General features: G+C 44.7%; 4 protein-coding genes, 1 long non-coding RNA gene and 1 pseudogene across 22 annotated transcripts; 4 read left to right on the top strand and 2 right to left on the bottom strand.

Annotated features, from left to right (window-relative positions):
- Positions 1-31,004: 31,004 nt before the first annotated feature.
- On the top strand, positions 31,005-48,921 carry AK3 (adenylate kinase 3). Of its 2 annotated transcripts, XR_009346256.1 has the most exons (6): positions 31,005-31,301; positions 40,345-40,464; positions 41,446-41,618; positions 42,150-42,268; positions 47,300-48,417; positions 48,467-48,921. XR_009346256.1 is itself a non-coding variant. In XM_059141071.1 (5 exons), the coding sequence occupies exons 1-5, from the start codon at positions 31,151-31,153 to the stop codon at positions 47,418-47,420; spliced, it is 684 nt and encodes a 227-aa protein (XP_058997054.1). In that variant the 5' UTR covers positions 31,005-31,150; the 3' UTR covers positions 47,421-48,921. The 2 variants fall into 2 exon arrangements, 1 of the variants encoding a protein (XP_058997054.1); XM_059141071.1 differs by having other exon boundaries at positions 47,300-48,921.
- A 3,409-nt stretch (positions 48,922-52,330) lies between these two features.
- Positions 52,331-78,760, bottom strand: CDC37L1 (cell division cycle 37 like 1, HSP90 cochaperone). Its single transcript, XM_059141072.1, has 7 exons — positions 78,462-78,760; positions 74,293-74,574; positions 71,585-71,678; positions 63,444-63,559; positions 62,956-63,078; positions 58,564-58,728; positions 52,331-53,961 (listed from the first exon to the last, which is right to left on the bottom strand). The coding sequence occupies exons 1-7, from the start codon at positions 78,591-78,593 to the stop codon at positions 53,860-53,862; spliced, it is 1,014 nt and encodes a 337-aa protein (XP_058997055.1). The 5' UTR covers positions 78,594-78,760; the 3' UTR covers positions 52,331-53,859.
- Positions 78,761-80,243: 1,483 nt separating this feature from the next.
- Positions 80,244-83,718, top strand: LOC131812167 (small ribosomal subunit protein eS17-like; annotated as a pseudogene).
- Positions 83,719-91,363: 7,645 nt separating this feature from the next.
- Positions 91,364-142,031, top strand: SPATA6L (spermatogenesis associated 6 like). Of its 17 annotated transcripts, none has more exons than XM_059141793.1 (13): positions 91,364-91,449; positions 91,634-91,678; positions 96,221-96,358; positions 99,365-99,413; positions 102,785-102,826; positions 114,365-114,489; positions 119,711-119,788; positions 123,489-123,731; positions 127,112-127,214; positions 130,011-130,045; positions 130,810-131,009; positions 135,139-135,232; positions 141,803-142,031. In XM_059141793.1, the coding sequence occupies exons 2-13, from the start codon at positions 91,640-91,642 to the stop codon at positions 142,001-142,003; spliced, it is 1,347 nt and encodes a 448-aa protein (XP_058997776.1). In that variant the 5' UTR covers positions 91,364-91,449; positions 91,634-91,639; the 3' UTR covers positions 142,004-142,031. The 17 variants fall into 17 exon arrangements, with proteins under 17 accessions (XP_058997776.1, XP_058997777.1, XP_058997780.1 ...); XM_059141794.1 differs by having other exon boundaries at positions 91,398-91,464; XM_059141796.1 differs by adding an exon at positions 136,288-136,390 and having other exon boundaries at positions 91,420-91,678.
- Positions 142,032-158,576: 16,545 nt separating this feature from the next.
- On the bottom strand, positions 158,577-235,039 carry SLC1A1 (solute carrier family 1 member 1). Its single transcript, XM_059141780.1, has 12 exons — positions 234,832-235,039; positions 194,479-194,619; positions 180,122-180,214; positions 178,472-178,586; positions 177,160-177,202; positions 175,759-175,857; positions 173,431-173,615; positions 172,158-172,265; positions 170,199-170,321; positions 169,370-169,564; positions 163,311-163,445; positions 158,577-160,759 (listed from the first exon to the last, which is right to left on the bottom strand). The coding sequence occupies exons 1-12, from the start codon at positions 234,920-234,922 to the stop codon at positions 160,513-160,515; spliced, it is 1,575 nt and encodes a 524-aa protein (XP_058997763.1). The 5' UTR covers positions 234,923-235,039; the 3' UTR covers positions 158,577-160,512.
- Positions 235,040-235,616: 577 nt separating this feature from the next.
- On the top strand, positions 235,617-275,195 carry LOC131812372 (uncharacterized). The gene is made up of 4 exons (XR_009346316.1): positions 235,617-235,880; positions 237,820-237,935; positions 250,738-250,782; positions 274,209-275,195. It is a non-coding gene; the product is annotated as an uncharacterized LOC131812372 (long non-coding RNA).
- The last annotated feature ends 6,543 nt before the right edge of the window (positions 275,196-281,738 follow it).

Genomic DNA, 281,738 nt, shown 5'->3' with positions numbered 1-281,738 from the left:
AAGCAGTGAGAGCTGAGGCGAGTTCCAGCACATCCTACTGACTTTGGGTTTTATCAACAGACACAAAGACAACAGCCTCACAGACTGTGAAACCAGCCCCCACAACTGTAGAAGATCAAATCTCTATAGTAAATCTCTGGTGAGCGGTTCTGCTTTTCTGGTTGAACCCTGACTGGTACAACAAGCCATTATTGAAAGCCTACTGAGAGGAAGGTTCTCTGCTAAAGGCTTTACATACATAACCTTATTTGAGCCTCACACTAACTCACTCGAAAGTTGGATTATACGTATATAGGAGTTTATGATACAATTCTCTCTACCTACATTTATATTTGAAATTATCCATTACAAATGTTTTGATTTGTTCATAGATTTTTCTCTCACACTAAACCGTAAATGACATATATCTTGCCTTGTAACTGCTTCCGCAAATAAAGATAAGAATAAAATAACATAAAGATAAAAGTGTGCTTGGCTCAGCAATGGGACATTGGATTTAGAAACTGGAATAGAAATGGATTCTTCCCAATCCATAAAGTTGCTCAACACCACATTTCACCCACTCTGCTATCTCATCATCTCCTTTATTCAAACCATAATAGACCTACAGGCTTTTTCTCACCTCAGCCTGGAACGAATGTTTACACTACTCCAGTTTTAGGATTAATTTCTGTGTTCAGTGCCCTGCCTCTGGGCCCCCACAATAACCATTCTCAACTACATTTTTGCATATATATCCTTTCATAACCTGTTTATGTGTAATCTCTCTAAAAGCACTTAGTGACCCAGAGAGTGCAGAAACCACATTCTATCATTTAGAGCTATAAATGATAGAGCTATAAATGCAGCACCTGGATGGCTCAGTCACTTGGGGGTCCAACTCTTGATTTTGGCTCCAGTGATGATGTCAGGGTAGTGAGATCAGGTCCTACATCCAGCTCCACACTGAGCGGGGAGTCTGCTGGAGAATCTCTCCCTCTCCCTCCACTCAGGAGTGCAATAATGTGACTAGAATAAATTACTTAATCAATTAATTGAAAGATACATGGATAGCCTAAATCAATAAATTCAAACTATCTAAACCAGTGGTTCTCAAACCTTAGCATGCAACAGAACTCCCTGGAGGGCTTGTTAAAACATAGATTGCTAAGGTGAAAAATGGAGAGCTTTTTCTCTAGGCTTAAGAACAAAACAAGGATGTCACTCTCAAAACTTTTATTCAAGACAGTGTACTAGAACTGCTAGCCACAACAATCAGACAAGAAAGAGAAATAAAAGGCAATTGAATTGGTAAGGAAGAAATGAAACTGTTACTATTTATGGATAACATGACACTATATATAGAAAATCCTAAAGACTCCACCAAAAAACTCTTAGAAATATTAAATTAATTCTCAAGGGTCTCTCTCTAAGTACACTAATAACAAAGCTGTAGAAAAAGAAATCTTAAAATAGTCCCATGTACAATTACACCCTCCCCCCAAAAAACCTAGGAATAAAATTTACCGAGGAAGTGAAAGACCTGTACTCTGAAAACTATAAGACATTGATAAAAGAAATTAAAGACAGCATAAGCAATGGAAAGATATACCCTGCTTGTGGTTTAGAAGAATTAATGTTGTTAAATGTCCATATACCCAAAGCAATCTACAGATTCAATGCAATCTCTATCAAAATACCAACAGCATTTTTCACAGCACTAGAACAAAGAATCCTAAAATTTATATGGAACCACAAAAGACCTCACAGTCAACAACCATGAGAAAGAACAAAGATGGAGGAATCACAATCCCAGATTTCAAGATACACTACAAAGCTAAAATAATCAAAATAGCATGGTACTGGCACAAAAAGAGACATATAGATCAATGGAACAGAAGAGAGAGCTCCAAAGTAAACTTATTCTTACGTTGTCAATTAATCTACAACAAAGGAAGCAGAAATACAAAAATACACAAAAGACAAGACAGTCCCTTCAACAAATGGTGTTAGGAAAACTGGACAGCTACATGAAAAAGAATGAAACTGGACCACTTTCTTACTATACAAAAATAAACTGGAAAAAAAAATTCAAGACCTAAATGTGAAACCTGAAACCATAAAACTCCTAGAGAAAAACATAGGTTGTAACTTCTCGGACATTTGGCCTTACAACATTTTTTTGTTGTTGTTGTTATGTCTCCTTAAGCAAGGGAAACAAAAGCAAAAATAAACTATTAGGAGTATGACAAAATAAAAGGATTTTGCACAGCAAAGGAAACTATCAATAAAACAAAAAGTCTATTGAATGGGAGAAGATATTTGCAAATAAAAAAAAATTGCAAAAAAAATCCAATAAGGGGTTAATATTTAAAATATAGAGAGAATGTACACAACTCAATACCAAAAAAAGCAAACAATCCAATTTAAAAATGGCCAAGAGATCTAAATAGACATTTTCCAAAGAAGACATACAGATGGCCAACAGATACAAGAAAAGATGCTAAAATTACTAATCACCAAGGAAATGCAAATCAAAACCACAAAGAAATACCACCTTACACCTGTCGGAATAGCTAAACTCACAAAGACGAGAAATAAGAAGTGTGGGTGAGGATGTGGAGAAAAAGGAATCCTCGAACACTGGTGGTGGGAATGTAAATGGGTGTAAACACTTCGGAAAATAGTACGGTGGTTCCTCAAAAACCGTAAAACAGAAATGCCATATGATCCAGTTAACCTCCCCCCAAAAAGCACTAATTCAAAAAGATACATGCACCCCTATGTTTATTGCAGCATTATTTATTATTGTTGCAGCTATATAATAGCCAAGATATGGAAGCAACATAAACGTCCATTGGTAGATGAACAGATAAAGAAGATATGGTATATACACACAATGGACTCTTACCCATAAAAGAGAATGAGATCTTGCCATTTAACAATACCGTGGATGGACCTAGAGGATATTATGCTGAATGAAACAAGTCAGACAGAGAAAGACAAATGCTGCATGATTTCACTTACATGGGGAATCTAAAAAGCAAAACAAAGGAAAAACAGAAATAGACTCATGGATACAGAAAACAAATTGGTGGTTGCCAGAGGGGAGGGAGTTTGGAGGGGATGGGGAAAATGGATGAAAGAGAGTAAGAGGTACAGTTACAGAATGAATAAGTCACAGGTATGAAAGGTACAATGTAGGGAATATAATCAATGATATTATAATCAGGTTGTATAGTGACAGACGGCAACTCCACGTCTGGTAAGTATAGCTTAATGTGTAGACTTGTAAAATCACTGTGGCACACCTAAACTACTGTAATATTGTGTGCCAACTTCAATTAAAACACACACACACACACATACACACACACACACACACACACACACACACAGATTGTTGGGTCTCACCCTAGAGTTTCTTCAATACGTTTGGAATAAGACCTAAGAATCGACATTTCTGCCAACTCCTGAGGTCGTGTTTATGCTTCTGCCTTAAGACTCACACTTTGAGAAGCTTAAAAAACAAACAGAAGACTTTTGGGATGTCTTCCAGTGTACCAACATATACATAATGGGAGCTGCAAAAGAAGAGAAGAAAGGGAAAGGGGCAGAAAGAATATTTGAAAAAAAATAGTGAGCAAATCTTCCCCCCCCCAAATTTTTTATTAAAGATTTCACTTATCTACCTGGCAGAGATATAAGCAGGCAGAGAGGCAGGCAGAGAGAGATGGAGAAGCAGGCTCCCCGCTGAGCAGAGAGCCCGATGCGGGGCTCGATCCCAGAATCCTGGGATCATGAATCTGAGCCGAAAGCAGAGGCTTTAACCCACTGAGCCACCCAGGCACCCCAAATCTTTCCAAATTTAATGAAATACATAAATCTGCACATCCAAGTTGTTAAAGTCAGTACACAGAAGTTGAGTCTATGGATAAGAACCCATCCTGGCTGATACCTTGATGACAAGCTGGTGTCATCAAGAAACATAGAACCCAGCTAAGCCGTGCCTGGACTCCCGCCCCACAGAAACAGTGAGATAATAACTATGTGTTCAAGGCACTGTGTGTGTGGTTACTTGTTACCCAGCTACAGAAAATTAATGCGCTGGGTTTCAAACCCAAGTCAGTCTGGCTCCCGCAGTCTGTGCTTCTTATCCCTTTCTTGATTAAACATACTGTGAAAGATGCTAACTGGGGAGTCGGGAGAGATTACAGACTTACGGAGCTCCAGGAAGCTCACAGGTCATTAGTCTAGCCCCCCTACGACAAGCAGATCCCCGCTCTGTCGAGGGAACATCTAAGAAGGTTGGGATACTGAGCTAGAAGACAATGGCCTAAGTCCCACTAACACTGAGATGATGACCAAGGATAACTGCCAAGTAGTACTTTTAAAGATTTTTTATCATTCTTGGAGACCCATTCACTGTGATATTTAATCTCTGTTTTCCTATAATTGTTAGCAGGAAAAACACTGATAAAATTTGAAAACATCTGTGTGCTTGTTTCAGAGGCTCTGGGAGGGGGTGGGGTGAGGAACTTGAGTTTTGGCTTACAGACAACCTGAAACCATGTTCACTGAGTGTGAAAGTGACAGAGAAGCGGGTGATCGGCAGGTGATAAACGCTTGGAGCAGAACTTTCAAGGCACCAGTTGCCAATCTTGAAGCCATATCATAATTATGAAACGTTATGATTTATAATTATGAAGCTTCAGATGTGAATTGAAGCCCAATACATAAAGTAACACTGTTGCATAAACAATACAGCCCTGATTTTCTAGGATTGTTGAAAGTTCTCATATTTCATTCACTATCATATTTTATTCACCCTCTCTGCAAATCACACTCATCACTCATCATCAAATCACGTGTCCCAATATTTGATTCAGAACCACCAGCACTACAACTTTTTCACTGTTAGAATACTTAACCACAAAAAGGATTTTATTTGATCCATGAGAAGTCAAAGGGTACCCAAGTGTCCACTGATGGCTGAATGGATAATCTACAAAATAGACTATATCCGTACAGTGGAGTATTTGTTGGCAACAAAAAAGAATGATGCTCTTTACATGGTATAACATGGATGAGGCTTGAAAACATTATGCTACGTGGAGGAAGCCATCTAGCCAAAAACAAAACAAAACAAAACAAAAAACAAGAAAAAAAAAACTACCTATTATATGGTTCCATACATATGGAGCATCTCAAACAGGCACATCTGTAGAGACCACGTACATTGGGTAGAGACAAGGATGGTCACTGCAGGTGCGTGGAGGAAGGGGATAACGAGACGATGCGCACTACCAAGGTCACTTGACGTAATGAACACTGGGTGTTACCTGCAGCTGATGAATCCCTGAACTCTACCTCTGACACCAATAATACACTCTATGTTAATTCATTGAATAAAAAAAGAAAAAAAAAGATAGTCACTGGAAAGTCCAGACTCACGTTCCACCAGCTTAGCGAACCGGGCGCAAAGAAGCCCCAAAGAGTGGGGCTCTCGCTACATCATGAACCCGTCTCTGAACTAGTCACAGGAGTCTGGGGGAATATACGCTCTGATTGGCCAAACCCAGAACACAGGCTCACTCCCTTTGTAGCGAACGTCTTGCCAGTGCCTCTCAGACTACAGGAACGGAGCTCAAGAGAGGAGTGGCACGGTGACCCCAGGAGATAACAGATGCTAGACGGGCAAAAACTGTGCGTGATCACCTCACCAAACCTACCAGTCTCAACCTGAAATCTCTTCATGAATTAGTGGAGTTAAAACTTCGTTAAGATGTGGAAATCTTCCCAAGTCAGTTCAATTCCATGAACATTTTTCTTTTTTTTTCTTAAGTATTTTTTTAAGGATTTTATTTATTTATTAGAGAGAGAGTGTGTACTAGCAGGGGTAGCCACAGGCAGAGCGAGAAGCAGGGACATCACTGAGCAAGGAGCCCGATGTGGGACTCCATCTGAGGACCCTGGGATCATGACCCGAGATGAAGGCGGATGCCCAACTGACTGAGCCACCCAGGAGTCCCTGACCACTTTCCTAACACCAACCAGCATGCTGGGGTGCCTATGCCGGGAAAGGTACGAGATACAGGCGAGAGACTAAGCATGCGGAGACGGGTGAGACACAGACCCTCTTCTCACGCTCACAGCCTGATACAGGGGTCCTTCAGCTTTATTGTACAAAACAATTTCACCTTGGGGATTTTATTAAAGATGCATATTTCTGGGCCACAGTCTGAGATTTTCTGGTTTAGTAAGAGTGGGGTTGGCTCTGGAAATGTCTTTAAATACACGCCTCAGGTGATTATGCTGCACGGGGTCTAGGAGCTACTCTTCATGAGATTCTCTGATATGAGGGAGAAGAAAGACATGCAAAAAGGAAGGGACAGCACCTCCGAGAGCTGCCTCAGGACTAGGGTGAGTGCCTGAAAGATGGAGGAAGCAGTGTCCTTGTTTAGCTCATACCATGCATTTTGCACAAGGTAGGGTTTCCTATAAAGGAAACTACGGGATTGCATCCAGCCTACTGTGAATGTTTCTGATTATGATGAGCCTGTGGATATTTGGAAGATGAGAAGCTAAGAGTTGGCTTTTGTTCACTGGCTTGTAACAACCCTGTATCTTTGCTCTCTTTCAATTCCAGTGAGAATTCTCAGGGCTAGTGCAAACGAATTTCCCCTTCAGAACCTACCCTACCCCAGGCATCTGGACGGCTCACTCAGGTGAGAGACTGGTTCTTGGTTTTGGCTCAGGTCATTATCTCAGGGTTGTGAGATCGAGCCCCGTGGTGGGCCCTGTGCTTGGGACTCTCTCTTCCTCTGCCCTCCCCCCTGTCGGCGTGCGCACACATGCACACGCATCCTCCCTTTCTCGCTCTCAAATAAATAAATAAATAAACCTTAAAAAAAAAAAAAAAAAAAAGCTCACCTTACCTTTTAGTACTTCCTTAACGGAAAATCTTCATCTTTGTTTCTTTCAAATTGTTTCAATGTATCCCTTCACCTTTAAAAACAATTTACTGTTAAATACTATCGGGGTTCCATTTAGATTCACTCTTTTAGTATTAAGTAAGGAGATACCTTAGCCCGGTTAGGTGTGGGTACAATCTCTCAGTGTACCTGTAGTCTTCTTTATACCAGCATAGGTTTACTGAGACTAGAGTTTCTATCACTTTAGGATGTCACAGGCCAATAAAATTTAAAAAAAAAAATTTAAAGCGGCCAGTTGTGATGGTTTAGAATGTGTCCACCCGTTCTTCGTAACTCCCTTCAATGGGTGCATCCTAATTTTCCTTCCGTTGAGTGTGGGCTGGGCTTAGTGACTCACCTCTAATGAATAAAATATGGCAGAAGTGACAGTAAGACTTCTAAGACTTGGTCACAAGAGGCGCTGCAGGCCCCAGCCTGGTCTTCCTCTTGGATCGCCTGCTGTGAGAGGCACTGGCTGCCACGCGGTGAAGACACTCAGCAGCACTACAGAGAGGCCACGTAACAAGGGGTGGAGGACCCGGGGAACAGCCGCGCGAGCAGGCCATCTCACAAGAGGAGCGTCCAGGCTTAGTCAAGCCCCCAGGTGACCGCCGCTCCAGCCACTATCTTCGCGGCAATCTTGTGGATGAGGCTGAGCCGGAACCCTCGGATTCCTGATACTCAGAAACTGTATGAGAGAATACCAGCTGAACCTGCACAGTTTGGGAACAATTTGTTATTCGGCAGTTGATGACTAATACACCGATACCCTTTTATTTTAAAGTAAAGGACACTTCTCTAAACTATCATTTGTTATCATCGTTTTACTTTTAAGATTTTATTTGTTCAGGGAACCTGGGTGGCTCAGTGGGGTAAGCCTCTGCCTTTGGCTCAGGTTATGATCTCAGGGTCCTGGGATCGAGCCCTGCATCAGGCTCTCTGCTCAGTGGGAAGCCTGCTTCCCTGCCCCCCCCACCTACCTCTCTGCCTGCTTGTGATCTCTCTCTGTGTGAAATGAATACATAAAATCTTCTTTTTAAAGAAGATTTTATGTATTCATTTGAGGAAGAAAGAGGGAGGGCATGAGCAGGGGGAAGAGAGAGAGATTAGAGGGAGAGAGAGAAGCAGACTCCCCACTGAGTAGGGAGGCGACTGGGGGCTCGATCCCAGGACCCTGGGATCATGACCTGAGCTGAAGGCAGATGCTTAACCAGCTGAGCTACCCAGGTACCCTTCCCCATCATTTTATATAATAAATGATTAAAATCCTTTAACTTGTTATCACACACAACTTTAACATATCAGAGAGTAAAACTTCATATATTTATCTACCCACTTCAACAACTATTAACTCATGGCCAATCTTATTTTATTTTATTTTTTAAGGTTTTATTTTATTTTATTTTATTTGACAGAGAAAGAGATCACAAGCAGGCAGAGAGGCAGGCAGAGAGGGGGGGAGAAGCAGACTTTCCGCTGAGCGGAGAGCCCGATGTGGGGCTCGATCCCAGGACCCTGAGATCACGACCCAAGCTGAAGGCAGAGGCTTAACCCACTGAGCCACCCAGGCGCCCCCAATCTTATTTTATGCAGACCCCCATCCATCGACCTATATTCATTGTAAATTATTTTGAAGGAAACCCAGACATTAAAAACATTTCATCTGTAAATATTTCGGTATCTATCCGTAAAAGATAAGTACCCTTTTATTTGCTAAAGAAATGACTTCAATCATCTTACAGAGGTTCCCACGATCTGATTTTGTTAACTGCATCCCTGCAATGTCACTTGACCTGTTCCCCTGTCACTATATACATAACTATATGTGATTTGATTATTTGATCTAAAGTGATATTTCTCAAGTCCAGCACTATTGACATTTGGGGCCAAATCTTCATGGTGGGGAACTGTCCTATGCCGTGTTGGAAGTTGAGCAGTGACCCTGGCCTCTAATCATTAGATGCTAGTAGCATTCTCTCTCCCCCTTGGGACAATCAAAAATATCTCCAGACAATGCCAAATACTGCTTGCGAGGCAGAAGTGCCGAAAGTCACGCGCTGGCTTTGCAGAAGGTCTATTTTATTTATTTATTTTTTTAATTTTATTTTTTTTAAAGATTTTATTTATTTATTTGACAGACAGAGATCACAAGGAGGCAGAGAGAGAGAGAAGGGGAAGCAGGCTCCCTTCTGAGCAGAGAGCCCGATGCAGGGCTCGATCCCAGGACCCTGGGATGACGACCTGAGCCAAAGGCAGAGGCTTTAACCCACTGAGCCACCCAGGCGCCCCCAGAAGTCTATTTTATGGTAGGCTATGCACTTCTGTCACTAGGCGTACATGTCTAGAGGTCTGTTCTTTTTGTGTGCTGACTGCTGCTGACGATTATTGCCTACCTCCGTTAATTCATTAGGGGATGCAAAACAGTCATATTCTAATCTAAAGATTTCTTATTTCTTAACTGGAATACTTCCAAAAAGAGAAACTCCCTCTCATCAACTACAAGGTGCAGTTTATAGAGGAAAGGTAAGATCTCTTCTTTTATCTCCCAGTTTTCCAAAATAACAAGTTCTGTAACCGTCTCCGTTGGGGATTTGCAGGTATATGAGCAGGTGAATTCAAGCACATTTGATGTGTTTCAATCCATGGCCGTTTGTAGTCTTAAAAATGTTCAGTGCATTCCCTCTGTCCAGGAAGAGACCGTTCAGCCTGGTTGCTGAGTCTTTTTGCATGACTCAAGGATTCCCTGATAAAGCTCTTGCGGTCTTGGGTCACATGATGTTCCAGGCTCAACCTGTACGTTTCCTGTGCCTAATCTGGAATCAGCCATTTTTCTAAGAAGCTTGATTTCTTTTAGTGGGAAGTGGTAGTGGTAATTAGAGGCTATAACCTGGGCACTCCTTAGCAACTTTGTTTTTATTTCTAGGCTTTCTAAGGAGACAGAGCTGGAAAATACTTCTTTTCCTTTTTGAGAGAAAATATACTGAGTTCATAGCAGTACCTGCAATTCAAAATCAGGATTTGAGCGAAATGAAATTCACCTTGTTGTTCCTACGTCTGGACCTCTTTGATTCCATAGCAAAAATCTTGCTTTCCAGCACCTCCAACATAATTACTCCATTGTTTTCTCCCACAAGACATAAAAAAATCGTCTCGGAACAACAATGCTGACACTACCATTGCAAAGCTCTGCGTCAGAACACTTACCCATCCCTGACTCATGGGTTCCTGTTAGTTTCCTCTGCAGAAGTCTGCCTCTTCTTAGACATAACCACGGAGTTAGGCCCGATGAGGGAGCAGAAGGCTATCTAAGCACAGAGCACGAGCTGATACCCTGCAACCTCCCCCATCCCCTACACTCCTGGATGGAATATTCCTCCGGGAAGTCCCCAACAGTCTTAACATTAATGCCTTCCTAGAGGGAAAACAACCTGACCTTGGCAACGGCAAGGCCTCCGGGATCCTGTGGGTCTTCTTTAAGACATGAAAATCCTTTTTGAAACCTCTCTTTCCCTCACCTCCCCCACCTCCCCAGTATGGGATCAGCCACCCCTCACAACCCAGGAGCAGCAGCTCTTACAGGTCCTGTCCCCGTCCCTGAGCTTTGACGAAACCACCATTTTGCACCAAAGACAGCTCAAGAATTCTTTCTTGGGGGACGCCGTGGTGGCTCAGTGGGTTAAGCTGCTGCCTTCGGCTTGGGTCATGATCCCAGCATCCTGGGATTGAGTCCCACATCGGGCTCCTTGCTCAGCAGGGAGTCTGCTCTCTCTCTCTCTCTCTCTCTCTCTCTCTGACAAATAAATAAATAAAATCTTTAAAAAAAAAAAAAAAAGAAAGAAATCTTTCTTGGTCATCAGCTCTGGGCCTCACCCCACCAAACCTCACCTATATTCCAAAACCCCACCAGGACCACACCATCCTCTGGGCCCCGGAACTTGTCCCCTGGCTGGAGTAATGCTGGAACTACTTAAGAGCACAAAGAACAAACTGTTCCCAAGCCCCATGAAGCATTTCAAAAGTTCTATTCACATATGAGTTTCAAAAAATTATAAGCTCAGGGCACCTGGGTGGCTCAGTGGGTTAAAGCCTCTGCCTTGGGCTCTGGTCTTGATCCCGGCGTTCTGGAATCGAGCCCCACATCAGGAGGGAGCCTGCTTCCCCTCCTCTCTCTCTGCCTGCCTCTCTGCCTACTTGTGATCTCTGTCAAATAAATAAATAAAATATTTTAAAGCAACAACAACAAAAAATTATAAGCTCTATGCCACTCATATTATAAACCATTTCTACTTGCCCACCAAAATAAGGCATATGCATCTTGAGTTGCCCACCTGATTTTTGGAGTGACCATGCATTTTGCTTTGGCCCCCGAAATGGGAGCAGGAATGACCCGTGTTGCTTTCACACCAAAGCTCCTCTCTCCCTTTTCCATGGCGACTGCCATCTTTCCAGTTACTAGATGCTCCATTAGCCTGGGTCCTGGAGTGAAGACAAACAAGATGCAGGAGTCAGTCCACCATGGACATGGTGCCTAAGTGAGAAATGAAGTCCAGGGCTCTGGTCAACACACAGCCTTCCTGGGACCATTCCTAGAGAACAGTCTTCTAGAACCTTCTTGAAAACTTCCATAGGTAGACAGCTTAGGTCCCATGAAGCAGTGTGCTCCATTTCCTGACAACTTTCATTGTTCCTCATAGATGAGATTGATTTCATTCTTCCTCTTATTATTGTGTTCTACTGCTTCTGTGAGTAGAGCTTAATCCTTCTTGCTACAAAGTTCTACCTTCTCATGGAGAAATATGACCATTTCTTTGCAGTAGTCTTCAATGTCATTATTTCCAGATGATTCTTTGCCAGTCACTTACCTCTGGGCCATTCTTCAGTCTAATAACCAAGATGACTATGGATTTTGTACATAATATTCTGTACTCCCCTTTCCACCCACCCCTGCTACTACCCAATGCTGATTTGTTCCCCTAATGGAAGTCCTACCACCATAAAACAAACCCCTAAAAGACACTTCTGATGTGAAAATCCTCCAAGAGATCAAAACCACACCACGAAGAATAGCTAATAGTTAGGTCTGGGACTATAATAACAAAACAACAACAAATCCCTTCAGGGAGAAACAATGGGCTTACTGTATAATTCCAGCCCAATGATTTTTGGGACCAAGCAGTCCGAAACTAGGGAAGAGAAACCAGCTGCAGAGAATTCCAAGAAATATCAACATGTGTGATACTTCTTGGAGGGAAGTTTCCAGTGATTTCTGGGAACATTTAGTAACTTCTGTGCTTACATATGTTTGGTGTGTAAAGGCAAGTGCTTACCCTAAAGCTATTCATTCAGAAGTTGACACAGTGAGTCTTTATATTTTTGTTTGAAAAAAGTACCCTTATTTCTCCCGATTTATAAAAATACCAAATTTTGTCATAGAATATTTGGAAAACACGGAAAAATACACCTAAGTGGTAGTTAGCTAGTAATGGAAAATATGCATAAATAAAATCATTGCATATTCAATAGATAATGGCAAAGCCATTAGTACTTCTGTCTGATATAACAAAATTATGGCTCGAAATTATTTGGCTGTGTCTTAAAATGCAAGAGCGTTGAGAATTTTGATTTAACTCTCTCCTTTCTGCTAGAATTATAGAATTTGTTTCAATTCCTTGACTTCCCGTGTAAGGAAATCAAGAATCATAAACCTGATGACCGTTTCACGGCTGACCACATTGTCAAACAGGTTTCCCAAAGAAGCCGAAGGAGTTTGGCTCTTCTCCGTGGCCCGCCGGAAATATTTAGAGTCATTTCAAACTCAAAGTGTCTAAAAACTGAGGTTTTCCCTAGCCAGGCTATTGCTTTTCCAAAGAGATGAAGTAACAGTACTTTTCTGGCTCACCAGGCTTACAATGTCAGTGACTCTCTCCTTCCCAAGATATTTGGGAAGAGAGGAATTCCCCCTTTAAACTTTCTTTAGGATTCCATCCTTTCCTTTTGCATTTTATACCATTATCTTAGGCCCCATCGCCTGGGAGTAAGGAGGAGCCACTAACATCCCTCCAGCTGCCTCCATCATTCCCTCTAATGCTCCAACATGCCTTTATGCTTTTTTTTTTTTTTTAAAGATTTTTATTTATTTATTTGACAGAGAGATCACAAGTAGTCAGACGCAGGCAGAGAGAGAGAGGAGGAAGCAGGCTCCCTGCCGAGCAGAGAGCCCGATGTGGGACTCGATCCCAGGACCCTGAGATCATGACCTGAGCCCAAGGCAGAGGCTTAATCCACTGAGCCACCCAGGCGGCCGCCTTTATGCTTTTTATCAGTCCTTTTTCCAAAATGTGTGAAATTCCTCCTTGCAAATCTAAACTCCCTGGCCTAATGCCATTCATCTAAAAACTATTATCTACTCTGTGCCAGGCCCCGTGCTGGCCGGAAGGATACAATGACACACTGAGCAGACCAGCTCCCCCGTCCCATGGTGCACAATCTAGTGGGGGAGACACGTGACAAAGTGAACAACAAAATAAAGGTATGACTTGTGCCAAATGGCTAAAGGAAATAACCATGGTGCTGTGCCCAAGATGTTGGGTGCTGGCTGCTGGGAGATATGCAGATGGGTGGGGTTGGGGGCAGTGAAAGAGGAAGTGGAGAGCTCAGTAAAGAGTCTCCTGCTGTTGGGTAGCCAATGATGATGGTTTGGATTATCGTGGTGGCAGTGAAGAGCGGGGACACAAAGGGGAAGAGGAAGGGCTGAAGCAAAGATCGCGTCCAGCTTTCTGGTTCAAACAATTGGGTAGATAGTAAGCGTCAGTCCTGAGATGAGGAATATGACACAAAAGTAGATCTGGGACTTGAAAGCTAGAGTCCCATGGTGGGCCTAACCAACCATCTAAGAAGGAAGAGGAACCAGCCCTGGAATCACCAATAGTAACAGCCACCGGGGAACAGGCTCCCCTGATCCTCCTCTTAAACCCAGCTGTCCTAGATCTCTCTGGGATACACCATGGTTTGGGCAGCCAGTGGTCAAACAACTGTCATCCCAGCTGGGGATCCAGCCCAGAATAGCTTTGACCTTGGTCTGTTGAGTCAAGTTCTACAGCCTCTAGGGGAGGAAGAGTCTAGCCACAATTCTTCCCCAGCAGCACCTGCTCCTAACCAACCCCCCCCACCACACACAGAGAGAAGAGGATTTTGTCTGAAGACTCCCCCAGCCAGCAGTGGCACCTTCCTTAGACTGTCTGTGGAACAGAAAGAAGGGGAACTCCTCCCTCCCATCTTTCCAAGGCTGAGACCCCTTCCGAGTGGAAGCATTGCCCCTCACCATATCCTGTCATTCAGGAGAACATAGATCTGCCTCTCTCTGATCTGTAGGGGGTGCTGTACCTGCCACCAGCAGACAGAGGCAAAGAAGGCTGGTCACTGCCATCCTGGGCCTGAGCCTGGCATCCTGTCCAGCCCAGCCTTGGGGGCCAGAGCCTGTCCCCAGGGTGCAGAGCTTCCAGCTGGAGGCCTCCCTGCCCCAGGCCGGGCAGTCCTCCTTGGACAGGCTGAACCAGACTGGCCTCCCTAGCAGGAACACGTGTTGTGTGGCCTGTAGAACCTGCTCCTGGCTGGCTGCTCTCTCCCTTAACTTCCTGGAGGGTGACATTCCTGCTAGGGCTGCTGGCCTTAGCACTTAGGCTGCTCAGAATGTACAGACTATTCTCTGCCCAGTGTTCAGTCTGTTCAGAGATCATGGGTGCTGCCTATAGGTGGGGCAGGCTCGGTTCCCTGTCCAGAGGACAGCTCCTTCATGCCCAGAACAGCCCTACTCCCCAGGCTGGAGGAGGAGACATCAGACAAAGACAGGAACGTTCACACGGCTCACCTGACACGCGCCTGCTTGGGGCTCCCCAGGCTCCAGGCGTCTGACTCCATCTACAGGTAGCTGTGGGCCAACCTCTCATCATGAGGGCCATCAAACCCATGCTGGGGGCCTGGGAGGAATGCCCTTGTCTGCAGCTATGACCAGGAGCAGGCCATGAAGTCCTAGCCTTGCTTGGCCTCCCTCTTAATGACTTTTGAACTTGAGGTTCAAAGAATGAGAAGAAAGGAAAAGGAGAGTTGTATTTCCCCACATTCTTTTGAAGCACTGCTGTCTAGTTTATATTGGGTCATTCAGAGCTTGTAATTCAGTAGTTATTCCTACTTGGTAGCTATTGTCCTTAATTTGTGTGATACCTTTAAATTATGCCTTCCCTGGGCGCCTGACTGGTATAGCATGCGACTCTTCATCTTGGGATCATGAGTTCAAGCCCCACATTGGGTGTGGAGACTACTTAAAATAAAATTCATATTAAAAATAAATTAATTGTGCCTCCCCAATAAGATTAAGACTATGTTCCTTTGCATTCACCACTCTCTCCTCCCTTGTGCCTGGAGCTGAAAATGCAGCAAACCCCACCCCTGGTTCCCTGCAAAGAAAACAGCTCAGCCCCTAGCTCTGGTCTTGCCTGATAGTCTTCCCTGGCCCCAAGCCAGCCCTATCAGTTCTTTGCACATGGATGCTACTGGGGGGCAAGACGGAGGCTGGAGGAGGGGGGAAGGGCTGTCTGTGGGGCCCCTGTCCCTTTGGAGAATCAAGTACTCAGCCCAGGAGGAAGACTCAGGCTTTCAGACTTTTGATAGGGAGGAAGCAATTTTTAAAAAGGTTAACCATGGGGGCGTCTGCGTGGCTTAGCTGGTTAAGCATCTGACTTTTGATCTCAGCTCAGATCTTGATATCAAGGCCCCATCGGGCTCTGTGCTGGGTGTGGAACCTACTTGGGATAAAAGGTTAACCACACAGGTCTGTGACAGTCCATAATGAAAACAGGGAAGGACTACCCGAATTTACAGGATGGCTCCACCCTCTTGCTGAAATGGCATATTCTTTTGAATGCTTTGGGTGATCTCACAACCCGCAGAGCTCACTCGGAGCCGCTTTCCATCACTGAGGATGGAAATAAGGGGATTTGCCAGCTCAGATCTCCGTGACCAGGCTCTCTCAGCTTTGCTTGTCCAACTTCTCATCCCATCGGAAATCAACTTATTCGTGCAAGTGGGACAGTGCTAGGCAAGGTGAACAGGAAAGTAATAATAATAAATTCAATTACGCAGCCTTTGAGGCTTGAATTCCAGCAAAACAGAACTTCCCGTCTTCCCCCCCCCCCCCCCCCCCGACACGAAAGCATTTGCGTTGACACAGCGCCATCCGCTGGCATCCAGGACCGGCGCAGCTCATTTCACTCCAGAACCCTGGTGGATGTCCACGCAAGCACAGCCACCCTCCTGCCCAGGGTGGTGGTTAAACTTGGTACAAGTCAGAATCATCTTGGTTTGTTTGTTTATTGTTTCTTTATTTGAGAGACAGAGAGAGAGAAAACAAGCGGGGGGCTGGGGCAGAGGGAGAGGAAGAGGGACAAACAGACTCCCCACGGAGCCAAGAGCCCTACTTGGGGCTCAATTCCAGGACCCCGAGAACATGATCCTGAGCCAAAGTCAGACAGGTAACCAACTGAGCCACCCAGTCACTCCTTGGGGGATTTTTCTTTTCTTTTCTTTTCTTTTTTAAGATTTTATTTATTTACTTAACAGACAGAGATCACAAGTAGGCAGAGAGGCAGAGAGAGAGAGGAGGAAGCAGGATCCCTGAGGAGCAGAGAGCCCGACGTGGGGCTCAATCCCAGGACCCTGAGATCATGAACTGAGCAGAAGGCAGAGGCTTAACCCACTGAGCCACTCAGGTGCCCCTCCTTGGGGGATTTTTCAAATGGAGACTCCTAGCCTTTGGCTTGCAACAATTCTGAGTTTGTGGGTCTAAGGTCCCAGGAGCCTAGATTTTAGGCTCCCAGGTGATTCTGAAGCAGGGATTCCATGAATGGTGTTTTGAGAAAAACGAATGATAGAGAAGTGATAGCGCAATCCACTCTTACAATGTAATCTGTAATCCGTAAATGCCACAAAGCACAGACAAAGTCTGCTGGGGACTCAGAGAAGGGACACTAATCAGACTAGGGCAGAGACTGGGAAAAGCTTCCCAGAAGGTAAGACTCTAGACAAACAGAAGTTGACAAGATGAAGAGGGGAGCAGAGGATCTAGACGGAGGGTGTGGCACCCCCAGAGGCAAGAGGGCATGAGATCACCCGCAGGTTGTGCGGGAAGCTGGAGCCAAATGTGGTTAAGAGAAAGGAAAGACCTGCAGTACTGAAATCTAACTTTATCCTGAAAGCTCTGGGGAATGCGGAAACTGTGTAAGCAGGAGAAGGACGAGGCCAGAAGTGCATTATAGGACAACCCCTCTGGCGGCAATGCCAATGGGTGCAGGACGAAAGGAGGGGACACACTGGGGAAGAAGTGGTGGGTCTCTGTGTGGAGGGACTGGCACTGGGCGAAGAGGAGGGGGCAGACACAGGAAGAGGTAAGGGTGTCCAAACAGTAGAACCTAAGGACCCAAACCCTGGGCGGGGGCGGGAGGGCAAGTGAGAGGACCTAAAGATGATGCTAAGGGTTTGGACTGGAAGACCAGACGGCATCATTTCCAAATACAAAGCACACAGAGCGAGGGACAGTGTTGGGGAGGGTCAGGGAAGAATAGGAGGGACAAAAAAGGGAGAGAGCACACGAGCAGTGCTCCTTACTAGTGCGATTATCCTTGCCCTCGCCTGCCACTTACTGTGATCTTCATTCTTCCCTAATCCCACTGTGCCTCGGCTGCGTTTCACCTGTAAGATCAGGACCATTAGTATCTACCTCATAGAGTTGTTGTGATGTGCCTAGCACATAGTAAGACTCAACCGATGTTAGTGATCTATAGCCAGATTACTGACTGGGGTTCCAGTGCTCCCCATTGCTCCCAATGCTGTGCTTTCTGTTTTAGGATTGTACATCCAGGGGCGCCTGGGTGGCTCAGTTGGTTAAACCTCTGACTCTTGATCTTGGCTCAGGTCATGATCTTGGAGTCGTGAGACTGAGTCCTGCGTAGGGCTCCTCTTTGAGTGTGGAGCCTGGTTAAGGTTCTCTCCCTCTTCCTCTGCTCCTCATCCCCAGCACACCCCCCCCCCTCAAATAATAATAACAAAAGTTTAGAATTGTACACCCATGTCCTTTGCTAAGCAACTTCGCAGCACCTCCCTCTAGCCCAGAATGTGTTCCCCTGTTCGGCGTCCAAGCCTTGCTCTGGTCGATGCCATAGGAGTGACACTGGGGTCCAAGCAGAGGCTTTAAATGTGCTCCTGAGATCTAGCTTGCTGTTCTGTGCTTATGCAATTCACCAGGCATGACCTCGTGGGCCACTGGGCCTGGAATGATGAAGACCACAGAGCAGACCTGGGCTAGCCCTGCAAGCTCAGTTGGGGTGGGAGGAGTGGTCCATTCAGAGGCTTCTGAGCAAGAAAATCAATGTTTGCTCTGCGGCACTGAGATGCGAATTTATAGAGTGCTGTCGTTATAGAGCATCATTGCAACAACTGCAAATACACTGATAGAGGAAAACATTTTCTGGCCATATTTTTTTACATTTATTCAAAGACTCTGATGTCTCTCCACTAAGCTCCTTAGTAGGCAGCATCAGCGGCCTGAGGGCCCTAGATCTCTAACAGTATACCAGGCCTTCTCAGCCTTTGTTTTTGTTTTGTTTAAGATTTTATTTATTTACTTGAGAGAGAGTGCATGAGTCAGAGGGAGAAGGACAAGCAGAGTGTGTGCTGAGCAGTGACCCTGATGTGGGACTCGATCCCAGGACCCTGAGATTATGACCTGAGCCGAAGTCCGCTGTTTAACTGACTGAGCCACTCAGGCACTCCTCAGCCTTTGTTAAGAGCAATCACTAGAGAGGTTTCACAACTTACAGCCGCTGAGGGGCGACTTTGGGTGTCTTCATGTCCGTGAGAAGGGAGGTACTGAGCTGGCCAAGTGGCAGGTGCCCAACCCACTTCTGCTTATACCCTTCCTTCCCCTTGGCCAAGCTCAACTCATGGCCTGACCACAGAGTGACCCAACAAAGCTAAATTTAATTATATGCTTGAAGCACAAGTGGACCCAACCTGACCTCCAAACATCCTAAGAACAGCAGCATTCCCAAGGCCATTTGCTATATGGAAAGGACCCACAGGAATGATCAAGGAGTTCTTGGGTCTTTGTCCATTCCTCAGTTGTACCTGATAAGCCTGCTTTACTCTAGGCAGCAGAGCGCAGAGAGCACTGGGTAGGCAGTCAAAAAAAAAAAAAAAAAAAACCTGCAGATGTGGAGTAAGTCACTTAAACTGGCTGCCTCTCAATTTTCTTTCTGTAAAACGGGGATGATAAGACTTGCCCCCCAACATTCCCTAGTTGTTGTAAGGATAAAATGGGGAAGCGCTCACAAAACTGTCACAAGAGGGGTGCCTGGCTGGTTCAGGAGGCAGAGTGTGAGACTCTTGGGCTGGTGGTTGGGAATTCCGGCCCCATGCTGAGGGCGCAGATTACTTTAAAAATCAAATAAAACAGGCGTGTCTGGGTGGCTCATTCTGTTGAGCATCTGCTTTCAGCTCAGGTCATGATCTCCGGGTCCTGGGATGGAGCCCCAGATTGGGCTCCCCACTCACCGGGGAGTCTGCTTCTCTCTCTCCCTCTGCCCCTCCCCCTGCTCGTGCTCACTCGATCTGTCTCAAATAAATTTTAAAAATATTTTAAAAAGTAAAGTAAAATGTACATTTAAAAAAATCTGTACACTGAAATCTAAATGATAAATCCTATCACCTGTAGCTTCCTGGAGAGCTGGGCAGGAGCAGGAAGAATGCAGGAACAGCACCTCCTTCTGGGCGTCTCCGGAACTGCAGCGCACCTAGGAGCAGCCTCAGACCCAGAGTCTGAGGCTCGGGCCTGGTTTCCTCCTACTTGACGTTCCCTCCGTCCCTGGTTGCATGACTTTCCTCCCGGTGCAACTTGCACCGCTCCCTGTCCCTTCGCTCAGTCTGGGCTCGGAACCCGCACAGCCAAAACCTCCACCTGAGCAACGGTCACTTCTGCTCCATTCCGCACGGGGCGCCTTTCCCGGAGGGAACTCGTGAGAGCTGTAGGACACAGGCTATTTCAGCAGAGTTCATCTTTTTCCGTTTTCTATTATTTATATAAATATATATATAAATATATATTATTTTTATATCTTATATATTATATACAAACGTACTTATATATAATATATTTAAATATTCAATGTATTATATAAAATCAATATATTACATAATATATAAAATACATATATTATATAATATATTTATAAATATATACATGTATTTGCATATATTTACATATATGTATAGATACATATATTTATACTATATGTATTATATATAATATATAATATATAAATGATATATTATCATTGCTAAAATATCATTTATATATTATATATTATATAAATAAATATATATTATATAGTATATTAATAATATATATTATATAAATAATATATTATTCATAATAAATATTTGTTATATATACATATATTTATATTTTATATATTTAACATATTATATAAAATTAATATATATTATATAATATATAAACTATATTATTATATTTATAATGTTTTATACATAATGTTTACATATTTATATATTTATTTAGCTCAATTAGTGCTGGCTGAGAAATCAGTATTCCTCGCCGGCTCAGCCACATACTCTGTTGTTCTTCAGACAGTGAATGAATGACAAGCCCAGAGAGAAACTGCAGACTGTGTCTTGGGGTCCTTTCTGTACAGGGGTTGTTTTTTGGGTGGGGGGTGGGATGGTCTGTTTTTGTTTTAAGCACCAAGAGCCTGGGACCAGGTTGTTCTCACCACCCTTCCCATTACACCCGAATCCTCGCGGTGCCCCAAGGCATCCCAGTTTTATCTACTAGGACTAATTTGAGTAACTTTCTAAAAAGTTATTTGCTACATGATAGTATCTGAACATGTTAACATGTTCGTCTTTTCAAGGCAGTCTGTGGAATCTCAAGGCAAAGGTGGGGGGGCGATCAAAAAAGAGAATTTGCCCCGGGGTGCCTGGGCGGCTCAGTCCTTGAGCATCTGCTTTAGTTAGGCTCAGGTCATGATCCCAGGGCCCTGGGATGGAGGCCCCATGTAGGGCTCCCCGCTTGGCCAGAAGCCTGCTTCTCCCTCTCCTGCTCCCTCTGCTTGGGTTCCCTCTATCACTGTCTCTTTCTCTGTGTTAAAAATAAATAAATAATCAGGAGAAGAAGAAGGAGAAGAAGAAGGAGAAGAAGAAGGAGAAGAAGAAGGAGAAGAAGAAGGAGAAGAAGAAGGAGAAGAAGAAGGAGAAGAAGAAGGAGAAGAAGAAGGAGAAGAAGAAGGAGAAGAAGAAGGAGAAGAAGAAGGAGAAGAAGAAGGAGAAGAAGAAGGAGAAGAAGAAGGAGAAGAAGAAGGAGAAGAAGAAGGAGAAGAAGAAGGAGAAGAAGAAGGAGAAGAAGAAGAAGAAGAAGAAGAAGAAGAAGAAGAAGAAGAAGAAGAAGAAGAAGAAGAAGAAGAAGAAGAAGAAGAAGAAGAAGAAGAAGAAGAAGAAGAAGAAGAAGAAGAAGAAGAAGAAGAAGAAGAAGAAGAAGAAGAAGAAGAAGAAGAAGAAGAAGAAGAAGAAGAAGAAGAAGAAGAAGAAGAAGAAGAAGAAGAAGAGTTGCCCAGAGACGTTGTTGGTGGATGTACATTTATAACACAACGGAGGCGCCCAATGGGCAAGAGCCGCACCGGCCACTCTGAGACTTGCCATCCATCCCGGTTTACTGCGGAGGCCAGGAAGGTTCCACCAGGTCTGCAGAACCAGGCCTAGGACTCAGCCCTTGGCCTTTGCACCTCGTTTTGCGGCAGGGAATATCCCACGAGGCAGAGGCTGCAAATACTGACTGAAAAGAGAGGTTGATATTTGAAAGAATTGTTCACAGATTTTAATTTTCCTTTGCTTTATGATTAGATTAATATTATTTTCTTGCTTTGCTTTGTAGCAATCTTTAAGATCCCTATCTCCCGCCCACTAGAAGGAAGACTCCCTGAGCGGAAGAGCTTTGATGTGTTTACTGCTATACTGCTAAAACCAGGCCTTGCCTTCAGTAAACACTGATGGAAACAAACAAACAAAAGAATCAATTAATATGAAGAGTAAAAAGGTGATGCTATCAATTACACCTCAATAAATCGGAAAAAAGGCTGAGAAAAAACCATTGTCATTTTTTAAAGTGATATTATGTTAAATTGGATTTGTTTCGGGACGCCTGGGTGGCTCAGTTGGTTAAGTAGCTGCCTTCGGCTCAGGTCATGATCCCAGCATCCTGGGATCGAGTCCCGCATCGGGCTCCTTGCTCAGCGGGGAGCCTGCTTCTCCCTCTGCCTCTGCCTGTCATTCTGTCTGCCTGTGCTCGCTCTCTCTGCCCCCCCATCTCTGATAAATAAATAAAATCTTTAAAAAAAAAATTGGATTTGTTTCATTCTTTTTTTTTTTAGTTTTTTTTTTTTTTTAAAGATTTTATTTATTTGTCATAGAGAGAGGAGCGAGAGTGAGCTCAGGCAGACAGAGAGGCAGGCAGAAGCAGAGGGAGAAGCAGGCTCCCTGCCAAGCAAGGATCCCGATGTGGGACTCGATCCCAGGACGCTGGGATCATGACCTGAGCTGAAGGCAGCTGCTTAACCAACTGAGCCACTCAGGCGCCCCTCTTTTTTTTTTTTTTTTGAAGATTTTATTTATTTGTCAGAGGGCGTGGCAGAGGGAGAAGCAGGCTCCCTGCTGAGCAGAGAGCCCAATGCGGGGCTTGATCCCAGGACCCTGAGACCATGACCTGAGCCGAAGGCAGATCCTTCACCCACTGAGCCACCCAGGCACCCCTGGATTTGTTTTATTTTTAATATGAGATTGGGGGGGGAATAAAAATTATATAGGTTCATTACTTTTTTTTTTCAAATGAAACAGAAAAGTGAAAAAAAAAATTAACACATGACACCCATTAGGGCAGCACACACACAAAGAAAAGGGACCAAGTGACGACAGAGTAAGGAAGCGGCCACGTGAGCACCTGGACGGCTCAGGTCATGATGTCAGGGTCCCTGCCATCCACTGGGCAGGGAGTCCACGTCTCCCTTTCCCTCTGCCCTACCCACCCCCAAGCTCGCTCTCTCTCTCCAACAAATAAATAAAATCTAAAAAAACAGAAAGCCTTCCTCTTTCTGTGTTCGGCCTCCCTCCTGAATGCCATTACATAGCATTTCATGACATGGATGGAGCACACCTGAGCTGACCAGTGCATCCCACTTCAAAGGTTTCTATGTTAGTTTTGGGGGAGGGTGCTTTTGAACCAGGAAGGCAACTTTCTCTCCCTTCTCTTCTCTTTTCCTTCCTCTTCTTCTTCTTTTAATCTTTAGACCGCCTTTCTCTCTTCTCTCTCACTCTCCATCCCCGCCTCAGCCAACCACCACCCGGTTTCTGTATCTATGAGCCTGACTTTGTGCCGCTGCTGTTGTTGTTTTGAGATTCCCATAGGAGAGAGAGCATCTGGTATTTGGTTTCACTTAGCACAATGCCCTCAAGGTCCATCCGTGCTGTAGCAAATGTCAAGAATTCATTCTTGTTTTAGGGCTGAATAACATTCCACTGCATATACCACAATTTCTTTATCCATTCTTCCACCAGGGGACGCTTGGGTTGTTTCCACATTTTGGCTACATAACTAATATTGCAAGGACTATGAGGGTGTGTATAACTTTTCAAATAAGTGTTTTTGTTTTCTTCTGACAAAACCCCCAATGTAGAGTTGATAGATCATATGGCAGTTCTAGGTCCAATATTTTGAGAAACCTCCGTAGTGCGTAGCGTTGTTCATAGTGGCTGCAATGACATTCCCACCGATGGGGCACAAGGGTTCTCGCTTCACCTCCTCGCCAATGTTTGTTATTTCTGGGCTTTGGCCATCCTCTTAGAGCCATCTGACAGGTGTGAGATGATATCTCGTTGTGGTTTGGATGTGCATTCCCCCAATGATTAATGCTGCTGAGCCTCTTTTCATGTACTTAACCTGTTGGCCATCTGCAGGTCTTTGGAAGGTGAAATTCTGTTGTATGAATATAGGGCATTTTATTTATCCATTCATCTGTTGAAGGAGGTCTGATTGTTTCCACCTTCTGGCTATTACGAACAATGCTGCTATACACACTCCTGTACACGTTTTTGCATAGACATAAGCTTCCGGTTCTGGGTATATACCCAGGAGTGGAATTGGGTTATATGGTACACCTCCATGTCTAATTGAGAAATTGCCATATTACTTTCTGAAATGACTGCACCATTTTCTACTCCCACCAGCAGTACATGAGAATTCCGATTTCTCTACATCTTCACCAACACCTGTTGTAATCTGACTTTATTTCAACCTTCTCCTTACTTTTCTATGTTTTCCCACCTCCTTCACTCACTCCCTGTTCCCCCCTCCCTTACATAAAGCATCAGAATTTCTAATATTATTGAGAACCTAAAATAGCTCCACCAAGGAGCCCTTTCCCCTGTGTTTTCTTTGATCCTAAACTCCTCTTCCATTGAAATTGCTATTGGTCTCTAAACCCACATTTCTGTCATCTCTGAATTTCTAATCCTTGTCAGCCAAGGCCCCATCTAAATGTGTTGTGCTCCATCAAGGTTTCTAAGGGTCCTGGGGTTTGAAAAGAACCTTAAAATTTTCCTAACCTAATTCATTTCGTTTAATGAAGGACGGAGGTGGGAAGAAGATTGGATGGAAAGAGTGGGAAATAAGAAAACAGGAGGGGGGCGCCTGGGGAGCTCAGTGGGTTAAGCCTCTGCCTTCGGCTCAGGTCATGGTCTCAGGGTCCTGGGATGGAGCCCCCCCCCCCCAAGCCTGCTTCCCTTCCTCTCTCTCTGCCTACTTGTGATCTCTGTCTGTCAAATAAATAAATAAAATCTTAAAAAAAAAATAAAGAGGAGGGAAGCAGAGAGAGGGGGAAGAGAAGGACCACCAAGTACCTGCCTGACATTTCACATACAACATCTTGCTTAAATCTCACAATGACCCCGTAAGATGGGTGTTATCTTCCCCCCCATTTCATAAATGAGGCTACTGAAGTTAAAAGAAGTTAATTATTTTGTTCAAGGTCCCTCAGCTTGTGAGAGTCACATTTAGCTACCCGCAACTCCAAATTCTGGGATCCAAGAAACTCCTGAATTTCGAGGAGGAGGATTGCCCTCCAGGGTGTATGATGACCTTCTCCCTTGGTCCTGGGACAGACATGCCCTGGATGGACCACAGTTTTGGAAATGAAGGAATATTATTAGGAGAATAACATTTCTGAAAGGAGTCAGGGTATGATGGGAGAAGTTTTATCTCAAAAGACAGGTGATGCCTCAGGCGAGGAGAACACAGGCTAGGAAAATGGCCAAGGTTTTGGTATTTGTCATCTGGAAGGAATGCCAGAGTTAGATATAGGAGATAGTATGGAAAATTCTGAGAGAAATCTTCAGAACGTGGGTTATCTCAGTACCGAAGGAGGCCACTCATGTTTCTGCAAGCTATTCAAAGAGCAGTAGCAATTTATAAAAATAGACAGAACAAGGTCATTACACAGCCAAGTTCATTTGTTTCCTTTTGCCTTTGACTTCTAGGGCTGGCTTCTGAAACATTTTTAAAAATTATGTCTGGGGGCGCCTGGTGGCTCAGTCGGTTAAGCATCTCTTTGTTTTGGCTCAAGGGGGTGATCTTGGGGTTGTAAGATGGAGCCCTATGATGGGTTGCCAGCTCAGCACAGAGTCTGCTTCTCTCTTGATCCGCCCCCCTGCTCTCTCTAGCTCTCTCTGTTTCAAATAAATAAATCTTAAAAAAAAAAAAAATTTGTCTTGTTGCATAATTAACAAAGTGAACTCTATAAACCATAATCAGAGAAGTCTGATCTCAAGCACCTGGGTGGCTCAGTCGGTGAAGCCTCCGCCGTCCATCACGTCATGATCCCAGAGTCCCAGGATGGAGCCCTGCATCGGGGAGGGACTCGGCTGGGAGTCTGCTTCTCCTGCTACCCCTCCCCTGCTCATGTTCTCTCTTTCTCACAGATAAATAAAATCTTAAAAAAAAGAGAGAGAGAGAGAAAGAGAAAGAGAAGTCTTATCTCTTTCTCTGTCTCTCTGTCCCATTCCCACCTCCCCCCTAGAGGTAATGGGTTTTTGTTTTGTTTTGTTTTAAGTAATCTCCATGCTACGTATGGACTTGAACTCACAACCCTGAAATCAGGACCTTGAGCTGACAGGTGGTGATCTGAGGGTCATGGTTTTTGTTTTTTAACTTATTTGTCAGAGAGAGAGAGCGCGAGCAAGAGTGAGCAGAAGCAGGGGGAGTGACAGGCAGAGGGAGGACAGGCTTAGAAGCTGAGCAAGGAGCCCAATGCAGGATTTGAACCCGGGACCCTGGGATCATGTCCTGAACTGAAGGCAGATGCTTAAATGACTGAGCCACCTAGTTGTCCCTTCATTTGTCCTTGTAACTTTCTTTTTGTCTTTTTATTTCCTTTTTTAAAAAGTAATCTCAGTGACCAAGGTGGAACTTGAACTCATGACCCTGAGACCCAAGAGTCACATTCTGTACTGACTGAGCCAGCCAGGAACCCCTTAACTATTTTTTAAAAAAATACAATGTATATTCATCTCTCTTCCCCCTCTAGTTAAAAAAAAAAAAAAACCCAAAAACCTTTAGTTTTACCACCTCCCTTTTTTTCACTGGAGATCATGTCTTAGTATTTAGATATTTCTTCTTGTATTTCCACCAGCAAAAAATAAAAGTGCTTGTTTCCTGACTACTTTGTCAATACATTTTGTTGCCAAACTTGTTGAAAAGTAGTATCTCACTGTACTTTTAATTTGCATTTCTTTGGTTACAAGTATGATTACACTTCTTTTCATATATTTAAAGGTCTTATATTTTCTTTCTTTCTTTTTGTAAATGTGTGTTTGTATATCTTGCTTATTTCCCACAAGGGGATGTTTTTCCTTTTTCTCTCCCTCTTTTTAAGCCCTTTATATATTAGGGATATTTACAGTGAGAGGCTAGAGGTGGCTAGTAGCTGATTGTTAAATCGTCAGGAATTCTGTGACCCAGCTGATGCCACACTGGTACGGCTGAGTGCATCTTGCAAATTTAAAATCTGTCACGGTGGGAATATGTACTCCCTGGTGATCGGCAAATCCTATGAAACAGGAAGCCCTCCTTGCTCTGCAGGACACAACCACAGGACAGGAATCTTCTGAAAGTTGGAAATTTGTTTTCCCAGTTTTTTAACTTGTCTTTTTGTTTGGCTGATTGATGTGTTTTGCTGTGAAAAAAAAAATTTACTATTGCTGTTATTTGGATAATGCACATTTCAGCCTTTTCCTTAATTGCCTTTTGAGTTTTGAGTTCAGAACTTTGAACTTTTGAGTTCAGAAAGTTTCTCCAATTCCTCCATTACAGAGGAATCCACCCTTATTTCTTCTAGTACTTACATAGCTTTATTTAATAAAAATAATTTTTAAAAATCTTTGGCCCATCTGGAATTCACCTGGTGTAAGAAACAGATACGATTGTCTGACTATCCACTTACCTCCATATACCTTTTTCCACCAGTGATTTGAGATGCCACCTTTATCACATATTAAATTTCCTGATGCAATTATTTTTGGATTTTTCCACTTTATTGATCTATGTATTCATGTGCCAACACCTTAATATTACTATCCAAGCCTTATGATGTTTTAATAACTGGTAAGGCTAGGCTTTCTTCATTTCCTTCTCTCTCAGGGCTTTCCCAAATAGTCTTGTTTATTTAATCTTCCTAAATAAAACTGTCTTAACTCCAAGGCTCCTTCTTCTGTTGCTTTACCAAGTATTAAAAAAATACAGGCTTGGGCACCTGGGTGGCTCAGTGGGTTAAAGCCTCTGCCTTCGGCTCAGGTCATGATCTCAGGGTCCTGGGATCGAGTCCCACATCAGGCTCTTTGCTTGGCAGGAAGCCTGCTTCCTCCTCTCTCTCTGCCTGCCTCTCTGCCTACTTGTAATCTCTCTCTGTGAAATAAATAGATAAAATCTTAAAAAAATAAAAAATACAGCCTTCTGACTTGAGCTCCTCTGGTCTGTACTCCCACTTAGGTGGACACCTTCTCTTTCTTTTCCCCCTGATATCCTTACTCTGAATAATTCGAATTCTACACCCATACGTTTCCTCACAGAGAAAGCATTTTGTAAACTTCATCTACCACTTTTGGAAATTACGAAAATTGATGATGAATAGCTATGGGATTTGGAACAAAACCATTTCCAGATTTTTTTTCAGCTATACACTGTAAGTAAAAAAAAATGTTCCATTTCATTGGGGTTTTGTTTTGCACAATTAGAAATCATTTTCAGTCCGTTCCCAGTTGTACGTATCCAGAGAGCTGGTTCCTGCAAGCACTCCGTCCACGAAACACGTTTGGCGGACACCTCCCCTCCTCACACTCCTGGAGCACCCCAGATTTCAGACCGCCTCTCCTCTCATCTGAACTCCCTCCCTGAGTGAGTTTATGCTCTTGAGAATTTAAATGAGGACTCCCAAATTCTACATCTCCAGCCTGGACCTGCACCACGTACTCAAAATTCGCATCTCTAACGCTTCCTTATCAACCCCCACTGGATGTCTCAAATGTGTCTTCAATTTAACTTTTCCCAAAACAACTCTGATATTCCCCCCCCACCCCCCAGACCTGTTTCCCTTATAGTCTTCCCAAGTTAGTGACAATTCTGTTCTCGACACTGAGGGAAAACCTTTTGGCCCACTCTTTTGAAGCCACCTACTCCTGGGGTCACTCCTGTGACCACAGCTCGGCTGGCCTGCTGGGATGACAGGGACAGCCGGTCTCTTTCCATGCGGGGCTACCTCGGACTTCTTCAGACCCTGGCTTCGACAGGACTCCCAGAGGGCAAGCCCCGGCATACAAGCCCGTCTTAAATCTCTTCTTGACTTACAGCTTCTCATGTACCAATTTGAGCTCAGTGTCTTGATCGCTGGAGCAAGGGAACCAGACCCAGGAATGCCTATGTATGGCGAAAGGACTACGGGAGGCCCAGCAGCCAGGAGACTGCCCACACTGTGCCACTTACTTACTCATTCATAATCGGCGAACTTTAGCAAAGCTGCAGTTAGCTGACAGCTTTGCAGGGCCTGCTGATGTGAGCACAACACTCAGCTTTTCCTTCCCGGATAGGATGATTCTTCAGCTCTTTTGTCTAACTGCTTTTTTTTTCCTAAGGCAAATTATCCCAGGATTTTCATTCAGGGCTCTTTTGCAGCTAAACAGTTACAGGTCCCCAGCTTTGGGGATTAGTCGCCCTTTCTCTACACTTTCAGGTTTCCTAGTATTTCACAATTTGTACCTGCCCAGACTTCTCCTGTCTTTTGTTAGTCCTGTTTCGTCAATTTTCCAATCCTTTCATGTCTGTCCTTCTTCTTCACATAATCCCTTCCTCTGATTTCCTTGGGTTATTTTTCATGTCCTTTTTCTAACTCCATGAATTGAATGTTTAATTTATTTGTTTGCATTCTCTCTTAATCACGAATGTTACAAGCTATTACATTTCTTTTTTATGTAGATATTTATTTATTTGCAAGAGAGCAAGATAGAGCACACCAGTGAGCTTGAGGGGGCAGGAAGCAGACTCCCTGTTGATCCCAACTCTGGACTTGATCCCAGGACCCTGAGATCATGACCTGAGCCCAAAGCAGACAGACGCTCACCTGACTGAGCCACCCAGGTGCCCCAAAGCCATTACATTTCTAAGTAGGGCGCCTTCTACCCATTAAATCCCCCCCCATCTGGTCACTGAGTTCAGATACACTTACCCTGCAGCTGGCACTGTACTCTACACACAGTATTCTTACATCCCAGCCTGATCTTCCATGCCATTTTACAGATGCAATACGCACTCAGATGTCTGTCTTGTTGCGCCTGCCTGGCTCGGTCAAAAGAGCACGTGATTCTTGATCTCAGGGTCGTGAGTTCAAGCCCCACGCTGTGTGTAGAGATTACTAAATAATAATAATAATGATATTAATTAATTTTTTTAAAAAATGTCTGTGTTGTGTTACTACTATTCCGGGGACATCTGAACATTCCGTTGGAAGGGATCCCCCAGCCTGTGCCCCGTTCCTCTATCTCCGGTTTCAATACTCAGAGCAAATCCCAGTTCTTCCACGGAGAGCTGAGTAAAGCACTGCCCGCCTGATCGGAAACTGCCTCCCTCCACCCTTGCACACGTTGCTCTGTTTTGCCCAGAGCACTGCCCCAAACGATCCTGTTCATCTGTTTTGTTTCCTCGCGAGGATCTGCCTCCACGTCCGAACCTCAGACCCGAAGGAACAGACGCCTGTGCCTCGCTCCACACCGCGTCCCCGAGGCTCCTCCGGTCCGCGGCGCGCCGGCAGGAGTCGCCCCGTGGGATCCGCGCGTTGGCCGAGCGCAGACCGCGCCGCGGGCGCAGGAGCCCGCCCCCGCCGACTCCGCCGAGAGAGACGGCGGCAGCCCCTTGGGAGTCGGCGAGCGCGACCCCGGGGGGAAGAGGCACCGTCGGGAGCCCGGACTCCGAGCAGCTCCGCGAGCTGCAGCCGCGGTGCCCTCCTGCGACAGGAGGCTCGACACGGATTTCAACGTCCCTCACAAGCCCGCGAGCGAGCGAGGACGGGAAGTCGCCCCGCAGCCCGGGGGGAGGAGGGCGCGGCCTGGGGACCCGGGACTGGCGCCGAGGGGGACGCAGGGCTTGCGAGCGGCACGCGGGAGCGCCTGGGCAGGACCGACCCGAGGGAGGCGCGGGGGAAGGGAACGAAGGGCGCGCCGAGGAGGCCTCCGGGGCCCGCGGCCAAGACGCGCGAGCGCACGCGGAGGGGCGCGGGAGGAGGCGCCGGAGGAGGCGCGGAGAGGCGCAGGCGCGGCGGGCGCGGGCGGGGCGCGGGCCGGGGGCGCGGAGCCGGCCGGGGCGGGCGGGGCGGCCGCGGGGGCCGTCGCCTCACTTCCGGGAGCGCCGGGGCGCCGCGCCCGCCTCCAGCGCGCTGCGCAGCCTGCCGGCCGGCCCCGCACCCGCAGCCGCACCTCGCAGCCGGGCGAGCGCGCAGCCAGGCCGGAGTCCCCCGCGCGCGCGGCCCGGGCCGCTCCCTCTCGCCATGGGGGCGTCGGCGCGGCTCCTGCGCGCGGTGATCATGGGGGCGCCGGGCTCGGGCAAGGGCACCGTGTCGTCGCGCATCACCAAACACTTCGCGCTGAAGCACCTCTCCAGCGGGGACCTGCTCCGGGACAACATGCTCCGGGGCACAGGTGGGAGCCGGGGCCGGAGGGGTGGCGGGGCGCCGTCGCCCGGGCCGGGGTTTGCGGGACTGGGGAAAGTGGGGCCCCGGGGATGCGGTCCGGGGATGCGGGGCCCGGGGTGCGGGTTCCCGGAGGCGGGTCCAGGGAGGCGGAGGCGGGATCCCCCTCCCGCCGCCCAGGGGAGAGATCTTAGGCAGCCGAGCCATTGCGCCCCGAAAGCTCCAGGCTCCCGGGCAGCTTTGGGCGGGTCACTGGGGGAAAAGACGAGAGAGTTAGGACGCGTTCGAAGTTCAGAGTTTAGAGTCAACTGCTGGGCTGCGTTTGAGAGGCGCGTCCCGGTCCAGTCGCTCTGCTCCCTGAGGATCTGTAGCCTGTGCTCCACGTGCCCTTTCACCTGGAGAGCTGAAGTTTGACCCGAAGGGTTGCGCTTCCTTTAGCTTTGTTTAAACGCTGGGGTTTTCTGGATCCACCCATTCTTCCATAATCTGAAGGCCGGCTATTATTTGTGCTCGCTGCAATCACAAAATTGGCCTAGAACTTTGATATCCCAGAGATTTCTTAGACAGGAAAACTATTCTTGTGCATAGTTCTCTGAAAGACTGTTTTATTTCTTTTTTTTTCTTTTTCTTTTTTTCTTTTTAAGATTTTATTTATTTACTTGAGAGAGAGCGAGCATGAGAGGGGACACGAGCAGGGAGCCCCATGCGGGACTCGATCTCAGGACTCCAGGATCATGACCTGAGCTAAAGGCAGCCGCTCAACCAGTCGAGCCAGCCAGGCCCCCGACTGTTTCATTTCTCATGCCAAATAAATTCTTAAAACTCAGCACCAAATCCAGTCAACGAACTCTGTACTTTACAATGGATGAATTTTATGTTAAGCAAATTATATGTTAAGAAAGCTGTTTTTATTTTTTTTTAAATTTTCTAATAATGATTTTAAAATATGTTTTTATTTTTTATTTTATTTTATTTTTTTAAAGATTTTATTTATTTACTTGAGAGAGAGACAGTGAGAGAGAGCATGAATGAGGAGAAGGTCAGAGAGAGAAGCAGACTCCCCATGGAGCTGGGAGTCCGATGCGGGACTCAATCCTGGGACTCCAGGATCATGACCCGAGCCGAAGGCAGTCGTCCAACCAACTGAGCCACCCAGGCGTCCCTAAAATATGTTTTTAAAGTAATTCTTACACCCAGCGTGGGGCTTGAACTCACAACAGGGAGATCTGAGATCAAGAGTTTCACACTTACTGTCTGAGCCATTTGTGTACACACACATGTATCTCGCCCTTATTTTATGCAGTATGCAGTCATACTATGTATGTTTTCTGCACCAGCATATTTTCACTTTGTATCTAGGATATTTTTCCACCTCAGAACTTAAAAATCCTTTGCATCCTGTTCATGGTTGTATAGGCATCTGTTTGCTGAATCTAGATCATTTCTAGGTGGGGTTTTTGTCTGTTTTAAAATACAAGGGAGAAAAAGAACCACCTCAGTGGTTTTAATTTGTCTCTTGGAGTTCTTTCAATCCGCACGGCACAGCACGGCGCAGGGCACGGAGTCTAGCAAATGAGTGCTTTTATTTTTCTCTTCTAACATTGATCTTTTAAGAAACATACAGTATACACTGTATGTTTATACATAGTGTATACACAGTATACACTGTCTTCTGTGGTCAGTTAACACTTCTTCAGAAGGTTAAATTGTTTGGCCTGCTTGCTAAATGTTCTTGATGCAACATTCTTAAGTAGTTTGGTAACAGTAAACAGCCTCCAGTCCGGCACCTGGTGGGGGTAAGTTTATCCAAAGTAGGAAGGCTTAAAGAATGCCTAAGAGAGGGGCGCCTGGGTGGCTCAGTGGGTTACGCCGCTGCCTTCGGCTCAGGTCATGATCTCAGGGTCCTGGGATCGAGCCCCGCATCGGGCTCTCTGCTCAGCAGGGAGCCTGCTTCCTCCTCTCTCTCTCTGCCTGCCTCTCTGCCTACTTGTGGTCTCTCTCTGTCAAATAAATAAATAAAATCTTTAAAAAAAAAAAAAAAAGAATGCCTAAGAGAGTCTCTGAAAAATAACTGAGCAGTGAGGTATCACTGTGTGGTTAAAGAACACTTTTTTTTTTTTTTTTTAAGATTTTATTTATTTGACAGAGAGAGATCATAAGTAGGCAGGCAGGGGGGCGGGAAGCAGGCTCCCTGCTGAGCAGAGAGCCTGATGTGGGACTTGATCCCAGGACCCTGAGATCAGGACCTGCGCCTGAGCCAGAGACGTAACCCACTGAGCCACCCAGGCGCCCCCTAAGGAACACTTTTAGCAGGAAGTTCAGGTTCCATTGATTTGTGAAAACATAAAGCATTTTTTTCCTTAGTTTTATTTTTTCAGTGTTCCAAGATTCATTGTTTATGCACCACACCCAGTGCTGCCCGCGACCCACGCGATACCTGCCCTCCTTAATACCCACCACCAGGCTCACCCAAGCATTTTTAAAAATTAAATTAAAAGCCCATGATGTGAACTTCTTTCAAAATTAAGAAACAATGCCCTGTTTATCCTTAATATCCCCAGACAGGCCCACTGTTCTCTTTCTGACTCCAGGTGGAGAAGCGAAGACTAGAGGGTCGGAGGGCAGCATCCCTTGGCGAGAAGTCGAGCTCGCCTCAGCCTCAGGCGCCTGCTCCTTCTCTAAAAGGTCTTTAAAAACAGCAGTTGTTTAACAAAGAAAACAAAGTAGAGCTTGGGGAGATATCAAAAGATTGTTATTACAGATGTTCTGTATCTCAGGACTAAGAATATATTCTCAATAAATATTTTTCTCTTCTAACATTTTTCTCTTGTTTTTTTTTGTTGTTGTTGTTGTTCTTTTGTTCTTTTGTTTTGTTTTGTTTTTTAGTGGAATTGGATATTTCCCACAGGATCAGAGCCGGAAAAGCATTGTAGTCTTTTATTAAAAAATACTCTTTCATGTTTTTTGATAGTAAAAGTAAAGTAGGGGCGCCTGCATGGCTCAGTGGGTTAAGCCGCTGCCTTCGGCTCAGGTCATGATCTCAGGGTCCTGGGATCAAGTCCCACATCGGGCTCTCTGCTCAGCGGGGAGCCTGCTTCTCTCTCTCTCTCTCTCTCTCTCTGCCAGTCTCTCTACCTACCTGTGATCTCTCTCTGTCAAATAAATAAATAAAAAATCTTAAAAAAAATGCCAAATTCTTAAAAAAAAAAAAAAAAAAAAAAAAAAGTAAAGTATATTTATTATAAAGGTAGAAAAACATGTCGTGAGAATTAAAATCCTCATAATTCCACCACTGGGAGACGATAACAGTTAACCCTTTAGTCCCTTAGATGCTTTTTTCTTTGCTTCTCTCTGTTGCATTTGTATGTATTTGCAAAATTGCTGCATTCTAAATGATTGTTCGTGTACCTTTTTTGTCACTTATTGTGAGCATGGCCACACGTCATGAGGCAGTCATAAAAATGATATTTAATTTTTTTATTATATATTTTTTAAAGATTTTATTTATTTATTTGACAGAGAGAAGTAAGCATTGGCACAAGCGGGTGTAAGGCACAGGCAGAGGGAGATGGAGAAGCGGATTTCCCGCTGAGCAGGGAGCCTGATGCGGGGCTCGATCTCAGAACCCTGGGATCGCGACCTTACCCCAAGGCAGAAGCTTCACTGACTGAGTCGCCCAGGTGCCCCCAAAATGATACTTAATTTTAACGTTTTCCCCTCATTGGACATTTATGTTGTTAACCATTCTTTGCTATAATAAATACTGTTATGACCGTCTTTATTCATCAACATTTGGCAGCATCCCTGCTTACTTCCTTCCACTATGAAATCCTGAGTGTGGCATTTCTGTAAACGTGGTCCTGTCAAATAGGGTTGGTGAAGGAGGCACTAGCTTACTCTCCAGCCTCTGTTTCATGACGGTGCTATGTTTTATAACCTAGAGCTGTATTTTAGAGCTAAAGTTTAAAAATCAACCCAGAGGATGTGACAAAGACACTGGACATGGGAGGCCATCTGTTGGCAGGACCAGACATGGAGTCATGGTGACGGGCACGAACCCGGAGTCAAGAGGCTGGAGCCTGACTCTTAAGACATTAGGCCAGCCCGCTGGTTTAAAGATGAGCAACTGAGTGCAGGAGGGGTTGAAGAACTCGCTCATTTGTAAACAGCAGTTACCCCGAGATAGGGGTGAACACCTGGGTCCCCTCGAGCACCAGTTAGACACTTTGCTGATGCAGTGTTGACGGTCGGGAGATCATTTTTGGTGGGCACAGTTGTTTAATCTCTTTATTTCAAAGGCTATTTGAAAAGCAGTGAACGCACCAAGCCTTCATTTTATGAACATCAGAATTTGTGAGTTTGAAAAGCTCACGCGCTTTTGGACTGGTAATGGTCTGGCTGTGGCAGAAATCGTGAGGTTGCTGTGGGATTGCCCAAAGTTTGAGAAACTGCCTGTGGTTTAGTGCTTCTCAGAGACGGAACCCTGCACTAGATAGCTGATCCTTTCAAATGTCCTCTGCTCATCTGTACGTTGGGGAAGTTGAACTCAGTAGATGATAGTCAAAGTCTCTGTCAGCTCCCAGGATTCCCTAATAAAACTTGTATTATATACACCTGTGCAGCATAGGCCCCCCTAATGGTTTTGACAGTAGGGCCAATTATTTTCATAAAGGCAAAAAACCTCCAAAGCCTAATTTATAAGAAGCAGTATATTTACATGGTTTGGAATTCCAAAAATTTAAAAGAGCATTTAGTGAAAAATCCTTCTAGAGCTATTTCATGTGTATACAACCAAATGCTAACCTGTTCTTTCCTGTTTTTCTCTTACATAAATGACAGCAAACTGTCATACTGTATTGTTCCTTTCATAATAGTGCTTTTTGTAAGGATTGCCTCATTTTTAATAGGTTCATTGAGATCTAATTCATATACCATCTATTTTACCCATTTGAAGTTTACAATTTATCGGACTTTAATATATGCCCAGAGTTGTAGAACCATTACAACGGTCAATTTTAGAACATTTTCCTTACCTCCTAAAGAAACCTCATATCTATTTGTAGTCACTCCTGTCTCCCCTGCACTCCCAATCTGAGCCCCTGGCAGCCCCAGTCTACTTTCTGCCTCTATTGATTTGCTTCTTCTGAACATTTCAGATGAATGGACTCGTGCAGTATGTGGTCGGTCTCTTGTGTCTGCTTCTTTTCACTTAGCTTGACATTTTCAAGGTTCACCCGTGTTGTAGTGTGTGTTGGTTCTCCGTCCATTTTATTGCTGAGTAGTATTTCATCAAATAGATGTAGCAGATTTTATTTATCCATTCATAAGTTGGTGGACTTGTTTTCAAGTTCATACTCTTTGTAACATATATCAGTACTTCATTTCTTTGTATGGCTGAGTGGTATAATTTTGTCTAGATATTTCACATTTTATTTATATATTCCTCACTTGGCGGACATTTGAGTTTCCACTTTTCGGCTCTTGTGTACAAGTTTTTGTGTACATGTCTTTTAATTTGTCTTGGATGTATGTGTGTGTGTGTGTGTGTGTGTGTGTGTGTGTACATGTATACACCTTGGCATAACATGCAGTTGCTAGGTAAGGTGGTACCTCTTTTTAACATTTTTGAAAACTGCCACAGTATTTTTCCAATTTGGCTACATCATTGAAAACTCTACCAGCAACAGAGAGGAGTTTCCATTTCTTAACATTCTTGCCTATTCTTGTTATTATCTGTCTCTTTGATTATAGTCATCCTGGTGAGTGTGAAATGGGATCTCATTGTGATTTCCATTTGTATTTCCTTAATGACTAGTCAGGTTGAGCATCTTTCCGTGGGCTTATTGGCCTTTGGTATATCTGCTTTTTGCATTCAGATCCTTTGCCTGCTCTTAAAAATGGGTTTTTATTGTGTAAGGGTTATGTCTTTTATTGTTGTAAGAATTCTTTAGATACTCTAAATACAAGTTCCTTATCAGATAAAGAATTTACAAACATTTTCTTCCATTCAGTGGATTGTCTTTTCACTTTTGTGGTGTTCTTTGTGTTTTTTTTTTTTTTTTAATTATTTTTATTAACATATAATGTATTATTTGCCCCTGGGTTACAGGTCTGTGAATTGTCAGGCTTACACATTTCCTAACACTCACCATAGCACATGTTCTTTGTGGTTTTTAATTATAATGAATGCAGTTCATCTATTTTTTCTTTGGTTGATTGTGCTTTTGGCCTCATGTCTAAGAAACCATTGCCTGATGAACAGTCATGAGGAGTTATGCCTATGTTCTCTTTTAAGAGTTTTGTAGTTTTAGCTCTTACCCTAAGATCTGTGATTGATATTAATTTTTACATATAGAGTGAGGTTGAGGTCCAGCTTTTTTCTCTCTTGTCTGGATATCCAGCTGTCCCAGCACTACTTGTTGAAAAGAGTGTTCTTTCCCCTACTGAATTGTCTTGGTATCCTCGCTGAAAACCAGTTGATGGTAAATGTAAGGGGTTGGCTCTGGAGTTGCAATTCTGTTCATTAATCTGTACATCTACTGTTATCCCAGTACTGCGCATTCTTGACTGATGTTTTGAAATCCAAAGCATGTGTCCTCCAACTTTGTTCTTTTTCAAGATTGTTTCAGCTGTTCTGGGTCCCTTACTTTGTCATATGACTTTTAGGATCAGTTTCTCAGTTTCTGCAAAGACACCAGCTGGGATTTTGATAGGTTTGCTTTAAATCTGTTAGTAATTTTTGGAGACTATTTCCATCTTATTATTTATTTAACTATTTTATTTATTTATTTGTCTGAGAGAGAGGGAGAGAGAGGGAAAGCGTACAAGCAGGGGGAGCAGCAGGCAGAGGCAGAGGGAGAAGCACACTCCCCACTGAGCAAGGAGCCCAACGCAGGGACTGGATTCCAGGACCCTGGGATCAATCAGGACCTGAGCTGAATGCAGGTGCTTAACTGACTGAGCTACCCAGATGTCCCAAAACTACTTCCATCTTTTTTTTTTTTTTTTAGATTTATTTATTTGACAGATATCACAAGTGAGCAGAGAGGCAGGCAGAGAGAGTGGGGGAAGCAGACTCCCTAATGAGCAGAGATTCCAGGACTCCAAGATCATGACCTGAGCTGAAGGCAGAGGCTTTAACCCACTGAGCGACCCAGGCACCCTGACTACTTCCATCTTAATACTAACTTTTCTAATACATGAATATGAGATGTTTCTCCATGTAGTTAGGTCTTTAATTTCTTTCAACAATGTTGGAGTTTTCAGATGGCCCATTTTACACTTCTTTTTAAAAATATGTTGCTAAGATTTTTATTTTTATATTCTGATGTAATTGTAAATGGAATTGTTTTCTTAATTTTATTTTTCAGACTGTTCAAAGCTAAATTTTTTGTCTATTGATTTTGTGTCCTACAACTTTGCTGAACTTCGGTTCAGGTCATGATCTCAGGGTCTTGGGATTAAGCCCCGCATGTGGCTCTCTGCTTAGCAGGGAGCCTGCTTCCTCCTCTCTCTCTCTCTCTCTGCCTGCCTCTCCCCCTACTTGAAACCTCTTTCTATCAAATAAATAAATAAAATCTTTTAAAAAATTTCAAAAAACAGAAAAAAGAAGAAAGGGTGTTAAGATCTTCAAAAGTAGCAGTAGTAGGGCAAAAGCAAGACCAATTTAGATTATTTATTTATTTATTTTAAAGATTTTATTTATTTATTTTACAGAGAGAGAGAGAGAGATCACAAGTAGGCAGAGAGGCAGGCAGAGAGAGGGGGAAGCAGGCTCCCTGCTGAGCAGAGATCCCGATGCGGGGCTCCGTCCTAGGACCCCGAGATCATGACCTGAGCCAAAGGCATCGGCTTAACCCACTGAGCCACCCAGGCGCCCCCAATTTAGATAATTTAAATGTCCAACAGTCCCGCTGTGATAATGTTTTATATATCAAACTTGGGTATATGTTGATGGAGTGTTATATAGTTGACCAAAAATGACTATATAAAATCACTGAAAAATATTTACAGAATAATGCTAAATGAAAAAAGGACATAAAACTGTACATACATTGGGACGCCTGGGTGGCTCAGTTGGTTGGACGACTGCCTTTGGCTCAGGTCATGACCCCGGAGTCCCCGGATCGAGTCCCGCATCGGGCTCCCAGCTCCATGGGGAGTCTGCTTCTCTCTCTGACCGTCTCCTCGCTCATGTTCTCTCTCACTGTCTCTCTCTCAAATAAATAAATAAAATCTTAAAAAAAAAAAAAAAAAAAACCCTGTACATACACCAGGAGCGCCAGGCTGGCTCAGTTGGTAGATGTGCAACTCTTGGGGTTGAGAGTTCAAGCCCCACATTGGGTGTGGAGCTTACTTAAAACAACAAAACAACAACAACCCTATGTATACAAAGATTACAATAGTATCACAATTCCTAATGAATACAGTTTAAATAGTTTGGTGAAAACTGATGAACAAATCAAAATATTGTTGGGTAAGAATGACATCAGATTGTGGGTAATACTTTTAAACTGTCCTTTAAATCTTTTCCAGGGCGTTCAGTAAAACGTCCTATGAACACTGTGCTAATCTGGCCCAAAACTAAATTATGTGACAGCTGCGTCTGTTTTAGAGGATTAGAAGAATCTCTACAGTAACATGATAGCCAGCACTTACACTGAGCCACTTATAAATCATGACTATTTCAGGTCCTTACTTAAAAAGAAAATAATTTCTAGTATCCTGTACATTTTTTCTGATTAGAAAATTTACCAAAATACAGAATAGTGCAGATAGATTAAAAAAATCACTTCTGTCACGCAGAGGTGACGGCTGTTAACCCGGTGTCAGTAGCTTTCTATTATTTTTTCTGTCTCTCCATTTGCATTTACATATTTTTATAAATTGGGAATTTGAAATAGGTATAGATCGTTTCGTAACTTCTGTTTTTATCATAAAAGTTGACAATGCACGTTTCTGTGTGACGGTGGCGTCCGGAGGTCCTCTCCCGGCCCGGAGTGGGCTGAGACGAAACGCTTGCTGATAGTGCTTCCCTCCCTCTTCTGCTGTAGAAATTGGTGTGTTAGCCAAGACGTTCATTGACCAAGGGAAGCTCATCCCAGATGACGTCATGACTCGGCTGGCCCTTCATGAGCTGAAGAGACTCACGCAGCACAGCTGGCTGTTGGATGGTAAGTGGTGTCAGAGCATTTCAGCCGGCGGGATGACGCGTGTGGGCAGAGCAAGGGCATCTCGTGGCTACAGACACACATCTGGTGGCTGGGGGGCCTGAGTGCCACCATTCACCACCCTGAGGCCTCGGGCCAGTCGCCTTCTCTGGGCCTGCTTCTTCCTCTGAAGCAAAAGGCAGCCGTGGACCGCAGGATTCCTACACTCCCTCCAGCTGTGATTTGATCCTTCCCCCTCCTCGGAGAATGTTTTATGAGGAGGGAGAAGGAAGGGTGGCAAGTAATTTGCAGTCTGCTGTAAACTTTCCCCAGCCAGAGCTGTGCTGGGATCCTTGAGGAGAGGTTGATTTTTAGTTTTTGGAGAGAGAGGTATTTATTTTAAGGAATTGGCTCACAGGATGGAGGAGGCTGACAGATCCCGAGATCTTTAGGACGAGTGTGCAAGCCGGAGGCCCAGAAAACCGCTGGGTGGTCAGTCACGTTCCAGTCTGAAGACCAGTGGGCTTGGGCTTGAGACCCAGGTGGAGCTGGCTTCCGTTTGAGTCTGAAGTGGGAAAAGCCTCAGACTTTTGAGTATCTCAGCTCAGAGCAGTCAGACAGAGGAACTCCCCCGTTACGGGGGGAGGGTCACCCCTTCTGGTCTGTCCAGGCCTTCCCCGGCTTAGGGGAGGCCCACCCACATCAGGGAGAACAATCTGCTTTACTCCATCTCCTGATTTAAATGTCACTCTCACCTAAAAACAGCCTCACGGACAGACCCCAAATAATGTCTGACCAGTATCCAGGCATCCCACGGGGCCAGTCAAGTCGATGCATAAAATTAACCACCATCATAGCTGCCCTACAGCTCTGATCCGCCTGCCCCGTATTCCTGCTTTTTTTCGGATTGTTCATCATTCATTAATCCTCTTCCTCTCCCCACTCCCAACCTTCCTTTCCTCTTCTTCTTCTTCTTCTCCTTCTTTCTTTCTCTAATTTGTCAAGGTTTTCCAAGGACACTTCCACAGGCGGAAGCCCTGGACAGAGCTTATCAGATAGACACAGTGATTAATCTGAACGTGCCCTTTGAGGTCATTAAGCAGCGTCTCACTGCGCGCTGGATCCATCCAGCCAGCGGCCGCGTCTACAACATCGAATTCAACCCTCCCAAAGCTGTGGTGAGTCACTGCATTGGCACAGACGGCCTCCGACTCCTCTTGCCCTCGCGGAGGTGTTAGGACATCTGCTCCGGGGGAATGTTCTCAGGTCCCGGGTGCGGTGGACCAGTCCGGGGCGCTCAGCTTGCTGGTCCAGGAACCCGCGGGAACAACGGGGGTTTGTTACTCATTCGGAAGCATTTACGGACTTCCTACTCCATGCCAGGAAGTGTGCTAGGAGTGGGGGTGAGAAGGATTAGTGATGGCTGTGGCTCATGTAGGGGTTCCAGTTGGGATTCCCAGGCTTTCGCTGAGTCATCTTGTATACATCTGAGATTACCGAGAGGCTGCTTTTAGGAAGCTTTTTAACTCTGAGGACCGATACTGGCAAACAACTAGGCTCTCAGGACTCTGCGTCATGATGGTCTGTGTTTGGGTTTGGTTCTGTTTACTTAGAAGCACGCTTGTGTGCTTGGTGCCTGCAGAGGGATGTCTAAAAACATGCTTTGAAGATGAGATGTTTGATCCCAGCCTCTTGTAACTCCTGTTTAGGGCATCGATGACCTGACTGGGGAGCCTCTCATTCAGCGTGACGATGACAAGCCAGAGACAGTTGTCAAGAGACTGAAGGCTTATGAAGTCCAAACTCAGCCGGTCCTGGAATATTACCAGTGAGTTTGTCCTTTTCAGAGCTTCTCTTGCATGATGAAGCACTAAGTTAGGTTTCGATTATCCGTGCTTTAAAGCTGAAATGCGAAACATCAGAAGATCCAATTCAAATTGGTTTAAACAGTATGGGAAGCCTATTAGCTTATGTAACAGAGAATTCCAGAAGGTTGATGGGGCTTCAGTCACCACTAGGTTTGGTCAGAGTTTGGCCATACTTTGAGCTTTGCATTGGCTGTGTCCTTAGACTCCCTGCCGGGTTGCACAGAGCTGCCAGGAACAGGCTGGGGCTGTTTTTCATGGGGGGGCTGAGGGGTCAGCATTCCACCAAGTGAACAAAGCCCCACACGTCACGAAGGTGGCGCCGACTCAAACCAGCCCCTGTGGGCAGGGAATGCCTTGTACTGACTGTTGTAGGCCTAGGTTACTGCCCGTTCTGGAACCAGCTCCTGGTTGGGAGGGAATAGGCTGGTGGGTCACCCTCTGGAGTGGGGAGTCCCCCCAGAATCTGCTGTTGGGTAGAGGGAGGGCTGCTGTGGATGGTGGGGAGGCAAGTCGGCTAGTGCCCGCCACCCTTGACGTTGGAGGCACAGAAGCCTCAAGTGGCAGCCCAGCCTCACATCCTTTATTTGACTAATAGTCTTTAGAACTTGTATTTGAACACCATTTTGTCTGCTTATTTCCCACAACAAATACGGGAATGATGGTGAATCATTCTTTGGCTCAGTGCAGTCTGCCTGCTCCGTCTTGACCTCTGTTCACGGAGGAGGGACTGCATGCCCCTTTCCCTTCAGAACATTCACTAACTCAACAGTGATTCTGTGTCAAGACAGCCCAGTGCTGTGGCTGGAGCAGGTCTTGGATCCTGACTGCCCAAGGTCAAGTCCCAGTTCATTGTTGGTCAACTCGGTCTTAACCTCTTGCTTAACTGGGGGTAAGGCTAGAGGGTCGGAAGAGTGTGTTCTTAGGAGTGGCTCCTGGAACTGGTCTATGCGGAGTGAACGCTGTGTCATCGTTGGCTGCTACCGGTGCTGGTATGATGGGTACACATGCCGTGACCTCTGCAGCCATCGCCTCCAGACTGCTTTAGAGTAGTACTTTCTGGACAGTGAAATTATAAGGAAGTTGGCAGTTCACGTTCTCCAGTGGCTGCTACTATGCCTCTGTGGTTTCTGTAACGAGCTTGGCTCTGCAGGTGACCAGCTGTGTGTGTGGCCCTGGGCACGGTCTTCATTCAACCTTTGTGCCACAGTTTCGTCATGTGAGCAGTATTAAACAGTTCCTCCTGTATAGGGCTGTAAAGGGGATGGAGAGAATCCACATAAAGGCTTACCGCAGCCCCAGTACCAGTAAGTCACTCGGTGGTGGCTGCTGTTCTATCTACTCTGCGGACACGGGTCCACACGGGTCAAGGCCAGGCCCCAGGAAATTGCACCTCACGCCCCAGGGTGAGGCAGAGAGCTGGGTAAATCGTAGTTTCCATGCCATGGGCTATGTGCTTCTATCAGTCAGGAGCCTCATTCACACTAACCTCAGCAAAGGGGAATTAATTCTAACTACAAAGTCCAAAGGTAGACTCTGGATCCAAGTGTTCAGAGGGCGTCCTCCGGCCTTGGTCACGGTCAGCTCCTTTTCCGTGCTGGCTTCCATCTCGGTGGCTGTCCCTGTGTGAGCCCCCAGCATCCCAGCTTGTCTCTTACCACTTCAGCTACTGAGCAGAAAAGAGGGCCTGTTTGCCAGGAAGAGTCTGGAGTCGGCACCCATCCCCTCTGATCACGTCCATCCTGGAAGCCGGGGAGTGGGGAAGTTCCACACGATCTCACAGGTCGATTTTGGTGAAGGTGTTGTTTCTCAAACACGGTTTTGTTACCTACTCGAAAGGAATCAGAAGGGAGAGTGCGTTGTTGCTGGGCCGATCCGAACAGTGCAAGGCTATTCGTAGAGGAAACCAGCTCACACCAGCTGAAATGGGGGTTGTTTCTCTCCAGGAGTGGGGAGGAGCGTTGGGAAGGCTGCCGAGAGGAAGCGTTATGATCCAGGTCCCTATCTTAGGAGATACCCTAGGTTTTTTGTTTGTTTTTTAAGATTTTATTTGAGAGAGAGAGCACGAGCAGGAGGAGGGAAGGTCAGAGGGAGAAGCAGACTCCCCCATGAGCAGGGAGCCTGAATGCAGGACTCGATCCCAGGACTCTGGGATCATGACCTGAACTGAAGGCAGACGCTTAACCGACTCAGCCACCCAGGCACCCCAGGAGAAAACCCTAGTCTTTCCAGGCTTTCAGCTTTTGCTCCCTCTTGCCATGAATTGAAGTTTTCCTTCTAAACTCCGGCATGTAGAGCTAAGGCTGGGCTTACCCAAAAACTGAAAAGTGGTATTTGCAACAATTTCGGTGGTAGTCAGCATTGTTAGTTTAAAACATTTTAAGACATTTAGCATTTCAGCAGTGAGACAGAGTGATTAGGTCTGTGCTAACAAACAGCACGAGGTTGTTACTCTTATAGGGACCTGTAGGTGAGACTGGTTTTATTACAGAGAAATGAGAATGGCAGATGTCCATCCAGGGACAGCTTTCAGATTGGATAGGTTCCTGCACTTGTGCCCTCAGTAATGTACTCCCTTGTGACTTTGCACTTCTATTTTAAACACTATATTCAAAAGAAACAAAAATAGGGTTTGGGTTTTTTGGGTTTGGGTTTTTGTTTTTTGTTTTTTGTTTTTTTTTGTTTTGTAATTTGAGTAATACGTAAGCAAATTGTTTAGCAAAATAAATCCTCCTGATAAGGAACATATTTAGAGGGAGAAGATCGATCCCAGGTCCACCTATACAGCAGCAGCCCTATAAATACATCGCATAGTCACCTTGCGATCTATTTTGTTTTCAGTGCATATCAAAGTTCTCAAAAATGGCAGCTTCTTGTGATTCCATGCTCTCAACTTGCTCAAAGGCACTGTCAGTCTGGGTGAGACGCCACTTGTTTAAGAGCCGCTCCTGGCTCACTGGCGCCATCCATGGGTCCGTGTTAAATCAGTATCACCTGCAGACCCTTTCCTTCAGTGGTAGTGCCCTCCGATGACATGAAGTAAAGATCTAACCCCGCGTTTGGAATGTAGCCTCAAACGGACTCTTACTCAATTTGGGTGTGCCCTTCCAGACTTTCTCAGGGTTCACGGTCTCCTCCATGCCATTTGAAAGGTCCAAAACCCTTGTGCCTCCTGCAGGCATTTCCAGAGTCTCACTTAGACCATGTGTTTCTTAGACTTGACCACACGACACATCTGGATCCAACAGTAAATCCTATCAGGGTGTAGATTTTCTCGGTTTGAGCTGAGACGTGATCTCGTAAAGCATTATGGTGCTTCTTTCCAGCTCGGGATTGTTCTTCAGAGAACAAAGTCAGTGATGAAATGGCATCTCTTTTTATACTCTATAAATTCTTCTTTATATTGATTCACTTCACATAGATGCAGTGGTGACCTATGGGCAAGCTCTGCTGGCCCTCAGAACATTCCACATGACGACTTCCTCGTGGCTGGAGGATCACTGTTAAGTGACTCTTAACAGAAGATGATGATGTGAGGGGTGCCTCGCTGGCGCAGTGGGTGGAGCATCCACAACTCCTGATCTCAGGGTTCTGAGTTCAAACCCCACCCATTGGGTGGGGGAGGAGAGTTTTTTAAAAAAATGATAATGTGGATTTAGGGGTCTAGTAAGCACAGTCTGTGATCAGTAGAGAAAGGCATTGGCTTGCAATGGCAAAGCTAGATTTTAGTTTCACTTGTGTCCTTTGGCTTACGGAAATGGTCAGTTGCAAAATAGGACCGCTTACGGAGTGTGTGCTCAGTGTTTTAAATATAATAGCTCACATAAACCTTTCTAAAGCTCAGGTTCCTTATTTCATTGATAACACTGTATGTTTGAAAGTAAAGTAACAGCCCGGATCTCCAAACTGGTAGTCGGCTTCCAAACACGGGGCCCTAGGCTTTGTCTGCTTACCCACTTGCAAGACCACTTCCTAATACTTGATTATGCTTCCTGCTTTTTGCTTAGCATTATTTCTTTCCTCTTTCTGATTTTGAGGGAAATGGCAATAAAAACTGTTTTTATGGTGTCTCCTATTGTGTTTCTTCATTTTTCCCCAAGGCAGACGGGTCCAGGCTGCTGCCACACCAGCTGCAAATGTCTCTACCCCTGGGGGTATGGTGGTGAGCAGAATCAGAATCCCAGGGCTGCTTTTCAGAACACACTCTCCCTCCAGAGGTTCTGGCATTCCTCCTCCTGCTTGCCGTCCTCCCCCAGCTCACACAGTGTCTTTAAGTGTGCCCAAGAGCACCCAAGGAACTCTGGTTTTTTTCCACAAACAGAATCAGTCTTTGCTCTGCAACCTTTCACTTGATTTTCAGAGGCTTCCCTGAGGACAAAAGCATTCCTCTATGATACCTTATAAAATTTGGAGAGATTAATTAAGAGATTAATTAATTAATTAAGACTTAATTTTAATTAACTCCCACTGTTGGGGTGTCTGGGCGACTCAGTCAGTTAAGCGTTTGACTCTCGGTTTTGGCCCAGGACCCTGGGATGGAGCTCTGCATCGGGCTCCCTGCTCAGCAGAGCCTGCTTCTCCCTCTCCCTCTGCCTGATGCTCTGCTTACTTGTGCTCTCTCTCTGTGTCAAATAAATAAGATCTTTAAAAATAAAAATAAAAAAAAATAAAAATTAGCACTCTTTAAAAAAATTAAAATAGAAAAGTATGGGTTTATGACAAGTATGTAATACAATGCTGCTTAGGGGCATGGCTTTGTTAGCAGTAACACCTTCAAATTTTTTGTTTCTGACATTTTTGCCTTGTCGGTCTAGTTAAACAATTGACTAATACTCTGTTTGATTTTGGAAGGATTCTAATACGACCCAAGATTTGAGTAGTTTCTCTGGGGGTTCGGGGGAAATCACTTTGAAAGAGCTCATCAGACAAAGTCAGACCTGGTTTTTTTTGTTTGTTTTTGTTGTTGTTTTGTTTTGTTTTTTTGTCATCTTTAGGAAAAAGGGTGTGTTGGAAACCTTCTCTGGAACAGAAACTGACAAGATCTGGCCTTATGTCTATGCTTTCCTACAAACAAAAGTTCCACAGATGAATCAGAAAGCATCAGTTACTCCATGAGGAAAAGTTCACATGACCAGTAAAACGAGCAGGGATTCCTCGCCTGTGCATTTAGAAGCTCCTTGTTCTGGGACTGGCATGTATGAATTCTTTGACAATTATACTAGTTTCACTTCCACTGATTTTATTCTGGAAACTAAGGATGTGCCAAATGAGTCTGATAACTAAGATACTTCTTTTGGTCTAGTGTGTTTTACCCAGATACCTTCTATTGGTGTGCAATTAAAAAAGCATCAGATGTCTTAACTTTGGAAAAATATTCTAGAAGATAATTAAAAGAGCAATCAGTAGTAGTGTAACTTTTGTTCAAAAAAGTGGTTGATAAAATTTTTCTTATTTTTCTGGAAAAGCTAAAAAAAAATCTCACATCACTTGGTAAAGCATCTTATTAGAGAAATGTGTGTAGATCGATGCCAAAAACCCAGTATTGTTCGCACTGTGGTACATGGTTTTGTGAGACACTAGGTCTATCAAATTCTAGAAAACAACTAGATATGCAGATTAGCTTCAGGATCCAAATTCACTGCTGCCTTTACACTAAGAAACTTGTAAGCTTGGCCATATATACTGTATTTATTGTGTTGTTAAACCTTCAGTTTACTCAGAATTTTCAGTCTGCTATAAAATTATATTACATCAGCATATAGGAGAATTCTCAGGTTAAGAAATATGTGCTTTAGGATCTACTTGCCCGTTTCTCTTTGTGATCACTGTGAAGATCTCATGAGTGATGAGTAACCAAGTACGAAAAGAAAAGAAAACCCATGGTCCTAAGTAAAGCAAGCACTCTTGGTCCTCAGAAGTAGAATCAGGCACGCCTGGGGAGAATTCCCTTGACACATAACTAATTAGTAAACAATCAGAATTAGTGAACTAATCAAATTAGTAGCAGTTAAAAGGATTTACTAATCCCATTGCTAATCAAAGCAGTGGACACCTGCTCGTGTCCCCACCACCTCAACTTCCGGCAGGGAGAGACCGCTGCCTGTGTGGTGTGGTAGCCATTTAAAAGTGAAGATGATTTGCTCTCTTAGTGGGGCGACAAGGATGCCGGCTTCTGTCCTGTGGCCTGGGAAGAAGAGTGGGGCGAGGAGAGGTGGAGGAGAAACGCAACTGCATCTTCACTGGCCTATTTACTCTTCCTTGGTGCTAAAACCAGTGCAACGAGTCCTCGTTCAAGCTGTTAATAGCTGCCTTTGAACGTCTGGCGCACGTTATCCCGAGCACTTAAAATGAAATACCAGCAAGTGGTTATGTATTTTGTGGGGGGAAAACTTTTCTTTTGATTTTTAAAAATTTAATGTTGATTTTTCAGAAAGGACCAAGGCTTTAAAAAAGGGTTATAGGACACCTTTAATTCTTTACAAAACTTTGTGTAATGCTTACTTGAATGTTAATGTGCTTTCTAAAACTGTTGTAAAACTAGTAAGCTCATGAATTACCCCTGGGTTACCAGGCATACATGAATATTAATATACTACAATAAAACTACCCTTGAGAATTGTGGGTGTTACTCTGTTCCCAGCATTCCACAGGGCCTATTCCTTCCCAGCCTCTGTTCTAATGCCCCGATGTCTCCCTGACTTCTGAACTGGTGACTGCTCTCTACTAACTGCTGTACAGCAGCACACAGGCTGGTTTCCTTCAAAGCTCTATCTCCTGTTAGAAGATTGCCAGCACACTGGCCTTAACACATGCAGATCTGAAAATCAACAAGAGGGGTAGAAGAACATGGCTTTGAAAATTAAAGACTTCTTCCCTGTGACCGTTCCCTCCCTACCCCCAAAACACGTCACCCAAAGTTATGCACATACACCTATTACTTTGGGTAATGCCTGCACTATTTTTTCCTTTAGTAAAGCAAATGAAAACTTGTTTTATGCTTGACTGAGCTGTTCTCAGACCATTCTGATGAAGGCTGTCCTTGCTGGGGGCTCATCCGGCTCAACGCCATCGTGATGATTTAGGTGCCGCTTGGAAATCTGCTAGAGCTGAGTGCCATGGCTCGGCGGAGCCACCATCCTGGAAGGCTAAGGACAGTTCCTTGACCCTTTCCTACTTTCCAGAACACCACAGTTACTCTGGTACGCTTTCCATAAACAGAAGGTGCTGTGGGAAATGGAAAACTAGCAGTACCATCCACAAATTTTCTTAATTTCGTTTGAAATAGATGTTCAAGTTTCTGAGCCACAGCCCACAGCTACTTCTCCCCCAGGTACTTACAATGGCATGCCCAGCAAACTATTTTGGACACTCCAAGTTTGTGACAAAACTTACCTGTTAACAACAAATCATGGTAATTATAGACCGAAGGTTAAATTACTGTAATACCTGCAACCAACAGCAAGAATAAATTTGTATTTTAAAACATGTTTAAAAGTTGTAGGGCACCTGGGTGGCTCAGTTGGTTGAGCAGCTGCCTTCGGCTCAGGTCATGATCCCAGGGTCCTGGGATCGAACCCCACATGAGGCTCCCTGCTCAGCAGAAAGCCTGCTTCTCCTTCTCCTTCTGCCTGCTGCTCTACTTGTGCTGTCAAGTAAATAAAATCTTTCAAAACAAAACATGTAAGATGTGTCTTCTCATCAACAAAAGAAATAGCTTTCTTAGTTTTGTGACTCAAGATTTTGATTTTGGAAGTTATTAGTTTAAAAATTTTAATACACAGTAAAAGCCAATATGCTTTGTAGAGTGCATACCCCACTGTTTGGTGTTTGGTTTGGTTTTTTAACTTACTAATGACCAACAGTTTTTCCATAGATCTAGCACTGAGTAAAGTTAAACTGTTAACGCCAAATTGCACTTTGGCAGAATCAAATTGATTAACAAATTGATTTACCAAAGTAAATCAACTTGATGATGTTTCGTATTTTACCAAAGGACTCTTAAGTATTTGAAAATAATCATGGTGTTTTAAGAAACCAGGGGAAAGATGCATATTTATCCCTCTAAATATGTTATCATTTTCATACTCAGAAAAAACTTCAAGTCTAATTCTTCAAGGCTTATGAGAATGGTTTTGACTTCATTATTAGATGCTAAGCAATTCATAATCAACATTTATTCATTTTTGTAACCATGCCCCCATCACCTTATGGAGTAAGCGAGCAAATACTTATTCCATGAGTCCGCTTCTTGGAGACCTGTGAAATGGTACACAGTATCTATTAGAGACAGGAAATGGATGCAAAGGATTTTAGGAATTTTTAAAATGTATATGATACAGTGATAAAGTTGAAATGAACAGTCTGACCTTAAATCTGACAAATACATCTCTGCCCCACATCAATTTAAGAACTGAAATACATGACGGATCTTGAGAACAGTATATTGACATCTTCTTTTTCTCTGAAAATGGCCCAAGGTTAAATTCAGGATCGCTCTGCCTAAACCCACAAACAATTTTTTCATCCTGCAAGTAAATCCACTTATTGAACCAGACTCATGTTCTTTGGACAGCCTATTAATTCACTTTTAAAATGGGAACAGGAATGCTAATCTAAAAGAACACCCAATTTTCCTATAGAGAAGTTACAGGACATTATGAGCTTATGCAGAACTGGTAAGAGCCCATTAATGGTGTAACTGGATGAGAATGTTGCCCATCTAACTTCTAGAGACTAATTTTAGATCAGTATTTTAAGATTTTATTTATTTGACACAGGGAGACACACAGAGAGAGGGAACACAAGCAGGGGGAGTGGGAGAGGGAGAAACAGGCTTTCCGCTGAGCAGGGAGCCCTTTGTGGGGCTTGCTCCCAGGACCCCAGGATCATGACATGAATTGAAGGCAGACACCCAACGACTGAGCCACCAGACGCCGATTTTTAGATCAGAATTGTCTCCCCTCTCACAGATAAAATGACACCGAGTTAACAGGCAATAGATGAAGTGGTAGCTACTTAAAAAAAATCTTTTATTAGAAGATTAATTTTATCAAAAGAAATGGGAATCTTTGATGGCTACTCTGATGTCAAAGATGTTTCATTCATCTGTTGAGACATTTCATCTGTCTGGACAGCCCAGCAAAATTCAATCTGAAATATGAATTATCCCTTTGCTTAGTGTAAGATTCTTATTGTTTGTTAAGAAAAAGAAAAGAGACGGGGCACCTGGGTGGCTCAGTGGGTTAAAGCCTCTGGCTTCGGCTCGGGTCATGATCCCAGGGCCCTGGGATCAAGCCCTGGATTGGGCTCTCTGCTCAGCGGGGAGGCTGCTTCCTCCTCTCTCTCTCTCTCTGCCTGCCTCTCTGCCTACTTGTGATCTCTATCAAATGTCTATCAAATCTTTAAAAAAAAAAACAACAGAAAAGAGGATATTTTTCTAAAAGGGATAGTTTAGTACCAAAGAAAAATAAACACAAATAAAAAGGATGTCAATTTACTGTTCTCAGTGCTAAAGTACTGCTAAATACATCAGAGTCTCTAAGTGCAAATCACGGCATTAGTCCGGAACTCCCAGAGTCAGTGCAATTGCACGTACATACACAACACAGAACGCTTCCCTTTTAAAGTAAAAAAACATTAACGACTTCTTAAACAGCTCTTCAGTAATTCCTGTTTCAGAGAACACAACCAAAAAACCCTTCAGGAGTAATTTACTCAGTTTGTTGGTGGTTTCTTTCCCCCCCGTACTTGGTCATACCTCTAACCTAGAGAAGGCAAAAGAGATTCAAAACAATTTGGCTGCTTCCAGGAAGATCCTGGGGAAAGGGGAAGTTGAGGAATGGAAAGTCATGTCTCCAGTAACATTTCTGTGAAATCAGGGATTTCGTTCCTTTGTCCAATCTCTATTTGACAGGAAGGGAAAAACGAGAGCTTACTCCAGAACAGGAAAACAAAACAAAAACAAGCCTTCTATAACTGGGTCATTAGTTAAAAAAAAAAAGTACAGGCTGATGAATACTACCATATAAATTAGTCAAACATTTTATTATAGAGTATATATTTTTATCAAAAGCACAAAAAGTTTTATTCTGAAAACCAGGAAGACTGTGATGTTACAGAAGTATGATTCAGTAATTCCAGTCCATTCCTATGGGTATCACGTGCCGTATCACCTCAGTGAACACAAGGTGCAAATGAGGCCACGGTCACGGGTCTGATCACCGTATGGGTCCCTTAGCATTATTTGGTTTCTCATTGAGACACGAACTCCCAATCCCAGTGAGCTGTCTTCCAAATGTGTGCTGCTACTCTCAATGGGACTGAGTCAAAGACTATACTCAGTACATACCAAAGCCCATGTTCCCCTAAGTCAGAAGATGAACCCTCAGTAATAAGGATAATAGCATAATTAGCACAGTCATCTAACTCCAAATGAAACCTCAAACACCCTGGCACATCTGAAATGAATTCTATGGGAAGTAGTAAAGCTCAGAAGCATTCTATGGTAACTGACCTAATGACAGAAATGACAAATGTAGTAAAAGCCATCATTACTGACAACGATCACCAGATTCTTAGAAGTAAGGAGTTGGCAGCTTGAGGCAGTTGGGTCAAGATTTCTCCTGCCTTTTAAAAAAGTCCTTGGGCTACATCAGAATGAAACAACCACGATTTTAAAAATCAGATTATGCTCCTATTTGTTCTTCCAGGCCATTAGTATTCTTTTTAAAACTTGTTCCCTGAGAGATCCCAGACTATGTCAAGTAAAGAAATTAAGAGTGAGCTCGAACTTGGGTCTTACTAAAAAAAATCTGTATTAGGTTTATCACTTTTTATATTACTATAACCCTTAATATTAAAAAGTCAACAGAGTAAAATTAACTTCTAAGTAATACAGTTTTGAGAATACACAGGGGATAAAGTCAGTATCCATATAAAAATGATATTATAGTCAAGGATTTAACTGAAGGTGTCGAAAATACAAATGTAGTATTATTTTAAAGGGAAAAGACTTCGTTTTAATTTTTACCACCCAGCTTATTTAGTAAAGTAGATTATCAACTACTGATTTATTGCTTTTACTATGATGCAACACCAGACCTGACAGCGAAATTTGCAGTAGGATACAAGTACATTTTTATCTTTAATCATTTTTGTAGAGTAGGACATGTACATATCCACATAAAAAGAGACTGTAGCAGATGCCTCCTAGAATCAACCAGTTCTTGTAAACATTGCATTTGTGCAGATTTTCATACTTTGATTCCAAAACTGAGAACAATAAGATTAAAGGCAAATTTAGTAGCCAAAAAAAAAGAGTCCAGCTTGACTTCCTGCAACATACGGGACCACTCCTCTCTTCCCAAACAAACAAACAAACAAAAAACCTAGCAGCACATAAAAAAATTTTACAAAACGTTTCAGTACTCTTATTTCCCCTCCCATCAAAACCGAACAAAAATAAAGTGCAGCACCCATGAAAGTGTCAAGAAAATAGCCAAGTTCTTCCTTTCTTGTAACAAAATAGCACTTGGCCTCAGCAGTCTTAACCAAATCATACAGTGTCCATCATTTTGGATTCATCATCTTCTTTATGTACCACTGAGTTTAAACTGCAGAGAGCTGTATTGACAGAATACTGAAGATAATCTGGATTCTGGAAAGAAAAAAACAAGAATATAAGGAAGAAACAATGGATACTAGTTTTATGCCACAGTACACAATTACATACTCAGTTTCCCACAGTCTCTGTCTCAGCAGTATGGCAAAAGTAAAGTAGGAGTAAAGAATATGGACCCCGAAGACAAACTTGAGTTGAAACCCAAGTACAAAGAAAACAGACTGGACCACTTGATCAAAGAGGGTGTGACAAAAACAGAAAGATATATGTAAGAAATGAAACTGGGATAAACACCTTTTCTTCCTTTTAACAAAGCTCGCAATTTAAATTATTTAATCACATAGGGGTACATCTTCCACATAATTGTATGTACAAAGCAACTGACAATTTAAAAGATAAGTATGGCTTTAAGGTGGCAATGCATTTTGAAAATTACTATCTAACCACAGTAAATATTAAAAAATGCAAAATACTTGAAAAGGGAAAAAATGCACTTACCAAATAAAAATTACAGCTACCTTCAGAGTCTATTTTGGTTTTTCAAAGGTTAAAAACAAACTCAAGTGAGAAATCAATCTTTTGAGAGGTACTTAGAACCATATTTTAAAACTTGAGAATAAAAGAACATTTTAATTTGGATTTTCTTTATTTTTTAAACTCATAAATATCTGTATTTCTAAAGCTAGGAATAAAACTATTATTTACTAAAGCACCATGACCAGGGACATAAGCCCTTAAGACCCAGGACCTTCAATTTTATCTATTCAGTTGTTCCGAATATCTGTTAGCTACTCAGTTTTACCACCATTATCACCTGGTTTCATTTGTTTATTGTATTTAATGAACACCAATGAGGAAAAGAGTCCAAACGGGATAGATGTTTTAAACTTTCCCATCCCAAAGGGAGGCATGGTTTTCAAAAGATTCTCTTTTAATCAAGTACAATATGTTGTAATTCCATTATTTGTAAAAGTCCAGAAGCTAATGAGAAGCCAGATTATTTCCCATCAAGTGGTGATGAAGGCAGTGGTCCCAATAACTGAGGTCCAGAATACTACAGCAATGCGGGACTTCAGCTCTTACTTTTTTTTTTTTTTTTTTTAAAGATTCTATTTATTTATTTGAAAGAGAGAGAGATCACAAGCAGGCAGAGAGGCAGGGAGAGCAGGCTCCCTGCTGAGTAGAGAACGTGATGCAGGGTTTGATCCCAGGATCCTGAGATCATGACTTGAGCCGAAGGCAGAGGCCTAACCCACTGAGCCACCCAGGGCCCCCTGGACCTCAGTTCTAACCCTACCTCTACCACCAATGTAATGCAGTCCCTACAGAGAAAACTACTCAAGATTTTTTTCTTTAAAGATTTTTTTTTTTTTAAATTTATTAGAGAGAGAGAGAGATCACAAGTAGGCAGAGCAGCAGGCGGGGGGCGCGGGGGGGGGGGGGAAGCAGGCTCCCTGCTGAGCAGAGAACATGATGTAGGGCTCAATCCCAGGACACTGAGACCATGACCTGAGTCGAAGGCAGTGGCTTAACCCACTGAGCCACCCAGGCGCGCCAAGATTTTTTTTTTTAATGACAGAGACAAAGAGAGCAGGAACACAGGCTGGGGGGCGCGGAGGGAGAGGGAGAAGCAGGCTTCCGGCTGAGCAGGAAGGGACTGGATCCCAGGACTCCAGGGTCATGACCCACTTAACAAATGAGCCACCTAGGTGCCCCTCCTCATCACAATTTAATAAAATTGAAAGCTCATCTATAGGATAAGCCTAAGGTAACTGTTACAACACCTCTGTCCAAGAGGCCTTGGTTTGGTTCTCTCAAACTAAGAAAGATGGTATTTGCTTAAGATTGTTGTCAACTGAAAAAAAAAAAAAAAAAAGCTTAAGTGTTATGCCAATTTAAGTTTTATAAAAAATTACTAAGCTCTCATTACATTATCCCATTCTCCAAAGAAACAGGGCTAAGACCTTTTCTGACAATGAAAGCAAAAAGCAATCAACATGCCTAACCTAGTCTACACTTAAATGCCACTAATTACCCCCATCGTTTCATCTAGTAGCATTCTCAACACATTTCTCATCCCGGCCCCTAGTTCTCTGGAGGAGCGCATGATTGTGTCTCCTGTCCCGTTCCCAGCACATGATCCGGCAGCGATCTTCGTGCCGGTGAGCGAGCGGTCAAGGAGGACAGACACCCAGGCCTGGGTGTCAGCCTCGTCATTCAGGCGAACTGCTTCACCTCCCTGAGCTGCAGTTTATTCACCCATAAAAATGAATGAAAATGAATCAGAGGGTTTTTGAGAAGATGAAATGAAACAACCTGTCAAAGTGTTTTATAATCAATAAAGTGATACAATAAAAATGGGATATAATTATGGTAAAGCTTTTCTCCCAAAGCCTCCCATCACCCAGTCTAGGCCCTCTGTTCATCTAGCGGAAATTTTATCCAGCCTGCTCTCCCTCAGGAGGGCTAGACTGGGATTCTCAACGTCTCCAACCACGAGGGATTAGCCCAAATGAATCAAGTCTGAACAATCCTGAAAATACCCGCCACTTTAAAGCTTCAAAACTGTATAGCCCCAACCCCATTTCGCCAAGGGAAGCCATGCAGCAGTCTCGGCAGCTATCTGATATGTGCAGTAAGAACTTACTTCTCTCAAACCAGAAGCAATCTGTTGATAATACAGGCTTCTTGGGATATTTTAACGGGTATCTTTTCCCTCTTCTGTTTAGAACCAGTAACATCTGTCAAAGTCTCTTTTTTCCTTTGTATTCCTTCCGTGATATCTTAATTATAGGTTTATATATTGAACTTGATACTGTCCCACAGTCATAAAATTCCCTTGGAAAGACTAGTTATATATGGGTTATTTCTCAAAGAATGGAAAAGAAAATCATTATTATACTTAAAGAGCATTAAGAGATACTCTGTAGGATAAATGGAGGGGGAATACCACTAATATATATAAATGAGGGGAAGTGTTACTAATTATGTAAAAATCAAGACCTTGATTATTTCTATCCTTGAGAATTAGGATTTTTGGCTGAGTTGAATCAATTTCTTTTCTGAGTTATCAATTGCTTTTCTTAATTGTCGCTTTGGCCTATGACTTATGTAATGCAAATGATGAAATTATAGAGACATAAGCTGTAGATATTGAAAATCTCAATCCTACCATTTTTTTTTTTTTTTTAAAGATTTTATTTATTTATTTGTAAGAGAGAGAGAGAGAGTGAGAGCAAGCACAGGCAGACAGAGTGGAAGGCAGAGTCAGAGGGAGAAGCAGGCTCCCTGCGGAGCAAGGAGCCCGATGTGGGACTCGATCCCAGGACGCTGGGATCATGACCTGAGCCGAAGGCAGCTGCTTAACCAACTGAGCCACCCAGGCGTCCCTCAATCCTACCATTTTATGAGTTTAAAACTACAGGGTTCTCTTCACATTGTCTCCTGGCTGAGTCTACCCTTTTCACTGTGTAGGCAACAGACTGAACTGGCTAAAGCTAGTCTCAGAATCTTGGTGTCTGGAAATGAGGGATGACTGGGCTCAATTAAAACACTACTAAAATCAACATGGGCAGCAACTTTCTAGTGGTAATTTAAATCTTCTGACAAAACCCCTGTCATGCTAGAAACACAGCTTTATCTAGATCTCGCAGCAGAGGCTCAAATGGTTGGTGGACATTACTAGCAAGAGCAGGTTAGCAGAAGGTGCATTAATGTATTAAAAATGTTACCTCTGGCAGGCAACATCAACATTTCATAATGTAATACTAAATAAACTCATGGAACAAATTACCTTGGTTCCCACTTGGATATATGCTCTGAAGCTAATTCATCCTAAGAAAAATTTTTTTTCCCTCCAATTTTTTGGATTCCAAAATTGGATTTTCAAAAAAAGTCCAATAAAATTTTTTATTTAAGACTGAGAGCCTGTGCAAGTGTACAGTGGGTTAGGGGGTGGGACAGAGAGAGAGAGAAAAAAACTTCAGCAGACTCCACACTGATGTCCAGCTCCAACCCATGACCCCAAGATTATGACCCAAGCCAAAACCAAGAGTTGGGCACTCATCTGACTGCCTCACCCAGGCGCCCCCCAACCCAGAAAATACTTAACAGTATAGTTTGCTAAGAAAGAGATGTTCCCCAGGAGCCATCTTAAAAAGTTCATGATTGAGATGATCAAGAGGTAACACCTGCCTTTGAGAGTGCTTAGGTACAACTTATCTCTTCTATATTATGTGAATGGAATCTGGTGCCAAGAGATGCCAAGAGACTTAGTGCCAAAACACGGCATGAAATGAGAGTTTTCTTCTGAGGCAAGAATATTTAGAATGATCCCATATACATCCCATGTAAGAACAAAGAGTAGTATAAAGGAACAAAAATTATATGAACACATTTACGAACAAATAATAGGGGCGCCTGGGTGGCCCAGTTGGGTAAGCATCTGCCTTGGGCTCAGGTTGTGATCCCAGAGTCCTGGGATTGAGTCCCACATCAGGCTCCTTGATTGGTGGGGAGCCTGCTTCTCCCTCTGCCTGCTGCACCCCTGCTTGTACATGTTGCTAGTTTTCTCTCTGACAGATAAATAAATAAATCTTTACAAACAAAACAAAACAAGTATTTACTTTTCCAACTTACCTGTGGTAAGGATTCTAACAAACCTATAGATCCCACATTAGAATGGGGCACATGATTCTGAACTGTCATAGGTTGAAAACTTGGTGATCGAGAATAAAGTCGGACTCTTGACTTGAAAGCTTCAAGTTCATTTTTGAATGCTTCAAAATAACCTTCTTCCTCTGCCTGGAAAACACATAAGACAAAGACTCTGTTTTTCAAGACTTCCAGACTGCACAGTAAATTCTAACAAACGTATCACATCTGAAATGGAGGAAGTAAGGAGAAGATGAGTAGTTTACATGTCCGTAGACAGCACCAAGATCCCCGTCAGATTTGTGCATACTCCCTGTTTTAGAGGAAAATTATTGGTTTGCTCCACTTCCCTCTGTTCCAGTAAGATAAAACAAATATATAAACACACACACAAATACATATGTATACACACAAATACAACAAAAGTAGGAATTCTCTGAATTTCTCTTGATTCTTAACAGGATCCAAAACAGTTCTCATTTAACCTCTCACATTGTCAAGCAACAACCACAGGATACTCTCCATCGAATAATGATAGGGCACTATTAGCGGTCTCTATAAATCTCCAGCTCTATCCTCCCTATCTGTAAAACCACGAAAACCAAATAAAATAAACATTTGATTCCATTCTGTAAGTACCTTGGTGTTTTAGTGAAGCAAATACCTTTTCAGCATTACGGAGAGAAAAAGGTATAACGAGTGTTGTGTTGCAGCAGAGGACCTCCCTCCAGTGATGTAGAACACAATCAAGATTCTTGATGTAAAACACCTAACTGGCAGTAGCCTCCACTTAGTTTCCTCTGCAGATAAGGAATGACACAACACTTATTCTACACTAATAGGACTTCAGGCTTTAAGTTCAGGTGACGGAAGAGATTTTTGTCAAAATCTCATTCCATAGTATCACTGGGCCCATTTGTGTGGAATGCTATTTTTTCTTTAATGTAGTTTAGATTATGTAATCAATTAAAACCTGTGAGTTGGTTATTAACATCAGTATCTATACAAATCACACAGACAATATTCTGTGCTGCATTCTACCTTTTATGAATTTAGCAATAGTTTCCTTAATTATATTATAACATTTCACTTTAATCAATATATGGTACTCATATAGACATACAGGATATTAGCCTTCAAATCCAGAAGTAATCCTTCTCAAATGGTTATGCAACAAACTATGAGAGGAGCCAAGGGGCACGGCTGCCAGCTTTATTGCAGGCTGAAGGCCTGGGGATTTACATCTAGAGAGACCTGACTAATTTTTGCTTTAAGTGACCTATTTTCTATGCTAATTTCCTAACTTATAAAATAGAAATAATAACCCTCATAAAATCATATGAGGATTTAATGACTTAATCCATGTAAACTGCCTAGAATAGTACCTGGCACAAAGTAATAAGTACCATGAAAGTTAGTCATTCCTTAATTTTAAAAAAATTGTTAAGAACACAATGCTAAGATTAAAGACTTCTCAGTTCTATTTTGACAAAGTAAATTTCAAAGCCTAGACATAGGTTGGCTATGTTCCATTATCCTATTAATATGCACTAGTTCGAACATATCCAATCATGTAAGGTGAAGAACTAAGTATGATTTTTATTACGCCTGTGTGTCAAGTGAACATTTAAAATAGTCATTAGAAGCCTAACTAAAATACCAAGTCAATCATTTACTCATTAAAACTTACTGTTTTGGGAAAGTTTCGTATTTAGGCTGCACTTTAGAAGCATTTACAACATCTAAGGTAGAACTACTATTTATTTGACACAGAGAGACAGAGATTACAAGTAGGCAGAGAGGTAGGCGGAGAGAGAGAGGGAAGTAGGCTCGTGGCTGATCAGAGAGCCCGATGTGAGGCTTGATCCCAGGACCCTGAGATCATGACCTGAACCGAAGGCGGAGGCTTTAACCCACTGAGCCACCCAGGTGCCCCCATTTTTTAAAATTTAAAATACATTTAACTTCATACATTTTTTCCTCTTTATAAAATAGAGTGTCACATGTAATTATACCACCCAAGAATAATCAAAGTTAAACTTTTGGTAAATTTCCTTCTAACATCTAATTGTGTATGCCAAAATGTATTATATGCAAAAAAATGTAAAATACATATGTACTTTACTAGGCAAAACCGCACTATGTACCTATAACAAATTAGGAAATGGATTATTACTAGCGTCTTACAAATCAATTCCCAAGAGCATTTCTTCTCCCTTCTCTAAGGTTACTTTCTTCTTAAAAAGTCACTCTTTTGCCTCTTTGGTTTTACTGCTTACTTATGTACCCTTCGACTATATATTATTTAGTTCTGCTTGTTTTGCAACTTCATAAAGAATATAGAATTTTTTTTAAAGATTTTATTTATTTGACAGAGAGAGAGAGAGAGATCACAAGCAGGCAGAGAGGCAGGCAGAGAGAGGGGGAAGCAGGCTCCCAGCGAAGCAGAGAGCCCGATGCGGGGCTTGATCCCAGGACCCACTTAACCCACTAAGCTACCCAGGTGCTCCAAGAATACAGAATATTTTTTAAAAGATACTAGATAAATCATTCTGTGACTTGTTTTTTCCCCCACACTCTGCTTTTTCATCCACAGTAATGCTGGTTAATATTTACCCATATGAATATCCCATTCATCCCACTGTCAACAGACACTTGGGTTGCTCCCAGCCTTTTTGCAACTATGAATAATTCTACTATGAACATTATGGTATGTGGTGCACGTGTATAAGAGCTTCTCAGGGTGCCTGGGTGGCTCAGTGGGTTAAGCCGCTGCCTTCGGCTCGGGTCATGATCTCAGGGTCCTGGGATCGAGTTCCGCATCGGGCTCTCTGCTCGGCAGGGAGCCTGCTTCCTCCTCTCTCTCTGCCTGCCTCTCTGCCTACTTGTGATCTCTCTCTGTCAAATAAATAAATAAAATCTTAAAAAAAAAAAAAAAAAAGAGCTTCTCAAAGGCAGCAGTTCTTTTCAAACTTGATGGTCTCAGGACTCCCTTCACACTGTTGAAAATTACTGAGGAAACTAAAGAGCTCCTGATTATGTGGGCTATTATTTGTCAATGTTTACGGTTTTAGAAATTAAAACCCAGGAATTTGAAAAATATTATCTAACAACAAACTCGTTACATGTTAACATTTGTAACATTTTTATTAAAAAAAAAAACTCTATTTCTGAAACAAAAATATTTAGTGACAAGTCTGGCTGAACAGAAAACAGCTGGGTTCACACATCTGCTTTCTGTAACAAGTAACATCTTCCTGTTATTATGAAAACAGTTTTGACTCAAGAGTTCCTGAAACCAGGTCTTGAAGACTGTTGGGTGTCCCTGGACCACATGCTGAGAAATCAATTCTCTAGTACATATACGTAGGAGAATTTCTGGGTGCAAACACTTGTTCAGCTTCACTAGGAAATTTCCCAAAGTGGTTGTACCAATTTATATCCCTATAAGCAGTGAATATGAAATCTTACTGCTCTACTTCTTGTATAACTCTTTAATTAATACTAATTTAGTGAGTGTGAAATGGTATTTAATCCAGACGTGTCTATTTTTCTTTAATATGGCCAACATCATCCTATTTATATATCACTTCTTTCGACTTTCAGCAAAGTATTTTCTCAGATCATTAAAAATTTTTCTTACGGGTATCTGAGTGGCTCAGTGGGTTAAGCATCTGCCTTCGACTCAGGTCATGATCTCAGGGTCCTGGGATTGAGCCCCGAATCCATTGGGTTCTCTGCTCAGCAGGGAGCCTGCTTCCCTCTCTCTCTGCCTGGCTCTCTGCCTACTTGTGATATCTCTCTGTCAAATAAATAAATAAATAAAAGCTTTTAAAAAAATTTTTTTTTCTTAAATATAATTTTAATGGTTGTCCTAATATTCTTTGTACCACATGTAGTTTTTAACCATTCTTCTGGTTGTTGAAATTTTAGGTTGTTTCCTATTATTTCATTATAAAAGTCATTTCTCATTAAACTGTGAGTTCTATACATGGAGGATACACTATTTGTTCCATTCAATACTGTATCCTCAGCATCTTGAAAACATTCCTTGCATTAGCGGACAGTCAAGACTTGTTAGCTGAATAAATGATGCAACACTAATTTTCCTGAACACATTCATTTAAACAAGCCTCAATTTCATGTGCATGCTACAGTACAGCCTCTTACAGAGCTCCCTTAACTCTAAATTAGCATGAAATCAGCAATATAATTTTTCCCACTATAGTATCTATGGAGAGTTCAGTCTGTGGCATTCTGGTTAGATGGCTGTCTTTGATGTGTATGGACCAAAGAGATCTCAGCTAAGGCTTAAGCTTCCCATTTAAAAATATTAAATAGTAAAAAAAAAAAAAAAAAAATTAAATAGTTACTTACTTTGGCTTTCTGGAAAAATAAACGAAAACACCCTCTTGGATCCACATTACAGTTTTTGGCCATTTCCATAATAAACTGCATTACAACAGCCTGATGTGCTATTTGTTCCATTAGAGCCCCTTTCTGAAAACAGAGAGATAAAAATTATGAGAAATACCTCTCACAATGTATTTAATATTGTGATTACTATTTAGATTTTAAAACATGATTTTCCAACAGGTTAAAAAAGAAAAGGGTTTATAGTATGTAGGAACAAGAGAAATGAAGTGGCAAAGAAAGTACACTGGAGAAAAGTTTCCATATGCTAACTAAAACAACTGAAATTATTCCCACAGGAAACTCAAGTAGATCTAAAAACAAAAAAATTATTATTACCATTTAATAACCTTTCTGCTTTCATTTAAAATAACATAAAAGACAAAACAAAAAACCAAAAGAGCAAATCAGAATTCCACTAAGGTTCCAGAAACGCAAGACTCACACAATACCTGTTCAGCTTCTAGATGAAAACACCATAAAATAAGATATTTAGCAGTCTCTTCACATACAAGATATGGATGGTCAGATAAAAATCTCTGACTATCATCCCATCGACTCAACATACCTAAAAGAAAAAAAAAAAAAAAAAAAGAATGAAACCACAATTGTCAAATACTCAAAAACTGGTATTTTAAATGATTCTCTTTAAAGACAATTTGTATCACCACAGCAATTTGTTAATGATAAAAGAGCAAATAAAAGCGATAAAACTCCTTTATATATTTTTAAAGATTTTACTTATTTATTTGAGAGAAAGAGAGCACGCGCACGTGCGCACTCACACAGGAGCAGGGTGAGAGGCAGAGGTAGAAGCAGACTCCCTGCTGAGCAGGGAGCCCCAGGCAGGGCTCCAGGATTATGACCTGAGCCAAAGGCAGATGCTTAACCAACTGAGCCACCCAGGGGTGGTGATAAAACTCTTTTAAAGCAATATCCAATATATTGGAAAGAGCTTCCTGAGTTCACAAATTAAGTTTTATTCCAGATAATTAGTCAGGTTAAAGTAGGGTGACAGGTTTAAAGCCAAAACCCCTCCCTCTGGGAAATGCCTGATGTTCCAGGCAAACTGAGATGACTAGTCATCCTAAGCTAAACTGAGTACAGATTAAAGAAACTCAGTATTATTTATCCACAGAATACAAATTTTTCTACTAGAAAGATGGTAAAGAAAGCAAAACCTCAAGAAACTGTATTTAGTAAACACTAAAATAGAAAAACTGTATTATCTCTAACTTATTTAAAATGTCTAAGAAAGGGGCATCTGGGTGGCTCAGTGGGTTAAGCCACTGCCTTCGGCTCAGGTCATGATTTCAGGGTCCTGGGATTGAGCCCCATATCAGGCTCTCTGCTCAGCGGGGAGCCTGCTTCCCCCTCTCTCTCTGCCTGCCTCTCTGCTTACCTGTGATCTCTCTCTGTCAAATAAATAAATAAAATCTTTAAAAAAATAAAAGCAAATAAAATGTCTAAGGCGATATGGTCAGACACTGACAGCATGGAAAACCAATCCAGCAGGTATTATAATAGTAAATATACTTTAACCATTTCAGTCATGTTAATCATTTAGTCATATTTATAACATATAGAAAACGAAATCAGTTACGTATACTTAAAAGCAGATACCATTTTGCTTCAAAATATCAAGCTAATCCAAATATTACTTAAGGTGTATCTTCATCTTTATCCAAATTAGTAAGAAATTTGGTGGAAAGTTCAATGACATCATGGAATCAGCAAAGTGTTCAGCTTTAAATTTTGTTCAGTAAGCCTTACACTTGAGCCAATTAAACTATGTTAGCTTTAGATTCTTAAGACTAATCCAGGGGCTCTAGGGTGGTTCAGTTGGTTAAGTGTCTGCCTCCAGCACAAGTCATGAGCCTGAGATCCTGGGATCAAGCCCTGCATCAGGCTCCCTGCTTAGTGAGGAGTCTGCTTCTCCCTCTCTCTCTGCCCCTGTGCTCTCTCTCTCTCTCTCAAATAGAGAAATAAAATATTAAAAAAAAAAAAAAAAAAAAAAGACTCATCCAAAGAAGTCTGTATGTCACTGAATCATTACGGAGATTTCACAAGGTGGTCTCAACAGTTTGGCTTTCCTCTAGACACAAACTGAACTCCTATATATTAAAGTTCCACATTAGAACACAAGAACAAAACTGAGAACAAATGTCTTCCTGAGAAATCCACATTTAGCGCAACACATGGGAATCAACTGAAAGTGAATGATTTCCTCATTCAAAAAAACAAGGGAGTAATCATTTTAGCATTTTCACATAAAGAGTTTTACAAGTTTTATAAAGTATTTCTCCAACACTTTAGATACAGCGATTAAGGCACTTCAAATACTGAGAAACAATGATTTTGAAAGTTACTTAAAACTACTTCTCAAGGTATACTTAAAGAGTCTAATAACTTCTGGGGCTAAGATCTAAAGAAGGCATATCTTTCCTTCTTATACCTGAAGCCATAAAATAAATCCTATGAAGCAGTTTTGCATTAGCTTTTGTTATACTCCTGAAGATGCAGTATTTTCAATTCTATTCACCATCCAACAGAGAGAACACTGCTTCTCTTTACTTCTCCATCATCACTTACTGAGGCACCAAAATCCTATCCATTTTGGTTTCTTTTAGAGGAAGGATAGTATGAAATGGTTAGTGACACTTACAGGGATCATGAGGAAGGGCATCATTAAATGTTACAAATTTTAAGCTATCCATCTGATACCCAAGACAAAATTAATACTTGAGGCTGACCACAGCTTTTCTTTATCTGAGAAATACCTGTCATCACTTGATTTCAAAAATGCATATCGATAATTATGAAACTGAGGTTAGATTACAGGTAGTCCACACACTCCTTTGTGAAAAGAGTGTGGAATCTTATGAACAAAACACTTAAATATAATGAATGGTTTTAGTGGAACAGAACATAGCTGAAATTACTAATGTTATTTTGAAATTTGCAAACAAACTTATAAACAAATAGAAGGTAGCACAATCTAGCATGGTGACTAAGCAAGTCAACTCTGGAAATCAACGGCTTAGGTCTGAAAACTGGCCTTTCCACTTACCATAGAGATAGGCATCACTATGCCTCCCTCTCCTCTTCTATAAAATAAGGCAAAAAATAGTATCTCACTCGGGGTTTCTGTGAGAATTAAATGAGTTAATACATATAAGGCACTTGGGTCAGTGGCTGATGCAGAGTAAACATTAGGTAGTATCAACACAAAAGGGAACAATTCATTCTTTCATTAAATAGCAAATACTTTGATTAAGATTAATCTAGCCATTCCAACTAGCCAACCAATCTCTGAATGCTTGAAAAATTATGTGCTTTCACCTATGTATTTTCCTCAACATCTAAATCCCAATCCATCCATGGACTCTCAGTACTCCACCCAATTCCTGAAATGGTCCTCTAATACACATTGTTACTGATTTCCCTTTCTTCTTTGTGTTGTAATTACGGAGTAATAGATTTGAATCTTTTAAATTATACTAATCACTTTAATGTCTGTATCTGCAAAAAATCTCCCCAAAAGGTTATAAATTTTTCTTTTAAGATTTTATTTATTTATTTGACACAGAAAAAGAGATCACAAGTAGGCAGAGAGCCAGGCAGAGGGAGAGGGAGAAACAGACTCCCCGATGAGCAGAGAGCCCGAAGAAGGGCTTGATCCCAGGACCCTGAGATCATGACCTGGGCCAAAGGCAGAGGCTTATTAACCCACTGAGCCACCCAGGCGCCCCAGGTTGTAAATTTCTTAATGAAAGATAAATGACCTCATTTTCTGTATTTCCTAAGGTCTAGGGCTCCTATATTTTCAATTACTACCACCAGCCAACTATTTCTACACAGACTTGCACAAAAATTCATCTATTTGAAACTAAGCCCATTTTTCTCTCCCTGCCATCTATGGTGCTTCCTAGGCTCCATGTCACCCACTCAAAAATTCTAGAAATTCCTCTAAACATTTCCATGCCTCCCACATCAAACTGATCACCAAGTCCCGTGGTTATACTATCATATACTGTTAATAAAGTAAATCACATTAGTAAATTTTCCAATGTTAAGCCATCCTTGAATTCTTAGGATAAACCCCTTTAAAATATTTTCTTCCTATTATAAAAATGATGTATATTCATTGTGGAGAATTTGAAAAAATTCAGAAAAATCATCTGCAATCATATAAGAGAAAATTAATGTTAACACTCGAATTGTACTTATTTCTGGGCTTATTTTTAAATGACTTAAAAACAAGAATCCTATCATACATATGAATTTTCTATTCATGTCACTCCACATTGTACTCAGGAGTACTTACTTTATAGTAAATGTTTTTCAAAAACAGTACATTAATGTGTTTTTGAAAAGCAGTATGTATGTGCTTACACTGAGGAGACAAAATATCCACCTTCCATACAAATGAGAAAGATCCATCATAATATTTATGTAAACATTTACAGCTTTTTTTTTTTTTTTTAAAGATTTTATTTACTTATTTGTCAGAGAGAGAGAGAGAGCACAAGCTGGCAGAATGGCAGGCAGAGGCAGAGAGAGAAGCAGACTCCCTGTTGGACAAGGAGCCCATTGGGGGACTGATCCCAGGACTCTGGGATCATGACCCGAGTGGAAGGCAGCAGCCTAACCGACTGAGCCAGGCATCCCACATTTACAGCTTTTGATAAAATTTCCAGTGACAGCACTCTACAGACTCAAAAATGTAAAATCATAGCTAACTTTGGCTGGAAGTGAACAGATGATGTACCATGAAAAACTATGCTAGATCATGAAAAACCTACTCACATGATCACTAAGTAAGTGATGTCAAAGATGTATATGACATTGAATAAAACTTAAGAAATTTAAAAAAAATTTTAAAACTTAAAGAAATTTAAAAGAAAACAGACTTTGTTGCTAAATTGGTATATTACGTTTATAAAACATGAATTAAATAAAGTAATAAATACAAATATAAGGGGAAAAATCAAGACATCACTGCTTCAAAATACTCCATGGTATGGTCATACCATTTATCATCAAGTGGTAAAGTCCACCTAATTGTAAGAGCATAAGTAACATAAGACAGTCAACAAATACCATAATGGAAATGTTAAGTACACTTGAAACCACAGAGAAGTACCGGCATTGAGCCCCTGGAGCCCTTTACAGCACCCCATGTAACAGGCCCTTGTCTTCCAAGAGTCTGGAACGCAATCTAAGTTTGGAAAGCCTCCAGATGGAAGTTTTAATTACAGTTGCTATTCCAAATGTGTTTAATTCGGAGTATATTATTGTAGTCATAATTCTGACAAATGCTTTTTCCCCTTTACCATGAGCAGCATATAATACCAGAAACATTTGCTTCCGCCCATCAAGAACAGCACTGAACTTCCACTATCTCACCTAAGGTCTATCACTTCTGTGCCACAATTTAGTCCACAAAGACTTTTATCATCTCATCATCCCATGTGATTACTAGCCCATTTCATACTGATGAACTTGGTGAGCAGGAAGTAGCAGGAATCCAGGTTTCCTGGTAAGATACACTCATGCCAGAAAGTGGGGGAAAATATACACATGAAAATTTGGGAGCCTACTACTGTAGTGAAATTTCTGGGGATGCAAGAAGCTGTGGCAAGTAGGATATCTCCTCCAAAGTAAAAAGCCAGTGTACATTTCCATTAAGAAATAGGCACGACGTGAATCTCGGAGTAGCTATCAGGTCTGGTTGGCTTTGAAGACAGTAGGCTCTGGTTAGTATTATCAGATGAAGACTCTGGAAGGCCCCAACACGCAATGGCAAAACCACTGTTTCTTAGTCACCTGTGGATGTCAAGTCAGCCTTTTCCTCAGCCATCTCCCTGCTTGCAAAATATAAGTTCAGGGGTCATGGTGCCAGACTTGAGATTATGCAGAGATTCAATGGCATGGGATCTCCCCATTAAGAGATTCCAGTGTAGCCTTTGAATACCTAATGTGCCAGTAGCAGAAACCAGTGCTGAAAACTAAATATGGCACTAAGTGCTGGATGGACCAGTCAGCCATCAAGTAACAGACTGATTATCTTGGTCCCATGTCACCCCGTAGAAAGCAGTGGTTCCTCACCTGAACAAACCCATTCTAGGTCTGGTATTGCCCTCCCTGCTTGCCATGCTTCTACAAGGAATATACCTGTGGTCTTGCCATGCTTCTACAAGGAATATACCTGTGGTCTTGCCATGCTTCTACAAGGAATATACCTGTGGTCTTGCCATGCTTCTACAAGGAATATACCTGTGGTCTTGCCATGCTTCTACAAGGAATATACCTGTGGTCTTGCCATGCTTCTACAAGGAATATACCTGTGGTCTTGCCATGCTTCTACAATGAATATACCTGTGGTCTTGCCATGCTTCTACAAGGAATATACCTGTGGTCTTGCCATGCTTCTACAAGGAATATACCTGTGGTCTTGCCATGCTTCTACAAGGAATATATCTGTGGTCTTACTATTTGAATTATTCAGTACCATACCACATTTAGTTCTTGACCCAGAAATTCATTTTACAGCAAAAGACATGAAGACAACAGGCTCACGAAATTCAATGGTCTTATAAACATCATTAACCAGAAGCAGGTTTTATGGAATGGTTAAATGTTTTATTGAAGACTTAAATACAGTTACACTGCCAGGTGGGTTACAACACCTTGTTGAGACTGGGTTATTTTCCCCACACAAAATTGTTTCTTATTAAGACATTCAGTTTACAGCAAAAATGAGGGAACTGTTTTGCACCTGCTAGGTTTCCCATGGCTCCAAAGCAACAAGCTTACAGAATGCCGGCTGATGATGACAACCTACATGATGCTATTCCCTAGAGGCAGTGGAACACATAGGTGTAGGAAGCAAGGGCTACAGGTGGGAGGGGCAGGTCACATGATCACAACTAAGACTCTTTAAAGATTTTTTAAAAGTAAACTTTTTTTGGAACGCCTGGGTGGCTCAGTTGGTTGGGCTGCTGCCTTCAGCTCAGGTCATGATCCCAGGGTCCTGGGATCAAATCCCACGTCACGCGCCTTGCTTGGTGTGGAGCCTGCTTCTCTCTCTGCCTCTGCCTGCCACTCTGCTTGCTTGTGTGTGCAGGCACTCTCTCTGACAAATAAATAAATAAAATCTTTTAAAAATAAAAAAGTAAATTTTGTTCATTTCTTCAGGTTCTATCCTTGAATTAACCTGAATACACAGCCTGCTTCTTTTAAAACAAGAAATATGAGAAAAATAAATCCTTTATGGATAAACTACATAAAAAGGAGGAAAAATCTGAAGTACTATCCACTGTCTTACTAAAACTGAAGGATGAATGAAATTCTAAATACTTGGGGGGGAGGGGAACACCATTGGAAGTGTATTTCAAAATGCCACTTAATAAGCTTACTAACATATTACAAATAAAAGCTATGTTTATGAAATTAACATATCACTTGGGCTAAAAAAAAATTACGCCTTGAGCCTTAACCCCTAACATTTTCCAGTGGCATTTTGACCCCAGCAGCACCACACTGCTTACTCATCACAACATGTTGTTTCCTGACTCTGCCTTTGCACACGATGCTGCTGTTCCCTTATCTACAGGTAGAACTCCTACGTATTCTTCATAATCTAGCTAAGATGTTCTCTCTCTCTCTTTTTTAAAAATTTTATTTATTTTTGACAGAGACCACAAACAGGCAGAGAGAGGGGAGAAGCAGGTTCCCCACTGAGCAGTGCACCTGATGCAGGGCTCGATCCAGGACCCTGGGATCATGACCTGAACCAAAGGCAGAGGCTTTAACCCACTGAGCCACCCAGGCGCCCTAGATGTTCTCTCTTATGGAAAGTCTTCACCACATCAACCCTTAGCCCACCATCTTTCCCCCACAGAGAAAACTACTTCTCAATACTTTGTATATGTCTGTCTGTGACTATGTTTATCTGAGTTGCAGTTGAAGGATCTGCAGGAATTATATAGGAACATATCCAAACCCTGAAAATAATGAAGGCTAATCTTATAACCATAAAATAATCAGATACCATGGAAGCAAAGAGGGAAAATGACAAAAGCAAAGACTAGTTGGGGATGGAAAAAGGCTATGGAGTAAACAAAGACTGTCTTAAGATGGCGGCATTATATAACAATAGACTGAATTTTGCTTCTCTTCTCAATTAAGTTTACTGTCAATCTATTTAGACCAAAACCAGTCTGCAGCAAGAGCTGTACGACTGTGCCAAAAGTACCACGAAACTGGAGTTTTGCCACTTATCTTCTTTTTGACCCCCCATTTTATAAATACACTTTTTGTACACATATTTATGATGTCAAACACTTTATTTTTTTTTTTAAGATTTGTTTATTTGACAGAGCACAAGCAAGCAGGAAGGCAGAGGGAGAGGGGGAGAGAATCTCAAGCAGATTCCCTGCTGAGCATGGAGCCCTACCCATGACTCAATCTTACGACCCCAACATCATGACATGAGCTGAAATCAATAGTCGACTCTTACTAAATGAGCCACCCAGGTGCCCTGATAGCAAACACTTTATAAAAGAAGGGAACTAAGCAATGGACTTACCAAAATGTCTGATTTTTTGTTCATATTTCTGCATAAATGATTTTGATTTATCTTCATCTTCTATTTCTTTTCTTTTATCTTGATTAATAAAACTCTAAGAAAAAAATTCTTGCAGTTAAAATCAGATTTTATATTCACCAAATATTCTTTCTCAGATACTGAATGCCTAGCAATGCTTCCTACAGACACTATAAAAAGGTGGTATAGTATTATACTGATATTATATTATCAAATTCATCTGTTAAACTCTTTTAAAAAAATAAAACTTTCTTGTATTAGTTTCATTATTTTTTAAAATGGTACATGTGAAAATTATAGGATTATTTTAGAAATCATACAAAAAAAATCCAAGTGCCAATTAACTTTTTGGTTAAATGGAATTTCCCTACCAAAGTATACAGAAAGATCCTTTACATGCATAATACATATTTTACATTATTCTTTTCCTTTAAATATTTTCAACTCTAGCCTAATCTCTGGAGTTCTCTCTGGAAATAAACTTAGACATTCGAAAGTGTGTAAAATGTATTTATTATAACTTCTTCACTAAGACCTAAAACTAAAATGGACCTTTATCATAAACTTTTCTTAGGAGAGGTCAGTTTGATTCTGAAATCAAGTACAGATTTCTCTTAAGTAGATGCTTATTTTCAGCTAAGAAGCCATAAAGCAAACCAAGATGAAGTTTTTATGTAGCCAGAAAAACTGGCAGGACAGTTTCTCAGAACATTCTGTGATTGCATTTAAACCTTGTGATCATCACTGCCAAAAACAAAAATCACAAACTAGCTCTCTGCCAGTTTATAACTCAAAAGCACACAAGTTTATATATTTCAAAATAGAAACATCTCCTTTATATATCCTGCTATCTAGACCAGCACTGTCCAATAGAAACATAATCCAAGTCACAAATATAAAGTTTTGTATTAGCCACATTAAAAAGCAAAAAGAAACAGATGAAATCAGTAACACATTTATTTAACCCAACACATCCAACATATGATCATTTCAACATGTAAGACAAAAAAATTATTAATGAAATATTTTACTTTTTTTGGTACTAAGTTATCAGAATCTGGTGTGTATTTTACACTTACAGCACATCTCAATTCGGACTAGCCACATTTCAAGCGCTCAATAGTACATGTGACTAGTGGCTATCGAGTTGGACAGCGCAGATCTAGACCAGTCCTCTCAAGTCTCAAGCTCCCAGACAAAATCAATGTACGATTTTGAGCAAATGACTGGAACATAAAGATAATCCTAATTAATTTGTGGTATAAATGTAGGCTAGGTTAGAACCTAAGTTAAAAAAAAAAAAAACACATAAAAATAATTAAAAGCAGACAAATGAAAATATTTCCTTTGTGACCACTGTGTTAAGAGACATTAACTTTATAAAACAAAGAAACACTACTTTGACCATTCCCTCTGGAAGAAAAAAAAAGTTATTTTAAGTAGTTATGGTCTAAAAACGCAAACCAGAAATAAGTGCTAAGAAGACACGCCCCCTTGGGAACAATATACATAGATAGTGAATCATTCAGATAAAGAATGATCTTGGTGTGTGTGCGTGCACAGCGCAGAAATAATACAAACTGGCACAGGCACATTAAAAAGTCTAGAAAAATACAACTGTTAACAGTGGTTATCTCTGGGAATGAAACTGGAAGTGAAGGAAGACTTTCAATTCTATTTTACATACTTGTTTTTTTTACAGTAAGCAAGCTGTACTCATAATTTTTCTCAATTTAATAAAGCACTGATGGTGCTACTGCTGTTGTACATTTAACCTATGTGTATTCCTTGTTGCTGTAGCCGAACGAGGGCTGGTCCAGGGAAAGGAAATTGAAAGCCCCTCTTAAGAGGATGGGTTGAGAGCAGACGCTAGGACAGAAACAAATAATGTTATGGACCGAGAAGTCTAGAGAGTAATGATGGTTAAAGATAAAGTGAATGTGGACTTAGACGAAGGAGCAATCTCTCCCTGCAGCTTCGAAAATTTAGTACAGATAGAAAGAAGTGCTACTTCACACATTAGTCAAAACGAATTTCACTGCCCAGTTCTTCTTCAGATGCAGCACAAAGAATAAAGCCGACATAATCCAGTGAGAAACTGGAAACTACTCTCAGTAACTACTAAGTTGGCAAAAGTGCTGTAATGTTGGTGATGCCCAATCTGGACTATCACCTGAGGTTTACTAAATACATACTGGTAAGCAAGGGTGTAAGACTCTAATAAGCGCAGTACCTACACATCAGTGTCACGGAACGGACAGCAAGCTGGCAGCAACATCGGAAAGCTCGTTTAACATCTAAGCTTTACCATGTGTCTGGCCCTATCCTGTGGGCTTTTAAGGAGTTAGCTCAGTCTTTATACTCACCCTATGTTGTTGAAGAAAGTGAGGCTTAGAGATGTTAAGTGACTTGCCCAGGGTGACCAAGCCAGCAGCATGTGACAAAGCTGAGTGTGAGTCCAGAGTCCACCCTTACCTTCAGCGCGCTATGCTACGGCCACAGATTTATAGTAACGACTACCCACACTGGCACTACCGGGGAGACAGGTTTCTGTAACAAACACTTTCCAAAAACTGTCAAACTGAATACTGTTCACAGGTTCTGTTGCTTTGTTACCAAATATGCACAACTGGTTTGTACAAATACTTCCGTTTTCTCTTCTTTCATTATAATCCCATAAAAAGTCGTACCTTGTTAAAAACATCCTTGCTAATGGCATCCATGTTCCACAGACACATCCTCTCTCTCTGCACCAGGGCCTCCTCTTTCTGCCGCCATTCTTCTTCACGTTGCCTTAGCTCTGACACTGCTGTTTGTGCTTTGGCATGTTCCTGATCCAGGGACTCGGAGTTATGCAGGGCTAAGCTACCAAGTTTTTGCTGAGCTTCGGCGAGATTCCATTTGCATGCCACAGAGCTCTTCACAAACTCTTTCTGCTTTTGACAAGCCAGTTCAATTCCATGGCTATACATCTGGGTAAAAAACAATATTGGGAGAAATGAAGGCGGCAATGGTATGTTTATGCAGCACAACTCAGTTTTCTTTTAGGCAAGGACCGCTGTACGGTATTTGTGGCACACACGCATTCTGCCTTCTGTGTATGCAGTTATACTTTTATATTACAGGTCTTCTTTCATCAACTAGATGCTAAAAGCTTCTCTGTTAATCTACGCCTCTCTCCTGACAACTAACAGCAGCAAAAAGCCTGATAATTAGCCCAATGTTCTGCCTATAGCTGGTGCTCAAGGAATATTTGATTTATAGCTTCTTAGCCCTGAAACAGCAGAATAATGAGAACAAAAGCTTCAATCTAGCCCATCACCTTAAAACTGAACATGCTGAAAACCAGATCTTTAGAGTTTTGTTCTGGAAGTTCCTCACTGCAAAGAACCTTTTTTTGGAAGTAATTACTTCTTGGTTTCTATTTTCTTTATTATCCCAATCCCTGGTGATCTGAGAAGTTCTTATATGTGGAGTTTCTGTTCACAACTGACTCTGTCAGACAGACATTCTTTAACTTAATCCTAATCAAAATAGGCAAAATTATTAAAAAAAAAAACAAAACAAAATAAAACAAAACCAAAAACTGGACCATCCTCATGACTGACTCTGTTCCATTCAGAAGCAACAGTAATTAGTTTTAATATTTACTGAACCACTACACTGACAGCACTGTGATGGGTCTTTAACTTCTTATATTCTTCAACTCCATAAAACAAAAGCTGAAGGCACATTCTTTATGACTTCTCAGCCAAAATGTATCAATTTCAAACTAAGTTTTCGGAACAATTTTACTTTGATTTGTTCCCTAATCTGCGTCACTACTCAAGCCTTTACAATTTCATACCTCAGCTATGGAAATACAGTCTTTCTCATCTGAAGCCATTCTCCACTCCACTAGATTTTGAGTAATTTCTCCAAAAAACAAATCTGATAATTCTACACACTCTTAGTGTCCTGGGATAAAGCACAAATTCTGTGGCACGGCATGGTTCATGATCTCGTTTCCATTCTCTCTCTCTCGAGTCAGTTCTAGTTACTCTTCAATGTGACAACCCCTCGTCCCCTAACTCCAATCTCCATTCCAGACTCTGGCATCACTTCCACGAAGTTTCCTCCAAGTCCTTCCCTTCGACCCAAGGTTTACATACTCCTTCATGGTGTATTCACAGAATGCTGTGCTTATTTGTTTACTCAACCAGCAGCTTCTCGAGGGGCTAGGATTCCATAAATCTTAGATGCATAAATGATTCTCCACTTCTTGGAACAGACAAGTGGTGGCAAAGAATTCTGAGGCAAGTAGCATGCAAGGCCTCAACTTTTCAGAGGAGTCCTAGATTTATGTTGTGGCAGACGTGGATATTGTTGCTATTCAGGTGACTTACTCGTTTAGCAGGCCTGGAGCCCAGGTACCACAAGGCCCTAACCAACCAAGTAAAATATTTATTTTTATTTTTTGCTCTCTTAGTTAGGATCAAGAATAACTGTAGCCCAACTATGCTAAGAAGAGGCCAGGAAAAGGAGAATAATGAAGCTATAAAATCTGTTTTGTAAGACAAAGATACACTAAGAAAGCAATCTGGACAAATAAAAATACCTTGCATTTTCAAATTATGTGGGAACAAATATTTATGTCTCAAATCAAACAAAGAAATCCTATTTCTAAATTCTAAAAATAATTCATGTTTAAATTCTTCTCCACAGACTACACAGACAACATCTGACCATTTGAGCAAGCTATCCAACATACACTGAGATGATTAGGGGGAAAAAAAAAATCACATTTTACCTGTGAACACACCACGGTTTTAGAAGAACATTATACATAATAATATTTTAATGAACGTGAATTCAAAAAGACACTGCTGGCATTAGGTTTATTAATATAACTTTACATTAAAAATGCTCATACAGGATCTCTAAATTCTGAATTGCTTTTACTTTAACTGGGTATCAGAACTATGCATCACTATGACACTAAGAGATCTAGATTTCCCATGTCTGGTAAAATTAAACCAGAGCTGTTTTTGACAAAATTATAAAGTATTTATAATTTTAATTAAACATTTTATTTTTTCCAAATATTGCAATCCAGAAACTTAAGTCCTAAAGTCAGCAAGACAAGTAAGTGGGTTATAAACACATGAACTAATTTAAGATTAGTAATCACTTTGCAAATCTTAACACCAAAGGTAGTGTCTGGTATATGGTCTAGTTTCAATTCTGCCACTAACTAGCAACAAGATCTCAGAGAAATCATTTTTAATGAAGATAAGCCTGTTTACTCATAAAATCACTTTCAGCTATATAAGCTTACAATTCCAAGTGCAGCAGTAAAAAGTACTTATTTTTTTTTTAGTTGTTCGTTTGTTTTTGTTTTTTTAAGTAATCTTCACACCCAACATGGGGCTCGAACCCACGACCCCCAGATCAAAAGTCACATGCTCCTCTGACTTAGCCAGCCAGGTTTTATTCAGCTTAGATATTTTCTAAGTTCAGAGTTTCTCTTAGGTTACTTTTGTGATTCAACCACAACGCGCTGAAATTCCGGAGACCTCTTATTCTCTCCATATGCCTTCAAAACTGACAACAGCAGCTGCTGTTCATTTTTTCCCCTCTGTAACACATTCATTATATGCTCATACAACACATTTTGTATATAAAGATGACACTTGCAATCCATAATTAGGGGGTGACTACTGACCTATCGACTCTCAGTCTGGCCTCCTAAAAAATGTCTTGCACTTTCCCAGAGACTGGCTGGCCGAGGTACAGTCTATGGTTATGAAACAGCATTTTTTTTTCCGTGAAGCCAACTAGCCCGGTGAACTGGGCATAGGACCGATGGCCTTACACTTATTGGCAAACGATTTGAATAACTCATATTCACTAACAGCTAGCAAGATGAGCCTAGAGAAGAACTGTTAATTCAGTTAAGCTCTTAGGGACCCCGTTCTGCAAGAAGCCTAGAAGGCAGAGAGAAACCCCTAACATGTCACTGAACATGTTAGTGTTTAGTCTGTTTTCCTGAAATATACTTCCAGACACACTCAAATTAGGAGAAACACCAGGACAAGGTGATGAGAGTATGTAAGCACTTCCTAAGACAGGACCCAGAAAAATCCTAAATGGTGTGCCGCTTGAGTAAGTTTCAGAGGGAAAGAAGGCTGGACTGAAAACCACAAGGAGCACCAGGAATCGGAGGAGAAAGTCTGAAGGAAAAGGCAAACGTGTTGTCTGTATGTTGTCAATGGGAAACGATGTGAAGCAAAACTTAAAATATACCTGGACGGGGAAAATGGTCACGTTAAAGAGACAGATTTACACCAGCACCAAAAGGGAGGCTTACCGAATTGATTCAGGGGCCAGGAGTCCGTGAAATTGGGTCCTACATCTGCCTCAAGTCAGGAGCTCAGTGAATGACTGAAATACAGCCCCCGTTCACCGCTCCTGTTACCCGTGCCCAAGTATCCAAGCCTCCAGCAGAACAACGCGCTCGGAGACAGACACGCACAGGGGACAAAGGGTCAACGTTATAGCGCCCGCCGCCCCGAATCTGGGGGCTGTCAGGAGTGGGGTGAAGACGGGGGAGGGGGAGGACCGTCTTCCAAGGATGGGAAGGCACTAGCCAAGGTGAAAAGGTGTGCGCGGAGGTGGAGGCTGGGAAGACCTCTATGGCCAGACCCGCTCAGAAGCCCTCGGAAGATGCTACAATAGCCGTGGAAGGGCATCAAGCTCGGGACACGCGGGACTGAGATGGGAGCGCAGAGCCGGGCACAGGCAGGGTCGCAGAGACGGGGGCTCCGGGGGCCTGGCGACACCTCCCCATCCCCCTCGCCAAACGCGGGACCCCTCTCACCTGCGCGCCGCCGCCCGGCAGCTGCGGGCAGCGGGGAGAACTGGGGGACACGTCCAAGTCACTCTCTTCCTCAGCCTCACCCTCGGCCCGAGGGAGGCTCCAAGGTCCCGGCGGCGGCCACGGCTGCTCCATGTCCGGCGGCCCCCAGCCCTAGGACCGCCACTGCCAACGGACTCGGCGTGAGTGGAAGCTGCTGCGCGGAGCCAGCCGCCCCAGCCGGCCGGGGCCGTTACCCAGAATCCCTCTGCTGGCCGCGACGCCGACGCACACCCCGCGCTCGCCTGGGCCGCGGACAGCGGAAGAAGACGGACTCGCTCGGTAGCGTCATTTCCGGTTTGGTGGGCGGGGCCGCGGAGGCAAGTCTGGGCGCCCGGCGGCTGCGGCTGGGGCTGGCGTTTGTCTGAAGGGTTTGAGCGCTGCCCGTTGACCCTTCAGGGCACTGCGAGTCACTTAGGCGCAAGTCCTCGTTGCAGGGCCAAGTTTTCTCCCGCTTCGAGTTCCAAGCTACAGGAGTTGGCGAAAGTTGGCCGGGAGGAGGGCGCGGGAGATGAAGGACCCGAGGAGCGCGGCTCGGGAATGCTGGCGAGGGTCGGGGGGGTCACGGTCCAGGCCCGGGCAGCCCGCGTCCCACGCACCCCTAGTCCTGACGGCGTGCGCTTTCGTTGAGCCCTTTGTTGAGGAGAAACACCCAGCGTGCCCAAGGTCACACGTTTAAGGTGAAGACGTGCGATCAGCCCGGGGGGCTCACCTCCCACCGTGTGTGTTCCCCAGTACCACGCTGCTGCCTGCTCCTCATCCCAGAGACCCGAATACAAACGAGGCGCCATTTTCCCAGCCTCGTAGACGGACAAACGTGGAGGTTTGTCGACACAGTGTTGACAAGATGTGAGGAAAGTGCTGTTAAAGGGAATTGGATTGGTGTCCCCTTTTCTTTTCTTTTCTTTTTTAAAGATTTTATTTATTTATTTGACAGAAATCACAAGTAGGCAGAGAGGCAGGCAGAGAGAGAGGAGGAAGCAGCCTCCCCGCTGAGCAGAGAGCCCGATGCGGGACTCGATCCCAGGACCCTGAGATCATGACCTGAGCCGAAGGCAGCGGCTTAACCCACTGAGCCACCCAGGCGCCCCTGGTGTCACCTTTTTGGAGGGGTGATTTGACAGTTTCCGTGGTTTAAGGGCTTCGATTCAGCAATTTCGCTACCAGGAAATTATCCAACGGTTTTGTAACAATATCCAATGACTTCCCTACAAAGATGTTTATTGCAGCAGTTTGCAGCCAAAAAAAAAAAAAAAAACAAAAAACAGGGAACTAGTTGCCCATCAGTAAAGGAACTTAAATTATGGCATATTAATACGATAGTCTTTAAAAAGAGTAGTTATGTATGTGCGGATAGAGAAAATCTCCAGAATGTTTTAAAAAATTACAAAATTAGATATATTTGTGTGTATATCTATCTATGGCTATCAGAGTGAATGATCCGATCTGTGTAAAAATACGTGCATGTGTATAGAAAATCCCTGGAGAGAGAGCAAGCATTCGTAATGATGGGAGATCGGGCGAGGAGGAGAGTTTCTGAGTTTCTTTGCTTTCCATTTTTAGTTTTCGTGCATTATACGGTTTTAATATTTTTCAGTGAAGTAACTAATAATTAGTTAAAATGACAGTTGAGGAGCACTGTGCCTAAACCTTTGGGATTAGGGAACGCCACACGAGTTAAAACAGAAAGGGTTGGAAGAAAAGGAAAACACTTTTTTCCCCCTTTTTTTCCCATGAAGGCACAAAATGCTTTGCGCAGTGCCTGGCTCGAAGTAAGCTCTGTATAAATGTTAAGTATTGTTTCATTGTTTTTTCTCCTACTTGTCTCACTACTTCCCCTCAGGCTCTTTGGCAGGCTTCTCCCCTTCTAACAGACCTCTAATTTTAGAATTCCTCAAACTTTGGCCAGTGGGGAGGACCTTATCTGTTCTTGTGGCTTTAAAGAACATCTGTGTATTGACAGCTTCCTAATTGAAATCCAAGCCTTGACCTAAAGTACTTCAGACTCATTTGTCTACCTGCTGAGCTGACATCTCTCCCTCTCTCTCTCTCTCTTTAAAAGTAGGCTCTGCACCCAATGTGGAGTCCAATGTCCACGCCCCGACATCTCTCTTTGAATACATATTTTAAATTTAACATTTGAAAAAGCCCCTCTTGATTCCACTCCTTCCCCAAACTTTTCCTGTCTTCTCCATATCAATAAATGGCCCCCCCACCAATCCCAAAAGAGGTCAGTCTTAATTTATCCTCCTCCTCCCTCTCCCATGTCTGAACCCAAGCAAATTTTGTTGTAGTTGTTGTTTTAAGATTTTATTTATTTATTTGACAGAACGAGAGAGCACAAGCAGGCGGAGCAGCAGAGAGAGAGGAGGAAGCAGGCTCCCTACCAAGCAGGAAGCCCGATGCGGGGCTAATCCTAGGACCCTGGGATCATGACCTGAGCTGATGGCACACACTCAACCATCTGAGCCACCCAGGCACCTCCAAATTTTGTTATTTTCACTCTCAAATAACGTCTCGAATCTATTTCTTGTCAGTTGTAGTGCTTCCTCCCTAGCCCAGGACATCATTATCTTCCTTGGGACTACTACTGTAGTCTTCAATGTCTCTGTTCCATTTTTGCTCATAACTCTTCACACAGTTACCAAGGAGACTTAAAAATCTATGTATATAAATCAGATCACGCCACACCCCTGGTCTGTCAATTAAATGCTTCTAATACAAATAACAGGAACCCCAGCTAATAGAAACTTGAACTATAAGGAAAGTTATTTTTAGCAAATTCAGGATCACTGTTAACAAAAAAGGTTCAGTGTTCTCAGGATTGGTTTAGCAATTTGTTGATGTCAAGGACTCAAGTTCTTTCTATCCTTTCCACCATCCTAAGTCTGTTGACTTTCATCTTCAGGCTTGTTGTGGCTGCAGGATGGCTGCCATAGCTCCGGATATCACAGCAAAACAGGACAACAGCTAAAGCAAGAAGAGAGGAGGCAAACAGCTATATTTACTTGTGGCTCTACTATCAGAAATAAAAATGTTTCTCAGAACCTTCCAGTGATTTCCCCTTATATCTCATTGTCCAGAATTGGCTTAAATAAATTATGATTCACTCCCTGAAGTAAGACGCATTGCCACCCAAGCAAAACTGGAGCTCCAGTAGCAAGGAAGGAAAGCTTATGGCTATTAGATAAGCAATAACTTTGTTTGCTCTAACTCTGAGTTCCTATACTGTCCGATGCCAGCCACCTCTTCAGTGTCATCTCTTAACTTCTTCTACCCCCTGCCCAGGTCTCTCTTAGTATGTTCACTTGCCTCCTTTCAGTTTCTCAAACAAATGAATTTCCTCCCTGACTCCTGGCCTTCTGCATTCTGTTGCTCCCTTCACTGGGATATCATCTGTCTAGTACTTTAAAAGTCCTGCTAGTGGTCATGCTTTTCTTGTTAGATTGTAGATCAGATGTCATCCCCTTAAGCTTCTCTGTCCACTGGGTCTAAATTAGGTTCTTATTCCTTCTCCAACCTATAAATTTCTTTCTCAACCCCAAAACTGGATTCCTTCCTAGTATTTATCATACTGTAACTATCTTATGTCCACTTATTATCTTCCCCTCCTAGGATGGAAAGCCCACAATGGCATAGACTGTCTTTTTGTTCACCCTTGTACCTTGATTGTCTAAAACAGTATCTAGCACACAGTAGGTGTTCAATAAATATGTACTGAATTTATGAATAAGGAATGAATGAATGAGTGGAAACAAGGATAAAAGGAAACGTGTGGTAATAATGTAAAGACAGAAGACTATCCTGGCCAGCCTGGGCTGCATTTGTACCAAAACCATGAAGAAGGTAGCCCGCGTCATCACGGAGAAGTACTACACTCACCTGGGCCATGACTTCCACACCAGCATGAGCGTGTGCAAGGAGCTCAGCAGGATCACAGGCTCTATCACACACCTGATGAAGCAGATTCAGGGGGGGCCCTGGGGACAGGAATCTCCATCAAGCTGCAGGAGGAGGAGAGAGAAAGGAGGGATAATTACACACCCAAGATCTCAGCCCTGGATCAGGAGATCTTGACACTAAGGAAATGTTGAAACTCTTGGACTTTGGCAGCCCGTCCAACCTGCAGGTCACTCAGGCTGCACTTGGGATGAATTTCAAAACGCCACGTGGAGCCATTCAAATCTTTCTGCTGTGCTGTAATATCTTCAATAAACCTCGGACAACAATCTTAAAAAGGTGAAAAAGGAATGGAAAGAGGTATATTTTGGTAGGAGAATAAAGGGTGGATATAATGACATCATCTTAGCCATTGCTGACTTTGGGGCCTAAATCCTTCACTCGAGTTCAGTGGATACTTTTTACAAGTCTTGGAACTCAATCAGACTCTTACACTTTCTTATATTGAATCATAAATATAATTCCTTGGAAACTGCTTTGGGTCATAATTATCCTACTGCTCCCATGGTCATGGGACTAGTCCGCTGACACTCAAAGGAGCAAATTAGTTTTTTCTGAGTAGAAATTACTTTAAAACAAAAGGATATGGACTATGTAGTCCAGAATGCCCAAGGGTAGTCCTTGTGGAAGGGTCTGTGTAGTATTAAGTAGGTATTGAGCCTACAAAAGCCAGTGAATCAAAGTGGAAGCCAGAGTAACATATGAGTCTGACTCATAAACTCTAATAAAGTTTGTGAAATAGATCCCATGTGTGAGTCCAGATCCCACATGACTCCAAGATTGTTAAAAGCTGTTCAGTTGCAATTTAATTCCTTCCTTGGATGCTTTCCTCATACTTGGGGAAAACTCTGGAGAAGTATGTACACTTACAGAAATACTCAGCTTGCCAGCTCCTGTGTTGGATATGCACGTAGAGGCCACTCTTCTAATACACTGCTTCTTTCTTCCTTAAGTGGCTCTCCCTCTGAATCACTTGGAAAGTGTTATGTATCCCAATAATTTTCTTAATCTGCATTTGAAGTAAGTAGATCCACCATGTGTTCTCTTAAAGTATCTATAAGAATTCAACTGAAGGGCATTTCATAGTGATACCAGTAAGAGTCCTCTTGTTGGACTATTGTAGGACAGGAGGAGGTTCACGTAAGGATACTTTGGATGTAAGGATTGGTTTTCTTAGTTGAGTATATGTTAAACATTTTAAAATTGTTATGACTATTTTATACACGAAAGTATAGAATTATAATAAACACCATATATCCATCCCCCAGATCATAATGATGAAGATTTTGCTACATTTGCCTTATCCATTCTTTTTATTAATTTGCTGTAGTATTTGAAAACAAAATCTTAGACCTTAGATCATTTTACTACTACATACTTTAATACGTAAACATGTTTAAACAGTGTTAATATTTACCTTGCATAAACGTAAGGACATTATCATACCTATCAAAATTAACTGATTCCCTTATCACAGTCAAATTTCCCAATAATCTCAAATATTCTCTTTAAGTTGGTTTGTTTGAATCAAGGTTCCAGTAATGGCTGCATATTACATCCGGTTGTTCGATTTCTGAAGTATTATTTAATATTTCCCCTGATCCTTCCCTTCTTTTTTTTTTTCCCCCTTTAACAACATTGACTTGTTGCAGACTACCTGAGTCAGTTGTTCTATAGAATGTCCCACATTCCAGTATGTCTGTTTCCTTCCTTGTGGTGTCACGGATATGTTTCTCTCTCCTCCACCTTTCCTTTAAGTGGAGTTAGCCCTAGAGCAACACTGTTCAATAGAAAATTCTGTGAAGTTGGAAATACTCTACCTGCCTAGCCAGTATTGTAGCCACTAGCCACATGTGGCTATTAAACACTTTAAATGTGACTGGTGTGAGTGAGGAACTGAATTTCCAATTTTATTTAGTCTTAGTTAATTTTTTTAAAAGATTTTATTTATTTATTTGACAGAGATCATAGTAGGCAGAGAGGCAGGCAGAGGGGGTGGGGAAGCAGGCTCCCCACCGAGCAGAGAGCCGGATGCGGGGCTTGATCGCAGGACTCTGAGATCATGACCTCCCGAAGGCAGAGGCTCAACCCACTGAGCCACCCAGGCGCCCCTAATCTTAGTTAATTTTAAATGTAAATAGCTATATGCAGCTGTCTTGTTATTGCAGCTCAAGTGGCTTCATTAGAGTCAACCTCACCTTTTTGGCATAAGTGTTTCATAGGTCCTTTCTGTGAATCACATAGGGATATAGGATGCCACCTTTAGTAATGTTAAGATTAATCAGTGGGTTCATTAAGTTTTTAAAAATATAAATTTCATTTTTTAAAAAAGATTTTATTTATTTATTTGACAGAGATCACAAATAGGCAGAGAGGCAGGCAGAGAGAGAGGAGGAAGCAGGCTCCCTGCCGAGCAGAGAGCCTGATGTGGGACTTGATCCCACGACTCTGGGATCATGACCTGTGCTGAAGGCAGGGGCTTTAACCAACTGAGCCACTCAGGCACCGCTAAACTTCATTTTTATGTAGTTTATGAGAATCAAGGAAAGAGTCCAGCATTGTTTACTGAGCTTTTTTATACTTTCATAGTGAGAGTGAGAAAGGTGAACTTTTCTGTATATCAAACTGTGAGAAAACCAAACTGTTAAAAGAACATTTCAGAGAAAGATTTAGGAGAAGGCCGATATAAAACAATTATTTCTTGGGTCTCAAGGCTAGGCTTGTGCTTTTTTATTTTATTTTATTTTATTTATTTATTATTATTATTTTTTTAAGATTTTATTTATTTGACAGAGAGAGATCACAAGTAGGCAGAGAGGCAGGCAGAGAGAGAGAAGGGAGGAAGCAGGCTTCCCACGGAGCAGAGAGCCCAACACAGGGCTCGATCCCAAGACCCTGGAATCATGGCCTGAGCTGAAGGCAGAGGCTTTAACCCACTGAGCCACCCAGGCACCCCCCCCCCCTTTTTTTTTAAAGATTTTATTTATTTGACAGAGAGAGAGAGATCACAAGTAGGCAGAGAGGCAGGCAGAGAGAGAGAGGGGGGCTTGTGCTTTTTTTAAAAAAAGAAATTATTTGAGAGAAGAGAGAGTGATTGAGGGGTGAAGTAGAGAGAGGGACAAGCAGACTCTGTGCCCAGCGAAGAGCCCAACACAGGGCTCCATGCGGGGCTTGATCCCACAACCCCCAGATCACAATCTGAGCTGAAACTGAGTCAGGCAACTAACCAGCTGAGCCACCCAGGGGTCCCTGGGTCTGTGCTTTAAAAAAAAAAAAAAAAAAGGGGGCGCCTGGGTGGCTCAGTGGGTTAAGCCGCTGCCTTTGGCTCAGGTCATGATCTCAGGTTCCTGGGATCGAGTCATCAGGGGGGTGGGGGTCTCTGCTCAGCAGGGAGCCTGCTACTCTCTCTCTCTCTCTCTACCTGCCTCTCTGCCTCCTTGTGATCTCTGCCTTTCAAATAAATAAATAAATAAATAAATAAATAAATAAATAAAATCTTAAAACAAAAAATCAGAGCTGGGTAGCTCCGTTGGTTGGGCATTTATTTGCCTTTGGCTCAGGTGATGAGAGAGGGGTCCTGGGACAGAGACCTGACTAGGGTTGGGGGGAGGGTCCCTGCTCAGCGGGGAGTCTGCTTCTCCCTCTCCTTCTGCCCCTCCCATTGCTCCTGCTCACTTACTTGCTCTCTCAAATAAATAATTGAAAAAAAAAAAATCAGTGAGCTGAAAATGCATGGTTGCTGAAATAATCCGGATTGTTTCCTGTACTTGGATTTTTTTTTTTTTTAATCTTTCCTTTTCAGGCATTTCTCACAAATGTTAATGAACAGCTCACTTTGGAAACTTAATCTGCTGGTATTGTTCACATGTGCTAATGAATAATTCACTATCTCAGAAGATTGTAGGCCTAAAAAGGAGTCTGAGTCCAGAACAGGACCTGGAGGTCTTTTTCACTTATTATTGAATACAGCTTCCCTGGGAGAGACAGTTTGCTCTTATAAGTGGGCATTTAAGTGCTGCAGAGAATAGCCCCTCTTTCCTTACCTGCTGCGTTGTCAGATCACCCACGTGGCCCTTCTTTGTCCTCTAGAGAGGAACTAATGTCAGGATAGAGGACAGGACAGTGGATCTAAAACCTGGTTTGACTAACTCCATCCCTTCCAGCCTCTGGTGAAAACGACAGCCTCTCTTCCCAGAAAAAAGCCTGTATACACATGCAGGAAATGTTGCCCATTATTTCAGGGGCTTTAGGACCCCTGAGATGCCCAGGGTCACAGGACAAGACCCACTGCACTGCAAGGAGAAAAGCAAACTTTTTCAAGGCATGCAGTATATAGGATGCCGCCCCTAAAGCTCCAGAATTCCGTTCCCGGCCCTCCCTTGTTAGCCAGATTGGGCCTTTTTGTTGTTTTATGTATTCTGCTTGTTTTTTTTTTTTTTTTAACAGAATATTTTATTTATTTATTTGAAGATTTTATTCATTTATTTGACAGAGAGAGATCACAAGTAGGCAGAGAGGCAGGCAGACAGAGAGAGAAGGAAGCAGGTTCCCCGCTGAGCAGAGAGCCCGATGTGGGGCTTGATCCCAGGACCCTGAGATCATGACCCAAGCCGAAGGCAGTGGCTTAACCCACTGAGCCACCCAGGCACCCCTATTCTACTTGTTTTAATTTGTTTTCCTGTTTGGACTAGATAATGGAAGTACTTGGTAGAAATACTCAAAAAGTACCTAAGGATATTCAACGAAAAGGAAATTTCTTCTCTCTCTATTCTAGGGCCCCTCCCCAAGGCATCTACTACTAACAGTTTCCATTGTATCCTTTTAGGAATATTCTAAGCATGTATGCACATATATTCCCTGTCTCTTCCAAATGGAAGCATACATAACACATTTTTTGTTGTTGTTCAATGCTTTTTGCCCCCCTTAGTCCTGTATTTTAGAGAGTATTTATTGCTAGGATGTACAGCTCTGCTTTACTCTTTTTCCATGCTACATAGTGTTCCCTCTTAAGGCTTAAACATAATTGATTTAATATTACCCTACTTAATGACCATTAAGGTCATTAATTTTTTTTTTTTTTTTTTTTTTTAGTTTTTATTTGTTTGTTTTTTAAAGTAAACTCTGCAACGTGGGGCTTGAACTTACAACCCTGAAATCAAGAGTTGCATGTTGTACTGACTGAGTCAGTCAGGTGCCCCTAGTATCTTTTTTATTTTTTTTTTAGATTTATTTAATTTGGGAAGGGAGAGGCAGAGGGAGAGGGAGAGACAGTCTTGAGCAAACTCCGTTCTGGGCAGGGAGCCGGATGCTGAGATCACTACCTGAGCTGAAACCAAGAGTCAGTCACTTAACCCACGGCACTGCCCAGGCACCCCCCACCCCCCTGCCTCCAGATCTTTTTTAACTACAAATAATGCTGTAGCCTGTATTCTTCTGTATATGTGAAAGTATATCCACACACCCATTCCTAGCATTGGAATTGCTGAGTCCAATGAAACATTTTGATAGACATTAACAAATTGCTCTCTAAAGAGGTCCTTGGAAGGCAGAATAATAGCCTCCCAAAGATATCCTTGTCCTAATTCCTGGAACCTTTGAATATGTTAGCTTCCATGCAAAGGAGAATTAACATTACAGATAGAATTAAATGGCTAATCAGCTGACCTTAAGATAGGGAAATGATCCTGGATTATCTGGACAGTGTAATCACCAATATCTCTAAAGAGAGAACCAGAGAGATAGCCAGAGAGATAGCAGTGTGTTAAGGACTTCGCTCAAATTTGCTGACTTTGAAGATAAAGGGAGGGAGCTCCTAGCTGAGGAATGTAGTGACCCCTAGAAGCTGGAAAAACAAAGAAAAAAAGCCAAGGAATACAGCCCTTCTAGCTTTGCTTTTAGCCCAGTGAGATCTGTGTTCGATTTCTGACCCACAAAACTAATAATAATAAATGAAGAATTTGTCTTATTTTAAGCCATTAGAGCCTTCTCTCTCTTTTTTAGTTTTCCTTTCCATATGAATACTCCTTTCTACCTTATTTGAGGAATGTTTACAATTCATTGTCTTATCATTCATGTCTTTGGTTAAATGGAAAATTTGCAATCATAATTATCTGACTGTTACACTTTTGTTCTTTGCCAATGAAGTGTTTGGAAAATTCCCATGTGGGACATGTGCCATTTTTTTTTTTTTTTTTTTGGCAGTGGCCAGGATGTGAGCAGGATGTGCTGATGTGTCATTTCTGCAGTGCTGATATCACTGCTGACCAGTCTGCCCTGCAGAAACACTGTGGGAACACAAGCTGGTCAGTGGGATTTGTTTTCTGCCACCCAGATGACGGCCTCAGTGATTCACTACTTTGCAATATGGGCCAGAGGCATTGTGTACATTGTGTACGTAGAAACTTTTACATCTCCATGGTAGCTCAGGTGACCATGGTGAGTGAAATGAACAAACGTAAATATTCCTCATCAACTCATTTAATACATCCATGGCAGACTAACAGTAGTAGCTATCACCGGTCTTTCCTCATTCTGCAAATTTAGTCTGCCCTGATGTGGTGTTGATTCCCAAACTCAGCAGCTTCAGTGGGTGAAATCTGAAGCTGGTTCCTAGATGTGGAGGACAGTGAGAGACTGAAGAAAGAGGCAGGCCACTCAAGATCGGTAGGTGGCAGTTTTAATAAGCAAGGGTACTTAGGAACACAGGAGGCTTGTTTTAGGCAGCCACAAGATGACTAGATCTCTGTGCCCACCCTCCAGAAACTTAAAGGTTTATCTGGAGGACTTAACTGGGTTCAGTCACATGTACTATCCAGATGGTCTCAACAGCATTTTGCTCTCTAAAACCTGCGTTCTTGAAATGACTCCTGTTGTAGGAATGGTGGGCAGAACGTATATCCAAGGACAGTGGAAGGCGATGACAAGCTTCCAACTGCTCTGGTTCAGCTTACGGGTCAACCAGTGGTCATGTCCTCTTGATGACCTTCTTCAACTTACCCATATACCTTGAATCCTATAGACTGGCTTGACGATCTCTGCATTTAACATCTCTTAAAGATATTTATTGAGCATCTGCTATGCTAGGTATTTAGAATACAAACTCTTAGCCATGCAGAACTCACCGTTTATGGAGACAGACAATTAACAATCATAGGAACAATTGTGAAACTGCTATGGTGATAGTTGCTACAAAGAAGAGCCACATGTATTCATAGTCAGGAGAGTCCTCCTTGGGAGGGAGAGCAGAAGAAAGACCTGGGTGAAATATGTAGATCTGTGTTTTTGTCCTTACCAACATCGTATGCCACCATAGGTAAAGGGCATAGAGCAAGTAAAGGAAAGGACCTAGGAACATGCATAGCCAGGTAGAGGAGGATGAAGAGAGAGAAAGAATGGGCAGAGGGTTGAAGGGAAACCCGATAAGACTTGTATCCAACCCTAGGAGCCAAGCAAGGAGAGTGCAGTTAAGACCATTAAGAGCACGAGATGGACAGTGTGTCTGTACACATCAACAGGGTTTCTGTGCCACAGGGGCTGTGAGGGGGCAGGGCACACTGGGATTCAAGTGCGGCTGTTTCCCTTTAGCTGTGTGGCTTTGGGGAAAAGGCTGTCTGGCCTCAGATCCTGCATCTGTAAAATAGAGATGATACCTTCCTCTAAGAGTTATTGTGGAGATGAAATAAATTAGCATATGCAAAGTGCCTAGCACTTTGCAGGTTCTCCATCAAGACTTGATTTCTCCCTTCCCGTAAGTCTCCGTCCACTTGTTTAGTCATCTTGCTTTGGTTGTTACTCTCCTTGATGACTTAGTATTGGTTTTGGTGACCTACCTGTGAGGGTCGACACTGGTCCTGTTCCTGTATGTCACCACTCACCTGGGTACCAGCAAGCTGTTGTGAGTCAACGAATCAGTTCTCTGGATGTGGCAAGGAGCCAAGCACTCACCCATGTGCCTCTTGGTATGCAGACAGCCAAAGCAACAGGGATCGTGTAAGGACAAAATATACCCTCCCTCATCACAAGTGTTCCCGTTCCAGGGAAAAGAACTCCAGTTACCAAAGTGAATGCCTAATTGTCTCAGGGCATGTTTGTGCACTTGCATTCCTGCAAATACAGAAACCTCCGACAGCTTAGTAATGAATGACTCATCACAATCTCACATTTCTTTCCCCAGACAGCATTAGCCCTCCCAGTTTTTTCAGATTGGCTAGAAGCAACCACTCCCTCCTCCTTTCCTTCCTTTTTGTCTATCAAATACAGTGAGTGGACTAAAGTGCATTTTCCCCTACTGGTTAAGAACTTTCGCTCTGCCTGCCACCTCTGATGGCTTTCACAGCGTGGCCCTGGCTTTGGCAACCGCTGTTAACTATCACCCCCTGGGACGTAATGTAACTCCCTGCTTGCCTTAGGTTAACTAAACGCCAGACAAGAGAGACGGACAAATATTTCCACTGTGGCTAATATGGGAAAGCATGGGAAGTTTTAATCTCAGAATTATCCTTGTATTTCTAATTAGCACACATGTTGGTTTCTTATTGATGGGGGGCATGTTTTCCAAACCAAACCCAAGGACCTGACATTTCACAAGCAAGAGAGGACCTTCAGGACAGGCTACTCCATTAACTGGAATTGTTAAAAGAAATTCCAGGGCTCGGAGGCGGCCGTACAGTTACTAAAAATGGGAAGCACTTAGATGATAAGGAGCGAATGATCCTAGTCCCTTTTCAGAATGCACGCTGTAAACGTTTTAACACAGCAACGGGGGCCGTAAAGAGAGGTGATGGGAAGGGCCCCTGGAGCTCTGCCAGCATCCGGCGAGCCGGCGCCCACGGCTGCACCCGGGGCTCGGGCGGCTAGTGCCCAGCCCGGGACGCCGCTTCGGGACTGCGCGTGCGCCGAGCCCGCCCGCGTTCCAGGTGGAAGGTTGCGCCTGAGCGTTCATGGCAACGCGGCGCCTCCGCCTTCTGGAAGCCTTGGCTCCAGCTCCCGCAGTGTGAGACCCGGCCGGGTGCGAGGGACCTGGGCTGAGTCCGGGGGGACCGATGGGGGGACGAGGGCGAAGGGGGCAGGGGAAGCCGCTGGGAACGTTTGCCCCAGGGAGTGAGCTAAACTAAGGAAAAGCGGCCCCAGGCTCCGCACACAAGGATCTTTTCATTCCCGTCCTTTCGCCCACGCAGGGAGCGATGCCTCTGGAAGTGGTGGTGGAACTTCAGATCCGGGCGGTAAGAGAAGTCGACGACTCTCCACACCTTGCTCTAAATCAGACTCTTTCCCCAGGGTTCCTACATGGTCGCGACCACTTAAACCACCTCCTCACGGCACACATCATTATCTTTTGGGACAGATCGGATCTCTGTGTCCCTAAGATCTCTACATTGGTCTTCCCTGATTTCTTCACTGAAATCAAAATTCAGCCCAACCTCTTTCAGCGTTTTCCCCACTCACAGGACATGTTTGTTAGCTTTGTAAAATTTTCTGTTATTTTAAATTAACCATGCATTAAGGCCAAGAAGAATTTTATTATTTTTCCAGGATAAAGATTTGTGAAATAATTAAAAAAAAAAAAACAAAACCCTTCTTTAAATAACAAGAATTCAATTTCAGAAAGCACAGTCACTTCCTAATAACTTGCCACCTCTATGAACTCATGGAGTATATATTTTTCAAGATTTTATTTAGTTGTCAGAGAGAGAAAGCACAAACAGGGGAAGCAGCAGGCAAAGGAAGAAGCGGGCTCCCTACTGAGCAGAGCCCAATGCAGGGCCGGATCTGGGGACCCTGGGATCATGACCTGAGCCGGAAACAGATGCTCAACCGACAGCCACCCAGGCGTCCCCTAATTGAGTATTTTCTAAGTATTTTTCCTAGAGATGGCTCTGGCTTGCTAATTCCAAAAGGGGTTAATTAGTCAACACCTGTTTTATAAGAATCCACTGAATCCTGCTTAAGTGAGGTGCTGTGGCAGAATGATTACATTGTTCCTGTTTGGGGTCAGTCACTACTCTGAATTCAGCTTCCACCTGAAGTTGGTGACAGACGGTCATACAGGTTTGCCTTCCAGCTATAGGGGCTTCTCTACCGGTCATGATGTCAGTAAGTTACGGCCACAGAAAATCTGGTTAGCCTCCATACAAGAGACTAGTGCCAGGGCTTCATCATTCATGCAGTTCTGAAAGAAAAACAAAAATTTCCTGAATTTGGGGTACCTGGGTGGCTCAGTGGGTTAAAGCCTCTGCCTTTGGCTCAGGTCATGATCCCAGGGTCCTTCCTGGGATGGAGCCCCACATCGGGCTCTCTGCTCAGCGGGGAGCCTGCTTCCCCCCACCCCCCGCCTGCCTCTCTGCCTACTTGTGATCTCTGTCAAATAAATAAATAAAAGTCTTTTAAAAAAAATTTCCTGAATTTGTCCCATTTCGCTGAGAGCAAATAGGCCCAGACTCTATCAAATTGTGCTACATCAAGTGCTGACCGTCAATATTTTGTGGTAAGGGGAAGGAATTCTTGAGAAGCTGAGTGATAAAGCAGTCTTCCTCTTAATCAAGGCAAAAATCAAACAAGTTTTCATCTCACTTCATTCAACATTACTGGTTTATTTTAATTTTTAAAAGGCATTCTTTAGTGTACAATTAATTTACAGTAAAATCATTTTCTACTCTATGGTAGAGTGTTCCAGAGACATCAGTTGAATTGATCTGTGCTTTAAAAGCCTGCAAACTCAGGTCCGCATCAGCTAAGACAGGGAATTCCAGAAGTATAACCAGGAACCTGAAGATAAAACTAATTGTGAGCCCCCAATATTCAGACTTGTGAACACTGCAAAAGGAAATAAGTATCATTACTTTCAAAAAGATCCGGCCTGAATATTGCTGGATTAAAACAAAAGATCTAAGATTAAACAATAAAGCAAATCACTTAGAGCTTTACAGTTTGATTCAGCGAGACAAGAGGTAGTCTGTGTTCAGGATGTTGTGGGAATACAAATGATTTTATTTTACTTGGAGTAGCTGTTCCTCCGTGTGCCTCTTCATTCAGAAAGTTCACATTTCTACCTAGTCAGAGCCGACATGTCACACCATTCTCCAGATTCCTGTGTGGCCCTCTACCTGACAGATCAAAGGCCATAATCCTCTCTTTATACATGTCAAAATTTTGTCATCTGAAAACACCAGTTCCAGAGGTAATTCAGAAGTTCTCTCGTTTTTCAGGTAGAACAGCATTTAAAGCACATTCCTTTCTTGGTCATCCCTGGTCAAAGAATAATGACTAGAGTCCATCTTGCATTTGGTGGTCTTTGGTCTTGTGATTTGGGGAGGCATCCTGGAAAAACTGCTTTAAATGTGAAGGTCAATGTAAAGGGAAATTTAGGAGTTTGTTACACCTTGTGCCTGGTACAGCAGTGGGCTCCCCTGATGAATTTCAAGTAAATACTGTTACCTGAAGTGTGCTGTGTACAGGGAAGTGCGATTCCATATGAAAACTCTAATAGACAGGGTCATCCTTGTGGTGGCTCTGAGAAAGTTTATGCCCTTGCACTGCAAAGAACCGTTATTTTCCTATTACCTCAGTTGAGGTAATCTTTATTCAGTAGAGATGATGGGCAGCAGAGCCCCATCTCCCGCCATACTGGCTCACGGACATAGTATATGGTAAGCCCACCCCCAGACTCTTAATTCCTGACAGCCTTCGTTAGCTTTTCTGTCCTCTGTCATGCCACACTATTTGTCATCAACAGAATTAAACATTTGGCCATAGCCCGATCCTTCCTTTTCTATCAGCACTGTGTTATGCCCACCTTTAAATGTTTCTTCTTCAAGTAAGTTCTAGGCTTGTTCTCTAAATGCAAAAAGATACCATTAGAGAGAAATGAGAAATAAATATCTATTTAAACAGTTTTTGAGGAGGTAGAGGGAAAGGAAAGCAAGATATGGACTATCATCTCTCTTATCACTACCCAAGCCACAAAGATGGAAGAGACTAAGAAAGCTTACAAGAAAATCAGGATTAAGAAGACACCGTGGCAACAGGTTTTCAGGGAATAAATGAGAAGAGCCTATGTCTTAGACTTTTAAAATACTGTTTAAAATCTACCTCAACCTAGTATTAGTAGGTGGCATATCTGCACGTATATTTACAGAATGAAGATCATAGGTTTTTGTTTTTTTTTTCGAAGTTCACTTTACAAGTGATACTTACAGGATTACTACAAAACACAAATTTACTTTTGTCAAGTTTTAAAAAACAGCACGATTACAGTCACCCCAGCTTGTTTTCTTTGCAGTTGTCCTGGAGATATAAGCAGTTATTGAATAAATATGTAATAGAGGGCTTTTTTTTTTCTTTTTTTTTTGCTTTCTGTAATATGGCTGTGGTCATAATGGCCAGCATGTTCTCCAGCCTAGCAACCCATCAAGACGGAATGACACCTGAAATCCCAAACGAAGCTTGATATATGTCCTTAAAGGGACAAGCGGGATTGCCTCTGGCTTACACTGGCTTCATCGCATGAGGGAACCTTCAGAACTCTGGTTGCCATAATGAATGAGATGGTGTCATTGTTGGTTCCAAAGTACAAAGAGGACCGGGGCACTGTGGGGCGAAAGCCAGCAGTAGTCCACGATGCTGTACTGCGTATAGCCCAGAAAAAAGCCAAAAGCCACATCAGTGACGTTGTGCCGCCCCAGCATGACCCTGGAGAAGCCCACGATGAAAGCCCATAGGACCACAAGCACCCTCAGCGGAATGGCCAGCACCAAGTGGTTCAGGATGAACCGCGACACCAGGGCGGCCCTGGTGGCATGGCCCGAGGGGAAGGAGTACTTGTCCACCGAGAGGGTGACAAACATGTCCATCTGGTTGTGAGCCGGGCGGCGCCTGCGCACCAGCCCCTTGAGCAGGGCCACCAGCAGCAGGTCCAAGAGAAGGGCGAAGAGCAGGTTCATGAGCACCTCGCGCCCGGCCCAGCTGTCGCTCCTGGCCAGGCAGTAGAGGGTCCCCAGGAGCCAAGGGATGCCGTGTCCCGAGATCTCCAGCAGCTTCATAAGGGGCCGCACGCTACCCCAGGACGAGCTCTCCCCGGCGCACACCCCCAGCTTCTTGGACAGCCACAGGTCGATTGCCAGCAGGGAGCGCAGGGCGATGCCCAAGAAGGACGGGTTCAGGTCCATGCGGCCTTCCTCGGGCAGCGGGGCCGGGGCTGCCTGCGAGGGGCCCGCCCCGGCCGAGGGGAAGGAGCCGCGGCGGTGCACCGGGCTGTCGGACGCGCGGAGCCGGGCGCAGGTGGGGTCCGCGCCCGGCGCGCGGCTGCTGAGCAGCGACTGGAACTCGAACCTGCCGCCGCCGCCGCCGCCGTGGGCCGGGCTGCCGGGGCTGCCGCTGCTCGAGGCCGAGGCGGCCAGCGGGCGTCCGTCCGCGCTCCTCCGGGGGCTCGGCATCGCGGCGGGGGGCCCGGACCCCAGGAGCCGGCCGGCCTAGCGCGAGGCTCGCGGCCCGGCAGCCGCTTCCGCTTCCGCACGGCCATCCCGGAGGGGCGGGGAGAGCCGCGGGCGGGGCGCGATTGTGACACCCGGCGGAGGCGGCGGAGGACACGCGAGTTTGCGCTGGAGCGCGGGCGGGACGGGGAAGGGGGCGGTGTGGGGGCTCCGGGGCCGGGGGCGCGGCGGGGGTGGGGGCTGGACGTCGCCTGCGGGGCTTAAGGAAAGACAGCTGCGCGGAGCAAAGCGGCCCCGCGCGCAAACCTTGTTCTCTATTTCTCATTTGTTTTGAAGATTTCTTGCCCAGGGGTGTTCCTTCCTGACAAACAAGATGTGTACCTGGGGGTGTACCTCCTAAATCAGTACCTGGAGACGGCCTGCTTTCCCTCTGTGTTCCCTATTATGATTCAGCAGAGCATGAGGTTTGAAAAGGTAATCTTGACTTCCTCACGGCCAAACAGAGAAGTTGAAATGGTGGGGTCTGGAGGGCACCGGATGGTTCTTAGAAAGTCATTTTGTATATTTTCTTGAAATAAATAAATAAATAAATAAATAAATGACTTGCAGGGACCTGGGCACAGGACAAAACCAGAGTCGGAGGGCTTGCTTTTGCCTTGTGGGTCTGAGCCAAGTTCTGTCAAGCCGGCGCTAAACGGCCGGGTGGATGTTTTCTATTCTTGGAATTCCCAGGGCATTTTCTAACTGGAGCAGAGAGCATTTTCTGAATGTTCTTGGAGGTGTTAGAGGCAGCTGCGCTACATTTATGACAGGGATTATCAGTTAATTAGTGGACCTGAGAAACAAACTTTTGTAGACTCAGAAAAATAATGGGGAAAAAAAAAAAACTATATTCAGATTTGTGAAATCCTGTATCTGAAATCCTGTAACAAAGCAAGCTTCCTCCGATTTACTGAGTTTTCTTAGGTCATCCCTGGTTTATTTAGCTACAGTGATAAAGCCTAGGTTCCATTTTAGTGAATATGAACATGATATTAATAGAACATTACGACTTTTTTCCCACTTTTATTTAGAACATTAGTTTCATTATCATTATTATGCATCATACACAGTCCTTTGAAGTTTTTGTTTTGGAAACTGAAGGCAGAATCAGTTTTTTTTTTTAATTGTATTTTTTTTTTTTTAAGATTTTATTTATTTATTTGACACAGAGAGAGATCACACCCAGGCAAGGAGGCCGGCAGAGAGAGGAGGAAGCAGGCTCTCTGCAGAGCAGAGAGCCCGATGCGGGGCTCGATCCCAGGATGCTGGGATCATGACCTGAGCCAAAGGCAGAGGCTTTAGCCCACTGAGCCACCCAGGTGCCCCCAGAATCAGTTTTAACCTTGATAAGCCTAAACATTTTCCCTGGACCAATATTGCTTAGTTGCTTTTTGGATGAAGGCATGAGTGTGGGAAGGCTAGACAAGGTATCACTTTTAAAGGTCTGGATGGTACTGTCCAGAAAATAACCTGTTTCCAACTGAGCGTGGGAGAGGAGATGAGGATTGATTTTCTAAAAGGCTAGGGCTCTATGTAATATTATTTGAAATCACAGAAGAAATTTAAAAGGAGTCTACCAAACTGGTTGGATAAGAGAGGAGAGAAATAAATGGATATTACCTTGGGACATATAGTCAGAATCCAGAGGAACCCATTTCTGCTATTTAGATATTGGTAGTAGTAGGAAGTGGGTGGTGAACATCCAGTCTATTTTGAAATAATGCCCTCGTTTTTGAGCTGTTTGGGTTCATATTCCAGCTTTCTCCCCCACCGGCCCCAGTTGTCTTGTGTTTGTTCCATTCTCTAGCTGCAGATACTTGCAGCAAGTATCCAAGACATTTTCTCCTCTGTGGACCCTCCGTGTGACCCAGAACTGAATGTTCTCAGACATTTGGATAAATAAGAAATTGCTTATCAAGAACGCATGAGGCGGGGTGCCTGGGTGGCCCAGTCTCGGTTGAGCATCTGCCTTCGGCTCCAGTCATGATCCCGGAGTCTTGGGATGGAGTCCCACACTGCACTCCCTGCTCGGCAGAGAGTCTGTTTCTCCCTCTCCCTCTGCCTTTGCCTCTCCTCTGTTCGTATTCTCTCTCTCTCAAATAAACAAGTACAATTTAAAAAGAAAAAGAATGCATGAGACATTCTGTTTGAGCAGTTACTCCCCAGGATCATAATTGAGAAAATCCGTAGACATGGATGAAGTCAAGGGATGTTAGTACTGAAATATTTCAAGAGAAAAACCCCTCACCTGCATTTGCTTGTTAAATTGAAGTTGGTAAGACAAAAATGGATTACAGGGGACAGCCTCCATTTCTGTACTTAAAGGTGACTTGGCTTTGGATCAGGAGCGGATTTTAACCATGCTTAAATTTAACACCATTTAAATCAGAACTTAAAGGACTGAAATCAAACTCTGCTGAAAACTTGGTTTCTTAGAGACTTCCAAAGTTCAGGGAGAAGGGCGTGTTATGCCTTTAATCTCAGGCCCCTTCCAGATCCTTCCGCTCAAGATCAAAATAAGCAGATTTGGCATTGGCTAGAGAGATACCACAACGTTTGTCTTACACTTCACTATAGACTTTAAACTTACGAGGCTCTCCCTTGCTCTGGGTATTTTGGATTCTGTAGGAGTCTAGCTACTAGTGCATAGTTTACTTTAAAAAAATTTTTTTTAATTTTTTTATGAATATATAATGTATTTTTAGCCCCAGGGGTACAGGTTTGTCAATCGCCAGGTTTACACACTTCACAGCACTCACCATAGCACATACCTTCCCCAATGTCCATAACCCCAAGTCCTGACCCTCCTCCCCCCAGCAACCCTCAGTTTGTTTTGTGAGATTAAGAGTCTCTGATGGTTTGTCTCCCTCCGGATCCCATCTTGTTTCATTTATTCTTTTCCTACCCCCCCCAAATCCCCCACATTGCATCTCCACTTCCTCATATCAGGGAGATCATACAATAGTTGTCTTTCTCCGATTGACTTATTTCGCTCATAGTTTACTTTTGTGTTACACATAGAGAGCATTTTTATGTTCCTTTTCAGCACAACCAATTGCTAACATCATTTATTCAGTTAACATCATTTAATGAGTGTCTGTGGTATGCATACCACAAGCAAACTCTGAGGTTGATGCCAGATATGCTTTTAGGAACAAACTGTGGAACTAGGTCAAGTTGATGACACTTTGAGCAGTGGTAGATTGAGCTAACTCAGGTTTCCCTTGTACTTGGTACTGTGTTCTCATTCTGTGGTCATTCGTTGAACTTTTAACCACATTCCTGTGAAAGATACTCCTGTTGAAGTTTAAAATAGTTTAAAATATTATATGGCTGGAATTGGCATGTGCTAATTATTTGGAAGAATATAATCTACAGTTTCTATAAACCTAAATTAATCTTTGAAAATGTATTTTCATCATTTTTTTTTTCCTGCAGGTATTTGAAAATGCAATAGATCCTGGGGCTGTAGCAGACATTTTAGAAAGTAGGTACTCTCAAAACAAAATAACTGTTTTGCACATGTAATTGTGTGCACAGATGTAAAATTCCGCTATATTCTAAGTTGTGATATTTCCATGTTTGATATAAATTTCCACATTTATATTCAGGAGAGACTATGTCAAATTTAAATCATGTATTTTATTTTATCACAAGCTCTTTTCTAGATAGAGATGGGATTTATTATTTATTAATTTATTACAATTAAATGGTTTTTGTATCTTCATACAGTTGTGTAATCATCACCATAATTAATTTTAGAACATTTTTACCACCACAGATTGAAGCCCTAACCACTAATCACTCCCAGCCCTAGGTAACTACTAACCAATCTTTCTGTCTCTGTAGATTTGCTTATTCTGGATATTTCATATAAATGGAATTATACAATATGTGGTCCTTTGTAACTGGCTTCTTTCACTTAGCATAATGTTTTCAGGATTCATCTTTGCTACAGCAGGTGTTAGTTCTTCATTTGTTTTTGTGGCCAGATAGTGTTCCATTGTGTGGCTACACTACATTTTATTTATTCATTCCTTGGTTGATGGAAAGTTGGGTTGTTTTCACGTTTGGGCTATGATGAATAAAGTTGCTATGAATATCTGTGTACCAGTGTTTTTGTTTTTGTTTTGTTTTGTTTTGTTTTTTAAAGATTTTATTTATTTATTTGACAGAGAGAGATCACAAGTAGGCAGAGAGGCAGGCAGAGAGAGAGAGGAGGAAGCAGGCTCCCCACCGAGCAGAGAGCCTGATGCGGGACTCGATCCCAGGACCCTGAGATCATGACCTGAGCCGAAGGCAGCGGCTCAACCCACTGAGCCACCCAGGCGCCCTGTACAAGTGTTTTTGTTGAAAAATGCTCATTTCTTTTTAAAAAAGATTTTATTTATTAAATTTACAATTTATTAAAATTACAATTTATTAAAATTACAAGCTGTCTTAGCTGCTAAGTTTGACAGAGTTTGACAGAGAGATCACAAGTAGGCAGAGAGGCAGGCGAGAGAGAGGGGGAAGCAGGCTCCCTGCTGAGTAGAGAGTCCCTACTGGATCCCAGGACACTGGGATCATGACCTGAGCCGAAGGCAGAGGCTTTAACCCACTGAGCCACCCAGGCGCCCCGACATATGCTCATTTCTTGAGTACATACCTAGGAATAGACATGCCAGATCATATGGTAATTCTTTTTAATATCTGCAGAAAATGAACCAAAGTAGCTACATCGTTTCACATTGTACCAGCAAGGCATTTGAGGGCTTCATTTCTCCACATCCTGGCCAGCACTAGTTAGTCCCTATCCTTTTGATTGTTAGCCATCCTTGTGGGTATGAAGTGAAATCTCTTTGTGGTGTGGTGACGCTGAGCATTTTTCATGTGCTTATTGACTGTATATCTTATTTGGAGAAATGTGTATTCAGAGATTTTGCTTATATTTTAATTGTGTTATTTGGCTTTTTATTATTGAGTTATAATATGTAATAGACTGGTAATATATGGAGTTCTATGTATGTTGTAGTTGTAAGTTCCGAATCAGGTGTACAGTGGATAAATATTTTCTTCCATTCTTTGGATTATCTTTTCACTTTCTTGACGGTATTCTTGGAAACACAAAAATTTTAAATTTTAATGAGTCCTGTTTTATCTGTTTTCTTTTGTTACTTGCACTTTTAATGTCATAGCTAAGAATGCGTTACTTAATTCAAGTCACAGAGATTTATATCTATGTTTTAAGAGTTTTATAGTTTCAACTTTTACATTTAGGCTTATGACACATATTATGCTTATTTTTGTAAATACCATGAAATGTAGGGGTCCAATTTCATTCTTTTGCATCTGGATATGCATTTGCCCTGGTACCATATATTAATAAGAGTATTTTGATCAGGAAATGTGAGTCCCCCACCTTAGTTCTTTTTTCAAGGCAGTTTTTGCTATTTGGAGTTCCTTGGCTTTCCATATGAATTTTAGGATCAGCATGTCAGTTCTGTAGAGAAGCCAGCTAGCATGTTGATAGGCATTGCCCTGACCTGTGAATCAACTTGGGGCATATTTCCATCTGAACAATATTAAGTCTTCCAATCCATGAATGTAGGGTGTGGTAAGAATTAATCAAATGTAAGGAATTTGGAACCTGAGACAATGAAGTGCTTCACATTACCATTGGAGTGATGGTTGGCAAAGATACTCCTTCTTCCTACTTGGTAAACCTAAAATTACAAGCTATTTTAGCTGCTAAGTTTCTTGGCATTTAAAATACTGTCCTTATACACTCATATATTTTTCACAAGTCCACAAAAAGGCAATTTTACTTTTCTTTCATATATTTCCAGCTTCTTTCAGACATAATTGATGTATAACATTGTGTGAATTTAAGGTATGCAATATGTGGATTCCAAACACTTAAATTTTGTGAAATGATAACTACCACAGCAATAGCTAAGACTCTCAGCACATCACACAATGCCGTTTCTTTTTTATTGTGAGAACATTTAAGACCTAGTCTCTTAGCAACTTTCAAATATATCATACAGTATTAGTAATTATAAGTGTCTATAATTGTCACCAATATTATCTATTTTAAAGTGTTTTCACTTTTCATAAAGATAATAAATTATCTTTATTTATTTTTAATTGTTATACCATTTATGTTTAAATTACTTTAAGATTTGAATTTTATTCTTGTCTTTATAGATTTTGTACATGGGCTCACTCTTTATAAATGCCTTTTGGACTCAGGAAGTATAAAAAATGTGATATTTTATGTCTCATTTATACAGTCAGAGGGTATACTGTTTTTTGTGGGTTTTTTTTTGTTTTTGTTTTTGTTTTTTAGATTTTTATTTATTTATTTGACAGAGAGAGAGAGAGAGAGATCACAAGTAGGCAGAGAGGCAGGCAGAGAGAGAGAGGGGGAAGCAGGCTCCCTGCTGAGCAGAGAGCCCGATGTGGGCCTCGATCCCAGGACCCTGGGATCATGACCTGAGCTGAAGGCAGAGGCTTAACCCAGTGAGCCACCCAGGTGCCCCGAGAGTATACTGTTTAAAGCAAGATTAACTTGTATAGGTTAATAGACAATAGTTGTATTGTGAATTTTTAAAAATGAGAAATTGGTTATTATGTCAGTGACTCATGAATATATTAAAATATGAATATATTAAAATCAGGGCATAAAATACCATTTACTCTCATTCCATGCCTTTGAATAACTGGGCCTCAAAATACCTAAATCATTGTTGGTATGGCACCTATTATTATTATTATTAATGTAAATGGGAAGTTATGGCAGTCTTAAACTCAGCAATTAATGAACAACTCCAGCACTTTTTCTAAGTGTTAAAATCTCATTTTTTTCCCTTTTAGGCTTCCTAACCAGGTTTGAATTAATACAGCTAGTACCTCCAGGTAATGTGCCAGTAAATACATTTCTAAAGTTGCTTATTTTATTTTGAAAGGTCTTTGGCATGATGGAATGGATTGGTATTTACGAGTTGTGCTTTCTAGAACACTCCCTTTTTTCCCCCACTGGTCTGTTGAATTCTGTCCATTCCTGGAAACATAACTTTATGGGTTTGGTGGCAGCAAGCATGAGCAGGCATTTGACTTTCTGTTTTTTCATAACTTTATCTAATTATCATTGAATAATAAAATCTTGGCTCAGTCTCTTTCCAGTTGTTGCCTTTGGCTTTGTTCTGATTTATGGGGCATATGTGGGTGTGCAATACCCAAAGCTGGCTTCTGTGTTAAATGCTAGAACGGGGTTGGCAAACTATAGGCCCCAGGTCAAATCCGGCCTGCAGTTTGTTTTGTATGAGTCGTGAGCTAAATGTCTGTGTTTTTAAAAATTGAGATTCATATACTCTATGTTTAGTTCATATACTACAAATTTCACTTTTGTCAAGTGTATATAATTCAGTTGTTTTAGTATCTTTACAGAGTTGTACAACAGCCACCACTATCTTATTCCAGAACATTTTTATTATCCCAGAAAGAAACGCGTAGTCCTTAGTAGTCCCTCTGCATTCCCTCTTCCCACAGCCCTGGCCGTGACTAATCTACTTTCTCTGTTGATTGGCCTGTTCTGGACATTTAATGTCAATGGACTCAGACAATAATGGCCTTTTGTGTGCTCCCTTTCACTTCGCATGTTCTCAGGGTGCAACCGTGATGTGGCCTGGATCATTACTTCATTCCTTTTTAGGGCTGCATGACGTGCCTTTATACGGATATATCAAAGTTTGTTTATGCTGTTGCTGGTTGGTGGACATACGGGTTGTTTCCACTGTTTGAATATTAGGAATAACAGTGCTCTCACATGCATGTACAAGTGGTCATGTGAGTACATGTTTTCAGTTCTCTTGGGTGTGTATATGTAGGAGTAGATTTTTGTGTTATATGGTACCTCCATGTTTAATTAAAAAAATATTTATTTTTAGAGAGAGAGAGAGAGAGAGAGAGAGAGCACACATGTACATGCAAGCAGGGGGAGGGAGAGGGACAAGCAGACGCCGTGCTGAGTTCCGAGCCTGATGCAAGGCTCGAACCCACGACCCTGAGATCATGACCTGAGCCAAAATCAAGAGTTGGATGCTGGGCACCTGGGTGGCTCAGTTACTGGGTGTCTGCCTTCGGTTCCAATCACGATCCCAGGGTCCTGGGATCAAGCCCCACATTGGGCTCCCTTCTTATTTGTCTCTCCCTGACAAATAAATAAATAAAATCTTCAAAAAAAAAAAAAAGTCAGATGCTTCACTGACTGGCCACCCCAGGCGCCCCTCTGTGTTTAATTTTTTAAGGAACTGCCAAACTGTCTTCAGTTCTTACATTTTTGAGTGGTTGGAAAAAACTTTTTAAGTATTTCATGATGTGAAAATTATATAAAATTCAGATTTTGTTGCCCATAAAGTTTTATGGGAACACAGCCATACTCATTTGTTTAAATATTGTCTGTGGCTGCTTTTTTTATTTTAATGCTGGAGTTGAGTAGTTATGACCATATGGTCTGCAAAGCCTAAAATATTTACTGTCTGGCCCTTTACAGAAAAAAATGCTTGCTAGAATCATGGGACTTTAGGAGGAAACTTTTCTGTTGTACCTTTGCTTTGTGTGTGTGTGTTTTTTAAGGATTTATTTATTTGAGAGAGAGAGAACACAAGCATGGACGAGGGGCAGAGGGAGAGGGAGAAGCAGGCTCCCCTCAAACAGGGGAGCCTGATGCAGGGGCTCGATCCCAGGACCCTGGGAACATGACCTGAGCCAAAGTCAGTTGCTTAACCAACTGAGCCACGCAGGTGTCTGTGTGTGTGTGTGTGTGTGTGTGTGAGAGAGAGAGAGAGAGAGAGAGAGAGAGAGAGAGAGAGAGGCGGGAGGGAATATTTAAAACTCAAACATTTCTTTTTTTCTTTTCTTTTTTTTTTTAGATTTTTATTTATTTATTTGACAGACAGAGATCACAGAGATCTCCGCTGGGCAGAGAGCCTGATGTGGGGCTTGATCCCAGGACCCTGGGATCATGACCCGAGCTGAAGGCAGAGGCTTTAACCCACTGAGCCACCAGGTGCCCTAAAACTCAAAAATTTCTAATTCCTTTTTGATCTTTACTGTTACAGGTTTTTGCCTTTTCTTCTCCCAAGGTGAAAATATCTTTACAGTTTTTACTTGCTGCAAAAACCATTCCCAAATGATGAGAAAACCTTTATAATTTGGTGAGCCTGTTTCTTGCTGTATCTCTGTGGACAGAAAAACACCTAGATAAAGAATTTCTACATAATAGTGTCACATATACTTTCTTCTCTTTTTGGCCTCCCCATGATAGAAGACTGTTGCAATGGCATTTCTAAAAGATAGATGAACATTATTATTTTTAATGACAATAAAGAATTTCATTAATTTACTTACATGTTATTGTAAGTCCATGAACAATACAGACATAGTATTTGGGGTTTGCTGTGGTTTGTCATTCTCAATAGTTATGGATTTTTCCATTGTAGTATAATATCCTTTTTAGTTTTAAGATTATTTATTTATTTATTTATTTGACAGAGAGATAAATCACAAGTAGGCAGAGAGGCAGGCGGGGTGGTGGTGGGGGGAGGTAAGCAGGCTCCCTGCTGAGCAGAGAGCCCAATGTGGGGCTCGATCCAGGACCCTGGGATCATGACCTTGAGCTGAATGAAGGCAGAGGCTTTAACCTACTAAGCCACCCAGGTGCCCTTTTGTAGATTATTATCTTTAAATTGATACTGTTAAACATTTAGGTTTTGTCTTTCACATATTTATAAAAAATTATTTTTTTCTCTCAGTATGTTTGTAAAGAATAGAACTACAGTAGTCTTCCTGTATCTGGGCTTCTGCTTCCCATGGTTCCAGTTACCTATGGCAACAACCATGGTTGAGAAGCAGAGGACCCTCCTCCTCCTGACATTGTCAGGAGGTCAGTAGTAGCTTAAAAACTGAGTCACTCACCTCACCTCTTCTCATCACATAGGCCTTTTATCAAATTACATCATCATGGGAAGGGTGATCTCGCACAGACCACATTCACATGACTGTTATTACGGTATATTGTTATAATTTTTCTATTTTCTTAGTAGTTATTACTGTTAATCTCCTACTAAGCCTAACTTATGAGGTAAGCTTCATCATAGGTAGATATGCCTAGGTAAAAACGTAGTGTATATAGGACTGAGGACTTTCTGCTGTTTCAGGCGTCCACTGGGGCCTTGGAACAGAATCCACTGTGGGTAAGGAGAGCCAACTGTAGCTTGTCACCTAGGAGTAAGCTAATCGCCAGCAAGTTTCCGTTATTACTGTATTCGGTAGTGTGTGGGATGCCCCTTGCCCGTAAACCTAGCTGCTGCTGGATATTATGTGAATTTATTGTGTTTGCAAAGTAAATAATTTCTTCAAAATATATTTTACTATATGTGCTGGCCCCTTCTTTTTAGATATGTGATTTAGATTTGTGACAACCTAAAATTTAAAATTTACTTCTTAATAGTTTCCATTTTCCCATGATTTGTTTTCTTGCTTTTTTTCTGTATAACATGACTTTCAGTGTCCTTTGATTCCTTGTGGAGTGATGTCTGGATGTTAACGTCGCACTTTGGTATACATTTCTGGGGTATTTTTACCGAAGTTTTAATAAGTTATGCATAATGCATATGTATGTCTCCTGTTCTGTTGTATTCTTTTGATATTTTATTTTTTCAAAATTTATTTATTTATTTATTTGACAGAGATTTACAAGTAGGCGGAGAGGCAGGCAGAGAGAGAGGAGGAAGCAGGCTCCCCGCTGAGCAGAGAGCCCGATGCGGGGCTCGATCCCAGGACCCTGGGATCATGACCTGAGCAAAGGCAGAGGCTTTAACCCACTGAGCCACCCAGGCGCTCCTTGATTATTTATTGTTTGGATCTTTTGTTTTCTTAAGAAAGTGTGGGAGAAGAAAAGTGAGACTCACAGCTAAAGCAGACGTAGCCCTGGAGGCCATTTGAGGATCGTAGTTTTGCCCCGTTGGGGCTGTCCCCAGAGCAAGACACAGGCCCTGAGTAGTCGTGGGGACCCGGAAGTCTGTAGCTCTTTCTTCTGCCTCTTGGCTCTTTGGCTGAAGCAGGCCCTGAAAACAGAGAGGAACCCCACCCTGTGTGGGTCTAAGGATAGGCAGCCTCGTAATGTCAGGGCTTTCTTAGGGAGAACAGAGGGAAGATCAGAGAGGCTTTCTACCTGCTTTCCAGAAACTCTTACTGAATATTTTTCAGCCTGAAAGTGATAGGCTAAAATCAGGGTATTTGAATTTTTTTCCATAGTTTTTTTTTTTTTTCTTTTTTGACCTAATTTTATATTCAAACATATATCAATGCAAACTGGCAAGTTATATTTCAGTGTTAATGAAGTAGAAGCAGGCCCATTTTGGTCTTTTTAAATTCTACAAGAAGCTTTAAAAAATAATCCAATATCTAAGGTGCCTGGGTGGCTCAATCAGTTAAGTATCTGCCTTTGGCTCATGTCATGATCTCAGGGTCCTCGGCTTGAGCCCCACATTGGGTTTCCTGCTTGGTGGGAAATAATCTTCTCCATCTCCCTCTGCCCCTTCCCCTGCTTGTCCTTTCCTTCTCTCTGTCACATAAATAAATAAAATCTTTTAAAAATGTAACCCAATACCTAAATACTACTACTGTAAAAATTTAACTAACACAAAGTTTATAAAATAGTTAAAAGCCACATTCATCAACAACCTCTGACAACAATTACTACTAATAATTTGTTGTGTTGCTTTTTAGATGTTTTCAGGTATATGTATACGTAATGCATTGAGTGTATTCAAGGAAATCTAAAATTCATGTATACATACACACATGTATATGTGAACATACTCTATATATTTAGTATTTAATATATGTATGTTGAGTATACATACTGATTGAATATCCATAGCCTGCAACTTGCTTTTTAAAACTTAATGAATCTTAGATTACCATATGGCCAGAAATATCTGTGAGAAGGTTGCAGGAGTAGTTCAAGGCCATGATGACTGACCGGAGAGCCCTGAGGCGGGGTGCATGCAGACAGGTTATAACTCGGAAGCTACTCAGATGTGAAACGGAGGCCATATGGCACTTATTTTCCTTTGTCTACAGTTCTTGTATTGCGGATTGTGATTTTTAGTAACATTAGATTAAAATTGATAAAAATAATTTCACTTGGCTTCAGATGCATTACACATTGGTCCGTTGACTGGTCCAACATCTGTGTATCAAGGTGTGCTCAGAACACACCCTATGCTGGGCTGCTGGTATCATGCCTGTGGCTCCAGGCAGAACGGTGGTAAGGGAGCCCTCTTGGCTCTCCTGGTTCTTAGTACTGGATAATTAAGCAAAAATGATTTGTCTCATGTAGGCTGCACTGTGGTCCCAGGGGCCACATTTAGGTTCATGTGGACCCATCCCTACATGTGGCTGAAATCTTTCACTTTTCATTTTGCTGCAGATTTTATTTTGTTTTATTTTTAACTTTTTTTTTTTTTTTAAGATTTTATTTATTTATTTGACAGAGAGAGAGATCACAAATAGGCAGAGAGGCAGGCAGAAAGGGGGGGAAGCCGGCTCCCCGCTGAGCAGAGAGCTGGACGCAGGACTCGATCCTAGGACCCTGAGATCATGACCTGAGCCGAAGGCAGAGGCTTTAACCCACTGAGCCACCCAGGTGCCCTTATTGCTTCCCCCCCCCCCCAAAAAGGTTTTATTTATTTATTTATTTGACAGAGAGAGACACAACAAGAGAGGGAACACAAGCAGGGTCGGGGTGGGGGAGTGGGAGAGGGAGAAGCAGTCTTCCTGCCGAGCATGGAGCCCACTACTAGGCTCCATCCCAAGGTCCTGGGATCATGACCTGAGGCAAAGGCAGACAGTTAATGACTGAGTGACTCAGGTGCCCTCATTTTATTGTTTGATGTTCATTTGCACCGCTTTCCAACACACAGTCAAAAGACACATTATGACCATTATGTTAATGACATGAGTACCTCAGATTTGCATATAGCTTTACTGCTAAAGAGGTCCCATGATTTGGCTTAGAAGCCATGAAGGACACCCCCCCACCCCACCCCACGTTCATGTTTACAAAAGCCTAGAAAAAGCCAGCAGACACGGGGGCAGCAGTGTAATCCTGTTTGCCTGGGAGCTTGGGGCTTGCTTCTTACCCATCTCTCCCTCTGGGAGAAATCACGGAGGCTCCGCCCAGCTGTAAAATGCTATTTCAGTGGGCGCCCTTTCCTTCAGTCAGACTTCGTTTTGTCCTTCGTAGTGGTGTTCGCGAAGCATCAGCAACAAAAGAGCTCCTCCTGCCTCAGTTAACGGGTCTGATTTCCTGCTCTGCTGCATGGTGTCCTGCGTGCCTCCTGCTCACAGAGATGGTCTCCCTCTCGGTGCAGAAGGTGTCGCATGAGATAGGCAAGCTGTCACTTTTGATATGCTCTGCAGAGGCTAGATTTTCAAAACAACATGGTTATGAAAATAACTGTTCTTCTCGAAGGCTCGTTTGTTTTCCTTTTTGGGGGGGACAAGTTCCTTACTTGAAGCTGTTGATGATGTCCGGGTCTGAGTCTGCAAGAACACTGATTTCTGCCAGACATTTCCCTTGGCCTAGGGGGATCGCTGAGCCCGTGTCTTTGCTTATGACGCGTGGCCGAGGCTCCTGCTGCCGTGTCCCCTTGCCATGCCAGCATTTGCACACTGGGTGGCAGTTTGGACTCCAGAACATGACCAAAGCAGAGAGAGAGAGAGAGAACTGAGACACATAGCCTTTTACTTCTCTTCTCCAATTTCAGTCTCTCTGTTCCTGTGATTCCAAGACGGGAGACGAGCCTCCTAGTCTCCGACCTCTTTATTTTTATTTTGATTCTTGCTAAATCCATGAATCGTGATTTAGTCGTCGTCCTGTTGGCGCAATGACGAGAGCTGGCTGAAAGCCTGTGGAAGGAGAAAGGAGAAGGCCGGCGTGGAGAGCATCCCACGGCGCATGGCGGGCTTTATCTGAGCAGGAGCGTAGGATCGAAGACACGTGACGACCAGCGAGTAGGGTGGCACTGGGCCTCTGCTCAGCTGGCGGTGCGGAGAGGTCCTGATGGTGGCAGGCGACGGCAGGTGGTGTGGTCGGCACTTTCTAAATGTCACGTGCCCTCACAGTAGCCCCGGGGGCAGGGACCATTATGACTTTTATGTTTTCCTGAACAGGAAGCTGAAACTAGGGGCTTATGTAATTTGCTCCTGGTCACAGAGCCGGTAGATGGTGGGACAGGGATTTGAACCCGCTCTGTCTGAGCCAAGAAACAGTTCTTAACCACCGTGCCACAGGCCTCAGTAGAGAGCTGTGTTTCGTTGCTAGTGATGGGCGAGGAGACAGTCACAACATGCCTGTTTTCAGGTTGCACTTATGAGGTCTCTGAGTGGAGGAAGTCTCTGGCCAGAGAGGTGGGACATCATGGCCATCACCGAGAGAGCACTGTCAGAGGAGCACTGATCAAAAGGAGGCTGAGATGCAGCGGGAGATCATCTTAGAACTGCCCCCACCTTCCTCTTTATCATCGGTGTACATTGTATATTCACTCCTGTAACTGTTTAGCAGTTGTGGACTGTGAGCTCCGGGAGGGTGGGAATTGGACCCATGTGTTCCCGGCTATAAACCCAGGGTCTAGCACTCCCAGCACACAGTAGGTCCTCAGTGCCTATTTCTGGAACTTATGAATGAAAAGAGATTGAAAAACTGGACAGGAAGTGGTTGGGAAATGAATGAAGGGTGGGAGTCGAAAAGGTTTTAGAGGACTTTTGGTCTCTCCTTCTCTTCCGGTGGTGGAAGCCGAGTCTCAACGACTGTTGCTAACTGAGCACCTAATGTAAGCACAGCCGCAAGTCCACTCACGTCATCTGCTTGGGGGCAGCTCCAGGAGGCTGCCCGACACGCCTCTTTTCTGACCGCCACTGAAGTGCGGTTGTACAAGCTCCCTCTTGAGGGGTGCCTGGGTGTCTCAGTCAGTTGAGCAATGAACTCTTGGTTTTGACTCAGGTTGTGGTCTCAAGGTCCTGGGATCAAGCCCCAGGTTGAGCCCCACGTCTGGCTCTGTGCTCAGTGGGGAGTCGCGCTCTCTCTAAATAAACAGATTAAAAAAGAAGTCTTTAAAATGTCCATCTTTGGGGCGCCTGGGTGGCTCAGTGGCTTAAGCCTCTGCCTGCAGCTCAGGTCATGATCCCAGGGTCACGGGATCGAGTCTCGCACCAGGCTCTCTGCTCAGCAGGGGGCCTGCTTCTCTGTCTACCCCCCCCCCACCTCTCTCCCTCCTTGTGATCTCTGTCAAATAAATAAATAAAACTTAAAAAAAGTTTTTTTAGAAGTCTGTCTTTAATGACCTCTGCAGGGGCCTATGAGAGATGCTGGCAGAAGATCCCCTTACGGGTGAGGTGGTCTTGGCTGTGTTGCGTGCTGGTAACCGGCCCACACTTACACTCCTCTAAGGACGGCCCTGCCAGGCATGCGGTAAGGAATGTAACGGTCCCAGCACCGACGGGAGCAGATCACAAACACGGGTGTGATGCCAGTCTTGTTTCGTGCTACCTGTCGGGCAGAAAGCGACATAGGGTGATGTGGTGGGGAGCGCCAGGCTTCTTTAGGTTGGGGTCCCGCCTGTCTGATGAGATGACATTGAAGGCCAGCGTAAGATGCTTTGGTTTTATTCTAGCAGGATGGGGAGCCCTTTGGAAGGTTGGAAGTGAAGGACCCCAGGTCAGAACTATAGTATAGCCTATAAGTTTTAACATTCTTTTTATAACCAGCTTATGCTAACTAAGAAACTGTGGCCAGCTGACCATAGATAAGGGAGTCGGCAAGCAGCATAACAGGATAACGAGTAGCAAAACTCTGTGTTTAACCCAGCTGTTTCTGGCTTCTGTATAATAATGCTTCTAATGCTTTGCTAAGAAATGAAAAATTGCTTAAACCCTCGCTCGCTGTGTAATCAAATAAAGTTATACCCTTCCCCTGTTAAGAATTTCCCCTACTACTAAGTAAAATTGATAAGGGTTGCCTCCCGTACCAAGGCCGGAGACGTGCGGTTCAGCACGTACGCTAGCTGGAGACGTGCGGTTCAGCACGTATACCGCACGTATACAGATAAAGGTTAGAAACGTGCAATTCAACACGTACCCTCTACTGTACACTACCTGAACGGTGACTGGCCAGAATGTATGGTTGATTTTAAAGGATTGGCTACCTGTGTGTAGGCCTTACTGTAATGCTTTGAAATTACTGGCTAGAAAAGTGAGGGCTCTGATGTAATGGACTGTAAAATTCTATATTAAGTCACTCCCGAAACAGATCGGGGCTCTCAGACACTGACCCATCCCTCGCGGATTTCGTGGTCAAGTGTCCCTGGGAGTCCGAGCATGCCCGAATAAAATCCTCTTGCTTATTGCATCCAGTGGTCTGTGAGTGCGTCCTTGGGTGCGGGTCCTCTAGGGTCTTTCAGAAGAAGATGGAAAGGTACAGTGAGATGTATCTATAACATGGCAGTATATGGAGGAGAGGTCTGTTAGCGGGACAGCGGATGCAGGGAGCCCGGCTCAGGGACGGTGGCCATGGTCCGGGAGGCAGGTGGTGGGGCCGGGACCGGGCTGGTGGCTGTAAGGGTGGAGAGACGACACAGACTTTAGATTTATCCTGGAGATGGAGTCTACAGGGCTAGCTAATGGGTTCACGTGAGGAGTGAAAGAGTGAAATTAAGGGTAAATCCTAGAGTTTTGGCTCAAGCTTGTGGTACTTGTTCTGACGGGAGGATAAGGAAGAGCTTACTTGTGGCAAAAACTCAAGAGTTCTGTTTTGGACCTGTTACCTTGGAGACATGAGGAGACGTTTAAGGTGAAACTTGAAAGATGAATGGGATCTCACTGAGAATGGGAAGGAAGGAAGGACATTCTGGAAGGAGCAGCGTGGGCTGAGGGAGTCCGTACGTAGCAGAGGAGGGAAAGACAGCTCACCAGTCCGTGTGGCTGGTGCACATCCGAGACGAGACGAGACGAGTGGAAAGATGATTTCCTGATGAAAGAGATAATGCGCTCTTTATGCCCTTTAATTCTTATTAGAGCCTGAGCATTTGTACCGAGCGGAATAAGTAGGAAGACATCACTCCGTCACGTTTGACAATGTCAGGTGTTCATCCCACGGGTGTGCCAGAAATACACCCCATCAGAGTTCTCAGAATCAAATGGCTAAGCCGTGTCACTGACTCTGGTTTCCTTTTTAGCGGTGCTCTGCGCGGGGGCCACTCTCTGTCTGTGCCTCTCGTGGAGCACCTGCTGTGTAGACAAGGAGGGTTCCGCCAGTAGCCGTCCTTCAGTGTGGTGACTCTCAGTCCTCCTAGACCTGAGATCTTCTTTTGGGAGCTCGTGGTTTGTGGCATCCCTTTGCTGTACTGAGATACGATTCATGGTTAATATAACCAGCTCATACACATCGCGGCCAACGGTATACTATCTCACTTGCAGCAAAGGAGAAATAAAAGGAAAATGGTTGAAAATAATACACTGGTATTGATACCTGAACATTGAGCGTAAGGAGGTATTTAGACGTGGCATGATTTTCACAATGCCAGTTGCGTCTCAGTAAAGAGCTGAACACAGCCGGGTACAGTTGATTCTTAGTTTACATGGTAGCTGCTTTCCTGAAAATTCAGTGTATGTTAAGATCGTACAAAGCAAGTGCACCGTGTTCCTATGTAACTGTGAGGTTCCAGGCTCGGCCAATTACAAAACAGCTTCTCACCTGAAAGAATGTTATGATGTTAGAATGTTGTGTAGGAGCGTCTTGAACATCGCAGGACATCTTAACATGCAAATTTTTGGAAATGTCCCTGTGGCTGGTACCAGCCCTGCTAAGAACCACAGCTTTGGCTGTTCTATGGACCACGGGGATGCTGGTACCTCTGTGTCAGAGGTCACATTGACCTCCACCCTCCCATGCCCCCAGTCTACCAGTAACGTTTGACGTGAATGGGGCATTGTCTGCCTTGTTTCTGTTCTATCCCTAGGGCTTGTCCCAAGATGTGTCCTTAGAAAACATTGTTGCAGGAAAGGGTGGGTGGATGCATTGATGGATGGACAGATGGATGGATGGATGAAAACAGATTTTTCTCTTTGTTCTGTTTTGCGGAGCAATCCTTTCATTGTTTTCTTGTTCTATGACGTGGGAAGGCTTTTAAAAATGATCCATGAGATAAGAAGTAGTAGAAGTCTCTGCTACTCCACCTCTTGAATAACAGGTGCTTGGATCAAAATGTCTATTTTTAGCTGAGTGCCATCTGAGCTGTCACCTGTCTGAGCTTTTGTTTTGTTAAACCTGGGAATGTAGATCATTTTGAGAATGTAAATCTACTTATGGCTCTTCTCCTTTCTTTCTAGTGTGGGAGGAGTTGGCCTGCTATGAAGAAAACACACGGGATTTCCTTTTCCCTGAACCCAAGCTGACACCTTCACTCCCTGGGATGTGCCGGGAGGTGCTCATGAAGACGATCGAGGGGTTTCCAGTAAGTGGTTCACGCCCAGCTGGACTTCAGTGGGGAGAGACTCTTGGGACTTGGACATCTTATTTCTGATAGGACTTGTTCTTTTTTTTTTTTTAATTTTTTATTTTTTATAAACATATATTTTTATCCCCAGGGGTACAGGTCTGTGAATCGCCAGGTTTGCACACTTCACAGCACTCACCAAAGCACATACCCTCCCCAATGTCCATAACCCCACCCCCTTCTCCCAAGCCCCCTCCCCCCAGCAACCCTCAGTTTGTTTTGTGAGATTAAGAGTCACTTATGGTTTGTCTCCCTCCCAATCTGATAGGGCTTGTTCTTGGGCAGATCACGCCATCTCAGTTGGTACTCCTAGTGGCCCCGTTTAGATGCCCCATTCAAAACCCAAATTATATGGATTCCCACTGCTGATCTGAGAGGTGGGGGTGTCTTAACCTATCAGGCCAAATCATTGCCTGTTCATACTGTCACTTCCTTCTAAAGATGCTTTCCCCCCTCTTCTTAATGCAGATTAACGGAAAGACTTGATATTTCTGTAGTGATAATGGAAGCAAATAGAGTTGTAAGAGTAACAACCCTGCCTCTCATTTCTTTTGAGCTTTTGGGTTTTCCTCTGGTATGTCTTTTGTTTTTGTTTTTTTAAAGATTTTATTTATTTATTTCACAGAGAGAGATCACAAGTAGGCAGAGAGGCAGGCGAGGAGGGGGGTGGAAGCAGGCTCCCTGCTGAGCAGAGAACCCGATGTGGGGCTTGATCCCAGGACCCTGGGATCACAACCTGAGTTGAAGGCAGAGGCTTTAACCCACTGAGCCACCCAGGCGCCCCTCCTCTGGTATGTTATTTTCCTCGTGATAGCTCTCCTGTCAGCCAAGGCAGATGTCAGAGTCTCCACTTAAGGGAAGGGAGAGGGACAGAGGCTCACAGTGAGACTATGGAAGGATCTTGAATGACACAGCAGTTATTCCCAAGGCAGTCTGTTTTGGGGGCATTACCTGAACCCAAACTCAGCATATTCATTTTGGTGATCTCTCTGGTGGTTTCTAACCCCATAGCAGCTCTGACAGTTTCCTCAACCTTTATGTTACTCAGAGGGCCTCTGTTGGAAGGGTCACAGCTTTATGAATTTAAAAAGCCTATTTAATACTCACCCCTGCTCTTACTCCCCCATGAATCGCTGTCGTTATGATCTCATAAAATGTCATTGCCTCCTGTTTTGTTGAGAGTATGGTGCTGAATACGTAACATAAAGGACCCTTGTTTCTGTGATGTCTGTGGTGACAGAACTTCTAATATTTCAAGCAGCAAACATTCATCCAAAGTTCTCCTCCTCCGAACTGCTAATGAGCATAACTTTTAAACCCTCCATAATCATGATGGTTTGGTGAAGATCACAGACACCATTTCCCCCCTCAGAGATACTCTCTTTATCTGTCACTTATATCCGTAGTACTTGTGAGAATGCTTGCTTTGTTATTTAGAGCTATTGGTATACTGCTCTTCCGAAGCTACAAGGATAAAAACCGGTGCCTATCACGTGGGGGTTACTCTTCATATTAACTGTGGTTTGCCTGAGTCTTCTATTAAGTCAAAGCCATCTGCAAACACGGGGCTGGTATCCAGCTGGGTATCAAGACGAGGAGAAACACACGGTCTTATCTTCTCCCAAATGTCATCTCTGTTTAACTTTGTGAGCACAAGTAGGAAGAAAAACGTAGAGGAAGTTGTGTTTAGTTACTCATAAACGCAGAGAAAGGGCTTGAAAACTGCTGGGAAAGATCCTCATGCATTAGGGGTAAAGTATCAGTAAAGTTAATGAAACTATGTTTAAAAACAATTTGGAAAAAGATAGAGAAGCTCAGTTTTTCTCGAATGTTCTAGAAGGCAAAACAAAACCAGTTGGCATAGTTTTAATGAGGGCTGACCTTCGCTGAGCGCTCACTCGATGCCAGGAACCATGCTGGGTTTGATACATGACTTACCTTGTTCGGTCCTCCTTAACCCTGCAAGGTGGCTGCCATTCTTTTCTGGTTTCGTGGCTGGGGAAGCTGGCGCAGGGAGTTGAAGTAATGTGCTCGAAGCCTCCCGGAGAGGGATATTGTGCTAGCCTGTCGGACTTCAAAGTCAGCACGCTTGGTCGCAGCGAGAGGCTGATTCTCTCACATTTCTGTCAGCCCAGTGTCCACTTTCTCTTCATCAATATTGTAGAACGTGAGTGTGGATTATGTGTGCCGGTCAGGCAAATCATTCAGTTGTTTTCTCTTATTATTTCATTAAAAATTAGACTTGTTTCCTCCATAGAGGTGTGACTTTTTCTTTGTATTTCCACATTTCATTTTATTTCGCTTGATACCTTGACAGCTTTTTCTCCTTCCTTTCCTTGGCAAGGTCAAGAATTTTTTTTTGTTGTTGTTTTGCTTTGTTTGGGCTTTTTGCATAATTTCATTTTTTTGTAAACTGAGCTTTTTGACCAACGTGGGGCTTGAACTCATGACCCCAAGATCAAGAGTCGCATGCTCTACCAACTGAGCCAGCCAGGAGCCCCCCAAATTTTCTTTTTCTTTTTTTTTTTTTTAAAGATTTTATTTATTTGACAGAGAGAGAGAGAGATCACAAGTAGGCAGAGAGGCAGGCTGAGAGAGAGAGGGGGAAGCAGGCTCCCCACCAAGCAGAGAGCCCGGTGTAGGGCTTGATCCCAGGACCCTGGGATCATGACCTGAGCTGAAGGCAGAGGCTTAACCCACTGAGCCACGCAGGTGCCCCAAGAATTTTCTTTTTTAATATAATTTGTTTTCTTGTGAGGTGAAGACTGACTTTGTAAAGTACGCAGAAAGAATATTATTATTTCTTAATTATTCACTTGTAGCTAATCATTTCATTTTCCCTTTGGTGTTGGAATTCTTGAAAAATTGTACTGTGAAATCTGTTTGTTGACCTAACCATTATCACGTTCCTCCTGTTGCTAAGGAAACTGGACAAGAGAGAACCTGTAAATTTCAGCTCTAAACTATTAAGCTAAAATCAGTACTGCTGTGAAAAAGGAAGTACATTCCTTCTTACTGTCTGTAAGTCACTGTCAGGGGTCGAGGTTCTAGGAGGTGAACAGGAATGTGTTACAGGGTGTGGACTCCTGGCAGGTAGGGCACCCTCTTCCTCCTCTCCAGGCGACGTGGAACAGGGGCCCGAAGGCCGGCTAGACAGCCACAGGTGCAGAAGTTAAGGCTGGACCCCGACTGCCTGGGTTCCGTCCCAGTTTTGCTGCTCAGTGACTGTGACTTTGGGTAAACTACTTAGTCTCTGTGTACCTTAGTTTTCTTACCTATAAAATGGGCTGATACTAGTCCTTCCCCCATCGGGTTAAATGAGGGTTAAATCTATGTACAGGGTTTAGCGTGCTGTCTGAAGTACAGGCAAGTACACGATGTGAGCGGTCACAGTTGGTCATGCTGTCATTTCAGGGGTTAGCACGGCCTCCCTGCGAGGCCATGAGACAGCGGCACAAGTCGGTGCCTCAGGTGGTGACTTGTTCAGGGTCGGACAGCCCCTTAGCCCAGCCACTGGTCTGTTCTTCTTCAGGGGACTAGAAGTTTTGCCTTTTATGGAAGGTCATGTAAGTGGAATCTTAGTCTACCACCCTTTGAGACTGGCTTGTTTCACTTTGAAAAACGCCATTGCGAGCCGCCCATGTGATGGTGTGTGTCAGTAGTCTCTTCTTCATTACCGTTGACCGTGTGTCTGTGTGTGTCCCTGTGCGCCTGTGTGTGTCTGTGTGCGCCTGTGTGCACCTGTGTCTGTATGTCTGTGTGCGCCTGTGTGCGTCTGTGTCCGTCTGTGTGCACGTGTGTATGTCTGTGTGCATCTGTGTGTGTCTGTGTGCATCTGTGTATGTCTGTGTGCGCCTGTGTGCTTCTGTGTGCACCCGTGTGCACCTGTGTGTGTCTGTGTGTGCCTGTGTGAGTCAGTGTGCGTGTGCACATTATTCAGCGTGGTACCCATCAGACGGGAGTGCCGATCAATGAAACAAAACGGAGAGTTTGGGAATAGAGCTAATGAACATAAATATTTGGTACAATACAAAGCACGTTTTTCAAAGCAAGCAGGTGGGGAAGGAGGACCTCTGGGTATCGCTCCTCCCAGATAATGTCACTCAATCCTACGAGTCAGCGCATTAAAGAGAGTAGCTAATGGCATGAACGCTGGAGCCAGAGCTCCTGCGTCCAGCGCCCAGCCCCCAGCCCAGCGTCACGGGCGGTCAGCTGACTGACTTACTCATCCACAGAGTCCGGATTCTGGAGCGCCACCTCGCGGGGTTGTTGGGACGCACCGATGGGTCGTTCTATGCAGAGCACTTAGGTCAAGGCCTGGCGCAGATTGCATGTTACACAGGGCGTAGCTCTTCTCATTATGCTTATGTTTTATTTTTCCGTTTTATTGATGTATAATCAACCAATAAATATTGTATACACTTAAGGGATACAACTTGATATTTTGATACACAATGTGAAATAATTGCCACATCAAGCTAATTAACTTATCCATCACTTATTACTCATTTAGCCTTTTCTTTCTCTTCCTTCCTTCCTTCCTTTCTTCCTCCCCCTTCTTCTTTTTATTTCTTTCTCCCTTTTCTTTCTTTTTTCTTTCTTTTCTCTCTGTCTCTTGTTCTCTCTCCTTTTCCTTCCTTCCTTCCTGTCCCGAGGATACGTAAGATCCACCCTCGTAGAAAATTTCAAATTTACAGTGTAGTATTGTTAACGATGGTCACCTTGCTGCACATCAGCTAGACCTGTAGAACTCAGTCATCTTGCACAACTAACTGAGACTTTGTGCCCTCAACCACCACCTCCCCATCTCCCCCATCCTCCAGCCCCTACTGGGAACAGGATTCTCCTCTCTGCTTCGATGAGTGTGACTGTTTTAGATCCCACACATAAGTCAGGCACACCGTATTTGCCTCTCTGGATCTGGCTTATTCCACTTAGTATGATGTTCTCTAGATTATTCTATGTGGTCATAAAAGTTGGGATTTCCTTCTTTTTAAAGGCTGAATAGTATTTCATCATATATATATTTGTTATGTATATATTGTAGGTAATACGTGTGGATTATGCCAACCGCACAAAAAAGTAATTAAGTGCTTACATGCTTTCAAGTTAGAGGGTGTGGGCCCAAAATCTATTTCCAGTCATTTTATTTGCTTCTTTTATGCTGTTTTATTTTTAGGGCATTGCTCCCAAAATAGAGTTTTCTACAAGGACAGCCATCAGAGAACGTGTGTTTCTGCAAAGAAACAGATTTCCTGTAAGTATAACCAAGAACCCAGTGATAGAACTGTCAGGAATTTTCTCCACAGACTTAAAGAATTTCAGCCCACCAAGTTTCAATGTAACTGGATGAATAGAAACCTGGAGATTTATTGCTGGGTTTGAATTTCCATATTCAAATTATTTGTTCCACCCTATCATATTTGACCGAGTGCTTTTGACAGGTGTTCATCATGGTCTTGTTGGTGGAAGAGATGCAAAAGCTAAAATCACAAGTTTGATATAAGGCGGCTGCTTAGCTTTCTTGTTACTGTTACATGACTTCTGCCCTTGATCGTTTGAATAATAGCATCCGTTCGTTCTTTTCCTGAGGCCGCAGCACAGAGCTGTATTGGTGGGCTGTCTTTGGCGATCACGAAGGGCCTTGGGGCATCCTTGAGCACTCTTCATTTCTCTGTCATGCTGACTGCTTTCGGTGTTTCTTTTTACCTTATTGTACATAATTTTTAACCATTTAAAATATCTTCTAGAACAATATGGAAAATGAATGAATGTACTTTATAAAGCTTCTTCAGGGGCTTTGCTTGTCATCCCAAATGTTGCCTGGATGTCCTGGAAAATCCTTGAAAGTGTAGACTATGGGTTAAGGCCTACTGAATGCAGAGGGTCACTGCTCTGTGCAAAGCCATCAGTCCTCTGGGTGTCACAACTCAGGAGGCCAGTGATTAATTCTGGAAGGCATTGGCTGTTTTTAATTAAAAAAAAATTTTTTTTAAATTTATTTTTTAGAAAGAGAGAGCATGAGCAGGAGGGGCAGAGGGAAAAGGGAGAGAGAATCCCAAGCAAACTCTGAGCACAGAGCTGGATGTAGGCTTGATCTCATGACTCTGAAATCACAACCAGAGTTGGATGCTAAGTGACTGAGCTACCCCGGTGCCCCCACGTTGGCTGTTTTTTAGTTTTTCCCTATTTACCCACTATTTTCTCCAATCTGATATGGGTGCACAGTGATTTTTATTGTTTATTTTTTAAATAGATTATTTATTTATTTACTTACTTATTTGACAGACAGAGATCACAAGTAGGCAGAAAAGCAGACAGAGAAAGAGAGGAGGAAGCAGGCTTCCTGATGAGCTGAGAGCCGGATGCGGGGCTGGATCCCAGGATCCCGGGATTGTGACCTGAGCTGAAGGCAGAGACTAACTCACTGAGCCACCCAGGCACCCCACACAGTGATTTTTTTTTTAGTCTGTCTCTCTCTTATACTCTGCCATTTTAATATTGTTTTGGTCTCTTAATATTGGTCTTCCAGTAAGTCTTAACTTTTTAAGGTAGTACCTCTTATTGTTTTTTCCCTTGCAACAGAAGTATTTAGTTTAGAACACCAGAAAATGCAGATAAGCAAACCAGACAAAATAAAAATAAAAATTGCCTGTCATCCTTATTATGCAGAGATGAGCATGACTCATTTCTTTGAGTATATTCTTCTGTACACACACACACACACACATGCACACACACACACACATACACATTATTTTAATGTTAAAAGATCGGGATCATGCAATACTGCATATGATTTTGCATTTTTCCTTTTTCACTTAGTACTCCACAAACATGTTTCTAACAATCTTTTTGTTGTTGTTTAAAGATTTTATTTACTTATTTATTTGACAGAGAGAGAAAACACAAGCCGCAAGAGTGGCAGGCAGAGGGAGAAGCGGGCTTTCTGCCGAGCAAGGAGCCCAATGCAGGGCTCAGTCCCAGGACCCTGGGATCATGACCTGAGCCAAAGGCAGACGCTTAATGACTAAGCCACCTGGCGCCCCTAACATCCTTTAAAAAAAAAAATATTTATTTTAGAGAGAGAGCACGAGGAGGGGGAGGGGCAGTAGAAGATGGAGAGAATCTCAAGCCGAATCCACACTGTGCATGGAGCGTGATGTGGGGCTCGATCTCATGACCCTGAGATCATGACCTGAGCAGAAACCAAAAATCAGATGCTTAACTGACTGAGCCACCCAGGTGCCCCATGTCTCACATCCTTAAGTATCTTAGGCCATGCAGTTTTTCACAGCTTCATAATTGGCCGTTGTATGGACGAACCATGATTTGGCCAATGGTTTTCTTGTTGGGTTCTTCACTGATAGAGTAGTCAGAGTCTGGTCAGGAAGCAAAACCACACCTGTTCTTTTAGTAAAAAGATCTAATTAATTTTTTTTTAAAGGCCAAACAGGGATTAAAGGACTGAAGGACGGAGGGTAAAAGGGGACACGAAGTGACAGACATAGTCACTTGAGGAAGCGGCTTCCATCCCTAGGGCTGAGGGACGAGAGGAAGAGGTGGGGTCATTAAGCTCCTAGGAGCCCGAGGGAGAGACCCCACACAGCTGGGACCAGAGCTGCGGGGTGGGGCTGCTTGCCCGGGTGCTTCCTCAGGGGTTCCGAGGGGGGCTCTGATGAGTGGGACTGGGACCTCTTGGAGGGACAGTGCTCGCTGCTGGTGCCTCTGGAGCGTGGAGGGAGGGTCCGGCGGGGCAGGACTCAAAGCTCTGAGCAGGGGACTCTGGCCGCCTGGTGCTGGTAGATCTGAGCGGGGCGCCCTGAGGCCGGGTCTGGGGTTATTGGGGCGAAAACTAGACACTGGCCCTGCGTGCGTCTCTCACGGTGCAGCCCCGTGACGGAGTAGAAGGCAGAGCTCAGGGCGGGAGTCCTGGCTTCCTCCTCCCGTTTGCGGCTTCCCTCGGGCGCCTCCTGGTGGTGGAGCCTCTGCGGAACGCGGGCCGAGCGGAAGGGTTTGCCCGGTATCCCAAAGCTGAGTACCAGCCACGTGGGTTTGGAGCAGAGAGGAAATTGCTTACGAGGATCAATGATTGCTCTCTCTCTCTCTCTTTTTGATTTCTCATTTTTTGAATGGTTATAAGAATGTCTGTACCTGGGGCGCCTGGGTGGCTCAGTCGGTTAAATGTCCGCCTTCAGCTCAGGTCATGATCTTACCGTCCTGGGATCAAGTCCCTCATGGGGCTCCGGAAGGGACATCTGCTTCTCCCTCTCCCTTTGCCCCTGCCCTGTCCTCTCTCTTTCTCAAAAAAAAAAAAAAAAAAAAAAAAAAAAAAAAAAAAAGAATGTAGCTATGCACATACATAGTCATTTCCTTACAATGAATTCCTTGACGTGAAACTGCTAGGCCGGAATGTATGCCCGATTCAGCCCCTCCCCCCAATAAATCATCTATCTGTGATGAGGGAGGGGTGTCTGATACCTTCCAACTTCCTCCTAATGCAAAAACTTTTCACTGTTTGAAATATATGATGCCAGCCTAGTAAGTGATGTTAAGCTGAGCTAAAGAAAAACTAAGGAGAGAACACCCTTTCTTAGTTCACGTTTGGCAAATCTGAGATGTTCAGTCTTCTTCCTGAGTTAGACAAAATTCCATTCAATACAGTTCTGTCCTGATTTAATTTTTCTTCTTTTTTTCTCCCATTTTCCATTTTTATTTTTATTTTTTAAAAAGGTTTAGTTTATTTATTTGACAGAGAGAGATCACAAGTAGGCAGAGAGGCAGGCAGAGAGAAGAAGGGGGAAGCAGGCTCCCCACTGAGCAGAGAGCCCGATGCCGGGCTCGATCCAGGACCCTGGGATCATGACCTGAGCCGAAGGCAGGGGCTTTAACCACTGAGCCACCAGGCGCCCCCCATTTTCCATTTTTAAAAACAGCATTTCTTGTTTTTGTTCCAGCAAGAAAGATATAATAACTCAGGAAGGCCTTTATCTGCAACAGATGGACCCAAACTCCCCTTAAATAATACGAAGAGGAAGCCAAAGGACACTAATCTCAACAGATTGCCCCAAAGCATGCAAACCCGTGCACCCTCTCCCGTTTCCGCCCGACGCTGCTTTCACGACCAGCCTGCTCAGCTGAACCTTGGAAATAACATCAGGCTCTCCGGGGGAAGCAAACCTCCATTTGTAGTGAGACACGTGAGCCTTAAATTATTTTTCAGAGTCTGGAAAGGTAAAGGTGCGAATGAGGAGAAAACCCAGAAAGGCTGGGCCGTAAGAACACGTGGGTGTTACCAAATAAAGGGGGAATTCTTTTTTTTTTTTTTTTTTTGAACTGGAAACATTTTATTGTTTTTTAATTTATATTTTTAATGTGTTTTTTATTATGTTCAATTAACCAACACATAGTACATCGTCAGTTTTTGACGTACTGTTCCACATTTCATTAGTGGCGTGTAACACCCCGTGCTCGTCACCACACGCGCCCTCCTTCATACCCACCGCCCAGTCACCCCGTGTTCCCACCCCTTCCCTTCTGCAACCTCTGTTTGGTTTCCAGAGTTACGGCTTGTCTCCCTCTCTGATTCCTTCCCCTTCAGGGTTCCCTCCCTTCCCCTGCGATCCCCCCCCCCCCACTGTTCCTTATGTTCCACATATGAGTAATTGTCTTTGTCTGCTTGATTTACTTCACTTAGCATAACCCCCTCCAGCTCCATCCAAGTTGATGCAAAAGATGGGCATTCATCCTTTCTGATGGCTGAGTAATATTCCCTTGTATATATGAACCACGTCTTGATCCATTCATCTATTCATTTTTTTTTTTAAGATTTTATTTTATTTATTTGATAGAGAGAGATCACAAGTAGGCAGAGAGGCAGGCAGAGAGAAGGAGGAAGCAGGCTCCCTGCTGAGCAGACTGGGATGCGGGACTCGATCCCAGGACCCTGAGATTATGACCTGAGCCGAAGGCAGCGGCTTAACCCACTGAGCCACCCAGGCGCCCTCATCTGTTCATTTTTTTAAAAAAGATTGTATTTATTTATTTATTTGTCAGAGAGAGAGAGAGTAAGAGAGCACACAAGCATGGAGGAGGGGCAGAGACAGAAGCAGGCTCCCCGCTGAGCAGGAAGGCCAAGGTGGGACTTGATCTCAGGACCCCAGGATCATGACCTTGGCCAAAGGCAGACACTTAACTGACTGAGCTGCTCAGGTGCCCCTGAAGAGGGAATTCAAATTGGGGCGCCTGGGTGGCTCAGTGGGTTAAAATCTCTGCCTTCGGCTCGGGTTGTGATCTTGGGGTCCTGAAATCGAGCCCCGCATTGGGCTCTCTGCTCAGCGGGGGGCCTGCCTCCCCCTCTTTCTCTGCCTGCCTCTCTGCCTACTTGTGATCTCTATCTGTCAAATAAATAAAACCTTTAAAAAAAAAGAGGGAATTCAAATTAAATAATAACTATGATTAGCTGAAGTTCGTTGCCTAGAGTCATTATCAGGAAAGTCATCCAAAGGGATGCCTGAGTGGCTCAGTTGGTTAATCGTCTGCCTTTGGCTCAGGCCATGATCCCAGGGTCCTAGGATCGCGTCCCACATCAGGCTCCCTGGTCAGTGGGGAACCTGATTCTCCCTCTGCTTGCTGCTCCCCCTGTTCATTCTCTCTCCCTCTCCCTCTGACAAATAAATAAATAAATCTTAAAAAAAAAAGAGTCATACAAAGATGTCTCATGTAGAGGACTTGCTCAGTACATATCAGTCATCCCTATTTTTAATTTTTGGAAATTATTAATAGAGTGTGATCGCTCCCTGTGACAACCTGCCGTATTTTTTTTTTTATCCAGAAGGATCAGCGGACTGGCAGGAGTAGAAGACACACATAACAAAGCCTGACGCGTGCTCTGTAGCAATAGAAAACGAAAGCTTCCTCAGTTTTAAAGAAAAGTGCTTGAGTTTTTAAAATGAGGTGGTTGTTCATTGGCAGGACACGCGTGTCTGCACGAAGTAGAGGCGATGGGCCTCCTCACAGCCCTCATTAGTGCCGATGTAGATGTAGCCCCCAGGAAGCAGCCGGCACACGTCATCACACTAGCCTCTTGCCATTGTGTTGCCTGGGAGAGTAATGCAAAGTAGAAAAAAATGAAAAAAAAATTACCTATTGGCTCACTAGCATAAACAAAAAGTAAAAAATTTATTCAATTGAGTACATTTCCTTTCACTTTTTACAATTCCATAAGGTTTTTCCCCCACCCCAAAGCTGTAGTTCTACTGGATAGCCAGACGAGTTTCTCAATATATACATGGTTAAGACGACATTTAAAAGCATCTCTTACATCACGTTCTGGTTAATGACTTATTCTCTGAGAGCTCTTATAACTCCGGTGACTAACTGTTGATATTATTGTCAAGTCGATAACTTGGCTTCAGATCCCCGCTGGTGGTGTTTGCGCGTGAGCATAAGATACAGAGCACAGATGTGACAGGGACAACGGTGTGCGGGGCTGGTTTGTAACAGAGGTTACTTGGCTAGAAACCATAGAACAGCTGTTTTCCTCCTGGTCTTGGGTAAAAATGGCAAAGTCTAACAACCAGTCTTTAAACACGGCTTTATAAAACTGTTGTTGAATTGAATTTATTGGGCAGTCTGCTTCATTCCGTTGGAAGTAGATTTTTGTGAGATACACTGTAGTTGATGCCCCTTGGGCTAAATAATCTTAAAATCTTGGTAGATGTCATAGTGTATAAAACTGGCTTAATATTTATTTTATTTAACAAATTCTCATACAGTCTCTACTGTGTACCATGCCCTTCTCTAAATGCTTTCTATGGATCCACTCTTATGTAGCTCGATTTCCTGATCATATGTGACATTTCTTCAAGTGGAAGCATTAAAATTTAGAGGGTCCTAATGGGGAGACTGGACATCCTAATCAATATATTTCTGAAAGTAGGATGAAGAAGAATGTTATAACTTGCCTGCTTGAAATTAAAAGATAGAAATAAACAAGATAAAAAAAAATCCAGCAACTCTTTGTCATAAATATTTGGGAGGAGTCCCTATTTCAAGTGTTTGGACTGGCTTACAGATTGTCTTGTCCAATTCAGGAACATAAGATCACCTTCATTAAAATAATGTAGTTGCTACTCTTCTTTTTTTCAAGGTTCTAGACACTCACACTGGAAGGGTGTGTGGATGGCTGGAATACCAGCCACTCATCATCCCTGGTCTCCAGGGGGGACCCCATCTCGGCCCACACTGCTCACTGTTGAGGACCATGAAACTCTGTCCTATTTTGAAATATTTTGAAATAAACTCCACTTGCTCTTTGCTGGGCTCGATCCTGAACCTGTGGTTAAAATATCATTGATGTCTGACTTTATGCTAACATTTAGCCCATACCTTCATGTTGAAGCAAACTTCCCTTGTTGGGATAACATTGAACGTGCCTGGAGCCTGGGATTTAATTTGTTCCCGGTCTCTTTTTACCCACGTGGCCCACAGTTGAGGGGGAGAAGGGCACTACAGGTAATGAGGAGAGGATAACACAAGCGATGGTGGGTTCAGATCGTATTTCTTCCCTTTCTTTCAGGTGGACAGTGCAAAGCCTTTTGGCGAGAATATTTCAGAGTATCAGTCCCGAAAGTCGAGAAGAAAACTTCAGTTTTCAAACTTGCCTTTTCCGGGGAGAAGAGGTACTCGAGTTTCTTGTTAACGCCCGTACATTCCCCAGTGGGAACAAATGCATCTGCCTTGGAAATCTTCTTTCGTTCTGGGCCATCCCGAGTTTCTCTGGAAACTCAAGGCCTGATTCTCAAGTCGAGTCCGGTGGTGGAGTTGGCAGGGCGGGGGCTCCCCTGGGGCAGAGCCGGAGGAGAAGCTGTCCCTTTCCCAGTTCCCCGAGCTGTGGCAGGAGCTCGCTCCCTGGCACGCCATCGCCTGCGAGCTCTGCGGCAGGTGCTCCCTGGCTGGGCCGGGCACGCGGGAGTCGGCTTGTCCTGGTGTGAACGCCCTCAGAGGCACCGCTGAGAGCTCACAGATGAGGCTTGGCATTTCTCCGGATGGGAAGGAGTGGGAGCTCGGGGAGAGATCAGGAGGCATAACCTCTGCTCCTTCCAGGTCAGGGAGGAGGGAACCAAGGCTGCCTGAAGCGGGGCTCAGTTAGGTAAAGGCAGGAAATCCCACCCGTGGAGGCGTCAGGACCCTTTTGCCTTCGTAAATATTATTGTTTATACAGGTTTTTTTGTTTTTATTTATACGGATGAAATCAATTAATAGTTTATATAGATGAGATCTATTAATATCTAGCATTTTAGAAATGGAAGCTGAGAAATTTGTAAAATACTGGACTACACAAGCACCCCTTCCGGTAGCCGTTCTGAGTGGTGATGTCAGGACGCCTCATGTAGCTTTTGGAAACTTCCATTGTACAGTTGTGAGAGAACGAGAAAAAGAGAAGTCCCGTCTTAGTGTTACTGGAACAGTCTTGACCTTGCAGAGCTCCTGAAAGTTCTTGGTGACCCCTGGGGAGATCTCTGGACACAAGATATGTTGAGAGTCACTGCGTAAGTGCATCTCTTGGTGGCATTGACCTTATGATTGAACCCCCCGCACCATATCAGCTCTGAAGGTCATGGTGGTGAGGTTCGTCCATTCCTGAACTTGATCCGAATTCTTAGTCTAGAAATGCCAGCCCGTTTTCTTGACTCCTGGTGGAATTGGACTTAGGCCGTCCCTGATGACAAGTTCCCTATCTTAGGCTTAAAGGCTTGTACTTTAAAGGGGGCCGCATGGTCTCTTTTGGTAACTCAAGTCGGTGTTCTTGAATCACAGTGACTGTTAGCAGCCCACCAAGGTCAGAGTGCAAGGTTTGAAGCAGAAGGTGCTTTGTCACCTCTGACATTTAATTTAAGTCCTTTGGATTGAAAATCACCCATGTCGCCTATACAAGCAGCACTGCCTTCCCTGTTACGGTGAAATCAGGCAACGGCAGATGTCCTTTCCCAGGGACGACATGGTGGGCTTAATGCCGGCTCGGTTACGATGGGGCTCTCGTGCGTCACACCGGTCTCGGCCTCTTTGTCTTTTCTTAATCCTGGCAGGTGGAGAAGGGAGGCTCCAGAGAGCTTACAGAGTGTGCACTGGTCACACCCCCAGTGCTTGGCATACCTACATTTAGAGAAGACGTTCAGACCTCTGGTTTCTCAGCTGGAGTCCCCGTAGCTTCCAAGCCAGACCTTTGCTTAGGTCACCTGTCAGCTCATTCATCCAGGCCTAAGGTAGACGGAAGCAGTGCTGCTCAAGCTTGAATGTGCATTCCAATCACCTGGGGGTCTTGTTCCAGAGTAGATTTGAATTCAGCAGGGCTGGGGTGGGGCCTGGGAGCCCTTCTTTTCTTGCAAGCCTCCAGGTGATGACATGGCTGGCCCACGGACTGCACTTTGAGAGACAACGGAACAAGGGCTAACCCCCTGTGAAAGGGAGTGCTCCAAACAGTTGCAAGGGGGTTTCTAGGCAGCAGGCATATTTGTGACTGTGGCTGTAAAGGGCCTTAGCATTGCCAGCCCCCTGCTCAGCTGGGAGCTGGGGAGAAGACGCGTCTGGGACAAGACAGACACTCCCACGGCTGTGCCTGGAGGCTGTGAGCGCTGGGCTGGAAAAAAGCCCTCTCTTCTTACTGCTAGTGGCACGGGGACATCAGCAATCCTCGGAAAGCCGGTTGTCACTGCCTAAGCCCCAAGCACAGAGGGGGAAGGCATGGTGGCCTCGGCCTAGCCTTGCAAAGACGCCTTCCAAAAGCATTTTTTTTTTTCTCGAATTTGGAAAAATCCAATTTAGTCTTGATTCTGCCTGTGTGTGTTTATCACATCACTTCCTGGTCATTCTCACCACCCTCTGGCATTAGGTCTGTTTAACTTAGGATCGTTCAGGGTCCCGATTACGCTGTGCACCTCTCCTGCCTTATGCTTTCCCCAGCTCTTGTCTCTTTATTGTCTCTATGTAACCTTTGCGTCTGCCTTAGACAAGTATGCTCGAGAATTCCTGCATAAATAGGGTTCCACATAAACCAAAGACAGAGGGAATGACAGAAGAGGCAGAGTAGAAGAATTTTATTTATCTGACAGCCACCTGGCTTTCTTTCAGGCTCTGGGTGCCTGGGCCAGTACGGGTTTTTGTTTTCCAGGCCGTGTAAGGATTACCGAATTTACGGCTTCACTTTAGGCTCTTCTTTGCCCTTCCCACATCCCTGTGTGCTGTCCTTAATAACATGACTTCATCGGGCCCAGGGGGACAGAAACACTCCTCGATAGGATCGCAGTGACTCAAGGGACTTGTAAAAGTTGACAGGGTAACTTACAAGGGAGCATTTAAATTCTTCAATAATTCATCCCTATGTCATATTTCCGTGCTCTGTGGAACAAATGTCACAGTGGTGTTAGGGGTAATTGGTCGTAACGAGTCACTGAAACACCTCTTCCTCTTTCTTCTAGCTGCTTCTCTTGACAGCCTTGCCGCTAACGTAAAGGTAATTGTAGAAATAGCATCTCTGAAATGACCGACTTCCCGCTTCTAATGTCAGTTATTGTGCCTTCCCCAACGAGTGGTGGGAAGTGTATTGCTAGCAAGTGCTGCTCATGGGACTGGATTGCTGGAGTCTCGGCAGAGTCTGAGCGATGCCTGGGCCCTCCTGTGTGCTTTGCGCTCGTTGGTTTGTTCCCCTCACGTATGCTCTCTTCACCTGTGGAGTGAATCCCCCCTGCATGTGGCCCCAGAACCTGCTTCAGGAGTAGGTGTTCTTCCTGCTGTTTTTCCTAAGTGGATACTTCCATAATACATATGGAGGTGGTAAGTCACTTGCTCTCGAAGTTTGATTGGTTTGGGGAGATGCAGGCTCAAACGTCGATGTTCCAACATGAAAATAGATACAGGCAAAGAATGGAGCGGATGGGGCTTTTCATGCTGTGGCATTTAAATAGTTTATTTAAAAAAATGATGTCTTCACCAAACCTGATAATCCCATATGCTCATAAATCAAACCTCAGAGCACGAGTTTCTTTTGGCTTGTGGATATAGGCCAAATGTGCAGAATTTTGGTTACCTTGCCTTGACCTTGAGCTTCTGAGCATTTTGTCTCTCACACTGCCAGTTCCTGCTCCTCTTTTACTGGGGGGCTCCCGGGGGGCAGGCCCTCTATCCGCTTGGCCCTTCCTCACCCCACCCACCCTCAGCTCGAAATTCAGCAAACGAAAACAAACTCACAGCTGAAGAATCATGCATGTTGTCCCTTAGGTTATCAAAGAGCCCGATGAACGGATTGTTTTAAGGAAAGAATCATCGTCACCTTTCGATTCAAGTAAGTTTGGAAAACCCTCGCCCAGCTACAGTAACCAAGGGGATGCCGATTTCCTCGGGGAAGCTTCATTCACCACCTCCCAGCATTCCAGATCCGCCAGCCCTCCTCGGGATGAGCCCCTTCTCTGCGACGAAAGGTCAGCGGCAAGCCCCCTGTTTATTTCATTGTGCGGAGAGTGTGTTGTGGTCTAGCAGGCGTGAAGCCTGGTCACTCCATCGCTTGCTTCCTTAGGGTTATTCAGCTGTTGATATGAAAAATCAGTGCTCGTTTTTAAGTCTTCCCAGAAGGAAGAGTTGAAGCCTTTTCTCTCGCCTGTGGAAAGCAGATCTCAGAATGTTTGTTGAAAATGGGACAAACATGGGGCGCCTGGGTGGCTCCGTGGGTTAAGCCTCTGCCTTAGGCTCGGGTCATGATCCCAGGGTCCTGGGATCGAGCCCCGCATGGGGCTCTCTGCTCAGCGGGGAGCCTGCTCTTCCCGCCACCCACCGCCTGCCTCTCTGCCTGCTTGTGATCTCTGCCTGTCAAATAAATAAATAAAATCTTAAAAAAAAAAGAAAGTGGGACAAACAGCTAACTTGGCATAGATGCTGTTATCTATCCATTTTTGTCTTCCATAAAAAAACAATAGGAGTGAAAAAAAAATCACTCATAGTTCTGCCACTCAAAGGCAAAGATTATTAACATGTAGGTGTATTTTCTCCTTTTTTTGGACATTTTTTTTGGCTTATGTATAGGATTGACACAAATAACACTCCCCACCTCCTGCCCAGTTGCGTATATGTGGAAGGCAGACCAGAAATCGAGAGAAGGACCTTTGTTTTCCAGACTGAACCATCTGGTAAAATGACCAGCCATCCAGCTGGCCTGGGACGACTGTGACGTCAGCCCTTAACGTCCTGCATTCTGGGAAACCCCTGATTCCCAGGCAAGACAGGACGGTCTGGTCACCTTAGCTCCGGGAAAATGGCACTGAAGATAACGTTTTTAAGACAGTTGTTAAAAATGGATAGTTGACATATTATACTAGTTTCAGGCTTACAGCGTAATAATTCCATTTTTGTGTATATTGTAGAATGATCATTCCGGTAAACCCAGTTTACCTCGGTCACCATACATAGCTACAGAATTTTGTTTTTTCTACAGAGTGCTGAGAACTCTTAAGATTTATTCTCTCTCTCTCTCTCAAAAAAAGATTTATTCTCTCAGCAACTTTTAAATATCCAAAATGGTGTTAACTGTAGTCTCCATGCATACGTCTCTATATTTCTTTTATAGCAGGAAATGGTCCTTTTGACTCCCCTGACCCCCGGAGTCCAGCCACCAGCAGTCTGGTCTCTGTAGCAGTGAGCTTGTTTGTGTTCTAACTTAATTCCACCTACAGATGAGATCACATGGTTTTTGTCTTTCTTAAGACAGTTATTCTGGGAAAAAAAAAAACTAACAAAAAACAAACAGTTGTTCTGAATGCGGGCTATGCCCGTCTCCTCTTCTCTGCACTGTTAGTCATGACAATGAGGAGAGAGAGAGTCTCGTGTCTAAGTGACACGATTGCTCACAAAGGGACTTGGTAGTAAATCCCAGTAGTAGTACTGTAGGTAGTACTACCCCGTATGTAGTAAATCCCAGAATGAAAGTCACAATGAAACAAAAGTCCTACAGTTTTAATAGGAATTATGTTAAGTTTGACTAAGACTAAGAAAGTGGCCGTGATAGAATATGTTTACATTGAAATGTTGTATCATAGACTTGAGGAAACCAAGTCAAGTATTTTAGTACAATCTATTAAAGAATGGCGAATTCCTGATTACTTACTTTTTGGGAGGAAAAAAACATGAAATAGATTTTTAAAAACCAGCCCTGGCACGCAGAGACGGGTGGTTAGAGACATTTACGTCCCTCTGTCTACTTGGCCTTCGTCTCCTCTTGGCTTAGCCTCTGGACATAAAGATTTTAAGCAGAAACGGGAAAGGACCTTCATCTGGTGGTCAGAGGATGTGAGTTCTGGTGCCCATCTGTGTCTAACTGCTATGTGATCTCACAGAAGTGCTCAGCCCTGTAGATCTTCTAGACTTTAGTTTCCCCATCTGTAACAATGGGTGTGATGATCAAACAGCCATTCTCTTACAGGTACAAAATGATTCTCTGCTGTCAGAATCAGGGACAGCTTATAGCTTTTATCCATGTGCCTGTGTTTATACATTTCCCAAACTCCTCGTAATCAGCCTAGTGAGCATTTCTGAGGGACGGAGTTGGGGCTGCCTCTGCTGAGCTCCTGTCAGGTGGACTGGGATGGTCAGGATGCGTCCCTGCGAGCCAGTGGCCCCCACCGTAGACCGGGAGGCCGGCTTACACTCCTGTCACTGGATGAGATGTGTTTAACAGAAGGACCAGCCACAGGTGGGTGAGAGAGAGAGCAGGAGGTGGGTAACTTCCTCAAGAGGGAGATTAGGAAGGCCTCATTTCTTTTTAAATAAATTTCTGAGATGGCTTGTGCATTCTCCAGCAGCCTTTCTTGAGCGTCTTTATGCAGCCGGTCAGTGATTCTCAGCTGTGGCTCCCTAGGAACTCGCCTCCTATCTTCGGAGGCAGAATCCTTGGGCTTGGAGCTGGGTGTGTGGCGGCCTGTAACGTCTCTGTGGGCAGAAGAGAGCCTTAGAGAAGAACAAGATTGGTAGCCGGTCTGCTAGCCTGGAATGGAAACCCTAACATTTAAGACATTTCTCCTGATCTCTGGGAACTTGCAGCTTAGCAGAGGATTTAAAAACATGTGCCCAGAGGGCTTTCTGTCCGGCGGAGCTTAGAGAATAGTGTGGACCAAACGTTATCAGGGTAGAAAGGAGGAGGAGGGAAGGCACGGATGGAAAGCTTCTCGGAGGAGGGGGTATTTCCATGGGGGCCTTGAGGGGAGGGGACTGGATTATGATGGAGTTGAAGGAGGGGAGGGTTGGGCGGTGAGAAGGCAGGTGGCCCTGGTGGCGTCTAGAAGTTAGACCAGCTTGCGGGAATAGTGGGTGCCAAGGCTGAGAGCCTGAGGGACTGGGGAAGCCAAGCTAAGGAGTCTGGGTGTTGTTGGACGGCAGCAGGGGGTTTTTGCAGGTTCCTTCTTGGGAGTTAGCACATTGGACTGTAGGATGATGACTCTGGCTGCAGACCAGAGTGTTCTCCTCTGCCTCTGGTGGATCAGCAAATTCTGTTTGCCCAGAGTCCCTCTACATGGAGAGTTTTGGAAATAATTTGACTGTGAATTTATAAATTAGGCCATGAAACAGTGACAAAGGGTAGCATCGTCATGGAGAGGCCATCTGGTTTGCCCAGGACCGTCCCATGTTTATCGTACATTAGCTAAAGAGAATGATTGTACCCAAATGTCTGAAATTCTTTAAGAATCTTTGGAAAATGGTCTTTGTGCTCTTCATCACCAAATGGCCCATTCTGCCTCGGAGTTTAGGCGTTGGTACCCACTCCCCTCCCAAAGATGAATGAACAAAGGGACAAATTCAGTGACTCAAGGAATATTAAATACCTATGTGGTATTCAGTACCTATGGGGCCCTGGATTCCCAGTGCCAGTTTCAATGTAGGGGTGGACACAGACATGAGCCAAATACTGACCTGGTCTCAGTGGTCCAGCACTGTGAGCAAGGAGGAATGGACCCCAAGTGCAGGTGGTAGAGTAGCCAACTCCCTCTGCGGGAGGAGGTTAGGAAGGGCTTTGCCGAGCAGCCAGTGATCGGACTGAGCTCTGAAGGTGGGTAGGGTGCACACGAGTTGGGATCGGGGTTGGGGTGGCGGCCTTCCAGGCCCGGGCAGCAGTGTTGGCCAGCTGTGGAGGGGAGCCTCCCGTCGGAGGAACTGGAAGGCTCTGGTACCATCTGTGGTGACGTTTGGGTCTGAGTAGCCTCAAGTAAATGAGATGAAACATACAATCCTTGCAGCAGAAAACAGTTGGGGCTACATTTGGTGTTAAATATTTATGGATGAAATTTCTAAGGATTGAGAGAAATACCTGAAATGCCCAGTAAAGTACAAGGAAGAATCACTCACAGCCACAGACTCAAACACCAGCCATTCTTCACATTCTGGTTGCTTTTATCGTCAGTGTGTATCTTACGTGGATGGTTAATGAAGACGTGCAAAGCACACTGTGTATATTGCTTTTTCCTGCTGCTTCTTGCTAGTAAATTATAAATAGCTACCCACTGTGTTCTGTACTCAAAGTCTCCTTTATAGCAGCTGCATAGTACTCTGCTTTCCTGTGTTGGCCAGGTTCCACCCTTGCTCTCAGTCCTCCTGGAGGAAGATCCACGAAAGGGTATGCAGTCTCCTGACATCCCACAGAGCTCAGCAAAACCTGCACAAGGTAGGGCTTCCGAGACAGCGGAATCTCTGCTGACAAAATCACATGGGAACGGGGCGTCAGTCTAGGGCTGGGAGCAGTGGTGGTGGTGGGGAGAGACAGACATTAATCCAGTAACCAGAGAGTTAAAGGTAAAATTGTGATGCTTACCAAGGAGGGGGCCTGGTGTCCTGAGAGCATCTGAAAGGGGGCACTTGGCTTGGTGGGGAATCAGGGCAGGCTTCCTGGAGGAAGAGACCAGGGAGCTTCCATCTGAGCAATGAGTTGCAGAGAGTTTTCAGGGTGGCACCCGCTGGGTGGAGGTCCTGCAGGGAAGGGGAGTATGGACATATCAAGGAGAGAAGATGGTCTCCCAGCTGGATGCCCAGACCTGTGCACCGTGCACAGGAATTCCCCAGTCCAGAGAAGTTGTGGTCTGTGTGAGGCTACAACATGGAAGAAAACATTAAAAGTTGATGAGGTGTTTTGGCTGTTTGACGTGTGGGATCTGGGGAATGTTTCTGACCCATAGGTAAGATACACCCAGTACTTTCTCTACTGCAGACTAGTGGCAGTTAGCCAAGTGACCTATCGTCATGTGAAAAGAACTCAAATGAAAGGTTAGCAGTGGGCCCAGTGGTTGGATTTAAGGATACTGTGTCATAGTCAAAGGGGTCATCTTGGTCTTGACTGAAACACAGGCATAGCCCAGATTTATAGAATGACACTTATAAACGAATATTGATTTTCACAGGGAGGGGTTGTAAATTACTTTGCTTCCTCTTGGCAAAGTCGTTGGCTTTGCTTTGTTAATTTCTAGTCTTTTCAAGTAAAACAATCCTTTGAAAATGTAAAAAGAAGGGAAGGGAGGAAAGGGAGAAGAACAAGACAGAAGGGAGGATTTGCATGTACGTGCACACACGGATACTAAGCCCTCCCCACTGCGGTGTATGGCAGACGTGAGGTCCATAGGCCTCTTAAATGCAGAAGCACACATCTGAGTAGCATTGATTTATATGTGTGACGATTTATATGTTACACTATGTGTAATGCAGTTGCTGGCTTGGCTTTTGTTATAGGAATATTCTGTCTCTGGAGCAAAGTATATCATTGAAAGACCAAGCTACCTGGTGAAGGGATACCCAGTGCATGAACAGAGATATTTTTAAGCTGCTGTCTTTTGTAAGTAAGCAGCTTAAGTGCTGCTTCTTATTTTGATTTGCTTAAATAATTTCCTGCTGTCAGGATGAAGTAATCAGAAAACGTGGTGGAGCGGAGATGGGGCGGAGACCCCAAGAACCACACAGGAGGACTACAGCATGTGTGTCTGTGGTCTGCCAGGCCTGTCTCTGTCTCTCTTTCTCTCCTCTGCCTCCCTCCCATCTTCTTTCGTGGCACCGCTTCTAGCTCCTTGAATAGTCTCTTTCCTGCCACAGGGCCTTTGCACCTGTTATGCTCTGTCTGAAATAGTACTTCCTGACCCTGTTTGGGTCACTTCTCTATCCTCTGGTCTCGTGACTTTCCAGGACATGCCTCCAAGGCATTCCTTTTTAGCGCACCACCATTTCCTTTCCTAAAGCTGACACCATTTGTTGTTAAATTTGTATATTGGGTTTTTATAAAGGGCTGATTGCCCCTTCTACTAATGAAACCTTCTGAAGGTCAGGGACTCTGTCCCTTCTGCTAACTAGTAGCCAGTTTTGGCACCCAACAGTGGAGTCCCACTGAACATAGACAAAGTCAACTCCAAATGCCGGGTGTAGGCCCTGAGCGAGAACCTCACTCCCCCGCCCGCCACCCTGCTACCATCCTGGTAGCGCACGACCTCGGCACTGGGTAAATATTTTTTCGTGATTGAGTGTGGAATGAGGTGACGAGACAGCTGTAGAATTCAGGTGTGTGGTCAGTAGTTGGCCACACTGTAGGGTGACGTTATTCCTGAGGTGTTCTCTTCTCCTCCCTTTCTATCTGGGCCTGGAATTATGATAGCTCTTCCTTATTAAGCACTTTCCAAGCTCCAGGAACTGGTGCCAACACTTCACATGCATCAGATGAGTTAATACCTAATTCTTACCACACCCTTATGAAGTAGGTTCTACCGTTAGTTCCATTTCACAGATAAGGAAACTGAGGCATGGGGAGGTTTAGGTGCCTTGCTCAGGGTCACATGGCCAGTGAATGGCATGTCTGGGAATATGAACCTGGGTGGTCTGGCTTCAGACATCATGCTTTTTTTTTTGTTTATGTTAATTTTTTAAAGATTTTTACTTTTTAAAAATTTATTCATTTGAGAGAGAGAGAGAGAGAGTGAGCAAGAGCATGAGAAGGGGGAGGGGCAGAGAGAGAGAGAGAGGGAGAAGCAGGCTCCCTGCTGAGCAGGGAGCCCGTTGTGGGGCTCAATCCCAGGACCCTGGAATCATGACCTGAGCCGAGGGCAGACCTTCACCGAACGAGTGAAGGCACTCCCAGCAACCGTGCCATTAAAGCATTACATTCCATTGTCTCCCCAAACCTAGAGTGTGATGGGGAAGCCCTGGGGTGAAAGAGGGGACCCCTTTGGAATTGAGCAGGGTCTGTGGACATCACCCTTGATCATCTCCCTTGAGGAGCCTGTGCTCTTACGAACGCAGCAACAACAGCCTAATGACACTGAAGTTATTAGGAACCTTTCAGAGCCATGAAGGAGTGTGGGATGACGCGCTGGGTGTTCACGGTAGTCAGGCTCCTGGAAGTCTGGCTCAAGGGCCATTCGTGCTTTAGGCACAAGCCGCCTGGCCCCCAGGCTGGCAGGACTCTCCGCCATCAGCACCAAGGAATGCAGAGGAGGGCTCGCTCCTAGCCCATTCCGCAAGCTTCTACCTCGGAACGTTCTGCTTGGTCGATGAAAGGATGGATTCTGGGCCACTTAAGCTCCAGTTGCCAAAACAGTCATCTAGGTATTTATTAGGCAGTTACACGGAACATGGCCCACGTAATGACCGCCATGGGAACACGGCCCACGTAATTACTGAATGCCAAGTTGTGTTGACTTCCAGCACGGGGGACATCAAGTTACATAAAACCAGCAGATACGTGGATGCTGGTGGGAAGGAATAGAGAGAAGGGAAGAAAAAAATTGAGCAACTCCTGTCTTAGAAAGTGGGTTTCCTTGGGGCGCCGGGCTGGCTCAGTCAGTGGAGCGTGTGACTCTCCATCTCAGAGTCAGGTGTTCGAGCCCCATGTTGGGGGTGGAGTTTACAGGAAAAAAAAAAAAAAGAGGCAGAAAATGGGTTTCTTTGATGACACAAGTTCCCACCCAGTGGTTTGGAATATCCGCCCCACATTGGGGTCATGCATTCATGGTGAGGCAGGGCCGGAGGAACGTGTTGGTGGTTGTAAGGAAACTCAGGTGACTTCAGCTCTTCTTAAGCAAACAGGGCATTGATCAGAAGGCCGCTGAGTATCTCCGTGAATCCAGGGAGGATGCAAACACGGAGATCAGGCTGCTGAGATGGGACCGCTAGAGTCCCCCCCGGGGGTCAGGAAGACAGCTCTGGGAGGAGCATGTGCAGGAGCGCCCCCCCCCCCCCCCCCCCCGCGGGCTCCCACCCCTTGTCCCCCGCTGGCTTTTCTCAAAGACCCCCTCCTGTGCAGCTCTAGTTCTTATCTCGTGCCTTCTCAGCCTCTGTGCGCTCCCTGTTGAGCGGACGTCTCTCTCCTGGGTTCCTAGTGATCTCCAGACTCGGGGGAATGGAACAGTAAGCCTTAGCGCAGAAGGGCCAGTGATCCTTGAGCCCAAAACAGTGAATCCCGATTGTCTGATAAAGGGAACGGGTGGAAGAATTGGGTGGGCCGGGGGGGGGGGTGTTGGAGTACATCTATTTCTTGTTATTCTGGATGTTTTGGGACTTGGTACTTTTGGTATAAAGTAGATGATCCCTTGTATACTTTGAAATGGTTAAAATTTTATAAACATAAGCACAATTTCGTGTTATGTAACTGTACCCCCCTGCCGCAAATCCCATAAACCACTTCCTGCTCCCTCCAGGATCAACCCTAGTTCTCTTGGAAGGCGTGATTGTCTCTGTGTCACGGTCCTTACCAAGGGTGGGATCTGATCGTCCCTGTCTGGCATGAGCTCACGGGGACTCCGCTTGCAAGGACGGGCTTCCAGGGCCCCCTTCTGTGACACCTCCGGGTCCCGCAGGCAGACCCAGGCCCTCTGCCTTCTGCTCCCAGACCTGCCTCCACTTAGCACCTCATTGCTCCAACCCTCGTATCGGGGTTGGTTTTCCGTAGGGTCACCCTCCCAAGAAGGGAGCAGAGACTGACCAGACGGCCCCAGTGGGGCCCATGAGTGTCCCACCACCATCCGGCCAGCAGGAGCCACCACACTAGGGGTGCTCCTAGGAGGGTGACCAAGGGACTCAGGGCTTCTGTCCTCAGACGCAGACAAGAACTGTAGCACACAAACCTTTCTAAAATTAATGAGGAGCAAATGGAAATAAACCAAGAAAGAAACAACAACAAAAAGACAGAGATTAATGAGAAAGCTGGTTTCTGCTCTGTCATGGCTCATTCGGCCTCCAGGTCCTGCGGCAGCGGCTGGCACGGCTTCCAACCTCACTTGTCCCCAGCGGGCAGGCAGGGGCTGTGGTACCTCCTCTCCCTGGGGTCCCTTCACCTGTGTGACAACCAAAGCAAAAAGCAGGTCAGCCTGCACATGCCCAGCTCCAACCCCGGGGCCTCTCTCTGACTCAGTCCCGGCTCGGAGGGGCCTGTTGTTTGGAGGCTTTCTGGGGATGGATACAGTGGATGATGTCACCCCTCCCTTCATCCCAGGACCTCTAGTCTCGCCAGTCCAACAGACACAGGTGGTGACTGGCCACCCAAACCACGGGGCACATTCCTGGGTCAGTGGTCCTTGATGAACATTAGAATCGCTGGGGGAGGGGGAGGCGCTCTGAAAACTCCTGATCCCTGGGCCTCGCTCCGGACCTATTTAATTGGAATCTCTTTGGGTAGTGCCTGGAAAGGATTTTTTTTTTTAAGATTTTTTAAATTAATTTTTTAAATTTTTTATAAACATATAATGTATTTTTATCCCCAGGGGTACAGGTCTGTGAATCGCCAGGTTTACACACTTTATAGCACTCACCATAGCACATACCCTCCCCCTCTCTCAACCCCCCGACCCCCAGCAACCCTCAGCCTGTTTTGTGAGATTGAGTCTTTTATGGTTTGTCTCCCTCCCGATCCCACTTTGTTTCATTTATTCTTTTCCTACCCCTAAAACCCCCACGTTGCATCTCCATTTCCTCATAACAGGGAGATCATATAATAGTTGTCTTTCTCTGATTAATTTACTTCGCTAATCATAATACCCTCTAGTTCCATCCATGTCGTCGCAAATGGCAAGATTTCATTTCTTTTGATGGCTGCATAGTATTCCATTGTGTATATATACCACATCTTCTTTATCCATTCATCTGTGGATGGACATCTAGGCTCTTTCCATAGTTTGCCTGTTGTGGACATTGCTGCTATAAACATTCGGGTGCACGTGCCCTTTCAGATCATTACGTTTATATCTTTAGGGTAAATACCCAGTAGTGCAATTGCTGGGTCATAGGGTAGCTCTATTTTCAGCTTTTTGAGGAACCTCCATGCTGTTTTCCAGAGTGGCTGCACCAGCGTGCGTTCCCACCAACCAGTGTAGGAGGTTTGCCCTTTCTCTGCATCCTCGCCAGCATCTGTCATTTTCTGACTTGTTCATTTTAGCCATTCTGACTGGTGTGAGGGGGTATCTCATTGTGGTTTTGATTTGTATTTCCCTGATGCCGAGTGATATGGAGCACTTTTTCATGTGTCTGTTGGCCATCTGGATGTCTTCTTTGCAGAAATGTCTGTTCATGTCCTCTGCCCATTTCTTGATTGGATTATTTGTTCTTTGGGTGTTGAGTTTGCTTTTTTAAAAGATTTTATTTATTTATTTGACAGAGATCACAAGTAGGGAGAGGGACAGGCAGAGAGAGAGGAAGGGAAGCAGGGTCCTGGCCAAGCAGAGAGCCTGATGCGGGGCTCCATCCCAGGACCCTGGGATCATGACCTGAGCCGAAGGGAGAGGCTTTAACCCACTGAGCCACCCAGGCGCCCCTGGAAAGGATATTTTAAAAAATGTTCTTTGGGAGATTCTGATGCACATTTAAGATGGAGAATCCTGCAGGCGGCTTGAGATGAGGGACTTGGAATACCAACCCCCCCAATCCTATACGGACTCTCTCCGCGCCCCCCAAAAGGATCCTGTTCATGGAACAGGATGGGGCAGGCTTAACAGTTCAGCCCAGCTTCTGTGCGTTCACTGTGAGCTCAGGACGCCGTGAACTCCTCAGGAGAACACTAAGAGGTAGACACTCGGCTTCTTCATCCTGGTGTGATGCAAAGAAGGCTGGTAGCGTGCGGAGGTCTCGGGCCGCTGGGTCCTGCTGCCTAGTGCGGCCTAGTGCAGAGCCGGCTCAGACCCCCAGCGATCCCAGGTAGGGCTGCGCGCTAGGACTGCGCTCGAGTGACCCCACCTTCTCCCCCGCGTGCTGACATTTGCCTTTTTCTCTGTAGCACGTGCAGCGCCTGCACCTTCCAGCTGCACAAGCGACCCTGAAGCAGAGCAGGAGGAGCGTCGGGGACAACTCACTCAGGGAGCCAACGGACTTGTCCTTAGAGAAAGGAACAACAGCTTTTGTTACGAATCACCCGTGTCTCACCCCTTCCAAATCAAGCCCTGTACGCAGTCATTTGTGCCCAGGTGAGAGCCACTGATTAAAGCGTTTCCTGTGTGGGGCTCCTATTTTCTTGTCAAGTCGGAGAATTCATGTTCTGGTCGTCGATGTGTTTCGGGCTCCCAACAGAAAATAACCGTAGTTGGGTGGCTGGTGCTTTTTCATTTAGAAAGCCCTTTTTGGAATTCTAATGAAAGTGTCAGGATGCCTTCTCAGGTGCTCCTCATTTGTGTCACTGTGTGTGTGTGTGTGTGTGTGTGTGTAAGATCTTACTGTTTATTCCAGAGAGCGCACGCACAAGTGGGTGCAGGGGCAGAGGGAGAGGGAGAAGCAGACCCCCCGCTGAGCAGGGAGCCCGAGGTCATGACCTAAGCCAAAGGCAGCGCTTAATCCACTGAGCCGCCCAGGCGCCCCACCGGATGTGTTCTTGGGAAGTTTCCACATTTTTCCTTCCTTCTTCCTCCTCCCTGCCCCTCCCCCCCCTCCCCTCCCTCCGTCCCTCCCCCCTTTCCCCTGCTTTCCCCTCCTCCTGCCCTCCTGCCTCAGCTTAGATCTTACGGGAGCTCGGGAGCTCGAGGGGGCTGCTCTGTAGAGGGATAACCTGAAAAATCCTCCAGGAAAAGGCTGTCAACCCGATTTTCTTTTCGGTAAATCTGTTTCTTGGGTAGGTTTGTTTTTTTTAGTGTTAGGCTTGATTTACGCAAAGTCCACTGACAACTTCGGAAGAGGGAGCCTTCCATCTGGAGAACGCAGACCTTGCTCTAAAGATTCCCCTTCTAGGGGAGCCTGGTTTCTTCGGACTGTAGTGTAAACCACTCCTCCTGTCACCTGCCCCCGCCCCCTTTCCAGCCGGGCTTAATACATTTATAAGAGGAACAAAACCTTCCTCCAGTATTTCTCTGAAAGAGCTACTTTAAGTAAATATGCTCTGCAAACATGACTGCCAAAACCAGATTTAAAATGAGCTAGAAGGCACCTGGGGACACGTTCACACGGACTGAGGGAGCATGAGGAGGAGGAGGGACGGGCCGGGACACGAGGGGCTGGAGACGCGCTTGTCTCTGTGCGGACGGGCCGGGCCCAGAGCCGGGGGCCTGAAGACGGGAGCCTTGGTCCTTCCTTCGCGTTATAACCCGGCATTTTCCTCGGCCGTACCCTACGTCCTTTTTAGTTTTTAAAGGATTCAGTGAGAGTCAAATTTCCTTCTCTCATTTAGGACCACAGTAATCGGTTTGTGAGGTAAATGAGGAACACAACATTAATAAATAAAGGAGGAAAAAAAAACCCCAAACAATAAAACAAAGTTCATTTATTCTCTTCTCAATTTCCAGCCACACAGTAAAGGTGTGTGTGTTATAACAGGGATTTCATCCACTTTGGAAAACAGACAAATGCTTGATTACACCTGCTTGTCTGTTCGGGGGTGTCTGAGACTACAGTTGTCCATTATTTTGATGTCTAGTCATCATTAAAAATAAAAAAAAATACTGTGTTATGTGAAGGCTGTGACCCGAGGCCCAGAAAAGAACCTCTTACAAAGGACATAAGCAGCTCGAGGAAGCCCATTCCAGTGGGTTGGCATCCCAGGTCCGTCGGCTCAAGCAGATGCCAGCACGGTCGCTGTTCAGGTTTTCCGAAATGGGTTGAGTCTGATTCCTCGATTCAGTTTAGGTATCAGATCTTAAATGTCCATACTTATTTAAAGTCTTTTTTTTTTTTTTCTGTTCTGCAAATCAATCTTCTTTTCACTTTCTGATCAGTCAACTTTATTGTTTATTCTTATTTTACCTTTTTCATGTCTCAAGGAGTTATTTCCATTTTGAGCAATCACCTTGGGGCCAGGATTGCAGTTGAGGTATTTTACTTTTGGGGTATATAAGAATGTGAATAATTTTGTGAGGGATTGGGATTCCTTTGGGAAGATCTGTGTCATTAAACATGGTAAAACATTCCCACCTGTCTTGCTTCAATTTGTTATTCCTTTCTGACTTGCACAGGTGCAGATCTGTCAAAGCCTGGACTTTATATTCCAAGCAGGTGTGATGGGGTCTGGGTTTGCAGAGGCTCCTGGGAAAATGTCCTGGGCCCTCCATGTAAAAGCCACTGTGCAAAGCGGCCATTTTCCTAAGGTCTCTTGACTGACCTAGAGTTAACTGAAACCTATAGACCGTGAATTCTAAATAAGTTTTAAAAAATGAGTGTGCACACGATACATTTAACTTAAGAAAAGGTGGTTGGGTTTTATTTTTTTTAAAGATTTTATTTATTTGTCAGAGAGAGGGAGAGAGAGTGAACACAGGCAGACGCAGAGGGAGAAGCAGACTCCCTGCCGAGCAAGGAGCCGGATGTGGGACTCGATCCCAGAACGCTGGGATCATGACCTGCGCCAAAGGTAGCTGCTCAACCAACTGAGCCACCCAGGCGTCCCAAGGTGGTTGGTTTTAAACGCATAACTGAGAGGATGGATGGGTCACGTGTGCGAGTTCAGCTTAGCGCCCAAGGCTTGGCCACTCTTAATAATGGCCGTGACTCTGCTCCACTAGTTCCTTTAAAGGAGCCGTCTGGCCTGTCTGGGGGCAGCCCGAGGAAAGGGCTTGCCTTCTGTCCACGGGTGGCAGTGATCCCGCTGGTGCAGCTGTCCTTCTCTGAGCTGGTGGCCCATCCCCACATCCCCCGGGCATGTGCGGGTTTGGAGTTCCCAGGTCCTGGGAACCTTGCGGGTGGTGAGAAGTACTTCACCCCGAGGCTCCTTGGGTCTGCTCTCACTGGCCCCTCCTTGGGTCTGGGGCAGCTGTGGCTGTTTTGTTCATGAGAGCAAAGAGCTTCTGCTAGGTTTCACCTTCACGGCGAGGACGTTTGGCACAGTCATCACGCCGAGGACTAGAGCTTTTCCTTGCTGCAAAGGGGCATTTCCAGGAGGGGTGGGTTGTCGAAGCTTCTCCAGCAGATTAAGGCGATCCCAGTCCGAATTGTCCTCCTGGGGATTCTGTATCTTTTAGAGCGAGCCTCCAGCACTCCCGTAAGTATGTATTTTTCTTTTTTTTTTTTTTTTTTTTTTTTTTTTTTTTTTTTTTTTTTTTTTTTTTTTTTTATTTTATTTTTTTTAAAAGATTTTATTTATTTATCAGAGGGGGGGGGGAGAGCGAGCACAGGCAGACAGAATGGCAGGCAGAGGCAGAGGGAGAAGCAGGCTCCCTGCTGAGCAAGGAGCCCGATGTGGGACTCGATCCCAGGACGCTGGGATCATGACCTGAGCCGAAGGCAGCTGCTTAACCAACTGAGCCACCCAGGCGTCCCAGTATGTATTTTTCTTATCTTTATTTTAAAAGTGCCCTGTGGCCCATGGCGTACAATCAGCCCTCCACATCCACTTGTAAATCTCCTGCTGGGGCTCCGTTTGCTGTCTGTGGCTCCGCGACTGCAGCTTTGCCTCTGATAAGACAGGCAATAACCGCACTATATGGGCCAGATTTGCTTTGTCCGAGTTGGAGGGTCACACGGGGTTGGGGAGGGAAGCTTCAACACCAGGAACTCCAAGCTGACAGCACTCAGGGCCACCAAGGCCAGCCCTGGGTATGGTGAAGGGGACCTGGGGGGCTGCCAGACTGCTGAGCCATCCGCATTCGGACTTTATTATTTTTTAAAAGATTTGTTTTAGAGAGAGAGAGAGAGCACAAGTGGGAGGGGCAGAGAGAGGGAGAGAGACTCTCCAGCAGACGCTGGAGGGCTCTATCTCCCGACCCTGAAATCACCACCTGAGCCGAAACCCAGGTGCCCCCAGAAGTAGGGCTTTAAAGGGCAGAGGGAGAAGAGAGCCGTCAGGCAAGGCAGAGAGGTCTCGCTCAGGTGAGAGTCGGAGGCCGTGCGGGGTTGGGACTGGCTGGGAACCAGCCGGGCTGTGTCACGGCCTGCCCTCCCAGCTTGGATGGGTGTGGAGGGCGATTTGTTCCAGTCCCTTCCACAGAGGCCAGGACAAGGCAACGCGGAGGGAGAGCCACAGCCTTGTAAAGACCTTACCATCTAACTTTGGGAGACCTGGTATCCCACTGAAGAAGTGGAGTAAAGCGTTTTTCCTTCTTGCTGCCTGCGTTTCCTCAGTTTTTCGTTCCTTTGTTGGGTGCCAGGAGCTTCCCCAGGGCACCACGGTGAGGGCTCTGGAGTGGGAACACCTGGATTTCAGTCCTGCCCTGCCGTGTCCTGGGTGAGTGACCGGGGCAAAGTGACCTAGAACCTCTGTGCGTCTCAGCGTCTGTCCACGTACGTTGGAGGATTACAGTATCTGCTTCGTGACGTCACTGTCCAGCAGTGTGTATCGGTGCCGGCACAAAAGAAGCCTCCGTAAGTACCAGCTGTTACCATCTGCATCTCGTTTCATTATTTGTGGAAGGCATTTGGCCTCCTGCCCACTTTTTTTTTTTTTTTTTTTTTGCTAAGGATACCAAGGCTCCGAAGAGCTAATGAGTGCCAGAGCCAATTTCCAAATCATGGTCTGTTTTGTCTCTCAACCTCATATTCTTTCTACCACTTTCTGCCACCTCCGATTTGTCACCTGATTGTCCCCAAGGCTTATGCATCCTAGATCATTCAACCTAAGGGGTTTACAAAAATGAGCTCCGAACATTCCAGCAGAGTGACAGAGCAACTAAGTTCTCCTGACAGGCGTTGGAACGAGGTCAGCCGCTTCTTGTTGAGGTCAACGAGAGATACTTTCTGCTCTGATTTCCTATCCCTGGAATGTGATGTTTGTAAATAGCGTGTTTAGGAAGCCCGCTCCCTTCCTTTGCCCCGAACGAGAAATCTCTGTTCCTTTTCCTCCGGGAACTGACACTTACGTTGGTTTCATGGACGGGGGTAACTCTCACGGCCGTTTCAGTGGGGTGACTCCCAGGGACGGCCTGTGTGTAACCGGGTCGTTGCTGGAAGTGCTGGGTTCGCGGTGGGAAAGTGCCATCCGGAGATGGTCATGTGTCCTTGCATAAGGGAAGTTCTGCATGGGTGAGGATGCCGCCCTGTGTTCATGGAGTCCCCTGGTCTCCCAGCCCTGATAGTTCACTAAATCAGTTCCACAGTCGCGTATGGGCTCACCCGATTTGCATTTATTAGGCTCCTACTGTGTGCTCAGTATGGTATGGTGCCTTGGGGGGTGGGGGTAGTGATGAGCCCTGTGAGGAGTAGAAGAAGGTAGAGCTCGTGCCTTCAGGGGTCTCTTGACTTGCTAGGGCCGTGAGATGAGGCCTGTGTGACTCTCAGAAGCGTTGCAGACTCCACTGCGGGATTCGTGACCGTCCGAAGCAGTGGGGTTTGAGATAACCAGCGGGGACTGGGGGAACTGGACAGTGTAAGCCCACCCCCTCCGCCTCGGTTCCAGGTCTCCAAGCTCAGATCGAAAACAAAGGCTCTGAGGCCACATAAAGCTGGTCTGAAGCTGAATCATGTCCACTGCCATGTGTTTTGACTCGTATTTAAGAATATCCAATAATGAGGGGCACCCGAGGGGCTCCATTGGTTAAGCATTCCCAGTCTTGGTTTCTGCAGCGGTGGTGGTGATCTTGGGGTTGTGAGATCGGCCCCACACTGGGTTGTGTGCTCAATGTGGAGTCTGCTTGGGATTCTCTCTCTCTCTGCCCCTCCCCCTGCTCTCTTTCTCTCTCTTTAAATAATAACATCTTAAGAAAAAAGAATATCGAATAATGATGCTGAATTATTATCAGTAGTTTGTGGCACTCATATTGTAATCAAGTCTCAAGTTAATAATGCAGCATCTGACTGTGGACCGAGGTACTGTTATCTCTCTGGGTTCCAGGAGGTGAGAAATAATGGGTTAGAGATGTTGAGGTCTTGGGGCTGAGGACCAAGAAGTTTTTGACATCAAGGAGTAGGAAGACCAGGTGGAGAAGAGGTTTGGGAAAAGTGAGGAATCTAATGAGAGATCTGTGTACGGAGAAGGAGGAAATATCCTCTAGGGACAGCTTCTGAAGTGGCTTAAATATTAGGCCCTGGGTATGAGAATTTGTCCTGTGGACAGTACGAAGCCGTTAGAGGTTGGGATGGAAGGGCAGGCTGTTCATCTGATGATCCTATACACGGCGGTTTGGGAGTGGGTAGAGCCTCTCGGCAGGGAGGCTAGGACACAGCCCTTGAAGTCTGGAAATGACCATCAATTCTGGACTGGGTGGGAGGGTCCTAGAGATGAAAGCGGCCATTAAACATCGGGGACAGGAAGAAAAAACCAGGCAACTTATTTTAACGGTGCTCTGATGGTGCGTGGGGTGCAGGGTGGGGGAGCCTGGCTCCTGTAGGGCAGCTGGCCAGGGCTGAGCTGCAAAGTGGAGGTGAATTACTTAATCATCAGGAATGAGGTATTGATTGAGAGAATAATCACTCTGCCAACATCAGGACACAGCGTCCTTTACGTTACAGATTTGTGTTCGCCGTGACCTCAGTGAGATGAACTCAGGACTGAGAATAAAAGACAAGGCCAAGTCAAACCTTTCAGGGGAGATATATATATATATTTTTTTCATGGTGTGTTTTTGGCAGTAGGACTCTGAGCTAGTGGGGGCCTTCTCTTGAACTTAGGTGGGGGTTCTTATGTTGTTACTTCTGAATCTTCTTCCTCCTATGAAGGTCTCATTATTATCAATAGAATTTAGAGACTTACAAGATATGTGTTGCTTATTCGAGAAGACGGCGGGATGCACCCCGCCCAGTCATCATGTCCGAACAGATGCTAAGTCTTGGGCGGCTCATTTCACAAAGAGGGACCCCTATCACCTGGGGGCTGTCACCGCCGCTGCTGCCACAGTGGAGAGATTAAAATACGTGCAGGAGCCCCTACAGACCTGCCTCGTAACTTGAAACCTTTTGAGGTCAGAGAGGGAAGACATTGTTATGATGCCAGGTTTCTGTGGAAATAAGGGGGATTCTGGAAACATGGTTGCTGATTCTGAAAAGAGAGACCACAAAAGAAATATACAATGTTGCTTCTGGACAATCTCAGTTGAAAAAAGATGCCTGCCAGGTAAAAGGGAAATGCTCAGTAGACCCTGGGGATCAGAACCTGAAATTTGGCCAGAGATCAGGGAAGCCACCAAGCATGGATTTTGTGGATCCACATTTTGGTAATTATCTGCATGGAGGTGGTACTCGAAGCCATAATAATGAGTGAATTTCTGGTGGAGAGCGTGGAGAGGGAGAGCAGGAGGAAATGGGGTTTGTTCATTCAACCCACAAATGTTTGAGGGGCTCCTGTGTGTTTGGCAGTGGGCAGAGGTGAGGCCTGAGGGAAGGGAGCAGCCGAAGGAGGTTGCTCAGGTGACTCAGATGTTGGGAGCACGTCGGGATGGCACTCTAATGTCTTAGTAGTCAAGGGAGCAGAGCTTGTGGACAACAGGCCAGTGGGGGCGCCTGGGTGGCTCGGTCAGTGACGTGTCTGCCTTCAGCTCGGGTCGAGTGCCCGTTGGGTTTACCGTGGAGTTTCGGGAGAGCTGTGGGGCTAGAAGCCAGGGGATTAAGGGGATTAAGGTGCTGCTGAGAGGGAGGAAGGGGAGGCTGAGCCCAAGGACTGCGGTCCACCCTCGCAACGCCAGCAAGAAAGGGAAGGAGAGAGAGGGAACCTGGTTTCGTCCTGCCGCCTTCCCACCTCTGGCTTCAGGACAGGCAAGAACCCTTGGCAGGATGAGGCTAGAATGAAAGAGCTGAAAGTGACCCGAAGCGCGGGTCCGACCACACTGTCTGGGCTCAGGGGAGGTCAGGTGGGGGAGCTACACATGCGCTCCGGCCGCGCTGGAATGCGACAGTGAGGAGGGGGTGGCCTGAGGACACATGATCCCAACAAATGACAGGACAGACACTTGGAGGAAAATGAGTAATTGTGAAGACTTGACACTTGGATGCTTCCATGCTTTTTACTTTGTAGTAAATAGGAAAGTAAATGTAGACACTTTCCCTTTTTATGTTGTAGGCGGTTTTTCCAGCTTTATTGAGGTACAGTTGACAAAACTGTAATGTATCTGAAGTGTACGGTGTGAGCATTTGATACAGGTATACATGGGGGACGGGTCTGTGACACTGAGTTCGTGAACACACCTTCACCTCATGTATTTACTCTTCCAGTTTTTGTTCGGGGAGAACTCGTAAGTTCTGCTCTTAGTAAACGTGAGTCGGGCAGTACAGGGCTGTCAGGCAGAGCGACCGCGTTGTACATCAGATGGAGGCGGGTACCCGTTCACCAGCCCTTCCCGGTCCCTCCAGCCCCCGATAAACCATATTCTCCTCTGTTTCTAGGAAGTGGACTGTTGTGTTTTAGATTCCACATACGGGATCCCATGCAGTGTATTTTTCTTTTCTTCTACTTCTTCTTTTTTAAAAAGATATTATTTAGTATTTTTTTTTTAAAAGATTTTATTTATTTGTCAGACAGAGATCACAAGTAGGCAGAGGCAGGCAGAGAGAGAGGAAGGGAAGCAGGCTCCCCGCTGAGCAGAGAGTCTGATGCGGAACTCGATCCCAGGGCCCTGAGATCATGACCTGAGCCAAAGGCAGAAGCTTCAACCCACTGAGCCACCCAGGTGCCCCTATTTATTTATTTATTTATTTGACAGAGAGAGAGAGAGAGAGAGAGAACACAAGCAGGGGGAGCAGCAGAGGGACAGGGAGAAGCAGACTCCCCGCTGAGCAGGGAGCCCGATGCGGGGCTCGATCCCAGGACCCCGGAGTTGTGACCTGAGCCAAAGGCAGACGTTTCACCGGCTGAGCCATCCAGGCGCCCCACAGTATATTTTTCTTTCTCTGTCTGGCTTATGTCGCATCCTAACGCCCTCCGGGTTCATCCACATTGTTGTGCGTGGCAGGATTTCCTCTTTTTGGTTTTAAGATCAAATGCTATTCCATTGCGTGTATATATTGCGTTTGTTTTTCTTGTTCATTCACCCTGGGCATTTCGGTTGTTTTCTGGTCTTGGCTCTTGTGAATTGTACTGCAGTGAACCCGGGAGTGCGGGCTTCTTTTTGAGGTGGTGATTTCATTCCTTTGGATACGTACCCAGTCGTGGGCTTGCTGGATCACAGGGAAGCTCCTTTTCAATTTCTTGCGGAACCTCCGTGCCGTTCCCCACAGTGGCGGCACCGTCTGCCGTTCCCCCCAGCAGGGCACGAGGGTTCCCGCCTGTCCACGTCCTCACGTATTTGTTCTCTCTTACGTTTTTGGTAGTAGATGTACTAACAGATCGGAGACGACCTCTCCCTGTGGTTTGACTTCCATTTCCTTGATGAGTGATGTCAAGTACTTTTCACATATCTCCTGACCATTTGGAGAGCTTTTTTGGAAAAATGTCTATTCAGGTCCTTTGCCCATTTTTAAAAAAAAGATTTATTTATTTATTTATTTGACAGACAGAGATCAGAAGTAGGCAGAGAGGCAGGCAGAGAGAGAGATTGTAGGAAGCAGGCTCCTTGCTGAGCAGAGAGCCCGTGTGGGGCTCGATCCCATGATCCTGAGATCATGATCTTAAGCCGAAGGCAGAGGCTTTAACCCACTGAGCCACCCAGGCACCCCTCCTTTGCCTGTTTTTAAACGGGGTTGCTTTCTGCTGTCCTGTGATTATGATTACAGATAGATGGTTTGCAAATATTTGCTCCCATTCCATAGACTGCCTTTTCATTTTGTTGATGATTTCTTTTGCTGTGATGATTTTTAGTTTGATGTAGTCCCACTTATTTATTATTTTTTAAAAAAGATTGATTTAGAGAGAGCGATCAGTGGGGAGGGACAGAGGATGAGGGAGAGAGACTGAAGCTGACTCCATGGAGCGTGGAGTCTGAGGTGGGACTCGATCTCAGGACCCGGAGATCAGACCTGAGCTGAGACCGAGAGTTGGATGCTTAACTGACTGCCCCACCCAGGTGCCCCCCCCCCCATTTTTGCTTTAACTTTTGCTTTTAGTGTTAAATCCAAAAAAGTCCTTGCCAGGGTGGATGTTAAGGATCTTTTCCCCTATGTTTATTTCTTAGAAGTTTGACAGTTTCAGGTCTTACTTTATGTCTCTAACCCATTTTTTAAAAAAAGATTTTATTTATTTCTTTAACAGAGAGAGACACAGCGAGTGAGAGAGAACATAAGCAGGCGAGTGGGGGAGGGAGAAGCAGGCTTCCTGCTGAGCAGGGAGCCCGATATGGGGCTTGATCCCAGGACCCTGGGATCATAACCTGAGCTGACAGCAGGTGCTTACTGATTGAGCCACCCAGGAGCCCCATCTCTAACCCATCTTGAGTTCATTTTGTGTGTTGTGTAAGATATAGGTCCAATTTCATTCTTCAGTGTGTGGATATCCAGTTTTCTGATTTATTGAGAAGATTATTTTTTCTTCATTGTATATTCTTTGCTCCTTTGTCAAAAATTAATTAATTGAGTATATATACATGGGTTTATTTCTGGTCTATTTGGTTTTGTTGATCTTTGTGTCTGTTTTTGTCCCAATACTGTTTTGATTACTATAGCTTTGTAATACTGCTTGAAATCAGGAAGTGTGATGACTCCATCTTTGTTTTTTTGTTTTTTAGTTTTTTCGAGATTGCTTTTACTATCTGGAGGTCTTTTGTGGTTTCATAGAGAAAGAGAAGATTGTTGTTTCTATTTCCAAAAAAGATACCATTGGAATTGTATTGGAAATTGGGTTGAATCTATAGTAAGCTCTGGGTTGTATGGACATTTAAAAATCTTAATTCTTCCAGTCTGTGAGCCTGAAATTTCTTTCCATTCTCTTGTGTCTCTTTCAATTTCTTTCATCAGTGTTTTAGTTTTCAAAGTACAGGTCGTAAGCCTCTTCGTTAAATTTATTCCTAATTATTTTATTCTTTCTGATGCTAGTATAAATCGAATTGTTTCCTTAATTCCTTTTTCTTTTTTATTTTTTTTTAAGATTTTATTTATTTATTTGACAGAGAAATCACAAGTAGATGGAGAGGCAGACAGAGAGAGAGAGGGAAGCAGGCTCCCCGCTGAGCAGAGAGCCCAATGCGGGACTCGATCCCAGGACTCTGAGATCATGACCTGAGCCGAAGGCAGCGGCTTAACCCACTGAGCCACCCAGGCGCCCCTTAATTCCTTTTTCTAATAATTTGTTGTTAATGTATAGAAACTCAACTGATTTTTGTGTATTGATTTTATGTCCCATCAGTTTACTGAATTTATTTATTCAGACAGTTTTTTGATGGTGTCTTTTGGGATTTCTATATATAATGTCATCTGCAAATAGACCATTTTACTTCTTCCTTTTTGATTTGGATACCTCTTCTGTGTACCTTGCCTCATTGCTCTGACTAGGATTTCTTGTACTGTGTTGAAGAAAAGTGGTGGGAGTGAACATCGTTGTCTTGTTCCTGATCTTATAGGAAAAGCTTTTATCTTCTCACCGAGTATGATGTCATCTGTGGGCTTGTCATATATGGCTGTTATTACATTGTAGTATTAGTATGTTCCTCCTATATGTTCAGAGTTTATCACAAAGGATATTGAACTTTGTTGAATGATTTTTCTGCATCTGTTGAGATGGCCATATATGATTTTTATCTTTTGTTGTCATTACCGTGGTGTATCACATTTCCTGATTTGTGGATGTTAAATCATCCTCATACCTCAGGAATAAATCCCACTTGATCATAGTGTATGGTCCTTTTAATAAATGAGCTACTGAATTCAGTTTGCTAATATTTTGTTGAGTATTTTTTGCATCTATGTTCATCAGGGATATTGGCTTATAATCTTCTCTTCTTGTAATGGCCTTGTCTCCCTCTGATATCAGGGTAATTCTGGCCTTGGAAGATGAATTTGAAAGCATTAACTCTGCTTATATATATATTTTTAAATATTTTATTTACTTGAGAGAGAGAGCTAGAGAGAAAGAGAGAGCACACATGCACACAAGTGGGGGGGGGTGGGAGAGGGAGAAGCAGACTCCCCGCTGAGCTGGGAGCCTGATATGGGGCTCGATCCCAGGACATTGGGATCATGACTTGAGCCGAAGGCAGATGCTTAACCAACTGAACCACCCAGCTGCCCCCCGCCCACCGGTCTGTTTCTGTCATCGATAATGCTGCTGTAAACATTGGGGTGCACATGTCCCTTCGAATCAGTATTTTTGTATCCTTGGTATTCTTTAAATACTTGGTAGAATTCACTGGCAAAGCTCTCTGGACCTGGGCTCTTCCTGGATGGGAGGTTTTTGATTCCCCTTGCTTTCCATTTGCGTGGAATTTTTACGCACAGTGAAGCAGCACCTTGATGGTTAGGAACGCCGGCTTTGGAATCGGGTTTGAGTCCCAGCTGCGTGAACTTGGGGCAATCCCGTCACTCTCTGAGCCACAGTTCCCTTCTCTGGAAAGCAGAGGGCGGTAACACCCGCCTGATAGGAGTGTGGAGGGGGATGAGTGCCACGAAGCACTAAAATAGGACAGTGTCGGGCACACAGTCAACACCTGGTCGGTGTTAACAATCGTGATGGTTTGTCTTGAAAATTTAGGCCCCCCAAACTCGAGTCAGCACTCCTGGCCTTCTCTGGCTCTCATCACCTGGCGGAGAATGTGGACATGGAGCCAAACTGCCAGGTGATCTCTGTTGTGTGATCCTGGGCAAGTGAACTTTTGGACCAGTTTCCTCCTCTTTAGAAACAGGGATAGTAACAGTCCCTATTCATGGTGGGGTTGGGATTAAATGAGTTAATATATATATATATATATATATATATTTTTAATGAGTTAATATTTGTTCCCTGTTAAGAACAGTGCTGGCCACAGAGGAACTGCTTTGCAAACATTTGTCAAGTCAATAAAAACGAGCTTGCTCGGTGGTGCTGCTGCTGTTTGTTTTTCTGGAGTCGCGTCATCTGTCCCCTCTGCGCTCGAGCTGGCAGGGAGAAAACCCCTCCCTTGGCGCCTGCGGCCCGATGGTCAGGTCAACATCCTCCAAGAAACTGGACCTGGGGCACCTGGATCGCGTCGGTTCAGCATCTGATTCTTAGTTTCGGCTTAAGTCGTGATTGCAGGGTGGTGGGATCGAGCCCTGTTGTGGGTCTGCTTGAGGCTCTCTGTCCCTGTCCTCCTGCCCATCCGGCCTCAAGTAAATAAATCTTAAAAAAAGAAAAAGAAAAAGAAAAAGAAAAGAAACGGGACCTTTATTTGCCTTAGAGTGTCATCTTTACAAAAGGTGATGTTGCCCGAGAACGGGGTGGGCCGCTGTCCGCCTGGGACGGCATCGGAACAGACTTTTCCTTCGTGCCAGAAACTCGGGCTCAGTAGCCTTTTTCCCTGCCTTGTTCGCTCTCGGGATTTCTCCACTACAGGCGGCGTGTTTTCCTAACTGGCCCCTCCTGACCCAGCAAAGAGCGTTGAGTGTGTGTGTGCTTAATGGGAAGTTGACCCATTCTTGTCTGTCTGACCCTTTCTGGCTGAATTAGGAAAACAGGATTAATGGCTTAGCTCTGGGCGTTAAAGCCAGTTTGGGGTGCTGGGAATGCAAGAGCAAGCGTTGGGGAGGGTCAGCTGTGTCCCTCTAGCTAACTGCTGGTGGCTGGTTTTCTGTATAAATAGCTTAAGTATGTGTTCCACGGTAGCACTTTTCCAACCCTTGTGAGACCCACACAGTTTCCTAAAGACCCGGATATTTCTTTATCCATAGATTGATTCTGGAGAAACTCCCCCCTTTCTCCGCCCCCCCCCCCCCCCAGCCCCACCCCAAGCCTCAGCTCCTACAGATCTCTGGGCTGGCCTTGAATTATTCTTGCCAAGCTAAGTGGAGGACCTTGGAAACACAAGGAGTCCTTAAAGGAAAATTACATTTGCATGCTTGGAGGAAGATCAAAGCCGTCTTTAAAATGTGCATCCTTCAGCACTCTCCGAAGGCCTGTCGGAAGATGGAGAAACATCTGTGCAGTGATGAGGGGGGACCAAACACTCAACTCATTTCACCTGCTCTTATCCTCACCTTGGAAAACCTACGTTTTCCCACGGGACCGGACAAGATAAAAACTACCAGCAGATCTCCAGGCTCCTCATTTTTTTGCCCTGGCAGCCAGACCTTTGACTCTGAAATGCCCAGATGATGCAAACTTGCTTTGAATTCCCTCAGATACCTTGAAGTGAGGAAAGAGGATGTGATGTCCTCACATAAGCCAGTAAAGAGCTTTCCCGAGTCATGGAGGAAAGGCAGCTCCCGGAGCCTCCAGTCGGTCAGGTCAGAGAGAAGGTGAGGGGTGGGTGCGGGGCAGTGGGGTTGGGGCTGGATTCCAGATACTACCACTCAGGAGTTTGGTGGATTCTGTATGTTAGTTTCTGGATTTCTTTGCCTCCATCTTTGGATAAACCGTACTCTTGTGGGGCAGCTTCTCTCTAGGGAATATCCTGATTTTGCTGTCCTGAGGTCAGAGCTTCCCAGCTCCAGGCGAGTAGGGCCTCTAGAGATCGGTGAACGGTCTCCCGAGGAGGCCACTGCTTTTCTTTCTCCTTTCTTCCAGCAACAAAAGGGCTATTGATTTTATCTGGGCTTGGAGGGTTTACTAATAACTGTACCGAACCTTGTGATGCCTTGCAGTTGGGCAAAGTGGAGATTTGTAGATGAAACCAGCAATGTGTCTGTAACCCCAGAGAGCCCGCTCCGAATCTCGCCCAGCACTGGGTTTTCCTAGTGAGAGGGCAGATGGGGCATCACTGATGTGCTGAAATCTACGGCTGGCCTAGGACTTCCGTGGCCTTGCTCAGCCTAGGCCCCTGAGACACATCCCCACTGGTCTCCCACCCACGGTCAGTCACTTCATGGGGTGAGGCGCCGTCACCTAATCCAATATAACAGATCAGGAGGTGGTTCCCTGAGCGAACCGGGCAAGGCCTGCTTCTGGTTGTTTACCTGACGGGGCTTTCAACTCACAAGTCCACGACTGCAGGGGAGGGAGGCCAGCTTCCCCGCATGGGGGTATTACAAAGCCCCACGTGGGGCCCAGAACAAAGTCTGACACAGCAGGTGGGGACGGTTTAGGTGAGGTTTAGGGACCAAGGCGACAAAAGCGAACTTCGTGTCTATGTGATTTCAGCACGTGGGCAGGGCTGTTCCGTGAATGGGCATCTCAGCCTCAAGCCTGCGGCCCGAGCACCTCCAGTCCCCCTGTGTGTCTCGGAGCACAGAGGAAAGATGGGGACACTTACCTGTGCTTCATCCCCGCATGATCTGCTACAGGAGGAAACATTCGAGGTCTAGGCTGTTGAGGTGGAAATGTCCCATTTTCAGAATGGGCTTTCCCCCTTTATGGAACGGGGGTTGCTTATTAAGTCTCACGAGGTTGGATTTACTGTTTGCTCCAATAACCCGGGGAGTAAGGCCAAGCGGTGAGAGGTCTAGTCCTCGGTCACGTGAGTGGCAAGGGCCCTAAAACTGAACTCGTGAAGCTGCCTGTCTGTGGTTCACCCCTGCAAACAGGGGGGTGAGGGTGTACGGCGTTCTTTGGGGCGAGAGGCACTAGCAGTTACTGGACATGGAATGCACTAAATGCACCACATCTGTTTTCTCATCTGATACGTAAAGCAGTCTCACGAGACGAGATGTGTTATCCTCACTTCACAGGATAAGAATTGGGGCTTACACCATTGGCACAAGTCCCAGAGCTGATTAGCTGTCAGGGCTGTGCACCCACTCACTGGTTTCTCTGGTGCCTTGCGGGGCAGTTAGGGAATACAGACTATGGATCCTGCTGCACAGAATCTTCTTGGCATTCTACCAAGGCTCTGCAGGACCATTTCCTCTTTCTGTTCCAGGAGGGAAGATTCTCAACACCTGCAAAGCCAGCACCATTGCTGGCTCACTGCCGGCTTACGAGCCAAGCACAGTTTTCCCCGGCTCTCCCAAGAATGAGGTGTGTTTTTAACAAAGAGCCTTGTACCCAGGGGGCTCACAAAGATCTGTTGAGACTCAGCCCCTTGGGAGAGCGGCTAACACTGTTTCTCAGTACGTGAGTGTCCTCTGGGCAAGATCCAAGTCCTGGGGCACCTGCTCGGGTGGATTAACTCTTGCAAACAAGTCTGAGTAGTTTGGGAGCTGGTGTTGCATCCCACGTCGCCTGAAGACGTACCTGTCCTCAGTTAGTCTGTCCAGATGGTGGTAAGCACTTCTGGAAGACACTGCCTTCTCTCAGGGTAGGGACCTGTCCATTGTGGTTGGTCCTAGACGAGTGAGTCCACCAGGAGAGCCCTGTCATGACCCATTTGTTGTTTGTAGGCACATCTCAGAGGGCAGGACTGGTCCCTCCGTGAAACCAGGGCACCAAGACATGGAGATAAACCTCCCTCCCAGTACAGGAATCTCTAGCCAGATTATACCTTCCCTTTCATCTCAGTGGTAAAATATGGACAAACTCGCCACCGTTTAGGGCCCCGTATTTCAGCCTGGCCATCCCCACGGATTCGCACAAAGCATCCCCTTACTTTTTGTCAAGCCCGGCTTTCCCATCCTTGGGTGTAAACAGTTTTGAAAGCACTAATCCGTCTCCGCTCGGAATCCACGGACCACGTCCTCACCTTCCCTCACCCCTTCTGAGTACGTGCGATTGGAGGATAAAGAAGACGCAGGCCGGCCAGGAGAGAGGGCGGAAGTGTTTATTGAGACGGGCGTGGAACACTGTTCTCTTACGGGTTAACAGCACAGTGTGTTACAGACTCACTCCAAGGAAGGGTGACCTGAGGTCACCAGCAGCTCTGCCACCTCCCGCGCCCGAGACCCCAGCCACCTGCCGAGGCGGTCAGACCTGTCAGCCCACGACAAATGAGGGATTCGGCGGCATCCGTCTTTAGACAGACTTCCCGTGCGCACCAGCCGTGTTTGCCTCTTAAATCTCCTGTTGAATCACTGGTCCGTATTGATGGTGTGTGCGGGACAGTCCAGGCTCGCTCTCCGCTCGATCCCACGGACGGGTGGTCAGTACGGAGCTCGGACTTAACTCTTCCACGACCTTTGGCACAGCGTCTGGTGTCTTAAATACCGGAGCACAGGCCTCCGTTGGCTGCTCGGTACTGCAGAAGCGGGACTCTTGCGGTCTCGGTGTAAATACAAGTTTTTATGTGGAGCGTTATTTACAAGGTGAGAGCCGGAGCACAGACTTTTTAATCAACTATCTTCACAAATTAGCAGAAGAACGACAGGAAAGGGATGATCAGGCGCAGGGCCAAGGTGGCTAGACTAGCAGTTGGAACGAACCTCCCTGAGGAGGAGACGAGATTCATACCATGGGAGAATTTCCCTGAACCACTGATAACCACGTCTCATTTCGTGGGACCGAACTCTGCAAGAATCCATCCAGGGCAGGGACAGTGCTTCTTCTGGCCAATGGGACTTGTTCAGTCCATCAAACCCATATTAAAATATAACTTAGCTGGGAGCTTGCCACCCCACGAGGTACCAAAGGGCGAAGTCCTGTCATTTTTAAGTGGGTATAGCTGACCTCGGAAGAATGGAGACTTGAGCTGGATAACAGCACATCCAGCCTTACGCAACGGACAGCTCTGAGTGCGATCTTCTGCAGCGCGGAGAGGGATTCCCTCCCAGTATAGTCGAGTCCGGGAGTTGTAGATGAACGGCATTGCCACTTTGGAGTATCACCATAAGACATGTCTGCTTTGAGGCTGACACGCAGACGTGGAACAGTCAGACAACATGATTTTTCATTCTCGTGCTCCTGAGACAGGAGTTTGGAGAAGCCCTAAAGCAGGTGTGGACTGAAATCGTAGTTATCGTTCAAGTGCGAGGGGAGCTCTTTGTTTCACATTGACGGTTCAATTCTGATCTCTGTCTGGCCACTTATATGAAAATAATAAATATGTACACATATATCTATCTATCTAGCTCTATACCGAACACTGGCTTACTAGTTACCAGTGTCCCAATACAGTACATTGAAAAAAGAACCCTTCCCACAAAACCCCACACCTGTCTTAAAACTCTGATTGCAGAACTGTGCTGGTCTATTTTCTTTCAAAGCGGTTACTTTGAAATTGGCTGGAGATGAGTCAAAAATGGACAATTTGGCACATTAACGGGGGAGGGGTGTTTATATGCACTGTAATCTATAAAAATGTGAGAAGTCAAAGGAAATCCATGCCAATAGAAAGCTTGAGTAAAAATTTGTAATCAATCAGAGTATTTTTTTTTTAAAAAACCCAAAACACTGGGCTGCGTATGAGAAAGCAATTTTCCTTCCATGTCCGTGTCCTAATCCAACAGTTTCTACTCTATCTACTTCCAAACTTTGTCTCTTGCAGAATTTTTACATTGCAGACAATCCAGCTTTCCTTTTCATCTGTTTTCTTTCATGTTACCCCACCCCCAAATCCCAGAACCCAGAGAGCGAAAGCTGTGAATTCAAATATAGAAAATAATCTGGAAGTCTGTGTATCAAATCAAATGTACAGTTGGCCATTCATGTTTTTCTCTTCCTTATTTAATGTTTGGATTTGCTAAGAGATGACGGTCATGGAGCTGTCCTTCATCATTCCTGGTCCTGTGAAGCCAGGGATTCTAGAACTGTGAGGTCTGGGTGAACGAGATGGTGTCAGTCTTGTCCACCGCGAAGCCTCCGTTGACGTAGGACTTCTTGGTGTCGGAATCTTCGTTATCCAGGACTGTGGATTCCAAGGCAAAGGGGTTCACGATGTTGACTTCAGATGAAACATCCATCTGCTCCAGCTCCTTCTTAGACAGCTTCTCCACGATGCCTGTCCCGAACGCGTCCCCGAGGACGTTCACCATGGTCCTGAACCGGTCCCTGGGGAAGAGACAGACAGGAGGCCCGCAGTTCATTTCCAGTTGCCACTGGGCAGAGACAAGGATCTGAAGCATTCAGTGACAAATTAAGCAAATGGAGAAAGTTGTCATCCTGGTGACTGGCTCAGAGGCTCCGCTCCTCTGAGGCCTGGGGCAGAAGGTGGCTTGCAGAAGTGCAGAATGAGCAAACGGGCTCCCCGGGTGTGTGCTCCCGCTAAGGCACCATGACCCTCCTAAATCCAGCACCAGTCTCCCCACATTCCATCCTCTCCCCCCAAAGAAATGGGAGGAAGGGTCAGAACTGCTCAAGCTGCGCCATCCCCCGACCCCAATCTTGGGACTTTTCTAGGCTCTCTCTTGACTAAGGGGAGGGGGATTCCATGAGAGGTGTCTGGTGGGGAGTGTGTGTCTGTGAGTGCAGCTGAGGGTTCCTGTGTGTTTGTGTGACCTGAGAGTAGTCGTTTCTCTGCCCCATTGAGCCACTCTATGAGCAAGTCAGCAGGGACACTACAGAGCACAGAGCCAGAAAGCTGGACCAGCCAAAGAGTGGCTTCCTCCTTATGGCACCTCGAGTCAGCCTTAACTGTGCGAAGCTTGGAGGAGATGCTGTGGGAAGAAGACATGCAGCCGAGAAGGCGTCCTGGCGAGAGGACAGGGGGCCCTGCTGGGAGGCGGTGTGCACGTGAACACTTTCTCATGAAAACCACCTCTGCAGGACAGGAAAGGCCACCAGTGTTTGCCCAGCTCCATTCTGGATGCCCTTCTGTGATCTAGAACAAGGCCATGGACTGAACTAGTCCCGAGTAGGAACCAACCCGTGTCTTTTCATCCCACGGACTAGACGGGACCTTAGACTTCTTTCAGTATCTTGGAAGTGAAGGTCATGGGTTCCGGGAAGAATCAGGGAAAGGAGACAAGTGCGAACCCACCCTCATCGCTAGAAAGGACACTGGAAGCACTTGCCTCAGTGAAAGGATATCTCGGCAAGAGAGGTGTCACCTCAGCTGGGCGTCTTGCGGGACCAGCCAGCCGCTGAGGGGGCCCCACCTGGCCTGCCTTCCCAGAGCGGGAGCTTTTCCTTCGGGTGTGACTGTATCTTCACCACTTCAGCTGCTGCTCGACAACCAGCGGTACCGTTCTCCCCTGTGACCCCCGGCTGGTGCTGAGTAAAGGCTCAATTCGGAGCCCCGTGTGCCCCCAAGGGCCAGGGGACCAATGCACAGAGTGGGTATTAAGGATAAAGCCTGGGACCGCAAGTTCATTCTAATTTGAACCTGGGGATCACACAGGGCCCATTCTTGCCCAAGTGTTCTGCTGTGTTCCTCAGCCCTGTGTATGTTGTGTGTGTGTGTGTACGCACCCGTGCGTGTGTGTGGATGTGAGAGAGTTGTCGAGTGAGACATGAACTGTCCAAACTATTCTAATGGTGATAATAAAACCGGCCATGATTGAGCAATCATGTCCCCAATTTTTTTAAAACTTCAGGTAGAGTCTGTTTTGAGAAGAGAGAAACCCACCAAATCTTTACTGTAACAGTTATCTTTGATTCATTTGTCAAACTGCCCTTAACTGGTTTGATTAGGTCAAATGTTCATAGCTTTTATGGATCTCTTTCCCTAATTGATCTCTGAAACTTGTCTTTGTAAAAATGAGTATCTCCTGAGGAGGACTCAGGGTAGATCCAGAATCCAGGAGAGTCTTTTTGCTGCTGTTACATGCCCATGAGTTATTCTGCTCAGGTTTTTGGTCTGACCTTTGATAGCATATTAAAGTTGGGAGTTAATCTTTTCTTTTTTCAGTGTTGCCTCCTCTTTAGAAATTGCTATGGAAGAAAAGATTAATTTAGATTTCATGATACGTTACTAAAAATACAGATGTTCAATTGTTACTGTCTTAGGATAAAAAAAAAAAAAAAACAACTGCCTGTTGAACCCTGTTCTAGACTCCCAGCCCACGTTAGCTTGCTCAGACCATGCCCCCATCAGATGAGATACACAGAATAGTTCCCACTTCAGAGCCTGTGCAGCTGGGCCCCCGAGAAGCTAAGGAACTTGCTCGAGGCCAAAGTGCCACTGAGATGCGGAACAGGGATTTAAACTCAGGCTGGTCTTATCCCAGAGTCTTTGCTCGGGCCACCGCCCCGACGATGCTGAAGGTCTCAGAGGGTGGGCTGCCCTCGACCAGGCTGTTCTGAGCCCGTGGGGCTGGCCCAGGGCCCCGAGAGGCGAGGGGAGCCCCTAGGGTCTGGACTGTCTGGGACCTTGTCCTGCTTCCTTCCCTTATTATCATCCACTCCCGCACCCAACTCCGGTCCCGGAGCGTTATCAGGTCTGAATGAGCTAATGGAGATCACTGGCCTTTCAGAATCCCGGCTCAGAGTTAGGAGTTAATGTTTAAGCACATTATCAGATGGCCTGGCGGGAGGGAACTGAAAGCCACGACAGGTGGCTCCTTGGGCAATCTGAGGACAGATGCTGACAGCCTGCAGACGCCCCGCGGCTGGGGCACCCGCCTCCCCACCCGGCCGAGGCAGTGCCTTTAGTCCAACTCACAGGAGCCAGTCGACGGCGATGATGAGGGTGACGTCCTCCGCGGGCAGCCCCACGGCGCTCAGCACGATCACCATGGTCACGAGGCCGGCCTGGGGCACGCCGGCAGCTCCGATGCTGGCCGCGGTGGCCGTGATGCTGCAGCCGAAACAGGATGCAGGGGTTAGACGCCCGTCTCTCCCCTTGGGGCCCCTGGCCTGAAACTTAGTCCCGATGGCTGTTTGCGCTGTGTCCCCAGATGGGCTGGTCAGAACCTGTTCTCTCCTGAGCATCAGCTCTGCCTCATTAGAGGGCTGCGGGGGGGGGGGGGGGATGGGAGGGGAGTGGTGGTCTTTTGGGGGGGGGGCAGGGAGATAAAGTCAATCTCTCTAATGCAAGGAAGGGAAGAACTGCCCAAGTGGCAAGAGGGTTATTCAAGAGGAGGACAGAGTTCGCCGGCGGGGGCAGCCGGGGAAGGCTCAGCTACCTCTCTAGGCATCCATTGTCCTCGACAGGTGCCAATGATCTCTGCCTTTCTTGCTCCCTGTGCCCATCTACGCACCCAGCCGGGCATTCCCGGGCATCTGATACCTGCCAGGAGTTGCTGTTGCCGTGAAGGCCGGGCAGAAGGTTTTATGCACTTTCCTGACATCACAAGACTCTTGACCTCTGGGATCTGCCCTCCACGGCACTGAACTGAGAGACAGCCATGCCCCCTGGCGGAGGTAAAGTCGTTTATTCCCGACTGCTCTGGCCAGTGGATGCGCTTTCTGCCACAGGACGAGAGAGGCCCGCGCCCCGCAGAGACAGTCGGATGCACTTCATTACTGTGTGTTTAAAAAGACCCGTCTCAGGCGGAGGAAGTGGGGCGCTAGCGATTCTTCCCTTTGGAATACGCAGGTTTTCATAAAAAATATCATCCTTATTTAAATCTGGTCATTTTGCACATGTTGGCGAGGACGTGGAGAAAGGGGAACCCTCCTGTACTGCTGGTGGGGATGCGAGCTGGTGCAGCCACTCTGGAAAACAGCACGGAGGTTCCTCGAAAAGTTGAAAACAGAGCTACCCTAGGACCCAGCAATTGCAGTACTGGGTATTGACCCCAAAGACAACAACGTAGTGATCCAAAGGGGCAAGGGCACCCAAATGTTTATAGCAGCAATGTGCACAATAGCCAAATTATGGAAAGAGCCCAGATGTCCACTGACAGATGAATGGATAAAGAAGATGTGGTATGTATGTACACACAGACACACACACACAGGAATACTATGCAGCCATCAAAAGGAATGAAATCTTGACATATGCAATGACATGGCTGGAACTAGAGGGTATAATGCTAAGCTAAATAAGTCAATCAGAGAAAGAATTATATGATCTCACTTACATGTGGAATTTAAGAAACAAAACGGCTCATAGGGGAAGGGAGGGAAAAATAAGACAAAATCAGAGGAGGAGACCAACCATAAGAGACTCTTAATGACAGGGAAACAGGGGCACCTGGGTGGCTCAGTCAGGTAAGTGTCTGCCTTTTGGCTCAGGTCGTGATCCTGGAGTCCTGGGACTGAGCAGGGAGCCGCTTCTTTCCCTCCCTCTGCCTCTGTCCCGGCTTGCATTCTCTCGCTCACACTTTCTTTCTCAAATAAATAAAATCTTAAAAAAAACCCCAAAAATGAGGGTTGGTGGAGGGGAGGTGGGTGGAAGAGGGCACAGGAGGACACTTGGAATGAGCACGGGGTGTTACAGGCAACTGACAAATCACGAACCTCCACCTCTGAAAGGAATAATGCATTATATGCTTATTAACTGAATTTAAATTAAAAAAGGAAAAAAAAAATCAATCTGGTCCTTTTGGAGGAAACAAGGGCCCCCCATTCCCTGAGAAGCAGCTGAATTTTGGATGACCTGGGAAGGACGCCCGCTGCTTGTTCTGGACGCCTGTTCTCATCCTCCGTCCAAGGATGCCACCGGGTCGAAAAGTGAAGACACAGAAACTGTCCATTTAAGCTGGAAGAATCCCTGATTCTGTCCACAAATCTACATTCTGGTGGGCTCAAAAAGGCCTCAGAATTCTTACGAAGCAGATTCCACAGCTCCTTCTCTTGCCTCGCCATGTGCTGCAGATGGCCTTTGAGGGTCTGGTCAAACACAGGCCAACTTGCTTTGACAACCGTCTCTTCCTTCAGCGGCCGCGGGCCGCCAGTTTACAGTAAATTAAAGATTTCTGGGCTGTCCCAATTCCTCGAAGTGTTTCAGACCTACATAATCCTTTAGATCTGTTCTGACTTAAGTACTCTTTGGAAAACCCAAGTTTATTTTAATGCGGGTTGAAAAAAAATTTTAACTGAAGGCAGCAGCAGGTTTTCTTTACCAGAAGTGATTTGCGCCCGTGACCACGGATCTCTTTTTGGAAGTCCCAGCCCATCACGGTTAACCGTGTGCCTATAGCCTATGGCTGGGTTCAAAATCCAAAACCCACTGTGTCCAAGAAAATTTTGCCTTAGAGCCTTGACCTTGGTTCCTACACTTCAGCCATTTGACTGACTTTGGTCTGAGACTGGGAACTATTGGGGAAACAACATAAAAACCCAGTCCTTTTGACTATATTTGACTTTGTCTTTAAAGGGTTTATACAGTCGAACACACAGTAGTCACTGGTAGAAAGTTCCTTCCTGGTGCTGAGATCTGGCTTGCAGACGGGATACTTAGCTCAGGTCCCATCCAGGCTGGGCCTGGGGTCTGAGCTGAAGCCCGCAGAGGCCTGAGCGTCAGACCTGTTTTCAGCAGCAGCACGTCCTTAAGCAAGTTCCCCCTGGCTCTCAGTTCTTGCCTGTGGGAAGGGGAGACCATGTCGCAGGGCACCTGGATGCCCAAGATCCTTACACACTGAGGCCACTTCTGCTGCGTCAGCAGCTGCTGGCCCCACCCGCGCTGCCCCCAGGATCACCCCTCACAGCTACAGAACAATCAGTACGAAGGCCACTGCTGCTCCTTTCCTCCTCCAGGCTCCTCCTGGGCCCCAAATCCAGTCATCACCTTTCATTATAAGACACATTTATCCTATTTTCCGTCAGTCGTAACCTTTGATTAGTGAATGTTGCAATAAAACCACAAAAGGGTTTGTCTGGGGTGGATGGCGCCTACGTTGCTTTGATGTCGAGCCAAGCGGGCCACGGAAGGCGATGAGCCATGGGTCTCTCTAACCATCGGCCACAGGAGCCGCAACCATAAGTTGTGAAGGGAAAAACCATGTTTGTTATTTCATTCTGTTCCGAGCAGAGCCAGCAAGGATTTTAAATTTTAGGTCAGTGATGACTGGGCCTCACAGTTGCGGTGGTTGTCTCTGGGCCGGTGGTTATTTATCAGCAAGTCTGATTTAAGGGTACAGGGGCACCTGGCGGGCTCAGTCAGGAGAGCGTGTGATTCTTGATCTTCGGGGTTGTGAGTTTGAGTCCTACTGCTGGGTGTCGAGATGATTTGAAAAAAAAAATACACCAGAGCGGGGAGAAGCGGAGGCGGACAGGTTTTGATGTGAAATACTTAGCTTCTCCACCCAAAGTTTATTTGTCTAGCAGTCAGGTTAACAAAAAAACAACGTTATTAAGATCTAGGGAACTTATGACTTAGGGAGAGAGGGAGTTCACCACAAAATGGCAAATACCCAAACCAGCAGCTACCTCGTACAGCTACTCCTGGGAAATCAGTCCAATACAGACTGGGTCCGCAGGCCAGGGTGAGGGGGATGCCCAAGGGCCCTGAGAAGGACCAAGGTCAAGTGGTGGAGCTTTCTCAGGCCTGATGCAAGGTTTCAAATTTAACACACTCACTACTGCTCAAACTGTAGGACTTTACTCAAGCTCTTTCGGCTGGGGCTTTTTAAGCCATGGACACTGTAGACCACAGAGCCCAGAGACAGTGTCCCAGCTGATGTGACAGTGGTCCAGTTGGCACTTGTCTTTGGTTAGTGTCAAGCCAACAGCAATAAGTACTTGATGACTTAGGGTTGGGGAGGAGTTAAATATACACCGTATTAGAACACCGTTAGAACTGCCTTCACACCTACAGTGAAAGCCTGTGCCAAGCACGGGGGCTACAAGACTGAGTTCACCCAGAAAGGCCAGATTCAGCCTTGTGCAGGCCCAGGGACCCAGCTGAGTTGTAAGCTTGCACTTCAAACTGAACACAAGTGGCCAGATTAGCTGTAAACCCAATCCATCTCTTCAAAGCAGTGCTGTCCAGTAGAATTTTCCATGACAGAACTGAACTCTACAATGATGGAAGCTCCTACACTGGCTGTGTCCAATCTGTGTTCATGGCTTGCGGCTACCATCTTGAACAGGCTTGTTTCAGAGCAACACTGATTAATGATGTTTTCAGCATCGACTTGAGCAGACAATTTCAGTCTTCCTTTGAGTAGAATTCTTTGCGGTATCAGGCTCTTTGGGGATTCCATCCTTGGAAATCTCTCTTCGCTGGGTTTCTGTGATGTGATGGTCTCATGGCTCTCCTCCTACCTTTCTGTTCCTTCTTGGTCTCCCTCTTGGTTCTCCCCTCCTTTGCCTGCCTTTAATATTAGGATTTTCTAGAGCTCGGTTCTTAGTCCTCTTCTAGAGCTTGGTTCTTAGTCCTTTTCTATTTGGCACAAACCCGCTCTATGTAACATCTTGAGGCCTCACTCTGTACACACCGTTTGAAGCATTTTATGTGCACTGACTTAATTATCTCTACTTGCATAAAATGTAGGTACTATTATCCATATTTTACAGGCGAGAAAACAGGAGGTTATCGAAGTCAAGTACCTTGGCCAAGGTCACAGTTAATCATGGTGAGGTTAAGCCTCAAACACAGATGACTGACTTGTAACCACATGCTTGATGACCGCCCTCCCGCTGATGCCTCTGACACTGTATCTGCACATTTCTCACTGCAGAGTTCCAACAGGGATATCTTGAAGGCATTTCAAATTCAATGTGACAAAAAACACAAGCTCTTTATTTTCCCACCTATGCTTGCTTCTCTTCCACTAGTCTCTGTTCTGGCAGGTACCATGCGCCAGTCCAGAACCATCTGCCAATCCTGGAGTCATCCTAACTGTCCCCCACTTCCCATCCCTCCCTGTGAATCCAACTGATGCCTCTCGAATTCATTAGCTCTTCTCCATCCTCAGTGACAGTGCCTTGATGTAGGCTTTTTTTTTTTTTTTTTAAAGATTTTATTTATTTGAGTGAGAGCGCACCAGCAGGGTGGTGGTGAGAGGGCAGAGGGAGAGAGCAAAGCAGACTCCTTACGGAGCAAGGAGCCCAAAGTGGGGCTTGGTCCTAGAACCCTGGGCATGACTTGAGCCAAAGGCAGATGTTTAACTGACTGAGCTACCCAAGAGCCCGTGATGTAGGCCTTTTAATTCCTTACTTGGACTTCTGCAGTAGTCTCCTAACTAGTCTTCTAGTTTATGTTCCTGTTTCCATCTAGTCTATCCACCGTATTGCCAAGTTCCCCTTTAAAAATGCAAATCTGTTCATGTTATGAAAGACTGCTCACATGAAGCCTTTCCGGAGATGAACCCTGCCCTCTTGTTTCTCTACGTTCTTCACGTTGTAATCTATGCCGGCAACATCCAATAACCTGTCCTCTGTAACTAGGCTGTGGTTAGATCACGAGCCCCCGGACGTGCTAGTCCTTTTTATCCCAGATGCTCTTAGTTTCTTCTTCTCTAGCTAAATTCTTTGCTCTTCTGAGACTAAACCTTCTGCTTCCCTGGGAAGCCTCTCCTCACCTTCCCTTCCTTCTTTGGTGCCCTCTGTGCCCTCTGAAACCTCCACGATAGCTCTTAGTACATCCCCGCATTGACTTAGATATCTGTATCCCCCTACGTACTGGGGACCCCCTGAAAGCAGGGACTGGCTCTTATTCCGCCTTGAATCCTTGGCATCTGCTGTGTGCCTAGCACCCAGTGGGGCTGCTGAACCAAGAACAGGGATGCTTTTGGCCCTCCAGATTTTTATTTTCTTTCCCCCCCACTGGCAATTTTTCCTTGATACAGTTCCAATGACAGAAATGAACACGAGCATGACCTTGCACCTTACCTGATTGTGATGATCTGCCCGATGCCCAAGTCCAGGCCATTCAACTGTGCGATGAACACGGCTGCCACTGCCTCATAGAGAGCAGTCCCATCCATGTTGATCGTAGCTCCCACAGGCAGCACGAACCTGGTGATCCTCTTGTCCACCTGGTTCTTTTCCTCAGCACAGCGGAAAGTGACTGGCAGTGTGGCTGAACTGTGTGATAGAAAGAGAAAGGAACTTATGGTCCAGGAATGCCAGGGCTCAGTCCCCACCCTGGAGAGACACTTCTTCTTCTTCTTTTTTTTTTTTAAAGATTTTATTTATTTATTTGACAGAGACCATGAGTAAGCAGAGAGGCAGGCAGAGAGAGGAGGAAGCAGGCTCCTGGCTGAGCAGAGAGCCTGTGTGGGGCTCGATCCCAGGACCCTGGGATCATGACCTGAGCCGAAGGCAGAGGCATCAACCCACTGAGCCACCCAGGCACCCCTGGAGAGACACTTCTATGCCAAAAACCAATCCCAGAGCCCAAAGCACGCTGGCACTTCCGGCAGGTCCAGGAAGGAGAATGTGCTGGGTCCGGGGCTGCTCCAAGTGACAGTGTAACCCATTCTGGGGCTGCAGGCCATTTCGCAAGTTTGAGAGATACCCAGCAGGGGGCAGAAATGTTCAAGGACACAGGCAGAGAATCTAGAGGTCATTCCCTGAGTTAAAGGCAGCCAGAAAAGCACAAGCCAGGGAGGGGTCAGTTTCATCTGTGGTGGGGACAGCTCTCATCTGCAGCGGATGCGGATGAGAGCTGACAAGGCATGGCCCAGAGACTTCTCCCGGACACCCCTCCTCTGTTCACCTGGAAGAGATCATGAGAGCTGTCAGGAGAGCCTGAGCCATTCCCATGGCGAATCGGAAGGGGTTCTTCCGCACGACTATGAAGTAGATGAGTGGGAGAATGACAATGGAGTGGATCGCGAGCCTGTAAATAAGAAAGCAGGGTTGTAGAGCGCACCACCTCCTCACAGTAATCCCTTTTTCCAAACAGCTTTTTTAAAATTCATGATGGATCACTGGATTTTCATAATGACCCAAGAGAAAATGAGAAGTAGGGCAAGGGCATAGGTCTCCATATATCCACCAATGAGTATGAGGAGACTCACTTAGCAAATGAAGTATCTTTTCAAAGTGGTGAAGCCAGTAGCTGAATCCACATTTTGGAGCTCACAGAACACGTATGTCACACCGCCAAGCCGTGTGTGTGCTATTCCTGCAATAGGTGCTAACGAGCTTTCACTTCCTTCTGCTGCTGAATTCTTCCCACTCTTCTAAGACTCAGCAAAAGGTCCCTCTCCTCCAGGAAGCCTTCCCTCACCTTCACAGGTGGATCAGACCCCTGTTTCCTTGGTAGCTCTGTGGCTCACACTCATTGCTACCAAAACTCCTCATCCTACACCCAGCCCCCTGTTCCCTGCACCACACTGCTGTCCTGCTGGATGGTGCCCAGCCTCCCAAAGGGCCAGGAAGGAGCGAGTTCCTGCTTTCCTACAGGCATACCTCAGGACTGACCCCCTTTTCTTTGTTATTCCTGCCTTCCAAAACAACTCCTTGTTTCATGTATGACTATACAGGTTATGTAAAACAGGGGGCTTAAAAAATGAGACCAATCCAGCCGGTGCCATGTAAGAGTTTACAGATCAGTTAGTCAAAGCTAAAATAAGAAGAAATGAGGCCACTGAAAATACAGATCCTGAAGGTCCGTCATGAGGGTCTTCTAGATAGCAGGCATGGCTAAGAACTATGAGAAATTTAGTTTTCTGTTAGAAACCCAGGTAGGACAAACAGAAACCAGCAGAAATGTGTCATAAAATGGCTCAGCATAATAAACATCAGCCAAATCACTGCCTAGACACAGGCTCTGGCCTCTAGAAGGGTGCAAAGCCCTGCTCCCGTATCACTATGGCCCTGGGATTGGATGCTGTAGACACCCAGGCTGCTGCTTGTTGGCTGGAAAGGCTGTGTTTTTGGTAAACACAGATGGATTCCCCAGGGCACTTGCACTCCCAACAGGTGAGCTCACTGCCCAAGGTGGGTGTTTGGGAGCACTGACCTGCGGAAGTGTGGGTGATGTTTATTCATCCCCTTCGTTCATATTTCTTAGCATGTGTGACATATCCTGTCCCTGCCAGATATGGGGCACCATTCCTAAATTATCTCACCCTATCTCCCCTCAGGTGACCAATAATGGGCTGCAATGAATATGCAGACAACCTGCTGCCTCCCTGCTTTACCCACTTCTTCCCAGCCTGAAGACTTTCCCGGAATCCTCTCTGATACTCGGGTGGTGCAGGGAGTAGTAGCAGTGCCCAGCCCCACGAACGGGGTTGGAACCAACCAGCCACACACTCCTATGTGCTCAAGTATCATTGCATTCAGGCCCTGCCTGATTTCTTTCTTGGGACTGGAGTCCTTGTGAGCTATTCTTACGAGTTTGGTGAGTTTCCATCCTTGAAGAAGTGAATGCCAAAAGAGGATTCTAGTGGGTTTTGCTTGTTCCAATGAAGGGTTTTAACAACGAATAAAGGCAGCAATAAACCATGGTCCAGGCTGTTCTGCCAAGATCTGGCAATTAGCACAGTGTGATCCTCCCCCAGTACAGCTGCTAAAGGCCAGCCCCCCCCCACACCCCGCTCTCTTATCTCTGAACCCCATCTTCCTCGGCACATGGGAGAAGCCAATTATAACTGGAACACTGCTTCTCAGTAGTGATCCAGTGGCTCAAACACAGTTCCTGCTTCCTCTCCCGAGTCTGACATACCCACTCAGGACGGTGGCCATGTAAAGGCCCAGCTTGCGAAATATTTCCCAGTCTTCGACTTCTATGATCTTCCCAGCAATCAGGAACAAGATGCCAAGTGGCATGTAGCTAGAACATAAGCACAGCAAAGACACTTCCGTCATCAGGTGTCTTCTCGAGGGGGGACTGCTGGGGAGGAAACAAGCCAGGGCATGTACCTCAGCTTGGTGCCTGCGCTCAGCTGGGAGGAGCACTGGGTCCACAGGGAGGCTAAGGTTTCAGCCTCCGGTCCTGGTGGACCACACTGGTGCCAGGATTTAGCGCCTGTGCATGCACTTTAAATTCTACTCACCCAAGCTACCTTAGATGAGTGAAGTTGGCAAGCATGTGTGGTTAACAGCTGCCTATCCTGCACTGTGCTCCCGGGGCACGTACGTCCTGCCAATGGTCCCATCTGCAGATCTCATTTTTGCCTGACCCTCCCTAGATGGCACCACGGTCTCTCTAGCCTCAGTCATCTGGTCTCCCAGGCAGTCATATCAGCAACAGAGCGATGCCATTAGTCGTGGAAGTGCTCAGAACGACTCTGTTTGTGCAGCTCTCTTTGCGTGCCTTGTATTGGGTTAAGTGTTTGACATGCCTCATTTCCCCTAATGTACTTCTCCCCACCCGAGGGGCAGACTTTTATTATCCTTTTTTTACATAGGAAGAAGCTGAGGTTCAGTGGGAGTAAGTGGTTGAAATCGCTAGAGCCTTTGCGTCACTGTCGGTGTCTACACTTGAGAGTAAATAATGTTGGGTCAACTCAGTAGGACATAAATGGGGGCAGAGATCACCTCGCAAAGGTGGACTTGTTGGCACTTCCAGGGACAGGGCAGGGACTCAGGTGGTGCCGCTGGTGTGTTCTCATTCAAATGGCAGTTTCTTTTGGATGGAAACAAAATACAATTGCAAGTATTTTGAATATCACGTCTGGGCCCAACGAGGAGAGCACTTTGGGTTTCGGTGTGCCAGGAACCCCTTCAAGTCACTCTTTTAAGAGTTATTTCTTAGACAAAGGCCGGTTGGGAGCTGACCAGGGGCTTTGGGAGAACAGCAATGGCTGACACTCAGATTCTTATCGGTGAACTCATGCCTAAGTGATATGTCGAATTCCTGAACATTCCAGTGTCTCGGCATTCCACGTTCCTCCTTCCTAGGGGGAGGCCAGTGGAGAAGCGCAGGCCCCTCTATTCTAATTTTGAGGGGACAGCTTTAATAAGAAGCAAGATGGCATTCACCAGCATCTGCTCACCACATGATGATCTGAACGATTTTCATGGTTGCGTCACTCAGAGCATTGAAGAAATCCACCAGAATCTGTCCTTTTTCTCCCATCTTTCCAATGACAAGTCCAAAGACAAGGCAGAAGACAATCAAGCCCAGGACATTTATACCGTCCGAATACATGCCTACGACTTTGTATTCCTTTGTTTTGTTCTGTGGATCAAAACCAAGAGAATATACTGATGCGTGATTCTAATTTTGTTGGAAGGCAGAGGCCGCGGAATGAGAAGATATGATAGCCAGACATAACAAACTAGTAATCTACCAGTCAGAGTCAACAATACTTGGGGAGAAAACAAACAACAAACCACCTACACGTGTATCGAGTTCATATTGCTCCCATCTTCTGCCACAGAAATATAGTGATTTTTTTTTCACTTTCTCAAAAAACCCAAACTTGAAGATTTCTTTTGAAGTATTCTTATTCTGGGATGTCTTACATTTTTAATAAGAACTTTAGAATCAAGGCACTTTTCAGGGGTTATTTTAACTACTAGCAGCTTTGGAGTCTGCATGAAAAATATAGGACTTAAGAATGCAGGAAGCTCAAATTATTTGCCACGGTGAACATTTTTAGGATATCTATCTGATAGTGACACGCAGAAACCTTATTTACTGCCTCTAACTGGGTGGCCAACAGGACTTTAGAGATGTGAGTATTACCCAAACGGCTGCTACTGTGAACCGTTTCTTCCCCTTATCCTGGGTAAGAACAGCGAGAGAGATGCTGGGAAAAAACTTAACTCCGAGTGGGGCAGCATGAGATCTTCTGAGAGATTTCACAGGGAGATTACATAATCGGAGCAGCACAAGTCAGCCTTATAAAGTATTATAAAGGGTTGATAAGCTCCTGGCGTGCCTGTCATTTTTTACTTATAACCTGATATGCTCAAACACGGATTTATTGAGCCATGAGAGTGTGCTAACTGCACCGGCTACAGGATAAGTCTTAGAAATACAGCTCGACAGATAAGATAACCGTAGGGAAAGCAGACCCGTGAGAGCAATACAGTGCGTCACGAACTGCATGCCAAGCCACAGCTGCAGGCATCAGGCAGAGACGGAATGGGGGGCCGTGGGGTCAGGGAGAGCGCAGCCTCGCCGGCAGACAGGCAGGAGATGGAAGCATTTTCCAGAAAAATGACGTAAGGAGAAGCAAAAGTCATCTTGCCCTGGCCTGCCCTACCGTGCCTGGCCCCCAAACTAATTTAAGCCTCTGTGTTGAATGCCCCCGAGTAGCCTGCTCTTCCCGGTTGCAACGCTCATTGCGTAAGGGCAGAGGCCACACCTGTCTGCACCATTGGCCTCCCAGCGCCCAGGGGGTCTAGCTCGTGGGGGCTGTTCACAAAACTCTCGGTGGAATCACGTGCAAAGGTGGAAAGAAGGAGAAACCAAGGAGGTGGGTCTGGATGGGACAGAGGGCATCCAGGAGGGGAGCTGGGGAGCCGGGGAGGCGCCCGGACGTGGAGGGCCATTGGGCCAGGCGGACGACTTAAGGATTCCGAAGGACGAAGCAGGAGCCCACCTCGCTCTATCTGATTTGCATTTCTAAGTCTCCCAAACACTTGTTCCTTAAATCTTCTCTTCCTGTGTGGAGGAGGCCGAGACCTGTGTGGCAGAATCTACCACAGGACTAGGGAGGAACTACTTCATGCCCGTACGGTCCCTTCTCTACTGCTGAAACCCCAGCAGCTCTCAACACCCCAACCCTGACACCGTCAGGCCGGAGTGAGGCCGACCGAAGGCACAGGTGTCTTCTGTCTGGCCCGTCATAGCCTTCTCGCCCTGAGAATCACACACGGCGTTGCAGCCGATGCATGGGGGGGGGGGGGGCGTCTCAAACAGTGAAATCATCATGAAAAAGCACAAAAATGTGAAAAAAACATGGCATAAACACACCCCAAAAGGACACTGGTTTGCAATAAGAGAGCTGAAACAAGAAGCCAGCACCTGGGGTGCCCGCTGGCTCAGTCGGTAGAGCAGGTGACTCTTGAGCTCAGGGTCATGAGTTCAAGCCCCACACTGGGCATGGAGCCTACTTAGAGAAAAAAAGAAGGTGGCAGACCTTGGCCTTGCTCGCCCTCAGCTGGGAGTGCGTGTGTTGGGTGACTGGAACTTCTCACCACTCCCTGTGTTTCTGCAAACAACGTGAGAGCTTCGTGTTGATTTTGGGGGTTACAGATACATTTTAGCGGGTAGAAGAATTCACAAGTAGTGACGACTGACTGTATTTCCATCTCCTGCCTGTTCGCAGCTCTCCCTGCCTGCTGGGGAAGGGGTGCGGGCGACGAGGTACCTTGGAAGTGGCAGTTGTCATGATGGCTGTGACAGGTGCGTCTGTCACATTCGTCCCTGGCTCCCTGGGAGCATTCACTTCTTCACGCTTGGTTTTATACTGCAGGGTGGAGGGGGAGGAGAGAGACCAGAGAAACAAACAAAATAAGCCTTTTTCAAGCATCTGAGCCTAAACCACAGGAATAGGTCAGTTGGGCTAAACAAGTGCCATGGGAGCCTTCTGCCCCTGTCGCCTCTCCGGGCTCCCGCAAGGCTCTGGAAGCGAAGGCGAGACCACGAGATCCAAACCCCGGTTCCCAGAGCCACCATTCAACGATGTCAGAACGTTCTCTTTTATAATAAGGGGCAAATTAACAGAGCGATAATGGGGAAGAAAGTATAGGTTTCATTTGCTTTAAGAGACATTATGGGGTTCCTGCTACTCATTTTGTTTCTCTGTTTGCTCATTCATTATTCTTAATCTGGGAGAAACGCCTCATTACTTTGATGAGTGCAGTCACCGTGGCTTTAATACATGTCAAGAACTAGATGGTTGTTCCCAAATCAAAAACCCCTTTAGGGCCAGGCCACGAGGGACATTTCTGTTGAATTCCCTTCCTTCAGCTCTGGGGCGCTCTGCCGAGCTTCTGCAGGGAGGCTGAAGAAAGAGCTCATATACCCTCACGCCGGGCATCCGTGTCAGTCCTGCCAGGCTCCGCCAACCTTAAGAACCTTACAAATGACCACCTGAGGCTGAACCTTGAAATGGAGGTGGTTCTGTGCCTCATGGACGTTGGCAGGGAGCAAGCTCATGGCCACTTTTGTTGGTTTACACAGAGGGCTCTGTTGGCATAATTTATGTAAATGAATTCAGCATTTTGGGACAGACTCCACTGTCTTCAAGTGCACAGATAAACCAGAGGGAAGGGCAGCCAGGAGACGGAGTGAGGAGACCGCGAAGCTTTCCTAGAGACAAAAATCAGGGCTTTGTTGCACGGCCACGGGGCGTGCCAGCAACGGGCGCGCGAGGAGTAAGGAAAAGAAGGGACAGCAGGCACCGAAGGCCCCATGCGTGTTAGATACTGCTCTCCTTCATGCGGGAGGAAGGAAAGGCGCCGGGGCCGTTTCTGCAGGGTGTTTAACCGGCAGACGATCCAAGCTTCCTTGCAAATACCACGGGGTTCTCCCAAAACAGGGAAAGGGAGCCCGGGTCCATTGCAAGAGGGACTTCCCTGGGGCCTGGAAGACCAGAGGCACAGAGCAGAGAAGCCACCTGCGATGGCCCCGCCTGCATATTCCCAGGTTCGTTTCCTGCCATTTGGGGTGGGCGCATTCCAGCTCCTGGGTCACAGCAGGACATAAAAATCTCGAATGGGTCAAGTGAAGAGGGGAGCCGTCTGGAGGCAAAAGCCATTAGGATTACCTGCTGAAAACAGGCTTGGACAAGATTCTCAGGGAACATATTCCTGTTGGAGACATGAAAAGCAGTGTCACATTAAGGCACAAGTGTTTTGTTTTCTGTTATTTGTTTCTGTCACACTCAATACATTGGTGAACACGAGGAGAAGACAGCATCAGTACCCTGGTATCTTTTCTGGCCTCTCCTTTGCAAATACTTCCTCCAATAAAGAATCTGTCCCTCCCGCTGAGCTTCAACCCAGTCCAGAAAGCTCTCCCGAGCCACCGTCACTCTCCAGCCACCATCACCTCGCTGATGAGAGTATGTCTACGCGTGCTGTGCTCCGTGCCACACAGCACTGGCAGGCGGACGCTCACCGCCCAGGGACGTCTTTAATGTCCTGCACCCTCCGCGCTCGCCGACGGGAGCGCAGGCTTCCCGAGTCCACTGCTTTTGCTCTCAACGTCTTTATGCCAACTGCGGACATCAGCGCAGTCAGTCACTGAATTACGAATGATGTGAATGGATGCAACAGGACTAGGAAACAGAAGGTGTGGTTTTTATCAACTCTAAACTCCACGCCTGGAAACTCGGCCAAAGCACGGGATTAAGCTTTCTGTGGTTAAATTAGGTTTGGGAGGGCCACTGAAATGGAAAGAAAAACCGGCACGCAGCTTTGTTAGCCGTTTCTAAGGGCTTTGTTGCTCTCCTTCACGGAAACTGAGCTTGGAAACTGTACATGATGCCTTTGTAAGGCCAGCAGGTGTGAGAGAAATGATACGAAATTATAATCACCTGACACACTCGAAGGAAAGACCTTGGCCTCATGTCAGAGGTCGGCAAATAAATGCCATTTAAATTATAGGTGTCAACAAAGTATCTCAGGCATAGCTGTGTCTTTTTTTTTTTTTTTTTTTTTGCTTTAACTGGTATCTTAAAATTAACTAACCAATTTCCAGCCCTGATTGCTTCTGATAAAAGGGTTTCTCCTGTATAATTAAAAAGTGTATTTCTTCACGTGTCCTTTAGAACGGATCACATCCCCTGCTCAGCCCAGCATCTTAATGCAACAAGTATATACTTTCTGCAGCTCTGTCCATCCTGAATCCAGACAGAGGGGCCTGTTCCTCTCAACTGCTCTTGGACCCACAGTCTGGCAAGCAGGCCCAGATATGTAATTTTGGGGCACAGGGCTCACTGAACAAACACAATGATTCAAGAAATATCAGAAATTTCAAACCAGCGGGAACAGAGCCTCAGAGCACGCGTGGGTCCCAGTGACGGCAGCATCAGAGGTGGCAGGGCCACGGGGCGGCCCGGCTGGAAGGACACGCACCTGATCAGATCCAACATGGCGTCCACCGTGCTGACTTCGGGGCTGCTGCCTGTCCTGTCAATCTCGTCTACTTTCTGGGACACGCCAGGCTTGATGCTCACCACCAGCACGATGCCTGTGGCCAAGGAGAGTATCACCGAGCATTTAGAACCTTCCAGGACACCTGCCCCTGACCCCCAACAGTGCCTCCTTCTTAGAACCAGGGGGCATGGTGGAAGCAGGCAACACTGGAAGGAGACTCTGAGGTCCAGCCAAGATGCTGAACCCCATCCGGGGCCTCAGCAGCGGCCTTAATTACTCTTCCATTTAAATGAAGCAGAAGAAATTCCACCTCTGCCCCCTCACTTTTTAAATGAAGAGATGCATTCCAGAATTGCTTCTGAAAACACCTGAGAATTTTCTATTTTCTTTAGCTTAGGAGGTCAGCCTAGGCAGGGGTTGGATGAGGGTGATGTCCAGCTCAGGGCACCCCTTCAATATTTTTATGTAATTTTTGCCCACACATGCTAGTTATTTTCCTGAGGTGCCTACAGAACATGCCTTATCTTCCTTCTATATCCCAAGCCTCTCAAAATCTGGAAAGCTACTGTCTACTCCAATAAATGTTCAGGGTTAGGGAAAGTCGCATTTCCTGTGACTCTTGGGGGGATGGAGTGAGGGCAAATACAGGGAGAGAGAGGGTTCTTGCCGTAAGGAACTGTCTAAACAGGGAGTATCGGAGAGCGCCATTTTGGCCCCTGGAGGTAATGGGTTCCTGTCCTTTGAGGTGTCCAAAGGTGGGAGGCTGGAGAGCAGATCACGGCATGGGAAACTGCTTGACTGGAGGGGGATGCCAGTCCATGGAGCAGGACGTCAGGATGCCGAGCAGGTCAGTTTTGCCAGGGAGGGGAGTCCATGGGCGAGTCCAAGGACCATGGTGCATGTGGTTCCTTCTTCCCTCTCAGGGTTGCTGGAGAGACATGCACCGGCTTTCCCCTTCATGTCTCCCTGCCTCAGGAACCTCATGAGGAGAGGTGGCTTTGGTTTAAGGCAAGGTTCGGGCCCTCCCAGATGCCCTGCCTCACACGACTCCAACCTCACCATGTCCTAACAGTCCATTAAAGCAGAGCACCGGGGTCACGCCGGCCGCAACATCTGTGTACGCTCCAGCCTCTCTTCCCACTCGGGCGGCCTTAAAAACGTTAGGTCACGAAGGACGGCCCGCACTTTCTTCACAAAGGAATGCCAAAGGTACAAGAGCAGCGATATTCCCTTACTAGAACTTTCTCCCTTTTTGAAGTGGAATTTCTACTCTGAGTACCACGTGAAATCCGAAACGCCCTGCAATGGCATCGTTTTGGAAATATTTCACAATTACCCTCAACTCCACTACTGCGGATGAATCACTCCGTTTACAGATTATATAAGCTCTTGGCTTCACCTCCTTCTACCCAGTGAACCTGGTAAGGCACAGGACTGTCACCCAGGAACGTGTCAGTCCTGTATTTTCTTTATAGAAAAGGTGCTGGGTAGACTTGAAGCCCAAAGGCTTCATGGTGGTTTGACAAAACTACTTTTTGAATTTAAAAAAAGCATTAAAAAAAGCCCAGATACTTTTCAAGGACGAGTCACCATTAGACAGAGGAGGAAGGAATCCGAAATAGATTTTACCTAGAATTACAGCGATGATGGTGGTACAGAAGTAATAGACGACGGCGCGCAGACCGATTTTCCCGGACACGCTGGAATCCAGTGCAGCTACACCTGCGGGAGTGGGCAGGGGGAGGGAAGTCAAGTTACATTAGTTTTTTAAAAATGCCATTTCCAGCACTGGAGGTCATTCAACCCGCAGGCTGTGAGACAAAGCGCGAGAGCTGTCCTCTGCTCCCGCCAGGCCTATCTCACATGCCGGCTGGATAAGACGCAACGGGCAAAGGAAACCTTCAAAAGGCCCATGGGGAACGGACACGGAGGGCAGGAGGGAGGCTCCCCTGCCCCGCTCGGCCCGCTGCCTGGTCAGAGACAGGGGCCCTCCCCTCCCGCACCTGCTCGAAGAACTTCATCAAACTTTGTATGTCCCATCACCCCACAGCCGTCAGGATAAACCCCTTCTGGAATTCAGGGTCCAGAAAATTTGATCTTGGAGCGCGGAGACTGTTCAGTCCTCACATAATGAATTTCATAAAACTCATGACTGTTTGCCCTTCTGCCTTTCTCCGTCAGGAAGCTCAGAATCAACCAAAAAGATAACTTTTGTGTGTGGTTATGAAGGCAATAGCTGTTCATTATAATACTCTGAAAGAAGGAAAATGAAAACCAATCTGTCTCATCACCCATAGTTGACATGCTGGTGAACTTCTTGCCGGTATTTTTTTCTTGATTTTTTTTTTTTTTTGTTTTTTGTTTTTGTTGTTGTTTTTGGTAAACATAGCTAATTCTATAGTTTTTTTTTTTTTAAGATTTTATTTATTTATTTGACAGGGAGATCACAAGTAGGTAGAGAGGCAGGCAGAGAGAGAGGGGGAAGCAGGCTCCCTACTGAGCAGAGAGCCTGATGCGGGGCTCGATCCCAGGACCCCGAGATCATGACCCGAGCCGAACGCAGAGGCTCAACCACTGAGCCACCAAGGAGTCCAGTTCTATCGTTTTAAATTATCTCTTATTCATATGGTATTCCAAGAATTTTCTTGTTGTAAATTGCCTCTGAGGGTAAGTTTAGTAGCTACATAATCTTGTCATATGACCGAACCATAATGTAGTTAATAATCCACTTACTGCCGGAGCTTTGGAGAGTCTCAGAGCCAACCTCCATAATCAATCCCCGCAATTTCATTATTTATCCTGGCTAGCACATTTTCTTCTTTGTGTGATTTTCAAATTGCTTCTGCGTTAACAACCTTATCATGTATGGCTCTGTGAGACAACTTAAAATATCCATTTTCCAGAGGTAGGATATAAACAGAGATTTCCAATTTATAAATTTCCAATTTAAGAGACTTCTGGCCACAGGGTTAGCTGCAGGCTCAAATGGCCTTTGGTGGCCTATCAAATGACCGACGTCGCCTGGGACCGGAAGGGTTGTCCAGAGTGCCGAGAAGACTTGTAGAGGTGGGAGGGAACATCCCTTCTTGCTAGAAACCCTTGACCTCCAGGAAAGATGCTTCTCTAAGGTGAGCCAAAGGATGTCGCTCCTCGGACAAGACGGGGAAGTGAAGAAGCAGCCAAACACCTTTCAGCAAGCTGTCATTTGAAGGTTTCAGGCAAGGTAGGGACCTTGCCCGATTTCCAAAATGAGAACCAACTGAGTCAACTGATCATCACAGAAAGTCACTGCATCTTCGGCCCGCGTGAGAGGTCCCATAGCCGTGAGCAAAGCCTGATGCAGGGCACCCCAAGGAAAGGCCATAAACCAGTCGGCTACCAGCACGCAAGGAATATACAAGGTAGCTTGTATGTTCACTCCTGACACTATAAAAAGTCCCTTTTTAAAAGCGACTGGGGGGTTATGCTTCTCACATATAATTGTACATATTCTGTAAGGAAGCTATCGTCATCATCACGATGACAGGAGAAATCATCTCTCCCTGTAAACGTGCAGTTCCTCCCAGCTGGGGACTGTGCCTCCGGAGGCTACTATTTTGAGAGAAGGGACTCTGGCCTCCTTGGTGAGCACCTCAGGATGTTGTAAGGGCCCGTTTGCCAAGCCGGGGACAAGAGTGTGCCATCGCCATCTGATGGGCCTATTGTCCCAGGCACAGCCTAGAGGAACTCCGATGATGATTCCATTGTCTCTCTCTGGGGAAAATGCACCTGGGTGTGGTGAGAAGGCTGTCTTCTCCTCATGGCGGGACAATTAAAAATCATGACTTGGGCAAGAAACAACAACAATGATAACAACAAAAAAACCAAGAGACATTGAAGGCCCCAACTCAGAAATGAAGGAACTATCTCATATTCCACTTCAGTCTCTCAAAAAAAGAGCAGACGGGTTCCTGGGTGGCTCAATCGGTTGAGCGTCTGCTCAGGTCATGCTCTCAGGTCTGAGCCCCGAGGCGGGCTCCTGGCTCGGTGGGAGTCTGCTTCTCCCTCTCCCTCTGCGGCCCCCTCTGCTTGCACTGTCTCGTTCGCTCTCTCTCCCTCTCAGATAAATAAATAAAATCTAAAAAGAAAAAAAAAAGAGCAAACAATAATACAAATATGTAAATTTGCTAACTTTAAATGTGAATGGAAAATGTGCTCTAATATCCTATTTTAGAGCTCTGGGCATTATCTTCATAAACAGTCAAAATAACTATATCAATAAGGTGATTAAAAAAAAAAAGGAAAATCACCAATTTAACAAAACTCCAGGTCACCTGTATCAGCCGGTTCACGTAATCCTCTCTTGGACCAGGACGTAATCCTGGTCCAAGAGAGGATTTGTTTTCAGATGGACCATCCTTGGGCAGAGGGCTCATTTCAGCGGCTCTCAACCCCTAGGGGGCTGACGAGTGCCAGGTTCGCAGGGGAGCTGCAGAGCTGTTCTTGGGTACATGTTTTGCACCCTCTAGGGGGTTTCCTCCAGCAGGGAAACAAATTAAATCTATGTAGGTAACTGTTTTGTATCCAGCATATATTAATATGTCTTAATTTGTCTTAATGATCTGGCCATGGGCTGGTGCCCCTACTTCTATTCCAGGACCCAGCTGGTAACGAAAGGTTTTGTAATAATGAGATTCTGGGTAGAAAAACTGGAAGCAAATTCATCCCCCAAAGCAGCCAGCCAGCTCCTCTCTGCTGGAGTACAGCACCTGTTTTGTATGACTTTCGAGAGGGCTTTCTCATTCCTCAAATCTACTTCCGTCCTCCACTTCTGGGTAGATCAGAAATGTGTTCAAACCAACCACCGTCCTCTACATTCGACCTCTAGAGTTTCCCTTCTACCCCTCCAGTCATCCCCGATCGGGGGCAGAGCTCGCCCCCACGTCCGGGTCCTTGGATTCATAACATGGTGTTGAGGAGAGAGGTGGTGACCACCGGCGCAGAGGCTGGGAACAGAAGCAAGAAAACAGCCTCATCTTTGAAAACCTCCGTAAGTAACAGGAACATGACTGAATTTCATGTGAAGATAAAATGTCCGTCCGGAAGCCCTATACCCCCTACCTGCCAATCACAGCAAACATGCTGACGATAATTATAATAAAAATGATGATGAACTACACACCGTGTAGCGGGCAACGATGGCCGGTGAAGGGGGTTGCCTTCTTTCACGCTCCATACCAGGCTGAGGCTGGGATCCCAACCCAGATTCGACCCCAAAGGCCAAATACTTAACCACTGTGTCCAGCTGGCTCTAGTCATGTGCTACGAAATTCCAGACCATCACTGCCTCATGCAACTTCTGGGATGATGGAAATGCTATTCCTGCGGTCTGATGTCGTAGCCAGAAGGTACGTGCAGCCAACAAGCGCTTGAAATGTGGCTGGTGTGACTGGGAGTTTTCACTTGCCTAACCTCATGAATGTCACACGTGGGTAACGGTGGCCATGCTGGACAGCGCCACCTCTAGATGCACAGCTGCTCAGGAGATTAGAAACAGTACCTACAACACACCTAGTACAGGGCCTAGACCTTAATTGTACCGGCAAGTAGCCCCCATTCTTCCTGCACAAAATAGTCACCGGAAGGCACTAGCAAGTATTAGTTCATTCATTCCCTCTCTTTTTTATTTTTTCCAGAATCCTTCTGTATTCCTTCATCACACCGGCACTAAAGAGATGCTTTAAGAGCATCCATCAGCCCATTTCACATTCTGGTATGACCTCCAACGGCACGGGTGACAAACTAGCGAATCCTCATCCTGGCTGAAGAGACCTGCAACCGCCCCCCCAACCCCCAGCCTGTGACAGCTTCCAGCTTGGTTGTCCCCCAGCCCTCGGCCCGGAGCAGACCCAGCTCCCTCCCACTTTTCAGGGACTCCTTTCTCTGCCAACTGCCTTCCCTCTGCTCTTGGCTTGTCTACGTTCAAGTCTCTTCCTGGGGCTCCTTCTCTGAGTCACCAGGCTGAACCAGGCTCCTCTGTTTTCCTCACCTGGCACCCTGCTCATACCACATTTCACAAGTTGCATCAATGGGCTCATCATTTACCAGCTGTCTTTCACACTAGACTGTAGTGAGCAGCACGGAGGCCAGGAGGCCCAGAAGTCTGCATGGTCACCCATGCACACCTAGTGTCAGCATGGAGGAGGAGGCTGACTTACGTGTGGCAGTAGAATGAGTCACCTAGTTAGAGTTCCCTGCCGCAGGCCCCTCCCTCAGTCTTTGCTCCCTGGATGGCAGAATGTTCCAGAACAGAACTGGAGACTCTGCACCAGTCCCAGGTGCTGCTCTTATGATCTGCGTGATCTTGAACAGTCCTTGGAACTGGCCTCATCTCTGAGGATGGAGATAAGGTTTCCCCTACCTTACGACTTCCTTGGGTTGCTAAGAGGGTTAAATGAACAAGTTCATTCCGCAGAGAAAACAAGGCTGGATACCTCACCTCGCAATTCCAGAGCACAGGCACGTCTCTGCTGCCTGATTAATATCCCTGGGATGTAACAGGGAAAGAGAGGAGGCAGACAGGAGCATGCAAAATATATTCCCGGGCACGGCTTGCCCATCACATCTACTTTTCTTAGAGGCATCAATACAAAGAACTCCCTAAAAATAGGTATGTCACCACCTTAGACTATTCTGTGAAGTTAACAAAATAAACCGGTCCTTGCACAGAACCCACTAAAGGTCACTTTGCAGACTCTTCATTTGATGTTCAAAGTGTGTCAAGAAGAAGCTGGCTGGTCTCCTGGTCTTCAGCCATTCAGGGAGCGGTTTGCAATATTTTTATTATCTTTTTTCAATACCACAGGTCTTGGTGCTATTTATAGTTGGGCCTCACTTTTCAGAAGACCCCAGAGCTTTTATGGGAGGCTTATGATTCAGTAGGAGCATGAAACACAGCTTAGAGGATGTGAGGAACTCAGCCATTCTTTTCAAAGTCCATAGGAATTCTTTGACATCAGGACAGCAAACAGTTCAGTGAAGCTTCTCTCTCTTTTTATTAACCACAACCTAAGTATTTTTGAGCTCTCTTTTTGCTTGTCCTTATCCTGTAAAATCGGTAGCTCAGGATTCTGGGTAGAAGCCACTTATATGCTTATCACTTCTATGGTGAACTTTACAATCTAGTATCTTACAAAGAGTAAGTCTTTTTTATAACGTTTTCCTTTCCAGAATGAATGCATTGTGTGTACTTGCATCTGTATGGCTCCATTCTGATACTGGCTCTGTAGCTTCTGATGCCAACACAGGGACTTTCTAGAAACTTCTGACGATATCAGGAATATCACGACAGAGTATTACTATTTTTCCTATTTCACATTTGAGGACAAGTTAAGAAACTTGTCAGGGTTTCCCAGGTAGCAAGTGGCAGAGCTGGGATTCAAACCTGGGCAGTCTGGTTCCTTGGTCTGCTCGCTTCACCACTAGACTCTCCTGCCCCTGTGATTGATACCGACAAACATTTTTGTTTGACCACATTTTGTCAGGCTTCTGGACCTTCTCCTAAATCCATCTGTGTATTTCCCTGCAAAATCATGTAGTTTTCGTAAAAAACTTTCCTAAGTCGGTTTAACCAAACCCAGTAACTGATCACTCTGCATCCCTAATCAGGCCCCCCCCCCCTGTTTTCCACCATCCCCCTGGCCTGCCTTCAGCAAGAATCCTACTAGGCTGGTTTAGCCAGAATCCCCCTTTCCTCTGATGGTTTCTCTCAGTGATTTTCCACCCACGGATCCCCCCTCTCCTGCTCCTTGAGGATCCATTCTCGCTTGCTGATGCTGTATTCAGAGTTGAGCCCCATCTCTCCCCCCTTCCCCACTGCGGAATCCCATCACAGTCGTCCTCACGCCGGTCGCGAGGGTCCGGGATGACGTCTACCTTACCACCTTTAACAAGTGTCACTGAATTTCTTTTTTCTTTTTTTCCCTACCTGTGGTCTCACTGACATGTGGAATTTAAGAAAACAAACAAACAAACAAACAAATAACAACAGAGGATCATAGGGGAAGAGAGGAAAAAAATAAAAGAAGATGAAACCAGAGAGGGAGACAAAACATAAGAGACTCTTAATCATAGGAAACAAACTGAGGGTTGCTGGCGGGGAGGGGTAACTGGGTGCTGGGCATTAAGGAGGGCAGGTGATAGAATGAGCTCTGGGAATTGTATAAGACTGATGAGTCACAGATCTGCACCTCTGAAACCAATACTACATTATATGTTAATTAATTGAATTAAAATTTAAATATGAATAAAACAAAACAAAACAATACTTCCCATTCAGGGGGTTGCTTTGCAGAGCACAGCCCGGGTGGCGGTCACCGCTGTCACTTGCTTCCCCATGCCTAGACAGACACCTGATGAGGACGCACGTGTACCCTCCCAACCTCACTCCTCTTCCCCGCGTCTCCAGAGTGCCACTCGAAGTCTCCCTGTCCTCCTCGAGGGATGCTGTGCCGTCTGTTGTTTTCTCCTGCCTGGAGTCCCTGCTCCCTTCATCGGCTGGAGTCTGATCTTTTCTTGAAAACTCCATCCCAGAGTCCCCGCCACCATCCTCATTCGCACAAGGCACTTATCACACCGCATCTTTCTTGCTAGAGCAAGACTCCTATCTTTGTCATGTGTGCCTAGCACAGAGCCTGGGATGTTGAAGATGGAATGAATGAGTGAATGAACGAATGAGTGAATGAGTAAGTGAATGAATGAGTGAATGAACGAATGAGTGAATGAGTAAGTGAATGAATGAATGAGTAAATGAATGAGTGGCATCCCAGGTCCATGCATTCAACACAGAGAAGGTTTTGCATGGTTTTTCACTCGTTTTTAAAAAAGAAACAAAATCAGGCTAATTTACAGTCGAACGGAGCTGGGGGCCCGTGGAGTCATGGCATTGGCAGAAACTAAAGCTTGTTCCTGGCTGATTCTCGGGGCTTCACTGTCTCAGAATGAGGCTGAAGCAGGGCCCGTTTCTCTCTTGCCACTTTTCATTTGCTCGCTGTGGTAAGTGGCACGTTCATCGTGGGAGCTCCAGTCTTTATCCACTAGGTGCCCCTTTCCACTTTGCAGAAAAGGCATCCTAGACATCAAATTAATATAATAAGTCCTCTGGCTTCAGGAGCTGTGTCCTAGCTCAACGCGAATTTCCCGATGATCTTAGGGAAATGTTTAATTCATGAGTGCAAAGCGGCTTAGTTCATCTTATTTTCTCGGTTCTCCATGGAGGCTGGGGAAAGTTAAAAAAAGCCCTTCGATTCAGGCAGAGCCCAGTGGTTACAGATGTTGCCTATGAGGCAAGAGTTTCCTTCTTGGTCTGCACAGTTTCAAGCTGCCACACTGCCTTCCTCAGCATGGAGTTTTAAGTTTACAGGCCACCTGGGAATGACAGTTTTTATAGAGATAAAACTACAAAAAACCTACCAATGTTTCCAGAAAAGCACGCATACTCCCCCACCCCACCCGTGCCGCCACCAGCTGAAGTTGACCTCAAATGCTCTTAGCTCCCTCGGGCGAGAGGTACGTGTGATACGTGTGTCTCCTACCTTTCTACCTTCTTGCCCACGAGGGGACTCGTGGACTCCTGGGCTCCGCGAACAGGTGGGTGGCAGGCACCTCACCAGGAGGCTTTCTCTTTGTCTGTTTTCACACAGTTGGGGTTAAGAAATGTTCAATTCAACTGAACCCTGGTTCAAGGGGCACACGGTACTATTCTTTCCACTGGAGGACACAGGGTAGTACCCAGGTACCCAGTAGCTGATGAGTAAATGGATACATAGCTTGAAAAAAAAAATGCCTTCCCTAGCCCACACGACCCAAATGCGTCATCGCTTCCTGAGAAAACAGGCACCTCCAACAACCTTGACTGACTTCTCCCTTCCTCAGTATCTCTTTGAGGCATTTATACTCATTGCCTGATACGAGTAGTAGCTGTTTGCTCTGTTGGTTTATTTTTGCCACATAATTCCACCTCAACTAACCTGTATCTTGAGAGTTCAAACTAGTCTTGTCTGTCATTTTTTTTTTTAAGATTTTATTTCTATATTTGAAAGAGAGAGATCACAAGTAGGCAGAGAGGCAGGCAGAGAGAGGAGGAAGCAGGCTCCTGCTGAGCAGAGAGCCCGATGTGGGGCTTGACCCCAGCACCCCAAGATCATGACCTTAACCCACTGAGCCACCCAGGTGCCCCTCTTGTCTGCCATCTTGACCGGCTGCTGGCTGGCTTCCTGTCATCGCAAACACAAACTTTACTGGCAAACAGCTCTGCCCATCACTTACATGTTGCTTACGACCGCTTTCCGGTGACAGCCAGTGGGGAAGCTGGACAGAGACCGTCTGGCTTGAAAAACTTAAAACACTCACTATCTGTTCCTTTACAAAGAACGTTTGCAAACCCCTGCTTGCTAAAAGGCCAACTGACTAAGCCTCTGTAAGACTTAACTTATTTTCTTGGTTAAAAAGCAGTGGAAAACCCCTGTCCTTAGAGTTGAGATCAAGCCCCCTAAATTTGGAAATCCTGATGTCGATGTTGAAGTGACAATAATTTAAAATTTGAAGCAATTTTTTTTTTAAAATCTTTGAAGGGTAGAGTCTTACATTTATCCTTGAAGAAGCTCCCCACAAATGTCAATCCAGTACCCAGCCAGTGCTCTTACCCAAATAGGAAGGTCCTTAGTAAACAGAATGCAAGTGTTTCCTACCAAAGTCTTAATGTTTGTTATGTGATTTGTTCAGGAGGTGAAAGCAGTACTAGCACCCCGGGACTCAAGGGGGGAGCTTCCCTGGCTTGGTCTGGATTTAGAGTGGACGGCTGCATACTGCTGCGGTTTCTTGAAGGGTCAGCGAGTGTAAAAATCCAGCGTGAAGCGACATAGGAACGGGCAGGAATAAGCATCTTGTTCCCAGGAGGAACCGCACCCAAGAGCTGGCACAGACTCAGCATAGCCCAGCCTGGACAGACCCCCAAGTCTTGCGAGTTGGGCGGCTGTGCCCCCACCCAGCAGGCACTAACGGCACCCATTCCAGTATGAGTCTCCTGATGGGGTACCCAAGGCAGACCATCCCTCTGCAGCCAGGAGGAGGGTTTCCTCCAAAGTGGATATTGCTTGATGGTGGTCCTCCCAGGGAGAGGTTGCTCCTGGACCAGGACATGCACTATCACTGCGTGATGGTGAAATCTGTCCTTTTCAAAGCCTAGTGTCAGGGGATGGGGCTGGGGGCGTGGCAATGTCCATCATCATATGCAGGAAGGACTAGGCTGGCAGTTAAAAAGGGGCAGCCCTCTTAAAACCCTGGGCCTCTCAGAAGACCTTCACTGGGGAGCACCTGGTGTAACTACTGGTGTTTCCCCTACTTTCACTCCCCAACCTTTCATAAGCTTTGTTCCAAAGAACAGCCTGGGCTCAGCTCTGCTATGAAGAATTATGTTCTCATTCCTGTTTTAGGCTAGAGGGGCACAGGGGGGAGGTCCTCAGGGTCAGAGGGGCAGGTACAGGAGACACCGGGGCAGGGGTGCAGCTGTGCCTGGCAGAGCACTTCTGGCCCAGGTGGTGGGGGCAGAGAGGCTGGAGTGGAAGAGATGGGGCCCTCTGCCTGAGCACAGCTGGGGCGCCACCTTGGAAAGATGCTCAAGGAAGCTCTGGAAGCGACCGTTGAGGGGCTGTTGCCTTTCCCACGCTGGTCCTAGGAGGCTCAAGTCATCATCATTTGTGTATCAAGGAAAACCTTCCCTGAATTTACACTCCGTGGATGGTGAGGCCTGGACCAGGGTTTTCCAGAGCCACAGTCCTCGGGCATCGGCATTCGCCACTTCCCTTGCTACTCCCCTGGTGGTCTGCTACAAATACAGCTTAGCAACCTAGATGTTAACAGTCTGATCATCACACGTGTGTCCCTCAGGATGTTAAATTACGGGAAGGATTCTGTTTGTGCCGACACTGCCTGCCTCTGAAAATGTCTTGAGATTTTGTCTACTCTGCCTTCTCTTTTTTTACCCTAACTAAATTCTAGACTCTGTCATCTTATCCCTACATAATTCCATACGCATCATAAAGGACATTTTCTCATGTAACTAACTGCCATCATCCCCACTAAGAAAATTTATCAACCATTTCTTGATACCATCTAACACCCAGCCTATATTCAAATTTCCCCGATTAATGCAACATCTTACCCTCTTTGTCACATGAAGAAGCCTCCTTCTGTTTAAAAAAAAAAAATAGCTATAAAGTATGTTTTTATGTCAGCTGAGGCTGTGATGACAGAGGGTTTTTTTTTCCCCTCTTTGTTAACTCGTCAAGAGAGTTTCCTTTATGCAGAACCACAGTTTACTAGTCGCAGGTCTCAATTTTTATTTCTATTTCTAATTTGTGTATGCTAAGGGCATTCGTTTCACTCTCCTCATCTTCCAACATCCATCTTCCTTTGTCCTAGTAGGTGCATAAAATAAGTTACTGATCTGCTGGGTTTATGAAGGCATTTGGATGTGAAAAGGGCTCTTCTTGTGTATTTCCATAGGAGTCCTGTGCTCTCCCCTGCTGTCTCCCTCCTGGGCCGGGGAGGGGGGCTGAGGGCCCCTGCAGGGTCTGGGGGTGGATGGGGCACCAGGGAAAAGGTGTTGAGGAGCTGCAGGAGCCTGGGAGCACAGCCGGGAGGAGGGGAGGGGGACCCTGCTCGAGGCTCAGCGGGAGGAGCACAGAGCAGAACCCAGCCCACTCTCTAGAGCAGAACCCAGCCCACTCCCTTTTTTTCTTTCTTTCTTTCTCTCTTTTTTATTTGAGAGGAAGAGGGAGCATGTGAGAGAGAGAGAGACAGAGAGCGAGCGAGAGCATGAGCATGGGGAGACACAGAGGGAGAAAAAGACTCGCCACTGAGCAGGGAGCCCAATGTGGGGACTCGATCCCAGGACCCCAAGATCATGACCTGAGCCAAAGGCAGATGCTTAACCCACTGAGCCACCCAGGCGCCACCCCCCTTTTTTTTTTTCTTAAAAAAGAAAGAAAGAGGGAGAGGGGGAGAAAGAGAGAGAGAGGGAGGAAGAGAGAAAGAAAATACGAAACCAAACAAACAAAAATAACACACACGTGTTTGCCTTGAAAATGTAAAGAAAGCACAATGAGTCATGTTTCCTTACTACCCTGATCTAACCATCATTAACTGTTTGGGGTGTGTCCCGATGTTTAAAAATGCACATAAATTATAATAAATTTTGGATTGTACACAGCATCCTGTTGTATAATTTGTTTTTATCTTCCTTAATTATACCATGTGAGGACATAACCACATGTCATTAAATGTTTCCAAAACAAGGTTTCTAACGGTTGCAGAGAATCCTAAACTTGGGGGTAAAACGTACATTTAGACCGCTTATAATTCACGACCATTATAAACAATATGCTACCATGAACATTCTTGTACCCAAATCTTTGAACAGATCTCTGACTATTTTCAAAAAATTCTGAGAGGTACAATTACCAAGGGAGGAGAGGTCAGGATATGTTCCAAGCTGCACCCCCCAAAAGTTTGTTCCAGTTAATAATCAACAAGGTATGAATGAGCCTGCTTTCCCACACCCTTGCCAACACTAGTAATATTATGTTTCCCCTTTAAACTGACAATTTAAATCAGGAACATGGCATCACTGTTCCCAGACTGTTTTATTCACGTCCCTTTGGGCAGCCGTTTCGGTCTCTCTCTTACTCCTATTTCCCTGCTGGGGGTTTTGCTAAAGAAAAAAATGTAGAAATGTCCAGACCTGTGCTACTGCTCTAGAAGGCAGCTGGGCTATGTGAGCAAAGTGCTGATGGTTGCAAATTATTCTCCTAGATTATCTGCAAGGCTGAGCTAGCACACAAAACACCCAGACTTCAAAAATACCACCAGTTACTGACTGCCAAGAGTGGTACACATTTCAACATCTGATATTATATGAGCATATTCGTAATGCATTTTTACCTTTTCTTCTAAAACCTGGTTAAATGCACAAGTTTTGAATTTGCTGCCTAATTTGGATCAAGTTTCCATACATTCTTCCATAGGCCCAAATTTTATTTATTTGTTTATTTTATCTATCTTTTTATCTTTAAAAGGGAGAAAGTGTGAGCGAGCAGAGGAGGGGCGGAGAGAGACTCCCAAGCAGGCTTGGAGTCTGCTGTGGGGCTCAATCCCACGACCCTGAGATCATAACCTGAGCCAAAAGCAAGAACTGGATGCTCATCCAACTGAGACACCCAGGTGCCCCCCGCCCTAGGCCCCAGTTTTAAATGGTATTGGTGAAGTGATTTATGTACCTGTACAACTGCATGCAATATATGGTATTGTACGTACAACCGTGAACATTTTTCTTGGGAGAGAGTCCAAAGCTTTCATCATGTTCTCAAAGGAGCCTAAGAAAAGATTTAGAATCTTGATGTGGAGAAAATGCTCTGGGATTATAAAGCCAACAGCTACGGGGCCAGGAGAAAATGTAAACGAATGCAGCGGACGGGGTATCAGAGGCTAGGGAGAGGCAGGGGCCATGGGATCCTCCAGTGTATTTGCTTCAACTAAACAGAATAGCCATCTTGGTTGGTCCGCGGAGGGACACGGGTCCAGTGTTTCCTGATCTTAATTCTTTTCAGAGGAACCTGGGAATCTGGGTGCTTACATGAAATCTTCCGAATTTTAAATGCTTCTGCTAATTTAAAGTTGAACAGATAAATCATACATGGTCTAAACCACTGGCCTACTGATTTGGCCCCCAGGTTGCAGGGTCTAACAGAGACCAGGTATTTCAAAGCATATTAAATATATACATAAAAATAATGAAATGTTCTTTTCAGGCTTGTAATAAGCCAAGAAGACCAAGACCATTTAAGGACAAAGCTCTCAGGAGATTCTAGTCTGAGTGGAGTTTGGCACTTGGGAAGTTCAATAGCCAAATCTATAGCTTTTCAAGCAACTCGGCTGCTGAGTACAGCAGATCCTGATACCCACACTCCCTTTCCTGAGCCAACGTCCAGAACTCTGCACATATCAGCCCCAGGTCTTTCTAGTGGTAGCAGGGTTTTGGGGGGGGGGTGTGGATTCTAGAAGAGGACATGCCAAGAATCCTAATTGCATGATTATGGAAAACCTTGGTTTTTCAACCTGACCACACTAGCGACCATCAGGCCACATTTTACTTAGTGGCAGAATTACGATAAGCACAAGAAACTACAGAATGCACTGCGAAGCTTACCACATCCAGACCGATGACATTTTTGTAAGCCAAATTACTTTCTACCTCCAGAGGGAAGCTTGCTCTTTAAAGGGACCCTGCAACAGAGTGACCAAGAAGGGAAGAAGCATTTCCAAACCCAACTGGGTCACAAGTTCGGATTTTAAAATACTAGGCTTTCAAAATATGGTGCAAAGCCATCCTTAAACGTTTCCCACAGCGTGTGGCTGTGAGTTTTCAGGGCAGGCATATGGAGCCATGGAAGAGGGGTGAGGAAGGCGGAGAAACTCAAGAGCGCAGGCTCATAGAGGGTGGGGCGGGGCATGGTGGCAGTTGGGAAACATGAGTGAACTACTCAAAACAACATCAAAACTGACACCCACATTTCGCCTGGGGACACTGGCTGACATTTCAGTGACCAAACATGTGGGCGTTTTTTTTTTTTTAAATGTCCTGTGCCCTGGGTAGAATTTTATTTATAATATGTTTGAAAACGGCATCTCCCCCCCCCCCCCACCAAGACACCACACTGATGGCCAAAGGAAGATTTGAGCAGTCGTGGACAGGGCCCTAGGCAGAGCCATGCCACCCTGTGAGTGATGAAATATTTCCACTCAAGCAAATATACACTTTCCAAGTAAGGAGTATATATGTGTGCGTGTGATGCTCAAATGCATTTCAATATTTCCCATAATTAGAAAAGAACAACTTAACAGACAGCTCCTTAAATAATCACAGAGAACCATCAGTTTTCTTAAGGTACCTGTAATCATGCTGGATATAATTAATGGCAAAATGATGAGTTTCAGCATCCTCATTAGGATTTCCCCAGGAAAAGCGAAGTAGAATTTCTCCAGACTAGAGAGCTTGCCATATTCTCGAACCAAGACTCCTATGGTGATCCCTAAGAAAGACAAAGATTGGAAAGGAGAAAAGAAAACCAGCATTGAGTTCTTCTGTATACATCTCTATGGAAAAATATCCCCTCAACCCCCAACCACATTTTATTGGCAAGAGAAACAGTTTAGGTGCTCTTCCACAATTCTGTAAATGTTAGACTTAAAAAACAAATCACATTTTAATGAGTACAAAGTACACATTATTCAGTGAGTTTGTAAAAATATTCTTCACATGAAAGTTTTGGTTTTTATTTCTTTTCTCCTCCAATTATATTACTTATAATGACAAAACATCAAAAAAAAAAAACACTATGAGAAGGAAAAGAAATACATCATCTTTGTCAACCCAATATAACTATTTTGTTTTTACACACTCCCCTTAGTCTTTGTCTACCTTAGGCATCTTACATTTTATTTTTATTTATTTATTTATTTATTTATTTATTTATTTTTAAAGTAATTTCTAGCCCTAGCTTGGGGCTCGAACTCACCACCCTGAGATCAAGACTCATACATTCTTTCAACTCACCAGCCAGCCAGTGCCCCAGGTGTTTCACATTCTATAGTTTACATATCAGTGTTTAATTTTCTCATTTTCTCATAAATACTCTTTCCATGGTGCTCTCTGTTTATGCACCTTTTGTGATTTTAATAGCAACATTAGGTTCCTTTGGTTTGATATATTTACATGTTGTTGAACGACGGTGTGGTCTAATGCTCTCCATTCTGTGTTGGCTATTTCTAGACGATAACGTGTCCAAATTGGCCTGAAGTTACTGAACCTGAGTGCCTTGGAGACTGGGGCTATAGGGAAGTGTCCGAAATCAAGAAATGTTACACAGTGGACCCCTCAACAATGCTGGGGCTCGGGGCACCAATCCTCACACAGTCAAAATCCGCGTATAACTTCTGTCTCCACAAAAACAAAACTACTAATAGCCTGCTGTTCGCTGAGAAGCTTACCCAGAACATAAACAGTCAATCAACGTGCATTTTGTATGTTATACGTACTGTGAGCTGGAATCTTACAATCAACTAAGCTAGAGAAAAGAAAATGTTATTAAGAAAGTCGTAAGGAAAAGACATTACAGTGCCTGACCGCGTTTATTGAAAAAAATATCTTTGTGTGCATGGATTCGCACAGGTTAAACCCATGTTGTTCAAGTTTTGAAAGCTTGCTTGCACAAGACATCCACAGGAATTCTTTCTGGGGCTGGTTTTGATAACGACAAATCAAAAGCTTTTCTTACTTATCCTCTTTCAAATGGTCCCAACATCTAACTGCCTTACTCCTTCTGAGCCCCACACTGATCCTTTGCAACACTGCCCTTTTATATTTTTAAAGATTTTATTTATTTATTAGAGAGAGAGAGAGAGAGCATGAGCAGGGAGAGGGGGAGAGAGAGCATCTCAAGCAGACTGCGCGCTAAGCATGGAGCCCCGTGTGGGGCTCAACCTCACGACCCTGAGATCACTACCCGAGCTGAAACCAAGAGTCAGATGCTTAATCGACTGGACCACCCAGGCACCCTCCCCCTTTTATATTTCTTACGTCTATTTTTAAAAAATTATTTATTTATTTTAACCAATCTCTCCACCCTACCTGGGGCTCAAACTCACAACCCCGAGATCAAGTCACGTACTCTTCAAATGAGCAGCCAGATGCCCCACTACCCCCCATGTTTTTTAAACCAAGACAGAAGATGGGCTGGGATGACTGGCACATCTTTTATCCTTCATCAGCCTCCAAGGAGGACAGGCTAGTGAGAGATAAAACAGTGACAGCAGAAGGACTCAAGGAGGACCTCCCTGGGTCTGCTCCCTTACAGACTCAGTCTGTGAAAACTTACAGTGGCTCGGTCACAGTTACAAATTCTAGGGCAACAGAGAGATGTGTGAATTATAACCAATACTAGAGTTTTCATTTAAATTCAGGTGCACTTCCAATGTCTCTTAATAGGGCCAAATAAAGGAATCTCGTGCATCTGCATAGTGACCTTATCCTTGGTTTAATTTTATTTTCCTACCTGTTCCATCGTTGTCTTGATCTCTTTATTTTAGGCATGCATTTTAAATGTATGTCTGATCAGCCATTTTTAATTATTGGAACAAACATTTCTCAAATTGTAGCTAAACCAAACAAAAAAACAAAAAACAAAAACACCTCAATATCAATCCTGCCTGGTTCATATTTCAAAACCTAGGGTTAGAGATTCTAGAGTGGTTCAGAACGCCAAGGATTCAAAATATTTTAAGTGAATTTAAAAAGCACGTTGTGCTCACTTCCTACTTAGCAAATGCCTGTGTTCAGCTGTCCTATATGGAACATACCTACTTTATGCTGTAAGGATACTCGGTAGTGTTCAGTGTTTTGAAAAACCAAACAAACAGACACACTCTCTCATACTCCTTAGGTTGCCTCAAGTAAATTTTTGGCTTGTATGTCAAAGAAAGCTCTGTGTGCAGAAAGAAAGAAGATGTGTCTGTGCTCAAAAACCCACCACAAAAGCACTCTGTTGAGTAGCAAAAAAACCCCCGAGGGGCTCCAATTTTAGGGTTTATATTACTGGCAATTAGCTGTGCCTCTAATCATCTCCACCCCAAATACATGCAGGGAAATTACAAAGAAGCGTACTTGCTGTTTTTCAACCCTGATCCAGATAATGGGTTTTTACGGGAGAGATAAAAGTCAGCACAAGGAGCATTTTCAAAGCTTTCAGAAGTGACAGCGCCTGGTTACTCTATTTGGTAATAGGTTACTCTATTTGGTAATGAAAACCTTCTATCAGCGTGTTCCTGAGGTTGAGCATCACAAATTGTAATTTCTTCTTTTCCCCATTCCTTTTTCCTTTTCATCCCTCTCTCTCTCCTTTCCTTCCTTCCTTTTTACTCCTGAAAAGGAGAAAAATATAAATACCAACCAAGAGCTGGAAAGGCAGTTGAAAGGCTTACCCTGGGCCAGAGATGTCATCCCGGAACCCTCAAGGGTTAAGAAGTGGCTGGCGAAGAACTTCGGCCAGGAGTTACACATTGTAAATATGTGGGTTTTATCCTGGTCTCAAAGCAGTTTGGAAAAATTGGATGCCTGCTAAGAAAAGTCAATGGAAGATTTTCCGAGTCCCATGATGAAGTCGGGATTTCCCTGAGCACACAATCCTTCTCTACCCTTTTCCAGGGCCAGATCTTGGACTGAGTTTAAGAGCAGGGAGCGGTGTTCAAAGTCAAAGGCTGCTGGGGAACACAAGTCAGGCTGGAGGTACACAGGTCAGACCCCCCTGGCAGGATCACTCCCAGAACTAGAACCTTTCTGAATGGCGTAGCTCTCCAGGGCCAACGAGGAAGCCCAAAGGCAGAATTGCTATGTAGACCTCTGTGGCCCCATCAGTTACCAGCAATTCACTCTTGGGCGGCTTTCTCTCATGCAAGCAGGAAGAGCCCAAGCCGGTACAAAGGCAGCTTGGGAAGAGCTCAGTGTTAGAACCAACAGCTTGAGTTCTGGCTCTGCCATTTACAAGGTTTGTCAACTTGGGCTGTAATTTTAACCTCTCCCATCATCGAGGGGTGGGACTGAAGGTATGGGGCAAAAGGCTTGGATGAAATGCCCTCAAGGTCCATTCTAACGCCCAAGGTGATATCTCTGAGCCTTGGTGTCCCCAGCTTTAAAATGGGCTCCTGTAGGGGGCGCCTGCGTGGCTCAGTCGGTTAAGCGTCTGCCTTCGGCTCAGGTCATTATCAGGGTCCTGGGATTGAGTCCTGCATTGGACTCCCTGCTCGGTGGGGAGCCTGCTCCCCCCTCTGCCATTGCTCCTGCGTGTGCTCTCTCTCTCTCAAATAAATAAATAAAATCTTGGAAAAACAAAATAAAATGGGCTCATAGGATCAGTTCATTGGCTCCTAGAGAGCTGGCTGGGCCTCTCCCACTCTTCATGGTTAAGTGTATCAGTGAAACAGGGAAGGAAGACACTAGGGAGGAAAACAATTAAGACCTGGGCTGGAGATTTCTTCAAGTTCATGTTGTCTCAAACAACTGCTGGTCCAGTAGCCCTATCATGGAAGAAATGGGTGATTTTTTTCTTTTTTAACTCTAAGCTCATAAAAAATTATTGTTCAAGAAATAATTCTAGAGTGGCGCCCGGCTTGCTCAGCCAGGGGTGTGTGTGATTCTTGATCTTGCGGTTGTGAGTTCAAGACCCACAACAGGTGTAGAGATTACTTAAACATAAAAATCTTAAAAAGAGAGAGAGAGAGAGAGAGAGAGAGGGAGAGAGAATTCTAGAAATCCAGATGAAAGAAAAAGTCATGTAAAGTAATTTATACCGACCTCTCCTTCCCTCCCCTCCATTTTTCGGGTTCTAGTCAGCCTTTGTTCTTATGTACATGTTTTTTTATAGCTATAAAAACTAATCTGGAGATGGTAGCTGAATTGCATTTGAGAAAGCAGATTTATAAAAACAGCACTGTTCCTGTTTTAGGGTATTTTCAGGAAAGAGATTAAAATCTGTGGGTTTTTTTTTTTTTTTTAATCAAAACCCCAGAATGGTTCTCTGATACACAGACTGATTTTGGCTTGATTGAATAAGAACTATTGGCAAGGGAAAAAATATTTTTAATTACCCCAGAACTAGTGATCTAATCATGCCATCTTGCTGGGTACTATATTAGGAGAATTAGCAATATGCCTCCTTGCCCTTTGGGAGCTCAACTAAGATGAACATTGATAAGCAGAAAATAAAAAGCGTAGAATGAATAGTTATTAACAAATGACCATGTGTGTACACTGCATAGATTCTAGCGTGTCCTTCCTCTGAAACAGATTTGTTCCCATCTCTCGTGTTCTCCCACCAGTGAGAGCTCTTTACGTGCACTTTGGCTCCAAACAGATGCCTCTGTAAAGCTTTATTTTTAAACCCTTAAAAAATGTACTTACGGCACAGGCAGTATTATCACAGTTCTACTGGAAATAACAAGCTCAAAAATTCACTCCCAACTTCACCAACTCAAATATATGTGAAGAGAAATTGTTTTCACTTTTTTCATACACTATTGCGACTAATCATGATTTAAATAAAAAATTGAAAAAAATAACATAATGGTTAACAATTATCGAGTACCGACTTTATGTCAGAGTCTGTGCTAAGCATTTCAAAAGAATTATCTCTTGTATATTATCTCTTGTATTTTTAGTTCAATCATCCAACATACAGCGCATTATTAGTTTTTGATATAACGTTCAGTGACTCATTAGTTGTGCGTAACACCCAGTGCTCATCACATCACGGGTCCTCCTTAATGCTCATCCCCCAGTTACGCCATCTCCGCACTCACCTCCCTTTCTGGAACCCTCAGTGTGTTTCCCGGGGTCCAGAGTTATCTCTTGTAATTTTTTTCTTAAGATTTTATTTATTTATTTGACAGAGAGACACAGAGAGAGGGAACACATGCAGGGGGAGTGGGAGAGGGAGAAGCAGGCTTCCTGCAGAGCAGGGAGCCTGATGCAGGGCTCGATCCCAGGATCCTGGGATCACGACCTGAGCTGAAGGCAGACACTTAACCGCTGAGCCACCCAGTCACCCTCTCTTGTAATTTTTTAATGGCTGTATAATTATAGGGCTTGGGGCAGTTTTTCATGGAGATAAAATTCACATAAAATTTATCATTTTTAAAATGCACAACTCAGGGGTTTTTAGGACCTACCCAATGTTATGCAACCATCACCACTATCTAATTCCAGAGTATTTCCATCACCAATGAAGAAACCCATATTCATTAGCAGCCACTCCCCAATCCTCCCTTGGCCCAGGCCCTGGCAACCACGAATTTGCTTTCTTTTGATCTGTTGATTCTGGACATTTCATATAAACGGAGTCTTATAACATGAGGCTGTGATGATCAGTTAATCTTCTGTGTCAACCTGGCTAGGCTACAGTACCAGTTAGTCAATAACACACGGATCCAGCTGCGGGGGAGGGTATTCTGTAGATGTGACTAACGTCTCCCATTAGTTCACTTTAACTAAAGGAGACGACCCTTGAGCATCTCAGTGGTTTCATCCCATCAGCTGAAGGCCGAGGAGCAAAAACCAAGGTTTCATGCAGAAGAAGGAATTCTGCCTCAAGACGCCAGCTCCAATGCCCTACCCAAGTTGCCTGCATTTCCTCATGCTAAGCATCTTCATCTTTTTTAAGACACTAATAACACTACTTTGGATGGACATGTTTCTTGACCACCACCCTGCTGTTAAGCATTTTTTTTGTCAAAAAATTGTCAAAAAATGACAATTTTTTGAATGTTACACACTTCCTCACAACCAAACGGGGCAAGCATAAAATCTGATACAAAGGCTTGAGTTTATTGTGCATTTTCAGGTTCAAGGGAAGAAAGTAACTTAAATGCAAAAAACAAGTGCATGTTCATGAAAATCCAACTATATGCCAAGTCCTGTATTGAATGTTAGAGAATCTTAGGGGGAGGAGTTGAAAAAAGAAAACAATTCTGTTATTACTGCAATAATAAATATTTTTCTTCATGGATGGATCTGTCCCCTGGTTGTCCACACTGTTTTGTCTATATTGATGACTGCTGACACTGAAATCACTCCCTCTTTGTCTGCTACCTACAATTAAGAATTCAGTCTGGCTCGGGAAAGAAGTTGTTTTGATGATCATCTAACAGGTTTCTGTATATGTCCCTAGCCATTAAAATGTATCAAGTCACCTAAAGCAATCTACACATTTAATGCAATCCCTATCAAAATACCATCAATTTTTTTTCAAAGAAATGGACAAATAATCCTAAAATTTATATGGAACCAGAAAAGACCCCAAATAGCCAGAGGAATGTTGAAAAAACTAAAGTTGGCGGCATCACAATTCCAGACTTCAAGCTCTATTTCAAAGCTGTCGTCATCAAGACAGTGTAGTACTGGTACAAAAACAGACACGTAGATCAAGGGAAAAGAATAGACAGCCCAGAAATGGACCCTCAACTCTATGGTCAACTAATCTTTCACAAAGCAGGAAAGAATGTCCAATGGAAAAAAGACAGCCTCTTCAACAAATGGTGCTGGGAAAATTGAACAGCTGCATGTAGGAAAATGAAACTGGACCATTTCCTTACACCACACACAAAAACAGACTCAAAATGGATGAAAGACCTAAATGTAAGATAAGAATCCATTAAAATCCTTGAGGAGAACACAGGCAGCAATCTCTTTTGACCTCAGCCACAGCAACTTCTTCCTAGAAACATCGCCAAAGCCAAGGGAAGCAAGGGCAAAACTGAACTATTGGGACTTCATTAAGACCAAAACCTTTTGCACAGCAAAGGAAACAGTCAACAAAACCAAAAGACAAGTCACAGAATGGGAGAGGATACTCACAAACAACATATCAGAAAAAGAGCTAGTATCCAAAATCTATAAAGAATTCATCAACTCAACACCCAAAGAACAAATAATCTAATCAAGAAATGGGCAGAGGACATGAACAGACATTTCTACAAAAAAGACAACCAGATGGCCAACAGACACATGAAAAAGTGCTCCATGTCACTCGACATCAGGGAAATACAAATCAAAACCACAGTGAGATACCACCTCACACCAGTCAGAATGGCTAAAATTAACAAGTCAGGAAATGACAGATGCTGGCGAGGATGCAGAGAAAGGGGAACCCTCCTACACTGTTGGTGGGAATGCAAGCTGGTGCAGCCACTCTGGAAAACAGTACAGAGGTTCCTCAAAAAGTTGAAAATAGAGCTATCCTACTGGGTATTTACCCTAAAGATACAAATGTAGTGGTCCAAAGGGGCACATGCACCCAAATGTTTATAGCAGCAATGTCCACAATAGCCAAACTATGGAAAGAACCTAGATGTCCATCAACAGATGAGTGGATCAAGAAATGTGGTATATATACACAATGGAATACCATGCAGCCATCAAAAGAAATGGAATCTTGCCATTTGCAACGACGTGGATGGAACTAGAGGGTATTATGCTGAGCGAAATAAGTCAGTCAGAAAAAGACAATTATCATATGATCTCCATGATATGAGAAACTTGAGAGGCAGAGTGGCGGGTTGTGGTGGGTAGGGAGGGAAGAACGAAACAAGGTGGGACAAAGGAGGGAGACAAACCGTAAGAGACTCTTCATCTCAGGAAACAAACTGAGGGTTGCTGGGGGTAACAGGGAGGGAGAAGGTGGTGGGGTTACGGACACTGGGGAGGGCATGTGCTGTGGTGAGTGCTGTGAAGTGTGTAAACCTGATGATTCACAGACCTGTACACCTGAAGTAAATATCATATTATACGTTAATATGTAAAAACAAGGGAAAAAAGCCTCATGTGATTTGCATGTGCCTGAAAACCTGACTTGTACAATACCAGTCTGGATACAGTCTTTTGTGACTTGCTTTTTCCTTCTGATATTTTTTCACGATGTGTTATTCATGTTACAAATGTCACGAGGCTTATTCATGTTAATACGGGTAGATCCAGTCTAAGTGCTGTTCAGTTTTCCATTCCACACTCCCTGCTTTGTTTTTGCTTTCTGTATCATTCAGTTCTGCTCTGACTGAATGATCAATTGTTCCCTCTATTTTTTTCTAGGTTTGCCCTTCTCTTACTCTAACTTTGGGAGCTGACTGCTTAGTGCACCAGTCTGTTTCCACGTAGGCATGTAAGGGTATACACTTCCTTCCAAATTCAGTGTTTGTGTTCCCCAGGTTATTACATAGTATTTTTACTGTTGTTTAGTTCTAACTACAATTTCCAATTGCTATGGTGATTTCTTCTTCGAACTATAAATTCGCTAAACCTATGCTTGTAAGTATCCAGATACATGAGGACTTGGAAGCTTATAATATTCCTTCCTCTTATCTCTGTGATGCATCCTCACTGATTTTCTCGAACCTGCATCGGGTGACCCATCGTTCCTTCAGTTGCTCTTACTGGGTGTTTCATCCATTCCCTGAGTTTAAAAAGTTCCATCGTCTTTAAGTGTCATCTCTGGAAGTTACTGTCTACTTTCCAGAGGATCCTTCGATTTCCTAGTTTCTATTCATCGGTCTCTCTTTAATCACTTTTCTAAAAGATTTATTTATTTATTTTAGAGACAGAGAGTGCCCATGTGTGGGGGCGGGCAGAGGGAGAGAGGATATCAAGCCCACCCCACACTGAGCACAGACACGGGGCTCGATTGAACGACCCTGAGATCATAACCTGAGCTGAAACCAAAAGTCCGATGCTTAACCAACTGCACCACCCAGGCGACCCACTCTTAACTAATTTTAAACACCCTTCATGTTCTTACAGGTTGTGGTATCATTTCCAATTTTTGGAATATGCATTCTTTTGCTTGTAGTGTATATGTTAACTTTTGTCATTTCCTTGTGTGGTTTGTAATTTGTGACTGTAGATTTCTCTTTTGGTTTCCTACTCTGAGAGAGTAGGAAACCCGTTTCTCTTCAGGATTTAGGAATTTCGAGGTTACCAGGACTGTCTTCCTATTAGTTTTTCAGTGGAAAAACGAATGTGGTTACAGTCGCATGTGTAACCAAATGAGCCAGCCAGGTTCTTCCCCTCACCGAGACAAGTTTTTATTTAAATTCAAGTTAGTTAATATAGAGTGTAGTAAGTTTCAGGAGTAGAGTTTAGTGATCCATCATACATATAACACCCTACGGTCATCACAACAAGTGTCCTCCTTAAAATGCTATCCCCATCCAGCCCACCCCCACCCACCTCCCCTCCAGCAACCCTCAGCTTGTTCTACATAGTGGGAGTCAGCATTCTGTGGTGGTGTAAATTTAGATCACATACCCACAGTTAAGTCCCCATTTTAATTTTTCATAGGTGCCCCTCTAACCTGTTACTTGCAGCCATGGGCAGACGGCATGCTTTCTTGACGTTTTCCTGAGTCACTGGGTAGAATTCTTCTGGTATTCTTTTCAAGGATAGGGCCAAATTTTGAGAGTCCACGCTTTATACAGAGGTCTGATTCTAGCTTCTTCACTCACACAGTCCAAACTCACGTTTCTTCCCCGTATGGGCAGTAAAACCTCTGTCTCCTATCATGAAGGCCTATATAATTGGGTTTAGACCTTAGCGGCACAGTTTTTTTTCTTTTTACACTTCTGATTTTTTAAAAAAACATTTATTTATTTATTTGACAGAGATCACAAGTAGGCAGAGAGGCAGGCGAGGGAGAGGGGGCAGTGGAAAGTAGGCTCCCCGCTGAGCAGAGAGCCCGATACGGGGTGATCCCAGGACCCTAGGATCATGACCTGAGCCGAAGGCAGAGGCCCTAACCCACTGAGCCACCCAGGCGCCCCTATACTTCTGATTTTGAGTTCCCTTTTTATTTCTGGCACATGAGGACCTACATTCCTTCCTCCCTCCCTTCCTTTTTAGACTTTATTTGTAAGTAATCTCTACACCCAATATGGGGCTTGATCTCAAAACCCCAAGATCAAGAGTCACATGTGTGGGGCACCGGGGTGGCTCCGTCGGCTAAGCATCTGCCTTCAGCTCAGGTAATAATCCTAGGGTCTTGGGATCGAGTCCTGCATTGGGCTCCTTGCTCAGTGGGGAGTCTGCTCCTCCTTTTGCCTGTGCTCTCTTTCTCTCTCTCAAATAAAATTAGAAAAAAAAAAAAAAAAAGAGTCATATGTGTAACCAAATGAGCCAGCCAGGTGCCCCAGGATTTTCCTTTATTTTGGCCTGGGCTTTATTTTGGGTCTGGGTTTGGCTATTTGGAGAGGGGTGCTATCTTTCCGTGTCTGAGACGGAAGGGGCCAGTCCACACAAACCCAACCTTCATACTACCAAATGTTACAACATCTCCAACTGCTTACTTCCTTTCTTTCCAAGATGTCCTCTTTAAGATGGATAAGGGAGACTGTGAAGATTAAAGTTGGGACTTCCACATATACAGGAAAGATCTTGCTATAGTAAAACGTCCATTGCTGTTCCAAGGACTCCCATGAAACCTTGTGGGATCAATTAAGCCAACAATCATTTACAGGCCACCTAATTCCCGCAGTCCATTGCCCAGTAGGGAAATAGAGATGAGAGTAGTGCATACTCAAGGGGCCTTTCATCTAGGTGATGAAATGTGGCCTATTAAATCATGTGGGACATCTTGAGGGAAGAAACTAATCCATCAGGTCTTTGGGAGGTAAGCTCTAGAGTCTGATGATCGGTGTTCAAACACTGGCCTCACCATTTCATTAGCTGTGTACTCTTGGGCAAAGCATTTATCTTGCTGCCTAGGCCTCCATTTTCTCATGGGTAACAACAGGCATAATCAAATATCAATCTCAGAGACCACTTGTAGACTTAAAAATGAAATTAGATAGGAAACGCTCAGAATAAACAGTAGCTGCCTCTCATAGTAAGTACTCAAGCAATGTGGGTTATTACTATAGGCTCTATTCTCTTCACAGGTTTTCTTGTGAGATCCTTGACATAATTAGGCTCTCACAGGTAAGTCATGGTCACTGAGCTCAAAAGCAGTGTAGTCAGAGAGATTGGGGGAAGAAATTCATGTAAAATATTTGCATTGTGATAAATCTACAAACTGATTCCCTTGGTTTACTTTATTTATTTTGGTAGAAAAATATTTCGTTTTACTCTATAAGTGAAAAAGATTTCAGGGTTAAAGCAACGAGACCCAAATGGACACCCATAAGACCCTCCAGCTGTAAATAATGATTGTTCATCTTCACACCACTTGATATCCCTGAAACGAAACTCTCAGGATCTTGGCACCAGGGAAAAAAAAAAAGCATTTTAAAAAAAAAGATTTTATTTATTTATTTGACAGGCAGAAATCACAAGTAGGCAGACAGGCAGGCAGAGGGAGAAGCAGGCTCCCTGCTGAGTAGAGAGCCTGACTCGGGGCTTGATCCCAGGACCCTGAGATCATGACCAGAGCCAAAGGTAGAGGCTTACCCTACTGGGCCACCCAGGTGCCCAAGAAAAAATTCTTTTTTAATTCTTTTTTGATGTCTTCAGAAATAATTTTCATTCATAATTAAATTCTGCAGATATTTATTTGCCCAAGAGATATTAGGTGCCGTGGGGAGAAATAAAGATATAAAAATGGACAGTCTAAGACCCCTTCCTTCAAGGGGCTCCCCATCTAATGAGGGCCCGTCAGGGAGGCAGCCTTCCCTCCCTGGGAAGACAGGGAGGTGGAGAAGGCTGAGAAGACCCAAGACTGAATACAAATAGATATTACTTCTGCATTTCTATGGAATTATTTCTAAGCCCGAGAGCACCTCTGGGAAATGCCAGTTGGTTTCACCCTCCAGTGACAAAGAGAGCCTGTAGCCAGCACTGGGACAGCACCAACATCACATCAGGCTAAGCCCGTGGAAGCTACGAGAAGAAAGAAGAGAAACTGTGCTAGGTGTGCAGTGAGAGGGAGACCGACACGAACACAGGCTTCCCAAATTTGATGCAAATATCATTCACCTGGGGATTTGGGGTTATTTGGTTGTTGTTTTGGTTGTTGCTATGGTTATTTATTTATTTATTTTTTAAGTAGGCTCCTCACTCAGCATGGAACCCAACGTGGGGTTTGAACTCACGGCCCTGAGATCAAGACCTGAGTTGAGATCGAGAGCTGGACTCCTTAACCAACAGAGCCACCCAGCCACCCCACCTGGGGGTTTTGTTAAAAGGCAGATTCAGGGGGCGCCTGGGTGGCTCAGTGGGTTAAGCCTCTACCTTCGGCTCAGGTCATGATCCCAGGGTCCTGGGATCGAGTCCCGCATGGGGCTCTCTGCTCAGCAGGGAGCCTGCTTCTCCTCATCTCTCTCTCTGTCTGTCTCTCTGCCTATTTGTGATCTCTCTCTCTGTCAAATAAATAAATAAAAAATCTTAAAAAAAAAAAAAAAAGGCAGATTCAGTCAGTGAGATCATGTTTTGAGTTAGCAAAGAGATAAATGAGCCTGGAAGGGGCACCCCAAGACCTTGCCCGTCACGGTGAACCCACCTCGTGACAGCAGAAAGGCTGCGGCCAGCCCCAAGCCCCAACACAGCCAGGAATGGGCACAGTCAGTGTGCGAGCAAGTGGAGCTGCTCCCTTCACAGACACCCCACAGACACAGCCGTCCTCGCTCACTCGTAGTCTGTCATTCAGAGCCACCTTCTTCACCTGCCCGCCCCCCACCATTCTGCCTCAGTTCTGGGGTGATAACGGCTTCTATAAGGTGTGCAGTGATCAAGTCCCAGTGGAGCCTGGATGAGAAAGAACAGGTCCTCCCCCAGCCATCATGAAGCTTCCAACCGAGCTGCCTCGAACGGACAAACTCATTTTGACCAGAAGAAATGCGCTGGAATGCTGGGTGACTGAGGGGCAGGGGCAGCTCACTTGCCCCCAGAACTTCTTTCTAAGAGCAAAAGACAAAAACCTAACTTTGAAGCAAAAACACAGTTTCCATCTCACCATGGATAAAAATGCCATAAACCCTCAAGCTTCTGCCACCACACGTACGTTAGCCCTCACGGCTTCTACCACGGAAGGAGATGGGGACCATGGCTTTCTCCAAGACTCACGCACGACCTCACTATCAAAACCCTGGGCCCACAGAATGCTTCATTTTCACCCTAAATCACACTTTTGAATATAAGTTCTGGAGATCTTCCAGACACCAGTAATTAAATATGAGGTAGGGTCTGGTAAAAACCACAATGGCAGAAAAATACAAATCTCTAAAAGTTTTGCTTTGCAACCGACTCAGGAAAGGTAGATATACAAATCATATATCTGAAAAGGATCTAGTACCCAGAATATATACACAAACTCTTACAACTCAACCATTAAAAACTGGGCAAAGGAACTGAAGAGATGTTTCTCCAAACAAGATACACAGACGAGTGATAATCACACAGAAGGATGTTCAGTATCATTTGTCATCATGCAAACATGAAGCAGAAATCACCATGAGGCATCACTCACACTCCTCAGGGTGGTTCTTCAAAGAGCAAACAAATAAAACTGAAAATGATAGGCTGGTGAAGATGTGGAGAAACTGGAGTGCTCCTGCGTTGCTGGTGGGCCTGTTCAAACAGTGTGACCCCCTGGAAAACTCTAGCTCCTCAAGCAGTCAGACGCAGTTACCCCGTGACCAAATAATTCTGTTCTGAAGCATATACTCAAGTAAATTATAAACATGCCTTCATAGGAAAGCTTGTACCCACATGTTCATAGCATTTATAATAGCCAAAAAGTGAAAATAATACATTTCTATCCACTTGTTACTGGGTAGAGAAACTGTGGTATATCCATATAACGGATTCAATTCAGCCATGGAAAGGAACAAGGCACAGACATGCAGCAGAGCGCGGATACGCCTTGAAAACTTTTCTCTCGGTGGAGGAAGGCAGACACGAAGGCTACATACTATAGTTATAGGATTCCATTTATAAGAAATGTCCAGAACAGGCAAATCCATAGAGCAGGCCAGATTAGTGGTGGCCCCAGGATGGGGGTGAGGGATGAGCCCGATGCGGGACTCGATCCCAGGACCCTGAGACCATGACCTGAGCCGAAGGCAGAAGCTTTAACCCACTGAGCCACCCAGGCACCCCAGGTGTGGGGTTTCTTTTGGGAAGTGTGACTGGAAATGCCCTGAAACTGGGGCACCTGGGTGGCTCAGTCGGTTAAGCAGCTCAGATCATGATGCCACGGTCCTGCTCAGTGGGGAATCTGCTTCTTCTTCTCCCTCCGCCCCTAATCTTGTGCTCTCTCTCTCAAATACATAAATAAAATCTTTAAAAAAAAGAAAATTAAAAAAAAAAAGGAAATGCTCTGAAATTAGTTTGTGGTGATGGTTGCACAGCACAGTGAATATATGAAAGGCCATGGAATTGTTTTTTAAATTTTAGGTTATGGGGATTACACCTCAATTTAAAAAATATATACACACATTCAGAAAGCTAAAGTGATTAAAAAAAAAAAAAGAAAGAAAGAAAGGAAAAGAGAAAGGGCAGATAATTATATTAAATGGGATTCATTTTCATTTTGACCTGGTTAACAAGTCAATGGCTTTTTCATGGGGTGGGACAGAAGACAAAAATATAGGGAAGCTTCTTTTTTCCTTTTAATTACCATGCTAATAGCACAAAGACTGCCAAATATGTGGCATTTTGTTCAAGCTCCCATTTAGTGGGGAATGCATGAGCTTATCAAATCTGAAGGCTTCACCATCTGGAAATAACAATTTGAAAACTCCAATGAAGCCAGACATGTTTATTAACAGCTCAAAAGAAGATGATCAATTTAAAGAAAAGTTGTGATTATAGATTGCTGTTCATAGCCCACAAAGGAGATGTTTGGGAGCTTACTTTTCAATTACAGGGTAGAAAAACCAATCAAAACAACCAACAGAAAACCAGGATTATTCTGAGAACACGATGACCCGAAAATCCCTGGGCGAAAAGAAAAATCAAACTAATGGCCTAAAAAAAAAAAAAAAAATCAGCTGTCATTATTTAATGATGGCAACCTGGCTGCGTCCAACCACTTTGCTAAGCTCTGTGGACCATACACTCAGGGTCCTGATCCTTATGGGGTTTCGAGTCTAGGTACATTGTGATACAGGTCACATCAGAAACGCGGGTACGTCACCCAGATCTGGAGTTGAGTCTGCTCTAAGAAGTTACTGGCGTGGGACCCGAGGAAGGTACCAATGCAGACCCCTTAGGACAATGTAGTATCCTTATCAGTCAAAGAGGGAGAAGCACTGTAGGATTCCCCAGCACAGTGGTTAGGGTGGGGAGGGCTAAGGAATGCGGAGAATGTAGCCCCGCCCCTGGCAGAAGGCTCTGGAAGTGTGAGCCATAATGAACAACATGGGTGACAACAGCAACGGCAAAAGTAGAAAGAAAAGGGCTTTCAGAACTAACCTCTCCCCTGTCGAAATAAAGAAAAAACCAAGCAGGAGCACGTAAGGGAATGAAGAGTCAGGAATCTGGAATCTACTGTCATGTCTACCACATACATAGCTGTCAAGCCTTCGTGTGTGTGTGTGTGTGGGGGGGGGTTGCTTCACCTAAATCCGTCAACGAAGGTACCTCAGAAATGTTGTGAGAACCACGTGAGGAAATGTATGCGGGAAGCCTGTTGATCTAAAACCAAGGACGTGTATTCCTACTTCAGCACGCATTTCTCTTCTCTGAGCTGGTCCTATTTCCTCGAAGACCATCCAGGGACAGAGACAATGAGTGGGGAGGCCTGGCGACCCGACCCCAGGGCAGGGCTCAACAGAAGAGTCTATTCAGAGCCGGCAGACGCTCACGTTTTGTGGATTTCAGCTCCCCTCTTAACTGTCTTCCAACCAGCAAATACTTCCACAAACACCAGTCTCAGAAACCTGGTGGGACCGGGTCCAAGACCCTAAGGCAGACAGATGAGGGGGACGTGCCCTAAGTTAGATATGAAGTCGCCCAAGCTCTGCTCACTGTTTTTGTCCCCGCGGCGGGACAGAAGGTCAACAATAGTCTCTCGGTGCCTTAGTTCTGTCACCAGTCTACAAGGAATGACAGCTGACCCAGAGTCTTGGGGACGAGATTCAACATGATGAAGTGCAAAATGAAGAAAATTCTCTTTGTCTTCCTCCTTCTCCCTCCCTGTCATGCTGACCTTGCCCTTGGGGGAGGGGAGAAGTGACTAGAAAGGTGACTGTGGAAGCAATGATCTGACCTGTGTCCCTCTTCCCTGATGGACTGAGGGGACTGATGGCTCTTCCACGTCAAAAGAAACCACCGCTGCCGCAGTGACAAGCGGGGGGTGCTGGCCCGGGGCTGGGGGCCCTAGCTTCCAAGCAACCGAAAGACGTCTGCAGATGGAGAGCACAGACATTGGAAAAAACATGGAATAGAAGAAGAACCTTCCTACCACTCGGGGAAGTAACAGCAACTTGGTCTCCCGTCCTAAACTGAAAATGAGGAACCATTCTTAAATAGAGCATTTAAATAGATGTTAGTGATTTTTTAGTTTACACCGAAGATTGCAACCGTCCATGGCCAGGGGGTCAGAGTGGTGGTGAGCAGCACGCCCCGGGGGCCTGGGGTCGCCTCCACAACCCCAGCCGAGTGTTGTCGTGTGGAAATGGGGGCCTACGGCAGCCTCATCTCCTCCATCTCTAAAAAGGAAATGAAAAAACCCGAGTCTTGGTGTGAAACCACTCCATTCTTAAACGTGAAGTTCAAAAACAATTGTTAAACTCCTTGAGGTCACACGAGGTACCTCCCACAAGCCAATTTCTCCTTGAGCTGTCATCTCTCATTCCAGCGCTCCCACAGAAGATGGCAGGAGGACAGACCCGAGGAAGGACACCCCATGCTCATGCGACAGCGAACACCATGGCGACTGGGCAATGATCCTTGGGACCTTGTGAAGCCTCCTGCGGCCCCAAGTGAGTCCTACGAGTGCTCTCTGCGACGTCTTCACGCAACACCGCGTAGGCAGTGCGGTGGGGTGAAGCCAACGAGGGGTGCCGTTCCTGTCCCTGAGAACGCACCTCCCCGCAGGCAGGGGGGACGTGCACGGGCATCACAGACAAGAGACCTTGCGACTCTGCAGGAGAGCCACCCCAGAGTTGTTGGAGTTCAAGGCTACCCTGAGATAACCTTGAAACTGGATTAAGAAAGGCAGAAGTTCAGATGCATCTTTGAATGCATCTGGAGAACAGGAGTTCCACAGGCAGGGACTGCTGAGAAGGACCGTGGGGGGAACATGCCGAAACCAAGGGGTCAGGGGAAAAGAAACAAACATTTATAATCCATTGTTTTATTTAATCTCTGAATCTAAGAAGCTTTTAATTGAGTGACAAAGTAAGACAAGTTAGGTCAGGAACCTTGGTCAAGGTCACATGACTAGCCTAAACACCCAGGTGTGTCTGACCCCACAGCGGTGCCCCTTCACAGAGTTCAGCCCCCAGCCTGGCTGGTGCTCGGGCAGCGGTTTTGAGAACTACAGACACGAAATCTGGGACATACCCCGGGATGCCCAGATTGCTCAGGAGGACAGTGTGTACAGCCCTGAAGTCTCTTCCCTACCAACAAGTTCCATGAGCTGAGGCGTCTTCGACTAGAAAGTAAACACGAAGATTAGCTATTAGGAGAGATCATAAGCAGCACTGAGCACGTGTGCATACAGGCGGGTCCAGACTGGAGATAAAACTGAGGTGTGCAGGGGGATTAGAACCTGGAGACAGAGCCGTCAGGAGGCTGTTCCTGGGCAGGGAGATCCTCGGGACAAGAGGCCGGAAAAGGAGCTCCATCGAGGGGAGGGAGACTTTCAAGGCATGGGGAGAGTGAGATCCCCACATCCACGGTCCGGGCAGGGGGACATTTGGCAAGATGGGAAGGGGGGTTCATCTCAGAGCTGGGGTTGAGGGGAGAGTGTGAATTGCGCCGTTAATTCATGTTTCCCACGGAGAGGAGGTCGAGCCTCCTGACTCTGCCGTGTCCCCCCTGGCGAGCCTCCTCTTCCTTTAACCTGCTCGCTCAACGTCCACCCACCAGACTGGAGCTCGGGCTGCGGGAATCAGCTGGTGTGGACCGCGGGCAACCGTCTCGATGTTCAGGCCGCCGAGGGCGGATTCACGCCGGTGTCTTCTGAAGGCGTGTCGGGGGTGAAGCGCTCGGCTCTGATGTCACACAGACCTGACGGGGAGCCCGGCCCTTCCACAGGACTGCAGGTGACTTCCCGTTTCCTTGTGGCAACTCACGAGAGAGGAGCCGGGCTGGCCCTGGGGCCCTGTGGTTCTCTAAAAGGTCGGGAACTGAAGGCCCATTAGAGGGACATGGCTTGAGTTCAGAAGGAGACACTGGGGTGGTTAGAGGAAGGACCTTCCCTAACGACTTGCCGGCCAAGTACTGATTTACTGGAGGGAAGCCGCGGGAGAGGGTGGAGTGTGGAGGCTCTAATTCCTTGTGCCACGCTGGGAACACACAGGACAGAAGCCATCAGAACCCCACACTCCCTGCATGACTGCCTGTCCTCGTGGGGAGGATATGGGGACGGTGGCAATCAGCAGTCTGCCTGGAGGGGAGCCTGATGTGGCCAAGCGAGGTCCAGCCCGGCTGGAAAGGAAACTCATTCCCAAGAGGACCCTGGGTGCTGAGAGAGAATTCTCAGACGACACCGTCCTAGGGTAAAATCAGGTGGGCGTGTGGAGGCCTCCAGCCAGGATGAGCGAGCCTCCCTCTCCCCACATCGGACACCCTCCTTCACACCGCTGTGGTGTTTCCTGAGGGGTTTGCCTTCCACGCTCTTCCTGATGAAGAGGGTCACTTTCCCAGCGTGATCTCTTTAGTCTTAGAGCTTCCGTCTCCCCCTCTTCTCTGTCTCCCAAGTAGCAGACTCCGTGTACAATTGTCTTTATGGAGTAATCCCTCCCAGATGCATACTCCGATGTGGGAAAGATGAACTTATCCTTTCTTGTCCCAGAAGACCTCAGACTCTTCCTCCTGGGTCACCCTGGTGCTTTTAAAACAGGTCCACAGATTATCTGCCACTCTTAGCAGGAGATGGTGTCTCTGTCCCCTCCCCTTGACACTGGGCAGGCCTTGATAAGGAGAAATCAGTAGAAGAGAGGCCGTGTGGTCTGTCTTTGTGGGATACTCCCTTCAAAGCCATGAGGTTCCAGGTTAGGAGTCCACCTGCCCTGAAGCTGCCGTGCTGGAGAGACCACTTGGGGAGAGGGAGAGAGAGAGAGAGAGAGAGAGAGAGAGAGAGAAGGACACCAGAGGAGCCCCAGGCCGCAGACAAGTGAGTGATGGGCCTCACATAATCCTAGCTCCAGCCACCATCTCTGCTGTCACAAAAGAGACCCCAAGAGAAAATTGCTTAGCTGAGCCTAGCCAACTCTCAACCATAAGGGACAATGATAGGTTTTTGTTTTTGTTTTAGATTTTACTGATTTACCGATTTATTTAGAGTACACGTGGAAGGAAGGGCAGAGGGAGAGGAAGAGAGAATCTAGCAGAATCCCTGCTCAGCTCAGAGCCCGACATGGGGCTCGATCTCACAATCCTGAGATCACCACCTGAGCCCAAACCCAGAGTGGAATGTTTAACCAACTAAGCCACCCGGGCTCCCCAATATGATTGTTTTTTTAAGCCACTAAAGTTTAGGAGTGATCAGGATCAGTTACACAGACTTCCTTCCTTACCTCCCAACTTCGCGTTGTCCCTGCAAACATTCACTGATGGCTGGGTAGACTCTGATAAGGTTCTGCTCTAACCATAACCAGCTCTGACTGATCTTCACAACAACCGCCTGAGCTAGCTTCATTTTCAGATGAGAAACTGAGGCACAGGAAGCGAGGTACCAGGCCCAAGGCCCCACAGGACACAGAGACACCGCTGAGATCCCAAAGCTGTCTGGGTCCGAACTGGTGTACTTTGGGGACATTCTAGCTGACCTGGTGTCCATTCCAGGCCCAGAGCACTGAGGCGCTGCCAGGTTCTGCTGACTCGACTGGCTGAACAGTCGATCCCAAGATCTGTCTCCCACTTCCTTACCCCCTCCTGCTTTTGGTCTTCTGGCGTCCAGTTCACGCTCAGAACCAAAGCCAGGGAGATCTTTCCAAGAGTCAAATCTGGCTGAGTCACTCTCCTGCTCTGTAAAGCCCTTTCAATGCTTTCCCATCACAAAGGCCCCCAAGCTCCTTGGCCCAACCCTAAGCCCCAGTCCTGGCCTGTCCCAACCCCAGCATTTCACGTTCCGTCCTGTGCCCCAGTGTCCGAGATTTGCCTCTTTGGTGCCTCTGCTTTCCCACTTTACCTATTTGCCATTTTGGAAATTTCATTCATTCATTCATTCATTCATTCATTTATTCATCCATAGAGAGTATGAGCTGGGGAAGGGGTGGAAGGAGAGGAAGAAGATGACTCCCCACAGAGCAGGAGCCCGATGTGGGACTCAATCCTAGGGCCTGACCCGAAGGCAGACGCTTACGGACTGAGCCATCCAGGGGCCCCTACTTTGGAAATTTCAAAACATAGCTCAAGGGTGTTTGCCAAGCCTTCCCAAGCTCCTCCACAATCCATATGACATGTGTGTCCTCGGGCCAGATGAGCAGCAGGCCCTGGCTTGCCCTGAAGATACAGAGTTAAGAAGTTCCCTTTCTGTCCGTGCCCGATAGCGCTCAGAACGGTGAGATCAGATATCCGTAACCAGGGCAGCATCAGGCCCCGGGAGGCGTCGTTCTTCCTAGAAATCACACACCAGGAAGCAGAAATTCCTCACCACTAAACACAGACCTCCTTTTGCAAACACTGGCCTCGATGCAGCAGCCTGACTCCGGAGGTTGGTGTGTGTACCTAAGTGTACTTATCGTATGGTAACCCTGACACTTTCAGCGTCTAGTCCTATGATTTTGAACATGGGTTAAAATTCTGACCACCGTCATCAAGGTTAGGCTGTGGATTACAAAGAATATTCTGTTGTGCCAAGAAACCCCCAACATGATACCTTCATAGACACACACATACCTCTCATGTCTGGCTGTCACAAATTTGTTCTACACACCATGGTTCTGTCTTTTTGAGAGTGTCACGTAACTGAATCGTACTAGAGGTAGCCTCCCGAGGCTGGCTTCTTTCACCGAGCCCAAGGCTTTTGAGATTCCTCCCAGTTCTGTACGTTCCTTTTTCTTGCCCAGTAGATCACACCAGTGCGCGTCTCCATTCACTGCTTAGAGGGTGTGGGAGTTGTGTCCTGTTTGGGGTGACTATGATTAGAGCCGCTATAAACATTTATACATCAGTCTTTGCGTGAATATAAGTTTTTCTTTTAGGTTTCTACCCAGAAGAGGGACTGCTGGGTCATATGGTAAAGGTACGTTTCATGTCTATTAAGAGACCGCCGGGTGGTTTTTCTGAGCGGCGGTAGCATTTCACATCCCCTCGGCAGTGCAGGAGCACCAGCGGCTTCATACCCTCAGCGGCACCGGCTGTTGTGTTTCTCATTTTAGCCATTCTAGTATGTATGGGGTGGCATCTCATCCTGGGTTTACGCCTGTAAGAAAACCTTTTATCTCTTGGAGTTCCTGTTAGCACCAACTTGTGCCTCTTCCCCTCTGGGCCTCAGTGTGGGGACAGGGACAGCCTATCAGGTGGGATATGACCCACACCTGATCTCTCCTTCCCATTCTGAGTGCGCCAGCTCTCAGAATGCGCCTGGGGAGGGGGGTGACGCACCACAGCCTCTCCCTTCCCCGGACAGATCCTGCTCATCCTGGTTTTAATTTGCATTTCCCTAATGGCTAATGGTGCGGAATAGCTCTGGGTGTGTTCTTTGCCATCTGTGTACGCTCTCTGTGAAGTTCTGTTAAATCTTTGGCGCCCATTTTTTAAAAAAAGATTTTATTTATTTGAGAGACAGAGAGAGAGAGAACACAAGCAGGGGGAACGGGAGAGGGGGAAGCAGGCTCCCTGCTGAGTAGGGGAGCCTGATGCAGGACTTGATCCCAGGACCCCGGGATCATGACCTGAGCTGAAGACAGATGCTTAACTGCCTGAGCCACCCAGGCGCCCCTCTTTTGCCCATTACCAAAGTTGAGTTGTTTTCTTACTATTTTGAGTTTTGAAAATTCTTTCTATGTCCTGGACACGAGTTCAGCTCTGGTGGACAGGTGATGTGTGGTCATCTCCTCCCTCTTTGCGCACTGTTCATCATCTTACTCTCCAGCTTCGTCGAGGTATAACTGACAATTAAAAATTGCATACAACTTCAGATGGACAACTTGATGATCTGATACGCGTACATTTTCTTAAGCGTATCTTCCATGAAACAAAAGTTCTTATTTTTTAATAATGCCCAACTTATCAATTCTTTTTCCTTTTATGACCTGTGCTTTGATTATATGAGAATTCTTATCTAACTCTAGGTCATCACGGTTTTACCTCTTTAGATCTATGATCTAAAGATCTATGATCCACAGAGTTAATCTTTGTATATAACGTGAGGTTTAGGGATGCCTGAGTGGCTCAGTCAGTGAAGCATCTGCCTTGGGCTCAGGTCATGATCTCGGCATGCGGGGATCGAGCCCTGCACGGGGCTCCCTGCTCACCAGGGAGTCTGCTTTTCCCTCTCCCTCTGACCCTTCTACCCTTGCCCTCGCACCACCCCCCTGCCCCCCACTCCCCACTGCTCATGTGCTCTCTAATAAGTAAATAAAACCTTTAAAAAATGTGATATTTAGACAGAGGTTCATTTTAAGTTTTGTCATATGGGTGTCCAGTTTCTCCAATACCACTTGCTGAAAAGACTATCGTTTCTTCTTCAAATACATATTGTACTTCTGTCAAAAATCCATCGGGCTTCTCTGCAGGGGTCTGTTTCCGGGCTCTCTGTTCTGTTTCATTGATCTGTGTCTGTCCCTTCACCAATACTACAGTGTCTTGATCACTGTCTTAAAATAGGATAGTGTGATTCTTCCAACTTCCTTCTTCTTTTTAAAACTGTTTTAGTGTTCCTAGTTCTTTTGCTTTTCCTCATAAAGGTTAGAATTATCTTGTCTGATGTATCTACAAATAATCCTGCTGGGATTTTCATCGGAATTACATTAAATCTGGGATGACTGAGTGGCTCAGTCAGTTAAGCATCTGCCTTCAACTCAGATCATGATCCTGGGGTCCTGGGATTGAGGCCAGAGCTGGGCTCCCTGCTCACAAGGGGGTCTGCTTCTCCTTCTCCCTCTGTCTCTCCCCTTGCTCATGCTCAGTCTCTCTCTCTCTCTCTCTCTCTCTCAATAAATAAATAAAATCTTTAAAAAATTACATTAAATCTATAAATCAACTTGGGGGAAATGCATATGATTATTGTGATGAATCTTCGAATCCATGAACAGGTATGTCTCTTTACGTACTTAGGTCTATAATTTCTTTTGTCAGTATTTTATAATTTTCAGCCTACAGAGTCTACATATATTTTGTCAGATTGCACTTAATCTCAGATTTTTTGGAGTGCTGATAAATAATGGTTTCAAAATTTCTATTTCCAGCTATACATTGTTAGTACCTAGAAAAAAATGATTTTTGTGGGTTAACTTTGTATCTTGCAAATGTGCTAAATCACCTACCAGTTTTAGGAGTTATTTTGTAGATTCCTTAGAATTTCATAGGTAAAAAATCATGTCATCTGTCACTAGGGGCAGTTTCCTTTCTTTCTTTTCAATCTGTGCCTTTTACATCTTTTTCTTGCTCCATGGGACTAGTTCAAGGCCCAGTGAGATATTGAATACAAGTGGTAAGAATAAACTTCCTTGCCTTCTTCCTGATATTAGGGGCCAAGCACCCAGATTTTCATCATTAAATATGGTATGAGCTGTAGGCTCTTCAAAAATTGAATTCTTTAGAGTTTAAAACAAAAATTCAATTGTCATCCTTGCTTAACTGTTCTTCCTCTCTCTCAGATTTTGAAGTGGTTTCTGTCTAAAATTAATCAATTTCAAGGCTGATAGTGAATAGCTACACAACTTCAAACGTTTCTGTAACACTATGAATTCAATAGAACGTGGTCTATAATTATGTACTAATTGCATTCAGGAACTAGCATAGGGACACAAAAGGTCAAAGGCAGGGCATTTGTTGTAACTGCCACCTGATAGAGACCCATTGTCCCTGTTGTTGCCAGCACGCCGCCCAGCTCTCCATCTGTGTCAGGTGCAGGGACACCTTAACCAGCTCAGAGCTGGGGGAACTGTGTGAGCAGAGGGACAGACTCTGGCCCTGCCAACCAGAAAACCACACTCCCTCTGTCCCAGGACTGACTGAAGAAGGGGGACATATAACCCAGTCAGGGTTGCCCAAGGCTCAGGCCAAGGCACGAGAGTCTTGTTGGAACTCTAGGATGAGAAACTTTCTCTTGTGCTGGGTGTGGAACAGGGACATGGAAACCCCCAGCTCTGCTGACAACAATGTCCCCTCCAATGGGAGTCTTGTCCGAGGGTGAAAATGACACAGGCATGCAGAATCTGTTCGTGCCCATAGAACAGACTGGGATGGTATTGTTTGAACCCCTGCATCCAGCCATACCTGAAGCCAATATTATTTTTGAGCTTTTAAATTATGTGAGCCATAAATTCTACACGTCACTGCACCCCCTTCCACCCTTTTGGCTTATGCCTGTGTGACCTAGATTTTCCGTCACTTCTAAATAGAAGACTCCTAAATTATAGGTGGGGAGAGAAGCTGTCCCTGGTATTCTGGGTGCTTCCACCATCAACAGCATTTGCCCTCTTTGCATAGAAGAAAGGCTGGTGGATGTAGGCGCAATGCTCTCTGGATGTGGAGGCCAAGGAGCTGGGTCAGTGGGACAGGGCACCGTGGGAGAATAGTCATGCTGGGATAGTCACGGAGCCTCACAAGCAGCTGTGACCAGTATCGCTAGACACCATCAAGTTTACTTCTCTGCCATCATTTATAGACCTTGCATCTTTTCAACACTTTTTTTTTTTTTTTTTTTTTTTGGTCTCATAGTGTCTTGGGGCATCTGGGTGGCTCAGGCGGTTAAGCGGCTGCTTTCGGCTCAGGTCATGATCCCAGGGTCCTGGGATCAGAGTCCCACATTGGGGCCCCCTGCTGGGCAGAGAGCCTGCTTTTCCCTCTCCTTCCCAGTCTGCCTACTTGTGCTCTCTCTCTGCCAAATAAATAAATAAAATCTTAAAAAAAAAGTAGTGTCCTGAGAAAACCTCTTAGCACTCAATGCCATATGGCTCTGTGCTGGCTCTTCTCTATTTGCCTTTCGGACTTAACTTGTCCTTTCTTGCCCTGCTTTAGGTCCCAGGAGGTTGAGCTCTTCAAAGTGTGTAACCAAAGGTTCCATGTCCTCTGGCTTTGGCTGAGTTTAGCCAAGGAGAGGCACTAGCTGTGATCTCAAAGATAGAGACAGAGGCTGGGGTACTCATCACCCGCACTCCCTCCCTGCCTGGCCATGCTTGTAGGAGGAGCTGTGATCCTGGGGCCACACAGGCCCCAACATGGGGCCCCTCTACCACAGCCCCACTCCTCACTGGACTGCGGTAATACTGCCCTCTCCCCTCGTCTATTCAGGTATAGGAGAGCTAACAGCTTCCCACAGTTATTAGAACTGGGTGTCTCTCTCTTTTTTTTTTTAAGATTAAAAAAAAAAAAAAAAGATTGTATTTATTTGCCAGAGAGAGAGAGAGAGAAAGAGCCTGTGCATGCACAAGCAGGGGGAGCAGCAGGCTCCCTGCTGAGCAAGGAGCCTGATGCGGGGTGCGATCCCATGACCTGAGCCGAAGGCAGATGCTTCACCAACTGAGGAACCCAGGCGCCCCAGTGAAACACTTTTCAGCGAGTGGGTCCTGTGTTTCTGAAGGTCCCTGACCGATCCGGGCCTGCACGTCCTCACCACCCTGTCTCGTCAATACAGTCTCAGCAAACTCCCTGCTATTTCTCAAAGATGCTCCTTGCTTTTGTGCCTTTTTCGTTATAGATCCCCCTCTAAAAACAGAACAAAACAAAACAAAAAGAACTCTTTCGTCACTCTCTGCCTAGTGAACTCCTACTCGCCCCTTAAAACTTAGCTACAACGTCACCTCCTCTAGAAAGCACTTCCTGGGCTCTCTTCTCAGGTGGAATTAACCCGTTCTTTGGGCCTGCAGAGCTTCATCTGCATCGGTTACCTCCTTGAACAGACCTCTGTCCCGGGCCATCCCCCCATCTCGAGCTCCTGTCTGCTCACCTCCGCACACCCCTGCCCCAGGCACAGAGCCTGACCCTCCACAGCTACTTTGCTAAGTACTGCTGTGAAATGAACCCAGGATGCATTAACTGCCATGCATTCCGTGGGCCCAGGAGGCCACCACTTTTCTACTCTTTACTCAACACACCGAATTACAAAAGGCAGGAGGAAACCTCAGAGAGAGGATGCCACTGGCTAGGCGTGAAAACTGGGCCACAGGAATGTGGGCGTGAATTCTGCCACATTGTTCCAGGACCATCCCTCATAAATGCGGCCTCTCCAGTATTTCCTGACTGGTGGGATTGTCTCCCTTTGACAATGGCTATCATAAAGCACCCATGAGAAGTTGGGAGCCGGTTCTTATGCCTCTGGACTTCTCCCAGGCTTCTGGGGTCCCTGGAGTTCAAAGAGCCTGCTGGGTTCAAGCTTGGCTGCAGGACCACCCCACAGGACTCTGGTCCCTACAGGAAGCATCAGCTGGCTTAGAGGCCAGTTGTGAGGGAAACTTTCAATCCAGGAACATACAGACTCTCTCCCGCAAAGCTGTGTCAGTCCCGCACTTGTGTGGTTGGGCTATTTCTAAGATGTGTATCTATGACTTGACTAGTGGATTCTAAAATCACCTTTTTTTTTTTTTTTTTTTTTAACCATGTTTGATAATTTTATGGATGGCACCACGTCTCAGCTTGTTTTATGCATGTCTCTGAAAGACCTTCATCTACCTTGTGGTTCCACTCTATTCTCTCCCATCCTTGGTACCTGGGCAAATATTTGGCCTCCAAGTCCCTGGAGGAACTTAAGTCCCCTCACCCACACTCACACGGTTTGGAGAGGCCCTGGGATCTCTGGTCAGAGGACACACATTTTCCTCAGGTTTAACACTATATATCTGGAACATGACCTATTGTAACCAGTCTTATGGCTCCCACAAACACCTGCTGGGTTCACTACACCATCTCAGGAAGACTTTTCCCTAGGAGTAAACAAAATCCGACCATCTTCCCCACAGCTGGTTTTTGGTCAGGAACAGTTTGAGAGCCGAGAAAGAGATAGACCTCTGGCAGAAAGAAGGCAGCCAGCCACCTGTCCCAAGCCTGGAATTCCCAGTCTGAGGAACCTTGCACCCAGAAGGCTAAGTAAGTGAACTCCCCTATTTTGCTTGGCTGTTTCTCACCTTTGCTTGGAAAATTTTTGTCACCTTGATCTTTGTTCTCTCATGATTCCCAGCTGCGCATCTGCCTGCTGACTGTTTACCTACCTGCCCTCGCTTCTAGGGAGCTGTAAATCTGAACTATCCTTCCCCATCTCCCCACAAGGACCACAGAAATATTTAAATTTATCTTCAAGTGAGTTAAGACTTCTTGAAGAATTTTATGGTATTTTAAAAATGAAAATGAAAATGAAAGTGGTCTCCAGTGTTGAGAGGTTGAGTCAGGAATCGGTCTGTAAATACCTTGGATACTTCTCTTAATCCTCACCGGGAGAAAAAAAAGGCAAAGATGGCCAACTTGTTTAATTATTATTTGTGAAAGAACAGTCCTGTTTAGAATGTTAACATGCCAGACAGCCACTCAAAGAAGCCCAGATGCCTTTCATACAGGATGAGCGGAGGGCCCCAGAAAACCCCACAAAGACGGCATTGTACCCCAGTGTCTTCAAGGAACGACAACGTACCAAGGATCCCTATTTCCCCATTTGCACCCCCCCAACAATAAGAAACGATGAGAAACACTTATAAGTAACTCTACAGGTTTATAAAATATCTGCCCATGGATAAGCTTGTTTGAGAACAATGAATTAAACAGAAGGTCTAGCAATAACTATAAACGCATTTTAGATGACCACCAGAGATCCCTCCCCCCAATTCAAACATGGTGAGTGTGATCTTTTCACAGTAACACTGAAGAGTTTTGTTTACTTTTGGAATCTTGGAATGTTTAATGGTTGTGAGGCCCTTCAGCTCCCTTTCTCTGCATTGCCCAGTGGACAACAGATGTTGCCTGGGGTGGGGGGAAGGCTGTAGAGGGGGAGAAAGAGAAAAATCTAAAAGCCACAGCTGCAAACCCACCTGCTCTGATCCAGGAACCCTTTTCCCTAGAGCCCAGAGCAATGAGCAGGATTCCCAAAGACTATGGAAGTTCTGGGATGAGCCCTAAAGCCCAGGGAACTTAAAGGTTCCAGATCTTAGATTCCTTAAGTCCTGTCTTCTATGATTACCTAGTTGAGGTTAAAAAAAGCAAGCAGTGGGGCGCCTGGGCGGCTCAGTGGGTTAAACCGCTGCCTTCGGCTCAGGTCATGATCTCAGGGTCCTGGGATCGAGTCCCACATCGGGCTCTCTGCTCGGCGGGGAGCCTGCTTCCCTCTCTCTCTCTGCCTGCCTCTCCATCTGCTTGTGATTTCTCTCTGTCAAATAAATACATAAAATCTTAAAAAAAAAAATAAAATAAAAAAGCAAGCAGTTTATTCAGTCCTTCCCACTTAAACAACAGTAGGTGTAAACTTTGTTTCTCAGGGTCTGTGCCTTCTGAACGGCAATATTTCCACCTCCATTCCTCCTCCACACATGAAACCTGAGGAAATTCTCCAGGTATAAGAAAGGAATCGATGAAGAGGAAGCAGAAATGGAGCCGACCCGCTACTCTCCTGGTTGACAATTAACTTTTGCCAATAAAAAAGTAAAAACCCATCTTCAGACTTTTTAATGACCAAATCTAGTGTTTATCCAAGCAGTTCAAGTTCAAGGTCTCCTGGCACAGACAGCACAGATGGGCTAATTAATTCCTTATCAGAGAAATAATCTCCAAACAGGGAGAAAAATGGGCAGAATTTGGACAAGGATCTAAAAAGATGTGTGGGGTGGGGGGCATGGGGAGAGAAACCTAGAAATAAATTCCCTGACAGACATAGGAATCGCTAACTACCACATTCAAAAAAGCTCTATCATTTAAGGCTGACTCAGCTTTATGCCATGAACCAAATCTGGGAGGCCAAATGGATCTCTCCAATCAGTCCAAAGAATTTCCTGGAGATCAGGCTGGTTCTGGTGCTGGTGTCCCAAGAAGGTTACACCTTCCTCAGCGTAGGGAGAAGCCCTTCAGTCTGGGAGCTTCGAGGCCATGTGGAGCTCACACTAAAATGGCTTCAGAACCAGGCTTCCTCTTCTGGGATTCCCAAAGTAGAAGTAAGGTGTATTTGGGATAATTCCAGCTTGACAAAAGTTACCCAGAGTCTTCACTCAAAAACCCATACAACCAGAGAACCTGGGTGGCTCAGTTGGTTAAGCATCTGCCTTTGGCTCAGGTCATGATCTCAGGGTCCTGGGACCGAGTCCTGCAACAGGCTTTCTGCTCAGTGGGGTGTCTGCTTCTCCCTCTTTCTCTGTGCTTTCTCTCTCATATAAATCCATAAAATCTTAAAAACAAACAAACAAACAAATACCCATACAACTAAGTGGTTAGCCTGGGGACCAATGGGAGAGACTCACCAAGGATTTACCTTTCCTTCAACAAAGAAGGTTTTATAACCAGTGAAAAAAGATTTGGGGGCATCTATTACAAAACCAGTGCAGTACTAGATGCCATGAGTATGACAGACCCAAAAAAGGTAGCATTTTTTCTATCCTCAGGAAACTGAGGTGAGACAGAGAAGTTGTGAAAACATAGCAACACACTGATAACACAGTAGTTGCACATGGTACCAAAACTGGATAAAGGGCAGGATATGGGTCTTTGTCCTCTTATCGGTATCTCGACCTGGGCTCTTGTAATGCTTCCAGTCGTCCAGCCCGGGGAATCCTGCCACACCTGCTCAAGGCCATTCCTGGCCCTTCCCAGGAATCCGTTCTCAATTCTGCCTCTCTTCTTTGAAGGCCCAAGGCAAGATGGGGCTTTCTTGCAGCATTTACCACACCTGGGCTACTGTTAGTGGCTGTTATCTGCACACACAATGCCTCTGACACACTGGGACGAAACACAGATTTCACCTTGTATCTTTTGCCAGTAACATTAATATTTGCTTCTTTTGAACTGAGCTCTTAATCGATTGCCAAGTGAACAGGCCTTCCCAATCACAGACAACACCTTTCCTCTTAACACACCAATTCCCTTTGATTGACAGTGGTTGCCCAGAGGACAGTTTTGGGGATTTTGAGGCCATAACTGAGCTCCGTGGTTAAGACTGCAGTAGTCGATTTGTGATGTCTGCCACAGGGCAGGGTTTGGGGAGGTGGTGCAAATGCAGTGTGACATGTGGATTTAAATGAAAGGTGACAAGAGCACAGAGAAGGCAGATCATCTCTGACGGTCTATACAGTAAAAGTGGGAATTGGGAGATTCATCTGCAAGGATGAGTAGGAAAACAGTTGGTGGAACAATGAGCAGAAGCATTAGGGCCGCAAAGTACAACACACCCTGGGAAAGCAAGCACTAGACAAGCTCGGCCAGAATACCTGTTCAAATAGAGGGCTTATGAGGGCAGAAAAGGGGAAGGCTAACCACTGGGGACCCCAAGTCAAGGACAGGATAAAGGGTCCAAGGGACAGGCAAGGGATGGAGGGAGAAGGTGGAGCACAGGCTTTGTTTAGTGACGGTACAAGACCAAAGTCTGCAAGAGTCATGTGAACTATGTGCTGGTGTAGCAAGGTCTGCTAGAAAGGAAGGAACCTTGCTTAATGGTTATGAACCTCAGTTTTGGAGTCAGACAGTCCTGGGTACAAATCCCAGCTTTGCCTGGGACCAGCCACGGACTTCAGCCGTTTATGTCCCTTTCTCCTCATCTGCGGAAGGGCAAACTTCCCACCTCATTGTGCTCAGGCTCAAACGGGAAATAAATGTGCATAAAACCACAGAAAGCTCTCAACATATTTTAGCAAATCATGGGCTTAGTGAACTGCAAGAGAAATAACTTTTCAAAGAAGAAAACGTGTCTCCTTTGTTGTCTCATAATTTGGGGAATCTGGCATGAAACCTGTAAGCGATTAATGGAATTGGAAGACAATGAAGTATCTGAAATGCCCAGAAGAACTGAGCAAAATCAGTTTATCCTTCAGAAGCGGGAAGAGGCTTGGAGATCAGGCTTTCAGTGGTTAGGTATTCCTGGTGATGATGCATTTATTGTTGTTGTTGACTTAATTCTTTACGAATTATAAGTAACCAGATAACTCTTGAGCAACAGAACAGTGGTAAAATATCATTTGATTATATAAACTCACTTAAGCTCTCTTCCCAAAGGGTTTCCTTCTTAGTTGAGTAAGTAAATGGAGCTTTCAAAGCCCGAGGGCACTGAACTCGAGTAACTGTCTCAGGGCAGTTGTAAGAATAAACACACAGCATGGACCCTCTCTGGTCATTTCTGAATGGAAAGTTCCAGTCCCAAAGGCCACCTCTTTGCAATCAACATGCAGACCTCACAGAGACATGTGACGCTCATGTCAGGAGACTTCCTGACACATGAAGATGTGCTGTGACAGCTGTCCCATCTGTGGACGCACTTAGGGTCCCTGAGACCAGGAGGCCTGGGCGAACAGAGACCTCGGGCCGCACGTGCAGAACTGGTGGGAGGGGCTCATCTCCTTAGTGCCGCCTCTGGGTCTTGTGCTGGAGAAGAGGCACAGCGTCTTCCTCGTCCTGGCTGAGGGGGGACCGTTGCCCAGAACTCATACAACTGGAGCCGGGGCCCAGAGAGGAACAGCCCAGAACATGCAGCCTGGATCATCTGGGGCCTGGGACAAGGTCCACCTGCCCCGGAAAGTGCAGGAGTGTTTGCGGGAAAGGAAGTATTCTACCTCTGGTCATGGAACAGGCAGTTGGCACATACTTCTCCAACGTGGGGTAGTAACATTTCTGGCAACCAGTGAGTCACTGAAACACTTTCTTCCCATCAACAGAGGTGTTACTGTGGAGTGCGCTAATTACAACAGAGCACTCTTTGTTGCAGTCGGGGCTGTTTCCTCAGCAAGTGTAATGAATTAGCTCCTTCTCCATCTAGCCACTGAGTCGAACGGCGGCTCCGAAGTGAATTATTGACTTAACAGTCATTGTCTCTGATATTCTCTGCTACTAGATGTATGTTTAACATTCTAAATAGGAAAGGCCCCGAAAACACCTGCTACATTAATGCACTGCTGCAGGGGGGTTTAAATGGACCCCTTGGTGTCACTGAAAATGAGTTCGTTTGCTTCGAGAGTGCTGGTCCTCACAGCATACATGACTCTGGATCTCCAGCACGAGGACTGGGGGTGGGGGGTGAGGGGGTGGTGTAGGGGGAGTGGGGGTGGGGGGGAGTGCAGCGGTGGGGGTGGATCTGCTGCTCCTCAGGCAAACCACACTTCCCTGGCACCCAGCCAGCGTGTCGCTGAGTCCCCACAGGACAGTTACTGGGAGGCTCAGCTCTGTTACAGGTAATCACAATTTCTCACAAGTAATTAATGTGGAAAGCTTTCTCTCTTCACAAGCAATCACTCGCACGAGCACGCATATGCTCTCTCTTGAATTCCCCGTCCTAGGTAAGCACACCCTGTCTGACCTAGCGGGGGGTTTCGCTGTCTGAGCTACTACGGGAGCTCTAGCAGAGCCTCATCTGGCTCATGGTAGTTTTTCTACAGCATGTGTCTTCATTTGAAGTTTCCTTTATTGCTTGCTGCTCAAATTTTTGACAGGTAGATAACTTTGATTCTACAGGGTTTGTTTTTTTTTTCCTTTTTGTATATTGTAAAGAAAAAAAATCCAATGTCTCCCATTAAGCAACATCTAACAAGATATTGAATAGCTATGAACAATCTTTTTCTTTTTTTTAAGATTGATTGATTGATTTTAGACAGAGACAGAGAGAGAGAAAGAGAGAGTGCACCAACAGGAGGGAGGGACAGAGGGAGAGGGAGAGGAACAGAATCCCAAGCAGACTCCCTGTTGAGGGCAGAGCCCCATGTGGGGCTCGATCCCAGGACCCTGCGATCATGACCTGAGCTGAAATCAAGAGTCAGATGCTTAACTGTCTGCACCACCTGGGTGTCGCTAATGTTCTCTTTTCTGACTATTCACCAAACTGAATAGACAGACAGACAGGTACATACACACATACACACCCCCCTCCACACACACACCTTCTCTGGCCCTTCTCTGTTCTTCATCAATTTACCTTCAAATTCCTCCCAATAGATGGCGTTAAGAACATGTATACAACATAAGGTGCAGGGCAGAGTCTAACATCTGTGATAATTTTCAAAAGATTTATTTTATCATTTTGGGTTCATATAGCTTTATGTGGGGTTTTGGTTTGATAGGCTCGAGGTGTATATACCATGCAGAGAACAACTCAAACTCAGAATCTCTTTAGTGAGTCCCCACATCTGCTTGGATCTGATTTGGTTTAAAAAAATGAAAGGATCAGGGAGGGACATTCAAAGCCCCAAATTCTTTTTCTAATTCTTTAATATGTGGAACTTGGGCCACGCCAGTTAAAGGACCTAGTCTCTAAAGTACTTATCAGACACATGCAAGATATTTATACATATAGAGGAACAACATACGTTTATTAGACCTCATATTCCTGAATAATCTAAAGCTGACATGGAACACTGCCCCGGTAATAGTCCCATAGACAAATCACGTTATTTATTTTTTATAGTTTACATTATTAAACTCAAGTCATGGGGGTTTACAGCGGACTCAACATCAAGATCGTGTCATCCTCCTGTAATTCCTTTATCACTTGCTTAGTGTCCCATGGAAGAGTTCCTAGCTATAAACTGAGGAATGATGATGACATCATCCCTGAGCAAAAGGACGAAAGGTAGAAGGAACCGCAGAGATTTTCTAACTTGGGGTCAACTGGGTATACAGCACACATGCCCCTACTCTCTGTTCCCAAGCCCTGGGCAGACATCAGTAATCAATTCCAGAACTTCTGTTTCCAATTCCTTCTCAGCAAACATATCCCGCCAGACAGTCCACTCTCTATAATGGGGAGCTGGCACGTGAAGGAAATCCTGGTTCTTCCAGCTCATCCAAATCCCTCTCCTTTCTGATAAGAAAACAAAGGCCCAGAAAGTTTAAGTATCAGATACCCTTTCTTAAAGAGCTCTGAAGAGTCAGTCCCATTACTTTAAGGTCTCGTTTCATTTTCCAGCATTGGCTAGGAGTAGTGGGGTGCTTTGGGCCTCAAGGGATCTATGATCTAGTTTTGAGAAGGAAAAGGTGATCATGCTTGAAATATGTGTAGACTAAGTATTAATCTGGGGTCCTGATGTCAAGATTAGAGAATGCTGAAGTAGATAGTAGAAAATTTATGGAGGAAATGGAGCTCAGGCTAAGCTTAGGGCTCATTTATTCACTCAATAAACCAGGACAATGTCTTACTCTCTCCGGGTCATAAATGTCTCATCAACAAATCAACAAACGTATTGAGTCCACCATGCACTGTGACAGATGCTACAGGTTCAGGGAGGCTCATGGCTTAGTGGGGAAAAAAAAAAGAATATATTCTAACTGCACAGTACTGCATACAAGTAGATGTTCCTTCTGCACAGTGGGGGTGCACAATAGTTCTTTTCCAAGTCTGTGCCACTTCTAGGATTCCACCTCCTGCTAGAGATGGCCACTTTCTTCCCCTGGAGGACCAAATCTGGCCATACCCCATCAGCTTAACCCGCTGAGCACCGCGAGTTAACTGTCATTTCTTTTCCATTCCCACTGCAGCTGAGCAGCCAAGGGCCCTAGCTCTCCCTGTTTGGACACGGACACACCCCTCGGTCGTGTGCCCACCTGCAAGACGGCCCTCCCAGGATCCATTCGCCACACGCACCTGTCAGTGATCTTTCCCCAGCACAGCTCTGACCATGTCCTTGCCAACCTAACCCTCAGACCACGTCCAAACTCATCAGCATGGCATTCTAGGCGCCCCCCAGGAGCTGCCTCTGCCTCCTTGGCAGCCTTGTTCCTTTTATTTTCCCATGTCCCTCCATCACACCCTCCGCTGCAGTCTTGCCCCGCGCCTCTGTTAGAAGGCAGGAAAAGGAGGCTTTGAAGGCGGAAGGAAGAGTCCCACAGCCTCATGACCAGAGGCACAAGGGTGGGTCTGAACCCACTGTGGAGGCCAGTCACCCACCGTGGAGGCCAGTCTGGTGGATGAGCCTGCCAAGTCCCACCAGAGCAGCATCCCTCCAAGCGCAGCCATAGGGATTCGCAGAGCCCTGGAGGCATGTTTCTGCCCCTGCCCAGTCTCAGGGTAGAAAAGGACAACACAGACCCAAGTATGGCACCCCAGTATGGCGCTCGGCCCACACTACTGTGATTCCCAGGAGGGTCGGCAAGCACTGGCTACGACAGGGAGCTGGGAGGGGTTGAGTCTCCGTTCACTCACCCCTACGTGGGCAAGGGTACAGTTTCCTCATAGACAGATATGGAGGCAACACCTACTTTGTCGCCACAAAACATTTCCCCTGCCTTTTTTCCATGAGCATTTCCTAATATTTCACCAGGCATGATGGAAATGAGGTTGGAGAAGTATAAGAAGTCAAATGCGTAGCAGGTGAAGTGCCCTCTAGCCTCCTCAGCCTGCCTCTGCTTCCAGCCCCTGCCCCCTCCCCCAGTCTGTACTCAAAACGGCGCCAGGGGGAGCCCAGGGGGAGCAGATTAAAATACAACCAGACCACCTGCTCTGCTCAGAACCCTTCAAAGGTTTCCCACCTCCCAGGAAAAGTCAAAGGAGGAGCCCACACTCCCCCACTGCTCTGTCCCTCCACTCCCTGTTCCTTCTCAAACAAGCCAGGAAGCTCCCCAGATACCTGTGCACGTGTCGCCGCATGTCCTTCTAGTCTTGGCTCAGTGGTCTCCTTCTCAGTGGGGCCCTCGCTGCGGCTCTGATATAAAAGTGCAAGCCTCTCCCAGCCCCCTCCGTGTTCTCAGAATCTGACACATTCCGTGTGGTACTCTACCTCTTTGTTCTGTTGATGGTTTACTCTCTGCACTGGAGCAGAAGTTCCATGAGGAAAGGGGTTTTGACGGTTTTGTTTGCTGCTTTGTGCTCTGGGGCAGTCTCTACCGAATGGACAATCTAAGTGTTGGCTGCTACAGGTATATCCCAAGACTGGGCTGATTAGAGGCCCAGCAGTACCAGGCATGGGAGTCGCGAGACCAAACGAACTTTATCAGTAATGATGCACATTCCGGAATGCTACCACGCACAAGGCTCTGTGCAGGTGAGCGCAGCCGGCCCCCTCATCAGAGGCCTCAGAGACACCCAGAAACATCTATCACGACTCAAACAAGCACTGCGGAATGCATGTTGCTGGGGCGCAGGGTAGGGGACGGGAAGCCGGGGCAAGGGTATTCCTAATAAGCTGGAAGAACGTTCTCCACGTCAAGCAGCAGCATCTGAATCTATAAAGGACGGCTTCCTGAGCGCACGGAAGTAAAGGATTCAGAATGAGTAAGCTTGCCGGCTCGTGTAAATAACATCTACTTCCATTCCTGAAGACCCGTAAGGTGGAAATCAGGTTTTCCAGGTGGCTGGAATAAGGCACATCCTGGATAGAAAGCGCCTGCTCTGGGCTGTGACAGGGGTGAGGCTTCCCCGAGCGCTTTACCAACACGACACACACCGTCCCTGGCATGATTTTTCAGCCTCACAGCCGTATGAACGCGACACTGGTGCAGTACAAACCAGACTTCAAATTTTTGAATTTTGATCTCTTCCTGGGTGAGCGAGATGTGGTGCCGTCCTCTCTCGTGACACGTGTGAGATGACTCTGCCCAACCGTATGCTAATGGAAATGTTTAAGGCAGACCAGGCTAAGCCATGCTGTTCAGCAGGTCAGATGCATCAAATGCATTTTTTGTATTATGATATTTGATATTTCCAACTTCCCATGGGCTTATGGGGACCTAACCCCACCCCAAGTTGAGGAAGATTTGTACACAAAATGACCGTCACTGGGTCACTTGAATCAGAATGCTGAAACACAGAATTTTTACACACAGTGATTCTGTTTGGACAGAATTCCCAGCTGGAGCACAAAAAAATCTACTCTTAGAATTTCTGCCTGTTCAATGAATTGAGATCCAGGCTAGGGGGCATAAAACAAAATGGTTAATCCTTCCCATATCTTTGTAAAAAAAAAAAAAAAAATATATATATATATATATATATATATATATATCTTTAACTGCATTTCCTCTCATATCCTAGGTCTTGAAAAACAGAAGCTTTAAGTGGGCTCATAAAAACCTTTGTCCCTCATTTCAATAATCAGAATATTTTAAAGTGTCAAGACCACTGAATTATAGCAGGGATCAAACATTTTGATGGTAGACCAAACATTTTAATGGCTATAATCAGAAGACGACATTCTGTCAGGGGGAGATAATAAAGTTAACAGTTTCTTCTTTAAAAAGGTCTAGAACGGAGACTGCCGGAGAGAGCTGGTGACTTTCTGTATCAATTAAGACTTCTAAAATAAACTTACTATCAGTTTATAAATGGACTCAACCTCACTGTTGTAAGTCAGCTGGAATTTCATTCTGGTTAAATAACTGAGCTCGTGTACTCCACAGAGAGGTATGATTTCCACTCAGACCCAGCGCTCTAGAGAAAGAAAAAAGGAAGACCCTAGGAAGTGCCTGTGATGGAATGGGATGGCTCAGGCCAGGAGCGGAAACCCTCAGGCTAGCCCTGTGCTGTTCCTGGAGGAGCAAATGTCCAGAAAGACCTCAGTGGGGCACTTGACATTTTTATATGGTGGTTTCTCTTTCTTGAGAAAAGTGTCTGAATCGAGCTTCGCCCAGGTTAAAAACTGTTGGAAAGTGCCCTGATGCCACAGGCCAGATCTGCAAAATGGGCATGCAATCTCTCTTGACCCTGAAGCTGTATTTTTGCAACAGGTTCCAAAGGCCAGGGAACAACTGCTCAAAATCCTCTCCAAACCAGCCTCCAGTGAATGGGTACACTGAACAGTGGTATGCTACACTTGGTTAACGGGTGAGTATTCTTGGAGAACTCTGAGGCTAAAAAGGCAGCATTGTTCCACTTTTACCAAGAATTAGGAGGAAATGCTGACCTAAGTTACCCAGTAACTATCCTTAAAAAGGGCTTAACAATTAATTGTGGACGCTTATCACGAGGGAAAACAAACAAGGCCATTTCATCTGTTTGGATACAGGGAAATCAAATCACTCTCTCTGTGTGATACATTGCTTAAATGTAGTGGGGGCAGGATAAACCTTCCCTAAAACCCCCTAAGCCCACTTAGCCCTTGGGGGAAATAGTTAAACAGAAAAGACTTTCTTCTCTACTTCTCTCCTTTCCTCCCACAAATGGCCTCTGCTAAAGCAATTCCAAGATGTTATTTCTTTACTCGAAAACTGACTTTATTTTGCACAAGGTTCTGGAGGAGCAAATCTGATTCTGAGGATTCCGTTAACTTCCACAGGTTTTTTTTTGGGGGGGGGGCGGGTAGGGCATCAAGAGTAGGGATAGGCAATGCCCAATATTCTGAGATTCAGAAATCCCTGGAGAAGGTGCAGGAGGTCCGGAGGCTGGCACCCCATCCCTTTTTCCGCAAACCCAGCTGCTGTTTCCAGAGGGAAGATGGGGACTTCAAAGGGATCTCACCTGCTGGGTGTCCCCACCTGTGTGAGCTCAAAGAGAAAAGGAGACAGACTCCAGCCCCAAAGGAGCGCATTCCAGAGCCCCAGTGCTAAGAGAGGCAAACTGAATCGAAATCCGAACAACTCATACTTCTGAGCAATGGCTCAGACATCCGCTTAGTCCAGTAATCTGTCAGGAGTGAATCATTTAAATACACCCTTGTTTAAAAACACGCAAATAGGACTCAAAATTATTTTCAATAGAGCAACAATGTGGAGAGCGAGGTGGCTCAAGGAGGCTATTCTGGCAGGTTACCAGGGTGGGAAAGGAAGAAATTGAGTTCTCTGAGCTCTCTTTCCCCAGTGACCTCCTGCGGGCCCTAACTGCACACACCTGAGTTTGGGCAAGAATTTGGCCCCGGGTGAGCGGCAACACCCTCTACCTCCCTCCCCTCGGGGGCCCGGCCACCCCTGAGGCTAAGGTGCCTCTGCCAGTCCAACCTAGGACCGAAGACCCTCTCCGCACTCGATCCCTGTCCAGGCAGCACGGGGCGGGGGGGGGGGGCGCGGAGAGCACACAGGACTGAAAACCTAATAATAAACCGTGTCTGCTTCCCAACGGAAAGGACCAGGAGCTTCGCCTCCCCCTTCCAAGCCCCTCTGATCGTTTCGGGTAAAGCGGGAGCCCGCAGCTCGTGGAGCACCGAAATCGGAGTGTCCGCGGAGCTTTGTTCGCACGCAGACAGGGGCGCCCCGGCGGGGAAGCCCCCGCGTGGCTCCGAGGCCGACCAAGCGCACCCGCGGCGCCTCGCCCACCCTCGCCCCCGCCGGGCCCGCACGCGGCCTGGGCGCTGGGAGCGCGTGAGGGCGCGCGCCTCGCCCACCCGCCCGCCGAGCCGCTCACCGAGCACCACCGCGGCCACGGTGGACATCAGCAGCCAGTTGCTCCTCAGGAAGCGCTTGCTGTCGCATCCCTTCCTCGCCGGCTTCCCCATGGCGGGCGCCGGGGCCGGGAGCCGCCGCCGCGGCCGCCGCTATTGTGCGCGGAGCTCGGCCGCGAGCGCGGGGGACCGGCGGAGGCTCCGCGGCGCGGCGGGGGCGGGAGACGGGGGCGCGCGGGCCGCCGCTGTCGCTGTCACCGCCGCTGTCCCCTGAGACCGCGCGCCGCGCCTGTCGCCCGGGCCACCTCGCCGGCAGTGCGCGTTGGGCGCGCCCGGCTCCTCCTGCCGCCGCCGCGCTCTGCAGCGCCGGGGCCGACCCGCGAGGAAGGGGGGAGGAGCGGCGGGCGGCGGGCGCGTGGGGGCGTGCGCCGTGCGCGCGGGAGCCTGGAGCCTGCAGCCCGCAGCCCGCGCCCGCCAGCCGGCACCTGGAGTCGCTTTTTTTTTTTTTTTCTTCTGTCCTGCCAGACCAGCTTTTCGGATTTGGGGTTTCCTCCTCGCGGAGCCCAAATGGGCGGAGCCGCCGTGGTTTGGCCGGGCGCCCGCCCACCCGCTCCCCGCCGCGGCGCACACGCCTGCCCCCGGCGCCGCGGCGCCCTCGCGGGTGGGGAGAGGTGAGGGAACAGCGCTGTCGCGGGTGCCCTTGGCTCCCCGCCGCAGCGTCCCGAACGCCTGAAGCCCCCAGCGGGGCAAGAGGGACGGCTGGGGGTGGGGGAGGCAGAGCAGGACTTGGTGAGCTCAAACCCCTAATCCCCCCACCCGCCCCCCACTATTAATTCTTTCTCGGGGTAGTGGGAGGGGAGGCACCCGTAGGACGGCGGGTGGACGCGGGGCTTGCAATGGGCCCGCGTAGAAACTTGAGTGGCTCTGTGGCCGCTGAAGGCCCCCGAACTGTGAGCCTTGGCAGAGGGACTAGGTGTGCGCGCCGGGCGGAGCGGCGCTGGGTGAAGGTGGGAGGGCCCAGTCCTAAGGCCAAGTGCGCTGGGAAGGCAAACGGGGGAGTTGGAGAAACGAGGTAAGTGGTGCCAAATAGACTACGCGAGCCTAAGTGAATTTTCTAGTTCTCTTCAATTCTACCCCATTATTTCACCGTCACTTACACACACTCTTTCCTTCCCTTTCCCACACCACCACCTCCGCAGCTCTAGGCTGCCTTCCTGTCAGTTTTCCTAACATTAAGTAAGATCTGCACCTTTTTTTTTTTTTTTGCTATTGCGGAGGCTACGCTCTGAATGGGGAGGGTGGGGGAGCTCCCCAACGGGATTATCTGATGACTAAAACCCCACAATTAGAGCTTCATTCCTTTGGCTGAAATTGATGCAAGCCTACTTGAAGAGATTATAATTCAGCTTTAAGAACCAGGTACACTTTAGCATGAACGACTTTATCAGATCTTCTCCAGAAACTAAATTTTGAGAGCAGGAAGGATAGAGCGGTGTCAAGGTCACTGTGTGCCTGAGCAGGATCTGAGGAAATGTCAGAAGGAGGGAAACTATCAAGAAAGAGGGGACAGAGATAGCCACCCCCCCACCCACACACAAAAAGCTGGGAAGTACTCAGGTATCCAACAGGAAAGGAATGGCAAATATATTATGAAGTTGTGCAGTAGTACATTATGCAACCTATAGAAAGGAAGTTTATGAAATTTTTAATTGCATGAGATAGCATATGTTATGATATTAGGGGAAAAAAGGGAAAGGGGAAAAAGAGAGGGGGAAAAAAGATTACATTGTGCATACAGTTTGGTCACAACTATGTAAAGCAAACATAGAAAACAAAACCTTATACTTAGGGAAAAAAAGTCCATAAGGAAATATGCCGAATTTTTAACAGTGGTTGTCTTTGGGTGATTTAATAACGTGTTTGAATCTTTCTGCTTTCTATCTTCGTGTATTTTCCCAAGTGTTTCCCGTGAGCTTCCTCATGCCTATTACAGTTGTGGGTAGGGTTGTATTGAAGAGAGAAATGGGCCCTAAAGAGAGAAAAAAGTGGAAAAACCAAGATGAACTTTGTACATCACAACTTTTTGACATCTAATAGAACAATCACACCTGGGTTTTATGCGTAGGATGTTTAGGTTAAAATCCCAGGACCACCACTTACCATCTGGGTAACTTTGGGCAAATTGCTTAAATTTCTTTGTCTGTCTTAGTTTCTACATCTGTAAAATGGAGGCATGAATATTATTTCTCTCACGGGGATATGGTAAGAGTTGAATACAATGTTTTTAAAAGACTTAGTGCCTGGCATACAGCGAGCGCCATCCCCAGTTGTACTTGGAGATAATGGGAGCAGGTGCATTTTTCTCCCTCTCACCTGTGGCCTGCCTGTCAGGAACGCCTCCTGACGTCAGACCCACAAGAACCCTGGCATATTTATTAAGAGTAATTACTATGGACTCTGAAAAACAATCTGAGGGGTTTGAAGTGGCGGGGGTGTGGGAGGTTGGGGTACCAGGTGGTGGGTATTATAGAGGGCACGGATTGCATGGAGCACTGGGTGTGGTGCAAAAATAATGAATACTGTTTTTCTGAAAATAAATAAATTGAAAAAATTAAAAAAAAAAGAGTAATTGCTGTTTAAAGTTGCCATGGACCCTAAATCTACTGCATTTTCATACCTAAGACTCCATAGAGTATGTAAGTGGCTTTATGCTAATTTAAATTATGCAATTTTAAAATAGTGCAATATAAAAAGATGAATAAAGCCAACATGTATACACTCATTTTGAAGTAATAAAAATCTCCTAAATTAAACGTAAGAGTCAAGAATCTCCAAAGTTCAAAGCAGGTGGGCCAAGGGAATTATAAACCGCACTCATGCCATTGCTCCTTGGCGGTTCCACTTTAGGTGGTAATAAAAAATAATTAATAAGCAGATATAATGCACTTGCCTTGTGCCAGGCACCTTTCTAACCACTTTGCACAAATTATCTCCCTTGATCCTCCCAACAGCTGAATGCCATAGGGACTGGTGTTCTACCTCGTGGAACTGCTGGAAGAATCAGATGAGATACTGTGTGTCATTAGCGTCTTCGTCTTACAGCTGAGGAATCTGGGGCACATAGAAGGTAAGAAAATTCCTTCAGTTCCCTTGGTTGGTAAGAGGAAAATCAAGGTGAACTAGGTGGTCTGGCTCAAGGTGAATGGACCGCCTTTTATATGAGGAACAAATACAGAATTGTTAGGGGAAATTACTGGAGTTACTTTATGCAAGATCTTCAGGATTCCATCCTTCCAAATCCAGGGGACATTAGGGTGTCTTGAAGTGCTTTTCTCAGGTGGAACTTGCTTGCATTTTGGTGGCTGAACTCCTGAATTCACTTTCTGTGGCTACTACTGACCTCTGGTTCTATGATATATTTGCCTGAGATAAGCACTACTTACAGGTAGTAAGCATCACTTTGGGGGGAGATAGGAGACTTAGGGTTTTAGATTTATTTTTTAAATTTTCATTGTCTATGATAGTCATGAAAGCACATAATCTCAAGTTGGACAATAGTTAAGAGACGTTTCTCTTGTAAGTTCTCTCTGAGGGGAACTTGACCACTCAGGTCTTGGAACAGGAACTTTACTCTCCTGGGGTAAGACCTTAAAGCCAAGTAGAAGAAATCTGTAGGGTTTTTTCCCCCCTTCCAATAGGTGTTAACATCTCCTTTTCCCCAGACCCCTCAGATGCCTTCAACCCTGCTGATACAAATCTTTGGCCATGTCTTAATACATTACATTTTGCCAGTGTGCTTCCCCCCCCCCCAAACATTTAAGCAACTCTGGCATTTCTTTTACTGCTATTGTTTCTTTCTATTTTTCATCCTCAGTTGTTGAGTCATGGACTCTCTTGTTATGAAAGGAAAGAGACTTTGACTTTGCCATACAAGGTTATATCATCAGGTGACAGCATTGGCTTATATATTACTGGTTCAGGGACAAAAAGTAAGGCATCAGCTTCTGATCACCTCCAGAAATAGGCTGGTTTTGGTCTACCATCATAAAACATATGCAGTTGGTTGCTTTGTCCTCATGCTGTGGTAATGGGACGAAGGAGGTCATGGGGTACCAGAGTCTCCTTCAGCATCTACCGCTGCGTAGCCATTCATGACTGATGGGTGATAAGAAGGATGCTGTCAGCACATTCAGTCTTTTTAGCAATCTCTTCCTTATTTACTTCATCTTGAAATTATAAATTAAAAGAAGAAAGAACTATAATTCATTAAATCTTCACAATAATTCTCCAAGTAATATTTTATAAAGAAGATTTGGCCTGAAGAGATTTATATATTATTTAGACGTCCTTGCAGGCTGAATTGAACAGAGCTTTCCCCACAGGCTTTATTGCTTGCTTTGACAAACTGAAGAACAATTCTGTTTCATTTCAGAATATTATATATATATATGTGTATATATATATATATATATATATATATATATATATATTTATCTGCTTCGTAAAAACTGTGTGTCCTTGAGCAGGTTGTTTAACCTCTCTGAAGAGTTTAAACAACCTCATCTGAAGATACCATTTGAAGTAATAAATACAAATGGCTGATACATATTTGATACATATTTGAAACATGAACATATTTGATACATATCTGAAACATGAACAAGTTTTCAGTCTCACAAGAACTCAAGGAAATGAAAACTTAAACCAGTATTTGTTTACCAGTTAAAGATGTTTTAAGATAAAATATTTAAAAATGTATAATTTTAAGATTATAAATTGTAAACTTAGAGAAGCTATGTAGAAATGGGCAGCGTTGCAGACTTCCGGTAGACCTAAAAAATGCTATGACTTTTCTGAGGCTTGTTAGGTAGTTTGTAACATATTTCATTAAAAGCATTTGTATTCTTAAACTAAATCATTCTACCTCTTCAACTTTATTCCCCCCAAAAAATGATGGTTGGGGGGTGGGCTGTCCATTCCAGTTCAGTTGGAAACAATTTCACTACCTAATAAAGTGGACGGGGTAAAGATTGGTTAAGTGTGTTAAGGTATACTGGACAATGGAACACCATTCAGGTATTGAAAAGCATATTTAAGCATGTAATTCAAAAATTACATGGGAAAATGGTAAGGACACATAGCTATGTTTTGAAATGGCAAAAGTAAGTTATAAAACAGTGGGAGAATTTTTTTTTTTATAATGAGACTATAGTTATTATTTGTGTACCTGTAAATATAAAACTTAAAATATGCATATTATAATTCCAATTACGTCTGTGCGTGTGTGTATATGTGTGTAAGGGTAGTAATCTGAGTGCTGCTTTTTTTTTTTAAATTTTAAGATTTTATTTATGTATTTGACAGAGAGAACACAAGCAGGGAGAGCAGCAGTCAGGGGGAGAAGCAGGCTCCCCGCTGAGCAGGGAGCCTAATGCAGGGCTCGATCCCAGAACCTTGGGATCATGACCTGAACTGAAAACAGATGCTTAACTGACTGAGCCGCTCAGGCACCCAGTAATCTGAATATTATTAATTTGTGAGCACGTGTTCTTTGCTCTGCTAGGCCAAGCTGTTCATACACTTGGGAGATTAGGATTTTCTACAGAAGGAATTTAAAGAACAAAATATACTAACATTCCACTTCTACATGAAGTTTAGGATTATGTAGCAGGAAAGACTATCATCATGAGAAAGAATGTTTCGTAGTCCTTCACTCCTCATTAGAGTATCAGAATCCCAGCATGAAAGACCCATCTCAGAGAATTCTCTGGAGTGGAGGAAGGTCACCCCATTACCTATAAGTAGCTGCCCCTCCGCTGAAGCAGGAGGAGAAGACCCAGGGGGATTAGATGAGCGACTCACCACTTTCTGGTCAAGGAAATGGTGGGAAGACCAAAGGGAGGGTAAAAGAGATGCTGGTCCGGTTTTCTCTCTCCAGGCTTTGCCGAGGAAGGAGGTGTATGTTAGAGACAGGAGGGTGACAGCTCTGTTTCTGACCACCCATTAAGGGGCTGCCTCCCAGACTGTTTCTTACCAACCCGGGTGCAGCCACATCAACACAAGTGTGGCAGGAAGTGTATGTAGTCAGGCAGGGAGAGGACCTGAGATTTCACGTCCCAGGCACCCTCGGCTCCTGGGGGCAGGGATGCTGAACCGAGAGCCTCGGGATGGTCAGTGCCAGATGAGGCGACTCTCAAGAGTCTTGGGCTGGGGGAGTCCCGTGTGAACCGGCCCGATACAGAGGCTCACTTATTTATTACTGTCGGTAGCTGAGGTCGGGCTGAGGCTGTACTAGATGTCTTCAGCTCTAATGAAGCCAAGAGAAAAAGCAGAATATATCTTCCCAACTGTACATTTTAACCCGGAAGACCTGCAGGGCAAGTTGCAAGTAGGGAACATGTTCTGGACGCCAGGATCCAGACGGGTCCACACATCACGTTGGGCTGTTCATTTTGCAACAGATTCCCCCTCCCCCCTCCATCTCATTTGTTTGTTAAAGGGACGGGCTCATTTGTCCTATAAGATTCCCTCAGACTAGATTTGGCTGATTGCTTTTTCATGGTGGCAATTGATTTGTTTTCCTCCCGCACTGTGTCCTCTGAGCTGGAGGTTGGATCTAGGGGTCTGATAGCTAGCAGGGCCAAGATCCAACCAACGGTGGATTCTGATGTCAGCCTGATTCATCTGGGATAAATTCGCCGTCAACATTTTGAATATGGTTTGGCATCTGTTAGTGATGGTTGCTTAAGATCGCTTTATTTAATTTGTTCTCATTCTATCGTTCCTCTGAATATATTTGCCAGAATTCTTCTATAAAAAGAATTTTTACCTCATCAGCTATTTGGTTACCCTGAAATAGAGTTTGTACAGAAAAAGCAGGATCCGTGATTAACTTTTTCCCCTTACTGCTTTTCTCAGTCATGAATTGGGGCCCTAGCATCCTGCAGTGGGGACTGACATTGTTTTGTTCCCTTGTTTTTTATGCGTGTGATGATGGACACTGTATTAGGGTAATTATGCTCACTGGTGTTATTATGAATAGGACACTGTATTAGTGTTATTATGTCTACTAGAGTTCTTGTGAATACTTTTATTAGTGTTATTATGAAATGAAATTTATTATGTTAATATGAAACACGTAAATCCATCCAAAATATATAAATCTGTGTGCGCATATACAACTGATTGAAACACATAAATCCACATATTTCAATCAGTTATATATGCGCACATAGATTTTATATGTTTTGGATGGATTTATGTGTTTCAATCAGTTACGATCGTTATTATTTTCCTTGCTCAAATTGCTGAATCTTTAGCTAACGGGAGTCCATTCATTTTGGCTCCCATGTCCTTTGGCCAAACCATTTGTCTTCAAATAGTGTTCTTATTTTCTGGCTCAACAAGATGTCCTAGGACCCTCTTGTACATTTCTTGCCCTGGAAGCAGCCATTTCCCCAGTCTCTGGGTTCCTTTTTGTGGAGAATAGTGTTAAGAAACTGTAGTCTTGGTGATGGGGGTACTCATCTCTACTAGGTCCTGTCCTGGTTTGTTTCACTTAGCTTAAGGTCCTCACGGCTCATCTGTGTTGACATGAGTCAGAATTCCCTCCTTGTCACAGCTGAATAATTTCTATTTGTTTATCCGTTCATCCACTGATGAACACCTGGGCTGTGAATAATGCAGCTGTGAAAATGGGTGTATCAGTATCTGTTCAAGTCCCTGCTTTCAGTTCTTTCGTGTATATACCAAAGTGGAATTCTTCGGGGTAATTCTCTGGGTTATATATATTTTAAAAGATTTTATTTATTTATTTGTCAGAGAGACAGAGAGACCCATTTACAAGCAGGGGAAGTGTCAGACAGAAGGAGAAGCAGACTCCCTGCCGAGCAAGGAGCCTGATGAGGGACTCAATTCCAGGATCCTGGGATTGTGACGTGAGCCAAAGGCAGATGCTTAACTGACTGAGCCACCCAGGCATCCTCTATGTATAATATTTCGAGGAACTGCCATGCTGTTTTCCCCAGTGGCTGCACCAGTTTGCATTCCCACCAGCAGTGCCTGAGGGTTCCAGTCTGTGCACATCCTTACCAACACTCATTCTTTTCTCTTTGTTCATCTTAATTGTAGCCATTCCCAATGTGTGTGAGTCAATTCAAATTAACACTGCAGAATTTTGATTAAATTTCTTTGATTTTACTCATGTCACTTTTTCTTTACTTTGAAAATCTTGGCTCTTAATGGCCTTAAGTATTTATTTCCTAATTCTATAATGTATGTGTAATAGTAAAAAACAAAACAAAAACAAAAAACCATATATATATGGCTCAGTTGGCTAAACATCCGACTCTTGATTTCAACTCAAGTCATGATCTCAGGGTTGTGAGATCGAGCCCCACATCAGGCTCTGCGCTGGGCATGGAGCCTGCTTGAGATTCTCTCTCTCTCTGTCACTCCTCTCTCTCTTTCTTAAAAAAGAAAAAAAAAACCTGTGTGTGTGTGGGTGTGTGTGTGTATGTGTGTGTATCAACATTACTTCTAATAGTAAGACCACTGAAAGCAGCTTAAGATTTCTTTGTGGTACTTTTTTTTTTTTTAAGATTTTATTTATTTATTTGCTAGAGAGAGAGAGAGCGCGCGCGAGAGAGAGAGAGCGCAAGCAAGCGAGCACAGGCAAACAGAGTGGCAGCAGAAGCAGAGGGAGAAGCAGCCTCCCTGCCGAGCAAGGAGCCCATGTGGGACTTGATCCCAGGACGCTGGGATCATGACCTGAGCCGAAGGCAGCTGCTTAACCAACTGAGCCACCCAGGCGTCCCTCTTTGTGGTACTTTTAACCCCAGAATATATCCCTCAAGGCATATATAGTCAAATTCCTGTGTTCAGTGGTCCCTTGAGCTAATTATTTTCCCTTGTGTGGTTATGCCATCAGTTTGAATGAAAGCATGTGAAACATTTACATAGTTCAGTCGAAACTAAAAGAGCACAGAGCATTCTCCTTTTGGTCTTCCTCTCCACTCCCTCCCCCCCTAGGTAATACTTCGTAGCTATCTATTGTGCTAGTTGTCCTTCAGTTGGTTCTTTTTAGAAAACATAAACAAAATATATTTTTATTCTCCCACCCTTTATTACAGGAAGGTAACATTATCTAAGCCCTGTTCTTTGCCTCACTTGGTTTCATTTATCCTGGTGGTCGCTCAATATTCTGATACGGAGATTTTGCTCATTCCTTTTTCTGTTCAATATTCCTTTGTGTAGCTATTGGTATGAAGAAGTCTTCCTCATTCTTTTGAAATGCTACAGGATACTTTATTGTGTGGATAGACCCATAGTTTTTTGTTTTTTTTTTTTTAAACAAACTTCCTAGTGATAGACATTTGGTTCTTTTCCAGTATTTTGCTATTACAATTAATATCACAAGGGATAGCATTTACCTCACTCAGAAGTGTGCTGGCAAGTGTTTACCAGCAAGCTCTCCAAGGGGGGGGGGGAAGAAAGAAAGAAAAGCTTAAGAAAAAAAGAAAAAAGAAGCCTTGATTTTCTGGTTTTTGATATAATTTATTTCTTTGCTTTTGATCTAATTTATTTAGCTTTACATCTGTATAATTTCATTTTATTTTGTTTTGAGAGGGAGAGAGACCGTGAGTGTTGGGGAGAGGCAAAAGAAGGGGATATGAGAGAATCTTAAGCAGACTCCACACTGAGTGCAGAGCCCTGCATGGGACTAGATCTCACGACCCTGACATTATGACCAGAGCCAAAACCAAGAGTTGGACATTCTAATTGAGCCACTCAGTTGCCCCTAATTTTATTTTTAAAAATGGAAGTGCTGGGGCACGTGGGTGGCTCAGTGGGTTAAAGCCTCTGTCTTCGGCTCAGGTCATGATCCCCGGGCCCTGGGATCGAACCCCACATCGGGCTCTCTGCTCAGCAGGGAGCCTGCTTCCTCCTCTCTCTCTCTCTCTGCCTGCCTCTCTGCCTACTTGTGATCTCTATCTGTCAAATAAATAAATAAAATATTTTTTTAAAAATGGAAGTGCTTAGGGGCAACTGGGTGGCTCAGTTGGTTAAACATCTGCCTTCAGCTCAGGTTATGGTTTCAGGGTCCTGGGATCAAGCACGGCGTTGGGCTCTCGACTTAGCGGGGAGTCTGTTGCTCCTTCTCCCTCTCCCTCTGTAGCCTCACCTCATGATCTCTCTGTCTCTCAAACAAACATATAAATCTTTAAAATAAACAGAGATGTTTAACAGCCAGCTCACAGATATTCCTGAAAGTTAAACAGTCAGCTCTTGTGAGCCAGTACTAGCCATCACACCATTAAGTCCACACCTCATTTTAGTACCTGAGTAGAAACTTTTATATGCCTAAGCTAGAGATCCATCAGTTTTTTTTCTCAAGAAGAGAAGTTCAAAGGTAGACAACTTAGTGCTTATGTTGGAGCTCCATGGTGGGGTATCCCATGGTCCTTTCTCTCTGCTCTGCTCTCTTAGCCTCATGGTCCAAAGTGGCTGATGGAGCGCCGGATATCATGTCCATATGCCAGACAGCAGGAGGAAGGAAGTGAAGAAAGGCTCTGTGGACTCAGTTACTTTTTAGGATATTCCCAGAGACCCCATCTAGCCCTCTGCTTACAATTTGCCATACAGCACTTGGCTACCTGGTCATATGGAGCTGTAAGAAAAGCTGGAAAATGGGGACAATTGTGCAGGTTGCTGCCTCAAATAAAATAGGTTTTTTCTTTTCTAATTTACTAGGTAAGAAATGAAAAATGAATGTTGGCTAGGCAACTAGCAACCTGCACCCCTTCTCACGAAATCTTTTAAGCTCAGCTGCTCCAAAAAGCCACCTTGGATGATGACTTTTCTCCATCTCTTCTCTGAGCTTCAGTGCTGATGCTCCAGGGATCATTGTAGAAACGACACACATTTTTTCTGAATCATTGTTTTGGTGTTTTATGTGTATGCCTGCCTCCCAGTTCCTAATCCACTGGTGATTATATGCAATTATAAATTCATATGGGCAAAATCTGCATTTTACATTTCTTCTTTGTTTCTCTTACAACTTAAAAAAAGATTTTTAAGGTGTAAAATGAAGTTAGTGATATCTATACTGTTACTGGAAGAAACAGAGAAACAGTACACATGAATGACTAAAATGTACAGTGTTACGTACATGCCCCTCTCTCTTTCTCTTCCTCCCTCTTTTCTATTATTCGTTCTTTCTTCTGGTTAAATATAAAGGGAAGCCGAGGGAAGATGGAATGCAAATATTTTATCTCGGCTGGGGGAACACCGTGTACAAATTACTGGTGGTTTTCGGGACCTGGAACTAGAGACATCTGCTTACGTTGTTGTCCAGCTCCTCTGTTCTGGGCGCATCACGAGAGTGACTCTTTAAGTACACACCTAGTATCCTACCTGCTATTAACATATATTCATTTTCCCTGTCTTTGAACTTTGTAATTGTAAAATCACACCTCAGGCTTTATTGAGTCTGGTTTCTTTCAATGCACATGACATTTGTGAAATTCACCTAGGCTGTTTTGTTATAGCAATAGTTTTCTTGTATGACTGTGTCACAATTATTAACCCATTATGTTGTTGACAGACATTGGGTTATATCCGTCTTTTGACAATTATAAATAATCCTGCTGTGAACATTTTTGGGCCTGTCTTTTGGTACGGGGTGTATGTGTTGGGCATATAGCTCGTTATGGGAGTGCTGGGTCATAGTGTATGCTTATGTTCAGGTTTATGAGATGTTTCCAGATTGTTTCCAAAGTGGCTGTACCAAATGATATTCCCATCAGCACTGTGTGAGAGTTCGGTTTTTCCCCATCTTGACCAAGTATTGACCAATCATCTTGACCAATCCCTAGTATTATACTAGAGAATAGTCTATCTAGATTCTTGTTTGGGACCAGAGTGCTCATTGACTTGGCTGCTGGTCATGTTGGTGGTGACAGCTCTCTCTGAATTTCCCTCAGGCAAAGAGTGATTCCACATCCAAAGTCAAGTGCCTTCTTCTGGGAGTAGATCTGTGGGATGGTGATGGTGCTGGTGGTGGAGGAGGTGGTCATGGTGGTGATGGTGGGGTGGAGACAATTTTCAAGGGCCATCCCAACTCTGAAGTTTCTTGCAAGACTAACTGAGGCCTGAATTGCAGAATTTTCCCCTCTGTCCAGTCCTATGTCCCTCACACTTTGAAGATGTTTTATTGCCCAGCAAACCTCTTAGTACATAAGATTGGAAGTGCCAGATGATGTTTCCCTGGGACAGTGATTAGGACAGTATTGTTAGATTTTACAATTGTTAGATTTTGGCCCTTCTGGTGGGCATGTGATTGTGGTTTTATTGTCCATTTCTGCAATGGCTAATGAGAAGGAGCACCTGTTCATATATTTAATGGGAATCTCTTTCCTCTTTTGTGAAATGGCTGTTCAAGTCTTATTCCCTCTATTATCAGGTTATGTATCATATTCTTTGCTTCATATGAGCCCTTTGCTGGATAGATGTATTTCAAGGATCTTTTCTCACCATGGCTTGCCTTGTTTACTCCCTAAATGATTTTCTTCTCATTTCCTGAATTTTAAAATTTTAATGTGATACTGTTTAACAAAATTTTCTGTTAAGTTTGGTGAGTACTGATTTTGTTGAGGAAATACTTGTGCACCCCAAGAGCACAAAGATATAATGTGTTCTATTCTTAAAAGCTTTATTGTTTTACTTCTCTCCTTTAATCTAAAATCTTCCTGGAACTCCTACTCTGAATGGTGTGAGGTAGGGGTCAAGATCTATTTTTCTCTATATGGCTATCCAGGCAATCCAGCAACACTGATAGAAGACATCATCCTTTCTCCAGTGCACAGCAGTGTCCCTTTTGTATATGTGTGTACGTGTGGCTCTGATTCTGGATTCTCTGTTTTGTTCCATCTGTCTATTTGTCTGTCTTTCCACCAATCCCCACTTTGTTTAAATTACTGTAGCTTTATAATTAGCTTGGATACTTGATATACATCCTCTTTTTCTCTTTAAGAAAAACAAAGAAAATGATCTTGCCTATTCATGATCCTTTGGATTTTCAATTTTAGATTGTTTGTGAATGCACACAAAAAAATTTTCTGGGGTCTTTTTTGTAGATCAGTTCTGGGGAGAGTTGGCTTCTTTATGATATATCAGTTTTATGGATTTTGAGTCTTTTAATACATGAACCTCGTATATTCCTATTTAGGTCTTCCTTAGTTTTTTTTTTTTTAATTTTATTTTTTAAAGTTGTTATTTTCTTTGTAGCTATCTCGTGCATCTTTCACAAGATGTCTCACAAAAATACCTAGGTTTTTATGATTGTAAATGATATCTTTAAAATTATTATATTCTTGGTGGCTTAGTGGGTTAAAACCTCTGCCTTTGGCTCAGGTCATGATCCCAGAGTCCTGGGATCGAGCCCTTCATTGGGCTCTCTGCTCAGTGGGGAGCCTGCCTCCCCCCTCTCTCTGCCTGCGTCTCTGCCTGCTTGTGATTTCTGTCTGTCAAATAAATAAAAAAAAAAGAAATTATTTATATTCTAATTGTTTATTAATGATATCTAGAAAACAATAGATTTTTAAAAGGTTTTTAAATTTATTTATTTGAGAGGGGGAGTGAGAGAGAGAGGGCACAAGCAGGGGGAGATGGGCAGAGGGAGAGGGAGAAGTAGACTCCCCCACTGAGCAGGGAGCCTGATGTGGGGCTCGATCCTAGGACCCTGAAATCATGACTTGAACTGAAAGCAGATGCTTAACAAACTGAGCCATTCAGGAGCCCCCACAATTGATTTTTGTTGTATTAATTTCCTTTCCAGCAGTCTTGCTAAATTCATTTATTTCCATTCTAGTAAGTGTCTATATATTATTTCTGATTTTTTTTAGATGTGTAAATATGTTATTTGTAAACAATGACAATTTTAGTTCTTTCCTTTTTATCCTTCTGTTTCCTTTTCTTCTCCTGGTTAGTACATTGAATAGATGTGGTGGTAATAGACATCCATGTCTTCTTCCCGGTTTTAGGAGGAAAACTTTCAATATTTTACCTTACATAAGATATGCCCTGGGGCGCCTGGGTGGCTCAGTGGGTTAAGCCTCTGCCTTCGGCTCAGGTCATGATCCCAGAGTCTTGGGATCGAGCCCCACATCAGGCTCTCTGCTCTGCAGGGCGTTTGCTTCCCCTGCTCTCTCTCTGCCCGCCTCTCTGCCTCCTTGTGATTTCTGTCAAATAAATTAAAAAAAAAAAAAGATATGCCCTATTTCTTATCAGATTATGAGAGTCCCTTCTAGTTAGCTAAGTGTTTTCCTAATAAATGGGTGTTGAATTATATCAACTGAGCTCTTTTGCATTTATAGAGATAATTATATGATTTTTCCCTCTTTTTCTGTCAACGTGGTGAATTACGGTAATTATAATTGAATGTTAAACTCTTGCATTCCCAGATTAAGCCCAGCTTGGTCATGATGTACTATCCTTTTTATGTTTTCTTTCCAGATTAAATTTGCTAATTTTATTTTCTATTTTTAAGATTTTATTTATTTTAGAGAGAGCATGAATGGGATGGGGTTGGGGGTAGAGGGTGGAGAGGAAAGAATCTCAAGCAGTCTATGAGGGGCTCCATTTCCCAACCCTGAGATCATGACCTGAGCTTAAACCAAGAGTCAGTGCTTAATCCACTGACCCACGAAGGCATTCCTACTAATTTTAAAAATAAGTTTTGCTTCTAGGTTCATGAGCTGTTTACTAGCATAATACATTACTCTCCTACAAAGCCCTTGTCAAACTGGGGTATAAAGTTTTCATAGGCTTTAGGACTCAGCTAAAAAGTATGCGTAAAAGTATTTCTCTAGAAGAATTTATGTAATATCCCCCCCCCCTTAAAGGTTTGGAAGAATTCACTGGCTAATCTGTTTCATTATTTTCTAGTTCAATTCTACTGAATTCATAAAACATTCTGAATGATTTTAATATTTGAAATTTCTTGATCCTTACTTTATGGCTTACCATGTAGTCAATTTTTGTAAATGTTCTCTATGCCTTGAAAAAGTATTCTGCCATTGTCTGGTTCTGTGTTTTACCTATATTAATTATATCAAGTTTCTTAATCAGGTTGTCTAGATCTTCCATATATTTGCAGATTTTTTTTCTCTATTCTGTAAGTTACTAAGAGATAAATTAAAATCTGGGGCACCTGGGTGGCTCAGTGGGTTAAAGCCTCTGCCTTTAGCTGGGGTCATGATCCTGGGGTCCTGGAATTGAGCCCTGCATCAGGATCTCTGCTCAGCAGGGAGCCTGCTTCCTCCTCTCTCTCTCTCTGCCTGCCTCTCTGCCTACTTGTGATTTGTATTTGTCAAATAAATAATTAAAATCTATTGTAACTGTGGATTTGTCTATTTTTTGGTGCTGTCAGTTTTTACTCTCTGTGTATCCAAGTTGTATTATTTGATACACACAGCTTTAGAATAGATGATTTTGTGGTGTATTGAGACTTGTTCTTATGAAATATCCCTCTTAATCCTTAGTAGTGCTTACTACCTAAAAGTTGTATTCTTTTCTAATACTGGTATAGTTATGCGACCTTTATTTTAATTAGTGTTTTCATGATATGTAATTTTCTATACTTTTTTTTTTTGGAAGGAAGCATACTTTATGTACAGATCCCTTCCACCATAACTGATGTCACAGGCCAATGCAGACTGTTCAGGGCTGGTTGGGGTCCATGTGGAATGTTGAGGTATTCACCAGGGCTTGTGAGACCTGATAGATCCGTGGTCGCTGGGCAGATCAGTACTGTGGAGGGGCTGCTGTGATCCTTTGTAAGCTTGGCTTTGGGCTGATCTCCGGGAAGCTGATGAGGGGGTGGTGGAGTTGCTGCTTAGTGACCTGAGTCTACAACTTACTTTCCACAGCCTCCAGCGAGAGACTGTGCTGTGTCCACCTGTCATCTGAGACTGGTGAGTTTCTTATTTAGATTCAGACTTGTTCAATCTGTTAGAAGTCAACTTTATGTAAGGCATGATTTTAAAGCAGCTCACAGAAAAACTGGCTGCACAGAGTTAGGAATAATTCTGGATAGTTGACAAGTTTAGCATTGTTAAAAGGAGTATGCAAGGATTGAGAAATTTTTAGATGCCAGGCTAGAACGTCCTTAAATATGCTCAGCCTTACAGACTCTTACAGAAAGGTGAAGAGAACATTTTTCTTTTATAAAATATTGCTCTTAATCTTTAGTAATGGCTTATATCTAAAAGTCTTGCAATACTGGTCTCCTTTTTAATAGCTTTGTTTTAATAAATGTCTTCATGATATATAATTTTCCTAATTTTAAAAACTTCTATGTCCTTATTATTTAAGGTGTGTGTTTTGAAAGTAGGAAACAGTTGGCTTTGATTTTATTTCCAGTCTGAAAATCTTAGCTATTAGATTGAGTATTTATTTGTGCTTAATTCAGTTACTAATATATTTTGAATTCTACCAACTTAATATTTGTATCACCTGTTTTATGCTCCTTTTTTCCTTTCCTTACTTGCTTCTTCTTGGCTTAATTTTTTTTTTATCATTCTAATCAACTTGTGGGTTGTACATTCTTTATTTCTGGAGATTATTACTATATTCATTCTCAAATTATTAGTGTCTAATACAAATTGGTACTTCTACATAGTGACAGGACCTTGGAACGTATGAGCTCTACCTTTGATGTTTATGTTGTCATGCATTTTAATTTTACACAAATATAAAATTCCACAAGACAGAATTAGTAGTAATATTGGTGTTTTCTTCACGTAGTCCACATTCATTTAGGTTTACTTATATATTTACCTTCTCTGGTGCTCCTAATTCCTTCCTAAATTCTGTGTTTCAATTTGGGATCATTTTTCTTTTCTTTTTCTTGAAGATTATTTATTTATTTATTTGACAGACAGAGATCACAAGTAGGCAGAGAGAAAGGGCGAAGTAGGATCCCTGCTGAGCAGAAGCCTGATACGGGGCATGATCCCAGGACTCTGGGATCATGACCCTAGCCTAAGGCAGAGGCTTAACCCACTGAGCCACCCAGATGCCCCTCATTTTTCTTTTTCTTGGAGAATTCCCTTTAGTAGTTCCTGTAATGTTGGTTTTTATGACAATCAGTTATCTTTTTCTTTGGAGATGTCTTAATCTCACTCACAGTTCTGAAGAATGCATTTGTACTTATCTCAGTCCCTCCTCTGGCCCATTGTGAACACTTCATGCCCCAGACCTTGTGCTACTCTTCTGACTGGGCTCCTGGTGCCTGACTTTTTCTTCATGCCCACACACCAACTTTAATCCACCGAAACCTGGGAAGGGCATTTCTTTCTTATCTAGTAACTATGGACAAGTGAGTCCTTGGGCAAGCCAGGGAACTTGTTCACCATCCAGTGGACTATAACCACATCTTTTCCAATGAGATGTGCATCCCAGCTTTGAGATGAGGGCTCTCTTCTACGTTTGTCAATCCTTGGGTACTTTCCTCAGGGCTAGTATATTTATAGTTACTCCTCTGTTAGAGTCAGTAGTTTTTGTTGTTGTTGTTTTGTTTTTAGGTTTTATTTATTTATTTGAGAGAAAGAGAGCATGCATGAGTAGGGTGGGGGTGCAGAGGGAGAGGGGGAGTCAGAGAATCTCGAGCAGACTCCATGCTAAGTGTGATGCAGGGCTCGTTCTCACAACCTTGAGATCCTGACCTGAGTCATAACCAAGAGTTGGTTACTTAACTGACTGAGTCACCCAGGTGCCCCTGGAATCAGTAGTTCTTCATATCGAACTTTCTGTTTTAGTTACAGTGTGATTTCTTTCTACTGACTGAGACCTGAATGATATACCAATCTGCATCTCCAGGATAAATCCCATGATCATGATGCATTATGTTTATTGGATATATATTATATATCCTATATATATATCCCAATATGCTAGATATATATTATTTGATTAAACTTGCTAATATTTTGTTGTTTTACGTCTATGTTATAAGAGATAATGTTCTGTAATTCTGTTTTTTTTTTTTAAGATTTTATTTATTTATTTTACAGAGAGAGACATAGCAAGAGAGGGAACACAAGCAGAGGGAGTGGGAGAGGGAGAGGCAGACCCCACACTGAGCAGAGAACCTGATATAGGGCTGGATCCCAGGACCCTGGGATCATGGCCTGAGCTAAAGGCAGATGCTCAATGACTGAGTCAACCATGCAACTAGTTCTGTTTAGTTTTAATGTCTTTATCTGGTTTTGGAATCAGAATAATACTGACTTTATAAAATGACTTAGTGTTTCTCCCTTGACTATTTTCTGGAAAATTGTGTGTAGGTTTAGGTTTGGTACTATTTCTTCCATATATGTCAGATGGAATTCACAAATGAAGTATTCTGGGCCTGGAGTTTCTTTTTGGAAGTAGTTAACTATGAATTAAGTTTCTTTGATTGGTAGTGGATTGTTCAAGTTTTCTATTTCTTCTTGTGTCAATTTTATAATTTGTGTTTTTCAATGAATGTGCCTATCTCATCTCAGTTGTCAAATTAATTGGTGTAAAGTTGTTCATAATATACCTTTATATCCTTAAAATCTTTGGGGCCTGTGGTGATATCCTCTTTTTCATTCCTGATACTGGTCATTTGTCTTCTCTTCATATTTTTCTGGATCAGTCTGGGTTGGAGCTTGTGAATTTTAACATCTCCCCCCACCTCCCGTCAATCCAACTTTTGGGTTCATTTATTTTCCACATTGTTTTCCTATTGGGTAGGTCTCATTTTTGAGGTTCCCTCACCTCTGTCATCTCGTACTCTTAAAATTGTGCCTGCTAAGGCAATTTTCTAATGATGTCAAATAGACTGAATGCCTTCAAATAGATTTCATTTTTGTATTTTTTCTGGCTTTTTAAGTAGTTCTCTGCAAGAGCACATGTTACTTCATTACAGCCAGAAGCAGAAATCTGAGAGGAATAATTCTGGGTGGCTGGTATTGCAGGAAAAGCACTAATTTGGAGGCAGATTCCTAGGTTGAAGACTTTTCTCTGTTGCTTACTAATATTGCTAATAATGACCTTGGGCAAGTTAACTTGAGTAAGTGTAAGTTTTCTTGACTATAAAATGGAGATAGCAATAATATATTACATCAAAATATTTCTGTAAGCATTAAGTAATTCCAAGTAAAGCTGTTTAAATGAACTGTGACAAATGAACTGAGCCCAAATATAGTAGGGCTCATATTTAATTTGTATAATTGTGGATGCCTTGAAGGCGGAGACTGAATCTCTTTTTGATCATGATTCCTCAACACATAGCACAGTTCCTGGAATATATTTTGATGTTCAATAAACATTTGTTGAGCTCAGCCAAAGCTATTTCACATTAATGGTTAAAATTTCACTTACTAACCCAGAGGAAATGCTGAACTGTATACCCATAGTTACTGATGACATCTGAATTAATACAGATCATGCTGAATTATCGTTCATTATCATTATTTAGACTAAAAATGTATACAGTGCTATATGTAAATTTCGTGTGTAATTTTTATAGGATTACCCTCTTTCTGGTCACAAATGAGAATATGTACTGAGAGATCTATAAATGGTGGGAAATTCCCAAGGATTGTCTCATAGGAGGAAGGAGTGGAAAAATGCCCTGATTTTGGTAATGTTGTAGATTGAGTGTACAGATATAAATAGAGATTCCTAAGACATGTGTTACTGAAGCTTGTAAACTCTAACCTTGTTATAAAGGCCACGTTCCTTTATAATTTGTGCAAATTGGTCTGTTCAGAGAATTACCTACCTACACTACCTACAAGCCTCAGGTTTGTGTGTTATCTTAAAACCATTTCTGGTGGAGTTTTCTCCCCCCACCTGTATGCATATCTCTCTCATCAGTCTTAAATTTAAGTATGAAGTTCATTAGTATGAAGTTTTCCCAGCTTCAGTCTTCTACATACTGCCTTCATAATTCATCTCCACATGTATGTACCACTTAAACTATTTACCTAAGATTTTCTTTGAACTCATTTTCTTTTTCCTAAATGAATGCGTTTTAAAAGAAACTTAATAACATTATTACAAATTGAAAATCAACACTTTTCCAAGATCTTGATAAAAATAAAAAATAATGAAAACAAAACAATTTTAGTGAATGCTACAAAGAGACCATTGTCTATTAAAGACTCTGAGCCCTAGGCCTCCTCTTCTTATTAAAATAAGCAATAGTGAGAGGGCTGTTAAAGCCTATCTCAACTGAGTTGTTATCCTTATAATAATAAAAAACGTGAAAAATAGTTGAAAAATCAGTGATTTATTTACTATGTGATTCCATTTCATTTTAATGATTTGCAAGCCTACCACCTACAGGCATTTCATGTCCCACACCTAGGAATACACTAGGTTAGATCATTGGTAAGGTATCTTTCCACTTTCAATATCTATGGTGTTTCAAATATTTTCTCTTCCAATTATTTGTATATTTCCTCCCTCAGATCTCATTCATGAAAACTGTCCCTGACTTATACCTCATGTACAAATGATTCCATTCTACCAATGACTACCTCTGTTCTTAGTGTTGAGGGTCACTATGAAAAAAAAAAAAACTTGAAAATTTTTATGTAAAATAAGTCGAAAAAGGGGTGAAAATCAGGAAGTTTTTGGGAGGAAGTGACTCAGACAGAAGTCTCTTGCTTCTTGACCAAGTATAATTTTACTTATTTTTCCAAGCATTTCTTTTTCATTTTCTTGTACTTTCCCTCTAAAGTTTGAATTAAAAATAAGGAAAATAAGTATATTTATCTGAGTTAAGATAAGTTAAAAAGACAGATGCCTCCAGAAGGATTAAGAGGTCATTAGTCATCCACACTTGAGTATAAATTAATCCAATCAGTTTATTTCCTAAATACCTGAGGTTACCTATAATGAAGGGGAGGGAATGAAATAGATGAGTGGTTTATTTTGGGGGACTGGGGGAGCATAAAAGGAAATAGGGTTGTCTGGGAAGGTGTGCAGAGGGGGAGGAAGGGAAAGGAAGACCAGAGCATCTCAAAGAAAAGTTCAGCATAGTTTAACATTTTTCTCTCATTCTTCTCCTTATTCTGTCACCTTAGTTCTGTTTTAGAAACCGGGTGGTGGGTATTAGAGAGGGCACGGATTGCATGGAGCACTGGGTGTGGTGCAAAAACAATGAATACTGTTATGCTGAAAAAAATAAATTAATTAAAAAAAAAAAAAAAGAAACCCAGAAGTCAGATTAGTTAGATATTGTATGGTTCAGATACTTCTTAGATTAAGTCAACCTTTAAAGGCTAAGTATGATTTCCCCCACCATGAGTAAAATTGCTCTTAAGGGAGGATGTCTTCTGTGTTTGGTGACACATATTTGGTAACCTGAGAACTGTACGTATAGTGCTCCACACGCAATGGGTAATTAAGAAAAGTTATTACTTCCATCTGCCTTTGTAAATCTCCAGTGGGACAGAAAATGTTAGGAAGACTGTTAGTGTGGATGTGGATTTTCCCAAGAGAACAGTTCAATTTTAAATATAACATTCCTGTGTTTTTCAGGTCCTTTATTAAGTGTCCTATCACTTGATGTGATGATTTTCAAGTAGGTTCTAGGTCAGTGATTTTCAAACAATCTGTGGTGAAAGACCAGGATCTAATCAATTACCTATCTATCTATTTATCTCTGATCTCTGGCAGACCGATCCTATTGTGCAGCTCATGCCACATGTGACTCACCACACTAGTCTGACAACACACACACTGGCCTGTTACCTCACTCAAAAAGGCAACTTGACCAGCCTTGAGCTTGGATGTTCCGGCAATGTCACGTTCCTCTAAGAACTTCTCAATACTTATTCCTAATACCGGCTTATCACATTGAAGAGTAGTGAGAAGAAGTTCAGAGACTCTGTTTGGGTAGACTGGTCCAATAGGTATTCTCCGAGAGTTCCTTTTGTAAAATGACAAGACCCCTCTAGTCCTGGGAAGTCCTTTTATTGATCTAAAATAAATGATATCTGTTAGTGTGGTTCATAGACAAAAATAATCTGAGAATTATTGGTTTGTAACATGAATTTTCCAACTCTCTTGGAATTGTCTTGTTGCTATTTTCTTTTGAACTCTACCAGAAAATTAGGAGCCCAGAAAATTTGGAGGTCTTCTTATATAATTCTTAAACAATTATTCTATTTATATTATATAAACATAATATATAAAATAATGTATAAAGTACTTTCTGTCAGTTTCAGTTATGCTGCAGTAACAAACGATCTCTGGAATCTCAGAACTTTATACCGGTGGACATTTATTTCTTGTTCATGTTGTTTGTCTGTCATGAGTGGGGTCAGCTTGGCTCTAGTTTATTAATTTTAGAACCCATGCTGAGAGAGTAGCCCTAACTGTGACACTGATGGTCTTGACAGGAAAAGAGAAAATGGAGGCCATCTGGTGGTTCCGCTGTGCTCAAAGATGGACACATTACTCTCCCTGATATTTCAATGGCTTAATTAAGTTACGTGACCAAACCTGACTTCAATGAGTCAGGGACGGTGAACCTTCCAGAGGGAGGGGACTGGAAGAAGGAGCAGCAGAGAATTCAAACACTAATAATTCCTACCACATTCACCGCTAAGATTTGAGCGAGAGGTGGGGAAAGAGTAGAGAGGTATTTCAAAGAGTAATCTATTCCATAAATCAAAAGGATAAAATTATCTGTACTAATTTCAATACCAATTTGAAATCATTTTACCCTTTTTCCCCCGGCCTTATTTGAGATGTGGTTGACATATCACATTGTTTAAGTTTAAGGTGTATAGCATAATGATTTGGTGTATGTACATATGCCAAATGATTACCACAATAAGAGTAGTTAACGTATCCATTATATTACAGGGTTTCAATTTTTGTATCTGCGGTGAGACCTTTTAGGATCTACTCTCTGAGCAACTTTCAAATATACAGTATCCCATTGTTAACCCCCATCATCTTGCTGTATATTCCATCCCCAGAACTTGTTCACTTAAAACTGGAAGTCTATACCCTTTGACCATCTTCCCCCACTTCCCTTACCCCACCACTCCTGGCAACCACCTATCTGCTTCTGTGCTCTCTTTCTATTTTTTTCTGTTTCTACTTCCTTCCCCAGATGCAGGAAGTTTTCAGCTATTATTTATTCAAATAAATTTTCTGTCCCCTTTCACTCTCTTCTCCTTCCAAGATCTCTATAATATAAATGTTATTATGCTTGATGGTGTCTCTGAGTTCCCTTAATGTCGTTTCCTTTTTTTATTACTCCTTTTCTCTCTCCTGTTCAGCTTGATTGGTTTCCAGTCCTCTCTCCTCCATGTTGCTAATCCATTCTTCTGCCTCCTCTCGTCTCCTCTTTTTTTTCTCTGGTGTATTTTTAATTTCAGTTATTGATTTCTTCATCTCTAGTTCTGTTTTATGTTATCTGTCTCTTTGTTGAGGGTCTCACTGAGGTCCTCCACTCTTTTCTCGAGTTCAGTGAGTGTCTTTATGACTAGTTCTTTAAATTCTCTATCAGGCATATTACTTATCTCTGTGTTGTTTAGGTCTCTTGCTGTGATTTGTCCTGCTCTTTCTTTTGTGATGTAGTCCTCTGTTAGCTCATTTTTTGTAACTCTCTGTGTTTATTTCTATTTGTTAGGAAAGTTAGCTCTATCTTCTGCTGTCGGAAGTTGTGCTCACTGGGGAGTGTGGTGGAAAGACAAAGAAAATAAAGTTGTGTCCTTAGGCAGAAGAGGTCCTGAAGTGTCCTGCAGAACAGTGTCTCCTGCTCACCAGAACCTGGCCCTTCAGAAATGTTGTGTATGTGTGTTGTGTGTGCCGTACTGTTGTGACTGAGCTGCTTTTTCCTTCAGTCAAGTCATCTGCAATGCCTCTCTTGGCCTGTTGGGGGCAGGGTTTGGTCCCTGTGTCGTTAGTGGTCAAGAGGTAGAACTTGAGTCAGACCAGGTGTTTGCCAGAGCTCTGTAGCACCAAACTTCAGGGTGCTGTCCTCATTTGGTCCCCTAAGAAGCTTTCTTTAGTGGGTGGGACCTGCTGTCAGACCAGATATATGACCCCAGCTTGCTGGTGGAGACACAGTCAAAGTAGTGTATGTGGTTATCTTCCCCTCTCCCTCTGTCTGGAACCACTTCGGCAGGAATCACTGTTGGGGCTGGTTGCACACTGCAAGGCTCATGATACCACTTTGGATGGCCTCTGGCCAAGGGCTGGTTGAACGGTTGGGGTCCACAGGAGGACATGGGGTGGGGCACATAGTGCCCACAAGGTCTGCGTAGTCAGATGCAGGAGGGGACCTACAGCTTCAAGGAAAACTCCTGTCGAGACTGGTTGGGTTGGAGAGGGCCTACTTGTGTGAGTTTCTTACATGTTTTGGATGTTAATCTTATCACATACATGATTTTTATTATTTTCTCCCATTCTGTAGGTTGCTTTTTCATTTTGTTGGTTGTTTCTTTTGGTTTCTTGTGGTCCCAATTGCTTATTTTATTTTATTTTTTTAAGATTTTATTTATTGTTTGACAGAGAGACACAGCGAGAGAGGGAACACAAGCAGGGGGAGTGGGAGAGGGAGAAGCAGGCTTCCCATGGAGCAGGGAGCCTGATGTGGGGCTTGAGCCCAGAACCCTGGGATCGCGATCTGAGCTGAAGGCAGACGCTTAATGACGGAGTCACCCAGGCGCCCCCCACTTGTTTAGTGCTGCTTTTGTAGTTGTGCTTGTCACATCCATAAAATCATTGCCAAGACCAATGTCAGAGTTTTCCCCTATGTTTAAAAATCTTATAGGAGCTCTACAGTTTCAGGTCTTACATTTAAGTCTTCAGTATATTTCAAGTTAATTTCTGTGAGTAGCATAATGTAGGCTCCACTTCCATTTTCCATTTTTTTTTTGCATGTAAATATCTAGTCTTCTCAACACCATTTATTGAAGAAACTGTCTTTTCTCTATTCAGTGTTCTTGGCTATTATGTCAAATATTGGATAGTTATATATATGTGGGCTTATTTTTGGGTTCACAGTTCTGCTTCACTGATCTGTGTGTGTGTTTTCTGCCAATGCCATACAGTTTTTATTACTATGGTTTTGTAACATAGTTTGATATCAGGAAGGGTGATACCTCCAGCTTGTTCTTCTCAAGATCATTTTCACTATTCAGAGTCTTGTGGTTTCACATCAATTTTAGGATTTTTGGGGGGTTTTTTTGTTTGTTTTTTTTTTTTAGTTCTGTAAAAAATTTGCCACTGGAATCTGATAGGCATTGCACTGAATCTATAGGTGGCTTTGGGTAGAACAGACATTTTAACAATACTAATTCTTCATTCTCCTCTGTCTTAAAGGTTATGTAAGATTAGTTCTTTAACTGTTACAAGTGGAAAATGCATCCCCTATGTAAGAATTATAGATGTTTTATATTAAAAAGAGAAACATCCAGGGAATTTAATCATCCCTCTGGAGTATATACGGATGACATATACATAAGCATGATTATAAAGTAAACACAAAAGAAGATGAAATGCAGTAGGAAACTCACTCAACTAATTTCTGAGGTTTCAGAACTTCACTGTCTTTTATCTTGATTTTTGTGGTTCATTTTAGAAGATGTGGATATCACAGAAAAAGAGTCACATATTCATGTACTGAGCCTTGTAAGAAAATTTCTGATTTGATAAAATAAGTTAGGACATCTACAACTCCCAGAGAAGGAGTCTGACAGGTCTTAGCACTTCTTAAAAATTCTTCATTCTCTGAGGATAGGAAAAACAGTCCTCACATCTTTCTTCGAATAGGGTTCATTTCATATCAAAGAATTAACAAGACTCCTTAAGCCCCTAACATACAGCCGTGGAGTAATTAGGCTCATTTGGGGTTAAGGCCTCTTCAAGATCTCTTTTATTTTTAAAACACTTCAGATTTGAAATGTCTTGTCAGAACTAGAAGAAAGAACAATGATGAATCCCTGCTGTCTGCAGATTAGGAGAGAGAGGGAAGGAGGGAGAGAAAAGAAAATTTATTTGCCTCTTTCCTTCTTGCTAATTATTTCTTATTTGTAAAAGAAGATTTTATTTTATTTTATTTATTTAGTTAAGAGAAAGAGGGAGATTGAGAGCATGTGTGGGAGGAGGGGCAGGAGAAGCAGACTCCCTGCTCTCCTGGGAACATGACCTGTGCCAAACGCAGATGCCCAACAACTGAGCCACCCAGGTGCTCAATTTCTTACTTTTATTATGCTCCTCCTTTGAACTCCTCTTGGGATGGTTTTTTTTTTTTTTTTCTTTCTGTTTTGTGAGATATTAAGAGTACATTTTCCTAAGAGCTCTCCGTGTTTAAACTTGGGGAAAAGAATTGTGTTTTTATAGCCAGCATATCGGCTTGTTTTAAATATACATGTGCTTGCAGCTTCTTCATGGGGCTGATGTGGCAAGGGAGTGTGGCCTGGAGAAATGCCATGTAGGTGTGTACTTCCACTTTGGCAAAATAATGGTCGCCCATCAAGTTTCCAGTACATGCAGAGTTCTCGGATTTGGTTTTAACACCAGTTCTGTGAAACTGGGACTTCCACTGCTCCTTTATAACTGGATTAAATGGCAGAGGATTCAGTGGCAGACCCTGTGTTTGGGAGATCCGTGGTGATACCCGTGGTGATCTTGTCTCCTCCTGCTCCTTCCTGCCCCCTTTCTCCGTGCACCCACACATCTCAGAGCGCCCATGTTCTTACGTAACAGCCTGAGATCCGCCTCTGTTGACTGACCCTCCACTGATCCGTGAAATTCCCTTTTCCCATGGCTGGAGTTTATTTGTCTAAAAACGTGTACTTTACCTGAACACGTTAATCATGGAGTATCTCTAGGACTTCACACACTGGAACTGAGGCTTTAGCACCTTTTCAAGGACACAAGGTTTTAGAACATGTCTCTCTACCATTCCACTAAAAATAGGCCTTGTCAAGGTCACTTGTGGACTTTCTAAGGTCAGATGTCTTTTATTCTCCACTTTGAGCTATCTTGGTTTCTCTCCTTTTTTTTTTTTTTAACCTCCAAATCCAATATCTCAGCATATCATGCTGACTGCCTTCAAAATATATTCGGTATATGACTACTTCTCAACAACTCTACCATATAACTTTTTACCTAACCACTTATTCTCTGACCTAGTTTATTGAAATGTCGCCCCTCCTCTACTTTGCTGTCCTACCCTTTAATCTGCACACAGTAGCCAGAGTGCTTCTACGAAAACATGCATCAAATCCTGTCACTTCTCAGCTCAGTATTTTCCAGTGACTTTCCTTCCCAGAGTAAAAGCCCAAATCCTTACAGTAATCTTGGATCCATGTGGTCTGGCCATTGCTACCTTCCTGATCTTTCATTTCAGTGCTGTTCCTTTCCCCGCATCTGCTCTAGCACACTGGTCCTCTTGTTTGTTTTTGAGCATGTCAAGAGCACGTTCTCAGTTCTGAGTCTTTGTGTTTTCTGTTCCACCGAATAGTCTTATTACTTTCTCCCTGACTCCTTTGTTCAAATAATACCAAACATTAGGAGACTTTCCCTGGCCACGTTTACAATATAACAGAGCTGCACCACCGTCACCACCCCTTGACACTCTCTAAGCCCTTGTGCTGGTTATTTTTCTCCACAGCAGTTATGACTACTGGTATATCATTTGTACATTTGTTTAGTGGGCAACTTTTCCCATTCTACTAGAATATAAGATTCCTGAGGGCAGATACTTTCCTTGCTATTACCATGCCCCTAGTGCCAAAATAGGGCCTGTCATGCAATGCAGTCAGACTCTAAAGCAATAGCTGATTGAGTGAATAAATAAGCATACGTCTAGAGCTGTGGGAGACTGTGTTTCCCAGCAAGGAGAGAAAGCCAGCATAAAATAGAGGAGAACAAAGCCAGCATGCTGGGGCAGTGGGCGGCGGGGCGGAGCAGAGACCAGGTGAAGGGTGAGTCCTGGTTGAACTTGATTTCCTGATTGGTCCAGATGCTGAAGTGCATTTCTGATCCCCTGCCGCTTGGTAGTTCAATCTTTCCATGGAGTCCATGGACCTTTGCGTGTAAGTGGCCTTGAGTTGGGTTTCTGCATCTACCAGGGTCCTAATGAATGCACTGAAGTCATATATACAGAAGGAATGATAAGCAGGGCTGGAAATCAGGTCTTGGATTTTCAATATAGCATCATACCAGGTGTTTCTGCAGTTTAAAGCCCTTATGTAATTACAGGACCCAAAGGTATATATGCCCAAATCCGTTTGAAACAAGGCCCCAGAAGGTGTCAGAGATGATGAGATCCTGCTAAACTTGCTACATACCCGTTTTCCTCCTTCCAGAGGGTGCCATCAATTTATTATATGAACATTTATTTTCAGGATCTGGAAAGAAACAACCCATCATCATTGAATGTCCCATTATTGATCAATTCATGGCGAAATTAAGAACAGAATTATGAACTGCATTAATGACTGGAGAAGTCCTGTGTTGTTACATTGGAGGAAAGTTAGAGGTGACTTCATCCATCTAGAGAAATGATATGATTGACTCAAGATAACTTGGTTAGTGACAAAGCTAGATCTAGAACCCCAAAATTACAAAGCTGTTTCACTTTCAACTCAGGCTCTTTTTACTACACAAGATGCATAGCTTTTCCTTTTCCCCTGGTCCTTTCATTCCCACCCTGTTCTCTGAGGTTATATACAGCTGTGTAAACTCTATTAGCAATCTTTCCATCAATAAATTGTGGACCTTGCTATCTAGGTGTCTCCGGAGAGTGTGGTGACACATTTTAAATGAACTCAGGGTCACCGAGGACTATAAGATGGAAGGCAATCTCACGCAAGCTACGAATGAAATATGAATCAATCCAAACTCAGCAATTTATAGACTCATCCATGTGAAAGAATAATAACTTTAGAATATGTCCCAAAAGCAGGTTTAAAGGTCATCATGCATAGACTTTTTTATATTTCTATTTTAGAATGAGAAATTGATTATTATCTCAGAGCTAAATTCCACTTTGTACTGTCTGTCCAGCAGGCTGGAAAAGGTATGAATCACCTGATAAAATGGAAAAATACTACATGCTCCTTAATTCCTGATAGTTTTAGAGAGGTGAATGCTATAAGAATAAGGAAGAGGTAGAACAAATATTTGGGAGAATTTTAAAAAATACATATATATATATTTATACATTCATGGTTCTAGGTTATATGAAATCAAGTTTCTTCAAATTTGAAAGATTCACATCAGGATGCCATCAAGGAAGTGCATCACCAACTATATGTCCTTTTTGAAAATAACCCTACTCATATTGAAATCGTGGGAGAGAGACCCTAGATTGGCCCAGTCTGGATCACATCAACCCCACTTACCAGAGGAGAGCGGGATATATTCCCTACAATAGCAGAGTTGTAGTTCCCCCAAACAGAAGCAAGAAGAGATTTATGCTGAAAAATGAGAAATAAGAGGTCTCCCCCCCCCCCCCATAGTTCCCTGGATCTGTCCCTTTGCCATTTCCCACATATTGTCCTAATGTTTTGGGAAACAACAGGGTGTAAGGCAAAGGGACCTGAACTCGGATTCTAAATCTTGACTTTGACCTTCATCTCTGTATAATATTAGACAAGTCATTATATAACCTTTCAGGGCCTTGGTTTTCTCATCTGTAGAATTAAAGAACTTTAATGTGTTGTTGCGAAGATTTCTTCCTGCTTCCTAGGGTAAGAATTTATGGCCTAAACTTGGGCGCTGTCCACGGTTCTGCCAAGTTAAAGTGAAATCTTTATAACTGTATTTCAAGGTTTTATTACAATAGATAACCCCAATTAGAATTTATTCTGGTTAAACATAAAGATTCCAATGGCATGAGCTCTAGTAGCCACCCAGACTGGAGTGGAAGGAAGCTGTGGAAGAAGTCTTGGACTGGCACGTAGAGATGTAGTACAATGCTCATCTGTGCTTTTGTCTCTCGGGCATTCATTTACTCTTCTTCAATTAACAGCACCATGATACTCCGTCGGTCAGTCAGTCTTCTGCCATCTGTACATACAGTTCAGGTAGAGCCAACTTCACCCTTCACATCTCCTCTCCATTTAGCCCACAGTGAAGGATTGTTGTTCTGTACAAGATCCCAAGTGGGCTGAATCGGGTAGGAGCTCTAAGGAGATTTAGTAGCTTATTGGCCAGTACCAGTCAGGGAAAGTTTAGCTCCTTTGGTGCACAAATAGGACAGAAACAAACAGTACAAAATAACACAAGAGAGAGACAAATAAAGAAGGACCAAGACATGGGATAGTCTTGTCTCAGGTGCTGAACAGAGGGCTGTGTTCAGGAGGTTGACTGCTTCCCATAATGTCCCATCCAAGGGAGAGGTAGAGTCACTTCAGTTCCTAAGGAGAGTGTCCTCCATGAGGTCACCCATTGTTGAGAAGATTTCCACATCTCTTCCAGTAGATCAGTAGTACTTGGAATCAAAGACCAGGATAGAAGCAGAGTAAGGTTCAGGAAGGCAGATGGATGGTCACATTTGAGTAAGAATGAAGAGTCTAGTTTCAGTTCAACATTTGTTGAGATTCTGGTTGGAATGACAGACTTGAAACAAGTACTGACAGTACTCTGAGGTAAATGCAATCAGATAGTCCCCAATCAGATGTGCAAGATACTGTGAGAGCATAATGGAGGAACATGTTGAGTGGTGGTGGCATTGGGGGGAGACAGCCCAGGGATAATTTTCTGGGGGAAATAAAAGCTGAGCCATCATAAAAGAAATATAGAGTTAGGGGATGGAGGTGCATTACACGCATAAGGCACAAGGGGCAAGGGGCAGGGGAGTTACAGTGACAATCAGTGGGCATGTTTGCAAGAGTCAGGAGGCGTGTTTGTTGCAGTAAATAAGCTGTTTACTGGAGTGGAACCTAAGTGCAAGGCAAGGACATGTAGGAGAGTGATCTGAAGAGGGAAGCAGGGGACAGATCATGCAGGGCCCTTGCTACCATGAGAAAGAACCTGGACATTCCCCTGTAGACCAGAGGTCACACATAGGTAAACCATAGGCCAATTTTTACCCTCAGATGTGTTGTTTGTCCTGTACAACATCATTTTTATTACTATAAAAAACTTAAAACTTTTAAGATTTTCACGTTGTTGATGGTTTCCTTTGCTGTGCAGAAGCATTTGAGTTTGATGTAGTTCCACTTGTTTATTTTTGATTTTGCTTCTTGTAGATTTAAAAATTGGGAGTCTTTACATCTAAAAAAATCTAGATTTCTGGTCTGTCTAGAAAAAAATGAGATCTGGCAATCCCCGTCTGTCCTCTGATATGGTAAAAATTGCCTGGAAAGAAAGAATAGCTGTCATCCTGGGATGGTCCTGTGCATTTCCTCAGTGCTTTCCACTGATTCCTCACTGGCACCTGGCTCCTCTCTCTCTATTTTTATCTGTGTGGCCCTTGTATTGAAGAGAATATCTGCAAAAGGATTCAGGTACCTGCATCCAGAGTTTAAGTTGCCCCTGGCACGATGTGCACCTATCTGGAAGTTATTTGGTCTTTTTTTTTTTTTTTAAGATTTTATTTATTTATTTGTAAGAGAGAGAGAGAGTGAGAGCGGGCACAGGCAGACAGAGTGGAAGGCAGAGTCAGAGGGAGAAGCAGGCTCCCTGCGGAGCAAGTAGCCCGATGTGGGACTCGATCCCAGGACGCTGGGATCATGACCTGAGCCGAAGGCAGCTGCTTAACCAACTGAGCCACCCAGGCGTCCCTTATTTGGTCTTTTTGGTGCTCAGTTTCTTCATTTCTAAAGTCGAGACTAGTTAATTTGCAAGGTCCCTTCTTGATCCATCATGCTATGTTTCTTTTATCATTAACATAATGATAAAAATGCTCTAGTACTGTACAGTTTTCAAAGATTTCGTTTTTAAAATGATCCCTATGAGCTAAGTACTGTGTTCTTAAAAAGATGAGTAAACTGAGATCCAGAGAGACCAAGAAACAAATTCTCTTCCCCTTCTCCTTTTTCTATACAGCAGTACTATGCCTGGATTTCTCTTTTCTGATAGTCCCCAAAGTTGGTGCATCATGAATGGAATAATGAAATGTGACCAACTAGCATGTATGACATAAAATATTTGGGGTGTAATTCCAAGGCAATGGGATGGTTTTCGTATGATTAAAAATATACAGTAGCCTTACCTATTTTTTTTTTTAAACTTCATGTTTCTTATAAGATGTTTTGGCATCCTAAGGAAGAAGGAGCTAAAACTGAGCTTGTGAGAAGATTTTTTTACTCATTTCTCTTCAGACAATTTATTCAAGCATAAAATCTTTGAAGCAATTGTGTAATCAAGTCTAAGAACAGTTTACAATCCGCAGAGGCAGTGAAGCAGGGACTAGTTAGAGTGAAAGGGTATATCTGAAGGGAAAGCAGATGTCACTGGTTCCATATACACCAGGGGTTTTGGCTCTTCTAATGTGGTCCTCTGAAGGGAGAGGAAGCCGGACTGCTAGTGATGCAGTGACTTACTGTCTTCACGATAACCCGCAAGGTAATGGGGATACCACACTTGCAGCAGCCAGATAGTTTGCTTCCTACAGCTGAACGTGAAGTTGCTGGAAATGAAACCACCAAACAGTGGAATTACTAAGAATCCGGCTTAATGATTCACATGTGACAGACCAGAGCCCAGAGCTCATCATTCCTATACATTCAAGAAAAGTGTGTGAACTGGAAGACAAATAAGATCATGATTCTTTTTAAAAAAATATTTCATTTATTTATTAGACACACAGAGAGAGATCACAAGTAGGCAGAGAGGCAGGCAGAGGTGGGGAGAAGTAGGCTCCCTGCTGAGCAGAGACACCCCCCCCCCCAAGGTGGGGCTCGATCCCAGGACCCTGAGATCATGACTTGCGCCGAAGGCAGGGGCTTAACCCACTGAACCATCCAGGCACCCCAAGATCACGATTCTAGCCGAAATGGAAAGGCTAGGGGAAAACTTAGCATATGATTCCCTATCGCTTCAGATGAAGGAACATTGCTTAGGTGTCTTTATTATTGTGTGTGTGAAGCATGGTAATTTTAATGCTCTTGTGAATTAAATGGTGTATATTCTTTTGCAGAAAAGCCTTTGTAGGCTTGAGATGCTCAAATGAAATAGCAGCCTGAGCTGAATGAAAAAAAAAAAAAAAACAAAACCTAGATTGCATCTCAAACAATCAGCTTCCATCACTTCTCGGGCTCATTGCTCTAGTGAACAACCACCAGATCAAAGATTTCTCTTCTTTTGGACATAGTCCTTTCCCTTAATCCTTCCCAGGAGTCCTCCTTTCTGGCGAAGCACTAGTGCCTCACTTGGCTGTGGGAAGTCAAGTCTCCTTGATTGTATTTTGGGGAAGCTTTGTACAGAACCACTTTGTAGCTAGACACTAGACAGCGGCAAACACAGTGGAATTGTAACATCTATCTCAAATGGGAGTAACATGATTTTGTCTTCTCTGAGTCTACCTCTTTGACCCCAGCCCCACTAAGCTAGTTCTCTTTCCTTGAGAAAAACAATGACCTTTCTGATGGAGTTCGCAGGACCATCCAGAGTTTAGGTCACATCTACTTTATTTGCAATCACTTGACATATAAGCATACTACTGCTTTTCCTGGACCTCACATTCACTTCCTGAATGGGCCTCCAGACATATGTTTCACAAGTGTTTTCTCTAAGAGTGTTCTCTTGATTCTTCTAATCCCATTTTATCCCCCTTTTCAACCCCAGTTATTTTCTTCTCCAACATTGACTCCCCCAATTTCAGTGTACTTACTGGATGGCACTTTTTTTTTTTTTTTAACATATATATATAGTTTAAAGTAGGCTCCACGCCCAACTTAGGACTTGAACTCATGCCCCTGAGATTAAAAGTCACAGGCTTGGGGCACCAGAGTGGCTCAGTTGGTTAAGCGTCTGCCTTCAGCTCAGGTCATGATCCCAAGGTCCTTGGACTGAGCCCTGCAATGGGCTCCCTGGTTAGTGGAAAGTCTGCTTCTCCCTCTCCTGCATATACTCTTTTTCTCTCTCAAATAAATAAATAAAATCTTAAAAAAAAAAAAAAAAGCCACGTGCTCTACTGACTGAACCAGCCAGGTGCCCAGACATTTCCTTTTTTTTTTTTTTTTTTAATTCTTTGCTCTGACCTTGAGTCCTGCACCTTCATTGTTTCTTTTTCTGATAGTTGACTTCTAACTCATGAGTGGGAATTCTGTCTAATGCAGAGAAGAGAATTCTGGTCAAACTGGAGAAATAAATTCATATTTTGACATATCTTTTTTGCTCCAAAATGCTGACACATCAGATAAAACATAAAAAAACAAGAAGTAAAAATAATAAACCAGAACTTCTGTGATTACAGTTCTTATAGAGTAAAATCATCAAATTTTAGAAATTTTATATGGTTCGTCCTAAAATGTAAATGGGCTGAAAACACCAGAGAAATATCCCTGAGTATCAGAAATGGACAAACAAGGTAAGTGGTGAGTAGGACTGGAGTTACAGGTTTGCTGGATCTGGAAGTGGCAGTAGCTGTAGGAGCTTGGCTCTGTTGTGTAACAGGGACTTGAAAATATCTCATGAGAGTTGGAGGATTGGACACAATCCCTGTAACCTGAAGCCAGGTCTTGGAATGGGGCTTGATATCTCATAAAAGAAGGGTGGGGAAAAAACTGCTATTAAGAAATGCTTGGACCCCGTGCATCCTGGCACATGCATGATTTGGGAGGAAGAAGGACATGGGCTCCAAGGTTTGGCCAGCAACCAAACCCAACTTCCTGCTGACTCATTTTAATCGGCAACATCTCAGTTGTCATCCCCATTGCTTCTCGAACCTGTCCTTACGAGGCGGTGCTCTGGATTCAGACACTGGGTGGAGGCAGTTTCGAAACTCCTGGAATGAGGGACAGACAGCAAAGAGGGACAAAAGGAAAATGAAAACACAATCATGGGGTGCCTGGGTGGCTCAGTGGGTTAAGCCTCTGCCTTCAGCTCAGGTCATGATCTCAGGGTCCTGGGATTGAGCCCCGCATTGGGCTCTCTGCTCAGCTGGGAGCCTACTTCCTCCTCCTCCTCCTCCTCTCTCTCTCTCTTTGCCTGCCTCTCTGCCTACTTATGATCTCTGTCTAATAAATAAATAAAATCTTAAAAAAAAAAACGACAATCTTTTCTGTTTAAAACAAACCGTCAGGGGCACCTGGCTGGTTCAATTGGTTGAGCATGTGACTCTGGATCTCAGAGTTGTGGTTTCAAGTGCCATATTGGGTGTAGAGATTATTTAAAAATAAGGTCTTAAAACAAACCTGGAAATTAATGACTACTACAAACACATGAAGGAATCTAATAGTAAGAAAGACTTGAATTCATTAGGGATGAAACTGATTTATGAATTTATTTAATGTATTAATTTTCCTGACAGAGACTATGAACTATGCATGTTTAAGGTATTTAAGGAGAAAGAGGAAGTAATAAAATTCACTGAAAAAATAAATTACAGAACAAAAGCAACAACATCTGATATGAAAAAGGATGTGTTAGATAGAAATCCTGGAAAACAGAAACAATGAAAGTCCTTGCAATATAACATTTCATAGTTGTAGAGAGACTTAATGACTTGGAAGGCAGTACTGAATAACTTACTCGGAATACAACACAGAGAGATGAAAGGACAAAAAAAATCAAAGTGTATGGAAGGGATGATAGATTGAACTTGAAAGGGACTGGCTTTGACCATTGTGTACATTTTGATGATGCATTATGACCCCATGTGTATAATTCTTAAAAGCAGGCCAGACAAGGCTACATATTTAATAAAAATAAAACTTGAAATGATAAACACCAAATTTCAGATAAGCTGTTGCTTCCGAAATAGGACCAGGGTCAGTGTCAAAAAGACTTTACATGGTCACCATCTCCCTGTCTCTTTGGCTCCTTCTCACCCCACCCGCCCCCTCCACCTCCTTAGGAAAATAAGCATCGTCTTCATATTTTCAGAGCTTCCTCTTACTGATTCTGGGGAAGGGGACTCTGGGTCATGGACAAATACAGTCTGTTATCCAGCCTTTTGTTGCTTTTAGTAATACAATCTTCATTATTAAGGAATCATTCGGTGTGTCTGACTCTTGGTTTTGGCTCAGGTCATGATCTCAGGGTGAGATCCAGCCTGGAGTGGGCTTTGTGCTCAGCAGGGAGTCTGCTTGAGATTCTCCCTCTTCCTCTGCCCCTCTCAGTTCCACCCGCCCTGCGCGTGTCCTCTCTCTCTCTCTCTCTCTCAAATAAAGAAATCCTTAAAATAAAAGAGACATACTTGTACCTATAATTCTTTTCTTTAAACATTATTTAAAGGAAAATATGGCAAAAAGTTAAGATTTATTAAGGTGATGTGCTAGGTCCCTGAGCATTTAGTATTTTAGTTTCATTGTTACAGTAAATTACAGAATGAAAATATTTCATTTGAGGGGCACCTGGGTGGCTCAGTCACCCAGGGTCTTGGGATCGAGCCCTGCATCGGACTCCCCGCTCGGCGGCGAGCCTCCTTCTCCCTCTCTCTGTGCCTGCCGCTCTGCCTGCTTGTACTCTCTATCTCTCTGTCAAATAAATAAATAAAATATTTAAAAAAAAAAAAAGAAAATATTTCATTTGAAACTAAATGTATAAAATAAACAAAAACAAGAAACCATGTACTTAGTGTCAGTGCTTAGGGCATTGGTTCGGGGGTCAGATTCCTCACGCCTCAGATACTAGCAGCATGACTGTTCCTCTCGCTGTGCCCCAGATTCCTCATCTGTAAACCAGGTGTTGTCAGGGAACTGCTTCATGGAAGTACTTGAGGATTAAATGAAAAAGATGGCACACCCATGCACAGAGCTAGAAGACTCGGGAAATACACATATGTAGGAAGAATAAAACCACCTCATCCAAATCATAGTAATATCTCGGCAGGTATGCCTGCAGTCATTTCCCCTGTGGATGTGCGTATAAATATCATCCTCATAAATTCAAGTCCCTCATGCAGTTTTGGGTCTCTGGCAAGCAGAATCTGTATTCGCAAAACTCAAATTCTTTATTGCTGCTTCTGCAAAACCGTGAAGGGCTTGAAATACATTTCTGTAATAAGTTTTCACAGCTCCGTGTCTTCTGTCCCATTTCCTTAGACCCCACGCTGTCCCACACCCCCTAGAAAACCCTTCCTCTTCCCCAGGTCCAGGCACATTTTTCTGTTTATTGTGGTACATTATGATGTGGATTTGGTTGTCCTTTTAGATAGTCCCCCTTCTCCTTAGTTCATCTCTCTTCATTATTTTCGATTCTATATCACGAAAGTCAAAGAATCTATCTGAGAAAAACAGAACTCTTTGCTTAGGGTAAGATGTCGCTGATGGGGACCCTAAAGGTAGCTTGGGTATCGTGGCAGCAGCGGTGCTGGGAACCCGAGCAGCAAAGACTGAATTTGCCCTGGAGGTGTAGGGAGGAAGAATGTGGATATTATGCTCGTACAATTTTAATCATATTTCCTAGTAACATGACATCATACTGCTTATATGAACTTGAAACCAACTTCTAAACTTAATATATTACAATTAATATTTTTCCATAACATTTTCCTTGCGTAGTTTCCCATAATATAGATTAAACTTTTCTCCATAGTTATTTCCATGCTTTTGTTACTATAAACAAAACTTTGATGAGCCTTCTTATAGCTGTATGTATGTTTATACCTTAATTCCTAGAAGGACCGTTGTTGAGTTCAAGAATATACCAGGAGAGGAGCACCTGGGTGGCTCAGTTGTTAAGCATCTGCCTTAGGCTCAGGTCATGATCCCAGGGTCCTGGGATCGAGCCCCGAATCCAGCCCAGCTGGCATCAGGCTTTCTGCTCAGCAGGAAGCCTGCTTCTGCCTCTACCACTCCCCCCTGCTTGTGTTCCCTCTCTTGCTGTCTCTCTCTGTTGGAAAAAAGAAAAGAAAAGAATATATCAGGATACCTAAGGCTTTTTCTGTAATAAAAACAAAATGAAACAAAATTCAGCATGAGTGTTTTGAGTCTCAAACGGGCTTTTTTTTTTTTTTTCTGAAGTATTCACATTTGCACTGAATATCCTTAAGAGAGTTAGTTACAAACCACAGAAAATCTTGAGGGAGATTTTCATTACAAACTATTGTGTCAGCCTTCTTTGTTGAGACTTAAAAACAAAAGAACCTTTTCAGTAGCATGGCAAATCTGTCTTTAAATTCTAGGTAGATGCAGGATCCTTTAAAACTAATATCAAAGGACTTTTTTAGGGGCGCCTGGGTGGCTCAGTCAGTTAAGCAAGTTGTCTGCCTTTGGCTCAGGTCATGATCCCAGGGTCCTGGGATCCACCCGCATCAGGCTCCCTGCTCAGTGGGGAGTCTGCTTCTCCCTCTCCCTCTGCCCATTCCAACCCCACTTGTGCACGCAATTTCTCTCTCTCAGATACAATCTTGGAAAAAACAAAAAAGGACTTTGAGGGGATGCTTTCTGAGGCTCTTGTGACAAGGGTCAGGAGATCCCGAGAAGGCAAAGGGACATTGCCTTTACTACATTAGAAAACATAGTGTTTCAAATAACAAATTTACAGACAGAATTTTGGAACACAAGACTTATGTGTGTACTCCCCGACAACTTTCAGTGGTTCCCTATTGCCACAGAATGTTTGATTTTCAATCTGATATTCAAAGCCTACTTATCTCTCCAGACTTACGTCTTACCATTCCTCCTCATGACCCTGCATTCCAGCTAACTGAGCTGTATGCACTTACGAACCCTCCATTGCTTTCCAACAGTTACACCTTTGCTCATGTTGCTTCCCCACTTCTGTTTGTTAAATTCCTATCCTACCTTTGAGAATCAACTGTAACCTTTCTTGTGTCCCCTCAATTAAATATGGCCACTTACTCCTGTAAATATCAAAGGTACTTTATTCCGGATTTTAAAAATGATGACATTTATCAAACAACTCCTAAATAGTGACCTTTACGCGAAGTATTTTGCAACCACTATGTAATGTAATCCTTATGACAGTTCTGTGGGGATAGACATTAATTTTATATGTGCCTCTTTCCTGGAGTTTTCTCTTTCCCTGTTCACTGTCTGAATGCAGAGTGAGACAGGGACAAAGTCCTAGAGTGACACCAGCAAACGACAACCCGTTGCCTGCTTTGTACATGGAGGTCTATGGCAACATGGCTCGGCCCGTTCATTGACGTATTGCCCACCGAGGATCTGGGCTTTACCGTAGAGTTGAATAGTTGAGACAGAGGCCATATGGCCAACCAAGCCTAAAATATTTGCTCTCTGACCCTTTGCAGAAAAGCATTGCCATCCCGTGGGCTAAGAGGATGGTGGGACCACATCACGGAAGGACCTGAGACCCCGATTGACTACGTGGAGTGGAACTGTTCAGCCCTGCATCCCGCCAACCTGAACTGACCTGTCAAGGAAGTCAGAAACAAATTTTCATCCTGTTAATGCATTAAAACTTTGGGTTATTTGTCCCAGTAGTTGGCCTATCCTCATTACTGCAAGAGAGATGTAAACATGCGGACTATCCTGGGCAGCAATGAAGTGGTTCTTCTTCCCCTGACCCGGCAGTGTGGGAAGGTTGTTGCAGAGCTCTCTTACTGGCTTCCGATGCCTTTTAAAAATTACTGGTGAGTGTGAGAGACACTCTAGGATCTCAAGTCAGCAACATGCTCCAGAAAATAACGCTCGTGAAGGCGGCTGAGTTGCTAGTGATTTAACTGAGTAAATAAACAGCATAGGAAAAAAAGATCCCAGTGATTGCTGGGGTGTGTACTCAGTTAGGGGTCAGGTGTGGGAGGTCAAACTGGAGCAATCTGGAAAGCTTTTCTATGTGTCCTGCCCCTCCAAAGCTAGAAGAAAGGAAGCTAAAGCAGATACTGATTTGATGGCACCTTCTTTCTTCTAGCAGCAGTGTGTGATGTCCTTCTGTTTCTTCAGTGAAAAACTCTAGGGGAAAGGGAACTCAGAATGAGATCAAGATAAACTTTCCCAGGATCTCTGGGATGCTGAAAGTGACTGCGGTGTCTCCGTGGGAATCTGAATGAAACCGAGGGTCATCCACAGTGTATCTGTATCTTTGGACTGTATTTTGTTTAGACAGGGAACAATCTAGTCAGTGATCTATACATTCACCCCCAGTGGCCATTTGGGTTCCTTGCCCCGCTGCCTTCCTGGGGGAGAAGGAAGATATTTATCCTCCCACAGGGTTTGTTTCTTTGCTTTAATAGAACACACTGATCTCGAAACAATAAAGCCAGTTACAGATTAACTGATCCCTGCGTCTCAGTTTCATGGAACCATCAAAGTCCAAGTTGGATAGCTCTGGCTAAGATTATTTACGAGGTCCTACCCAAATGTATTCCGTGCAAGTTGCAAGCTAAGTCAGCTGACAACACTGCGTCTTTCTTCCTGCTCCCCCATCCAGCTAGACTGAGGACTGCAAACTGGCATCAGCAGCCCACGCTCCACCTACAGCCATGGTCTGTCTGAAAATCAGAGTGATTTCGTACAAACGTCCAGGCTTAAATTTCTTTTAAAAATTAGGGCAGCCTAAAAATACTGGACCCTCATTCCCATCCACCAACAACAGTCAGAGCTGGAGTGAAATGGGCGTGCACTTTCCAGCGGGATGCAGTTCCGAACACTCTCTCAGCTCTGGTGGACGTCTGTCTTGACCTGCCTGACTCCTGTAGGCGTTAGAGTTCCGGGCTCTCAGTCCAGTGCTCCTTGCTGTCTTCTCTGCTTAGCTCATTTTTTTTTTTTAAAATAAAAAGAAGACTGGATGGGGATAACCTAGATAGGCATCTTAGATCTACTATAATGTGACCTGGGGAAAGTCATTTATTATCTCTATGTTCCTTGTTTATAAAATGCCTAAAGCAAAAGGTGGACTGTTCTGGAGACTAGCCAAAGTAAGGCATGAAGAATAGGCCTCCATATTAGGTCTTCCCTTTCTCCTGAAGGACACTTACATCTGTTTCCACCTTGGTCACCTTGTCTCTAGTCTTCTCACTCCTCCATTCCATAGTTTTAAAATGTTTTATTTACCCACCCTCGCAGCTCTGATGGCTGAAGCAGATCTATGTCAGATAGTCACACAGATAAATATAGAGCTGTCGCTAGGAGAAGTGCTATGAAGGAGATGACCTTCGCATCAAGAGACCTTGTTCTGGGGCCTTCCATAAAGGCAGAAAGGTCAGATAAGGCTCTCAAGACCTGAAGGATAAGGAGTTGTATGATTGAAGAGGGGTTTGAAGAATATTCTAGGTTGTGAAAACAGCATGTGTGAAAGTCCTGTGGGGACAGGAAACATGGAGAAGATGCAGAGCTAGAAGAAATCCAGTGGGTCAGGTCAGAGGGAATAAGGAAGAGTGGGGATATGCGGCTGGAGAGGAAGATAAGATTAAACAGCACTGTAGTCCATGCTTAAGAGCTTTATCTTTATCTTAAAAGCAGTAGTAAAGCCATAGAAGGTTTCCAAAGGGGGCTTTACAGAAAGGTAACTCATTCTGTAGTGTGGAAATCAGGTGGGAAGAAATATCAGATTGAATCCTATGAAAGTGTCAGATCCAGATTCTTTTTGTCCTAGAAGATGACCATTTCCTATGGTTCCACCTAATAGATGGATGCAGGGTAGACCAGTTCGGCGACTGGGGAGAGATGGCGATGGGCTGGACTAGGATGGGGTATTGGAAATGGAGAGAAAGGCACAGGTCTGATGGATATTTACAAGCTAAAATCGACGAGCCTTAGTGATGGATTGGTGTAGGGTATCAAGGGCGATGCCCGGACTTGTGTGCCTTCTTGAGAAGTGGTGTCATGCTTGAGTAGGGTCGACTGGCACCTGGCCAGGTTTGGTGAGCAGGGATGATTCCACATGGGGTTTAAAGTGCCTTTGCAAGAACCAAGAGGAGATCGCCTTTGAAAGTATCTCTACAGATATATCTTGCCTTGGCTTTAGCTGAATTTCAGGGGGCATCGAGTGACCCTAGATTATGTTAAAGTACCAGCTGAAGGCTCCACATCATGGAAATTTTATAAGTTAAGGCCCTAAACCTATGTTTGGTGTAGACTTAGAGTTTTAATTTTCATAATGACTTTTCATACTCCTTTCAGAACCCCAGGCAGACAGTATGTTTGTGAAGGGCATTCAGTTTCTTTTTCTCCTTTAGGCCTAAACCTAAAGGAGAGATTTTCTTTTTTAATATTTCCCTTGCTCCTGTGGCCTCCTCCTGGTATCAGCTCATATTTATTCTTTTGACTTAATTTCATAACATTCTTGGCTCCAGAGGATTCATATTTTTCTTATGAAACTTGGCTGTATGGAAAATAAATTTGTTACATTGTGTCTGCTATTTCTACATAGCAAGGGGCCTATTTGGGTCAGCTCAGTGGGCAGGGTGGTCGGAAGTGATGTAGTAAATTTTCTATACATATTATTAGAATAGTTTTTAAGGATGTATGATGTGCTGTTCTGTCATTTGACATAAGAACACATCTCCTGTCACAAGACAGCTAAATCTTGCAGGCCACTTGCCATCTGACCTTGCTATTAGGCTGTGAGCTCGTGGAATATGAAAATGTGTATGTGACGTGGGTCCTGGGCTAGAGTTCCTGTGCTGGAGCAGCTGGTTCTCAGGAACCCAAGAAGGACAGCTTTGATCTCCAGCCCACATGCCAGGGCACCTAATAGTTGCCAAATAAATATCTGTATAATTAAGCAGGAGTTGGAAAAAAGTCATACCTGGAGAAGATGAGAACTGTTGGCATATCCTTCATGATGGAATAAAAATTCTGGGGTTAGGACCAAGAGTTGCAGTCAGGATGTTTTTTCAAGACCCAGAATGATGTCTCGTCTCGAATTAGCATCCATCTTGCCACGCCCACCTCTCATCTACTTATGAAATAGAGATGACAACAATGCTGTTTGAAGTCCTTAGATAACATCTTTATGGCTGATTCATTTTCATTCAAATATCATCGATCGACTATTTACTATGTCCAAAGATTTTCTTGCTAGGGTTCTCTGAGGTATAAAGTGATGACTAAAATCCAGGCTCTCCCTTCAACTACTTAACAGTTTAATGATAAGGGATGGGGACCAAAGTATACAATCAGCTAAAATAAAAATACTCCTTATCAAACGCTTTCAATGCACCAGGCACTGCCCTAAGAATTTTGCTTGGGTTTGTTCATTTAAACCTGTGAAGTGGGAACCACTACGGTGTCCCATTTTGTTAATGAGGGAACAGAAAGGTTGAGAAATGTATCAGGTCACACAGGAAGAAAGAGCCAGAGCCAGAATTGAAACCCAGTTGTTCTGATTCCAGACCTCAAGAATTCAAATATTCTGCTGTACAGAGGCCCAGATAATCCACTGTGGAAACTGATAGGTTCCGTAAGAGATATTCAAGCCCAGGCTGATGGCCCAATGGAAGGGTTCTAGAAAAGCTTTACAGAGAAGTCATGGCGTTCTGACAGATGGTGATGGACAAAGAGGTATCTAGGGGTAGGAAATAGAGAAAAGGCAGAGTTTGGAAGAAGACTCCTCAACACGTTTGGGAAACTACACATAGTCCAATGTGCCTCGGTGTCAGTTATTTGTATAAGTCAGAAGAGGAGAGTTAGTTAGAACTTAAATTTTGGATAAAGGACCTTGGAGCAGGAAGTGGGGAGGGAGTGTGCTGCATTTTTCTCACTGTTGGTCATAAGTAACAGTAAAGCCTTAAGCAAGTAAAGCCTCTAGAATCAATTTAGACGACTCTGATTTGGAGCCGTAGTGAGGACTCTCCCTCAAAGAGGAAACTAGATGACTTCAGAGATTTCTAAATCTGCCCTGGAGTTTGAAGGTAAGACTTTGAGTCAGGGATCCTAGAGCCTTAGGGGATTATGGGCAAAGTTGTATTTGGGTGAATATGTGAGCTCCTCCTCTGGGAGGAGGTGGTTCACAGGATTCATCTCTTGCTCTCAGCATTCATGGTCAAAGAAATATTGCAAACCACAGCTCCACGGAGGAAAAGCCAGCAACAGTCTCAACGGGACCTTCCTTGGAGCCAGGGACTGGAAGCAGTGCCCCACTGTGCACCCTGAAGCTTTGGGATTCACAACTGAGAGTCTGAGTTCCACGCTGAGAAGCAGAGCGTTGCACAGAAATACCACCTCCGGGTGTCGGCAGAGGCCTGCCTCAGTCAGCCTCTGGCCCAGCACGGCAGGCGACCCCGGTTAGCACGCCCAACCAGGGAGGGGTCAGGGAACGCACATCTCACTCTAAACGTGTCAGGAGGAAGTGGATCACTTTTGAGCTCCTGTCCTTAAAGGCTTTCAAGGGGAACAGGAAGCTACAATTTCCAGGAAGATGACAGCTGTTTGGAAGGATTTCTATGACTGCACTTTTAACCCAACCCACCCGAGTCACTCAGCATAAAACAGGCCTGACAGCAAGGCAACCTGCGGGCAAGGCCTGTGAGGAAACCCTTCATTTCCTCCTGTTTTGTCGAGTCTCGCCCAAAAGCGTGGTTTCCAGGCAGATCCTTTGATCCACAGAAATAGCTGTGTTGGAGGCTGGTGAGGTCATTAGTGGTGTGTTTTGCATCATGATGCTCTTCGATAGAGATGGACGGAGTCCTGGGTGCGTTAGTCAGGATTGGGACTGTCTGCATGTGACAGAAAATTGAAGACAATCGCGGCTTCCAGATGATAGAAAATTCTCTCTTCACGCAGAGCCAATCTGGAGGCGACAATTCAGGACCAGTTGGGCAACTCCGTGCTCAGCCGGGACCCAGGCTCGCCTCGCTTGTTCCTCCACCAAACCCGGCCCAGGGGGCTGCTTCGTGATCTAGGATGGCTCCCCAGCCTCCAGCCTGGGGGAAGAGGAGAGGGGACCAAAGGAACCTGCTTCTTTGAAGGACACTTAAAGGTCATAGTTCTGTTTGCTGGCCATTGTCCTGAGCACACTGATCGCGACTAGCATTGACATGGTTGCAATCTGGTCTTCCACTTGGGCCTCAAAGTGTCCAGGGAAACACGTCACATCTACATGTGGACGACTAGATGTTTCTCTACACGGTGTCCTCAGAGAAGATGGAATGTTGGGGTGTCGTTTTACTAACTCCAGAGACCTTAGCAAACCTGGATCCGGCTTTATTCATTTAAGTGATTTGGTCATTCCTCCCCTGTCCTGGAGGGCACTTGTATAGAGCTTCCTTAGTCTTGTTAGTGGGAGCGTGAGAAGCCGGCCGTCCTCATGTACTCATACCTGTGTTCGTGCGTCCTCACTCATTCAGGTGTCCGCACTGTCCCGTCGGAGACAGTCAGCTGTGCACCGCTTTCATGCTTCCTATTCGAAGTGCAGAGATATTTCTGGAAAGTGGTTGTCCGGCCAGAGGTGAGGTGTCTCAGCCTCCATCCTCGAGGTGGGCCCATCTGACCGACTTCTCCCAATGGGACAGGAAGAGAGGAGACGTGACCCTTCTGGGAGGAGGTGCTTGAAAAATAGACATGCTGTCCCCAACCCCTATTTTCCTGTCTGCCTCTGGAGGCCAGAGACCCCGAGGCCTAGTAGACAGCAGAGACCCATGTGGAGGAAGCTCAGGCTCTAGAATCACCCCAGGGAAAGCTGCCCCCCAAATACCCACACTGCCCTGTGACATTAACAAGGAACCACTAGCAGCTTAAGCTTGGTATGGGGTGTGCCTCAGGATGGTTAGCTCAGCTCCCACGTGAGACAGAACTAGATTCAAATGCCACGTGAGATTTCAGGTAATTTCACTTGATCTCTGAATAATAACCTCCCTTTCCTCATTTATAAAATGTGGCTTAATTTATATACTACATATGGGGTGTGTGTGTGTGTGTGTGTGTGATTATGGTACCTAGTAAATGCTTCAAACACGTTAACTCCTATTCTTTTTAAAAGAATTCTTATCTTTTTAAAAAGATTTTATTTATTTATTTGACAGAGAGAGACACAGCAAGAGGGGGAACACAAGCAGAGTGAGCGGGAGAGGGAGAAGCAGGCTTCACACTGAGTGGGGAGCCCAAAGCAGGGCTTGATCCCAGAACCCTGGGATCATGACCTGAGCCGAAGGCAGACGCTTAATGACTGAGCCACCCACGTGACCTTTAAATTCTTATTCTTATCATCACATACTGTTGGGCTCTTCTTTTTCTGTTTAATAAGGTAGTTCTGCTCATTTAGGGAGCAGTTGTCAAGTTTCAGCTTGTTTACTTAGTTCTTCTCTTGTGCCCGTCGGGTTGTGGGGTTCTCTGCTGATGGTTATTGGTGATTCTGTACAGCAGATGTCTCCTTCCCCACCACTCTTTTTTTTTTTTTAATAAAGATTTTATGTATTTATTTGTCAGAAAGAGAGAGAGTGTGCACAAGTAGGGGGAGCAGCAGGCAGAGGGAAAGGGAGAAGCAGGCTTCCCACTGAGCAGGGAGCCTAATGCGGGGCTTAATTCCAGGACGCTGGGATCGTGATGTGAGCTGAAGGCAGGCGTTTGACGGACTGAGCCACGCAGGGGTCCCTCCTTGCCAACCAGTTGGTGGTAGGTAGAAAAATGGCCCCTGCAAATGTCCCTGTCCTGGTTCCCAGAAACTGGCAAAATGCTATGTTACATGGCAGAAGGAATTTTGCAGGTGTGATTCAGTTAAGGACCTCTAGATGGGGAGATTACCATGGATTCCCCAAATGGGCCCAATGGAATCATGAGGGTCTTTCAAGATGGGAGAGGGAGACAGGGAATCAGAGAAGGAGATAGGATGACAGACAGGTGCTGGAGTGGTGTGATTGCTGGCTTGGAAGACAAAGAAGACC

This window comes from Mustela lutreola, chromosome 12, assembly GCF_030435805.1.
Source record: "Mustela lutreola isolate mMusLut2 chromosome 12, mMusLut2.pri, whole genome shotgun sequence".
NCBI classification, from domain to species: domain Eukaryota; kingdom Metazoa; phylum Chordata; class Mammalia; order Carnivora; family Mustelidae; genus Mustela; species Mustela lutreola.
This window is presented reverse-complemented; position numbering and strand designations above follow the sequence as displayed.

Excerpts from the sequence above, each read along its gene's own strand:
- CDC37L1 (XM_059141072.1), bottom strand. The coding sequence starts at position 78,593 with ATGGAGCAGCCGTGGCCGCCGCCGGGACCTTGGAGCCTCCCTCGGGCC. Across the intron at positions 74,575-78,461 it reads TGCCGGGCGGCGGCGCGCAG|ATGTATAGCCATGGAATTGA; the intron begins GTGAGAGGGGTC and ends TTTTTTACCCAG. Across the intron at positions 71,679-74,292 it reads GCAAGGATGTTTTTAACAAG|AGTTTTATTAATCAAGATAA; the intron begins GTACGACTTTTT and ends TTTTTTTCTTAG.
- AK3 (XM_059141071.1), top strand. The coding sequence starts at position 31,151 with ATGGGGGCGTCGGCGCGGCTCCTGCGCGCGGTGATCATGGGGGCGCCG. Across the intron at positions 40,465-41,445 it reads GCACAGCTGGCTGTTGGATG|GTTTTCCAAGGACACTTCCA; the intron begins GTAAGTGGTGTC and ends TAATTTGTCAAG. Across the intron at positions 42,269-47,299 it reads CCGGTCCTGGAATATTACCA|GAAAAAGGGTGTGTTGGAAA; the intron begins GTGAGTTTGTCC and ends TGTCATCTTTAG.
- SLC1A1 (XM_059141780.1), bottom strand. The coding sequence starts at position 234,922 with ATGGGGAAGCCGGCGAGGAAGGGATGCGACAGCAAGCGCTTCCTGAGG. Across the intron at positions 177,203-178,471 it reads GCCATGTTGGATCTGATCAG|GAATATGTTCCCTGAGAATC; the intron begins GTGCGTGTCCTT and ends TGTCTCCAACAG. Across the intron at positions 160,760-163,310 it reads ATCGCCGTCGACTGGCTCCT|GGACCGGTTCAGGACCATGG; the intron begins GTGAGTTGGACT and ends TCTCTTCCCCAG.
- SPATA6L (XM_059141784.1), top strand. The coding sequence starts at position 95,252 with ATGGCCCGAGGGGAAGGAGTACTTGTCCACCGAGAGGGTGACAAACAT. Across the intron at positions 96,359-99,364 it reads AGAGCATGAGGTTTGAAAAG|GTATTTGAAAATGCAATAGA; the intron begins GTAATCTTGACT and ends TTTTTCCTGCAG. Across the intron at positions 131,010-135,138 it reads CCCCTTCTCTGCGACGAAAG|GTTCCACCCTTGCTCTCAGT; the intron begins GTCAGCGGCAAG and ends TGTGTTGGCCAG.